This window comes from Acartia tonsa, chromosome 15, assembly GCF_053477335.1.
Source record: "Acartia tonsa isolate MP-2025a chromosome 15, ASM5347733v1, whole genome shotgun sequence".
Classification (NCBI taxonomy): domain Eukaryota; kingdom Metazoa; phylum Arthropoda; class Copepoda; order Calanoida; family Acartiidae; genus Acartia; species Acartia tonsa.
The window spans coordinates 9,253,875-9,541,917 of record NC_137274.1 but is presented as its reverse complement, the minus strand read 5'-3'; the positions used below and the strand labels follow the sequence as shown (position 1 = coordinate 9,541,917).

General features: G+C 34.4%; 7 protein-coding genes and 1 long non-coding RNA gene across 12 annotated transcripts; 7 read left to right on the top strand and 1 right to left on the bottom strand.

Moving 5' to 3' along the window:
* Positions 1 to 47,375: 47,375 nt before the first annotated feature.
* Positions 47,376 to 50,877, top strand: LOC145306756 (uncharacterized). The gene is made up of 3 exons (XR_013875195.1): positions 47,376 to 49,727; positions 49,907 to 49,959; positions 50,126 to 50,877. It is a non-coding gene; the product is annotated as an uncharacterized LOC145306756 (long non-coding RNA).
* Positions 50,878 to 65,136: 14,259 nt separating this feature from the next.
* Positions 65,137 to 95,975, top strand: LOC145306851 (dnaJ homolog subfamily C member 21). The gene is made up of 21 exons (XM_080149175.1): positions 65,137 to 65,328; positions 65,632 to 65,724; positions 66,513 to 66,555; positions 67,835 to 67,946; positions 72,131 to 72,197; positions 73,864 to 73,982; positions 74,412 to 74,463; positions 75,395 to 75,456; positions 76,336 to 76,379; positions 77,075 to 77,151; positions 77,727 to 77,790; positions 78,200 to 78,259; positions 78,746 to 78,834; positions 78,971 to 79,072; positions 79,493 to 79,560; positions 82,497 to 82,547; positions 88,043 to 88,227; positions 88,577 to 88,681; positions 90,035 to 90,139; positions 94,295 to 94,462; positions 95,129 to 95,975. The coding sequence occupies exons 1-21, from the start codon at positions 65,218 to 65,220 to the stop codon at positions 95,182 to 95,184; spliced, it is 1,833 nt and encodes a 610-aa protein (XP_080005301.1). The 5' UTR covers positions 65,137 to 65,217; the 3' UTR covers positions 95,185 to 95,975.
* On the top strand, positions 95,969 to 105,687 carry LOC145306852 (AP-4 complex accessory subunit Tepsin-like). The gene is made up of 10 exons (XM_080149176.1): positions 95,969 to 96,036; positions 96,343 to 96,386; positions 97,768 to 97,833; positions 99,930 to 99,968; positions 100,471 to 100,585; positions 100,903 to 100,991; positions 101,283 to 101,437; positions 101,942 to 102,045; positions 104,956 to 105,086; positions 105,548 to 105,687. The coding sequence occupies exons 1-10, from the start codon at positions 95,984 to 95,986 to the stop codon at positions 105,670 to 105,672; spliced, it is 921 nt and encodes a 306-aa protein (XP_080005302.1). The 5' UTR covers positions 95,969 to 95,983; the 3' UTR covers positions 105,673 to 105,687.
* A 5,003-nt stretch (positions 105,688 to 110,690) lies between these two features.
* Positions 110,691 to 113,262, top strand: Tom7 (Translocase of outer membrane 7). Its single transcript, XM_080149177.1, has 2 exons — positions 110,691 to 111,249; positions 112,632 to 113,262. Exons 1-2 carry the CDS (start codon positions 111,176 to 111,178, stop codon positions 112,723 to 112,725), a joined length of 168 nt encoding a protein of 55 aa, XP_080005303.1. The 5' UTR covers positions 110,691 to 111,175; the 3' UTR covers positions 112,726 to 113,262.
* Positions 113,263 to 114,116: 854 nt separating this feature from the next.
* LOC145306850 (SWI/SNF-related matrix-associated actin-dependent regulator of chromatin subfamily A containing DEAD/H box 1 homolog) lies at positions 114,117 to 154,385 on the top strand. The gene is made up of 31 exons (XM_080149173.1): positions 114,117 to 114,210; positions 114,882 to 114,931; positions 115,214 to 115,259; positions 116,219 to 116,337; positions 116,836 to 116,896; positions 119,192 to 119,367; positions 125,086 to 125,153; positions 125,460 to 125,556; positions 126,386 to 126,472; positions 127,424 to 127,476; positions 127,986 to 128,128; positions 128,633 to 128,853; positions 130,205 to 130,294; positions 131,090 to 131,149; positions 132,034 to 132,200; positions 132,571 to 132,656; positions 133,689 to 133,750; positions 135,226 to 135,318; positions 135,759 to 135,878; positions 136,811 to 136,840; positions 138,153 to 138,232; positions 139,166 to 139,262; positions 139,924 to 140,033; positions 140,418 to 140,481; positions 141,116 to 141,178; positions 142,239 to 142,330; positions 144,940 to 145,044; positions 146,092 to 146,173; positions 147,704 to 147,784; positions 149,787 to 150,000; positions 153,486 to 154,385. Exons 2-30 carry the CDS (start codon positions 114,893 to 114,895, stop codon positions 149,889 to 149,891), a joined length of 2,697 nt encoding a protein of 898 aa, XP_080005299.1. The 5' UTR covers positions 114,117 to 114,210; positions 114,882 to 114,892; the 3' UTR covers positions 149,892 to 150,000; positions 153,486 to 154,385.
* An 85-nt stretch (positions 154,386 to 154,470) lies between these two features.
* Positions 154,471 to 233,159, top strand: LOC145306848 (uncharacterized). 4 transcript variants are annotated; one of them, XM_080149168.1, is made up of 59 exons: positions 154,471 to 154,521; positions 154,800 to 154,885; positions 155,407 to 155,485; positions 155,939 to 156,041; positions 156,609 to 156,713; positions 158,801 to 158,910; positions 159,699 to 159,828; positions 165,184 to 165,212; positions 165,455 to 165,764; positions 167,550 to 167,712; positions 168,889 to 168,946; positions 169,904 to 170,019; positions 170,356 to 170,469; positions 171,765 to 171,911; positions 172,458 to 172,536; positions 174,777 to 174,858; positions 175,590 to 175,673; positions 177,395 to 177,626; positions 178,380 to 178,524; positions 179,704 to 179,877; positions 180,738 to 180,855; positions 183,333 to 183,412; positions 184,133 to 184,199; positions 185,173 to 185,270; positions 186,353 to 186,534; positions 187,842 to 188,039; positions 188,777 to 188,843; positions 190,041 to 190,108; positions 190,942 to 191,393; positions 198,236 to 198,583; positions 199,028 to 199,184; positions 200,170 to 200,286; positions 201,006 to 201,287; positions 201,616 to 201,716; positions 202,270 to 202,421; positions 202,847 to 203,026; positions 204,293 to 204,363; positions 204,650 to 204,720; positions 206,281 to 206,435; positions 207,580 to 207,699; positions 207,914 to 208,053; positions 208,399 to 208,572; positions 209,241 to 209,291; positions 209,645 to 209,787; positions 221,883 to 222,026; positions 223,409 to 223,638; positions 223,797 to 223,869; positions 224,220 to 224,292; positions 227,513 to 227,551; positions 227,851 to 227,907; positions 228,308 to 229,080; positions 229,458 to 229,664; positions 229,971 to 230,098; positions 230,318 to 230,387; positions 230,606 to 230,675; positions 230,797 to 230,940; positions 231,638 to 231,756; positions 231,841 to 232,617; positions 232,744 to 233,159. In XM_080149168.1, exons 3-58 carry the CDS (start codon positions 155,415 to 155,417, stop codon positions 232,369 to 232,371), a joined length of 8,502 nt encoding a protein of 2,833 aa, XP_080005294.1. In that variant the 5' UTR covers positions 154,471 to 154,521; positions 154,800 to 154,885; positions 155,407 to 155,414; the 3' UTR covers positions 232,372 to 232,617; positions 232,744 to 233,159. The 4 variants fall into 4 exon arrangements, with proteins under 4 accessions (XP_080005294.1, XP_080005292.1, XP_080005293.1 ...); XM_080149166.1 differs by having other exon boundaries at positions 201,003 to 201,287; XM_080149167.1 differs by having other exon boundaries at positions 201,003 to 201,287; positions 230,797 to 230,942; positions 231,643 to 231,756.
* A 112-nt stretch (positions 233,160 to 233,271) lies between these two features.
* Positions 233,272 to 267,760, top strand: LOC145306849 (uncharacterized). 2 transcript variants are annotated; one of them, XM_080149171.1, is made up of 25 exons: positions 233,272 to 234,208; positions 234,290 to 234,346; positions 234,441 to 234,505; positions 234,591 to 234,655; positions 234,731 to 234,799; positions 234,929 to 235,087; positions 249,188 to 249,249; positions 249,787 to 249,845; positions 251,323 to 251,373; positions 253,056 to 253,177; positions 255,241 to 255,339; positions 255,684 to 255,782; positions 256,135 to 256,233; positions 256,612 to 256,701; positions 257,268 to 257,315; positions 257,748 to 257,843; positions 258,439 to 258,528; positions 258,940 to 259,032; positions 259,812 to 261,625; positions 262,033 to 262,124; positions 262,369 to 262,430; positions 262,705 to 262,766; positions 262,983 to 263,039; positions 263,342 to 263,420; positions 263,683 to 267,760. In XM_080149171.1, exons 9-24 carry the CDS (start codon positions 251,327 to 251,329, stop codon positions 263,402 to 263,404), a joined length of 3,033 nt encoding a protein of 1,010 aa, XP_080005297.1. In that variant the 5' UTR covers positions 233,272 to 234,208; positions 234,290 to 234,346; positions 234,441 to 234,505; positions 234,591 to 234,655; positions 234,731 to 234,799; positions 234,929 to 235,087; positions 249,188 to 249,249; positions 249,787 to 249,845; positions 251,323 to 251,326; the 3' UTR covers positions 263,405 to 263,420; positions 263,683 to 267,760. The 2 variants fall into 2 exon arrangements, with proteins under 2 accessions (XP_080005297.1, XP_080005298.1); XM_080149172.1 differs by lacking the exons at positions 233,272 to 234,208; positions 234,290 to 234,346; positions 234,441 to 234,505; ... (4 more) ...; positions 249,787 to 249,845; positions 251,323 to 251,373 and having other exon boundaries at positions 253,079 to 253,177; positions 255,241 to 255,269.
* Positions 267,761 to 280,599: 12,839 nt separating this feature from the next.
* On the bottom strand, positions 280,600 to 286,969 carry LOC145307609 (uncharacterized). Its single transcript, XM_080150066.1, has 7 exons — positions 286,905 to 286,969; positions 285,712 to 285,776; positions 284,917 to 284,994; positions 283,727 to 283,789; positions 282,946 to 283,005; positions 282,268 to 282,301; positions 280,600 to 280,731 (listed from the first exon to the last, which is right to left on the bottom strand). The coding sequence occupies exons 1-7, from the start codon at positions 286,965 to 286,967 to the stop codon at positions 280,663 to 280,665; spliced, it is 432 nt and encodes a 143-aa protein (XP_080006192.1). The 5' UTR covers positions 286,968 to 286,969; the 3' UTR covers positions 280,600 to 280,662.
* Between the last annotated feature and the right edge of the window lie 1,074 nt (positions 286,970 to 288,043).

The window sequence follows — 288,043 nt, the reverse complement described above, 5'->3', positions numbered from 1 at the left end:
ATATTGTATTTGGCTATTCCTTAGCCGATTTAGTCGTTCAAGGTGGCAAAAAATAAGTCCTGGCCATAATAAATTCAAATCCGTTGACCAATCTAAAATTGGTCCAGAGGTTGTTGCGTAACAACGATTTTAAAGTTGTAGACATAATAAAAAATGCATAAAATAGAAGTAAAGTTTTAAAATATCGTATTCGGCTATTTCTTGGCCGATTTAGTCGTCCAAGGTGGCAAAAAATAAGTTCTGTTTGTAATAAATTCAAATCTGTTGACCAATCTAAAATCAGTCTAGTGGTTGTTGCGTAACGATGATTTGAAAGTTGTAATAAATGCCACGTATTTTATAAATATCATAATGTCGTCTTTGAAACAAAATTTTGCCCTATAAAAAAAATTGACAGACTTTATGCGTTTAATATTGATAATTTATAATAAAATAATTTTTTTTATAAATGAATTACTATTTAATTACCTTTTTAAAAGTTACTGTATCAACATTCCATGAAAAAAAAATTGACTGCACTTACTGTGCATGGTAATGACTTGTGCCTGTTCATGAGCCAATGCATTTCCCATACTCCAACTATCAAACAGAGCAGCAATATTTCCCATATTTTCCATCCCCAGTATAATGCAGTATGGACACGAAATCTACCCGACAGCAAGCAGGCACGCTATTATTTACGCTGATGCCACAGGTTATAGGGGCCTAGCCGATAGTTTCCTCCTACCCAATTCAGCCAATTAATTCTATATGAAATTGTCTAAAATAAAATATTTTGTTGGAGTAAAGTTGGAGTAAAACTTGTTTTTTGGTGTAACTGAAAAGGAAGTGTATACAAAGGGGGAGAAAAAAGAGAAGGGAGTTGAGGGGAAATTTTCACTTAGAATTGTTTGTCAGAATCACATTTTCCCTGGTCCTACCCAATCTTCATATTTTCTGAATCATTGTCCATGTTTCTGGGAAGTCCAATTAAACCAGGAATCTGCAGGGATAAGACAATAGGCGATAAAATGATATACATCCCCAATGATGATAATCCATTATATAAATTAAAATTATAGGTTGAAATGCATGGACAATTCTAGTTTAATCTCAACCAATCAAAAATTATATAAAAGTACGAGTACCCAAAGTTAAAAGATAACATGGTTATAAAAATTTGGGTATCAGAGTTGTTTTCAGTCCAATATTCCCTCCCTCCCTGAACTAAACGGACTTGTATCAAATAGGAAGGGTTGATTTTCAAATTTATTTTCTCGTATTCATTAGTATCCGGTGGATAGGAACCGGTTCTCATCCATACGAAAAAAACTATGTCTAGCATCGTATTATATCCAGCTTTCTAAGTATATAAAAATGTACAATCATAAGATTAAAACCAGTTTTTCAGCCCGTGCCTTTGGCATTCTATATCCGCGGAAAGCTGTTTAGAAATAGCAATCAGGGGTCTAAAGGGATAGGACAATGGCAAATAAATTGAAGTACATCCCCAATAATTACCCCTTCTGTAGATTACAATTAGTGGTTGAAACATTTGAACACCCAACTTAATGACCCAACCAATCAAAATCTAATATAAGTCCCCTGTGTTTTTTAACCACCGAATAAGAAAACATTAATTCATATTTTAAGGACTATTGTGATTATCAGAACAGAATAACAATCCTAAATAAACAAAAACTCCTTTTGAAAATTTTTCTTTTCTTTCCCATTTCTCTCTGGCAGATTTGAATTTGAATTTAATTTTTAAAATGAAAAAAAAATCTTCCAATTAAAAAGAAAAAGATCTTTTAATATTTGTTCAAATTTGATTTTTTTAATAAAACAAATTAAATTTTCAGAAAAAAATCTTTTATGATAATCCAAGATGTAAAATAGTAGATAATTTGAAAATAGTCTTAAAAAATTTGATTTTTCCACTCCTATTTAAGTAGAAGGCTAATTTTCGTTTTGAAGATTTCAGCTGTGTATCTTTAACCCATTAGTGACGAACCGGCTTTTAACGCCCGGTTCCAGAAAATGCCGAAAAAAAACGGTTTTCAGTTTCAGGATTGCATTATGCTCGCATGAGCCTACCCTTTACTGCGCTGTTTTTCAATTCCCCCCAGAGAGAAGCGTTTCTATCTATTCGGTCAGCCACAATCTTTCATCGAAAATGAGTGAACCAAGAAAAACAAGGTGATTTAAAATACCCCTTCTAACTTTTTTGTTTATGAAGTAAAGTTAGTGATTTTTTTTCGTGAAATTTAAAGTTTATTGGCAACTACATTCATTTGTGAAATCGTTTTATTCAAATTATTATTTTTTATATGATTTTTTTATCGTTTAATTATGTTCTATATAACTCCGGTTCGGCGTGAGTAAAAATACCCGCAAGTTTTATTGCCCTGCTCGGCGTGAGTAAATATAATTGATAGATAGATAAATAAAAGGATCGATAGATAGATAGATAGACTGATATATAGGGATAAGACAATGGCCGATAAATTTATGTAGATTCCCAATGATAATCAACAATTGTTAGATAGATAAATAAAAGGATGGATGGACAGATAGATAGATATATCTTGGTTTAGACTTTATTACATATATATTTTTAAGGGGTGGGGGGGGGGGATATGCAAATTTGATGGTTTTAGGCCATTTTTGTTATCTTGATATTACTGTATTATTCTATTCTTTTGTTTGTGATATTTTTTAAATACTTTAGGCCAAAGATATGTGATAAGTCTTTTCTAGTCTTTCCTTTATCAATAAAAATTATATTTTTTTATATATTTGTCAATTACTGATACTACTAGAATAGTTGCTACTCTATAATTCACTTTGGACGTTCAAAAATTACATTATAAATATTCCTCCCATTATTATCAATACAAATATTAGCAAAAGTTTTAAAACTTCCTCGAAATGGGCTTTTTTAACCGAAAAGGGCGGTACCTATAGCCAAAATCTTAAATGTGATATAAATTGTTTTGTATGTTAGTTGTAGCTCTATCAATTACATGAGGTTATGTAGTTTTCAATTACGGATCGTATCGTAGTTTTAAAAAGTGTTCATCTCACTTTGGGCGTTCAAAAATTACATTTTTAACTTTTTGGGCCAAAAAACCGGGTATTTAGGTCAAAGACGGGCTTTAATGCCGGGGGAAAGCACCAAAAAACGCCAAAAACGGTTATTAATGCCAAAAGGTTTCTTTACTCGCGCCGAACCGGGTTTTTTTGCAACTTTCCTGTGCACGCCACTAGAGCAAAACAAAAAAATTGGAATTCCGTTTTTACCATTATAAAGCTTCCCTGAGATTTTCAGCTCGATCGGTCCATAAAAGTGGCGCTCGGCACTAATGGGTTAATAGCAGATGTGAAAACTACATTTCTCTCATGTGTTTATGGACTGACTGACGGACGGACATACAAAGTAAAATATAGAGAAGGGGGAATAGTCCCTTTCGTGACAAGGCCTCTTAAGGGGCATTTCGTCGTCTTTTCACAGTAGCTTTTGATAGGTTATTTTAGGTTAGGTTAGGTTGAGTTGGGGTTAGGTGATTGCTCTACACTGTTAGGCAATTGGCCCCACAGGGGCTAGGAAAAGGAGAAAAGCTACTGTGAAACTACGACGAAACACCCCTTAAGAGGCATTGCCACGAAAGGGAATAAACCCAAAAATATAAAAATCGCACAATCCTAATTTCTGCATATTGTATAAATATATAGTTTAATTCATATTCAGTCTGAATAATGGATATAAAATATGTGGATACTAGCGACTATGCCTCTAGAGGCCTTTAGTGGCACTGTAAATGTTTTTTTTATTTCAAATATCTATATTGAGAAGAAGAAAATTTCTATGTTACGTTCAAATCTCTACGTAATTTTTTTTTTATTTCTCTTGGGAGGGTGGTGGTACCCTACCCCAAAATAGTTATAAATCTATGAGAAGCTAGCCTGTTAAGGAGAACCTGATCAGTTAAGCGGTTAGTGAGATCCATTGGTACAAACAGACAGACAAACAAACCTCCTATAACTTTATTATAAGGATTTTGAGAGATTCTCCCATACCCTGATAAATAGTTTCTCCCAGCTGGCTAATATAACGATACTCACCATCCCACCAACCACGTATTACTTTACCCCATACCTCCCTTTATGTATTTACCAATGAAAGAACACTATATTAGCAACCTAAATTGACGACATAAATAGGTACACCGACAAACCTCCTAATGGGACAAACATCCTAAAATGACATCTTTTAAGCAGGGGTATCTTTTCTAACAATAAATTCTACAAAAATATCACAAAACCTTTTGAAGTTTTCTACAAAAACTCACGAAACCTTTTGAAGTTTTACATAAAAACCCGGAACCTTGAAAGTGTTTAACTGAAGAGGGGAGGGTAAGAAGGGGAAGAAAAGGGGAAGGGGGTTGTGGGGTAAATTTTCCATTATAATTCTTTGTCAGAATAGCATTCCCTTTTCCCTGCTCTTCAGTAAAACCTTTTATCACATTTATTAATTGTGAGTTAGGGGTCGATTTTTGTAATGAAAGGTTATATCAGGTTCAAAACCATGCCGTTTTATAGCCAACACAGACTTTGGGAAAACTGTCTGACAGATTTTCAAATTTCAGCCTGTGTGCAAAATTATTTAAGAAATAAAAATCAATTTTGAATTAGGTCTGTGTATATTATCGCCATTTTAGATTTGATTGTTTTAGTGTTGGTGGATTTTTTCCTCAAATTTTGGAAGATTTTTAAAATTTCATAAGTTCTAAAAAATCATAGAACGTTTTACTTAAGAGATATCCTTTTAGGACGCTTGTCCTTCATTAGGTTTGTCCCTTTTAGAGGTTTGTCGCGATGTACCTAAAAATACCCTCTTTAACAATATCCACTTATTATAAATCCATTGTCTGAATAATAGATAGAGTTAAATTAGAGTACCTTGTAAATCAGTGATCTAAGGGATAAGACAATGGCGGATAAATTGATGTACATCCCCAAAATGATGATACACCAAATTACCCCTTCTGTAGATTAAAATTATTGGTTGAAACGTTTGGACACACAAATTTATGAACCAACCAATCAAAATCCAATTAAATTCCTAAACTTGTTAAGCCAACGAATAAAAAAACGTTATTATAAAACTTTGGAAACTAGCGTAATAAATAGCCCATTGTCCCTTGAGATGCTAAGAATATTTTTTTTGAAATTTGGAGTATAGCCTCTTAAGGGGCGTTTCTTCGTATTCTCACAGTAGCTTTTCCCGTATTTCTAGCCCCTGCGGGGCCAATTACCTAATCGTACGGGGCAATCACCTAACCCAACTTAACCTAACCTAACCTATAAAAAGCTACTGTGAAAATACGACGAAATGCCCCATAAGAGGCGTTGCCACGAAAGGTACTATACCCAAACAATTTTTAAATTTAATTTCTACGACTAACCCTCTAAATTATCTGTATTGTCTAACTGAAAATTTAATTATATTCTTCATATGCATCATTTTTTTTCCAGCATACCTTTGAAACCGATTAATATCCGTTCTGGGCCATACTGAAAAATCATGCATAGTAGCGTATGACAGACAATTTTCCGCGAATCCTTATTTAAATGTGTCTGTCTGTACCTAAGGATCTTGCTAACCTCTGAACCGAATTGGTTCTCCTTTACATTTTATCTTCTCATAGGTCCTGTGGAAGCTTAAAAAGTAAGGGTGGTCCGAATTCAAAGGCCTCTAGGGGCGTAGCCGCTAGTAATAAAATAAAGAACATAAAATTGATGCCAGTTTTGTTGGTCTAGGCCTTCGACCCCTCGAGGCCAGCAAAACTGGTATTAATCTTATGGTTTTTCATTTTATTACTAGCAGCTACGCCCCTAGAGGCCATGAATTTAAAAAATGGCAGTGTTTTATTTGTTTATTACTTTAGGGCAGGGTAGGTTAGGTTGTATCGGTTACTGGGTGGCCCCGCAGGGTTAAGGCACGCCGCAATGGTTAGGCATAGGCTAGATATATAGATAGATACAAAGATACATTGATATTTAGATATATAGAAATTTAAATAGATAGATAGATGGATAGATAACTAAATAGATAGATAAATAAAAATAAAGAATGCCTACTATTAACCTAAACATACTTTAGGTTAAAAATAATTTCTTTTTCAAAGTTTTGTTAACTGTTAATTGCGCGGGATTTTTTAGAAGGGGGGGGGGCTGTGTCTTTAAAAGTCTAGTTTTAAAACCTTATTGCATGACACTTTCCTGGTGTTATACCTGTAAAAATTAACTATTAAAAAGGGATGTTGATACACCCCCCCCCCCTCCTAAACCCCCATGAATTACAGTCCACCCCCCCCCCCCTAAAAAAAAAGTGCCGTGGGGATAAAATTGATTCCAATCTTCTTGAACATTTAAAAATGAACAACTTTGCTTTAGAGTGTGTCTTTATTTCTCTAATAATTTCAGGTTTAGGTGTAGGGGATGAATATTTTTTGCCCCCCCCCCCCCCTTTGAATACTGATTACTTGAATGCCCCTGGGAATATGATTAAAGTTGTTTATTTATTTTAGCTGTGAATTGCCAAGACATTCTTTCTATAGAAAAGTCCGCCCCCCCCCCTTATACAGAAAATACAATCTACTCCCCCCCCCCCGGAATAAAGAGTTAACATTGACAAATTGTAAAAATAGCGGCCATGCCACTTTTTTACTTAGCCAACTTTTTCAGAGTAAGATGGCACGATCATTTTGCACACACTGTGCCACGGATATTCAGGGATCAGATCTGTGAATTTGTACGTCTGTATGTCACTCTGTATTTTAGACAGACAGACAGATAGACAGATAGATAGATAGACAGACAGACAGACAGACAGACAGACAGACGGACGGATGGACGGCGGACAGATAGACAGATAGATAGACTGATAGACAGATAGACAGACAGACGGACAGACGGACAGATGGACGGATGGACGGATGGACAGATGGACAGCAGACAGACAGATAGATATATAGACAGACAAACAGAGATACATATATACTGATTGACAGACAGACAGACAGACAGATAGACAGATACACAGATAGACAGATAGACAAATAGACAGTTAGAAAAATAGACAGATAGACATATAGACAAATAGACAGTTGGACAGATAGACAGGCAGACAGACAGACAGACAGAAAGACATATAGATAGATAGACAGATAGACAGACAGACAGACGGATGGACAGCAGACAGACAGATAGACAGACAGACAGACGGATGGACAGCAGACAGACAGATAGACAGACAAACAGATGGATGGACAGCAGACAGACAGATAGACAGATGGATAAAAGTGAAGCAACTAAAACTTGTTCTTCTCACTGCCGATGCCTTATTCTCCACTTATACTAAGGCAGCCAACAATAAATAGCTGACTTTAGTGCTTGCCACCCAATCTATGAACTTTTGGTCACACTTGCCCCTCTTGCCACTCTCTCCGCTTTACACTGCTTTACACCACTGTACACCGCTTTTTACTGCTGTATGCTGCCCTATGCCGCCGTCTACATCCACATTCTGAACAAGCTGGTTTGGAGCATGATTTGTTATGCAATATATGGTGGTGTACAGCAGCGAGAGCAGCAAAAGTAGAAGCAAAAACTCACTAAAGGAGCACAAAAGATGAGGCAAGAGGACCCTATTATTGGCAGTCAACATTTTTAAAAATGTTTCCTATGTGATACTCTCAATATAAAATATGCCTAAAATTAAACAAAAAACTATAATCTCAAGATAAATTTTTGCAGACAGTTCTTTTAATATGCCACTGTACCCTGGCACATCCACTTGTCGTCTGGGCAGTGATAGGTTTGATCCTTTGGCCCTAAACAGGCATGTGTACCTCAATGAGGATGAGTGGATTTACTATGTGTTAGGCTATGGTTGTGAGTAGCACTCTGTGTGTTTATTTGTATGTTTTGAAATTGAATTGAAACCCCGCCACAATGAGTTAATTAACTATATTATATAGTCACAGGGTTAGTTTAGACATGTTAAAATTGTCACTTAGATTTCAACTTTAGCAAAGTACCAATCCTTACAGGCAGCTGTAGGCACCATTTTAATGTCTTTAGTTTTGTGGCAGTGTTTAGCTGAGACTCAATCTCAAGACCTAATCGGCAACAAGCAGATGCTTTTCGTGTCAGGCTTTGGTCACGAGTAGCACTCTGCGTGTTAATTTGTATGTTTTGAAATTGAATTAGAATCCCAGCCTCCATGAAGTAATTAACTACATTATTGTTTATTTTTAGAGCCATATCGTACAAAATCACATATGATTGAGTAGATGTGACACAGTCACAGGGTTAGTTTAGACATGTTAAAATCGTCCCTTAGATTTCAACTTTAGCAAAGTACCAATCCTTACAGGCAGCAGTAGGCATCATTTTTAATGTCTTTAGTTTAGTGGAAGTGCTTAGCTGAAACTTGATCCCAACACCTAATCGGCAACAAGCAGTACTTTTCGTGTCAGGCTATGGTTGCGATTTGCACTCTGATTGTTAATTTGTAAGTTTTGAAATTGAATTGGAACCAAGCCACAATGAGGTAATTAACTATATTTATAGTCACAGGGTTAGTTTAGACATGTTAAAATCGTCCCTTAGATTTCAGCTTCAGCAAAGTGCCAATCCTTACAGGCAGCAGTAGGCACCATTTTAAATGTCTTTAGTTTTGTGGAAGTGTTTTGCTGACAATCAATCTCAACACCTAATGGTTAACAAGCAGATGCTCTTCGTGTCAGGCTATGGTCACAAGTAGCACTCTGATAGTAAATTTGTAAATCATGAAAAAAATGGGAACCCGCCACAATGAGGTGATTAAATATATTATATAGTCACAGGGTTAGTTTAGGCATGTTAAAATCGTCACTTAGATTTCAGCTTCAGCAAAGTACCAATCCTTACAGGCAGCAGTAGGCACCATTTTTAATGTCTTTAGTTTTGTGGAAGTGTTTAGCCAAGACTCAATCTCAACACCTAATTGGCAACAAGCAGATGCTTTTCGTGTTAGGCTATGGTTACGGCTAAAATCTAAATGTTAATTGCTATGTCTTGAAAAAGTTTGGGAACCCTGCCACATTGAAGTAATTAACTATATTATTGTTTTATTTTCAAAGCCATATCCTCTAAAATCTCGGCACTAATATATTATCAGGGATTTTAAGGGATAGGACAATGGAGGATAAATTAATTTACATTCCAAATGATAATATAAACAAAATTATGCTTTCTGTAGACTAAATGTATTGGTTGAAATGTTTGAACACTTCTAGTTCTACATTCAATAATAGCACCCAATGTTAGTAAGCCAACCAATGAGAAAATATGTGAATAATACTTTGGGTACCAGTGTAATTTCTAGTCCAATGTTCCCCTCCCTCCCTGATATATTATACACATTCCAACTGATAAGAATCTACATAGTTCCAGGAATCTAGGGAACAGCTATCTATCTATCTATCTATCTATCTATCTATCTATCTATCTATCTATCTATCTATCTATCTATCTATCTATCTATCTATCTATCTATCTATCTATATATCTATCTATCTATCTATCTATCTATCTATCTATCTATCTATCTATCTATCTATCTATCTATCTATCTATCTATCTATCTATCTATCTATCTATCTATCTATCTATCTATCTATCTATCTATCTATCTATCTATCTATCTATCTATCTATCTATCTATCTATCTATCTATCTATCTATCTATCTATCTATCTATCTATCGATCTATCTATCATCTATCTATCGATCTATCTATCTAACTATCTATCTATCTATCTATCTATCTATCTATCTATCTATCTATCTATCTATTTATCTATCTATCTATCTATCTATCTATCTATCTATCTATCTATCTATCTATCTATCTATCTATCTATCTATCTATCTATCTATCTATCTATCTATCTATCTATCTATCTATCTATCTATCTATCTATCTATCTATCTATCTATCTATCTATCTATCTATCTATCTATCTATCTATCTATCTATCTATCTATCTATCTATCGATCTATCTATCATCTATCTATCGATCTATCTATCTAACTATCTATCTATCTATCTATCTATCTATCTATCTATCTATCTATCTATCTATTTATCTATCTATCTATCTATCTATCTATTTATCTATCTATCTATCTATCTATCTATCTATCTTACTTTGGCTGTATATTAGAAGGGTTTATACACCCCCTCCCCTTTTATTTTGCCAGAGGGGTGGATTTAATTACACCCCCTCCCCCTATCTAACTATCTATCTATCTGTAGTAAGTTTTTTTTTTGTTTGTAGCTTAAGATTTTGATAACTACTGAACAGACTGAGTTCTCCAGTTTAAGTCATAGGTCCTGAGATGGTTTAGGCTTTTTCACTTCCACTTACTAGTCTTTGAATGTTTTTTTTCTGTCCTTCACTACCCCTTCGAATACAGAGTCCCTAGCTGCTAGGGGCGCAGCCGCTAGTATTGAATAAAACTATCAAACTATCTGATTTTTTAGCTGTAGTTTAAGATCTCGATAAAAACTGAACAGATTGAGTTCTCCATTTTAAGCAAGCTTCACATAGGTCTTGGGATGGTTTTAAGCCATTTTTCTAGCCCTTCTAGTAATGAATAAAACAAAGATGACAACATAATTTTAAACATAAATCAGATAGACAGACAAACGAACATTGACACATTTAAAATTGAACAATGTTAAGAAGTTTAAACAAAAAATCTTTACCAGAATATTGAAATATTTTAATAATTTCTTATAGAGAATGAGATTTTTTGCTTATAACATCGCCTAAGTAATCATTATCAAATATAGAAAATTTTAAGGACAATTTTAACATACCTAGATAAACGATCATATTTGTCCGTTTCGGACGTAAGGACGTACAAACTGGCCCTAATTATAAAACAAGGATGACAACATCGATAAACATCCCTAAGTAGTGAAGCACCCAAAAATTTATCGATAAATAAATTAGTTCAGTTGTCATAAGAAAGAATAGTTATTTCTCGCATTGTATTATAAACAGCTTTTCGCGGATATAGAATGTACAATTATAAGATAAAAACCAGTTTTTTTTAGCCCCGAGGTGCATTTTTATATTCGTAGAAAGCTGGATATAATACGATGCTAGACATAGTTTTTTCGTATGGATGAGAACCGGTTCCTATCCACCGGATTCGAATGAATACGAGAAAAACTTTTTAATTATTTTGAACAACTTTGCTTTTATAAAGTCAGTCATAAAACCTCTCTATATATGATTTATTTAAGGCTGAATTTCCGTGACCTTAGCAAAGCAATTGATAAAAATAACCATTAATTAACTCACTTCAGGGGTGGTTTTATGAAGAACTTTATAAAAGCAAAGTTGTTCAAAATTTTAAATAGATAATCTTTGCTTTTCTTGTCATTATTATGCGGTAACTCCTATTGGGTGAAAATTAAACTTGAAATTTTCAAATTTAATTTTCTCAAAAACCGCTGCATTTTAGATTTTATTGAAAAGTGAAATGAAGTTACCTAACCTAGGGTAATAAAATGCACTATGTCCCAATTTAGGTTCTGACACTAAAGTCAAAGCACCTTCGAAGGCACTGTAAATGTATAAAAATTAAAAGTCGTAACAAAATCAAAATTGTTGAAAAACTGCTTAAATACAGGATGATGTTTAAGGACATACTTACATTTTTAGGACTTGATTATAGAGTTTAAAATCAACATGTTAAAATGGACGTACGGACATTCATGCAAAGTTTGAAATCGATAGGACAATTTTATAATACCTAGATAAACGATAATATTTGTCCGGACGAACAGACAATGTGAATTATAGAGTAGCTTCGCTACAAAAATAAACCGGGCTTTGCATAGTTTGTAATGTTAGGTTCATCTATAGGGTGTTCTTATATTATTGTCCAAAAAAATCAGGGAACTAAAGGGATAAGACAATAGCCCATAAATTGATGCACTGTGCATCCCCGATGATGATACACAAAATTACCCCTTCTGTAGATTACAATTAGTGTTTGACACGTTTGGATACTCAACCTATCAAAATTCAATAAAAGTCCCCAAAATTGTTAGGTCAACAAATAAGAAAACGTTAATATAAAACTATATAATCTATCTAGCACCTATAGGTCTCTAGGGGGCCATGATGGGGGGAGGGGATTCATCTTAGATTTAAGAAGAAAATAACAATTTTTAGCTATATCCTCTCATTCTCATTACTTTAAATAAAGAGCTCCTAGATTAACATAAAGAAGTTTTATATAACTAATACAACTAACAAGGATGACAACATCCATAAGTAGCGCCATTGACCGCCTTTGTTGTTTTCTTCAAACAACGGGAAATTCAATTTTGATATCTTCAACTGAAAAAATTTTGGAAATCGGACCATAAACACCAAAGATATGGCAAAAATTTGGAAAATATAAAAATAGCCTAAAACCTGCTAAAAAGAAGTCCGACCGCCATTGATGTTTCAGCTCTCTATCTTTTATAGGAGCCGAGAAAATCAAGTTTCCCCCAATTTATTAATTACGGACGGACAGACGGACGGACGGACAGACGAACGGACGGACAGACGGACGGACGGACGGACATTGTGAATTATAGAGTAGCTTCGCTACTAATAACTAATCACAATAGAACTTTAGGTACCAATTTTTCAGTTCTGAAGATGTAAGTACTCAAAGTTTTTGAGCCAACAAATAAGATAACATCGTCATAAAACTTTGGGTACCATTGTAATGAGAGTACCCAAAGTTTTTAGAAGTTTTGTATGCACACAATTATGTTGAAATAGAGTCTGGCAAATATGAATGAAAGAGTTCTGAGATTCATAATAATAGACATTATATGTCACTAGATGTACAATACAGGGATATAAAGGGATAAGACAATGGTCGATAAATTGATGTACATCCCTAATGATGATACACAAAATTACCACTTCTGTAGATTAAAATTAGTGGCTGAAACCTTTCAACATTCAACCGAATGAATCAACCAAACAAAATTTGCCAAAGTTGCTAAGTTAACAAATTGGAAAGCGTTATTATAAAACTTTGGGACTAGTGTAATAAATAGCCCATTGTCCCCTCTCTCTCTGCTACCAAAATTTTGAGAGGCATAAAATGAGGAGTTTAAAAAATTTGAGGGGGTTAAACTTACCAGTGGCATTAGTTGGTTTGTCTGGACCACACTGCGTCATGCTAGATAATGTAGAAATTGTACTTATGCTGCTATGTCTTATGCGATATCCATGGCAAGAGTAGGGAGAATGGCCCATAAACAGGAGCAGCTTATAATCATTTACAGTTAAGACTTGCAGTCAAAGGTCGTAAAATTAAAGGGTGGGTTGTCTGTTTGGTAACTCAATACCCAACATTCGAATAGACGCTTCACACAGTAATTATAGGATGCGCAATTATGTTTCAAGGTGCATGAAAAGGTGTAGAACCTGAAGTGACATCAAGCCCCCTAGAGGTCATCAACAACATTTAACATTCTTTTGACCTATGTTGAATTAGTTACACAATTTAACTTGCAACTGTGCAAAATCTTTATCTATAAGCCCCCAATGTGAATCCTATTGAGTTGCACCTGCTTTGGGCCAAGGCATTTATCCAACATTAACTATTTATAAATATTTCTGTAGATTTAAAATTATTGGTTGAAAAGTTTGTAAACTGAAGGTTTGTACAACCTGATCAAGATGTAATAAAATCACACAAAGTTTAAGAACTTTGGGTACCAGTGAAATATAGAGTCCAATGTCACCTCCCTCTCTGTAGGTTTGCCTACGACTGAAGTTTTTTTTCAATTGTGATTCTTAGGAGGGTGGAGCTAACCCCCCCCCCTAAAATATAGTAAAATTTTCCAGGATCCATTACAGTCTTCGTTGTTAAAAAGAACCAATGAGTTATTGTAACTCTAGTTATCTGTAGGTCTATTATTCTATTAGAAGCATAACAAAAATACTTTGACAATGTATAGCATATAGATTGTCCAAGATGTCAGTCAATGTCATGCTCTCAGTTATTATTTGCAGTTAAAAATCCACAAAAATTATATTAGCCTTTGAGTTTGACTGCTAAGATCTTGTGAATGGCCTGATGTGTTCCACACTTTTTAGCAAAGATTTTATGCTATTTAGTTGTTGGATGGTTGGTGCATCACAAACCCCCTATTATTAAGATATGGCTAGGTGAAAATATTAATCTCCCCCCCCCCCCTCCCCCAAAAAACTCCTAAGCTATTCAGATGTAACTTATTATCGACAAGAGTAATAAAAATTCATGGGTGGAATATCGGAAAAATTTTCTTCTACTTAAATTTTTTTTAAAAACTGCATGTGGTAATGAGTTGTGCATGTGTTTGGGCCAAGGCATTCCCCCTACTTGGTGTCATGTGCTTGACATAGCAGACATAATATTCTTTTCAACATCTGAACTAGTATGAACCAGACTCAAATCCAACACTTCTCTGGCAGCAAGGCGACACATTTCCATATAATAAAGTATTTCTAATACCAAAATAAACGTACAATACCTATAATGCTTAGGATGCTTGATTATTGAGCCAGACTTTTGCAGTAATCACCAAGTCATTAAAATCCCAAATATGACAGACAACAAACCTATTTATTCTATATCTGAAAGTTTTCTATGTTTTCTGTTTTTGGCCAGTAAATTTCCCCTATTTTAATCTCATCAATTTAGCTCATGTGTCAGTTTGATTGGTATCAGTTGTTATTATCTTTACTTTATGTGATTTTAGCCGAAATTTGATCCAAATACCACTCTGATGGGACATAAAATATTCAGGTGGGAATTTAATTACTTAGATATTGCACCAGATTTACGCCTACCCCAACAAAATTGTTTTTCCAGATGGCTAACATAATGATAACCTCATTCATCCCTTTTTACCTCATCCCATCCCCTCCTTCTGGAGGAACGCACAGACCAACCAATGATGACTATACTAGCAATTTGAATTGAAAAAACTTCCCCTGTCACAATATCCATGTATTATATATGAATGGATGTAGAATGTTTTCAATTTAGGTTGCTTTTTCCCCTGTCATTTATTGGTCAGTTTAAATTTAAGATAGAAGTGGAGGGGATTGGAAGGTGAAAGTCGTATTTTAGCCAGCTGCATGCTTCAATTTATTAGAAAACATAAAAAACTGGTGCATTAATTTATCAGAGAGAGAGGGGACAATGGGCTGTTTATTGCACTAGTCCCCAAAGTTTTATAATAATATTTTCTTATTCATTGGCCCAACAACTTTGGCGACTTGAGTGAATTTTGATTGGTTGGGTATAATTTCAAATGTTTTTACCACTAATTTTAACCTAGAGAAGAGAAAATTTTGTGTATCATCATTGGGGATGTACATCAATTAATCAGCCATTGTCTTATCCCTTTAGATCCCTACAATGTTGCGGCTATCTATGTGAATATTTTGTCTATGGAAAAGGCCCGTTTTTAGACCCCGTATTTGGAACTCTAAACTTGACCCCGCAGAGTGCAGTTCACATCTGTGTGTGTGTGTGTGTGTGTGTGTGTGTGTGTGTGTGTGTGTGTGTGTGTATGTGTGTGTGAGTGTGTGTGTGTGTGTGGCAGGGATCTAATGGAATAAGTCAATTGCCGATAAATTGATGTACATCCCCAATGATTATACACATATAATTACTTTTGTAGATTGCAATTAATGTTTGAAATGTTTGAACACACAATTTAATGAACCAAAGAGTCAAAATTCAATAAAGATCTCCAAGTTAAAATAAGAAAATCTTAGTATACTACTTTGGGGACTAGTGTAATAAACAGCCCAATATCCCCTCCCTGCCTGCTATTGGTCTGTGTGTGTAAATGTGTGTGTGTGTGTGTGTGTGTGTTCGTGTGTATGTGTGTGTGTGTATGTGTGTGTGTGTGTGTGTAAAGCATATAAACCAAGTTATAAACAAATATCTTTTTATTAAAAGCGAAGCAGTTCTATTATTAGGGTCGGTCCGTCCATCCGTATGTCCGTCAGTAGCGGATAGCTCTAAGCGTTAATATAGACATGTTAGAATTGTCTGATGGACTATTTAAAAAGAAATTTTTTTTAAAAAATTATCTGGGGGAAGTGATTTTTTCTAGGGTTGGTTCGTCCTTTTCCCCTAAACCGATTCTATGAATAACCTGTAGAGTAGCTTTACTGGGGAAAAATCCAACCCATACTTTAAATTATGTATTTATTCTAATGAAAATAAAAGTCTATAAAAATATTATCAAAATTAGACAAATTTAAAACAATTTAATATAATTTTTAAGTAAAAAAGCATGTATAAAGACCTATTTATTAAAATGGGGAAATAAGATCTATAAAACGAAGACCCTAAAAGGTAATGTTAGAGACAATAACCCTTTTAATAGAATGGTCATAATACAGCTAAAAAATTATTAGCAAATATTGTCAAAGTAAATTAACATTAGTAAAACAACACAAGAATCATAAAATTAGAGGTTTCGTGATAAAAAACTAAATTAAAAGAATGAAAATTTGTAAAATTAAAGAGGACATTGAAAAAACATTACTAGAAAAACTAATTTGAAACCAATAGTTTAATGTATTCTTGATGTAAAATAAAATAAAATGTGATCTTATTAATTTATAAAATGAATATTGTGATTTAGTTGAGATATGCACACACTTTTAAATGCAAAATCTTAATAATCAGGTCGCCAATTTCTATAAAACATAAAAATCAACACAAAAATAAAAGTCATCCTTTTTGTCTCTCTTTTCTCCTAAGGCTTCAGGCCTATAAAAGTAAACCTGGAAGAGAGAAACAGTCAGTCGTTATACGGAATTACTATAGTACACTGACTCTTTTTAAAAATTTCTAAAATTTAAGGGAAGACTCCCTTCTCTTGCTTTGGAATTTTCTTGAGGGTCCTGGCGGCTCAAACTTAGGATTTTTCATTTAAAACACACCTAAAAAATAAAAAGTTTTGTTAGATAAATTCATAATACTTTGTTAAATAAATTGTAGAATATCATTTGATGTTGGTCAATTGAGATAAATTTAAGGATAAGGCCTTCTTAGGGCCTAAAAGCTTAGGCATCCGGACGGATAGTTATCTCCAAGTTTTTGTTCTGAAGAGAACTCCTATAGCGTGGTACACGGTACCATTAAATTGCAAGTCACTACGGGGCTAAATAGGAATAACAAAGGGAAGATACGGTGGTGGCGGAGCCACTAACGGTTGATGATAGCTCGCTATCTGACGGCCGATACTAACAACCGGATCCTCCCCAAGCTTCCGAAGTCCAGAAAAGTTGGAGATCGTTATCTATTCGGACAATTTAACATTTTCGGATTAGAACTCTGAATAAGTTCACGTCTTAAAGGTAGTTTTACTTTGCTAATACTCTGGAAGATCGGTTCGGAGCTAGCCTAGTGATTTTCTTACCTGACAAAGGTACCTAACAAAGAACTTCACGCCTCACGGGGATACAGGCAGTAGAACGGAATATTGTAGTCATGTTCGCATGACTCTAGTAACCACAGTAGATACTTCCAGTCCAAAAGTGTTGGCAAAGTTAGTTACCTAGGAATAAAAAATTCTTAGACTAAATAGCAGTATAAAGTTATCAGTAATGTCTTAATACCATTTTCGGAATAGGGCTTATAAGCAAAAGACTATCTCTTAAGCGTATTTGGATTTAGGATCGGTGTAATATAATACCACCATTCTAAGGTTAGATATACTCGCCGAACAGAGATTAATGCGTCACTGATCTGGAAAGGAGACATTGGTGAGAGATTGTAGTCCTGTGAAGTAGTGATAAAGGATTACATTTGTCCCTGGAACCCGGAGGTGACCCATAAAATTGGTTCCGTTACCGGATAAACCCAGGTAAGATTTAACTTTTCCTTTAAGGGGGGAGAGGGCTTCAAAGCCACTAAATAAGTCTTACCGCTAGATATCCATACTCAGAATTAACATCGTATTCTTCTAGCCTCGAATATATGTCCTGAAAATGGAAGATAATATTATTGATAATATAGACGAGGATGTATTAAATCCTCCACCATATAACCCTGATTACCAACCTAACTTAAATAATACTGAAGATCAGTATTTACACTTAGAAAATATAAATGATCAAATCGAGGAAATACCTCGAATTCAAACTGAGCCTGAGGTTCACACTATACCAGCCATGTTTGTTTTAAATAACAGACGCAGAAATAGAATCTTGCATAGGCCACAATTACATTTCAACCCCCAAAATGAGATAGAGCATAATACACAAACAATAAAACAAGAACAAACAGGCACAAAGCCTAAAATTAAAAAAGAAAATAAACCATCATCAGATCCACCAGAATATGAATCTGAATCTAGCGACTACTCAGAAAAACGAAAAAATAAAAAACACACAAATAAAAAATACAGACACTATGATCCTCTCAATCCTCATGGCTTTGAGGATAGGCGACATCATAAACATCATGAACACCGTCACAAACAAAGAGACAAACAAAGCGATAGCGACAAAGAGGATAGAAGGAAAGACGATAAAAACTTCTCAATGCCAAAGAGAATGAATAAACGCAGAGACAGTAGTAGTCCAACATCAAGTTCAAGTTCCAGTTCATCTGATACGGAATCAGATTGGGACAGACGAACATCCTCTAACAATAGAGATAATAGAAATAGAGAGGAAATGATCGAAATGAACTTATTAGAAAATAAACTAACCTCTGAACAGATGGATAAATTGAGGCTCCTCCTCCAAGACTCGCCCAGCCATACAGATCTAAACATTAAAAAAATTATAAAACTTATCCCAAACAATCTAGTATGGGGTACCGCTGAACATGAGCGCATTTTCCGCCAAATAAAATATCTTGGCAAAATACCTAACCTATATGGGGAACAAACCAATCCCTATACCTTTTTCAACACTTTTAAATACTTAGAAACATATATAAAACCATTCACCCATAGTTCCTACAACAACATAATAATCCACTATTTTAACCCAGAATCAAGGAACAAATTGGACATGCTAGAAATAGATCCTAATGTGCTAAGTGCACAGGATTTTGTAAAAGCCATCCTAACTACCATAGGTGCCGAAATACTTGGGCCACAGGACTATGAAAGGCGCTTCCACACCTATAGGATAACGACAGAGGACGAAGACAGACCAAACAAAGCTGTCATAAATCTAGCCGCAATGTTGCAAAAAACGGGAAATTCCCACGAAAATCAAATGGCTAAACTTAGAGAAAAAGTGTGTTTTTATCTGGTACCGCAATATTTGCAATCTGCATTTTTGGCAACAACAAATGTACCAAATTGCACAAAAGAGACAATACTAAACTGGTTTAGCAACAATCGCAGCTATTATCATGCAGCTGTGGACAGAAAAAGAAGGATGGAAAAACAGAAAAACGGGAATGTTAATCAATTAGGAAAAAATCGTTTAAATTCCCTAACAGCCAAAAAAGAGACACCAAAAGATAATGGCAAAAACAAAGGACAACAGAATGATAAAAATGCCAAAGATGTATCTACAAAACCTAAACCTGTTTGCGAACATTGCAAAAAAGGACATTATAGCAAACATTGTCTTAAACACCCAGACCCAGCTATAAGGAAAGCTAATGGGGAATGGTGGGACAAAAAGAAAAAAGAGAAGGAATTAGCCAATCGCATAGTTTGCCTGCTATGTAATTCTGACACCCATGGTAGTGCCGATTGTCACTGGTACCCCAATGTGACACCGGCCCAAGAACAATGCCCTAGATGCCTACATTATGGGATAACGAGACGTCATCATCCCCTGGCAGCGTGTACATTACCACTGCCAGCGGAAAAAAACGGCTAAGGCCGCCGAGTACTTCTCAAGAAATCAATAAAATACATAATACGGATTCTTGGGAAATACCCGGCGCCCCTGACAAAGGGAAAAACTCACCTGCCATAAACAAACATCAAATATCCATTCCAGTGGCGGTTACACTCACTCTAAAAACAGAAATAAATAATGAAAATCAAGAGATTAAACTACTGGAATGTTCAACCAATAATGACAAACAAAATAACCCTGTAAATATTCCACTTAATTATGATATTCAAGATGAATTTGTAAATAATAAATCAGCAGCCCCTGGCAGCTTAAATGAAGGTGACCACTGTGATATTGTAAATAATAATAGTATAAATAATGACCAAATATTAGATATCAATTTGACAGAAACCATACCTGTCAAAGAAATTGTAAAAAAGGGTATATCCGAAAAACTACAAGAACTTAAAAAATCAGAAAACGAACCAATTAATGACAGCAATAGTAGCAACTTACCCATTCCGAGCGAAGATAAAGCCAATAGCACCATACTTGAACACTCAACACTATATCCTAAAATAGAAATAAAAAATGTTAGTAGTAATTCTGATGATACCCAATCTATTGAAGAAAATGACTTAAAAATTCTTTCCGAAGAAAACCCTTCAATGGAAGATACCCCTGAATATGATATAGATGAAAACGATCTACTAACAGATATTACAGGATTAACTAGGGCTGAAATCATGGCCGAAATCGAACAAATTGAATTAGACAGTGACAAAGACTCTATATCAGACTTAAGTGACTTAGATAGTAGCGATTTTAGCTCAGATGAGGATGAAAAAAATCCCCCATCAATCTCCGAATCCGGATTGGAAAAAATATTTGAAAATTTCGAGTACCGGGGAGAAAAATCTGTAGAGGAACATTTATTGAATATCAATCAAACCATAGCTAACGTAGATATTGCAAACAAAATAAAAACAGATGAACAGACTGAAGTTGAAACTATCGCTACCGGCTGTATTTACCTGGACGAATTTGATAATGCAGAATCTGCCAGGGAACATCATAAAGCCGAAAAAAACAGAGCAGTCATTTTTAGAATTTGATGATGAGTCTGAAAGCAGAATAAAACATAAAAAACATTATTTTAAAAATGAATTATCATTGGAGAATCGTGTAAAAATAGCAAAAACAATATCGTTTTTGAGTTATTTACACGAATACCCAAACCAAAATAAACCTATGACAATTATTATGATTGTGCTCACAGCCATGTTGTTGGGAAATTTTCTTGCTCCATATGGGCTATTGACGATAATTTTCCTGTATGTCAATATACCCAATGGGAGATATTTCCTGCAACTGCTGGCTGAGAGGACAACCGACATAATTGACATAGACAAATTAGAAACAAATTTGGCAATAAAAACAATTCAAAGCCACCTAGGCGTGCTGGACAAGATCCAAATTCCCGTGGCAATTAATGGCAGCAAAATAATTTTTGAACTAGACACTGGGGCCGCAGTAAACTGCGTATCAGAAAATATCTTACTAAAAGTGCTGCCTAATTACCACGAGATGGAGCTTTGTTCAGCCTACCGTTTGTCTTCTGTAGAAGGCAAAGCAATTAGCGTCATTGATGCCCGACGCCTAGGGTGCGAGTTTGAAGGGGTGGGAAAAGTGTTCTTGGACTTCCATGTACTTAAAGAAAAGAATATTTGCTTATTAGGACGCCCATTTTTGATTACCTGCAATATAGGCATGCAAGTAAAAGGGCAAAAAGTCTACATAGAAATAAATCCTAACAGAAGGAAGGTAAAAAATCCTTTTGCAGTCAATATCAAAAAATTAGAATTAGCAAAGGGAGAAGAAAAATTAATAGAACTGGAAGTCAAAGATAAAGACCCAAAACAAGAACACTTTATCCCACACCTTTCAAACATGTATACTCAAATTAAGATAAAATACAAAATGTATTCAATAACCAGGACAGGGGAAAATAAACTCGCGGTGTACGTTGAAAATGTAGGTGAAAATCCTCTTATAATCAAACCAGGCGGGTTTCTGATCTCTCTCCTGCCTTGCCAACCTGAAAAAGACAAAAATTTAGAATTAAAAGGTTTTAAAGCACCTAAAATGGGTTCAATTAAATCAATCGCTGTCTTGAGAGGAAACAATGGAATCAAAGAGCAGCTTAATAAAATAAAAAAAGGTTCCAATATTCTGTCAAAGACGCGCGACTATCTAATTAAACCCATCCTAAATAAAATAAAATATGTTAAGAATAAAGTAAAAGATATTGTAAATAAATTATTGAATAAAATACCATTTAAAATAGTGCTAAAAAACATATAAAGCCCCGCTCTAATGTTGATGTTTTTAAGAAAGATAAAACATATGTTAACATAGATAAGATTATTAAAATAAATAGTGTAAATACAATACAACCAGAAAATGAATTAAGTCTTGAAGAAATAGCAGATATTTTTGGGGATAATAAAGAAGGAATTGAGTTGACTGCGCCACTACCCCCACCACCGTTAACCTTAGAACAAATATTAGGAAAATTAAGTTACATAGAAGACCAAAATGTAAAACAAAGGGTGGCTAATCTTTTATTTAAATTTGAAAGTGGGGCGTCCCACAACTTCGATATTGGGGAAAGCATTGAAGAAATGGATTTCCCTTGCCCTGAAAATTATGATAAAAATACTAAAATATATAATCTCTCCCTAACCGATACGCTCCATCTTAGATATTTCATAGACCTATGTTTAAAAATGGACATAATAGAATGCTCCCCACCCAGCCAGCAGTTTGGGTCACCTGTTTTCCTTACGAGCCGTAAGGATAAACAGGCGCCACCACGCATAATCATTGACTCTAGGGGGGTAAATGCTAGTATTCCTTACAGCGTATCATCGATCACAATGGATCCGATGAATACGCTAAAAAATCTGCTACCTAAAGTAAGATATGGGACTTTTGTAGATATTAAAAATGCATTTTATAATCTTAAACTATCCCAAAAAGTTCTTGATTCAGGAGTGTCCTGCATTGTGACTAGCTTTGGGTGTTTCCGCTTCAAGAGAGCCATCACCGGCTATGCGGGAACACCCAGCCTTTTGTTGCATTATATATTATCAAATATTCATTTAAATGATTTAAAAATTAATGACATAATAGAATTGTTACTAGTTTGGTTCGATGACCTCTCAATTTTCAGTTGGTATGAAGAAGACATCGAAGAACACCTCGCCAAACTAGAAACTTTTCTGTCCCGCCTTAATAGGCTAAATCTAAAATTGAATTTGGACAAATGTACTTTCTGTACAGACTTAAGCAAAGATAAAGTAGTTGTATTAGGCTATCAAATAGGCCAGGGACGGATTACCGTCCCGGACAAAAAGGTCAAATATATAATGCAACTAAAGGCTCCAAAAACATTAAAAGAACTTCAATCATTTATAGGAAATCTTCAATACTATAGGTCACTTTTACCCCTACCTATCCATGGACATATGAATGCTTTGTTCCCCCAAGTAAGGAATTTTGATTGGAATGAAGAAGCAGATTTTCACTTCAATAAAATCAAAGAAATACTTGCGTCTGATAATCTCAGCAATGAATCAGCAAGAAATATAGACTTTCAGATGTTATATACAGACGCCAGCAAGCATGCCATAGGTTCCAGCTTGCTAGGATTCGAACTTAAAGACCTTTTTCAATCCGAGCTGCCTAATTTTATGGACATGCCTGCTAAATTAAAAGCATATTTTAATGGCCATGAAGAGATAGGGGTACTTTTTAAAGAATCAGATTATCTAAACTTATTTTATCAGATAACTATCTTTTTAAAACTAGATTTTTCAAATTCATATGAAAATTGGTATAAAGTTTTTTCAAACAATTTTACAATGTATTCACAATTAAGCTATCTCTTGGAAGTCACATCTGACGATGTTGTAAGGACTAAACAAGAAATGAATAAAATATTTGTAGAAAAAATAAATCAACTTAGAGCAGGGGCCCTACCATTGAATAATCCATACGTACAGACATTCCTATTTTACTCTTTCTCAATTTTTTCGAAACATAAACTTCGAATAATCTACCTGTCAAGCAAAGACGGATCCATCCTCGAGAACTTGCTCTACCAGCGATTCACCGAATCCTCCAACTCTGAAATAATAATATTTGTTAATAATGACAATTTTTATTATTTGGGAGTAAAAGAAAATGTTGAAATAAAACAGAGAAAATACAAAAAGACAGTTCAGAATCTAGACGTCAGTGACAGAGAAGTTTATACGTTCCTCGAAAAAAGCATGAAAAATAATTTAAATGATATTAATGTGAGAGGAAAGATACTAGGGTTTTTCTCAAAAACTGTGGCCCCCAAAGTTATGGAGACCACAGGTATAGTGTACCTAGAGATCCTGGCCATCTATGAGGGCCTCACCTTCTTTGAGGTGGAGATCAAAGGTACAAGGACACTAATACTGACAGACAATGTGGCTTGTTATAAGATCCTTAGAAACAAGAAAATTGAGAATCGTAAGAGTAAGCTTGATTACTTGAGTCAAAAAATTCTCTATTGGTTTGGAAAAATGGTTTCCTTTCTATCTATTCGGACAGACGAACAGCTGGCCGATTTTATTAGCCGCTTAATGCCCCATGCTACTGAAAGACTTGACTTTCAGGTGGAGGAAATAAAGCCTGTATATCAAGGGGAAAATTTTGCTATTTTTGATGCAGCACCCATTATACGGGACAAAGAAAACTTTATAAACAAGGACACGGATGTACAAATTTTAGCAGTAACTAGAGGCAAAGCTGACGAAGTTCTTAAGAAATATGAGGAATTAACAACCCGCAATAAGAGGGCAAAAAAGGATAAAACCAAAAAACCTAGTAAAAAGGAATTGCAAGAATCAAAAGCTTTAGCAGAAAAATTACTAGAACAAGTTTTGCCTCCTGTCCCTGCTAAAAATCCGTCCGAAGAAAATATTAATGTGCAGCAGGAAAGTACAAGTAAATCTATCCCTGTCCCCGAGACATCAGACAATATGACACATGTTGAAAAGAGTTCAAATAAAATTGATGACCAAAATGTTAATTTTGATTCAGGGGTTAAAGATACAAATTTAGATAAAAATCAACAACTTTTTAATGACCCAATTCCTATAACAATTGAGGATAATAATCCAATAGATATTATGCCCGTAGATGAACAATTTATTATTAATGATCCTATTCCAATTTTTCCTGACGAAGAACAAAAAATAATAGAAAATCCAATAAATAGTCTTCCAGATAATGAACAAATAAAATTTAATAATATAGATCCCTTGACTCCTGACCCTATTGAACAAAATATTAACACGAGCTCAAACATAAATTTAAATATTGAAACTACCGAGGATTTAGGGATAAGCATAGATACAAAAAAATCATTTTCTGAAGTCTTATTAAATACACAAGAACATAGTACAGTAGGACATAGCTCAAATAAAGCTATGTCAGATAAAATGGCACACTTTGAACAACAACTTAATAAAAAACCTGACAGGGAAGAAAGGGAAAAAATGAGAAAAGAAATAGTAAATGAATTTCTAAATCAACCCCATGATAATGAACAAAATTTGTCAAATAAAACTGAAAGTCACACCGAATATGAAGAAAGCATAATATTATTACCAAATGCAAATGCCACTTTTGAAAGGCTGCGAATTTTTGAAAAATCTACCTTTATACAATTACAAATAAAGGAAAATTTGTCAAATGACGTCAATCCAACGACATTAAAATATAAGCAAAATTTATTAATTCTACCCTACCCTCTTTACGGCTATATTGCTGGAAGCATGCACCGTGATATGGTACATGCAGGGGTGAAAAGGGTTCGTGATAATATAACATCTACATTTTATGTACAGTATAAATCAAAATTGCGGAAAATAATTGAAGCCCATATAGGTTTATGTTGTACATGTATAAAATCCAAAAACAATCACTTAAGATTAAAAAGATTGACCTCAATTAATAGAAATAATAAATTTAGAAACACGGTAGTAGCAATGGATATACTGGAGTTTAGTAAGAAATCAAAAATAGATGGAATAAAAGGAATACTGGTTTTTATGGATGTAGCCACCCAGTATATCACATTGCATTACCTACCAGATCTAAACTATGAAGATATAGAGAATGGCATAAGCCAATACATTTTATTACATGGGCATGTCAAAAATTTTTGGGCCGATAACGGCAAAAACATCAGAAATTCTAAAAGTGAATTATTTTTAAGAAAAATAGGCTCAAGATTCTTGGATAGTGCTGCTTATAAAAGTGCCTCGAGGGGCAATATCGAAAATAGGATTAAAGTAATCCAAAATTTAGTACGAATTGCAAGGGCACATGCCGCAGATATAAAAATTAAAACAGCATTAAGCACAGTAATACACATAGTGAATACCATAAAATTAATAGGGACAAAACTAAGTCCTTATAACCTCCATTACCTTAGTTTGTACGGTTTTGAAGGTGGAATAGTGCAAAATGATAATTTATTTAGACCTAATTTCTCATTTGACCCCAAATCTCTATCCAAGAGATTTGAGGATTATCAGATTCCTTTTAAGCAATTACATGATGAAACACAAGAATTTATTTTTAACAGACAAGAAAAATTGTTGAAAAAACTTAACAAGAATAGACATGACCATAACTATAAAGTGGGGCAGTTTTGCGTGCTGCGCCGTGACCGTCTAAAAAAGAAATACTACGCAAAAAATAAACCAGTTTTTGATTTAATGGTATGGATCATACTTCATATAGGAAGACCTTTAATTACCATAAAAAATATCTGGAGCACTTCTACAAGGAAAGTGAACCCCACGCAAATAAAAATATTGCGTGAGGATTTAATAGGCGACTATCAATTACCCAGAAAGGTTGCTAAACACTTTAAGGTGTTGACCTTGCGGGATATCCAAAAATTTAACAAAATAAATAAAGCAAATAGAATACTGAGAAGTATATCAGACGACAAATCTAGTTCTAGAGTAGATTCACTGTCAAGTATTTAATCTTAGCTAAATTGAAGAAAGACAAATATCCTAGTTATATAGTAGCTATTCTCCTTTAATATTTAAAAGACTCACCTTTCGTCATTGCGGCCAATTTCGGAAAGCTCAAGCTCGTCGGACTCCAAGGGTAAAGCTTGTCCATCAGTTCCTTGTCTTGTAACAGCATCTTGCACCTCGCTGTAAACGTCAAGTTCCAACCACGAGCCGGACAGGCAGATGTCCTGGAGCGAGGTAGGAAGGCTACGGGTTCCGATGGGATACAAATAAGGCAGAGATCTTGAAAGTGGGGTTGCGCAGCGACAAGGGGATTAAATCCATCTTTTGTTTAGCCACGTTATAACGTCGCTGGTAACTATGCATTTCAGTCCGCAGTCTCAAACATTCTACTCTCAGGCGTTGGGTTTTTGCATTCAAGGTTTTATAGCGAATTTTTAACTCCTCCTCTTCGGTTTTAGATCTCTTCAACAGCTGGCGAACATTCCTCAAGTCACACCAAAGGCTGAGGGAGTTACAAATACAGGTCACCTGAAAATAAAAAATACAAATTAATAAAATAAGTGATTAAAAAACACATTTGTTAGAATAAATGTAATATGTGTCATTCAAAAACAATAGATCTAATAAAAAGCAAACAAGTAGTGTCCCCTGATCGCATGAGTATATATTGGGAGCTAGTAAGATTAATTCAACAGTTGGATTTATTGTACAACGCTGTCATCCAAGCCAAAATCTGTCAATGCAGAGCTTGTAAGAACTTAAAAAAGAGCGAAGCTACTCAGGAATCAGCAGCACGTCTTTATCAATACATGGAGTCAAGCTATCAACGTTTGACGCGCCCTTATTTGAGAAGAATCATTCTAAGTTTAGCCGTACAATTTAGGTTAAATTTAGGGCAACAAAACTCTTTAGAGTAGTTAACCAATCATTCACTTAAATAAGCTACACAAATTATTTTCAGTAAAAAATCAGAAAATTAAAAGACAATACTTAAACTAAGTGAAAAACAATGATGGTTGTGAATTCACCAGAACTTTTTAGATGCTTCCCTAAGAAAAAACTCATAGAACTAGTGCATGACGATATGAAGGCGGAGGATGTGATTGTACTTTGCTATGATTACATCTTTTACTTCAACGCAATGTTCAGGGACTTGAGATGGGTCCAAAGCGCCACCTCCGATGAGATATTCCATGACCAGCTGAGCGATCAAATTCGAAAGAACGGCGAATGGAAAGCCTTCTTGAAAAATTTGATCGCTTGGTTTCGTGAGTCTCCACGGAGTGAAAGGCTGCCTAAAATCTTCCTTGACCATGCAGCCAGCATAGACCATTCAATAAACAAATATCACCTAGCCATTAGGGAGTGGGATTCTGCGGTATGGGAGGGACGAGATAAACCTAGCCGGTTCCAGAGAAAGCGACACGAGCTCCCCCATCACGAAGGAAACCGACTCCAAAGCCTCGGCCGCCGACAACATGAAGATCACCGCGCTCACCGCAACCAGGATAGACGAGATAGACGTTACCAACACCTACAAGAACGTCGTGCTAACCATTACCAGCACGACACCCGTAACATACTTGGAGAATACCCCAGGGAGCAGCGACAGAGGCCTAGTGGGCTAGCAGCATGGGGTTTCAGAGCCTGGCCAACTAGTGGCGACCTTCGCCAACAACTTGATAGAGTAGCGGGACGTCGCCGCTGTGCCTCGGTTCAACCAGTGCCACGCTATGACCACGCCCCTAGAAGCCACGACAGCTAAGAAAATTAGCACCCATCAGCTTAGTTAGTAGTCTAAAGTAGCAACATATTTAATCCTAATTCATGATACCTATATTTAACCATATTATCCTTATTTAATCTTATTTAACCATATTAATATTATAACCCTTATATGTTAATCTCTATTTAATCAAAATATATTATAATCAATAAGCACAAAAAGAGTTAATGTGTCGTCTAAAAATAATTATGAAAGATTAATAAACTCTATTTAAAAAAGATAGGGATAAGTTAATTAAAAATTAATTGAAATTTTGATTCTATATTTAGTAAAACGAGAAAAATTATAAAAAGGTTTCTAAGCGACAATAGTAGGTTTTGCCTCAAATTAATTAAAATTGTAGCAATAGAATGTGCGGCTGATGCCTAGAAAAGCTTCGCTCCCAGAAAAATAGGATTGTTATTAAAACGAAAACGCAAATTTCTAGAGTAGCTTATTTCCAAAAAAATTTAGTTGATAGGTGTATCTTAATTATAAGTTAATACTTAAGTAAAACGTTAACTCTAGAAAAAGGACCGATCCAAAAAAGGTTTTCTATGAAAAAGTAATAACTAAAATAAAAAGGGTTCTATTTACTACAAAAAATCTATATCGACGAACGTGAAAAACTAATTTTAAGTAAAGTTTCGCTCCAAAACTATTTTCATTTGTAAATAAATTAATATTCTCCTTTTGTAAGAACTAATAAAGTATTGAAAAAAGTTGACACATGTCAAATTTGAGCATAAACAGACCAAAAAATTATTTTAAATTTAATTCAAACAATGCAAGTTTGAATAAGTATGACGCCAACTTGCTTATTTAGAAAATCCAACTTGCGAATTTTTGAAACATACTCACACAGCCTAGTCTACTGGTGTGTGTGCGTCACACAACTCAGTTAGGGGTACGCACACCCTAGTGCCATATAGGCATACGCACACACAGGCCAATTAGCAGTAAAGTACATTTCAGAAGGTCACTAAGGGACACACACCACCCGTGCTGCACACACACACACACAAATACACTTAGCCTAGATAAAACATCAAACATACAAAATACAATCTTTATTAACAAAAAAGTAACAAATTAATTTATAATCATATTAATAAAAAATTCTTCGCGTAGGCGTAAATATTCATCAAAAATAGGTCTCATGCGAACGACAACGGTCTCGCGATCGTCACCATAGCTGGGATATTGGGAGAGAAAGACACTATATAGGCGTTCCAAACGAGCATGAAATCCAGTAAGGAAACCTTCCCTAACTCTCATAGGCAATTCAGGATTGTTGAACCTGGTCACACTCTCGTATTTAACTTCATCCAACACTTTATCCAATAAAATCTTAATATAAGTCTGCAAATTATCAAAATTAAGATCATTTACAAGTAAGGCTTGAGAATTTGCCAGCACATTTTCTGCAAACGACATCTTTCAAACAGAATATATAAATGATTCAAACACCAAATAACCATTCATTTTTATACCAAAATAACCAGGTGCGTGAAGCTAGGGATACGAATCAAACTCACGAGTAAACCTCATTAACCTGCCATTAACCAATTTCTATTGGATAACAAAATGATGCATAATAATGCGCTAAATTACAGCGGCAAGCCTAACTTTACAATTCTTTCCAATACAAATCTTACAATATAAAATAAATCTAACCTTTTAATAACAATTATTAATAAATTATTACGACGTTTAAAACAAATAAAAAACAATTTTCCACAATTTATTGAAAAATCAATTTGGAAACATTAAGAACAATATTTCAAAATCAAGGAAAACTGCCGCTGGTTTTCTCACAGATCCTGTTGGAAATTGAATCGAATCTTCGACGGATAAACTCAATGTAATCATTCGAATACTCGATAAAATCATCCCCAAAAGTAGCAGGCTTAGAATCATCTGGTGTGAAACGGCTGACCCACTCAAATTCTAGATCCAGCAACTCTCTTCTAAAATTATCGCGATCAGTTTGAGAAGCTAAATCTCCGAATTCGCCATTTAGTAAACCCACCACAAGTTTGGCTATGTTTCTGGTGAAATCGCCATAAATAACTTTTAGAGCCTCGCGACTAGCAAATGTAGGCATTTTCGCAATAGGCAACCAAACACAACTAAAATTAAACAAAACAAACCAAGCAAACATCAACTAAAATACAAAGATAAACCAACTCACGCGCAAATTAAACGCGCCAAATAACAAAGGTTTAATAGCTACCACACCTGGAGAAATAAAAAACACCCCTTTTTAAACCGATTAAAATAATAACTAATCTACACAACAGCTGCGGGCAGCTAGGAAATAAAAGAGGCGGCAAAATTATTAAAACAAAACAAATCTTAGAAATATCATATAAAATAAAATAGATAAAATAATTTTCACATTTATTAATGTATATTTGAAACACAAATAATTTGTTTAAACATGAAAAACTTGGAGCTGGTGAAACTCTACATCATCTTCTACAGATCTCAACTTAGAAAGTTGAACAGCCTCAGTTTCTCCGGGCAAAGGCCGACAGAGCAAGACCCTTGAGACTAAAGTTTCTTGAACACCCAATAGTCTAATCACCTCCTGTCTATCAACGGTAGGGTCAGAGGTCTCAACCCTCATTTGTAGATATCTATGTGCATTCCTCATGACGCTAGTCAAATCCTCCCAAATTAATCTAACAGTTTCGCTTGCAGCCATTCTTTTTAAATATTCGCTAACAAACTAAAAGTAAAACCAAATCCAAAAAACATTAGAACTCTGAGCACACCAGATGAGAATACGCGCGCGCAAGGATAAATAAACCATCCATAGAACAAAAATAAAATAGATCAGAAATATTTTCGGGCATACAAAACAACAAATAAATAAATATTACAAATTTATTCATAAAATTATGACAATAAATTTTATAAAACACTACAAACTGAAACTAAACTACAAATTTAAATTTTAATATTCTTGCCAAAAATCATAAATACTCTGGCCAACAAAGCCCATAGCATCCCGGAAAAATCGATCCAGTTGTTCAACCTTTTTAAAGATAGGCTTCATCTTTCGAACAAAAGCCCCCTTGGTTTCTCCAAATATGGGGCGGCTCAAGCTGAAATAGTTGAACAGTACATCCAATTCACGCAAACATTCTTTAGCCAAGATACAGATACCATCACCAGGATACTCCAAATGTGCTTCGAACTGCTGTCGAACACAACCAAACTCGTATTCTCGAATGAAATCCCAATCTTCACAGGCACTCTCATACGCATATTCATAACAAACATCCGCATCCGTGGAATCTTTCTCAGACATTTTTACTCCAAAGTTCAATAAAGAATGATAAAATCATAAAACACAACTTATATTTATACTTAAAATTGTCAATAACACACATACAGATTACAAACACACACACCGATATCAAAAAATTCAAAATAACAAGCAAAAAACTTAAACCTTAGAATAAATAGGTAAAATTAAATTTTGTCCCAAAAAGCGTTAAATTTATGAAACTTCTAAATGCAAGTTATAATCCTTATAGCGTTAACACACAACAGCAATAGAAAAAATAGCAAAATTAAAAATAACATTTAACCTTGGATTTAAATGTAATCCTTGCCATAAAACTTTTCAACACTAGCAAAATACGTATATTTTAAACCATAATAACCAAATAAAATTAATTTCGAATATTAAAATAAAACAACACTCAGTCATAAAAATAAAATACAAATTATACAACACATCATATTTATTAATAAAAAACAACAAACTAATTTATAATCATATTAGCATAAAACTCTTCGCGCAGCTGATAATATCCATCAATAATAGGTCTAATATTAGCAATAAAAGATCCACGATCAACACCAAATACTGGTTGTAGGGTAAGAAATCTCTCATACAAGCTATCCAAACGACCAAAGAATCCAGAAACCCAGAATTCTTCCCTAATTCTCATAGGCAACGTTGGATCATTAAATCTAGTAAAACTAGCATAACGAGCCTCATCTTGAAATTTATCCAAAAGGAAAATAAAATTCAACCTCAGACTCTCAAAATGGCTATTATTCAGCTCGAAAGCTTCAACTTTCTCCTCCTCTGTTAAAGGCATTTTCAAACAAAAAACCACAACTAATAAAACCAAAACAACAGCAAACTATTTTTATACCAAAAACCCAAGCGCATAAAAACAAATCACGTGCATTTAACTCACGAATACACCTCTTAAACCTGTCTTTAAAACGAATTCCTATTGGACAACCAGCCATAACCGAACCTCAGACAAAGAGGAACATAAAATAGCAACAAACTAATGTCCACATAAAGCAGCAAATAAAATGAAATAGCAATTCCTATCTATCTTTCTCTCGACTAAATCTATTTCACTAATACTCAGTCAGTCAAAATTCTAAAAATCAGTAAAAAAGCGCTACTAGTCTTAAACAAATAATCACTTATAAGATAGATAGAAAATAATTTTTAACAAATACACCCTCCCTCCCTACATCCCTGGAACTTAAATAATTAAAAGAGATATAAAAAGCTACATATATGTCGTCAAAATACCCCTAAAAGGTAATTTTTTTTGCCACAGGGGGAGAGTATTTGCCATTGCAAATAACATTAAATCTTTTGGTTAATAAAAAATCTTTAAAGTTTCATTCAAATAAAATAAGGGTAAAAGTATGCATACGGCCTTATTCCTCAATAAAAGAAAAAAGAGGTCTTTTAGCTCAAATCAAAAAGGGCAACTAGCTTCCAAACTTATAAACAAATAAGAATGGGGCAATAGGTCAAACATAGACCAAAAATAACTTCCCAAAAAACCCTAAAATAAAAACAGGGAGGAAAGTACCATAGGTTATAAAAAACCAAATATATTGAAACTTAAAAAAGATAAAAGGTACTCACCACAATAACCAAAAGAAAACACACAACGCCAGCCCCAACCAGCAAGAGTGCTGGGCAAGCGGACCGAAGGCTGCTCACGGGCACCTCCTTCAAAGCCGTAACAGGTTCGGAACAGTTAAACAAGATAGGAGGCGGCGCTGGATGTTGGTAGCGACTAAAAAAGAAAAAGATAGAATTAATAAATAATACTATTCTTCCTCTAATAAATACTTCTAAAAAAGTACAAAAAATAATCATTACCTACAAATAACATTAACTACAGAAGGCTCAAGACAACGTAAAAAGTCTTTATGATAATCCAACGAACGATCATGGAGATCAACACCAATCTCCTCACTACTATCTTCGTCGTAAACGTAGTTGGGATCCATAACAATAACTAATCAAAAACTGTAAGATTTCAGTGTATAATTTCACTGACTAAATAAAAAAGCAATATATATATCAAAATTCTAATTATTACCTCGCAATCTGCTAAACAGCAGATAAATAGATGGTAAATTAGCATACAGCCAAATGGCCAAAGAATACCCCAGGTAGATCTGGGAAAAACAGACAGAAAAATCTGAAAATAACATAAATAAATTAGTAAAGAAATACCAAAAAACATATTAAAAAACTCTTGTTAAATGTCTTTAGATAATAAAACGCTAAAAACGAGATAAAATTAGCGGGTTAATGAGAACACTTTATTAAAATAAGTTCGATACTTAAAAAAGTTACTTACCACATAATAGAACAATAAGCTGGAGGAGCATCCTCCGCAGCAACAGCGTCACGTTCAACAGCGGCGCTGGTCATAGGGGCTTCGACATCCTGAAGCTGGAAATTTTCAGTGGCCCCTCCCGGACGTGACCGCAGATGAAACACCTGGCCAAACACCAGGGAAAAACGTCGGGAGAAGGCCTTCAACTTGTCCTTAGGCAACACTGAAAATAAATCAAAATTAATAAGACATTACAAATAAATTAAAATAAACCTTTTAAAGATCGGACCAATACTCAATAAATCTATTAATTGATATCATTTTAAAAAGCAATTATATTATTTTTATGTTTCAGCACAGCATATAAATCAGAGATTAAAAGATGGCGCCTGCATATAAAAAGCAAAAAGTTATATGCATAGGGGGAAGTTACTTTCAACGAGTAAGGTTCGAACTTGAAAAGGCAGGTTTTATTTTTCTTTTTCTAACAAATGTACAAATGTTATATTCATCAAACTTACCCCCCAGAAAAAGAGAAATAAAAAGAAATTTCTTTAAATCCGTAAGAAAAGAATTAAATAAAAACACACTAATACTGTTAAACTTAACAGGAAACTCACTATTTGTCAACCAATGTAAAAAGGACCACCACAACCCAGAAAATACAACCGGTTTCGACAACGACAAAACAACGTCCTACATACAATGTATGAGGAAACTACTATGGTTTCTGATTAAAAATCTCAAGAGGAAAGGGATGGAATGGTCAGAAGTGAAAGAAAGAATCGTGATTCTGCCAACCTCCCCAAGATTTATCTATACGTGTTGCCAAGATCCTGATCACCACACACAAGATTTAAAAACAATCCATGATACAGTGTCATCAATGCAATTAAATTTAAAACATCATTTTACTATAGCAAATGTACCAATAGTCCGAGTGGTGCCATTGCGCCACTGGATCAACTTCATACTAATCAACCTAGACATAGACGAAATATTTTGTGCAGATATGGAATTTTTGAAAAAACTGTGCAAAAGGAACTTCTTGTTCTCTTTCCGAAATTTAGGAGGGAATAAGACCGCTCAAAAAAATAATACTGAAATATGTGTTAGACTTGGAAAAAGACAATGGACTACACATCAAATCAGACTACAACAAATTATGGATCGACTACCTGCACTGTCTGATATCACCTGACTATCCGATTAATGCAATTGTAAACAGAAAATTGCGCATTCATTATGATAAATTGAAGAATTAGGACGATTAAAAAAGTACGACTTTCAGTGGTTACACAAAGAACTAGACGATAAACTAAAAAACTTTTTTCTACTTTTAGGAAATGATTTTGTTAATCCTATCCTTACTATTTGGGGCTAGTAGTGGTGTGTTACAAGGGGAACAGGTCAGTTTTCTCAAGGAATCTCACTACCTACCAGTAGAAAGATTCCCTTCTTATTACCAAGATGCCATACAATTCAAAATACAAATTCTAGGGGAAAAAGAGTTTAAAAACATCTTTAGAGATCAAATTCAACATGGCTTTTGGCAAGCTTTTAAATTCATTGCTAGGAGATATTTCTTAAACGAACAACTGAACCATATTGGTATAGGATTACTAGACTTAAAAAATAGTTTGGATAGAATCAAAAATGGCACTATTACATGTAAATTAGCTAACGTAGAGGATCTGATTATAGAATTGTATGATATGATTATTGCTAGTAACCCTACAACCACTGAAAGTCCTACTAGAAAAAAGCGAAGTGAACCTAAAAAACCACGTCTTGACCCCGCAATTTCTAACAAACCCCCAGCAATAGAAAATCCAGCATTTCCAGCGTTCACTATGAGACAAATATTGGCCATAGTCTTTGATAACGGTTTTGACAATCCACCTACTCAATATAATGATAGACCCAGATCTGAACAACTAAAAATAAGTATATCAGTAAATTATGGAATCGAAAATTTAAGAAGAGAACAATTATTTAGAATAGGAAAACTATGGAATTTTGATTTAAAAAGATACAAGACCCAAGTACTAAAAAAGAAAGTAAGAAAAGGCATAGCTAAATTGCTAGGAATGGAAGGTATGCCAGACGAAGTGTTTCGCCAATATGTCAGCGATTCATCTTCTGGTTTAATCAACTTTTTGGATTCAAATAATCTTCCATTATTTAGTGCTAATTCAGCTGGCCCTTCTACTTCAAACAATATAAATACAAATAGTGACAGTCAAGACAACGGGGGTCAAAACATGGATGTAGGAGGACTCAATTATAACTATAATGATTATGACGACCCAAATTATAATCCTGACACAGACTCTGACGCTCAAATGAATTCGAGCTCTGACTCTGAAAGCGAAAGCGATGAAATTCACGAAAGTGAACTAGATGAACTAGGGGATGAACAACCCCCTTCATCATCCTCAACAGTGGAACCAACATCTGAATCTCTACCTCCACCACCTCCACCAACACTACCTTCAACACAATCTGAATCCACCCCATCAACAGAAACCCCTCCAACTACTGAAACTAGCTCTAACCCTACGGAAAAATCGAGCACAGCAACAGTAGCAAGTACAGATCCTACAACAAAAACAGAAACCCCTCCAACTACTGAAACTAGCTCTAACCCTACGGAAAAATCGAGCACAGCAACAGTAGCAAGTACAGATCCTACAACAAAAACAGAAAACCCTCCAACTACTGAAACTAGCTCTAACCCTACGGAAGAATCGAGCTCAGCAACAGTAGCGAATACTAATCCTACAACAAAAACAGAAACTCCTATGATTACTCCCAAACCTGAAGAACCACAGGAAGGTCATAGCCATACAGCCTCCAATGGAGAACCTCCTTTACCTGGACATTCTCCACCTGCGAAAGAAGAATCTCATTTACCTGAAAACTCTTCACCTGTAAAAGAAGAACCTCCTTTACCTGAACAAACTCTACCTATAAAACCTGAAGAAATCCTAGTTAAACCCGACGTAGAATCTTACCTATCCAGAGACATGGAAGATTCCATCTCAAATGCCAATCCTATAAAACCTGAAAACAATCTTAACACGGAAATGGAGGTTGACAATGATGACCCTAACCCAATAAAACCCGAAAATAATCCCGAATCACAAATGGAAGTCAGTGAGGAAAGTAATGCTTCAATAAAACCTTTACCTAAAGAGGAAAATAATAGAAAGGGATTAAGATGTATACCACTAAATAGGTTGACAGAGGAAATAATGGAGGTGGATCTAACAGAGTGTGATGAACCCGACCACGTAAATATACTACAAACTATTTTTGAACTGAGACAACATCTAGGACAACTTGTTAATCAAGCAGCTAATAAAGATAGCGAAATAGCAAGGTTAAAAGATCATATAGAAGATTTAGAAAACATCATTAAACTAGAGACACAGGAAAGAACCAAGCTAGAAAATCTACAACGAGATTGTTCAGCAAACTTAGCACATTTATCCTCAACATATCAGGAATTAGGTCGAAGGTATGATGACCTAGAAACGGAAAATCATGCCTTATTTGGAAGTAAATTAACACTAGAAAGTAGAGTAACGGCTGAAAAAACAAGAGCTGATACAGCAGAAGGAAGATGGGCAGAATTAAATGAATTATACGAACAAATAACGGCTGAAAAATTAAGTACCGATTTAAATCTCAATGAACTTAAAAGTACTGTAACATCACTAACAATAGACAACAAACAAATTAACAACGATAAAGAGCTACTAACAATAAGGTTAGAGAATTGCGAAAAAAGGACAAATACTCTAGAAAAGAATCTCCAAGAATTAAATCAAAATATACTTGCTTTGCAAAAAGAAATAAATAGACTAGAATTAGAAAGAAATAAAGCCATTAACGAAAAAACTACAGTTCAAAATCAATTAGATACCTTAATATTCCAAAAAGATAGGTTTAAAGATGACAAGGTAAACTGGCTAAATAAAGAAATAAAAGAAATAGAAATAAAAAGGGGTTTATTAGAAAATAATTTAGAAGACTGCCAAAAAACTATCAAAGATCTAACACTAGAAAAAGAAAAAGCTCAAAAAGACTATGGGAGAAACATCTTACAAATAAGAGAGAAATTGTCACAAGAAATTTCAGAATTAAAAGAACAACTTCAATCTGCTACTTCATACATCAATGAAGGGATTGAAATGGAAAAAACTCTGCAAAATGACAAAGCAGTAGCAAAAAATAAAGAACTAAAACTTGTTGCTGAAAAAATCGCATTACAAAATAGTATAATCTCCATTAACTCAATGTTAAAATCAAAAACATTAAAAAACCGCTATCTTAGAGGCCTATTCAAGAGAACTATGGGGAAAAATAGGGATTTAAAGAAGCAAAATCGTATTCTAAAACGACAAATACTTGAAGGCAATAATTTACCACTCAGCGGACCAAAAGTGGAGAATGAAACTCCTTCATCCTCTGAAAATCCTGCACCACCGGCAGGATCAAGCTCCGAAACACCTCCAGCTAACAATGGAGGACAATCAGAGGCGAACGCCGTACCTCCTGGTAATAGTGAAGCACCTCCAACAAACAGTGAAACACCTCCAGTCAATGCTGGATCATCCCAAGAAAATAACAATGGGGAACAAAATAATAACAATGGAGGACAAAATAATAACAATGGAGGACAAAACAATAACAATGGAGGACAAAATAATAATAATGGAGATCAAAATAATAACGATAGGTCAGAACAATCTGAAAATGGAGACAATGACGAGGGTGATGACGAATCTGATTATCCAGACTTCAGAACATCCGAAGAAGTTCTGTCTCAAATTAATCTAGCTTATGGCGAAATTAAAAAGATCAAAAGCTTAGTACAAACTCCTGAAACTAGACAAAGATTAATAAGATTGGAAACAAAATATGACACTTTAACTGAAATTTTAGCAAGCTTAACACGAGATAGCGAAAAAATTCAAAATACACTAGAATCTATACCAAATAGTGGATTTACACCACTCTATTCCAAAATCAATTTTAGAAAAACCTTAAAGCTACAGGAATTTGACTTAGGCCTCAGAATACAAAAAATCTATGACATCTTAAAAGGGACCAAAACACCTTTGAGACAAAGAATATACCGCCGTATCATGGAAGAAATAGACCTAATATCAAATTATCTAATTAATATTATCCCATTGGGGGATCAACCTAAAGTGATTGATCCCACCTTACTACGAGAATGCGTGGATTTAGTAGCTGCTGATAAACCTATAGTAAGCATGCTGTACCATGATGATTATCTATGGGCCTTTAATACTGATAAACATTATGGATACAAATACAAAGCGATGTGGTTTGGTGGTGTGCCACAATGGGCTTTGCGAGAAAGGTCGATTTTTTCATCTACCTTTCCCCCAGAGCTCCTTTGTGACAAAACACTAATCCATCATCACTCTGTATATTGCCTAGGGAGACATATAAGAGTAGAGGACAACAAATGCATAAAGGACATAGTGAAAAGTTGTGATTATACCTTTACATTCTCAGCAGACGCACACACAGAATTAATAGAGGACCTAACTTATGCCTGTAACACTACTTGTGAAATTTACCAACACGAAGGAAATCCTATCGCCAGCTTTCTTATGACGCCGGACATTATTAACAAACATTTTGGAAAAACCGGATCTTTCAATGATATTTTAGGAGTAATTTACGATTTTATAATGCAACACTGGTGGGCAATTTTCGTTTGGATTTCCTTTGGAGGTTTTAACGTGCTCATAGTCATTGTTACATGCTTTAGCAATTATTTCATTAGTAACGAAGGAGAATTCAGATGGTTCCCTTGCACAAAAAATGACGCAAAAAATTTGGCAAAATGTTGTTGTTGCAAAGAACAAGAAATTAGGCATACTGAATATGAGCTCGTTAACCTCCAAGGGCCAGCCGTTTGAAAGGTCGGCCACCAGTGTGCACAAAAATATCCTAACAAAAATAAATAAAATCATCTAAAAACTAAATTAATATCATTAAAAGATCCAAATTTATTTAGGAAAAAACATACATCCAATTATCTTACTACTATTTTTATTTTTAGGTACCTATATATATATATTTTTAGACCGACAAACTAGGAAAATTGTACAACAACCACGCAGTACCAGAAACTACCAGGGTAACCGAAAAAACCATTAAAATTCCAAAAAAGACCAAAAGACAATAACTAGACATTTAAAACGCAAATGACTACTTTACAAAAACTACGGCACACAAATTTTAACATTATTATGTCACAAAATCTAATTTTGCTTAATTATAAAAACATATAAAAAACCTCCATATTGTTCTAAAAAATATAAAAGAATAATTCAAAATCAAATTTAAATCAGTTACAATTAAGACTTGAGGCTGGACACATCTATCTGGAATCATGCTTAACTTTTATTGATTATAACTCGAATAGAAATAGTTTTGTAGAAGAACAATTTTTAAGGTAAACCACAGTTTTTCCATTACGAAATAATTTTAATAAGTCATACATGATAAATTACCACCTGATACCTCAAAAAACCAATGCTTATTTCTCCATTTTTAACTAAATTTTTAAACAATTTTGATACATCCCAATCATTAACTAATAATTTTCCTATTCTTAATTAAAAAAGGCTAAATTAATCCGGGATAAAGGAAAGGATACAGAATCTTTAATGATTTTTAAATATTTTTAGAATAAACAATCAGAGTGTGCATTTCCTAAAGATGAGAAGTTATTAGCTGCGGCTGTAAAGTCCCGCAAGTACAGCGTCACCGCTCAGGGTGGTTCTACCACCTGTATTTGTCAGGGCATTCCCGCCTATCCCAGCCACGCTCAGGTGGACAATTGAGAGGATTGACAATGGCTGATAATTTTTCAGGAGCGACAGCTCCAATTGAGGGGGTAAATAATCATATTGGGCAATCTGAAACCTATCCCGAGGGACAATACCAATCTGTCCTAACCGAAGCCTTAAGGAAGCTGATGTTATCAGCTGAACATATAGATTTCCCATCCAGAGAACTAATGCAATTGGTTGAGAGGAATTTGACCGTTTATACCCCAAAATACAAACGTCCAATTACCCCAGCTGAAATGTTAACTTTGTGTCCTAATCAATGGATGGGAGGGGAAGTAATATTTGCCTTTCTAGTGGAAGAACTTGGTCATCTTGAAAATGTCTTTATTCTACATACCTACTTTGGCGAATTTCTAAAAAGCAACAGCCGAGAGGAACTAAACCAAATATATGACGGACAACTAAATACCATGTTAAATCGAGAAGTAGTCCTAATTCCCCTTCACCTAAGGGGAAACCACTGGGCTTTCGTCGTAGTTTATAAATCAAGCAATTTAATAGCATACTATGATTCGCTTCTTCAATGGGACTTAGCAGATCATAGAAAAAGCATAGTTGAAAGTCTGCAAAAACTACACCACGTTTTTGTAGAAGAAAGAATTCTAAACGCGCCTGTAACCGTTAGTATCGTCAATGATGCGCCACAACAAACAAATCTAACTGAATGTGGCCTTTACGTCTGTAAAACGGCGGTTGCTTTGATCAGGGGAGAACCACTCAACTTTGGCGGTCAAGACCTAAACTACTATCGAAAAACCATAGTCAAAAGCGTTCTTGGCATTGACTGCAACGATGCCCCGGCAAATTCTGCGAATACGCTACAACCATCATCACCAAGCCTGGAAGAAACCATAGAAACGGAATTAAACCTCACTTTTCAGGATCTCCCTGACTATAGCGACATGTTAGACGACATTTTTGCTGAAATAGACAAGGACATAGCTAATGCCCCTCAACCAACTCAACAGATAAACCAACCAAGCATGGCGTGTACAATGGACCAACCAACCCCTATGGACAGCGTTAGCCAACTACCTGTAACAGCCGCGGAGGTTGAAGATCCTTTCCTACTATGGGATGAAAAATACCAAGAACAACTAAAATATCTTAGAACAACCGAGATCCCCTATCTAGACTTTAACCGAGACAAGATTTTGTGTACACATAACTTTTTAGGAAGCTACAAAGATTGCAGAAAAATGTCAGAAGTTGCCCTAATACTAAGACGACAATATAATGTAGTTGGGGACCATAAATGGACCTTCTTGGAAAATGAAGCCAGACGGGACGGGCGTTTCATCATAAATTGGTTTCTAAAAACCCCTGTGTACGACATAGAAATTGGGCCTATGTCTTTTCTACCAGGAAACAGAAAAACTGTAAGCAAAACGATAAGAATTATAAAACGCCTCAACAGACACCAACTGGACTTGGCTCAACAACAAATGATAGACAAAAAACTCAATATGTTCCACAATAATCCTGACTACCACAATACAAAAATACATGAGACCAGGAAGATTCCAACAAAAAGGACCGTCAAACGACTACAAAATCAAATGTAATGAAAATCAACCACTGGAAACAAAAACGCAAAAAAGGATTTTTATTTATACTCAAAACCCAAAACGAATTTTTTTTACCCAAAAACCCTAAACAAAATTTATTTTCTAATCAAAACCCAAAACAAAATTTATTCATAACAAAAAACCTAAAGCAAAACTTAATTGTAATCGAAATCCAAAGCAAAATTTCCTACTTTTGAAAGAGAAAATTTATAAAATTTTTAAAGTAAAATAACACAAAAAAGCTAATGCTGGCTAAAGACCACAAAAAACCTAAAGCTAAAAAAGAAAGAAAACTACTCTATAATTAAGTTGACTAAAATAATGAAATACGATAGTATATATAATATATTCAGGGAAATATCTGATCAATGATACCTTTTCGTCACTGCTAGCTGCTCTTATGTAGATAATATAAATGAAACAGGGTGACATTGATCAGACGGTTCCTTTGACCAATAATTTAAAATATGGTAAACTGATTGAAAAATACACAAATAAAAGAGGCTAAATTGTTTGAGTATTTTACTTTCAGCAAATAAAGTAGTAAAGTTAAAATATATTAAAAAATCGGTCAAAATCGAATAAAACGAACTATGCACTTACGGAATTTAACAGAGAGGAGGACAATCAGCAGAGAGATCAGAGTCAGGGTGGCAATCAACACATCGCCGGACACGGGATCCGCGGGGCTGATCATATCCAGTCCAGCCTTCTCCAACTTATACAACACGTCCTAAAAAAAAGGAAAATCATTTATTTATCAAAAAAAAAAAAAAAAAAAAAAAGAATAATTAAAACAGAATAAAATAAATAAAATATAAAATTCAAACACAAAACAATTGTTATGCGATAAGCATAATGCAGGGATGTTTGAAATTTTATATGACTGTGATGTATAGTCCCTTTCTTCCTGACTTGAGAGCAATGTATGTATTTTGTATATTAGTTTTTAGTTCTTGTGTCAACCGTTTCGGAGCAAGACATTGCTCTGCAACACGACACGAACATAAAAGTGAACAGTTGTCTTAATATTAATATTATTATTGTATGTTAATCTTGTCTTGAATTAATACACTTTATAAGAATATTTAGCTGTTTGTTCTTGCTATTACTACACGTCATTTTGGCGCAGTAGTGTAGTACGAATCTATAGCTCAGATTTTCTTTTAATTGTATTATTTCTTTGCTTTTGGTTTTTGTTCAGGATATTTGAAGTGACCAGGATGGACATTTCTGAATGGAGGAAGATGTCTCAGGTGGAGAAGGATGAGTACATGATTACTTTTTGGGGTACGGTCAAGAATGAGATTCATGCTATTGGGACTAAAATTGATAATGTGGCGGCGGAGCTGGGTGGGCGTATAGCGCCACTGGAGACGAAAATTCAAGAGTTGACGGATAATGTTGATACTAATGTTGCTGCGGTTACTGGACTGGCTACTCGGATGGACGATTTAGAAGATCGTCTTAATAAGGTGGTGGAGCCTAGTGTTGATAATGATATCAAGACTGAGAATGTGGATGAGTTTATGACTGGCCAGCAGCGAATTCTTGAAAAGATTGCCCAGCAGAATAGTTTGAATGACCAGCAGAATGGTTCGAATACCCAGCAGAATGGGTCGAATAACCAGCAGAATACCCAGCAGAATGGGTCGAATAACCAGCAGAATGGTTTAAATAACTCTATGCCTTGGCAGAGGACGGCTGGAGGATCTGTACCAGAGGAGAAGCCTAAATTGTTTGCTAGTGGTTCTCGAACTATTTTTGGTGGAATGCAAGATCATGAAGATAAGATCGAAGCTCGAACTGCTAATGAAAAATTTTGTTTCCTTGAACAAGAAAGTTTGGTGGTGTTGCCAACACTTTCTATGGATAATTTCAAAGCTCCAATTGCTAATGAAAAATTTTGTTTCCTTGAACAAGAAAGTTTGGTGGTGTTGCCAAACAGGTTAGGGGGGGGAGAGTGTATAGGTGGAGAGGACCAGGTAACAGTCAAGGAGATGGTGAACCAGGTCGAACCTCTGGAGGAGGAGAGACATGTGATGCTGGACCAGGTCGAACCTCTGGAGGAGGAGAGACATGTGATGCTGGACCAGGTCGAACCTCTGGAGGAGGAGAGACATGTGATGCTGGACCAGGTCGAATTCCTGGACCAGTTATGCTTAAAGAATGGAGAGAGGGTGAACCAGGTCGAACCCCTGGTGAAAGAGAGATATGTGATGGTTAAGAACACCATGTCACCATTCTGTCCATTGAAGGACACCACGACACCATCCTGTCTAGTGAAGGACAACATGTGGGTGGAGGACACCAACATAATGTCCAGGGAAAGATATGTGCCGCCCTGGACATGTACTATGTTGGTGGAGGACACCATGAAAGGGGAAAAGGTGCCGCCCTGGACATTGCAGGACAACATGTGGGTGGAGGACACCAACATAATGTCCAGGGAAAGATATGTGCCGTCCTGGACATGTACTATGTTGGTGGAGGACACCATGAAAGGGGAAAAGGTGCCGCCCTGGACATGTATCAGCAGGGAGAGAAGGATAGACATGTGTTGTTAAAAAATTATCCTTTTATAGTTTGTTTCTACAGGGAGACAGTTGAGTATTGTTAAAAATTGTTAAAAATGTATTCTCTCTATCCTTTTATAGTTTGTTTCTACAGGGAGACAGTTGAGTATTGTTAAAAATTGTTAAAAATGTATTCTCTCTATCCTTTTATAGTTTGTTTCTACAGGGAGACAGTTGAGTATTGTTAAAAATTGTTAAAAATGTATTCTCTCTACAGTTTATTCCTTTCTACAATTTGCAGGGAAGAAGGATTTTCTCTACAGTTTTGGATTGTATCAACAGGATATACATGTACTACGGCCTACGGCGATTTGACGGCGGTGTGGCGGCGATCGATTTTTGTAGTTTTGCAATTAAGATATCTATAATTGAATAAGTATTGTATCTGATAGATTTGACGGCTTATAAAAATGTATAGAAGTTGTGCTTCTGGAAGTATTTCTATTTAGGAAATAAAACTCGCAGATGTTATGTTGACATACAAATCATAGATTATTTGTGGAGCAACTTTTTCTAGAATGAACGAAAATTTATCTGCTATTGTTATATCCCTGTATATTACTGATCTTACTCGATTTTTTGGGAATGAACGTCAATTTATTTTCCATTGTTGTATCCATTGCTAATAAATGTAGATCTCTGATATTATTCGAATTAGTGGGATAAATGTTAATTTATCTGCCATTGTGGTGTCCATGCATAAGGTTAGAATGTATAACATATAATTTGGAAAGCGCTGATATTGTTTAAATAATAAGAAGAGAAACGAAGCAACTCTATAAAGTTTGTGAAATAAAATAATTTGATTTATGGTAATTATTTGAATTCTGGAAATATAACATTTTGTTAACTATTGAATACGAGTTTATGAGATTATGTTATTATGAAAATCAAAATATATGCATTTATTTTTTTTTTTGTGTTTTGTTACACTGGAATTGGATATTTGGATATATTTATTTTTGTTTCGGACTATTGTGGTGTCTAACAGAGATAAGAATAAAAAAAATGGAAGATGGATTAATTTCAACGAAAATAGGAATACAATTTTGTAAAATTGTTAATGGAAGAAAATTGATTTTATTAAATGTTAATATCGTGATTTTATGAAAATTGGATAAAAATTTGAAATTAGATACTTTAAAAAGTATTAGAATTTTGATGAAAGGCTGTAAATTGTTTTAAAAGTTGAGTCAGTTATTATGGTTCTAAGTATTTAATTTTAAAACAATTATATTGCGGTTTATGTATAAATAAGAGTAAAGCTACTCTTAAGCTTATATGAATGGAAACAAAATATTTTGAATATGGTTAAAATGTGCTATAATTAATAACGATTGTACTTGCGTGAAGATAGATATGTGATCTTTGATCTGTGATATATTATTCATAGTACGAAATTTCTATTATAGATAGAACAGAAATTTTGTTTGTTTTGTTTTTGAATTTACGTTGATTTGGATTGATACATACTTGTCATCATGATCAGTAGAATGTGATATTTGATATTTGATATTTGATTAATGGGCGGAATTTTTGTGGATTTAACTAGATTTATTTTAAACAATTAAATGGCGATTTAAGATTGGAATGCATAACTCAGCAAAAAATTTTTAATGAAGCAAAAATTGTTATTCAGTATTTGATTATGATGTGAGATAGAGAGAGAGAGAGAGAGAGAGAGAGAGAAAGAGAGAGAGAGAGTGAGAGAGAGATATGTGTGTGGAATTGGATTGTACAATGGACATATTATATGTGGATTAATTATGATATGTGTGCAAAATTGAAATGTATAATGGACATATTATATATATATGAATGAATTATCGGAAATATTTGTATAGTAGGAAATGAATGATTATTGGAAATATTTGTATGGAGAAAAGAGAAAACTTGTTGATGTGTGTACAATGGATATATTATTTATGGATGTTTGTTGAAAATAAATCGGAAATATTTGTATAGTAGGAAATGAATGTTATTGGAAATATTTGTATGGAGAGAAGAGAACACTTGTTGATGTGTGTACAATGGATATATTATTTATGGATGTTTGTTGAAAATAAAACTTTGTGCAAGTTTTGACAATAGATCTAGTATATATAGGATTGTGTAGGGAAGAGATGTCTATTGTGTATATCTATATCCAATGATGGGTGATGCAATATAGATTAATACTAAATGTGTTGTTTAGACTTGGTGGTTAAATGTTGCAAGTTTAGTTTGACCTATATATGACTTCTATTGAAACGTTTTCGAATATGATGTATAAACCAAGGATATTAATATTCATAAAAATGGAGCATTAACACTCGTATAGTAAATGTTGATATATGATTTATATGATATATGATTTTTATTGTAATGAGGATATGATGTATAAAAACAAAGATGACAGCATCCGTAAAAACGAAGCAATGGAATGGCAGGACAAACGGACATCAACACTTGTATAGTGTCAAAATTAAATAATCAGAATATACATATAAGATTCAATGCAAAAATTGTAAGCAAATTTGTTTGTAATAAACAAGGAAGACAACATTAATAAAAGCGAAGTATTGAATGGTAGGACAAACGAACATCAACACTTGCATAGTGTCAGAACTGAATAATCTTTGTAAAAACAAGGAAGACAACATTAACAAAAGCAAAGCATTGAATGGTAGGACAAACGAACATCAACACTTGTATAGTGTCAAAACTGAAAAAATAAGTGCATAAGAGTCGATGTAAAATTGTAAGTAAATGTGTTAAAAAAGAACTGATTGAAACAGATTGATGTTTTACTTACATTTTATGAACTTGCTTATAGAGTGGCTTCGCTTATAAACCGCTTAACACGTAGCACATCTACTTGTTGTTGGGTAGGTGATAGGTTTGAATCTCGGTCTGACACTGAGTCATAACTAACAAAGTTAAAAATGGTTCCTACTGCTACTATGTGAGATGTGTGACGTTAAAGTTAGAGTGGGGAAATGTTTTCTTGAAAAAGGTTGTGCATCTCAGAGTGTTGGTTGTCTGAAGGGTGATTGGATGCTTGACACTGTAATCATAAAGTATTGTACTTTGTTGTCCCAGGAATCAATATACATCAAATCAATCGGATAATTAGATCATATGAAATTATTGACATCGCAATCATAAAGTATTGTGCTTTATTGTCCCAGGAATCAATATACATCGAATCAATCGGATAATTAGATCATATAAAATTATTGGATAATTAGATATTTTAACTGCTTCGATTATAATGTTGAATTTTGTTGTTCCCGGAATTAGTATACAATCGGATAATTAGATCATATAGAAATTTGTGGTCAAATCAACATGTTTACAAATGGAAGTACGGACGTCATAGAAATGATTATAGTGTTGCTACGTTTTTTAAATTGTACCTACCTGCTGCAGAAATCACCATGAAAAGTTCGAAATACAAAAAGTAGATAGATGTAAAGTATGGATGGGCGGACCGAATCTAATTATAGAAAAAACAAATATATCAATAACACAGGGTGGTGAATCAAAATGGTCGTATGGATGGGCGGACCAAACCTAATTATAGGAGAAGAATTATATAAATAACACAGGGTGGTGAATCAAATTGCACTCAAACTTGAAATTGAAACATTATGTGTTGCTCAATTTTGGATGAATCAAATTAACGTGAATAGATGTGGGCGGATTTCAATCTATTTAAAAACTTGGAATATAATGAACGTATTGCGAAAGTTTTGGTGGATCAGAATAAAATGGAAAATATTGAGGGGTGGATTGAAATCTACTAAAACTTGGAATTATAATGTAGATGTGTTAAGTTTTTGTTTAAGCTTAAATTTTATTAAGGACACTCGATATAGAATAGTATATATTGCGATTTAGTGATGTTGATTCAGCAAAATTATTTATGAAGCTTAGAATTTCATGAAGCAAGATTGTTATAATGCATTAGATATTTGAGTGGAGCTGTCTCTCTTCATGGAGAAGGGGGGTGGGCAATAATTTGGCAAGGAAAGTTTGCACTGTCTCTCGAAGTTGGTATGCGCAAGGTGGGGTGGTGCAGAGAGGTAGCAGCAATGATGAGCAGGAGTTGGGCGTTGTATGCGCAAAAGTTGAGCTGCGCAAGAAAGTGCTCTCAGGTATAGAGAAAAATAGTTAGTTGTGCTTCAACTTTCAAGATTCTAATACATAAAAATAGTTGTGGATGATATAAGTTATTATTCAGATATTTCATTGAATAATTAGGTAAATTTTTTACTGTATTAGACTAATATATTGTATTAAGAATTATTTTTATGTTGCTCGATTATTGACAAACATTTGATTAATATTATATTTCTTAATACATTTTTAAGAAGACATGTTGAAATTTTATTTGTTAAGTGATAAAGTATGGCATCTAAAATAATTGTATTATGTTTTAGATTGGTCGAAAAGAGGAGTAGTTGTGGTGGTTGAGATACAGTATTACCTGTTGGTGAGTTTTAGTTTGTTAAGATTTTAATGATGTTCAATATTGATATACATTTGATTAATGTTATATATACTAATACATGTTAAAGAAATTATTTTATTTTGTTGAGTGAAAATAAAATATGTATTAAATAAGTTTTGGCATCTAAAATGATTGTATTTTGTTTTAGATCGGCCGCAAGAGAAGTAGTTGGTGGTGACTGAAATTTAGTTTTGAATTTGGCCATTGTTTTGTGTTGACATTGATATTATTTGAGAGTGGAGGCTGGTACATGATACAATTTGATCTGACCGATTATATGTTGAATTAAATGTTGGTGGAGAGAGAGTGGAGGCACATGATACACTTTGCTCTGACCGATTATATGTTGAATTGCTGCTGGAGAATCTGTTTATAGATTAGATGTGAAGTCTGTTGAAGTTCAGAATGCTAAACAGGAAGCTAAACAGGAAGCTAAACAGGATTGTTTAGTGATTGGGTCAGTAATATTGTGAAACATGCTATTGCTGCTGGAGAATCTGTTTATAGATTAGATGTGAAGTCTGTTGAAGTTCAGAATGCTAAACAGGAAGCTAAACAGGAAGCTAAACAGGATGCTAAAACTGTTCTCAATAATGCGGTCAAGAAGCTTGGAGTATCACCAGGAAGGTAGATATCAAGTTCAAGGTTCCTGTATTCTCTGGCAACTATAAGGAGATTTAGTGATCATGAAAAGTACCTGAAGCTAACAACTGAGTGCTTGCACAAAACTCCAAAGGAAGCCTGTGCTGGATTGACAACATATTTGGAATGTATGGAGCTGCTGTTTATGGATTTACTAATATTCTGTCTATTGTGCAACAAAATATGTTTCCTCATGATGTACTAGAGCTGATGATGTTACAGATTAAATACTTGCAAACAATGATTGATGAAGCTATCTTTGAGCTTGAATTATTTGGAATGTATGGAGCTGCTGTTTATGGATTTACTAATATTCTGTCTATTGTGCAACAAAATATGTTTCCTCATGATGTACTAGAGCTGATGATGTTACAGATTAAATACTTGCAAACAATGATTGATGAAGCTATCTTTGAGCTTGAATATGATATCTTGCAAACAATGATTGATGAAGCTATCTTTGAGCTTGAATATGATATCTCTATATATGGGAAGACTATTACTGATCTTGGCAAGAAGAGTCTTAAATCAACCAGTAGTGGCAAATCATATGCAACTAATGATAGTACTGGTGATAGTGATGATCATAATCCTACTGAAGCAAGTCAATCTGTTGGTACTGGTGATAGTGATAATCATAATCCTACTGAAGCAAGTCAATCTGTTGATACTGTTGTTGCAACCCTTTCTCAACCTGTTATAAGTACTCCAATCAACAGTCCAACTGCTGCCAAGGAGAAGAAAAGTAATTTAGATTTATAGATTGCTAGATTTATAATAACTGTTGAAAAGTTTTGAAGACTTGGAGGTGTTAAATTTAAGCATTTAAGCAACAGTTGTGGATAATAAGACGTCGGAGAGTAGTTTTGAAGCTTAATTTGAAAATTGAGGATTCGTATGTCAAGGATAATGAAATAACATTGAGTTAAATGAAATATGTTGATATTGTAACATTTTGAACAGATGTGCACAGTGTGCCAGATTAACGTAAATAAATGCACAGTGAGTCAGGTAGATACAAAGAGTTAAACGAATTATGTTGATATTTATTTTGAACAGATGTGCACAGTGTGTCAGGATGATGCAAATAAATGCACAGTGTGTCAGGATGATGCAAATAAATGCACAGTGAGTCAGGTAGCTACAAAGAGATGTATTTACAGTTGTCAAAATGAGAAGTATTTAGTTGATAGATAATGATATACAGAGATATACACCATGGGCTAGAAGCTATTGTGAAGTTGTGCAGAATTTTAAAATAGCATGCATTGTATCTTAAATATATTTATGACTGATAAAACGGATATTTGTAAGTTGTTAATACAGTGGGCAGTCAAAGTATAATGCTGGTTAGTGAAATTTTAGCTGTTCTAAAGAAGGCGGGGCTTAAAGTTGATGTGGCTGTTGTAGATTTGACTGCCAGGTTGGATATCTTACTTGTCAATAGCTGGTGTGTTTGTCGATAGTTAGTATTGAAAAACAAAATGGATCAGATTTCGAATCAATCTATGGCGAAGGTTTTGGTTGCTTTTGTTCGGCTGCAGTTTTCTCTGTGTTTGTTGTTTCTGTTCATTGTTTTCAACGTTATCATTGGTTGGAGTGTCGACAGTAGCATCATTGTTATAACGAAAATCATTGGCAGTTTCTGTATTTTGAATGACATGTCGATTTTTGGAATCTAACAGAGATGTTAATAGCAGTTATTGAGGTTGTCATTATTAGGCTTAAATCATGCCTGACTATGCAATAGATATAATCTCCTGGATGATAAATGTGAACAGCAGTTCTGATTTTTGATCTGAGACCTCAAACATTTGGCAGGTTTGGTTACTAGAATGGTTGAGTTAGATGCTCGGTTGGCTAACCTGCAGGATCAGCAACGTATTTTGAATCAGGAAAGGGTGAATTTTGGGAAGTAGTTAGAGTCGATGCTAGAAAGGATTTGATCCCAATTTTTTGAAGAGATTGGAGGCTTCTTGTGGTGGAGGTGAATGGCTGTTGTGTTGTTTGAGAAAATCACAGTTGCTAAGTGGAAACCAGTTTATAACTAAGTTTATAACTAAGCTAAGGTCAACTGGTATAGTTATATCGTCTGTGGTGTTGTAGCATTGGTATGGTTATGTCATTTGTGAGATGTTGATGGATTGATGGATAATGATGGATTGATGGATACGAATGATACTACTATGGTTGGTATGGTTATATCATTTGTGAGATGTTGATGGATTGATGGATAATGATGGATTGATGGATATGAATGATACTACTATTATCAAGAAAAATCTGGCAAAAGAAAATGAATATTATGATCAAGAATAATTATAGTTTTACTGTGTATTAATTCATATTTTATTTTATTTTTATGTATTAATGTTTAAGTATTTGTTGAGGCAGTAGTAGTCTCGAAAGGTTTAATATTAATGCTTTATAACAATGCATCTCTAATGACATGTTTTTAAATCAATGCATTCTGATGGTTATATGTTAATCAGTGTTTTTATTTATCATGCATTTATAATAACTATGTTAATCAATGCATTTCCAATGTTTATGTGTTAATCAATGCATTATATGTTAATCAATGCATTTTTCAATGATTATATGTTAATCAATGTTTTTTTTAAAAAATAAAAAAAAAAGAAAAAAAAACACATAAAAAAAAAAGGAACATATAAAAAACATAAAAGAGTTCTAAGGAACCAAAACAAAAAGAAAAAAAAATGTATATGAAATGTTTAAAGATCTGGAAATAAAATAAAAAAAAAAAAAAAAAAAATTATGGCAGGTGTCATACCAGATCAATTATTATCTATTTAATAAGCATTCAATGCTACTTATAATATATATGATAATTAACATGTAATAAACATATTGTTATATTCAATCTGAAATATTACAGTTTTGAAATCCATGTTCCTGTTAAAGCCAGGGAGAAATGTGATGTATAGTCCCTTTCTTCCTGACTTGAGAGCAATGTATGTATTTTGTATATTAGTTTTTAGTTCTTGTGTCAACCGTTTCGGAGCAAGACATTGCTCTGCAACACGACACGAACATAAACGTGAACAGTTGTCTTAATATTAATATTATTATTGTATGTTAATCTTGTCTTGAATTAATACACTTTATAAGAATATTTAGCTGTTTGTTCTTGCTATTACTACACGTCATGACTATGGAAATGAAAAAAGTTTCTTTAAAAAAAAAAATACGTATAAAATTTAGTCCGAAAAAGATATTTATCTACCGCAATAGGGAGACTAAATATTATACAATTCTAAAATTATAAAATAGAGAATTTTTAAGAAAACTGATAAAAAATGATTTACATTGAAACTAAGCGATAATGACCGAAAATATTGTAATTAATGTAATAACATCTTATGTTTATTAAAATCAGCAAATAAAAGAAGAAAACTAAACCAAAAACAGAAGCTGATTCTAATAAACATAAAATTAATAATATTAAGGGAATACATTATTGTGATTGAAATATTTATTTGATAAAATATTATCTATTATAGTAAAAAAGTCTCCGTAGAAAAAACAGGGTTAAGGATCAGTGCCGGAACAATAAAAAAGAATATTTACCTGCAGATACAGCCGGTCCTCCTCCTTATCCCTGCCTGGCTGCCCTAACATTTCTCATGGTGAGATTATACTCGGCCAGGACCGAATATAACCTCCCCATGGCAACTTCATTTAACATAATGCCTGACAGGAAATAAGACCGCACAAAATAGTCGACAGGAAATAAGATCGCGCAAAATAATCGAAAAATCTGAAAAATAGGAATCACTTTTAATAATATCAAGATGAAGAATTGATTCCTCATTCGACAAGAAAAAAACTTATCACCGAAGGCTAATTCGAAGGGAAAATATATTGAAATTATCACCTAGCCTTAATTTATGCATTTACACATGCATTTCTTATATTTTTAACCTATAAAAGATGAATTTTCACTGTATTTTTCCCTTTCTAAAAAATAAGAAATTTCAGCGTGACGCCACCTTAAAGTAAACTAAAACCGGCATGGTTATTCAATATGGCGTACTCTGGAGTGTACGCGGCATTCGCGAAATATGTGAGATAAGACGACATTTGGCCATCGGTATAAGTATTTTTGGTCTCCTTATGTTTATGAAATAAAAACTATAATAATATAGTAAATATAGTATTTAGAAATTTTTCTTTGCACAAAAAACACAAAAAAAATCATTAAAATAATAAACGAAAGATATCCTATGATTTAAAACACCTCAAAAAACAAGGCTGTATGAAACACGGGTCATCTTTAGCCTCCTGAAACGTGTTATAATCGAGCTTTTCTTTTTGAGGGGGGTACATGGTTCGTCCTTTTCCCCTAAACCGATTCTATGAATAACCTGTAGAGTAGCTTTACTGGGGAAAAATCCAACCCATACTTTAAATTATGTATTTATTCTAATGAAAATAAAAGTCTATAAAAATATTATCAAAATTAGACAAATTTAAAACAATTTAATATAATTTTTAAGTAAAAAAGCATGTATAAAGACCTATTTATTAAAATGGGGAAATAAGATCTATAAAACGAAGACCCTAAAAGGTAATGTTAGAGACAATAACCCTTTTAATAGAATGGTCATAATACAGCTAAAAAATTATTAGCAAATATTGTCAAAGTAAATTAACATTAGTAAAACAACACAAGAATCATAAAATTAGAGGTTTCGTGATAAAAAACTAAATTAAAAGAATGAAAATTTGTAAAATTAAAGAGGACATTGAAAAAACATTACTAGAAAAACTAATTTGAAACCAATAGTTTAATGTATTCTTGATGTAAAATAAAATAAAATGTGATCTTATTAATTTATAAAATGAATATTGTGATTTAGTTGAGATATGCACACACTTTTAAATGCAAAATCTTAATAATCAGGTCGCCAATTTCTATAAAACATAAAAATCAACACAAAAATAAAAGTCATCCTTTTTGTCTCTCTTTTCTCCTAAGGCTTCAGGCCTATAAAAGTAAACCTGGAAGAGAGAAACAGTCAGTCGTTATACGGAATTACTATAGTACACTGACTCTTTTTAAAAATTTCTAAAATTTAAGGGAAGACTCCCTTCTCTTGCTTTGGAATTTTCTTGAGGGTCCTGGCGGCTCAAACTTAGGATTTTTCATTTAAAACACACCTAAAAAATAAAAAGTTTTGTTAGATAAATTCATAATACTTTGTTAAATAAATTGTAGAATATCATTTGATGTTGGTCAATTGAGATAAATTTAAGGATAAGGCCTTCTTAGGGCCTAAAAGCTTAGGCATCCGGACGGATAGTTATCTCCAAGTTTTTGTTCTGAAGAGAACTCCTATAGCGTGGTACACGGTACCATTAAATTGCAAGTCACTACGGGGCTAAATAGGAATAACAAAGGGAAGATACGGTGGTGGCGGAGCCACTAACGGTTGATGATAGCTCGCTATCTGACGGCCGATACTAACAACCGGATCCTCCCCAAGCTTCCGAAGTCCAGAAAAGTTGGAGATCGTTATCTATTCGGACAATTTAACATTTTCGGATTAGAACTCTGAATAAGTTCACGTCTTAAAGGTAGTTTTACTTTGCTAATACTCTGGAAGATCGGTTCGGAGCTAGCCTAGTGATTTTCTTACCTGACAAAGGTACCTAACAAAGAACTTCACGCCTCACGGGGATACAGGCAGTAGAACGGAATATTGTAGTCATGTTCGCATGACTCTAGTAACCACAGTAGATACTTCCAGTCCAAAAGTGTTGGCAAAGTTAGTTACCTAGGAATAAAAAATTCTTAGACTAAATAGCAGTATAAAGTTATCAGTAATGTCTTAATACCATTTTCGGAATAGGGCTTATAAGCAAAAGACTATCTCTTAAGCGTATTTGGATTTAGGATCGGTGTAATATAATACCACCATTCTAAGGTTAGATATACTCGCCGAACAGAGATTAATGCGTCACTGATCTGGAAAGGAGACATTGGTGAGAGATTGTAGTCCTGTGAAGTAGTGATAAAGGATTACATTTGTCCCTGGAACCCGGAGGTGACCCAGGGTCAATTTTCTTTAGGAGGGTGGTGGACCGTGGTATGATACCCTCCCCCAAAATAGTTAGTAACCTTCCCATGAACCATGAGAAGCTACACTGTAAAGGAGAACCATATTGGTTTAGCAATTAGCGAGATCCTACGGTACAGACTGAAATCTTGTTACTTTTATATAAAAAAAGTATTATTCACAACAAACGAACACTTGAAGAGTGTCAAAACTGAAAATAAAATTATAAAAGTACAAGTCCAAACAAAATTGTAAGTAAATTTGTTGCTAAACTGTTAAATACAGGATACTGTTTATAGGACATACTTACATGTTTAGGACTTGATTATAGAGATGCTTCTTTTATAACATTGTACTTTGTTGTTTTTGGAATCAGTACTATAAAAATTAGATACATAAGATAATTTTTTTAAAAAGTTGATGTTAAAAATCTACACGAATAAAATGAACGTACGAATATTCTGGTACCGATTATAGAGTTGCTACGCTTTATAATTTATACTTAACTGTTAAAGGAATCACTATTCAAATTTTGAAATCGATAGAACTATTCAAATATGTTTAAATTAAGAGCTAGCTATTACGGACGGACGGACCGGTCCTAACTATAGAAAAGCTTCGCTCTTAAAAACCATAATATTTTTAAAAGCGAAGCTTTTCTATAATTAGGGTCGGTCCGTCCGTCCGTCCGTCCGTCCGTCCGTACGTCCGTCCGTCCGTCCGTCCGAGATAGATAGCTTTTATCCGATAATTTAGGCATGTTAGAATTGTCCTATCGATTTCAAACTTTGCATGATGATTCCTGTAGTAGTTGGGTACGATTTAGAAAGCGTAGCAACTCTATAATCATTACCAGAATGTCCGTATGTCCATTTTAAACATGTTGATTTTTCTACTTTTTTAACAACAAATTTTCAAGTGTTTTAATTATCCGTTTGATCTGATTTTTGGTATATTGATTCCTGGGACAACAGAGAACAATATTATAAGCGAAGCAACTCTATAATCAAGTTCAAAAATGTAAGTATGTCCATAAATATTATCCTGTTTTTAAACAGTTTTTCAACAAATTTACCTACAATTTTGATTCGACATTTATACATTTATGTTCCGATTTTTCAGTTCAGATACTATACAAGTGTTAATGTCCGTTTGTCCTACCGTTTCAGTGCTTCGCTTTTATGGATGTTGTCATCCTTGTTTTCTTAAACAATTAGGAAACAAAATCTTCGAAACTTGTTAGAAAAAATCTGCAACCATCATTTTTTAAAAAGTCTTTGTGGTTAGTTAGGGATCTAAAGGGATAGGACACTGACCGATAAATTTATGTACAGTACATCCCCAATGATAATATAAATAAACCCCCCTTCTGTAGATTAAAATTGGTGGCTGACACTCAATTTGAAATAACAGACAGTCATAAGTAAATATGAAACTTTTTACACAAATTTTCATAAGTTTTTCTTTGATAATAGCTAAAATAAATGTATTTTAGAGCATTACCGATAGACCGACGAAAATTGTAAGTTACATAGTAGAACTGCAAAATGTTCACCAAAAATTAAGCTCTCTATCTTAAATAGTAATAGAGAAAATAACATTTCCCTTATAGAAATTTAATGTACGCTAGCGCATTACAGACAGACTGACAGACCAAGAGAGATATAGAGTACTAGCGGCTACGCCCCTAGAAGCTTCTTAGATTGGAGGGGTAAAAATCGACCTCCCCCCGGGCCCCCCCCATTATTTTTAATTTGAGTTTAAAAAAGAACATGTATGCAAAATGGGGGTAAATTCTATTAGGAGGTGGAGATACCATCCCCCAAATTAGTTAATAACCTAAGAAGCTTCACTGTAAAGGAGAACCATATCGGTTTAGTAGTTTTCGAAGTCCTTTGCTAGACATATAAGATAACTACTTTATATAATAGGACTAGCGGCGGCGCCTTTTGTAATAAAGGGCAGAAAAATTGCCTAAAACCATTCCAAGGCTGATACTTAAAAATAAAATAGCCTAAAACCACCACAGGATCTTACCTGAATTAGAAAACCTATCGGTTCAATAGTTTTTGAGACTTTAGGCTTCCAAAAAAATTACTACTTTTTCTTTTAGGTTAGATCAGAACAAATCATCTATCTATAATAGTAACCGGGCAAATCATTTTTTTAAAATTAAATGCTCAACCGAGCATTACCGATAGACAGAAGGACAAAGTAAATTATTTTGTGGATAATCATTGGTATATGGAATATTCACAAAACAAATGTGACAACATCCATAGAAGCGAAGCGCTGAAAGGGTAGGACAAACGGACATTAACACTTGTAAAGTGTCAGAACTGAATAATCAGAATATAAATGTATAAGAGTCGATGCAAAATTTGTTGAAAAAATGCTTGATACAGAATAATGTTTATGGACAATGGACATACTTACATTTTTAGGACTTAATTATAGAGTTGCTTCGCTTATAATATTGTCCCAGGAATCCGTATACAAAAAATCAGATCAATCGGATAATTAGATTATATAAAAATTTGTTGTTAAAAAAATAAAAAAAATAAACATGTTTAAAATGGACGTACGGATATTTTGGTAATGATTATAGAGTTGCTTTTTAAATCGTACCTAACTACTGCAGGAATCACAATGCAAAGTTTTAAATCGATAGGACAATTCTAACATGCCTATTTAACAAAAAAGCTCTCCGTTACGGACGGACGGACCGACCCTAGTTATAGAAAAGCTTCGCTTAAAAAAAAAATTATTCGTCTATTTTGAATAGAAGCCGAGAAATTCAAGTTCCTCTAACTGCAGCAGACGAACATACAGACATTCCAAATCATAGAGTAGCAAATATCCTTATAATAGAGTAACAGGATGTTTGTTTGTCTGTACCGCAGGACCTCGCCAACCGCTGAACCGATCGGGTTCTCCTTAACAGGATAGCTTCTCATAGGTCCCGGGAAGGTTTAACTATTTTGGGGGAGGGTACCACTATCCTCCCAAGAGAAATAAAAAAAATCTAATTTTTTTAAATCTTGCTTTTAGTAGAGACTTGAACGCAACATAGACAAGTATTTCTCAAATTATATATTTGAAATAAAAAAAAATTTAAATTGCCACTAGAGGCCTCTAGGGGCGAAGCCACTAGGAGAGAATAAAGTAGTAAGGTAGTAAACTACTGAACCAGTTGATTGATTTTTATGGCAAGCTTCACATAGGTCCCAAGATGGTTTTAGGCTATTCATTTTCATTATAGCTTTGCTTAAAATGAAATATCGCAACGCTTCGAAACCGATTAACCCATTAATGACAATAGGGTCTTAAACGACGCACAAATTCAAACCTATACTATCACTCTATTTTTTTATGCTGTCCTTTGTAAATGTTTGTAAATAACTGAATAGAGCTTCAAGTTTTGTCCTCTACATTGCTTGGCCTCTCACTTCATTCGATGACCAGATGAAATCATATTTTCATGGCAGAAGTGGAAAAAATAGGAAAAAATTTCCACACCAGGTCTAACTTTTTTCTTTTAAAGAATTAAAACATACCTATTTATAATTAATTATAGCATTTGTTATATATTTTTAGTTTCTGCTAAGTTTTCTTTAATTTTAGTTAGTTTACATACTTTTTTTTGATAAATTGTTGTGCGTCGTATTCGACGCATTCGGACTAATCATTTTAGCCATTGCGTCCTTTTTGACCTTATAGGACTAATCATTTTAGGATTTTACTGTATAATCTTCTATAATCTACTAGTTGCTACGCCCCTAACCTCTAGGACGTGTTGGGGATGTCAGGAAAATAGCTTAAAACCATCCCAAGGTATTTATAAAGCTTCCCTGATAAGTAAAACCAATTCAGACCTGCAATTTCTGTAATCTTTGGCTTGAGACAAAAAACCTTACTACTTTATAGTATGGAATACAATACAAGCAGCGGCTACGCCCCTAGAGGCATCTAGGGCCCCTTAGATTGCAGGGGGAGTCAAATCCCCTCTTTCAATTACAATTTTTTAAAGAAAAAGTTTTTTTTTTAATTTTTATTTTTTTTTATTTTCTAGGGATGATTTCTCTTAAGGGATGGTGGTGGTACCCTCCGTCAAAATAGTTATAAACCTTACCAGGACCTAGTAGAAGCTACCATGTAACGGAGCACCATATAGGTTCAGTGGTTAGCAAGGTCCTTTGGTACACACACAAAGACATACAATAACATGTTACTTTATTTTAAGGATATAAAAGTAGTAGCGCAGATAATCTACAACTAGGGTCTGTCTGTACGTCCACCTGTCTGTATTTCCATAATTGCATCCAAATAAATAATAGCTACCTTACAACTAGGGAATGTATGTATGTCTGTCTATATATCCAAAATTACAGCCAATTAAAGACTGTAAATATGTTTATACTTCCGTAATTTTTATTGCAGCCTAGCTGTTAATATATTCATAAAAATAGCGCAAATACTCTACAATTATGGTCTGTCTGTACATCTGTCCGTCTGTATATATATAATTGCATCCAAATAATTAACAACTACGCTACAACCAAGAAATGTATTGGTTAAGGATCTAAAATAGTAAGTCAATGGCCGATAAATTGATGTACTTACTCAGGGATATTATACCATAAAATCTTTCTGTAGATTACATTTAGTGGTTGAAACATTTGGACACTTAATAAACCAACCAATCAAAATACAAATACAATTCCCCACAGTTGGTAAGACAACAAATAAGAAAAAGTTATTATAAAACTTTAAAGATTAACAGGGGCTGGGGGGGGGGGGGTTGAGGGGTTGTCATGTATTGGGTTGTTCAATATAATTGTCGACAAAATCATATTTCTTTGCTAAACATTGTAATAAAGTGAATGGGTATCTATCTGTGTATCTGCTTAACTGTTTGCTTCTTTTTTTACTTTGTAGCTTCTCATAGGTCCTAGGAAGGTTTACAACTATTTTTGGGGAGGTTACCTCCACCCTCCAAAGAGAAATCGCCCCTTGAAAAAGACCCCCCAACACAAGAAAAAATATAATTAACTTGATGAAATTAATTCTTTTTAAATAAAAAATATTGTTGTTGAATTCAATGACCTCTCCCCATCTCAAGTGCTCCTAAAGGCCTCTAGGGGCGTAGCCACTAGTACTAAATAATTATATTCTGAATTGTTTCATACAGTCGAATGGACGTACAGACCGACACTGATTGTAGAGTATCTGTGTTATGTATCCTTTTAATAAAGTAACAGGATATACTTTCTACATGTGTCTGTGTGTTGTGTACCAAGGGATCTCACTAACCACTGAACCGATATGGTTCTCCTTTACATGGTAGCTTCTCATAGAACCTGGTAAGGTTTTTAAATATTTTGGGGGAAGTACCACCACCCTCCAAAGAGAAATCGCCACTTAAAAAAGACCCCCAACACAAGAAAAAATAGAATAAACTTAATGAAATTAATTCTTTTTAAATCTAAAATAAAAAATATTGTTGTAGAATTCAATGACCTCTCCCCATCCCAAGTGCCCCTAAAGGCCTCTAGGGGCGTAGCCACTAGTACCAAATAATTATATTCTGAATTGTTTTATACAGACGAATGGACGTACAGACAGACACTGATTGTAGAGTATCTGTGTTATGTAGCCTTCTAATAAAGTAACAGGATCTAAATACATTCTACATACATGTGTCTATGTGTACTAAGGGATCTCACTAACCACTGAACCGATATGGTTCTCCTTTACATTTTAGCTTCTCATAGGACCTGGTAAGGTTTATAACCGCTCTAGGAGAAATCACCCCTAGAAAATAATAAACCCCTCTCATTATTTTTTAAAAATTTTTCTTTAAAAACTGTAATTGAAAGAGGGGGTTTGACTCCCCCCAAACTCAAGGGTCCCTGGATGCCTCTAGGGGCGAAGCCGCTGCTAGTTATAGTGTTCTATACTATAAAGTAGTAAGGTTTTTGTCTGAAGCTAAAGATTATAGAAATTTCGGGTCTGAATTGGTTTTACTTATCAGGAAAGCTTTATAAATATCTTGGGATGGTTTTATGCTATTTTTCTGACATTCCCCACCCACCCTAGAGGTTAGGGGCGAAGCAACTAACAGATTATACAGTAAAAGCCTAAGATGATTAGTCCGATATGGTACATAATAGACGCATGGGAAAAATGATTAGTCCGAATGCGTCGGAAACGACGCAAAAAAAAAACTTCTTTGGTATGCCACAAATCAAAAAATCTAAAAATACAAATGTCTTACAATCCCTTAAGGAAGCTGTGTTTAAAATTTCAAGTGATTCTGACGACAGGGGGGAAGTTCGGCACTAATGGGTTAATATCCGGTGGATTAGAACCGGTTCTCCGCCATACTGAAATATATTTTCTTTATCCTTATGTCTATAATATTTTCTATAGGTTCTATAACAAAGAAATGTATTTTTAAATATATATTTGATTTTATTAAAGTATATTAATTTAATGTCAATTTTCTTTTTGGATGACAGACATTCTAGCTGCGCTAGTAATACACTTTTGCAAAGTTTTAAATTTTATTTATCTTTTTAAACATTACGAAAAATTATATTTTACTATGGCAACTCTGCTTTAGTTAAAAAAAACAGCTACATATCCCAAGAATGAGCAAACCTGTTTGAAAAAACTTTGGGTACAAGTATAAACTTCTGTCCAATTTCCCCTCTATCCCAGATCGACTTCCTCCTTTCTTCTTATATGTGTTGATTTTAATTATAAATTCTATTTTTAAAAAAATCCGCGATACAAAGATTACAAAATGCGGGAACTCTGTGTAACAAGTTTGTACGCGGCATTCCCGGGGCAAACTTGCGCTTACACCCGCACACACACACCAGCCAGCCTAGCTTTGCACTAGCGCCGATAAATTACATACAATGAAAGTTTTAATAAAAAAAGGCTTTTTTTGAAAGTTAATATTGTCGGAAAAAGTTATTTTTGTGAAGAATTTATATTTTTATATACATTTGTATCTTATATGTTCATAAAATGTAATTTATTGTATAATTATTATGTTATTTTTAAAAATTATTTTTTTTGCGGCATTTTTAATCCCAGTCGGAGCGAGGGGACAATGGTCTAGTACCCAAAATTTTGTGACAACGTTATTTTATTCGTTTTCTAACAAAAACTTTGGATACTTTTATTGAGTTTTCCGAACGTGCTTCTAGAGTGTTCAATGTTTTAACCAATAATTGATATTATAATTATACATTTTTTAAAATGTATATCAATTTATCGTCCATTGTCTTAACCCTGAAGTTTCTTGTGTAACCATCTGCCATATTAGGCGCGTGTCATTAATAAGGATGAATGCCGTGGCCCGTAAAAAACGATTTGTGTCTGTCTGAATTTTTGTACCGCTAACCACTGAATCGATATGGTTTTTCTTTACAGGGTATATCTTCTCATTGGTCCCGGTCCCAGAGGAAGGTTTATAGCTATTTTGGGGGAGGATACCAAAAGATTACCACGCGCCTCTAGAGGCTTCAAAAGCATTTCTGCTAGTATACTTTAGATGGATAAAATTATTATTGGTTGAAAAGTTTGAGCTACAGTATATAACTATAGTTGTTAAGCCAATCTATAAAAAAACGTGGTTGTAAATATTTGGGTACCAGTGTATTTTACAATACATTGTCCCCTCCCTCCCCCTTTGATTTAAGTTTAACATATATAAAAATACCTATAAGTTAGGATTCTTGTAGAAATAAGGAATAATATTGAAAGATTTATATTCAGGGATCTTAAGGGATAAGATAATGAATCATTATTATGATATAATCAAAATTAACCCTATAGGTAGATAGAAAACTTGAGTGAGTTCCTTAGGTAACGCGCGCGTGCTTGTGATAATTGATACTTTTTAAAGACGAAGCTTTTCTGTAATTAAAGGTTAGAACTTTTCGTTTATTGAGACATGTTGAATTTTCCTATTGATTTTAACCTATGCATGCAGATTCCTGTAATAGTTAGGTATGATTTAGAAAGCATTGGGACTCTACAATCGTTATTAAAAAGTCAATATGATAAGCGAAGCATCTCTAAAATCAAGGTCTTAAAATTAAGTTATGTCCTTATTTAATATCCTGTGTTTCAGAAATATTACAACAATTTTAATTTTAATATATTTATCTAAAAACAATGGCCGATATATTGACTTACATCCCCAATTATGATTTACAAATTTACCCTTTCTGTAGATTACCTTTAGTGGTTGAAACGAGGACACTCACCTTAATGAAGAATCACCCAATCAAAATTCAATTTAAGTCCCTAAAGTTGTTAAGCTAACAAATAAGAAAACATTACTTTAAAAATTTTTCGGGACTAGTTAAAGAAACAGCCCAATGTACCCTTCCTCCCTTATCACTGAAAATAAATAAGTAGGTACCTAATAAAGATTTTTTTTCCAGAATTGTTTAGGGCGGGTATTGGGTAGGTTTAATTTTTCATTAGGTTTAAAATGGCGGCAGCTGCAGATAATTCATCAAAGTGTCATTATGCAATCCTAGGTGTTGAATTAACCGCCGGGGCGACAGAATTGAAAAACGCCTACAGGCGGCTTGCATTAAAGGTGAGAAAACATCGTTTTTTTTTGTGTGTGTGGGGGGGGGGTGCGGGTTAATGGTAACCTCCCCAAAAATAGTTATAAAGCTTCCTAGGGCCTGCGAGGAGCTTCATTGTAAAGAAAAGCTATATCAATTCAGTGGTTAGCAAGATCCTTTGATACACTCACAGTTACAGACATACACACTGACAGTCTATAAGTTAATATTTAACTTAAAATTACCCTGACAAGAATCCTTAGCTGGCAATACAGTCAAACACACACACCAATAGACATCCTGTTACTTTTATATGTTAAAATTTATCTTAGTATCACCCAGACAAGAATCCAGAAGATCCTGAGAAGGCTAAACAAATTTTCCAGAAAATCCAACAGTCCTATGAAGTTCTTTCAGATCCCCAGGTAGGATACTGTCTGTCTGATTATCTGTATATATGTGTGGTTGTTTGTCTATCTGTCTCAGTGTGTAAGTCTCTCTGTTTATCTGTCTATGTGTGGGTTTGTCTGATTATCTGTCTATTTGTGGGTCTGTCTTTATTTATGTATGTCTGTCAGTCTGTGTCTTCTTTGTCTGTCTTTGTGTATGTTTGTCTGTTTGTTTATCTGTGTGTGTGTGGGTGTCATGTTTGTTTGTCTATCTGTTTGTGATTATCTATTTTTGTGTGTGTCTGTCTGTTTATCTGTTTGTGTGTGTGTCTCCATGTTTATCTGCTTTTGTGGATTTGTCTGTCTGGATTTCTGACGGCTTTGGTTTATTGGATTTAAAAATTCTAGTCTTTATGTCGGTCATGCTTAAAAAGACATTTTTGGGGTTTTGCATATTCTCTCTCTTTTATCTTTTATGACACCACAACATCTGCTGTACAACTCAACTTGTCCGTTTGTCAACACCGTAATTGTTTTTCTTGTATTCATTCGAATCCGGTGGATAGGAACCGGTTCTCATCCATACGAAAAAACTATGTCTAGCATCGTATTATATCCAGCTTTCTTCGAATATAAAAATGTACAATCATAAGATTAAAACCAGTTTTTTTTATCCCCGAGGTGCCGAAGTACATTCTATATCCGCGGAAAGCCGTTTATAATACGATGAAAGAAATAACTATTATAGCTTTGCTACCTATGTGTGTTGTAATCCTTATTATTTGATTATCTGTGGAAAACTGTCTATAACTAATAATATTTAGGAAAGAGCGTGGTACGACAAACATAGACTGGATATACTCAAGGAAATCTATCAAAATATTGACTTGGGTACCGTAGTACTTTGGGTACCCTAATACTTTGGGCACTTTTTAATTGAATAAGAGTGGTAACAATCACCAGTGATAGATCAATATTGGATAACTAATACCTACTCATTTTGTAAATTAACCTTGGGTACCGTAATACTTTGGGTACCACTCGACACTGGATAAGAATGAATAGAACAGCCAGGGATAGATCAATATTGAATAATCAATCATACAAATAGTGAAAACATAGATATACTAACGGATAGATTAGAAAATGCTATTATCAACTCCTATAACTCTAGCTGCAAGCTGAGATTCTTCAAAGGTAAAAGAAGACCACCTTGGTGGAATGGTAATCTTAGTCAAACACAACGTAAGCTACACAGAGCTAACGTCAAAAATCGCAGGTATAATACAGCTGAGACTAAAGAGGCATATGACAGGTTAAAAAGTAAGTATAAATCTGACATCAAAACAGCTAAAATTGAGGGATGGAAACGTCATTGTGACGAACTTTCAGACCTCACCACGGCAAGCAGAATACAAAAAGTTCTAGCCCAGGGCAACAAGATTGAACTAGGTACAGTAAAAAACCAACAAGGTGATTTCACCTGCTCCCCAGAAGAAACTTTAAAGGTATTATTAGACACACATTTCCCCAGTGTACCAGAGGAGGAACAGTACGTCCCTAGAGACTTTGGTGTAAGTAATCTAGATATTGACAACATTGTGAACAGACAATCAGTTAAGGCATGCTTTAAAAGTTTCAGTCCATATAAATCCCCAGGCCCAGATGGCATTTACCCAGCCATGCTACAACATGGCTCAGATGCCATTCTGGACCTAGTCACACATATCTACAAGCTAAGTATTACACAAGGCAAAGTACCTAAAAGCTGGTTGAGAACTAAAGTAGTTTTCATTTTTGGCGGATTCCGGATTCGGATTCCGGATCCGGATTCCCATCACTAATAATAACGTTTTTATATTTGTTGGCTTAACAAGTTTGGGGACTAATATTGAATTTTGATTAACTGGTTAATTGAGTTGAGTGTTCTAACGTTTCAACCTCTAATTGTAATCTACAGTAGGGGTAATGTCATTGTCTTTCCCCCATAATTTATTGACATTATTTTTAGTAGCGAAGCTACTCTAAAATTTGAAACATTCCCCTCATTAAGATGCATACTCAACTATTAAACATCCATGACGGTCAAACTGCTTTTTAGCAGGTTTTTAGCTATTATTTTTGATTGATGGATTTTCACTGCAGGGTGGCATCGGTGAAAAATTAGAGGAGGAAGGAATTAACCTATTTTCCTACTTCACAACCTCCTGCTTTTCTGGCTTTCAGGATGACGACAAGGGATTCTATTCTGTTTATAGGTAAGTGTCTTAACTTTTCAACCAATTGTATTGGTTGGGTTTGCTGTTCCCTAAGGGTCCATGTTCTTTAGGGATAAGACATTGGATGATAAATTATTACACTAAATCACCCATAGTGTACAGTAAAACTATCGGTTGGAAAGTTTAAACAGTAGTTTGCAGAGTTAATTGATTTTCATTTTATTTTTAACTACCTAATGAAAAATTGTGTTTATAAAGCTTTGAGTACCATTATAATTTATAGTATACTGTACACAGGTCTCCTTAACTAAACCTTAGATTGAAAAAAATCTCCAAAGAAACGGACAACGTTGAACGGGGCCTTCAAATAGGGTACAGTGGTGGTCAGAATCCGTTGGAGATTAAATCTTAGCTGCTCCTTCTTGCCAGATATTGCAATTTGATGTTTTTTGGTAAAAATGCCTAAAATTACAAGAATTCTAAGGAAATATGCATACGTGAACACCTTAATTCATCAAATAAAAAGGTGAGTTTAACATTTGAGGAGTTTAGATGTCTCTGCATATGTAAACTACACAGTACCTCCGCATTTGGAAAATTTTAAAACTTTAAAGAAATTATTTTAACAAGAGTAATGAAAAAGGTACAATGTCCAGTTTAAACTATAAGCTAGAGGCTGATACCTTGGAACCAGTAGAAAAAACCTCAGTTCAAGTCTACATATAGCTAAAGTTAAATCAAAATACTCAAAGCCCCCTCCCCCCCTCCAACCCCACCCCTTACAGCCCATAAATTTAAGGGGGCAGGGGGGCAAAGTAATAGTATTTTTTTTACTCAAAACTACTTGAAGTATTGTGAAAAAAAATTATATGTAAGATTCTTAGGCACAAAGTTTCTGGAAATATTGTTGACTACAGGGCAGAGTTCTTTAGATATTACTGAAGAAATATATAAGCTTTAGTACTTGAACTTTAGTAGGCATCAAAATCTCTTACAAATATTGCTGCAACCAACCCCCTCCCCCCTTCTTACACCACAAATTATTAGGAGGGGGGCAGTGGATGTGGAAAATAATCTTGTGTTACTTTGAAATCACTGAATTATATTAAACAAACTTTGGATTTAAGCTTTTTTAGGATATTAGTTACTTTTACAAATATTGCTGAATCCCCCCCCCTCCATCTGTTGGAAATAGTGGCTAGTGGCATAGGTAAATAATATTGTGTATCATTTAGAAACCTCTAGAGATATTCAGGGTTAATATTTTAACTTATATAGGCCCATATTTACTTTTTTAAATATCTATTCCAACTACACAGACCCAATTTAGTACAATTATTTTGATGGATAATCTCCTCCAACCTATTGGACTAATAAAAGAAATATTGTCAACCCATTGCTCCTTCCCCAAACATTGAATATGTAATACATATAAAGCAATTTGGAAATCTAAAACCTTTATTCCAAAGTTTGCTCCTCATTGCTTTATTGGTTCCTGAATAAAACACAGGTGATGAGATTGTATGGAGGGCAGCTGGAGAGGGAGGGGGAGGGCAAACAATAATTTAATATTTTTTTATGGGGGTGGAGGAAATTGTGCAGCAATATAATTTTTCTGGATGGGGTTGGTTGAAGTTGGGGAAAGGTCAGCAATATTTGTAATAAATTGTGGACCTACTTAAGTTTAAATCCAAAAGCTCACTATATCTTGAGTAATCCCAAAGTAAATCACAAGGGTACTGCTATACTTGCCTTTATTACTTAATTTGAGGGGGGGGGGGGAGGGAGATTGTAAAGCAATACGGAGGGAAAGGCGGCTTGGAGGGAGAGTTTCAGCAAAATTTGTAAAAGTTACTTTTGACCTACCAAAGCATATCTCAAAGGTTTGCTTTGCTGCTATAATTCTAGTGGTTTCTTAGTAACACAACAGAGTAGTACCCTTTCAACTGCAACCTTCCCCCCTTTCTCTCTTTACAAAATGTTATGTTTTTGATTTATTAGGGGAGGGGAAGAGGTGAGCAATATATGTAAAAGTGCTTTGGGTCCCACAACAATACAAATCCAAAAGCTTACATATATATCAACTAGTTTTTAAAACAATTGGAATGATCTTCTGCCACCCCCCCCCCCCTCCCCCCCAATTAGGTTAGGACAAAGGGGAGGGGGGGAGAGAAGGTGGTCAACATAATTTCTACAATCTTTTAGCCTAACAACCTTCCATAAAAATTTTTCCCACTATACTTCAATTAGTTTTTGAGAAACACATAATAGTATTAATATGCTTAATATGCTCCCCCTCCCCTCCACCCTAAAGTTTGTAGATTATGGGGGGGGGGGGGCAGAATTACTAAAAGTAACTTGGGCCATATGTAAACTTAAACTGAAGTTTTTTCTTCTGGTTCCAGGGTAACAGGCTTTAGTATAAAGTTGTAAATTGCAGAAACCTCTTTAAGCTTATAGTACCTTATTTATTACTCTTATTGAAGTTAAAAACATCATTTATAGTAGTAAATATTGTTTTGAATAGGGATGTAGTGTGTAGTTTACATATGAAGAGATATCTATACTCCTCAAATGTTAAACTAATCCTTTTTATTTGATGAATTAAGGTGTTCACTTATTCAAATATCCTTGGAATTCTTGTAATTTTAGGCATTTTTACCACAAAACTTCAAATTGCATTATCTGGCAAGAAGGAGCAGCTAAGATTTAATCTCCAACGGATTCTGACCACCACTGTACCCTATTTGAAGGCCCCGTTGTCCGTTTCTTTGGAGATTTTTTTTTAATCTAAGGTTTTGTTAAGGAGACCTGTGTGTAGGAAAGGAAGTGACATAGGACTGTTAATGAATGTAGTGCCCAAAATTTTATTGATATGTCTTCTTATTTCTTGACATAAATAAATTTGGTAGGTAGGTACTTATTTAAAATTTTGATAGATGGGTTCTATAACTTGAAAGTCTAAACCTTTGTAACCAATAGTTTTAGTCTATAGAAAGTCTAATTTTGTGTTATTATCATTGGGGATGAGCAATAATATATCTTCCATTGTCCTATCCCTTGAAATTCCTGAGTCTAAGCACCCTGAGTACCAAAGCAGCATAGTCATGGAATTCACTTCCAAATAATGTGAAAACTGCAGTGAATTTGAACATTTTTAAGAAAAGACTAGATATTTATTTGAACAGATGATTATGTAAACCTCTGACAATGGTCCTACCTGGACTCTACAGAGTACTACAACAATAAAATAATCTCCCCTGTCAACATGTTATTAAGTGACGTAATCTCTAGTAATGATTTGGTACGCTTTACTTCTGTTACAGGAATCGTCATTCATGAAGTTTGAAATTAGGGTTGGCAATCCGGAATCCGGGATCCGGAATCCGCCCAATTTTTGGGCAAATTTTGGAATCCGGATCCGGAATCCGTTTTTTAATAGCGGATTCCGGATTCTTAATTGGTATGCTAAAATTAGCGTCTTGAGTTTTTTCTTTCAACTCTCGCTTTTTGAAGTCAAAGATTATCATCATTACATATAAAAATATTTAAAATCTGGTTCGATTCTCGGAAGTGAATTATAGAGAACATCAAGAACATTAATTTTTAGGACATATGTAGCACTTAATTTTCCAATTTAAAAAAAAGCCTTTAAAAATACTGCTAGAATCCGGAATCCGAATCCGGAATCTGCCAAAACTAAGAATCCGGAATCCGCAAGGAATCCGCCACTTTTTTTGACGGATTCTTTTAAGAATCCGGAATCCGAATCCGGCCCAAAAATTCGACGGATTGCCATCACTAAATAGAGAGGGCAATTCTAACAAACCTAAATTAACGACAAAAGCTTACTATTACGGACGGACCGATCCAAATTATAGAAAAGCTCCGCTGCCTCGTATTATAAACAGCCGTCTGCGGATAATAAAATGAACAATTATAAGATTCTAATTAGTTGTGTCAGTTATTTAAATCTAGAATTCATATTATGATTTTTATTTTAATTTTCGTGAAAAATTGTCTGTAATACTATTATATACAGGATTTTCAGTATGGCCGAGAACCGGTTCTAATCCAGGGGACATAAATCAGTTTGGAAGCCATTCTGGAAATCTTTATGGGCACCCTTATATCTACCTGCCTCCAAGGATCTTAAGGGATAAGACAATGGAAGATTTTTTCCCAATGATGATAAACAAAACTAACCCCATTCTTTCTTTCAGGGAAGTTTTCAACACTATTGCTAAAGAAGATTCAGAATTTTTGGACGGGACTGATTCTGATTTTGAGGTAGGGAAAAGACAGTTTAATATAAATCAATTTGCGTCCCCAATCATGAAGACAAATTAAAATTTACCTTCTGTAGATTAAAATTTGGGACACTAGGTAGGTATTATGTTTGAAAAAAAACAATGGAAAGTACCCAATGTTTTTAGCCGACGAATAAGCTAACGTTGTTTAAAACTTTGGGTACCTCTGTAATTTAAACTCCAATCCTTATTTGTTTCCGCTGTTCTCTATCTTTATTTAAAAGTAAGAGGAAGCTTGTGAGTCTGTCTGTCTTTCTGTGTAGTTTGTACCAGGGTTGTGCAAAACCCGGGTATTATTAAAAAAGCCCCGGGGTCGTCAAAAATAGGGGTTTTACCCGGGTTTTAAGGGTTTAGAGGGGGTTTTAGGGTTTTCTACTGTGCATTGAATTACCTCTTTGAGCACCTAGAGGCCAGGGGTGAAGACGCTATTAATATATGATAGATGATTCTTTCTATGGCGCAGCGAGTTTCATAGTAGCTTTTCTCTTATTTCTACCCCGGTGGGGCAATCATACCCCTTAACTAACCTAACCTAAAATAACCTATTAATAGCTACTATAAAAATACAAAGAAAACCACCGTACAATTAAACCAAATAGGACATACAGAAAAAATGCAAAATCTAAAGATCCTAAAACTGTACATGCTTTTATTGATGTAATGTCAGTGTAAGTAATGAGTCTATTTCTTTGTTAAATGCATGCAAGGGGTCAATGAAAACATATTTTTTTATATAAATTATGGAAATGGAAAAATAAACTTATTTTTTAAACAATTTTTCCTTTTTTTTATATAAAAAACCCCAAAACCCAAAACCCCTTGGGTTTTTTTAGGTGGGTTAAAGGGCAAAAACCCGGGTGGGTTTTGGGGTGGGTTTTTTGTCTGCCAACCCTGGTTTGTACTGAAAGTTTTACGAGGCAACAAATAAGATAAAGTCGCGTTATAAAACTTTTGGTGCCATTGTAATTATTTCAGCACCCTGATTTTGAAAGATCCAAAGACATTAATGAAAGTACCCAAAGTATTTGGGCCAATGAATAAGATAACGCGTCTATAAAACTTTGGGTACCTATGTAATTTCATTCAGTATCCTGATTTTTGAAGATCCACGGACCGTTATGAAAGTACCCAAAGTATTTTGGCCAACGAATATGAATACGCGTCTATAAAACTTTGAGTACCACTGTAATTTTTTTTTATTATTATGGTTTTGGAAGATCAACGGACTTTAATAAAAGTACACAAAGTATTTGGTCCAACGAATAAGATAACGTCGTGTTATAAAACTTTGGGTACCATTGTAATTTATTTTAGTATCCTGATGTTGAAAGATCCTTGGACATTAATGAAAGTACCCAAAGTATTTGGGCCAACGAATATGATAACGTTGTGTTAGAAAACTTTGGGTACCATTGTAATTTTTTTCATTATCCTGATTTTGAAAGATCTACGGACATTAATGAAAGTACCCAAAGTTTTTGAGCCAACGGATACAACTTTGGGTACCTACCTACCATTGTATTTTTTTCTTCAGTACCCTGATATTGTTAGATCCACAGACATTAATGAAAGTACCCAAAGTATTTGGTCCAACGAATATGATAACGCGTCTATAAAACTTTGGGTGCCATTGTAATTTTTTTCAGTATCCTGATTTTGGAAAATCTACGGACAGTTACGAAAGTGTGGTGGGACCTTTCTATGGGTTCTGGTCGGCCTACTCTACCCCTAGGACTTACTCCTGGCTGGATGAATATGACACCAGGTATTATAACAACTTCACTTTCTCCCATCACTTTCCCAATACTTTGATCTTTTGAATCACTATCCCTTTACTTTACCATCACTTTTCAGTTTTCAATTACTTCACTTTTCATAAATTTCCCTTCACTTGCCCTTAACTTTTCCATCAATTTCCCTTCATTTGCTCTCACTTTCCCCTCACTTTTTTCCATTACTTTCCCTTCACTTCCATTCACAGGGAGGATTTTACAGTTTATTACACTAGTCCCCAAAGTTTTATAATAATCTTATTGGATGGCTTAATAATATTGGGGACTTAATTGTTTATTAAGTTAAGTGTTCAAACGTTTCTTCCACTAATTTTGCGCTACAGAAGGGGTAATTTACTGTATAATCATTGGGTATGTAGATCAATTTATCGGCCATTGTCTTATCCCTTTTTATTATCCAGGCAAGGAGAGAACAGGTGGATGAAACGACAGATGGAGAAGGAGAATAAGAAGGTAAGAAGAATGGATATAGAATTGATCCCTGAGGAACGCCACACTCAAAGAATTGCAGGGGTGTATATTCTGCACAAGATTTATTTTTTTCCCCTGCTACAAATTTTTTTATTTTTTTTCCCCCCTAGATTTTTCTTAAAAAGTAGGGGGGAAAATAGAAAATATTTAAAGAACTCGATATTTTATTTATTTTATCCCTCCTACCACACATTTTTTTTAGTTTTTTTTAACCAAGGAGGGGGGCAAAATGGAAAAAATGTTTTCAGTTTTCTTAATTTTTACATTTTTTTTCCCTCCAACCACTTATTTTTTATTTTTCCCCCCCCCCCCCCTGAGCCGGGGATCCCATGCAGAATATACACCCCTGAAGAATTGTCATACATTTTTTATGTCCAATGGTTTGACATCTTTAAATAGAAACTAGAGCAAACATGAATAATCATATTGTGATTGGAAAATTTTAGTTGTCTATTTAGGATGCTAATATAGTTCTCAGATATTGATCAATACGTTCCTCCATGGTCAGGGGAGGGGAATCAGAATCTGCCCAATTTTTGGAATTCAAATTGCGGATTCAGATTGTTAATTTTTATGACTTTTGTGGCAGACAAAAACTTATTAAGTATTTTATTGTTTAACTACAAATAAAATGATGGGTAGCATCTAAAGTTTTTAATGCATTTTATTTTCTTAGTAGCTTTTCATGCTTATTTTAGGTTAGGTTAGGTTAAGAAAGCGTTGGAAAATGGCCACTGTAGAGGCTAGAATTTTTTATTTACAAAAAGCCCTAAGAATATTGCTAGAATCTCCAATTCGAGATCCGAAAAAAAACAAGAATCTGCAATCCGCGGATTAATCCGCCTTTTTTTGGCGGATTTTTGTAAGAATCCAAATCTGACCCAAAAATTCGTTGATTTGTATATCTATTAAGGTGAGGACCAAGGCAAAGAAAGAGAGAAATGACGTCATCAGAAATCTAGTCTCCTTCATTAGGAAAGGAAATTAACAAGGAATTTTATTTGGAAAAGTAACAGGATGTTTGTTTGTGTAGAGTAGGTACTAAAAACACTTATCCATTTTTTTTCCATTTTACCCTTTTTTAAAGACAAAATCTTGTGCAGAATATACACCCCTGCATTTAATCTTGCTAAACGCTGGGCCAATATGATTTTCCTTTACAGGTTAGCTTCTTATAGGTCCTGGGAAGGGTTAAAGCTATTTTGGGGGAGGGTACCACCACCCTCAAATGAGAATTCTACAGTTCATAACTATTATTGTGCAAACGTTTAATCTACAGAAGGGGTTAACTTGTTAATCCTCATTGGAATATGTAATACTTATGTAACGCATCGTATTATAAACAGCTTTCCGTGGATATAAAAATGTAAAATTATAAGATTAAAACCAGTTTTTTATTCGTAGAAAACTTGATACCTATAGCATGACGCTCTACATATTTTTTCAGTATGGCTGAGAACTGGTTCTTATCCACCGGATATTAATCAGTTTCGAAGCGATACTGAAAATAAATATTAGGGTTGGGCCGGATACTTTTTTGGCCGGATACCAGATATCCGGGAGATTTCGAATACCGGATATCCGGTTCCGGCCGGATATCTGGCCAACGTTCGATATCCGGCAATTTACCGGATACCCGGCCGGATAACCGGATATCCGGCGTCAAAAATCAGCCGGATATCATGTAACCGGATAGTTTTAATATCCGGTATCCGGCCGGATATTAAAAATGACCGGATATTCGGCCGGATAACCGGCCAGACCGGATATCCGGCCCAACCCTACTGAAAATCAATATATATCATCCATTGTCTTATCCCTTAATATCCTTGTTAATAACTGCCAACTGTACAGAAAACGTGACAAAAGAGTTCTCGCTCACAAGAAATATCTAGAAGGTGTGTCTCAGAAAACGCCATCGTAAATTAGGGTTGGGGCGGATACTTTTTTGGCTGGATATCCGGGTCCGGTCGGATATCTGGCCAACGTTCGATATCCGGCAAATTACCGGATAACCGGATATCCAGCGTCAAAAATCAGCCGGATATCATGTAACCGTATAGTTTTGATATCCGGTATCCGGCTGTATATTGAAAATGACCGGATATCCGGCCCAACTCTATTGTAAATGAAAAGTACCCAGTGAGGGAGTGTACAATGGACTGTTTATTACACTAGTCCCCGAAGTTTTGAAATAACACTTTCTTATTCGTTGTCCCCCCAAAGTTGTTAAGGCAACGAATAAGAAAACGTTATTATTAAACTTTGGGGACAAGTGTAAGAAACAGCCTATTGTCCCCTCTCTCTCTCCTTCTCTGATAACGTGTTGGAAACCAATTTTCCCCATGTAGGGAGGGGACATTAGACACTGGTACCCAAAGTTTTTCCTTGGCCCTATATTATATAGTTGGAGGGATGGGACATTGGACTAAACATAACACTAGTACTCAAAGATTTTCCTTAGCCTTCCATAATTTAAAGGAAGGGGGGGGGGGGAGTGACATTTGATTTTAAATCACACTGGTATCCAAACTTATCTTGCTGACTCTTGGGTACTTATTGAATTTTTAACAATGGCGTTTTTTTTTTGAAGATTTGGCGGCGTTGAACAAACAAAAAATGCTGGATAATCAACGCAAACAACGGGAAGAAAGACAAAAACTTTTGCAGGTATTGTTTCTAGTTTATACCAACCAATCAATTGGCCAAAGTACAATGTTAAGCATTACCTAGTGTTTAAAGCGTGTCGGGTTCGAAATCTTCTTTCTGTCTTTCAGTCTGTCTGTCTGTCTGTCTATCTAACTATCTTTCTATTTATATATTTAACTATCTATCTTACTAAGTATCTGACTTTCTATCTATCTTCCTATCTAACTATCTTACTATCTATCTAACTGACTATTTTACTATCTACCTAACTATATATCTAAACGTTTTTAATGTGGTACCTAGTACCTACTGCTGCTATGTCTGGCGCGTACAATTGTATTTGGCTTTGGTAATAAAAATCTATAAGGCCAACGACCTAAGCTAATTCAAGTATCTTTGTTTTTAGTTCTTTTGTCTTTGAGGTTTTTAGTCATTGATTGGTAGGTTCGTTAAGTATCTAAACCACGAATTAAATTGTAATCTATAGAAGGGATGATTTATTTATCATCATTGGGGATGTACATAAATTATTATCCCTGCGTTCAATACATTAGACGATTCTTGCGACGATTAGACATTGTTTATCTATGCTATAGGAGAGTAGTATACTGAATACACTTGAGGCTCACAAAATGGAGGAGGCTCTACGTCAGCTAGAAGGCAGGACAGAGATATAGTTCAATCCGATTAATATCCGCTGGATTATAACTGGTTCTAGCCCATTACTTTCCGCTGAAAGCTGTCTATAATACGATAATTAAGATTAATTACCTTTTTACAAACAAAATATAAATTGAGTGGGTGGGGTTACCAATCCGATCAATATCCGCTGGAGTAGTACCGGTTCTGAAAAATCATGTATAGCATCGTATTAAACACAATTTTCCTTGAATACTAAAATAAAAATTATTATAATCAATACCCGTTGTGTTAGCTCGGGCCTTCGGCTTTTCTGGGCTAACAAAACGGGTATTAATCTTATAACATTTCATTTTACTATCCTCTGAATTGATCCTTGCGGAACACCCCATTATTAGAATTATGATAGAACTGTATTCCTTTGTGTTAGAACAGTATTCGGACAGCGGAAGTTCACAACTGTCTGACAGCGAGGCTGAAGCTGATCAAGGTATTATTTATTAATTCAATACACGCAGCTATTCTTCCAAACCGCCGCTGCCGCTCATCCAGTAGGGGATGTGGTAAAAACGGTGGAGGGGGTTCGATTATGTGGTGCAAGATCAAAGTAATGATTAATCCATTACATTTACATGATCTCAAATGATCATTAAGTGTTTAGATTTTTAAAATCTATTTGAAAATTATTTCTTTTTATTATTACAACTGAACATCTTTACCTCAGTTGGCTCGTTTGTCCATTCAATTATTTTTGTACTTCGCTACTTATGGATGTTGTCATCCTTGTTAAAGAAGCATCCGTCCGTTAGCTCTGTTGTTAAATTAGACTTGTTAGAATTGTCCTATCAATATCAAACTTTGCATGACGATTCCTATAACAGTAAGGTACGATTTAGGAAGTGTAGCAACTCTATAATCGTTACCAAAAAGTCTGTACGTCAATTTGAACCATTCTGATATTTTTACTGGCTTTTAGATGAACTTGGGGATGAAGAGACTGCTGCAATGTTGGAGGAGCTGTATTGTGTGGCGTGTGACAAAATGTTCAGATCTTTGGCCGCTAAGGTACGTCATGTCCTAAATAGGCCTCGAGAAGTAGGATCATGAATTTTTGTCCGTTTCAAAATGTCTCGCTCCTAGCCTCAAAAAACCTCTAAAAATTGGCCAATTTTCCAAAAAAATCCTAAAAATATCTATTTAGGAGAACCACGAGACCTCAAAAAAGCACCGTGAAAATATTGATAAACTAATACAAGAAATGGAGGAGGAAGAAAAGGAAGTTGGTGATCACAATCCTCAGGAATGAGATCAAGTTTTTAATAGTTATTTCTCGTATTAGCTCAAAACCGATTAATATCTGGTTGATTTGAACCGGTTCTCATCCATACGAAAAAAACTGTCTAGCATCATATTATATCCAGTTTTCTACGAATATAAAAATGTACACTGTACGTACAGCCATAAGTATAACCAGTTTTTTAGTTTTCTCGGGGCTAAAATATTGGTTTTAATCTGTTAATAATACAATGCGAGAAATCACTATTATTGCATACGCAATACGCATTGTAGTATAGACAATTTTCTGCGTATATAAAAGTGAAAAATTTTAAGATTTAAACCAGTTTTGTAAAGCCAACCAATAAGAAAACGTTATTGTAAAACTATGGGGACCAGTGTAATAAACAGCTCATTCTGTCATGAAACACTTGATCATGATTAGGAAGGTAAAGATGACCTGGAGGAGATAGATGATGAGACTGTTGAAACCAAGGAAACTAAATCTCACCAGGAAAGTTGCATATTAAGTTTCCCGCAAAATTTAAATTTTTTTCTCGACAAATTCTGTTTTTTAATTTTTTTCCCGCTAAATTCTGATTTGTAGAATTTCTTCTCTTGATTTCATTTACAGTCTTAAGGGATAAGACAATGGAGGATAAAAAAATGTAATACCCCCCCCCCCCCCCCAATTACGAATGATTTTTGGGGGGAGGTAGGTTGTGCTAGAATTCCGTAAAGGTGCGAGTTTTGAGGCTTAAAAACAGTAGAAGAATGATAATCTTCACTAAAATATTTTTCACTAATTTTTTTGTCTATAGTTCTTATCAATAAGGAACATATTAAGTGAATATTATCGTTCTACTACTGTTTTCAAACCTTAAAACTCACAACCTTTACGGATTTTTAGCACAACCTACTTCCCCCTTTATCCCTCATTTTGAAGTACATAGCACACCACACTATGTGCCCAGCCAATGCAAAAACTCCAAGATTCCAAAAAATGCATTTTTGAATATTGACCAATTTTAAAGTTTTAGGTTAATCTTTGTCATATTTGAGAAGGATTCCCAAAGCTAGAGGTGAAAATATCAATTACTTATAATTTTACAGCTTCGAGAAGTAGCCTACCTAGAATTTTAGGATTTTATAATAAAGCCTAACTATTAAAATTGCATTTTATATGCAAACTTTAAATTATCGTCAAACTACCAAAAATTGAGCTCCAGTAATATGTTATACCTTTTTTGAAAGCTTATTGAATATACTATACGATTTTAAATTAGTTTTTATACGTTTACTTATAAAACTTATGAAAAAATTGATGTCAAAGCAGCCCCCCTAAAAGAATCAGGAATTATGATATTTTGTAATGTTACTCTCAACTTCAAATAGTTTGATCTTTTTTCAGCTAACGATGCCGCATATCAGACCTTTACACATGTTTAACCAAGGCACTCAGTGAATGAATCCTGTTGGTTTCAATGGCGGCATCGTTAGCTGAAATTTTTTTCTCACATTTTTGTAGGAGCGGTCGGACCCATTTTATAGAAATTTTACACAAAAAAAGACAAATTAAAATAACTTTTTACAAATCATTTTATCGTGATATTTATAGTTCTCAATGCAATTTTTTTATACAATCCCTTATTCTTATTGCTTAAAGTCTTTAAAGGATATCCTTGCCCCCCCCCCCCCCAACCCCAGAGTGTGGGGGGAGGCGAGGCCCCCCATGCACACGCCCAGAAATATTCATTTAAGCTATGTAATCGAACCTGTTGCTTCTAATCAATTACCATTCCTTTTAAATCAAATGAATAATATTTTAAATGTTTAAATTTTATAAAACTAATTCCACCTATTCCACTCCCATATGCACGCCCTAAAGAATTAAAAGAGTTAAGCAAACTCGTAAAGAAACTTAAAGATTTAAGCAAATTTGTTAATAAATGTATGAAGGCCTAGAGATCTAAAGGGATAAGAGAATTGCAGATAAATTGATGAACATTACCAATAATGATACACAAACTTACTCCTCTGTAGATTACAATTATTGGTTGAAAAGTTATGACACTCAACTTAATAAACAAACAAGAAAATGTTATTATAAAACTTTGGGGACTAGAGTAATTAACAGCCCAATGTCCCCTTCCTTCCTGATAAAGGCCTTATTGCAGACAATCAATACTTTGATTGCAAGGCCTTTGGATTAAAGTTTTTAGTGCTTTTGGGGTGATTTGTAATATATTTGCTTTTATTTTTAAAACAAGAATTGTTTTGTCTATAAGTAGCGCAGCAATAATATGTAATTTTTTTAATGAAAAAGTACAGTAAAATGGGTTATAGGAAAACAGAAAATTATTTAACAAAATGTTATTAACAATTTAACATGTTACCTTGTTTATAGTTATTAATGTCAACAAATCAAGGGATTTAAAGGGATAAGTTAATGGCCGATAAATTGATGAACTTATCCAATGATGATACACAAAATTACCCCTTCTGTAGATTACAATTAGTGGTTTAAACGTTTGGACACTCAACATTTGAAAAAACACAATTTAAATTCAGTAAAAGCTTCTAAAGTGGCTAAACCAATGAATAATAAAACATTAATATAAAGCTTTGGGGACTAGTGTAATAAACAGCCCAATGTCCCCTCCCTCCCTGAAACAAATCAATTGATATATAAGTATTTCATTGATAATTTATTTACGGGAGGGGGGTGACTTGAAACAAAACATACCAGCAATTTTATTTTGGGCGCTACTCACTTAGTTTTAGAGATAATTGGGTAAAATTTTTGGATTGTGTCACCAATGTCCCTAAGTTTTGGAATCTTAAAAAAAACTGCGGCGGAACCGCCGTTCACGGCCGTTTTCCGCTACCAACAAAATTTTTTTTATTGCATTCTTCGCTGAATTAGGCAATTTGGAATCATTATTTAATATTTTTTTTTTAATTTCCCCTTATAACCAACCCTGTGAGTGTAGGGGGACTTCATTTTCAAATTCTCATTTATCAAGGTATACCTTAAATTCAGTGCTTCTCTTGGACCAAAATCGTTTAAGGGTGTCACTAATCACCCCAATTTTTGGTATTTTGAAAACGGCGGGAGCGGCGGGCCCGCCGCCGTTTTCAGCAGCCGCCACAAAAATTTTTTTTTTCTGATTTCTTGCCGAATTAGGCAATTTGGAATCATTTGAGATAATGTTGTTTTTTTGGCGGCAGAAAATGGCTGTTAACGGCGGGAGCGGCGATTCCGCCGCCATTTTTTTTAAAGATATCAAAACTTGGGGTAATTAGTGACCCAACCCAAAAGATTCTACCCAATTTGAAGCAAAATTAACAGAACTATGAGTTTTTGTTTTATTTTGGAATTCTGGGCACACAGTGCACCATAGATTATTGGCTCCGAGGGGATTACAAATATGCAACTAATTTTATCAGGATAGCGGCGAAGAAATTAATCTACAGCACAAGGAAAATAAAATTGAAAACAGGAAAAAAAACCGAGTCATGTTTTATAAACTAACTAGCGGCTTCGCCCCTAGCCTCTAGGGGCTTTGCCCCAAGAGGTTTGATCAACTTAATTTTTCGTATTTTAGATTTAAAAAGAAAAAGTAAAAAAAAAAATTTTTTTTTTTGGGGGGGGGTATTTTCATTTTTTTGGGGGGGTTGGGGGTGTCCCACCCCCCAAGAAAATAGCTTAAAACCATCACAGGACCAGTAGGTATATTCCCTGAAGAGTAGAGTCCAATCGGTTCAGTGGTTACTGAGATCTTAAGCTTCAGACGGACAGACATCGTTCTACTTTGTATTATAGATAACCAAAATTTTACCATTATAATAACGTTTTCTTATCCGTTGGTTTACCAACTTTGGGAACTTTAATTAAATTATGATTGGTAGGTAGTATTCAAACTTTTCAACTAATAATTTTACCCTATGGACAGAGTAATTTTGTTTATCATCATTGGGGATGTACATCAATTTATCATTCATTGTCTTATCACCCCTAGGTTTTAAGATCACAATGACATATCAGGGACAAGACAATGGCCGATAAATTGATGTACATCCCCAACACAAATTCAGTTTAGTTTTGTATCTTGTCCTGTACACATGTTTTCAAGTGATTAGATTTGGACAAGGGTGATTCAAAAAAATATATAAATCTCTAACAAATTAAAGTTATAGCTGTAAAATGGGACCAAAAAAGATCCCTAACAAACCACCTCAAGTGACTCAAGTAAAATTGGACCCAGTCACTAGTGCATTTTTAAGTGAGTTAAAAGTTGATGTAAATAAATTGACATTAAATGAAAATTCTGTTAAAAGTGTTTTAAACACCCTAATTAAAACTATCGGTCAACTTAAAAATGAAATTACCCAGCTTAAAGAGTCAGGAAGTGAGAGTTCAAGCGACGAGGAAGAGTGGGAAGTAAAGGGTGGAAAGGGGAAGAATGGTACAAACTTGCCCAGAGGAGGGGGAGGAGATAACAACAGATGGAAAGGAAATGGTGTTCCCACCAACATACAGGCACAGGTCAGATATAACAGCGATCACATTGACCAGAACCAACAAAGAGCAATGAAAGGTACTTTATTATTTGCCTCACCAGAAAATGCAGCCAAGAACCTTAAGTCTATTCTAAAAGAGCCAGAAGAAATTGGTGAAGAACCATACACCCAGCAAATATGCGACACTATAGAGAAGTATTATGGTGTTCATATTGACCCAGCTCTGGATATTGAAGCATGCCACCCTACATCCAAAGGTTGTGGTATTATAAGGTTTAATAATCGCAGGATGGGCTCAGCATATGCTAAACTATGTTCGGCGATTTTGAAAGGGCCCAAGCCAACACAGCCCAGGAAAGAGGAGGAGATTGAAGTTCAACCTGGGGAAAGAAAGAGAGGGGCGATGGAGGGGAACGAGATGGAGGGTGGAGCGATGGAGGGGGAGGCATCAGTGGAAGGAGCCCAGAAAGAGGAGGTGAGAAAGGTAAAACGACCTAACTTTTGGTTAACTTTCCAACTCACAAAAAGGCGTTCAGATTTAATCAGAAAACTAAAGGAGCTTAAAAGGGATGGAAAGATAAACCATTTTACTTCTAATGAAAATGGTGTTATCAGTGTCACTTTGAGCAAAGGAGGGGCTCCGAAACGGCTTACTTTGGATTACAAAAATGACAACTCTAAAACTTACTATGTGGGTGAGTTACTCCAACTTGTCTCCTGTAAAATATGATAAACAATCCGAAAGTGAATCAAACTAGAATATAATGGTGTAAAAATGGGATGAATATTTTATTTTGAAAAACCCGAATTTTAAACTAATCTCTATCTGTTATCGCTTAATATTTATTTTACTATGTATATGTTCTGTGTAAATTATCATAGCATTAAAAATGGGTTGTTTAATGCTTTTTTTTCTTTGGTACATTTAAACAAAAATAATATAAGCATTCAAATTAAAAATGGATGATGAGTTAGTTAATAATTTTGGACATAATTCTTTGCAATTAGATTCAAATTTAAATCATTCGTGTTCTTACTTTGAAAACCATGAATTTGTAAACTTTATTGGAAAGAGGGAGGAAAAGTTTTCAGTCTATAGTCAGAATATTAGAAGTATAAATAATAAAATCGACGATTTACAAGAATTATTATCGGAGATAGAAACTGAAAAATTTTCTTTTAGTATTCTATTATTTCAAGAAATTTGGGCAGCAAATAACGCACAGACCACTAGATTAGAAAATTATCAAGATATTATCTTACAAACAAGGGAAGGAAAAAGGGGTGGGGGTTTAGGAATATATCTTAAGCAAAACTTAAGTTATGAAATTATTGATGAATTATCATATATTTTAGAGGGCGAATTTGAGACTCAATTCATAAAAGTATTTTTTGGTAAGAACAAATTTAAGATTATAGGCAACATTTACAGAATTCCTGGTGGTAACTTAAATAACTTTATAGAATGGTTTGGAGAAAAATTAACATTTCTTAAAACTGACCCAGTTTTAAAAAAATCTGATGAAATTATATTTGGGGGTGATTTCAATGCGAATTTTCTAAACTTTGATTCCCACAACCAAACAAATGATCTTTTGAACCTATTAATATCCTCTTCTTTTCTACCAATGATTACTCTACCTACTAGAATTTGTCAAAATTCAGCAACTCTCATTGATAACATTTTTAGCAATAAAAAGCAAGAATTTTATGAAAGCGGCCTAATTATATCTTCTATTTCTGATCATCTCCCAATTTTTTACTTAAATGTAACTTGTGAAAAAAATACTTCAAACCAAAAACAATATTATTATGATATGAGTCCAAATAACGTAGAAACCTTTAAAGAGAAACTCTCTTCACAAAATTAGGAAGGTGTTAATAATGATAATATTCCGAAAAGTGCCTTTGAAAGTTTTGGTAACATATTAGAAAAGTACTTTAAAGAGAGTTTCCCTTTAAAAGAAAAATGTGTAAACAAAGGAAAAGTTCCTATTAACCCGTGGATGTCACAGGAGTTATTAAAAATCAGAAAAGCCAAAAATAGGGCCTTTAAAAACAAACTTAAACATAGGACTGAATCTGCTGAAAATAAATTTAAATGCCTAAATAATAAATTCAAAAAACTTGCTAGAAAAGAGAAGAAAAAATATTACCATGAAAGATTTGAAGATTGTGTTACTGATATCAGAAAGACTTGGTCGCTAATTAACTTAATAGTCAAGAAAAAAAAGTGTAAAAATGACGTGCCTTGTGTTTTTACAGATGCACAAAAATCCTATAATACTTTCTCTGAGATAGCCAATGGTTTTAATGATTTTTTTGTTGATGTTGGGCCAAGACTTTCTGAATCAATACCTCAATCTTCTAAATCTTTCAGGGATTTCTTGGGGGATCAATATGATGAAGAATTTAACTTTCAGGAAGTAAACTCTTTTATTATCAATATAACTTTGTCCAAATTAAAATCAAAATCAAGTGTAGGAAATGATAATATCTCTATGAAACTTTTAAAAGAAATAATGCCAATAATTGTAAAGCCTATCATTCACCTGTTTAACCTCTCTTTAAACACTGGCTACATTCCTGATAACTATAAATGTGCAAAAATTATACCTATTTACAAAGCTGGTGAAAGAGATAGATTTGACAATTATCGTCCTATTTCCATACTTCCAGCCCTCTCTAAATTACTTGAGAAAATTGTTGCTTTTCAAATGATTAGATATCTTGAGGGAAACAAAATGTTATATCAACATCAATATGGCTTCAGAAGGTCAAGAGATACACAACAACCACTGATACATTTAATCAACAAAGTTTATGACGGACTGAATAAGCCCCAATCAGAATACAGTGCCTGTGTGTTTCTTGACCTTAAAAAGGCATTTGACACGTGTGATATACCAATTTTACTATCCAAACTAAAACACTATGGTTTTAAAGGTGTATCTGCAAAATGGTTTGAAAATTATCTAACTAATAGAAAACAGTATGTTGAAATAAATGGTGTAAAGTCCGAAGAAAAAGTATTAACCCATGGAGTACCACAGGGCTCTGTCATTGGACCAATTTTGTTCTTGTTGTATATAAACGACCTTCCAAATTCAACAACCTTATTTTGTAGCCTTTTTGCAGATGACACAATCTTTTGTAAAACCTCAAGTAATTTAGAAACCATAAAAACATCATTAAATGAAGAATTAGATAAGGCATCAGTATGGTTTAGGGCAAATAAACTTTCTTTAAATGTATCTAAAACAAAATACATGGTCTTCAGACTTAGCAGTATGCAACCTGTCAATAATAACTTTAGAATCTTCATTAATGGGGAGGAAGTTGAGAGAATCAGCAATGAAAATGAAACAAAGTCTTTTAAATTTGTTGGGGTACATCTTGATGAATTTCTCAATTGGAATGAGCATACAAAAATGGTAAAAAACAAAGTTTCTAGTTCTCTATATGCATTAAATCAAATAAAAAATGTTCTCCCATCAAAAACTTTGAAAACGATTTATTCCTCAATGATTTTGCCTCACTTAAATTATTCTAATATCACATGGGGTCTCTCTAAAAGTAAAGATATTGATCAAATAAGAAAACAACAAAAAAGGGCAATAAGGATTATTGTAGGTGCTAATTATAATGCACACACTGAAATTTTGTTTGGACAATCTAAAATCTTAAAATTTGATGATTTGGTAAATTTAAACATTTTGAATTTTATAAGTAAATTCTTTCATAAGAAACTCCCAGAAAGCTTTGATAACATGTTTAAAGTTCTTTCTTCTCAGAGATCAAAAAAGTTACTGATAAGTATACCTAAAACAAAACATCTTGAATATTTTCCAGCAGTGTCATTTCCAAAACTTTGGAATAACTTGAGAAATGAAATAAGGCTTTCAGACTCTGTAAAGAAATCATTGTCCATGATTAAAAAAGATTATTTTTTAAACTATAAATCATTTCATTGCAACAAAAGAAAATGCTTTTCCTGTAAGAAATAAAATCTGTACCAACTTCTGTAACTGTAAATAGTTATTTAGTCAACCCACTTAATTATTGATCTATTAAATTTGTGTAAATATCTTTATATAATAAATAATTTTTGTAATTCTCGCTATAAATAAAATAATAAATGAAATCAATTAAAGGGGTAAATTTACGGCCTACTCCAAGGCTTAATTACTCCTTGCTATGCAATTTTTAAAATATGATTTTATATGTATATTTAATAATTTAAATGTATTGCATTAGTTAATAAATTCTATTCTATTCAAATTCACCTTTTGTAGATTTTAATTAGTACTTGAAACGTTTAGACACTCAACTTAATAAAGCATCAAATCAAAAGTCCCCATAGTTGTTGAGCCATCAAATAAGAAAACGTTATTAAAAAACTTTGGGGACTAGTGTAATAAACAGCCCAATGTCCCCTCCCTCACTGATGACAAATGGTTTGTTTTTTTACTAGCAGAAAAACGAAGAAAAGCAAAAAGAAGAAAAATAAGAATATTGTTGTTGAAGATATTGCTTCTTCTGAGGAAATTGATGGTGATGCCAGCAATTCTAATCCAGCAGAAGTTGACGAGATATCCAAAAAATTTGACACCATGGCGGCTTTAGATTCGGATGGTAGCGATTTTGAGGACACTAGGAATTTTATTGATCAGTATTTTTTTTATCCGTCCGTGCGTCCGTCAGTTAGCTGAAGAGAAAGAATCAGACTACACATAGTTATCTTTTAAATATTAAAGACAGATTTCCGCGATTATTAAAATGTAAAATTTCGAGATTAAATAAAACCAGTTTTGTTACACCAGAGTTGCTATTCGTTGAAAATTGTCAGACACGAATCCTTCTTATGCCCTACAAGAAGCTAAACTATAAAAAGGAGAATCATATCGGTTCCGCGGTTAACGAGATCCTTTGCTACAAACAAAACAAGCTTTACTGCTTTATACAATAGGATATTATTAATAGTTATACTGATTAAATTTTTGCAGGAGAAAAAATAAAAAGAAGGGAAAATCAAAAAAGCGTGGAGCCAAACAGCCTCCCCCACCCCCTCCCACTTCTTCAGTGTCGGCCAAGAAAGATAATATTGATGTTGGTAAGGGGGTGTATATTTTATCATTAACCCACCCCCTCCCTCCACTTCTCGTTTTTCCCGTTTTAATGCACCATAGACGGTTCCAGGACAAACGCACGAGTCCCAAACGTCGGAGTGGACAAACGCAGGAGTGTTAAAGTATAAATTTTATTAAGTATTTCTATACAGATTAGGTTAGGTTAAGATATGAATGTACAAATAAGCCCCCCGCAGGGGTTAGGCATTTAAAAAACCTATAAGATGGTCTAAAATAGGTTAGGTTAGGAAGTGTCCACTCCGACGTTTGGGACTCCTGCGTTTGTCCTAGGACCCTAAAGACATCTAGGGGGAATTTAATTTTTAGTTTTGAAAATAAAAAGTACTTAAAGAATTTTTTTTGTGGGGGAAAATTTATTTTTAAGAGTGATTTATTTCCGGTTGTCTCCCCCAAAATAGTTATAAACCTTCCCTGAGAACGAGAAGCTACATTGGTAAGGAGAACCATATTGGTTTACCAAGATCCCTAAGTACAGACAGACATCTTGTTACTTTTATATAAGGAAAAGGAATAGTTATTTCTCACATCGTATTATAAACAGCTTTCCGCGGATAAAAAATGTAAAAAATTATAGGTATTCAGTTTTGTTCGAATATAAAAAATTTATAAAAAAAAGTATAAGATTAAAACCAGTTTTACAGTCTCGAGATGCCGAAGGCACGGGCTAAAAAAACTGATTTTAATCTTATGATTGTACATTTTTATATTTGAAAAAACTGGATATAATACGATGCTATACAAAAATTTTCGTATGGATGAGAACCTGTTCTAATCCACAGGTTAATCGGTTTTGAATAAATACGAGAAACCTATTTTAGAAATCCTTTTTAAAAGTAACAGGATGTCTGTGTGTTTAGCTCGACCTTCGTTGAAGCTACATATTATTCTATAGGTCCATAAAAGGTTTATTAATATTTTTGGGGAAAGGTACCTCCACAATCCCAAGAGAAATTGATACCCCATCAAAATCTACTTTAGATTAAAATTATTGGACATTGCTAGCTTGAACCTACTAATCGATATTTATAACCCATTGCTACAATATTTTATACTAGCGGCTACGCCCCTAGAGGCTTTAGTGGCATTTTAAATGTTTGGTGTTTAAAAAAACAATACGATACCTTGCAATGTTGCGAAGGAGTCTCTATCAAATTTCTACGAAACTTTGCAATGTTTCGTAGGAGTCTCTATTCGAGAAGAAAAAAATTCGATTTATTGTGATTTCTCTTGGGAAACACACAAACATCCTGTTACTTTATTATAAGGATAGTGTCATGTCCCCTTCTTTCCAAATATAAATATACACTCGTCTCAAGGTGAAGACACGACTATTAATGGTGGAAAAGTTGGTGCACAAAAGGGCTGTGATGATGATCATCTAGATGAAGAAAAAGATTTGTCCAAAGAAGAAAAAGTTAAAGGTAATCTAAAGGGATATGACTATGGCCGATAATTTGATGTATATCCCCAATAATCATATCAAAAGTACCCCTTATGTAGATTACTATTACTAGCAGTGATTGAATCGTTTTGGACACTCAATCAAGCCCCTATAACCCCTGCCTCTTAGGTTTAGGATAAATAAAGTTTTTTTCCTTGTTTTTTCCTTATGACTAACCCCTCCACTATGTGCCCAGGCAATGCAAAAACTCCAAGATTCCAAAAAATGCAATTTTGGATATTGACCAATTTTATAGTTTAAGGTTAATCTTTGTCATATTTGAGAAGGATTCCCAAAGCAAGAGGTGAAAATATCAATTACTTATGATTTTACAGCCTCTAGAAGTAGCCTACCTAGATATTTAGGATTTTGTAAAAAAGCCTGACTATTGAAATTACATTTTATATGCAAACTATAAATTATCGTCAAACTACCAAAAATTGAGCTACAGTAATATATTATACCTTTTTTGAAAGCTTATTGAATATACTATACTGTCTCAACCATGACACTTTGGTTGAGTGTGACTTCCGAATTTGCGGGAAGTTCTAGAGATCTTAAATATACGGACAAATCCCCCAACACCAGGAACCATCAAGTTTCAACAGCAGGTTTGAGTATATGTTTATTGATACAAACTATTTCAAAGTCCTGAAATTACAAAATCAATTAATACAAAATTCCAGTTTTTATAACCACGTAAAATTATTTGCTTTTTAAAATCTTTTTTTTCTACGGTTAAGAATCTTTGGGTACTTTGGCTTTAAAGGAAAATTATTTGGTTTAATAGATCATTGTTAAATGCAAAAATAAAGGCACATAAAAATTACTAAAACATAATAATTGAATCATAATAAAGTTTCATGTTTAGCTGGCTAAAGCCTTTTAAACTTAATAATTTCGTCCTATACGCCATTCAATTTAAATAAAATGAACAAAATCTACCTGAAGTTCTTATGGTTTAAAGCCCCTGGTATACTAGGGTTGTTCACGCACTATGAGACCAATGATAGGCCCAACTTTATTCTCCGAAATCTTCATCCACTCACATATCATTCAAAAGTAAAGAACATGGACACATCAAAATATAAACAACACTATGCCGCGTCTATTTAGGAAGGAAAGTCAAACAAAGACGACATTTGCGCTTAATTTGAATTTTGAATAAGGAATTAATTTCGATCTTGATAAACACAAAGCTTCCTCGAAAAGAGGTTAAGACATATACGATTTTAAATTAATTTTTATACGTTTACTTCTAAAACTTATGAAAAAATTGATGTCAAAGCATTCCCCCCTAAAGAAGCAGGAATTATAATATTTTGTCATATTACTTTCAACTTCAAATAGTTTGATCTTTTTTCAGCTAACGAGGCCGCATATCAGACCTTTATACATGTTTAATCAAGGCACTCAGTGAATGAATCCCGTTGGTTTCACTGGCAGCCTCGTTAGCTGAAATTTTTTTTTCTCATTTTTGTAGGAGCGGTCGGACCCATTTTATAGCAACTTTTTCATAACAAAGACGAATTGAAATAACTTTTTAAGTTTTTTTACAAATCATTTTATCGTGATATTTATAGTTCTCGATGCAATTTTTATTTATACAATCCCTTATTCTTATTGCTTAAAGTCTCTAAAGAATATCCTTGCCCCCCCCCCCCCCCACCCCTGGAGGGTTGGAGGAGACCCCCATGCACACCCCTAGAAATATTTATTTAAGCTATGTTATAGAACCTGTTGCTTCTAATCAATCAACATTCTTTTTAAATCAGATGAATATCATCTTAAATGTTTCAATTTGATAAAACTAAAACCTAATCCACACCGTATACATGCTCTAAAGAAATAAAAGAGTCAAGCAAACTTGTAAAGAAACTAAATGATTTAAACCAATTTGTTATTAAATGTATATTATACATACATAGAGCCTATGAGTATGAACGCCTAGGGATCTAAAGGGATAAGACAATGGCCGATAAATTAATGTACATTACCAATAATGATACACAAACTTACCTTTTTTGTAAATTACAATTATTGGTTGAAAAGTTAAAACACTCAACTTAAAAAACAAACAAGAAAATGTTATTATAAAACTTTGGGGACTAAAGTGATAAACAGCCCAATGTCCCCTCCCTTCTTGATAAAGGCCCTATTGCAGACTATCAATCCTTTGATTGCAATGCCTTTGGATTAAAGTTCTTAGTTCTTTTGTGGTGATTTGTGATAGATTTGTTTTTATTTTCAAAACAAGGATTGTTTTGTCAATACGTAGCGCAGCAATAACAGGTAAATTTTTGATGAAAAAGTACAGTAAAATGGGTTATAGAAAATAGAAAATTATTTTACAAAATGTTATTAACGTGTTTTCTTTTTATAGTTAGTAATTTCAACAAATCCAGGGATCTATGGGGATATGTTAATAGCCGATAAATTGATGAACTTTCCCAATGATGATGCTCAAAATTACCCCTTCTGTAGATTACAATTAGTGGTTTAAACGTTAAAATTCAGTAAAAGCCCCTAAAGTTGTTAAACCAACGGTTAATAAAACGTTATTATAAGATTTTGGAGACTAGTGTAACAAACAGCCCAATGTCCCCTCCCCCTCTGCAACAAATCAATTGATATATAAGTATAACATTGATAATTCATTTAATTTAAGCAAAAACCTATAATAATACATACGAGAAAATTGTTTTAATTTCCAGAAGGATCTCGTATACACGTGGACTTAACGCCCTAACTTAACAATTTTTAGGGTAGCTTTTTATTGGTCCTTTGTTGGTGTAAACCTAAAATTAAACAAGGTGAGGGGGAGGTAATAATAGAATTTAAATGTCATTTGAATAATTAAATATGTCTGTCTGTCAGTCTGGATTAATCTAAAAATATCTTACTATCTGCTGGACCGATTAGGATCTGCTTTTCAGGGAATATCCCTACTAGCCATAAAATGATTATGGTGATGGAAAATCATTAAGCTACAAGTATAATTCCTTATAATAAAATTAAGGGTTGTTTGTATGTCTGTCTGTGTTTTCAATATATTTAAAATCTTTAAAAATCACTAAACCTTTACTGCCAAAATAGCTAAATAAGTGTTTTTTTGTCGATATTATTAATTTTTTTTTATTTTAAAGCATTTTAAGGTATCTAAAATAAAACTTAAATCAATTATCCTTCATTTAAAAAAAATTTTTCTTAATTTGAAGCAAAATTAACAGAATTATGAGTTTTTGTTTTATTTTGGAATTCTGGGCACATAGTGCCCTCCTAGTTTTTTCCAGCAAGGAAGGGGATAAAATGGAAAAATATTTTCAGAACTCTTTATTTTGTTCATATTATGCCCCCTTCCACATATTTCTTTTTTTTTTTTTTCACTAAAGAGGTGAGAAAAATAGAAAAAAATGCTTTCAGTCCTCTTAATTTTTACATTTCCCCCCCCCCCCAACCACATATCCCCCCCCCCCTCTTAGCAGGGTCAAATTTGCAGAATATACACCCCTCGAGTATTAGACAAACAAACGAATAACTACCCCACTTCTTATTTTATTATTAAAGGTGGGGAGGGGTTAATAATGCTCAACAACATACTTTGTGGGAAAGCGCCCAAACTTATCTTGCATTTTGAAGTCTAACATTATGATAGTAGGGATGGCAATCCGTCAAATTTTTGGCCGTATTCGGATTCTTACAGGAATCCGTCCCAAAAAAAGGATTTCCGGATTCGGATTCCGAATTCTAGCAATATTTTAAAAGGCTTCTTTTAAAAATTAAAAAATATAAGTGCTACATATGTCCTAAAAATTAATGATCTTGGTGTTCTCTATATTTCACTTCCGAGAATCGAACCAGACTTTAAAAGATATTATATATATAATGATGATAATCTTTGCCTCCAAAGAGGAGGAGTTGAAAGAAAAAACTTAAGACGCTAATTTTAGCCTACCAATTAAGAATCCGATTCCGCTAAAAAAAACGGGTTCCGTATTCGGATTCCAAAATTGGCTAAAAATGGGGCGGATTCCGGACTCGGAATGCCAACCCTAGAAAGTACCCAAAGTTTTTGAGCCAACAAATAAGATACCTATCTTCATTGTTAAACTTCGAGTACCATTGTAATTTTTAGGAGTAAGCGAGCAGAAGATTGAAAAAACCGCGGGAGATTCCAAAAAAGGAGAAGAATCCTCCAAATCTCTGCTGATGTGTGAGATGTGTAAGAATGGATTTCCCTCCAAAAATAAATTGTTTCAGCACCTGAAAACTAGCGGCCACGCCATTTATATTTCTGATAAGGGTGAGTTTTGTTACTTGTAGTAAATTTTTAAGGGGGGTGGGGCGGTAGAGGTTAATCACCGTTTTACCTTCCCCCTCTTATGTACATCTTTGAACAGACTATCACACCGACATAAAGTAAAACGTTGCTAATAACAAAAATTAAAATAAAATAGTTATTTATCGCATCGTATTATAAACAGCTTTCCGCGGATGTAAAAATGCACAATTATAAGAATTTAGATTAAAACCAGTTTTATTAGCCCCGAGACGGGCTAACTAAACTGGTTGTAATATTGTACATTTATATATTTGTAGAAAACTGGATATAATACGATGCGATACATAATTTTTCAATTGGCTTTGAACCGGTTATAATTCAGCGGATATTAATCTGTTTCGAAGCCATACTGAAATAGTTATTTCTCGCATTGTATTATAAACAGCTTTCCGCGGATATAGAATGTACAAATATAAGATTAAAACCAGTTTTTTTAGTCCCGAGTTGCCGAAGGCACGGGCTAAAAAACTGGTTTTAATCTTAAGATTGTACATTTTATATTCGTAGAAAGCTGGATATAATACGATGCGATACATGATTTTTCAGTTTGGCTTTAAACCGGTTAGAATCCAGCGGATAATAATCTGTTTCGAAGCCATACTGAAAACAACATTATTTTTATTTTAGTATCAGCAATGGACGAAAAAAAATCCGCAAAAAAGCAGAAGAAAAAGAAATCGTGATATTTAATTAAGAATTGTTTTAGAAAATTTATTTATTATTATAATTTTAAATTGTTGTTATATTTTAACCCTGGGAGGGAGGGGACATTGGACTGTAAATTATACTGGTACCCAAAGTTTAAAGAAATGATAATTAGGGGATTTTCGACTCTAAATTATACTGGTACCCAGAGTTTTATAAAACAGTAAATAAGGGCGAGGGTTAATGGACTGAGCTGGATCTTTAAATCATTTCAATGGTGATATAAACCACCCCGCGCGAAATTTCAGCCAATCACAGCGGCGCATTTTTAAAATGATTGGCTGTGATTGGCTGAAATTTTGCGCGGGGTGGTTTAGATCACCATTGAACTGATTTAAAGATCCAGCTCTGTTAATTATACTGAGCTGGATCTTTAAATCATTTCAGTGGTGAGCCAGATCGGGGTGATCCAACTCTCCACCAATGAGAGCACAGCATTTTATGAAATGCCGCGCTGTGATTGACGGAAATTCTGCGCAACCCGATTTGGCGCACCATTGAAATGATTTAAAGATCCAACTCTGGTACCCAAAGTTCTTTTATACAAGCTCTCTCATTTGTTTAGATTCTTAAAAACATTGAGAACTTTTATGAATACTCGATTGATTATCTAGCAATGTTCTGACTTTTCAACCAATAATTTTAATTTACATAAGGATTATTCTTGCTCAACAATTGGGGACGGATGTACAGCAATTTATCGTCCATTGTCTTATCCCTTCAGATCCCTGGTTTATCCCCCTCTAAGGCTGTGAATTTTTTTTGCAGATTTTTACAATGAATATTTCCGTAGGGAGGGAGGAAATCAATGAAAAAATTCAATCCATGGGGTAAGTGGTTATTTTTTTAATAGCGAAGCTACTCTATAATTCACTTTGTCTGTCCGTATTTATTAGGGTGCCCCTGCCAAAGGGGGGGAGGGGGTGGTATGAATTATGTAGTAGGGGGAAAAATGTAGAAAATAAACAGTCCTGAAAACATTTTCCCCTTTTTGGGGGAGGGAGGGGGGAGAACAATTTACCATTTTTTCTCCCTCTTTAGGGGAATGACTAGGTGAAATATTTGGCAGCAATATTTGTGCAGAATATACAATACACCCCTGAAAAGAAAATACCAATTTTTTTTGTTCTGTTTAGAACTTTGTTGCAAGATGGGGCCAGTATGATTAAACTATATCCAGGTAAATAATACTTCCTACTCTATAATACTGGTATTTTCAGCTTATGCAACGGCCAACCCAGGTTATGAAAGTACCAAACTATGCATAAAAATATGTGAATATGTGTAATAATTTTATTATTATTATTTTGTATGCTTATGTATCATTCACATTGTCTTTCCGTCATTATGTCGGTCGGTCTGGCTGTCCGTTTATCTGTCGGTCTTTTTGTCTATCTAGCTGTCTGTTAGTCTGTCTGCTATTAGTCTGTAACGCTATAGGGCAATTTTCGATACTCCACTTAGTTTTTTTTTAAATATTTTTTTGTCGGTATTATTCCAAGTAGATATTTCTCTTGGGAAGAGAGAGGTTCCCTTCCTCAAAATAGTTGTAAACCTTCCCAGAGACCCTTACAAAGCTTCAAAGCTTAGAGGAGAACCATATTGGTCTTGCGGTTAGGATAATCCTTCGCTATGGACACACAGACATCCTATTACTTTTACTGTAAAATATTATAGTTATTTCTTGTATCGTATTATAAACAGCTTTCCGCGGATATAGAATGTTCAATTATAATATTAAAACCAGTTTTTTTAGCCCCGAGGTGCCGAAAGCACGGGCTAAAAAAACTGGTTTTAATCTTATGATTGTACATTTTTATATTCGTAGAAAGCTGGATATAATACGATGCGAGACATAGTTTTTTCGTATGGATAAGAACCGGTTCCTATCCACCGGATTCAAATGAATACGAGGAATAATTTTCTTTGCTTATTATGGACATACTTGCTGGACTCTTAGGGGATAAGACAATGGACGATAAATTAATGTACATCCCGGATGATGATAATCAAAATTATCCCTTCTGTTAAAATTTTTGGTTAAAAACAGGGTTTCGGATCCGGATCTGGATCCGGATCCGGATCCGCAAGGATCCGCATATTTTTGAGTCCAAGGATCCGGATCCGGATCCGCAAAAAAATGCGGATCCGGATCCGGATCCTTAGACTCCAAAAAATGCGGAAAAAATGGAAAAATCTACCTAAATTTATATAAAATCTCAGACATTCTCTTGATGAGAGCCAATCTTTAAGGTTTAGGTTCAGACTTGAAAATTAAAAGTATTTTTGACTTCGAATTAAGAATAAATTTTTTTTGAAAAATTTGGTGATTTTATTTTTATTGTCAAAGATCCGGATCCGGATCCGCACTGACCAAATTTTGAGGATCCGGATCCGGATCCGGATCCGCATAAAATCAATGCGGATCCGAAACCCTGGTTAAAAAGATTGGACACTAATAGTTGGGAACCAACCAACTTTGGGTACTCAAACCAGTGAAATTCACAGCCTGAGTCCAATGTCCCCTCCCTCCCTCCCTGACATAATTGTTTATTGTTCAGTTTTGAAAGAGGCGACAAGTTCTAGTCCACAGCCAGCGCCAGGGTATCTCTTCCAGATTATCATAGGTAAATAGGTCCCCAAAGTTAAGATAGGTCCCCAAAGTTTTAATAGATCCTCAAAGTTCCAGCCCATAGCCAGCGCCAGGGTATCTCTTCCAGATTATCATAGGTAAATAGGTACCCAAAGTTTAGATAGGTCCCCAAAGTTTAGATAGGTCCTCAAAGTATAGATAGGTCCCCAAAGTTAAGATAGGTCCCCAAAGTTTTAATAGGTCCTCAAAGTTCCAGTCCACAGCCAGCGCCAGGGTACCTCTTCCAGATTCTCATAGGTAAATAGGGCCCCAAAGTGTAGATAGATCCTCAAAGTTTAGGTAGGTCCCCAAAGTTTAATAGGTCCCAATAGTTCTAGTCCACAGCCAGCGCCAGGGTATCTCTTCCAGATTACCATAGGTAAATAGGTCCCCAAAGTTTAGATAGGTCCCCAAAGTTTTAATAGGTCCCCAAAGTTCTAGTCCTCAACCAGCGCCAGGCTATCTCTTCCAGATTATCATAGGTAAATAGGTCCCCAAAGATTAGATAGGTCCCCAAAGTTTTAATAGATCCTCAAAGTTCCAGCCCATAGCCAGCGCCAGGGTATCTCTTCCAGATTATCATAGGTAAATAGGTCCCCAAAGTTTAAATAAGTCCCCAAAGTTCTAGTCCACAGCCAGAGCCAGGGTATCTCTTCCAGATTATCATAGGTAAATAGGTCTCCAAAGTTAAGATAGGTCCACAAAGTTTTAATAGGTTCCTCAAGGTTTTAATAGGTCCCCAAAGTTTTAATAGGTCCCCAAAGTTCTAGTCCTCAACCAGCACCAGGGTATCTCTTTCAGATTATCATAAGTAAATAGGTCCCCAAAGTTTAGATAGGTCCTCAAAGTTTAAATAGGTCCCCAAAGTTTTAATAGGTCCCGAAAGCTTAGATAGGTCCCCAAAGTTCCAACCCACAACCAGCGCCAGGGTATCTCTTCCAGATTATCTAGGTAAATAGGTCCCCAAAGTTTAGATAGGTCACCAAAGTTTAGGTAGGTCCCCAAAGTTTAAATAGGTCCCAATAGTTCTAGTCCACAGCCAGCGCCAGGGTATCTCTTCCAGATTATCATAGGTAAATAGGTCCCCAAAGATTAGATAGGTCCTCAAAGTTTCGATAGGTCCCCAAAGTTCCAGCCCACAACCAGCGCCAGGGTATCTCTTTTAGATTATCATAGGTAAATACTAAATAAGTCCCCAAAGTTAAGATAGGTCCCCAAAGTTCCAACCCACAACCAGCGCCAGGGTATCTCTTCCAGATTATCATAGGTAAGTAGGTCCCCAAAGTTGAGATAGGTCCCCAAAGTTTAGATAGATCCCCAAAGTTCTAGTCCACAGCCAGCGCCAGGGTATCTCTTCCAGATTATCATAGGTAAGAATAGGTCCCCAAAGTCGCCAACCAGCGAGGGAATAAAAATTTTCAAAATTGAAAAAATATTTCTTTACGGATAACGCCCAAAATAGTTGTAAACCTTCCCAGTATCTATGAGAAGCTTCAATAAAAGTTTGAAATGTTAAGCATTTTTTTATGAAACATTATCAAATGTTTTGTTGGGTTCAAAGGATCAAATAAAATAACACGCCGGCCAAAACATAATCAAATGCTGTAGATTACAAAAGTACACTAATGAAACAATAAAACTGTTTGCAATATTACAAGTTACCATCCCTTTTTCCAAATTAACATTTTCAATTGAAAAAGTTTACTTTAGTGTTACAGTAGTTTGAACCCAACAAATCGTTTGATGATGTTTCATCAAAAAATGCTTAACATTTCGAAGTTTTATTCACAGAAAAGCATGATGAAGCCTAGTTTTTTTAGTTGGTATAACTATGTCAAACATAACCCTAGTGTATTCACTAAAAAACATTTAGAATCATAACTGGAAGGTGCTTAGTATCACTTGCTCTTGTTAGTGAATACTCCTCTTTTTTTTATAACTTATACATACATTTATATTTTTTTTTCAGTTCTGACACTCTTTAATTAAGTGTTAATGTTCGTTTGTTAAACCGTTTGATTTCCAGAGCTTTGCTTTTATATATGTTGTTATCCTTGTTTAACTAAAAATTTAAATATTCTTTTTTTTTAGATTTTAGCTGGAAAGGGAAAAAGAACTCTGAGATATTGGGTAAGATTAACTTAATTCTAGTAGGAGGGAATGCCTTGGTGCTTTAAACTGACGCAACTCTTAACCATGACTGTTGGGACTTCAGGACAAAGGTTGTGCAACCATTGGGATGTTTGTCAGTTTGACCGTTTTCATGATTTATCAGGATTTTAGGCTTCTTATCTTTAGAATAACAGGATCTGTATTTGTCTTTCTAAACCTAATGATCACGTTAACCGCTGAACCGATATGGTTCTCCTTTACAGTTTTCCTAATTTAGAGGAGGGTACCGCCAACCTCGAAATTGAAATCACCCCTGGAAAAAACTAACTCCTACAATTTTTTCTACTTTTTAAAACAAAAAAATAAAATGATGGGACGGTGGTGATTTGACTTCACCCCTTCCCCCCTCCCCATCCCTTCATATCTTTAATGCCCCTAACACCCCTGCATGTTTATTGGGGATGTAAAAATTCAATGCATCATCCATTGTCTTATCCCTTAAAATCCCTGTTTTTTTTAGGGGATTATCTGAACCGGCGGCTCTGCCGTCCCTCTCCCCACGCTAAGCTGAAAACCCTGAAATGTGTTCAGCATCTGGTGGACAAAGGGTCCCCAAAGTTCCGTCAATACCTCAGGTAAATAAGTACCCAAAGTTAAATCAAGTATCCAACCAATCAAAGTTCAGTTAAAGTACCTACACAAAGTTTTAAAATCAAAGATTAAAATACCTTAAGTATAATTTATAGTCCCTACCCTTTGACAACAAGTTTCGCATGAAACATTGTACCTGGCCGTCTTTGGAAACTTCATTCTAATAACCAGTTATGTGGTTGAATTGATATGTTTAGGAGACATAACATTGAAGTTAACATTTTTTAATTTATAAGTAATTTTATAATTGCCATTTCTGGAATATTGTACCTTAATGTTACAGGAATTATCTATTGTTTAGGAGTAATGATGACCAGATAAGAAACGCCACCTCCCTCAACTTTTCCTCCGGCGGCGGCGGTGGAAGTGGTTCGACAGAATCTCTACAAGGCATGGGCAATATTGAAATTATTTGCCGCATTTTACAATATTATATGTTTTCCTGCCATTTTGAAAAATGTTGTCCCGTTATTTTGAAAAATATTTTCCCGCCATTTTACAAAACGTTGTCCCGCCATTTCGCAAAATATTTTTCCGCCATTTTGAAAAATATTTGCTTGTAATTTTTAAAAATATTTTCCCGCCTTTTTGCAAAATATTCCCGCCTTTTTGCAAAATATTCCCGCCATTTTGCAAAAATTCCTGCTATTTTTATCGAAATTTTAATGTTACCAACCATAGGTGAAGTGGGAGGGTTGGCAAAGACGATCCTCCGAGATCTTTTCAATGAGGAACGTGTGGAAGAGGACAATAGTGGTGGTGGAGAAAGGGAAGCTGGTGGTGCTGCCGTAAGCCAAGTTTATGCTGGCATGGGCAGCCATACTAAGAACAGCCAGGTAAAAAAGTACCCAAAGTTGAAAAAATACCCAAATTAAAAAAGTACCCAAAGTTTTAATGCACTCGAAGTTATTAATGTACTCAAAGTTGAAAGAGTTCCCAAAGTTGAAAAAATATCCAATAGTGAAAAAGTTCAATAAGTTATAAATGTAGCTTCGGGCCTAACAAAATAGTTTAAAATTTGAATTCTTCATTTTAACTTTGCGGAAAGCTGTCTGTAATACGATGCGATAAATGACTATTATCGGATAGATACTTTTTATCGACTAAAAGTAGAAGAGAATAATTTCATTTGTTCTATGTTGTATGACATATAATAGCGTTTCTAAATTGTTGGTTTTATAAATTTTGGGACTTCAGTGAATTCTGATTGGTTAGATCATTAAGTTGAGTGTTCTAACGTTTCAACCACTTATTTTAATCTACAAAAGTGGTAATTTTGTGTATTAACATTGGGAGATTGTCTTATCTCTTTAGATCCCTTGATTTTTTTTGGTTTTTAGGGTTTCGGCGGGTCCGGTGGGGACAGAAGTAGTCATGGGGGATTAACCTCCGCCATTCGGGATGTCGTGGAACAGATAGTCTACGCTCCAGACCCCAAACAGGAACAAAGAAAATAAATAATGTTGGTACCCAACACTGCGAATTTTAAAAGAAAAAAAGTTGACCCTTAAAATTCCACCTTGAAGTGATACTTTTCTAATAGTTTATAGTCCACTAAGTCGTAAGCAATAAAAATTAAAATCCATTAAGTCCCTTCTAACGAGATATTGGCAACTTTTTGCACACATTTTCGCAAACGGCAATTATTTCCTTTATTTGGAGTTTTGGTTAATAACATTTTCATAAAAGTTTTCAGTAATAATCATTTAAGATCCATTGTTGAGAAGAAATGACTGAAAAAGTGTGTTTTTATGCAAAATAAGCTTAAAATCTAATGATTTTAAAAATTAGCGATTTAATAGTAAAAAAAAAATATTTTTAACTTTTTGATAGCCTGAATATGTTTAATTTAGTTATTTTATATAATCTATTCTTTAAAAAGACAGGCATATTCTTTCAGATTTGAAAAAAATTAAAAAAATTAAAAATCGGAATTAATCAAAATTAATCTATAGCCTTTAAAAAATACTTTTGATATTTTTAACCTATATAATCAATAAAATCAATGGAAAATAAAATATTTTTATAAAACAAACTTTTGGAAAAGGTTTAAGATAACTTCATAAAAGTAGCATTTAAGTAGGATATTTTTCTTGTCTTTTAAAAAAATGCAAATTAAACATAGTTAACGACTATTTAATTAGCAAGAATGGTAATAAAATATTTCAATAACTGCTTAAACCTTTTTGTGGCCATGTTATTTACTTAAACAGAAATTCTATTTTGTCAGAATTATAAAAATAATGAAGTATTTTCAAAAAAGCTTGCACAATAAACGTAATTTTATCAAACTTCCTCACAGTTTATAGAGGGTATTGTTGTAAAATGTTAATTATTCAAATAAAATCTTCAATTTACAACGTTTAAAACACCTAAAAGTAAATTCTAAGCAAAATTAGATTTATTTCCTGAATTTAGAGTAGCTGCGCTACTTAAAAAAACATCTAGTATTAAAACCAATCAGCTGATCAAATTGCTATAGACATCATTTGTTGGGTTGTTATTAACTGAAACATTTATTTTCTTTTTAATTCTAAAACGATGCTTGCCATGCTAAAAACGCTTTGCCCCCAGCAATCATTATGGGCACTAGAATTTAATTCCCTCTATTTTTTAATTTAAGTTTTACAAAAAAAAACAAGGACCACATCTGTTCAGCGGATAACGAGTTCCTTTGCTAGAGACAGATATACATACATCCCGTTATTTCCATATAAGGACTAGCGGCTACGTACCCTTAAAGTCTTATAAGTATTATATTATAAATATGAACTCACAAAGAGACGTTGTATGTTATCATAATACATTTAGTCTGCTATGTAAAACTAAACAAATTTTTTTCTTCTTTCATTGCAGGGATGATTCTGGTACAAAAAAAAACAAAAAAAAAATTATTTTTAATTTAATTTGATATTACCGTAAAATATTTTTTTATATACATAATTTAAGAAATATATTCATAAAATCTCCACCTGTCATAAAGACGACATATAAAATCAACATCCTGATAAGGATATTAAAGTTTTTGTTAAAAATTTTCAAATTCATTTTATGCTTAACCCTTTACAGTCGGGCCCCTTGCCGCACCTTAATCAGTCGGGGGGGGGGGGGCGTTCAACGCCCCCCCTTATTATCTCAGTTCCTATTAGAGCTAGAGGGCTAAATTTTTTTGTGCAAGTCCCCTGTTTGATAATGAATTTCCGACCTTTTATAAGTCTAAGTCAATTTTCGCTTCCTTCACCCTTTTATTTAACAACCTTTGTTTTTAGGTCCTTTTTTACTTAAAAATTTCAAACGGCTGTAATTTTCTTATTTTTAAAGCTAGAAGAAAATTTTTTTTCCAGAAAATGTTTATCTTTATGTAAATTTTACATTAGAAATATCAAAATATAAATTTCAGCGGCCGCAGCTGTACTTGGCAGCTGCCAGCCGCCGCAGTCGGCGGTCGGCGGGAAAACGGCGGCGGATCTTCATGAAATTTTAATATGTTATGTAGACATTTAAGAAAAGCTTAAGTTTAAAATTTGAAGTCTCTAAGTCAAAAATTGCGGCCACAGGAGGATTTTAAAGATTTCTGGAGACCTGGAGGATCAGGACCTGCAGGATCATACCTGGAACCTGAAAGTGACTTGAACACCTGTATTTCATATAAGGATGTACTACTAGAGGATTTTTTAGTATTTTGGTATGATAAAATGCTTTGTTTTAGTCAAAAAATTATTTTTGCTCTTTACCTGGATGACCCTGCCAGGTTTGCTGGCATCCTGTGCCCGCCAGGATGGAGATATTCAAAAAATTCCAACTCTCAGTTATGTGTCATACCCATACTTAAAAAGTCAAGCAGTTTGGGCTCTTCATCTTTCACACACAGAAAATGAGACAGAAAAAACCGGAGGGGGGGGCGTTCAACGCCCCCCCCCCGACCGTTAAGGGTTAAGAAGGAACGAGAAGGAATTGAATCTCAACATTAACTTGTTATTTTGCTTGTATATTTATCATATTTGTTTACAGCTTATTGGTAAAGTTTGGTAATACTTTATTTCGAGTCTATCATGCAGTGCCAATGTTTTATGTACAATGTACATTGGACTGTAAATTACATTGGTACCCTATGTTTTATGTATATTGGACTGTAAATTATTTGGTACCCAATGTTTTATATACATTGGACTGTAAATTACATTGGTCCTCAAAGTTTTATGTACTATGGACTGTAAATTACATCGGTACCCAAAGTTTTATGTACATTTGACTGTAAACTATATAGGTACCCAACGTTTTATGTATATTAGAGTGTAAATTACATTGGTCCCCAACGTTTTATTTTTATACTTTATCTTCTTTGCTATCAGGAGCTACTCCAGTCCTGCCTTAGATCTTCTGTTGGCGACTACCAGCCCGTCACAGTTGATGTTGGTTCTAGTCCAACTAGGGGAGGCAGTGGCGCCAGTATTGGCGCAAAACAGAACAGACCTTTTGTCCCCGGTAACATATTTTCGCGCCATTTTAAATTATTTTTATTTAACACATTTGAAATTTAAAATAAGTGGTCGATATAAGATTTGCAGTTAAATACCTACATAAAAGAAATTTTCACACATTTTTCACAACTTATTTTAAGTTTCGCGCCATTTTAAAACTAGACAGATAATTTTTAAATTTGCGCCATTTTCTTAAACAGCACAGCAGATTCTTAATTTCGAGCCATTATTATGACTGCTCAGCAGATTTATAATTTTGCGCATTTTTAAGACTGCTGAGCTGATTTTAAATTTCGCGCCATTTTAAGACTCGACAGCTGATTTTTAATTTTGCGCCATTTAAAACTAGACAGCTGACTTTTAATTTCGCGCCATTTTTTCGCGTACGGCTGACTTAAAAACAAACAACAATTGAAAACAATTTGCGCCATTTTTTGGGGGTTAAACAGCTGATTTCGTATTCAGGTCGTGCCGGTGGAGGCTGGGATGAGGAAGGGGAGGGGGGCAGCAGTAGTGAGGATGAGTTGAGTGAGTTCTATGGGCTTTATCAGTATGGAGCTGACCAGCCGAGTTCTCCTGATAAGGAATGATTCCATTACGGGAGACTTTTTCAACTTTGGGTACTTTTTCAACTTTGGGTATTTTTTCAATTTTGGGTTCTTTTACTTTGTTTTTTTTTTTCAACTTTGGGTACTTGTTCAACTTAGAGTACTTTTAACTTTGGGTCCTTTTTTCATAAGTTTGGGTACTTTTTCAATTTTGGGTACTTCCCTGAATAGGAATGATTCCAGGGATCCAGGGGTTTGTGTCAGAGAGAGAGAGAGAGAGGGGACAAATGGCTGTTTATTATACTAGTCCCCAAAGTTTTATAATAACGTTTTCCTATACGTTGGCTTTACAACTTTGGGGACATTTAATGAATTTTGATTGGTTGTTCTATTAAGTTTAGTCAATCTTTTCAACCAATAAATTTAATCTTAAGAAGGGTTAATTTTGTGTTTCATCAATGGGGATGCACATAATCAACATGGAATCAACCGCGCGCCATTAGGATTTAAAAGAATCCGAAGAATTCAGCGGCATTTGCGCATTTTGTCGGGAAACGCGCAGCAATAATTTACGCCACTATGACGCGCTGCTTAGCTTGGTCAAAACTCTGGAATCTGGGCATAAAGCAACAATTTTACAGGGGTGCAGTTGTATTTCATGTCATCCTTGTCCTTGTTTTTATAAAGAAACAGGATGTCTGTGGGTCTGTCTGTAAAAATACATTAATTTTCATGAAAAATATACTTTTAATAAAACATATCCTTATGTAAGCTAACAGGATGTCTATCTGTACTGAAGGATCTTGCTAAACGCTGAACCGTTATGGTTCTCCTTTACACTGTAGTTTCTCATAGGTCCTCAGAGGGTTGATAGCTATTTTAGGGGAGGGTATTAAGGGGGGGGGAAGTTCTGCCACTTTCGCGTAAACAGTGTGCAGTGGACTAGGTATTGATTTTAGATTATGGGTTATTTAGGATAAAAGTTTACTTTTGGGTATTAGTTCACGTATATTTAATCATTTTTTGAATAGGTCTCCAGGTTCAGGTGCTGCAGGCTGGAAGGTCGTTTCTGGACAGGTAAAAAAATTAAAATTTTTTTGTTTGAAGAGTTAGAGAGCAACTTATAAAACAAAATATGCTTCTTTTTGAATGTTATTAACATATCTGCAAAAAAAATTAAATTCGGCCTCCAGGTTCAGGTGCTGCAGGCCTCCAGGTACACTCTGGACAGGTAAAAAATTAAAAAAATTATTTGAAGAGTTAGAGGTACACTTATTAAACCAAATATGCATCTTTTTGAATGTTATTACCATATTAGAAGAAAAAATGACAATCGGCCTCCAGGTTCAGGTGCTGCAGGCCTCCAGGTACACTCTGGACAGGTAAAAATTAGGTTTTCTTATTTGAAGAGTTAGAGGTACACTTATGTAACCAAATATGCATCTTTATGGATGTTATCATCATATTTGCAGAAAAATTTAAAATCGGCCTCCAGGTTCAGGTGCTGCAGGCCTCCAGGTACACTCTGGACAGGTAAAAATTAAAATTTCTTATTTGAAGAGTTTGATGTACACTTATTTTACCAAATATGCATCTTTTTGGATGTTATTACCATATAATTATTTGAAGAAAAAATGACAATCGGCCTCCAGGTTCAGGTGCTGCAGGCCTCCAGGTACACTCTGGACAGGTAAAAATCAAAATTTCTTATTTGAAGAGTTAGAGGTACACTTATAAAACAAAATATGCATCTTTTTGGATGTTATTACCATATTTGAAGGTAAATTGACAATCGGCCTCCAGGTTCAGGTGCTGCAGGCCTCCAGGTACATTCTGGACAGGTAAAAATTTAAAAAAAATTATTTAAAGAGTTAGAGGTAAACTTATTAAACCAAATATGCGTATTTTTGGATGTTATTATCATATTTGAAGGTAAATTGATATTCGGCCTCCAGGTACAGGTGCTGCAGGCCTCCAGATCCATTCTAGACAGGTAAAAATTAAAAAAAATTATTTAAAGGGTTACAGGTACACTTATAAAACCAAATATGCATCTTTTTGGATGTTATTATCATATTTACAGAAAAAATTCAAATTGGACTCTAGTTTCAGGTGCTGCATGCCTCCAGGTACACTCTGGACAGGTAAAAATTAAAATTTCTTATTTGAAGAGTTAGAGGTACACTTATTAATCCAAATATGCGTGTTTTTGGATGTTATTATCATATTTGAAGATAAATTGACAATCAGCCTCCAGGTTCAGGTACTGGAGGCCTCCAGGTCAACTCTGGACAGGCAGATAAAATATTTTTTAATACTTTTTAATTTGGAAACCTTACCTGGATCCTGTTGACTGCTGGTTGTTGGTAGCCAGTTAAAAAATCCTAAATGGTTATTTTTGAATTTATAGGAATGGTTTCTAAAAAGAAAATGGCTAAATTATAATAATTTAGTATAATATAGCATTTAAGGCTCCAGACAGGCTGTAGGCGGCCTCCAAGAGCCTGCTCTAATATCAAATATTACCTTTATTGGAATTTACCTTGCCAGCGGCCACAAGCAGTCACCAGAGGTCACCAGGATCCAGGTAAGGTGTCCAAATCAAAAAGTATCAAAAAATATTAATTATAACTGCCTGTCCAGAGTGTACCTGGAGGCCTGCAGCACCTGAACCTGGAGGCCGATTGTCAATTTACCTTCAAATATGGTAATAACATCCAATAAGTTGCATATTTGGTTTAATAAGTGTATCTCTAACTCTTTAAATAAGAAATTTAAATTTTTACCTGTCCAGAGTGTACCTGGAGGCCTGCAGCACCTAAACCTGGAGGCCGATTGTCAATTTACCTTCAAATATGGTAATAACATCCAAAAAGATGCATATTTTGTTTTATAAGTGTACCTCTAACTCTTCAAATACGAAATTTTAATTTCTACCTGTCCAGAGTGTACCTGGAGGCCTGCAGCACCTGAACCTGGAGGCCGATTGTCATTTTTTCTTCAAATATGGTAATAACATCCGAAAAGATGCATATTTGGTTAAATAAGTGTACCTCTAACTCTTCAAATAAATGTTTTAAATTTTTACCTGTCCAGAGTGTACCTGGAGGCCTGCAGCACCTAAACCTGGAGGCCGATTGTCAATTTACTTTCAAATATGGTAATAACATCCAAAAAGATGCATATTTTGTTTTATAAGTGTACCTCTAACTCTTCAAATACGAAATTTTAATTTCTACCTGTCCAGAGTGTACCTGGAGGCCTGCAGCACCTGAACCTGGAGGCCGATTGTCATTTTTTCTTCAAATATGGTAATAACATCCAAAAAGATGCATATTTGGTTACATAAGTGTACCTCTAACTCTTCAAATAAGAAAACCTAATTTTTACCTGTCCAGAGTGTACCTGGAGGCCTGCAGCACCTGAACCTGGAGGCCGATTGTCATTTTTTCTTCAAATATGGTAATAACATCCAAAAAGATGCATATTTGGTTAAATAAGTGTACATCAAACTCTTCAAATAAGAAATTTTAATTTTTACCTGTCCAGATTGTACCTGGAGGCCTGCAGCACCTGAACCTGGAGGCCGATTTTAAATTTTTCTGCAAATATGATGATAACATCCATAAAGATGCATATTTGGTTAAATAAGTGTACCTCTAACTCTTCAAATAAGAAAACTTAATTTTTACCTGTCCAGAGTGTACCTGGAGGCCTGCAGCACCTGAACCTGGAGGCCGATTGTCATTTTTTCTTCTAATATGGTAATAACATTCAAAAAGATGCATATTTGGTTTAATAAGTGTACCTCTAACTCTTCAAATAATTTTTTTAAATTTTTACCTGTCCAGAGTGTACCTGGAGGCCTGCAGCACCTGAACCTGGAGGCCGAATTTAATTTTTTCTGCAGATATGTTAATAACATTCAAAAAGAAGCATATTTTGTTTTATAAGTTGCTCTCTAACTCTTTAAACAAAAAATTTTAATTTTTTTACCTGTCCAGAAACGACCTTCCAGCCTGCAGCACCTGAACCTGGAGACCTATTCAAAAAATGATTAAATATACGTGAACTAATACCCAAAAGTAAACTTTTATCCTAAATAACCCATAATCTAAAATCAATACCTAGTCCACTGCACACTGTTTACGCGAAAGTGGCAGAACTTCCCCCCCCCTTGTTCAAGAGGCCTCTAGCTGCTAGTTGTTAAATGAAATATAAATGTACCATAATGCTACAGGCTCTGCAACATATGCTAACGACTGAAAATGGAGAAACTCTGCTCAATACCCTCATACTACTGGAGATACTTATTCAAAAGGAATAGATACCTATGGATTTAAAATTATCAGAAATGAAGGGGACATTGGACTGTTTATTACACTAGTCCCTAAAGTTTTATAATAAACATTTTTTTATTATTTGGAGTCACAACATTTGGGATTTTTTATGGAATTTTGATTGGTTGGTTCTTTAGGTAAGTTGACTGTTCAAACGTTTCAACCACTAGATAATAAGATATTGGATCTAATATCAAGGATGTAGGGGACATTGGGCTGTTAATTACATTAGTCTCCAAAGTTTTATTATAAAGATTTTTTATTTGTAGTGATTTTTTATAGAATTTTGATTGTTTTTTTCTTTAGGTAAGTTGAGTGTTCAAACGTTTCAACCACTAGATAAAATATTGGATCTAATATCAGTGAGGGAGGGGACATTGGGAAGGTTATAACACTAGTACCCAAAGTTTTATAATAACGTTTTCTTGTACCTACCTTCTTGGGATCTAAAGTGAAAAGACAATGAACGATAAATTAATGTACATCCCCAATTATCATACACAAAACTAACTGTTCTGTAGATTACAATCAGTGGTTGAAACGGTTGAACATTAAACCTAACTAACCAATCAAAATTCAGTAAAAGTCAAAAAAATAGTTAAGGCGACAAATAAGATAACTTTATTATATAACTTTGGGTAATTTTCAACTTTAGGTACTTTCATTTTGGGTACTTTTTCAACTTTGAGTACTTTTTCATGTATCTAGATGATATCTAATTTGTGTAGGAACTGTTACCATGTCATATTGTTGACCTCTCCCTGCGGACAGGGTTGGAGCTCAAGAGACTTGATTCAAATAAGAATATTGCTGTAAAAAGCTCGAAAATTTTGGCAACTCTAGATTTTATTAAAAATTATAAGTTACCAGTGCTATAGTTATATTTTTAATTTTTATACCAGTGGCTACGCCCCTAGAGGCCTTAAAAAAAGGTTAGGGAATCCAAGTAAGTCATACAGTGGCGAAATCTAGCAAAGAATACTTTTTGACATTTCTTTTAATGGCTATTTATCTTGGGAGGGTAGTTGTACCCTCCCCGAAAATAGGTAATAACCTTCCCAGGACCTAAATAAAGCTAACCTGTAATATGGAGAACCATATAGGCTCAGCGGTTAGCGAGATCCTTCGGTGCAAACAAACAGACAGACATACATTGCATCCTCCTGTTACTTTATTATATATTATATATATTTTCAGAAAATAAAATGGCTTTGTTATCCCAGGGAGCTCTTGTCAGAATTAACACCGTCATTACCATCTGTAAAACTGCCTTCCATTGGTAAGTTTTTAAAAGCGAAGCTTTTCTATAGTTAGGGTCGGTCCGTCCGTCCTTCCGTCCGTCCGAGATTGATAGCTTTTATCCGTTAATTTAAGAATGTTAGAATTGTTCTATCGATTTCAAACTTTGCATGGTGATTCCTGTAGTAGATAGGTACGTTTTAGAAAGCGTAGCAACTCTATAATCATTACCAGAATGTCCGTACGTCCATTTTAAACATGTTGATTTTTCTACTTTTTTAACAACAATTTTTTATGTGATCTTATTATCCGTTTGATCTGATTTTTGGTATATTGATTCCTGGGACAACAAAAAATAATATTATGAGCGAAGCAACTCTATAATCGAGTCCTAAAAATATAAGTATGTCCATAAACATTATCCTGTATCAAGCAGTTTTTCATAAGTGCTTCGCTTTTATGGATGTTGTCATTCTTGTTTTAAAAATAGCCTAAAACTATTTTAAGCTTTTTAAAATGAAGATTTTAAGCTTCAGACAAAAGAAACCTTACTTTATATATGCGCCCCTAGCATCTAAGGTCTCAAGGTATATTCGAAAGGATATGAGAGGGCAGAAAAATAGCCTAAAACCATAACCAGACGTTATAAAATTAAAATAGGCTAAAACCATCCTGGGACTTATAAGAAGCTTCACTGTATGTAAAGGAAGACCATATCGGTTCATCGGTTAGCGAGATCCTTAGTAGTGATGGCAATCCGGATTCTTAAAGAATCCGTCAAAAAAAGTGGCTGATTCCGGATTCTTATTTTTGGCGGATTCCGGATTCTAGCAATATTTTAAAAGGATATGTCCTAAAAATCAATGTTCTTGGTGTTCTCCATAATTCACTTCCGAGAATCGAACCAGATTTTAAAAGATATTATATATAATGATGAAAATCTGCCTTCAAAGAGGAGGAGTTGAAAGGAAAAACTCAAGACGCTAATTTTAGCCTACCAAATAAGAATCCGGAATCCGCTATTAAAAAAAAAGATTCCGGATTCGGATTCTAAAATTGGCCAAAAATTGGGTGGATTCCGGATCCGGATTGCCAACCCTAATTTTATGTAATACTAGAGGTTGCGCACCCTAGAATCATCTATGAGCTATTAGGGTGGGAGGGGGAAAAGTCGGAACTCCCTCAATTTTCAATTTGTGTTTTAAATAAGAAAAAAAATATAAAAATATTTCTATTGGTAAGTGTTGGTTTTCAGGGAGGAAGGGGACAATTGGCTGTTAACTGCGCCAGTCCCCAATATTTTAAAATAATGTTTCATTATTAGTTGGCTCAACAATTTTAGGGACTTTTGTTGAATTTTGATTGTTTGGTTTATTGAGTTGAGTGTTCGACGTGATCTAATCATTTTTTTTGTCGTTTCAGGGGCTTCATGCCAACCTTGTTGTACCTCGGGTTCCAGAAGGGCGCAGAGCCCGGTATGCCTCCCCTCACCATTGCCAGCCTCTTCTGGGCATAATGGGCGCGTGCGCTATCAGTTTCCCGCCATTTTTAACACATTGGTTTTAATTTCCCGCCATATTTTTTGTGAAATAATGTTACTTTCCCGCCATTCAACGCAATAGTGCTAATATATTTCTGTGAAATAACATTATTTTTGCGCCAATTAACACAATTGTGTTACTTACGCGCCATGTTTTTTTTTGCCCAACCTTAAACACAAATTCGATGATTTCCCGCCATAAAACATGATGGTGTTAATTTCCCGCTATTTTTCTAAAAATATTTTATTTTGCCTCAAACCTCTATAAAAATTGCATCGTAAAATGTGATATATAATATTTTGTTTTTGTGTAATGTAGTCTTTATACGATATTAGTGAAAAAGAAATTTATTGATTCTTTTATTTGCAATTGCCAGGGATAAAATGGGAAAGAGATAGAGTATGACTTATCATCATTGTACTCGCCCTGCACCCTGAGAATTGAGCTTAAATTTTATTCTACTTTGTCAGTTGTTATTTTTTGATTAAAGAAGAATTTTTTTTCTGAAATATGTTTTTTTTTTGCGAGAAATCAATCCCAGGTAGGAAGGGAATATTGGACTGTTTATGACAGTAGTCCCTAAAGTTTTAAAATAATTTTTTTCTAAATTGTTTGTTTAACAACTTTGGGTACTTTTATTGAATTCTGATTGGTTGGTTCACTTAGTTGGTTCCCAAATGTTTCTAAGCACAAATTATAATCTACAGAAAGGGGTAATTTTGTGTATCATCATTGGGGATGTGCATCAATTAATCGGCCATTGTCTTATCCCTTAGATCCCTAACAAGCAATACTACTGAAGTAATGTCTTGATCTTCCCCCCCCATCTCTCTACGCCTTACTGCAAGGTTCCCCCCCCTCTCTCTACACCTTACTGCAAGGCCCCCCCCGGGCCCCCCCCCCTCTATCTACACGTTACTGCAAGGTTCCCTCCCCCTCTCTCTACACCATACTGCAAGGTTCCCTCCCCCTCTCTCTACACCATACTGGAAGGTTCCCCTACCTCTCTCTCTACGCCTTACTGCAAGGTCCCCCCCCCCAAGGGATTAAAGTAGAACAACTGCCATTACTGGGATGGGGGTAAGGGATCTTAAGGGATAAGACAATGGATGATAAATTAATACACCCCGGAATTATGATAAACAAGTTTACTCATTTCTGAAGATGAAAATCAGTGGTTAAAATGTTGTACAGGTTTTTTTTTCACCAAAAAGGGGAGAAAAATGGAAAAAAATGCTTTCAGATCTCTTAATTTTTACATTTTTTCCCACCAATCACATTTTTTTTATGGGGTAGATTGTTACTACTAGAAACCTATATCAGATTACCCACAATACATTGAGTACCCAAAGTGTAAACCTATTATTTCAGATAAACTTGAATGACGTGAATGACAAAGTAAAGGATCAGCTTTGGTTACAACAACAAGTTTTCTCATCAAGTTTTAATTCTGCAATAAGGTATGCTTTTAAATAGTCCCCAAAGTTTTATAAAAATGTTTTCTTATTCGTTGGCATAACAATTTTGGGGACGTCTAATTGAATTTTGATTGGTTGGCTCATAGTCTAAATTGTAAACCACAGACGGTGTAATATTGTGAATCATCATTGAGGATGTAATACATCAATTTATTGACAATTGTCTTATCCCTTTAGATCCCTGCATTTATATTACAAATGTTTATTTCCCCAAAGTTTTATAATAACGTTTTCTTATTAAATGGATGTATAACAACACCTATTTATGGGTGGATATTAGTTTTAAATAGCGTTCCGGAGCCGGGAGCAGCAACATTTTTGGTGGAGCCGGAGCCGTATTTTTCGTTAAAAACGGCTCCGGCTCCAGATAAGCTAAAAATGATTTTTTAAGTAAGATTATAATTTGGCAACGGTCTATTTCCATATAATAAACTGAAAAACTATTGTTACTTAACAAATAGACACACATCCTTCTACTTTTATATAGCTTTAATCAAATGAAAGAAAAATATTTTATATTATTTATTTCATTTTATCAAATTCAATAATGAACAAGACTTTATATATTAATCTTAAGGTAGGAGCCGGAGCTGCATCAAAATTAAACGGCTCCGACACGCTGGTTTTTAAAAATGAAAAAAGTTTTATTTTAGAGTTACGAGAAATGGACGGAACTTCAAACGGTGTCTCTGTAGTACCACAGGAAAATATGCATTTTTATACAGAGAGAGAGAGAGGACATTGAGCTGGTTATTACACTAGTCCCCAAAGTTTTATGTTTTATTTTGTGTTGGTTTATCAACTTTTGGGACTTTAGAGAATTTGATTCATAAGTTGATTGTTTAAACGGTTTAACCACTTATTTTAATCTACAAAAATTGCCTCAAGAATTGTATAGTGGCGCTAGTACTTGAATAGGATCTTAATCTTGGAACCTGAAAAGTCCCCCCCCCCCCCCCTTAAGAATGCATATTTTTTTGGTCAGACGGCTGATCATGTTGTTCAAGGCAGCAATAATGGGTCGCAACAGGAAAAAAGAAATTTATGTTTCTAATCTAATCTATAATCCAGGGTTGTATATTCTGCAAATTTGACCCGGCTGAGGGGGGGGGGGGGTGGAAGAAAAAAAAATAAAAAATATGTGGTTGGGGGGAAAAAATATAAAGAATTAAGAGGAATGAAAGCATTTCTTTCTATTTTTCTCCCCTCTTTGGTGAAAAAAAACTAAAAAAATGTGGAAGGGCCCGGGGGCATAATTTAATATGAATAAAATAAAGAGTTCTGAAAATATTTTCCCATTTTGTCCCCTTCCTTGCTGGAAAAAACTAGGAGCCGAAATAAAATAAGAAAAATTGCAGCAGGGGAAAAAATAAATTTGTGCAGAATATACACCCCTGTTATAATCTTAAGGGGAATATGCACTAAAAAAGCAAACTATCTTAATTCAACGACTAAAAGGGATTATGCCGCAAAACTAGCATGTTGTTTCAATCTATTACCTAAAGGGGAGTATGTACCAAAATAGAATTTAATCTATTCTATAATCTTAAGGGGACTATGCACTAAAAAAGCAAACTATCTTAATTCAACGACTAAAAGGGATTATGCTCCAAAATTAGCATACTAAAGTTTTCTTTTAATGCAACCATCTCGTAATCAACGCGCAAATGGCACTTAGAATCCGAATTTTGTTATAAATTTGGCATGTGTAATCCTTGGTAGGTCTTTTTTCCTAAAATCGAACAAAAAGTTGGAATAGTAACGGCTGGCGGCTCATGCCAAGTTTCATAACGAAATTCGGATTATAAGTGCCATTTGCGCATTGATTACGAGATGGTTTTATTAAAAAAAAACATTTAATCTATTACATAAAGAAGAGTTTGCCGTTTGGCAGCTAGCACCCTTTAAAATTAATAGATTTTTGGCAATATTCGTTACCAGCAATATTTTACCGTGAACTGCAGTATATCAAAATTTCTTTTGCTGCAGGGAGAAAACGGTTCCCAAAGTTCTCAGGGAGAAAATGGTACCCAAAGTTCTCAGGGGTCCAACTCGCTGCGCAACTTTAGATTTATCAAGAAGAAGTTAGACGGAGGAACGGGCGGACAGGTAGATGTTCAGTATGGCTTCGAAACCGATTAGTATCCGCTGGATTAGAACTGGTTCTAAGCATGCTATCCGCATAATATGCGCGGAGAGTTGTCTATAATACGAAACGTTAATAAAAACACATACAAGGAGAAATATATTTCCAGTATGGCTTCGAAACCTATTAATATTCGTCGGATTAGAACCGGTTATAACAAAGTAACAGGATGTCTGTTTGTCAATGTGATTGTATGTTGGAAGGATCTCGCTAACCGCTGAACCGTGTTCTCCTTAACAGGGTAGCTTCTCATTGGTCCCGGGAAGGGTTATAACTATTTTGGGGGAGTGCACCACCACCCTCCCAAGAGAAATCACCCCCCTCCCTCCAGATTTTGTTTTAAATCTAAATTTTAAAAAATTTGTTTTGGTATTTCAGCTGGCCCCTAGAGGCCTCTAGGGGGCGTAGCCGCTAGTTGGTATATATGGATGTTGTCATCCTTGTTTATGTTTATTATTTAGAGTGAAGCTAATGGAAGCAATGGTGTCTCCGAGAGTCAAGATACCCCACCAAACAGCCAGGAAAAATATATTATATCTGCGGAAAGCTGTTTATAATACGATGCGATAAATAACTTTTCCAGTATGGATGCGAAACCGATCAATATCCGATGGATCAGGAACTTTTTCAACTTTGGGTACTTTTTTCAACCTTTGGTACTTTTACAACTTTGCAGGGGTGTATATTCTACATGGGATCCCCTGCTCAGGGGGGGGGGGGAATAAGTGGTTGGAGGGGAAAAAAATGTAAAAATTAAGAAAACTGAAAACATTTTTTCCATTCCCCCCCCCCTCCTTGGTAAAAAAAACTAAAAAAAATGTGTAGTAGGAGGGATAAAACAAATAAATTATAGAGTTCTTTAAATATTTTTCTATTTTCGCCCCTACTTGGTGAGAAAAAACTAGGGGGGAAAAAAAATAAAAATTTTGTAGCAGGGGAAAAAAAATAAATCTTGTGCAGAATATACACCCCTGCAACTTTGGGTAGGTACTTTTTCAACTTTGGGTCCTTTTTTTAACTTTGGGTACTTTTTCAACTTTGGGCCCTTTTTTAACTTTGGGTAGGGTAGTGCGGGGTAATTCCGGTCAATTTTTTGCTTCAACTTGAAAAAAAAAAAATACTTCCCAAAAACTTTTTCCGGTTTTTAAGAGTGCAAATAAACGATATGGCAATAACGAAGAAGCCTGTCTTGGTCCCATTAAGATCTCGCAACTAGAAGTCGGTCAAAAATCGGTTTAAAGGGCGGCGGTTGGCCTATACCGGAATAACCCCACCGGTGGGGCTATTTCGGTCAGTTGACTTTGGGGGAGTGGAACACCCCCTTAAAATATTTTTTTTTAACATTTTAAACTATGAGTAGAAAGCTGAGGTCATTAGCTTTCTAACAGTACTAGTCGCATGCAGATCAGACAATTTTTTGACCACATTTTCCCCATTATAAAAAAGTCGGTAAAATCGCAAAAAAAAACATCAATTTTTTTCATGCAAACATTTTTTAAAAAATCATACTTTTTATTATATGATTAGGTTTTTTAAGCTTTATACATAAATTTCTGATTCGCAGGTCTTGGAATTTCTTGAAAAAAGTGATTTTTCCCCCAAAAATTTTTAATTTTAAAAATCCTGCCAGTTTTGACAGCAGTTTTTGATACATTTTTTCTTGTCTCAAATTGGCTAGGATTGACCTACAAGGGTGGTTAAGGTGTCTAAAGATGCAAAATTACATGCCTGACAATTAACTCGAAATGAGATGGGGTCTAACTCTAACATTTCAACACATTTTATGCAACAGGAATTTTGAAAATGCAAAATCTTGAATATGTACTCCAAATCTTGGAGATAGAACCCATATCCTGGGGAGTTTTTGTTAGGACATGCAAAGAGCTTTCTATAGACACCTTAAACACCTTTCTAGCTTAATCCTAGCCGATTTGACATAAAAAATCCAAACCGCGCAAAAATCTCGAACACCCTCTTATACGAAAAAGATGCAAGGGTTTCATATGGAATTTTAAATCTTCTAGCAGTCTTTCTAATAGGCATACCCCTTCTTACATGAGCCAATGCAGCTGATACATCTTCAGGAAAATATTTAAGGCGTTCCTTTGGGTGATATACTCTTCCCATTACTATAAAAATGTGTCTGAAAAATTTGTAATGTCTTTACAAATTGAAAAGCTTAGGCAACAAAACATGACATAATACAAGCAGTAAAATGACTAGTAATGTACATCACACAACAGGCAAGGCAATGATTAAAGCTTAGGTCATGCATTTAGGTTGTTTATGCTTCCAGATCACCTAAATAAAACATTAGGGTATTATACAGTTATAAATACAGTAATAAAAAAAAGTAAAAAAAGTGACCGGAATAGACCCTTTTTTTGAGACGAAAAAAAAATTATGAAAAAATCAAGTTAGAACAACGCCTCCAATTGCAACGATAAATGAATGCCATATCTTTCATTTTACAAAAACCCGGGGGTCGATAGGACTTACCATTTTTTCACAATTTTAGATTGAACATGGCCTATTTTGAAATTTTTTTTTCTTCAATTTTTTTGCAACTTTTTGAGGGCAAAAAAATCATAGAAGGAGTGATCTGACAAAAATTTGCTAAAGTAAGAAATGAAAAAATAGGCAATAAACTACAACTTTGCTTTTCTGAAAATTTGGTCGTTTGACTGGAATTGACTCGATGACCGCATTAACCCCGCACTACCCTACTTTTTCAATTTTGGGAACTTTTTTAATTTTGGGAACTTTTTAACTTTGGGTACTTTGCAATAGCTCCTAATATATTTAATGTGAGATAGGGATCTGAAATGTCCACCGACAGCGGAATCATTCGTCCAACTTCCAACAACAAACGTGTTCTATCCACAACTGACGAGGAAATGGCGGGTAACGGCAGCCAGGACACGGATTCGCCGATCAAGAACGGCGGCGGTCTTCAGGCCGCTAAACGGATGCGGATTGTCAGCGATGATGAGGTAACAAAATTACTCCTTCTGTAGAACAAATTATTGGTTTAAAAGTTTGACCACTGTTAAGCAAAAGGGTGTTTATAATGGCCGATAAATTGATGTACATCCTCAATGATTATATACAAAATTACCCCTTCTGTAGATTGCATTTAGTGGTTGAAACGTTTGGTCACTCAACTTAATAAACCAATCAATCAAAATACAATAAGAGTATCCAAATTTTTTGAGCCAAAGAAATAGGTAACTTATATTTTACTAGCGGCTATGCCCCTAGAGGTCTCTAGTGGCACTTTAAATGTTTTTTTTTATTTAAATATGTTTATGTTGCGTTTGATGTTTATGTTTCGTTGAACTCTCTTTGTATAATCGAGAAACGTAGTTTTTTATTTATTTTTTGTGATTTCTCTTGGGAGAGTGGTGGTACCCCCCCCCCCCCCCCAAAAAAAAAAATAGTTATAAACCTTCCCGGGACCTATGAGAATTTACCCTGTTAGGGAGAACCCGATCGGTTCAGCGGTTAGCGAGATCCTTCATTACAAACATACAAACACAAAGACATCCTGTTACTTTAGTATAAGGACTAGCGGCTACGCCCCTAGAGGCCTCTAGTGGCACTTTAATGTTTTTGTTTATTAAAGTTAATTTTTTTATGTACGATACCTCTTTATTTGACGTTGAAGTCTCCCCTAAATTTTAAAAAATTTCGATTTTTTTGTCATTTCTTTTAGGAGGGTGGTGGTACCCTCCCCCAAAATAGTTATAAACCTTCCCGGGACTTATGAGAAGCTACCCTGTTAAGGAGAACCCGATCGGTTCAGCGGTTAGCGAGATCCTTCGGTACAAACACACAGACATCCTGTTACTTTAGTATAAGGATAAAACTTTGGGTACCTTTGCAATTTACAGTCCAATGTTCCCTCCCTCCCTTGGCGTTGATTAAAAAAGGTTTCAAGATAAAAATGATTGGGAAAGGAAATCGGGAGGGAGGGGACATTAGAATGTAAATTACACTGGTGCCCAATGTTTTGTAATAAAGTTATCTGAAAAACTATTGGGTACTCTTATTGAATTTTGATTGGTTGGTTCCAAACTTTTCAATCAATAATTTTTATCTACAAATTTTATTTATGTAGTAAAATTTATGAAATACTTTTTCCTATTACAATGTTAAAATCAAATCATCTCTATAATCAAGTCTTAAAAATGTAAGTATGTCCTTAATTTAAGCAGTTTTGCAACAATTTTATATGCAATTTTTTTTATTAAATTCTGATACTCTACAAGAGTTATTGTTTGTTTGTCTTATTTCCAGGGTTGGCAAAAATCCGGGTTTTACTAGAAAAGTTCTGCGGACAATTGAAAAGTCCGGTTTTAACTGGTTAAATTGTGGGGAAAAAATAGAATTTTTTACAGTATGACCCACGAAAAAGTATTTTTTGTATCTGCAGCCCATATTTATCAAAGAATTATAAGAAAATGTATATGTTCTTGTTCTCTATAGATTTCCACATAAGTAGATATAAAAATATATTTTTTTATCTCCATCAACACTGGAGATTTTTAGAGCTAAAGTTTTGAAAAAGTGACTGAGAAAAAGAATTTTTTTTTGTTTCTCATAATTTTTGAATGGTTATATTATGTTTTTCTGGTAACTGAATATTGATATACAAAGAAAAACAAGTTAACTAATTATTTCTTTTTTATTCCACCAAAAAATATAAATTTTTAATGGCAAAAAGTACTACTGAATGAATTGATTATTTGCAAATTTCAGGTTATTTATTTACCCTTATTTATGAAAAGGATTAAGGGGGGGGGGGAAGTTCTGCCACTTTCGCGTAAACAGTGTGCAGTGGACTAGGTATTGATTTTAGATTATAGGTTATTTAGGATAAAAGTTTACTTTTGGGTATTAGTTCACGTATATTTAATCATTTTTTGAATAGGTCTCCAGGTTCAGGTGCTGCAGGCTGGAAGGTCGTTTCTGGACAGGTAAAAAAATTAAAAAATTTTTGTTTGAAGAGTTAGAGAGCAACTTATTAAACAAAATATGCTTCTTTTTTAATGTTATTAACATATCTGCAGAAAAAATTAAATTCGGCCTCCAGGTTCAGGTGCTGCAGGCCTCCAGGTACACTCTGGACAGGTAAAAACTAAAAAAAATTATTTGAAGAGTTAGAGGTACACTTATTAAACCAAATATGCATCTTTTTGAATGTTATTACCATATTAGAAAAAAAATGACAATCGGCCTCCAGGTTCAGGTGCTGCAGGCCTCCAGGTACACTCTGGACAGGTAAAAATTAAGTTTTCTCATTTGAAGAGTTAGAGGTACACTTATTTAACCAAATATGCATCTTTATGGATGTTATCATCATATTTGCAGAAAAATTTAAAATCGGCCTCCAGGTTCAGGTGCTGCAGGCCTCCAGGTACACTCTGGACAGGTAAAAATTAAAATTTCTTATTTGAAGAGTTTGATGTACACTTATTTAACCAAATATGCATCTTTTTGGTTGTTATTACCATATTTGAAGAAAAAATGACAATCGGCCTCCAGGTTCAGGTGCTGCAGGCCTCCAGGTACACTCTGGACAGGTAAAAATCAAAATTTCTTATTTGAAGAGTTAGAGGTACACTTATAAAACAAAATATGCATCTTTTTGGATGTTATTACCATATTTGAAGGTAAATTGACAATCGGCCTCCAGGTTCAGGTGCTGCAGGCCTCCAGGTACATTCTGGACAGGTAAAAATTAAAAAAAAATTATTTAAAGAGTTAGAGGTAAACTTATTAAACCAAATATGCGTATTTTTGGATGTTATTATCATATTTGAAGATAAATTGACAATCAGCCTCCAGGTTCAGGTACTGGAGGCCTCTAGGTCAACTCTGGACAGGCAGATAAAATATTTTTTAATACTTTTTAATTTGGAAACCTTACCTGGATCCTGTTGACTGCTGGTTGTTGGTAGCCAGTTAAAAAATCCTAAATGGTTATTTTTGAATTTATAGGAATGGTTTCTAAAAAGAAAATGGCTAAATTATAATAATTTAGTATAATATAGCATTTAAGGCTACAGACAGGCTGTAGGCGGCCTCCAAGAGCCTGCTGGACAGGTAAATCAAATGTGTAATCTTATCTTTTATTTAAAAGAAAGGTATACTATGTAGAAATAGAAAAGAAACTTTATATAAAAAATTAGAGCATAAAATTTGCAATGTTATCCTACATAATATTCACATAACTTTCGTCATTTACTTATTTCCAGTGAACCTGGAGGCCGATTGTCAATTTACCTTCAAATATGGTAATAACATCCAATAAGTTGCATATTTGGTTTAATAAGTGTATCTCTAACTCTTTAAAAAAGAAATTTAAATTTTTACCTGTCCAGAGTGTACCTGGAGGCCTGCAGCACCTAAACCTGGAGGCCGATTGTCAATTTACCTTCAAATATGGTAATAACATCCAAAAAGATGCATATTTTGTTTTATAAGTGTACCTCTAACTCTTCAAATACGAAATTTTAATTTCTACCTGTCCAGAGTGTACCTGGAGGCCTGCAGCACCTGAACCTGGAGGCCGATTGTCATTTTTTCTTCAAATATGGTAATAACATCCAAAAAGATTCATATTTGGTTAAACAAGTGTACCTCTAACTCTTCAAATAAATGTTTTTAATTTTTACCTGTCCAGAGTGTACCTGGAGGCCTGCAGCACCTGAACCTGGAGGCCGATTGTCATTTTTTCTTCAAATATGGTAATAACATCCAAAAAGATGCATATTTGGTTAAATAAGTGTACATCAAACTCTCCAAATAAGAAATTTTAATTTTTACCTGTCCAGAGTGTACCTGGAGGCCTGCAGCACCTGAACCTGGAGGCCGATTTTAAATTTTTATGCAAATATGATGATAACATCCATAAAGATGCATATTTGGTTAAATAAGTGTACCTCTAACTCTTCAAATAAGAAAACTTAATTTTTACCTGTCCAGAGTGTACCTGGAGGCCTGCAGCGCCTGAACCTGGAGGCCGATTGTCATTTTTTTTCTAATATGGTAATAACATTCAAAAAGATGCATATTTGGTTTAATAAGTGTACCTCTAACTCTTCAAATAATTTTTTTTAATTTTTACCTGTCCAGAGTGTACCTGGAGGCCTGCAGCACCTGAACCTGGAGGCCGAATTTAATTTTTTCTGCAGATATGTTAATAACATTAAAAAAGAAGCATATTTTGTTTTATAAGTTGCTCTCTAACTCTTCAAACAAAAATTTTTTAATTTTTTTACCTGTCCAGAAACGACCTTCCAGCCTGCAGCACCTGAACCTGGAGACCTATTCAAAAAATGATTAAATATACGTGAACTAATACCCAAAAGTAAACTTTTATCCTAAATAACCTATAATCTAAAATCAATACCTAGTCCACTGCACACTGTTTACGCGAAAGTGGCAGAACTTCCCCCCCCCCCTTATGACAGTTGCTCCGCCCCCTTTTCTGACATCTCAATCATTTTATAGGGGGTTAATTAAGCTTTTTAGACTAAAACATCATTTTGTTGTAATTTTATTTTCTTTATAACTTTTTTGTTATTAAAGTTAGGATTATGAAACAAAAACAATTTTCCTCCTATATTCATAAAGATTTATTTGGTTTTTAAATCTAAAACAATTTTTTCTAATAAGTAAGTTTTTCAAAATATCATTAAACTAAAAAGACTCAAACAAAGATGACAACATCCTTAAGTAGCAAAGCTCAAAAATCATGGAAGAACATCCAGAATGAACTATAGAGTATTTAAACACAAAATAAAAATTTATATAAAATCACGAAACCTTTCATGATTTATAATGTGGAAATCTAGGAATCGATCAAGCACCACAACCAATAAGTAAATCTTATTGAAACTTTGTGGAATTATGTAAAATGTAAACTTATTCAATTCCTGAAAATTTCAGCCATCTATCTGGACTAGGAGTTGAAAAAAAGCTTGAACACTTAAAAAACTAGGAATCGATCTAGCACCCCAACCAATAAGCAAATCTAACCAAAACTTTATAAAAGTGTGCAGAATTGGAATTTATTTGATCCTTGAAAATTTTAGACTTCTATCTTTAATAGAAATTGAGAAAATCATGAAAACTTAAAAATCTAGGAATCGATCTAGCACCCCAATTAATTGACATATCTCAATGAAACTTGGTGAAAATATGAAGAATGATGACTTATTTAATCACTAAAAATTTCAGCTGTCTATCTGTTATAGGAGCCGAGTAAATCACGTTTCCCCCCAAAACGTTTCAGACATACATACAGACGGACATTTCAAATTATAGAGTAGCTTCGCTACTAAAAATATGTGTAAAAAAATGCTTTTAACCTAAAACCTAAATTTTTTATTTCATTTTTTTTATAAAGTTTCTGCTAGAAACAAAAATAAAAGGATTTTTACCTTAATTTTGCTAAAAAAGTCATTTCATGTTAAAAGTTACTTTTTGCTCAGTTACTTTTTCAAAACTTTAGCTCTAAAAATCTAAGCTGTTAATTGATGCAAAAAAAATATTTTTATATCTACTTATGTGGAAATCTATAGAGAACAAGGACATATACATTTTTTAATAATTCGTTGATAAATATGGGCTGCAGATGCTAAAAAAATACTTTTTCGTGGGTCAATCTGTAGATTCGATTTTATGGATGTTGCTTATTGCAGGATGGACCTACTCCAGAGAAGAAGAAATCCCCCGGGGTCAGCCGTCACCTTGGCAGCTCACATATCAGGTAACCTGCGGTTTTTTCAGGGAGGTGGGGTACAATGGACTGTTAATTACACTAGTCCCCAAAGTCTTTAGTCTTATATAACTTTTTCTTATTCGTTGGCTTAACAACCTTGGGGACTTGATTAAATTTTGATTGATTGATCTACTAAGTTGAGTTGAGTTTCAACCACTAATTTTAATCTACAGAAGGGATAATTTAGTGTATGACTATGAATCATCATTGGGGAAGTACATCAATCTAACGGCAATTGTCTTATCCCTTTAGATCCCTACAGGAAACTTGTAATCATAAACCAACCCTTTTCAGGGTGAGAGCCCACGAAGCTGACGCTGAGTCGGAGAGTGATGATGACGAGTTCTCTGGCAACAGACTTGTCTACGACTCAGAGGAAGAAGAAGAAGGGACGGCAATCTTTTTTTTTTAAATCACGAATCTTTGAAAATTTATAGGGTTGACAATTTATCCAATTTTTGGACCGGATCCGGATTCTTACAAAATTCCGCCCGAATATAAAACGGATTAATCCGTGGACTCTGGATTCTTTTTTTTTTTGACGGATTCCGGATTCTAGCAACATTTTAAAAGGCCTTTTTTAAAATGAATTAAGGTATTAAATTTAACAGGTACTGGGGAGAATCTAAAGCTGTATTTTTTCATATTTTCACAGTAGCTTTTCTCCTATTTCTAGACCCTACAGCGGCCATTTTCTAATCCTTACTAAACCAAACTTAAAATACATATTTCGACCAAAATAACTCAAGACTCTAATTTTAGCCTAACAATTAACAATCCGAATCCGATATATTTGGGACACTTGAATGGGGGGGGGGGGGGGAAGTGGACTATGCCCATTTTAATTTAAAAAGAAAAGCGCAAAAAATTTATGGGGTGATATTTCTTGGAGGGTTAAGGTACCCTTTTCAAACATAGTTTAAAACCTCCCCTGGACCTATAAGAAGCTCCGCTGTCATGAAGACTTATATCTGTTTAGCAGTTAGCTAGATCCTTTGCTGCAGACAAAAAAAATATTACTACTTTATATCACTATAGTTTTTTCTCCCCTAGCCTTTAGGGGAGGTTGGGGGCTGGGTCATGAAAAAAAAATTAAAATAACCCCAAATTGTTTATAAAGCTACAACAAATTTGGGCCTGCATTTTTTGAGATCTTTAGCTGCAGACAAAAAAACCTTACTACTTTATATGATAGGAAATAAAGATTGTCTTTACTAGGGTACACTAATGAAAACCTTACTGCTGACAAGAGAAAGGTTTTGAAATTCTTCAACGAGGGCTCGGAACAAGAGCTCACTGGAATTCAGGCAACAAGAACTATACAAAAGATGACATTTTAAGATGCATAATTTTACGCGGCAATCGCACATCTAATGTACTATGATTTACAATCAGCTGATCTTTGTTTACGTTAAAATACTGTGTACAAACAGAGAGAGGGGACAATGAGTTGTTTATTACACTGGTAGTCAAAGTTTTATAATAATGTTTTTTTTTTGTGTTGGCTTAACAACTTTAGGGGCTTTTAATGAATTTTGATTGGTTGGTAAATTAAGTTGAGTGTCCAAATGATCCAACCACTAATTGTAATGTGTAATTTTGTGTATCATCATTGGGGATGTACAACAATTTATTGATCCCTATTCGAAAGCAGGGATATAAAGGTTTAAGTCAAAGGCTGATAAATTGATGTACATCCCCAATAAAAATACACAAAGTTTCCTCTTTTGTAGATTACAATTATTGGCTGAAATGTTTGAACACTCAACCTAATGAATCAACCAATCAAAATTCATGAAATGTCTTCAAAGTTGTTAAGCCAACAAATAAGAAAACGTTATCAAAAAACTTTGGGTACTGGTGTAATTAACTGCCGATTGTCCCCTTTCTTCTTGAAACTAAAGAAGATTTTCGCGTAGCGCATTCGTAGTCGGGGAGGTGATGAGTTTGAATTTCGGCCCGACACCACATCATAACAAAATGGCTTCTACTGCTGCTATATCAGGTGCACGACATTAATACTAGGGGGGAATGTCTTGGCCTAATGCAGGCGCAACTCATTTAAATGCACAGGAGCTACATATTCTAGACAAAGGCCCTTTAATCAAAGGGTTGGTTGTCCATAGGACGTTTGAACATACTAAAAAATCATGTATAACATTGTATTAGGAACAACTTTCTACGAATAATAAAATAAAGTAGCAACTTTTATATACATACATTATCCGGACCTTCATCTATAGTTCTTAATGAATTAGGGTTGCAATAAGAAGAAAAGTCAAGAAATTATCAAGATCAGACCATTTGAAGGGAAGATGGTGCAATTTTTATGCTGGGGGGGGGGGGGGGGGATTGGGGTTGAATTCCTGTTAGAAGATTTTGATAAAAAAATTGGAAGATTTTCAACAAAAAATATTTTATAATAAAATTTAAACTGTATGAAACAATTTTAAATTAAATGGGGAAATTCAAATAGGGTATAACCCTCCCCCCCCCCCACCTCTTAAAAGTATTAAATAATCATTCAAAATTGAAGGAAAAGGGGGGGGGGGATCTAGTGTAGGTAATAACTTTGGAATTAAAATCGATTTGAAAATTTGTATTAGAAGGTCTACTTCAAGTAACCCAAAAAAAATTTACTCTTGTAACCAACAACAAAAGTTATTCAGACAGGGGGGGGGGGGGGGTTGGGCTGGGGGGTTGAGGGATGTCTAAGAGGTAGCCCAGCCAAAGCAGCTGAAATCATAAATTCTATTGTTTGTGATATTTATACCTATTACCGGAATTGCATCATCTATGGCGTATTGTGTGCTATACAGGTTGGGGCGATTTGGTGGCAGCCCTGCGGGAGAACCGTTCGCTGAACACCGACTTCCTGAACGCTGCCACCGAGCTGCTGCGCATGAAGTCCACGGTTACCAAGCTGATGAACAAGTGCCAGAAGATCACTGAAAAAATGACAGGTCCAGGGGGATTTTTAACAGAAATACAATGCCGAACTATATTTTACAATTAGCTAATTAAAAACATAACACCATCTATCGGCGAAATTTTTGTTGTTGTTAAATAGCGGATTATAAAATAGATTTAAAAGTAACAACTTTACGTGTCCCTAGAGGCTTTTAGGGGCGTAGCCGCTAGTAATAACAAAAGTATGATTGAATAGTTATTTCTCGCATCGTATTATAAACAGCTTTCCGCGGATATAGAATGTACAATTATTATATTAAAACCAGTTTTTCTTAGCCCCGAGGTGCCGAAGGCACGGGCTAAAAATAACTGGTTTTTAATCTTATGATCGTACATTTTTATATTCGTAGAAAGCTGGATATAATACGATGCTAGACATAGTTTTTTCGTATGGATGAGAACCGGTTCCTATCCACCGGATTCGAATGAATACGAGAAATATAGTTTCCAAATGTCACATATAGACTTATCCCTTAAAAATCCCCGACTAATGCCAGGTCTGGTTGAGAAGCTGACCTCTGGTAGCACGAAGAACATGGAGCTGCAGAGTCAGCCTGCTTCCATGAACCCCAACCTCAAGCTGACCATGTACCAGATGATCGGCCTCAACTGGCTGGTCCTGATGCACAAGCAGTCGCTGAACGGCATCCTGGCAGATGAGATGGGGCTGGGAAAGACCATACAGACTATCGCATTCTTGGCACATCTCAAAGAAAAGGTTTTCATGGTCCTAGGACAAACGCAGGAGTCCCAAACGTCGGAGTGGACAAACGCAGGAGTAGACACTTAACCTAACCTAACCCATTTTAACCATATTTTAGGTTTTTTAAATGCCTAACCCCTGCGGGGGGCTTATTTGTATATTCATATCTTAACCTAACCTAATCTGTATAGAAATACTTAAATTAATATTTTAACACTCCTGCGTTTGTCCACTCCTACGTTTGTCCTGGAACCTTTATTCATATTTAACAGAACCAGGATTTTTGTGTCATGTGAAGGAAATGAAGTTGCGTGTTTCGTCATATTTTCACAGTAGCTTTTCTTCTATTCCTAGCCCCTTCAGGGGGCTCTAACCCTGCGGGGCAATCACCTAACCTAACTTAATCTAACATAGCCTAAAATAACCTTTCAAAAGCTACTGTGAAAATACGACGAAACCCGCAACTTTGTTTCCTTTACAAGACCCGGATTTTTATATGTCTAAAGCTTAAGATTTCGCTAGACCAATATGGTTCAACAGGATTCATAATGTATGCTGATAAGAATAAGATAGACTGTTTAATAAAGGGGGAGGTAGGTTGTGCTAAAATTCCGTAAAGGTGTGAGTTTTAAGGCTAAAAAACAGCCGTAGAACGTTAATATTCACTAAATATATCATCAACTATATATGTCTATGTTTTTTTCAATTAGGAATACACATATTTAGTGAATACTACGTTCTACTACTGTTTTTTAGCCTTAAAACTCACACCTTTACGGAATTTTAGCTAAACCTAACTCCCCGTTTTATAAAAGTAACAGGATGTCTTGTTTGTAGCTTCAGATCTTGCTTACTGCTGGACTTATATAAATCTGTTTTACAGTGAAACTTTGTATGTAAAGGTTTATGTTTTTAACTAACAGTAGACAGATCCCTGTTACATTTAGTTAAAACCACATGTTTTTTTTCTGGTTTTAACCAACAAGAAAAATCCATAGCAAAAGTCCACCTTGAAAATGCTTTTTTCACTTCCAAAAAGGTCATAAAATACTATTTTGTTTTCTTAAGAAACTTGTTATTTTTTTCTTAAAACGCCTGTACACACAGTATAAAAACATTAGAAATTACAACATAAAAGACTTCTTTCTATTTTTTTTCAAGTAAAAATTTTGCTTTCTAAAACTAAGTCTTTTATATTGTAAATTCTAATGTTTTATACTGTGTACTAAGATTTTGATAATTCTGTTTTTTCCCACGATTTAACCGGTTAAAACTGGACTTTTCATGTGTCCGCGGACTTTTCTAGAAAAAACCCGGATTTTTGCTAACCCTGATGTAGACTGATCCTTGTGTTATTGTTTATAAGGGAGACGAGGGCCCCCACCTGATTATAGTTCCCTCCAGCACTCTGGAGAACTGGAGCAAGGAGCTGACCACCTGGGCTCCAGATCTACAGGTAATCTTGTGATGCTTTTATGGACAGTTAAACCTTGATTTAAGAGTTGCTACTCTACAAAAAATATATTTTAGTCATGTTATTTAAAAGAGGAAGGGGAGTTTAGTTTTTTTTCATGATAGGTTAGGTTATACTGGGTACTGGGTAGCCACACAGACTTAACACAAAGGAAAAAATGTAATTTGCTCCCGCTCCTATTTTAAATTTATTTCAAATCTGAATTGCACAATAGGCACTTTGTGTGCAAGCACCTGTTATTGTCTCTTGGGCCCTTAATAAATCTTTATCGTCAAACCTTTACTTAAGTCTTAACCCAACCTTACACCAGAAAATAATATTAATAGTTATTTTGTATATTACTAGCAGACACGCCCCTTGCATCTAGGGGCTAGAAAAATAGTCTAAAACAATCACAGGAACCATGTGAATCTTGTCTATAAAAGAGAACCAATCAATTCAGCGGTTAGCAAGATCATCGCTGCAGACATAAAAAAACTTATTACTTTATATAATAGGATAAACATGACAGCTTTTTGCGGATATAAATTGTACAATTATAAGATTAAAACTAGTTTTTTTTAGCCCTGAGATGCCGAAGGTACGGACTAAAAAACTGGTATTAATCTTATGAATGAAAAATACGATGCTAGACATTATAAATTTTTTTTTGTATGGATGAGAACCGGTTCTATTCCACCGGATAGTAATCGGTTTCAAATTCATACACGAAAATGCTTTTGTTGTGGTCCACATGCAATGTGAGATAAGGAAACAACTGATTTTTCTTTTACTTAGGTGATCACCTACTATGGAAGTCAGGATGAGAGGCGACACCTTCGTATTCAGCTTGTACAGGTATTAGTCAGGCAGACGACAAAGGTTATGAAATCAAAGGGGTAGTTGTCTGATGGATGTTTTCCTCAGGGAGTTAGGGAGAGGACATTGGACTGTAAATTATGATGGTACCCAATGTTTTGTAACCAGAGTATTTTATTTGTTGCCTCAAAAACTGAATAAAGATCCTTGTCATATGTAGGCGTATCTAGGTCACGTCATATGTAGACAGATACTTGTCACATGTAGATTGTCTTATTGTTTTTATATTTTCTACGCTGCATTTTTAGTAGCGAAGCTACTATATAATTCTTTCTGTCTGTCAGTCCGTAACGCAATTAGTGAAACTTTATTTTCTCGGCTTCTATTAAAGATAGACAGCTGAAATTTTTAGTGTAGATTTCTATGACACATGCCCAACTAATTTGTACATTGTTTTATCCATCTGTCTGTTACTGCTTTCGTGATTTTCTCAACTCCTTTTCAAGATAAGAGGGCTGAAATTTTCAGGGATAAATTAATTTCCCATTTTACATATTTTTATTAAGTTTTATTAAGATTTGTCTATTAATTGGGGTGCTAGATCGTTTCCTAGATTTTTAGGTTTTCGTGATTTTCTTAATTCCTATTCATGATTGACGGCTAAAATCAGGGATTGATTATGCTCATATCCTATATATTTCCATCAAGTTTCATTAAGATTTGTCCATTAATTGCAGTGCTAGATCGATTCCTAGATTTGTAAGTTATCGGGATTTTAAAAGTTTCGTGATTTTAAATGTTTCGTGATTTCCCTATTTAATGTTTTTTGCATGACAGTACTCTACAGTAAATTTTTTTCCGATATCCACTCATAATTTTTGAGCTTCGCTACTTATGGATGTTGTCATCCTTATTTTCATTAGGATGAGTTGGATTTTGACATAATTCTTACCACGTACAACATGGTGATATCCTCCTCTGAGGACAGAGTGCTCTTCAAGAAGATGCAGTTTGTGTATGTTGTCTTCGATGAGGCCCACATGCTCAAGAACATGGCCAGCCAACGTTATGAACAGCTAATGAAAATCAGGTGACTTTTGTTTATTGCCTTTTCAAATAGGACCTCTAAAAGAATGGTCTTCAAATAGTTTGTTACAAAAATATTATGCCCAGCTAACATTAAAGATAATGAAACTCAGGTGAAATTGTAATGCATTTTTACATTTTTCATCAATTAAAGTTTTTTTTTCTTGTTGTATGGCTCTAAGGACCTATAAAACAAAAAAGGCCTAAAAATCCCATTTCAGCAGGTTTTCATTCATGATTTTTTTTTAATTTAAATATAGTACCATAGGACTAGGCTTATGTACCAAGTTTCAAGAATCTAGCTCAATATTTAGACCATTTTGCTTACTGTTTAAGCTCAGATATCATAACGCATTATCGTTGTTGTTGCTAAGATGTTGTCGGAAGTTGTTGTTGACTGGAACACCTCTGCAGAACAACCTGGTGGAGCTCATGTCACTTCTCATCTTTGTCATGCCAGGTACAGCATTATCATAGGTAAATAGGTCCCCAAAGTTTTAGTAGGTCCATAAAGTTTTAGTAGGTCCCCAACGTTGTTGTTGACTTGAAAAGAATGCTGTTTTCGCCTCCAAAAAGGTCCTAAATTATTATTTTTTCTTAAGAAACTTCTTTACTTATTAATAGCGAAGTAGAATGTCTGTCCGTAATTAATGAATTGGAGGAAACGTGATTTTGTCGGCTCCTATTCAAGATATACAGCTGAAATATTTAGGGAAGATTCATGATGACATATGCCCATCTAGTCTTTACATTGTTTTGTCCATCTGTATGTTATTTGGGGTGCTAGTTCGAATTCTAGATCTAGTTTTTGGGATTTTCTCAACTCCTTTTCAAGATAGATTTGTTTCATTAAGATTTGTCTATTCATTGCGGTGCTAGATCGATTCCTAGATTTCAAATTTTTTGTGATTTTAAAGGTTTCGTTATTTCTCTATTTATCAAGCTTAATGTTTATTGTATGACACTGCTCTTTAGTAAATATTTTCCCGATATCCATTTATAATTTTTAAGCTTCGCTACTTATGGATGTTGTCATCCTTGTTTTTTTTATAAACGCCTGTACACACTACCCACAGTATTAAAACATAAGAATTTACAACAACAAAAATATTATTTAGCTATTCTGATTTTTTCCATGATTTAACCGGTTACAACCTGACTTTTCAGTTGTCCGCAGACTTTTCTAGAAAAACCCGGATTTTTGCCAATCCTGCATTAGGGGATCCCCCCCCCCCCCCCCGGCTTTTCTTTGAAATTCCAGTAGGTAGTGCATGTTGCATTTAATATGCCATTTGGTGATAAAAGACTTGTGTAAAAAATTTAACCATTTTGGACTATGGCCATTATTTTCACTTATTTTTAGGCGGCTCGTATACTTATATTCTTTTGTCAACTTAAATATTTTATTTTGTATATATTCAGTTCTGACACTCTACTGATACCGTTACAGAGCTTTGCTACTTATAGATGTTGTCATCCTTGTTTAATTTAGGCATGTTTGCCAAGAGGAAAGATCAACTGAAGAAAATGTTTTCACTGTTTCCAAAAAATCAGGTATGTGTGTGTGTGTGTGTGTGTGTGTGTGTTTGTGTGTGTGTGTGTGTGTTTGTGTGTGTGTGTGTGTATGTGTGTGTGTGTGTGTGTGTGTGTGTGTGTGTGTGTGTGTACATGTATGTTACAGGGATATCAAGGGATAAGACATTGGACAAAGATATATGTGCCACCCCTGAATATACTATTATATAAAGTAGTAAGCGTTTTTTGTCTGTCCCGAAGGATCTCGCTAACCGATATTGTTCTTCTTTGCAGTGAAGCATATTATAGGTTCTGAGAAGGTTTTAAACTATTTTTGGGAGGGTGTCTTCATCCCGGCAACCTCCCCCCCCCCCAAAAAAAAATTATTTTTTTACTCTTTTGAAACTCAAATTTAATATTGGGATGAGGTCGACTTTTCCCACTCTTACCTTAAGTGCCCCTAGCGGCTTCTAGGGGGCATAGCCGCTAGTGATAAATAAAATACTGTAACCAAAGGTACCCAAAGTGTTGTAAACTGCTTGTTTTGTTTAAGAAATGTATCTAAAGTTTTGTACACTGCTTTTTTTGTTAAGAAAGGTACCCAAAGTTTTTTAGGCAAGGACTTAGAGGATGGGCTAATAAAACTTTTGGCGCCAATTTAAGTTCCAGGGATATTAATGGATAAGACATTGGACAAAAAGGGGGGGGGGTGACTCGTAACACGGCATATACCAGCAATTTTATTTTTGGAGGTTTTATTTTATTCTTTTCTACTGACCTAGGTACCATAAAATATTTTCTCGTATTCATTCGAATCCGGTGGATAGGAACCGGTTCTTATCCATACGAAAGCATCGTATTATATCCAGCTTTCTACGAATATATATAAAAATGTACAATCATAAGATTAAAACTAGTTTTTTTAGCCGGTTCCTTTGGCACCTCGGGGCTAAAAAAAAACTAGTTTTAATCTTAAAATTGTACATTATATATCCGCGGAAAGCCGTTTACAATATGATGCGAGAAATAACTATTCTTTCAATATCTTCAAGAGAAGTACATACAATTACAAGATAAAAACCGTTTTTTTGAGCCCGTGCCTTAGGCATCTCGAAGTCTAAAAAAAACTGATTTTAATCATTATCTTATAAATGTACATTTTTTATATCCGCGGAATAGTTATTTCTGGCATAGTATTATAAACAGCTTTCCGCGGATATAAAATGTACATTAATGTAAATAAGATTAAAACCAGTTTTTTTTAGCCCCGAGATCCCGGATGCACGTGTTAAAAAAACAGGTTTTAATCTTAAGATTTATATACGTAAAAAACTGGATGTAATACGATGCTAGGCATAGTTTTTTCGTATGGATGAGAACCGGTTCTAATCCACCAGATATTGAATGGATTCGAATGAATACGAGAAACCCAAAGTTTTACAAATTGGTACCTAAAGTTTTATAAACTGATACCCAAAGATTTTTAAACTGGTACCCAAAGTTTTTTATCCTAGGATGACCAGCAACGGAGTAGGTATGAGAAGGACCGGATAGCCCACGCCAAACGGATTATGAAACCATTTTTCCTGAGAAGATTGAAATCAGAGGTTAGTCTATGATACAAAGTAGAACGATGTCTGTCTGTACGTCCGTTCGTCTGTAGCTTAAGATCTCGGTAATCACTGAACCGAATAGGGAATATATCTACTGGTCCTTTGGAGGTTTTAAGTTAGTTTCTTTGTCTCAAGAAGTACTAAGTGCATGGTAATCAGTTGCGCCTGTTTTTGGCCAAGGCATTCCCCCTACTGTAACTATTAATGTTGTGTAACTTACATAGTAGCGGTAGGAACCATTCTTAACGTCTTAAGTCATGACGAGTTATTATGCCTGGGTTGTATTTCATCTCTATCTGCAATACTGGTATTGACAGACCTGCCTGCAAAGATGTACATAAATAAAAATAGTAGAATATAACTTGTTTTTTAAATTCTGGTTTTTCCACGATTTAACCGCTTAAAACCGGACTTTTCAATTCATCTTTATCCAGGTATTGACAGACCTGCCTGCGAAGACGAGCCTGGTTGAGAAGGTGAGCCTGACCTCACGGCAGAGTGAGCTGTACCACCAGCTGGTCCAGGAGTACAAGGAGCGGGCTGTCAGGATCCAGGTAGGACTCTTCTTTTAACAGGGGTGTATATTCTGCACACGATTCCTTTTTTTCCCCAGCTGCAAATTTTTTTTTCCAGCAAGGAAAAAAATGGAAAAATAAAAAATTCAATATTTATTCATTTTATCCCCCCTCCCACATATTCTTTTAGTTTTTTTTTCACTTAGGAGGTGAGAAAAATGAAAAAAATGTTTTCAGTTCTCGTTTTTACGTATTTGCCCCCCTACCACATTTTTTTTTACTTACACCCCCCCCCCCCTTTGGCAGGGTCAAATTTTTAGAATACACACCCCTGGCAAAGTGTCTTTTCAGTAACAAATATATTCTACAATTCACCTTGTCTGTTGGTCAGTTCATCCGTAACGCTATGGGGTAAATGCGATTTTCTCGGCTACTATTGAAGATAGCCAGGTAAAAATTTTGGTGAAGATTCTCTGTATCAATGTCATCAATAAATAGCTATTACTTGGGGATTACTTGTTGAGCAGATTATATTTTAATTTGTTACTTAAAATGTTTTTTCTAATTATACTAAACATCCAATTTTCTTTTTAATATTGTCAGGGAAAAGGGAATGTGATTCTGACAAACAATTCTAAGTGAAAATTTCCCATAATCCCTTTCCCCCCCCCCCCCTTCTTACCCACTTCCTTTCAGTTACATGAAAAAAAACAATTTATACGCCAACCTTACCCCAACAAAATATTAAGTTTTGGGGCAATTTCAATTGGAATTAATTGGGTGAATAGCAGCCCCTGAATATTGTATACCCTTTCTTTTTAAAAATTTGTTTTAGTATACCAACCTTATAGCTGCTTAAGCTTTCCTCTTGAATTTTGGATACTTCATCTGTTTGCAGAAATATAAAATTTGTATAGTAAAAGTTGTGGCAAATATAGGTATTACATGATGAATATATAAAGCTTGTTTAGGAAATGAAAGAAAGAAACGCCAAAGATCAGGTTAAACTATGAATTATTATTATTATTACTACTAGGGTTGGCAATCAGCCCAATTTTTGGGTCGGATTCAGATTCTTACAAAAATCCGTCTAAAAATATAGCGGATTGATCTGTGTTGCGGATTCTTTTTTTTAGCGGATTGCAGATATTTCGATTGTGGATTGCAGATTCTAGCAATATTTTTAAAGGTCTTTTTAAATAAAAATAATTCTAGCCCCTACAGCGGCCATTTTCTAACCCTTACTCAACCTAACCTATCCTAAAATAAGCATGAAAAGCTACTGTTACCCACCATTTTACCTTAAGTTAATAAACAGACAATAAAATACTTTTTTATGCCACATTTTAAATGTTAACAATTTTTTAAGTGCTACAAAAGTCATAAAAATTAACAATCCTAATCCGCAATTTTAATTGCGGATTACGGATGACGGATTCGGATTCTGCATCCAAAATGGGCCCAAAAATTGGGTGGATTATAGATTCCAGATTCGGATTGCCAACCCTAATTATTACCAGTGGTTACGCCTCTAGAGGCAATTAGGGTTACTTGATCCTCCATTTCTTATGTTAGTTTCTAAGAGAACATACACAACACATACAGACTCAAAAGACCTCCTATCATTTGTTTATATGGAATAGGATTGATTAATAGATTGATTGATAGATTCATTAATAGATTGATTGTTAGATTAATTGATAAATTGATTGATTAATTGTTTGATAGATATATTGATTGATAATTTGATTTTTATAGAAAGATTGATTGATTAAATGATTGAATTGATTATCATTTTTTGATAGAAATATTGATTAATAGATTGTTTAATTGATGAATTGATTGAAAATTAGATTTATTGATTTATAAATTGATTGATTGATTTTTTCATCGGTAAATAGATTTATTGATAGTTAAAAAGATTTATTAATCAAATACCCCCTACCCCCCTAAAGATTTACCCCAGACGGAAAGATTAATAGATTGATATTTGATTTATTAATTGATTGGAAGAATTATATTAATATTAATGATAACTTGATTGATTGATAAATTATTGATTTATTTATTGATTGAGAAATTGATTAATAGCTTGATTTATATATTAATTTAATTGATTGTTCCAGAATAGATAGTTGTTTGATTGATTGCTTCATTTTAGTTAGATTGATTATATTATTAGTTTATTGATTGAAAGAATGATAGTTTGATTGATTTTATATAAATATTAATGATAACTTGAATAGTTAGATTTATTTTTATTGAAAGATTGATAGATAGATTGAAATGTTAACATATTGACTTTTTGTTCAGAATGGGGAGGAACCCACCGAATCTGGCATTGGCATGCTGATGCAGCTCAGAAAACTGGCAAATCATCCACTTCTGGTCAGGTAGCTGTGGTTGTTTTTAATAGTTAGCAATAAGTTATTTAAGCAAACAAAATTTAGCATAAATGGATATTTAAATCCCAAGGTATCAAATGATCGAGCGATAGCTCATTCATTTAATTTTCATTTTTTTCACTGTTGTGTTTTTTTGTACATTAAAATTAAACAAAAAAAATCTTCTAACTTAAATAGAAAAAATCTTTGAATTATTGGTCAATTTAAGTTCAAAGATTTTTTTCATTGTAAAAATTTAATTTTAAAAAAAATTTTGGAAAAAAAATCTCCTAACAAAAAAAATTATCATAATCCAAGATGGCGTCAATACATGTAAAATAATATTTTCAAAACAAAAAATTCAAACTGGAATATCTTTTTTTACAGATTGAATTTAAAAAATCGGTCTGACAGTTTTTCCAAAGTCGGAAAGATCTATCGAATGGAAAAGGTTTGAAACCGATAGAACATTTCTTAATACTAAAACATATTTTTTCTCACGTTTTTTCCCATGCTCAGATATTTTTTTCCATGATTAAAAAAAATAAAATTAAATGATCATTTAATGCCAAAAAATGGTTCTCACACTCGAAAAATTTTCCCACGCTTTAAAAATATGAATTAAATGATAATTATATGTATCATTTAAATTACAATGTTTGAATAAAAGAATATTTACTTAAACCAAATATCGCGTTTTTTTGCAATGGAATGTCATTTTATTACTATGTTATCTTATTTGTTGGCTCAACAACTTTGTTGAAAAATTCAGACACTCAACTTAATAAACCATTAAATCAAAATTAAATAAAAGTCTCTAAAGTTGTTAATCCAACGAATAAGATAGCATTATAATAAAACTTAGAGGACTAATGTAATTAACAGCCCAATGTCCCCTCCCTTCCTAGTTTTTTTTTATATATCATCACATGAATGTTTTAGGGACCATTACTCAGACAAACAGCTGGCGACCATTGCCCGGTCTTTGAAGGTGTATGAATCTTCCCACAAAAATGCCGTAGAAGAATTTATAATACAGGTAAAAAGAACGTGTTTTTTGGTGAGGGGAGGGGGATAAAATTTTTTGTATTTTGCTTTATGAATTGGGTAAGGTTTTGGTGGGGGGGGGGGGGGATCTATTGTCCTACCTTATCCCTTAAGATCTCTTGGTACCTCTAAGCTTTTTCAGCCTAAATTCCCCTCCCTCCATGGACATTAGGACCAATAGGTAATAGTAGAAGGGGTAATTTTGTACATCATCATTGGGGATGTATATTGTATAATTATATCAGTTTATTGTGTTTTGTTTTATCCCTTAAGATCCAAAGATCTAAAGAGATAAGACTATGGCCGATAAAATGATGTACATCCCCAATGTTTATAAAAAAAATATCCCTTCTGTAGAAATCAATTTGTGGATTAAACGTTTTGACACTGAACTTAATAGACCAACAAATAAAAATTCATTAATAATCCCCAAAGTTGTTAAGCCAATGAATAAGAAACCGTTATTTTAAAACTTTGGGGACTCCTTGTAATATGTTGACTGATCCCTTGTCATATATAGAAAGTGTTGGCAAAAATCTGGGTTTTTTTCTAAAAAAAAGTCCGCGGACAATTGAAAAGTCTTGTTTTAACCGGTTAAATCGTGGAAAAAAACAGAATTTGCAACGTATGTAATATAGTTTATATTTGTTTAGGACCTGAAGTTGATGTCAGATTTCGACATCCACAAGACTTGCGAACATTACAGATGTATCTCCCATCTCACCCTACCAGAACATCTCATCTGTGAGAGCGGAAAATTCAGGAACACAATGGATTCATTCATTTGATGGAGTTTTTGATTGATTGATTGATTTATTTTTTATTTAAGGGGGGAGGGAAGTTCTAATACTTTGGCGTAAACAGGGATAATAGGCTTTGTCTTAGAAGTAAGAGGATAGGTTATTTTGCAAAAAAGGTTCCCGTTTGAGATGTAGTTTCCTTATATTTATAAAAAAAAATTGGATTTGGCCTCCAGGTTCAGGTGCAGGTGCTGCAGGCTTCCAGGTGGTTTCTGAACAGGTAAAAATGACGGACCTTTGAAAGCTGGAAAACAATATCAGTCCTTCAGCGGTTAGCGAGATCCTAAGCTACAGACATAGACATCCTGTTACTTGGAAAACTAAGATTCATTGTGTTGTATGTGCAGATTATTTGATGAAATGTTGCCCAAGATGAAAGCAGACGGAGAAAGAGTTCTCATTTTTTCACAGGAAAATATTTTTATGTTTACCAGGGATATAAAGGGATTAGACAATGGCTGATAAATTGATGTATACCCCTAATGAAGATACAAAAAATCACCCCTTATGTAGATTTAACTAGTGATTTTGTTACTCAACCAATTAAAATTTAATAAAAGTCCCCTAAGTTGTTAAAGCAATGAATAAGAAAACGTTATTATTAAACTTTGGGGGCTAGTTTAGAAAACAGCCCAATGTCCCCTCCCACCCTGGCTGTTTACCTATTCCTGCTAGGTAGTGTTATTCATTTTTGTCATAAATATTGTTTTTCAAAAACAAATCTTTGGATAAATAAACGTAAGATATAGACAGTCCTTCTTTTGGGAGGGTGGTGGATCTTTCCCAGAAAAGTTATAAACCTTCTCTGAACTAAATAAAGGCCTAACCATGAAGGAGAATCATATTAGTTTAGCGGCTATCAAGATCATTTGCTACACACTCACTTTCACATAGAAGATGAATTTTGATTGGTTGGTTCTTTTAGTTGAGTTTCCAAACGTTTCATCCACTAGTTGTAATCTACAAAAGGACTAACTATGTGCACCATCATTGGTGATTTCGAATCCACTTTAGATCCCTAAATAAAAATATTTTCTGATTCCAGTTCACAATGATGTTAGACATACTGCAAAAATATTTGAAAATACGTGGATACAAATTTCTCAGGAAAGAGCTCATTTATCAGCCCTGTAATAGGACCTTATATGCAACCTTGAGGCACTCCACAAACTATATATAATAGGACCTTATATGCAACCTTGAGGCACTCCACAAATTATATATAATAGAACCTTATATGCAACCTTCAGGCACTCCACAAACTATATATAATAGGACCTAATATGCATCCTTGAGTCACTCCACTAACTATATATAATAGGCCTTTTATGCAACCTTGAGGCACTCCACAAACTATATATAATAGGACCTAATATGCAACCTTGAGGCACTCCACTAACTATATATAATAGGACCTTTTATGCAACCTTGAGGCACTCCACAAACTATATATAATAGGACCTTATATGCAACCTTGAGGCACTCCACAAATTATATATAATAGAACCTTATATGCAACCTTCAGGCACTCCACAAACTATATATAATAGGACCTAATATGCAACCTTGAGGCACTCCACTAGCTATATGTAATAGGACCCAATATGCAACCTTGAGGCACTCCTCTAGCTATATATAATAGGACCTAATATGCAACCTTGAGGCACTCCACTAACTATATATAATAGGACCTAATATGCAACCTTGAGGCACTCCACAAACTATATATAATATAATATAATATAATATAGTAAAGGGATAAGACAATGGCTGATAAATTGATGTACATCCCCAATGATGATACACAAAATTACCCCTTCTGTCGATTAAAATTAGTAGCTTAAACATTTGAACATTTAACTAAATAAGTCAACAAATCAAAATTCACTAAAGTCCCCAAAGTTATTAAGCCAATGAATCAGAAATCGTTTTTATGAAACTTTGGGGACTAGTGTAATTAACAGCCCATTGTCCCCTTCCTCTCTGGACAGATACACGGACAGATAGACATCCTGATACTTATTATGGGAAAAACTGGAGTCTGCCGATGGACAAGAGACAACAAGAGCTGGATTTTATTAAGCTTTGGGTACAAATTCAAAAACTTTGGGTACCAATTTATAAAACTTTGGGTACCAGGTAAAAAATGAGCATGACTTGTATGTAGGCTGGACGGACAAACGCCAGTTCAAGAGAGAGGAGCACTCATTGATGAATTTAATGGAGACCCGGAAATCTTTCTTTTCATTCTTTCAACCAGGTAAATACATAAGGATAGACAGATAGATAGAGAGACAGACAGATAGATAGAATTTTTTTTTGTGAAATAACCTATCCTCTCACTACAAAGACAAAGCCTATAATCACTGTTTACGCAAAAGTGTCAGAACTCCCCCCCCCCCCCCCTTGTTACTAAATGGATGAGTAGATAGATAGAAGACAGACAGAAAGCTGTATACACACATAGACAGACAGACATCCTGTTACTTATATATCAGAGGTAAGTAGGTAATTAGGTAAGTAAACTGACATGTTTCTCCTTAAAAATACAGCTTCTCATAGCTTACCAAAACGGCTAAGAACAGCTATCATCAGCCAAAAGTATATGTTGCAGATATGGCTTGTGATGTGTCTAGTGGTAGGGTTATTAAAGAGCCCATATCATAATTTTTCAAATCCTTTCAAATTAAGAGTGAAACATTAATTGGAGCATTAGGGCATAAGGATTTGAAAATATCTCTTTCACATCTTAATAATAGATTTCTATGTTTTGGGAGAAACATGATTTTCTCGGCTCCTATAAAAGATGGACGGCCGCAAGCTCATATTATATAGCTTTTTACTTTGTTACGTGTCGTCTAGGGGTAGGTTTCCATTGGTGGTTGACTGTTCATACTGGTGAGAAGCAATTTTCATGTATACTTTGTGACAAACATTATACTTATAGTCATACATGCATTAGTTGGGTTTTCCCAACCCAAGTGAAACCCAACTTTTGTCCTACTTATGAGGGGCAACCCAAGTGAAACCCAACTTTTGTCCTCCATATGAGGGGCAACCCAAGTGAAACCCAACTTTTTTCCACCTTATGAAGAACCACAGTTTAAAAAGGAGGGGGCCATTCTCCTCACAATAAGAGGCCACACTCTGAATAGGAAGAGAGGGGCCACCTAGTGCAACTGAGGAGCTAAAAAGTACTGCATGTATGCTCTTGTGCAGCATAAACAAAGCATAAGAAAATCCCCTGGACATTTAGAAATGATGAAAACCTGTAATAGTACAGTTCCACCTTAGATGATTATGATCAAAGGTGGAACTGTATTATTAGAGGTTTTCTTCTTATGCGTGTATTAGTTTATTTCAATGTGAAGACATTGTTGTTAAAGACAGGGTTGGCAAAAATCCGGCATTTTCTAGAAAAGTCCGTGGACTTTTAAAAAGTCTGGTTTTAAATGGTTGAATATTGGGAAAAAACCACACAGTATAAAAAACATTTTAAGCAACATTTCTATTTGTTATTAGTATATTTAAATGTGGAGATGTTGGTGAATTACTGAAGAAGAAATATTTGATGAAGATCCTCTCTCTCTCCAGATTATAGCTGACAATATTGAGGAAAATATTAAACATGAAATAGAAGATCCTTTCTTGTTTAATATTTTCCTCAATATCGTCAGCTTTCTCTCTACCCAGATGAGAGCTGACAAATATGCAGAAAAATAAAAGATTTAGATTTTTTTAAAAGTGAAACGAAATCTATTGGGGGGTGGGGATTTTTTTCTAGGGGTGATTTCTCTTGAGAGGGTGGTGGTGCCCCTCTTCAAAATCTTTCAAAACCTTCCAGGGACCTATGAGAAGCTAGCCTGTTAAGGATAACCTTATTAGTTCAATGGTTTGCAAGATCCTTTGGTACATACAGACAAACAAACAGTTAATTAAGCGCATTTGACTACATGGTTACACACAACCTTACAATTTTTTTCTATTTATATATCTATATCCATCTAACTATCTATCTCTATCTATCTATCTAGGGCGGGTGGACTTAGTATCAACCTGACAGCAGCTAACCATATCTATCTAACTATCTATCTATCGTATCTATCTGTATATCTATGTATGTATCTATCTATCTATCTAGGGCTGGTGGACTTAGTATCAACCTGACAGCAGCTAACTATATCTATCTATCTACTTTCTCTTATCTATCTAGGGCTGGTGGACTTGGTATAAACCTGACTGCAACTATCTATCTCTCTATCTATCTAGGGCTGGTGGACTTGGTGTAAACCTGACTGTAGCTATCTATCTCTCTATCTATCTAGAGCTGGTGGACTTGGCATAAACCTGACAGCAGCTAACTGTCCATTTATCCATCTCTATCTATCCATCTATCTAGTGCTGGTGGACTTGGTATAAACCTGACAGCAGCTATCTATCTTTCTATCTATCTAGGGCTGGTGGACTTAATACAGATAACTATTTATCCTACTAACTATCCACATATCTATCTAGGGCTGGTGGACTTGGTGTAAACCTGACTGCAGCTAACTATTTATCTCTCTCTATATATATCTATCTATCTATCTAGGGCGGGTGGACTTAGTATCAACCTGACAGCAGCTAACTATATCTATCTAACTATCTATCTATCGTATCTATCTGTCTGTCTGTGTCTGTCTCTCTATCTAACTAGGGCTGTTGGACTTGATATAAACCTGACAGCAGCCTAACTATCTATCTATATATCTATGTATGTATCTATCTATCTATCTAGGGCTGGTGGACTTGGTATCAACCTGACCGCAGCTATCTATCTAACTATATATCTAACTATCTATCTATCTAACTAACTATCTATCTATCTAGGGCTGGTGGACTTGGTATCAACCTGACCGCAGCTAACACAGTTATCCTCCATGACTTGGACTTCAATCCTTACAATGATAAACAAGCTGAAGACAGATGTCACAGGTAAGAAGACAGCTCCAGGGATCTCAAGGGATAAGACATTGGCCGATAAATTGATGTATATTCCAAATAAGTAAAATTACCCCTTCTTTAGGTTATTATTAGTGGTTGAAACTCACTGAAACTTCAAAATTCAATTAAAGTCCACAAAGTTCTGAAGCCATCGAATAAGAAAATATTATTATACAACTTTGGGGACTAGTGTAATAAACAGCCAAATGTCCTCTCCCTCCCTGTGATAGCTGCCAGCTTGTTATTTTTAGGCAAATTTTTGTATTTAGTCTCTCTGTTATAGGGGGGGATTGTTATTTTCACGGCTGTCTTTCAATGTAGATTCCCTATTTAAAGAAACATCTAGTATATCATTTTTGTCTGTCTGTTAGTTCTGCTTAAAATACATCAAAATTTAAAAAAAATTTAATGATTTTTTTTTATGAATTATAGAATTATAGAAAATTTTCTGGATAATGTCATCCTTGTTGAAATATTCTGTATTTTCTGCATGGGATTCCCTGCTGAATGGGGGGAAGGGGAATTAAAAATATGTGGGAGGGGGAACAAAGAAATTAAAGGTCCTAAAAACATTTTTTCTTTAACTCTGTGGGAAAAAAACAAGAAAAATATGTGGGAGGGGGGGGGGGGGAATAATAAAGAGTACCTACTCAAAACATTTCTCCATTTTCCCCCTCCTTGGAATAAAACTAGGAGGGGGGGGCGGGGAGGGAATGAAATATTTTGCAGCATGGAAAAAAATAAATTTTGTGCAAATATATACACCTCTGATTTAACTCTTATGTTTCTCAGGGTTGGACAGTGCTGGACACCCCCCCACCCCCCTTCTAGTTTTTTTTCTCAAATGAGGGGGTAAAAATTAAGAAATGTTTCCAATACTCACGCATTCATTTTTCCCCTTCCACATATTTCTCTTGTTTTTTTCCCCAAGGAGGGGAAATAAATGTTTTAAGGACTGTTTATTTCTTAATGTTTTTCCCTCTCCCATGCAGGATATACACCCCTGGATTAATATATACACCCCTGCATTTTTCTCAGGGTTGGACAGACTAAAGAGGTGAAAGTGATCAGATTCATCTCCGAGGGAACAATAGAAGAGGGTATCTACAACATTGCTCAGGTGTGTCACTTTTATACCATGGCATATGTACACAGATTCTTGTCCAACAAGGATGACAACATCCATAAAAGCGTAGCTCTGAAACGTAAGGACAAAGGAACGTTTATACTTGTAGTGTGTCAGAACTGAAAAATCAGAGCATAAAGGGGGGGGGGGGGGTTAATGCAACCATCTCGTAATCAGTGAGCAAATGACACTTAGAATTCGAATTTCGATCTGAACTTTTGCATGAGTAATTCTTGGTAGGTCTATTTTCCCTAAATTGAACAAAAAGTTGGAAAAGTAACGGCTAGCGGCTCAGCCGTTCAGCCGTTTTTAGCCTATTTTCAGGGTAAATCCATCATCAATTACGTAGGAATCAACTTTTTAAACCATATTTTTGTTTAATTCATGTTAAATGATAGCAATAACCATTTTTAAAACTTCTAGCACCAACAGCTACTGTGTAGAACCGTTTGATAGCGTTTTGGAGTAGAAAAGAGTATTATGTTGAGAGAGGTTTCGTGACTAATTTGCTATATAGATATAAAAAAAAATGACAAAACAGCTGAGCCGCCAGCCGTTACTTTTCCAACTTTTTGTTCGATTTAGGGAAAATAGACCTACCAAGGATTACTCATGCAAAATTTCAGATGGAAATTCGAATTCTAAGTGCAATTTGCTCACTGATTACGAGATGGTTGCATTAACCCCCCCCCCCCCCCTTATAAATGACGAATCAAAATTTTAATTAAATTTGTTGAAAAACTGCTTAATGTTTAAGGACATACTTACGTTTTTGGTACTTGATTATAGAGATGTTTCGCTTATAACATTGTACTTTGTTGTCCTAGGAATCAGTATTCCAAAAATCAAATTAATCGGATAATTTTATCACATACAAATTAGTTGTTAAAAAAGTTAAAAATCCATATGTTTAAAATGGACGTACGGACATTCTGGTAACGATTATAGAGTTGCTACGCTTTCTAAATCGTACCTAACTACTACAGGAATCACCATGCAAAGTTTGAAATCGATAGGACAATTTTAACATGCCTAAATTAACGTAAAAAGCTATCCGTTACAGACGTTCAGACGGACCGACCGACCCCAATTATAGAAATGCTTCGCTTTTAAAAAGATCTCTAAAATTCATGTAGCCTAAATAGTCTGTGGAGGAGGTTATAGGTTGAATTTTGGCTTAATTTATATCGCGTCATAACTAAAGATGTTAAAAATAGTTCCTACTTCTATTTCAGGTGTGCGACATTAATATTTAGAGTAGGGGAAATGCCTTGGTCCATATACAGGGGCAACTCATTACCATGCATAGTAAGGACTTCTGAGACAAAGGTCGTGCAATCAAAGGGTTTGTTTTCTGATGGGTGTCACTTTACCTAATACCCTGGGTGTTAACATAGAAAAGGAGACATTTGGCTCCCCTTGGTTATTCTGGGTTGTTGTTGGACCTTGACATTTGAGTGTCATGGACAGCATCCCCGCCCATATGAGGTAATTGACTAGGTAATAATGTGTGATATTTATCAGGACAAGTTGAAGCTGGAACAGGATGTTACCGGAGAAGAGGATGCTGCGGACACCAAGAGCAAGAAGAAAGATGTTGCCAGGAACTTGTTTATTATTCAACTCAAAATATCCTTTTCTCTTATTGGTTCAAATTTTAAAATTCTTGTCTATCATTGGTTGGAATTTTAATATTCTTGTCTATCATTGGTTGGAATTTTAGAATTCTTGTCTATCATTGGTTGGAATTTTAAAATTCTTTTCTATCATTGGTTGGAATTTTAGAATTCTTGTCTATCATTGGTTGGAATTTTAAAATTCTTTTCTATCATTGGTTGGAATTTTAAAATTCTTGTCTATCATTAGTTGGAATTTTAAAATTCTTTTCTATCATTGGTTGGAATTTTAAAATTCTTGTCTATCATTGGTTGGAATTTTAAAATTCTTGTCTATCATTGGTTGGAATTTTAAAATTCTTTTCTATCATTGGTTGGAACTTTAAAATTCTTGTCTATCATTGGTTGGAATTTTAAAATTCTTTTCTATCATTGGTTCAAATTTTAGAATTCTTGTCTATCATTGGTTGGAATTTTTTAAATTCTTGTCTGCTATTGTTTGAAATTTTAACATTCATATCTTATACCCATTGCACACTGGTCTGGAGGGGTCAACAATTCAATTTTTCCTACCCATAAATTTAGACAAAAGTTGACCTGCCAGCCTTCAAAGACATCCTGGGCCACCTATATTTTAAATATCAACCCATGTTGATAATATGTTTTTTGAAATAATTTGGGGCCAAAGCTGCAGAACTCTAAAATCTAAGAACGTATTATTGACATTGTTAAATTGGCTATACTTGCTTAAATCTGATAAAATCAAATATCCGCATGTTGGAAATTGTCCAACTAAAATAAGTCCTATATAAGTTCAAAAATTATTTATAACACAAAAAATGGTACAAAATGCAAAAATGTGTTTTTTTTTCTCAGTTTTTAAGATAAGGGTAAGTTTGGCAAAATTTTCTTATTGAGTGCTCTCCGAGTTTCCCGCATGTTTATTAAAGAGAATTTGTTGATATTGTAATTAGCTTCATATTTCACGATATATATGGCATCCGATTTTGTTCGTTTTGTTCATTATAAAAAAAAATAATACACGTGTCGTAAAACATACATATATTAATTCAATCTTCTGCCTACACAATCTAGCGTAGCCAATCTCGCCTCTGATTGGTCGAAACAAAGGTCCTCGTCTCTTATTGGTCGAAGCCAAAATACTGAGTTCTCATTGGACAATTTAGAAAAATCTCTTGCCTCTGATTGGTCGAAACTATGTGTTCGTGTGTCTGCGTTCGTGTGTGTGCGTTCGTGTGTGTGTTCGTCTGCTTCTATTTAAACATAAACACATTTTTTGGGCTTTAATAATTTTAAATATTTCATTAATTAAAAATTACAATTTGCAAGACTTTAAAGTATCAAATAAATTTTTTTTTAAAAGTATGTCTTAATAATATAATATATATATATATATATATTTATATAAATGGGTTAAAACTATAAATAAAGGCGAAAATTTGAAATTCAGCTGGTGCAAAACCAGTTTATTTTACAAAAATTTTTACTTCACATGAAATTTAGCTAATGCAATCCCCTATAAAAACGTATTTCAGTGTCGCCTTGATTGGACACCTCCTTCCCCCCCTAAATGTCCAATAAAACCACGAGAACGGCAAAATCAGACTTTAAAGGTCATTTTAAAGGTCTTTGACCTTCGAGGTCATATATTTTTTTTCTCATAAATGGACTGCCTGACCCCTAAAATCCCCAATTTGCCGTATTGGGCATCGAAATCGGCCAAAAAACGGCTAAAAACGAATTGTTGACCCAAATCTCCGTTTTCGGACCAGTGTGCATTGGTTGAAATTTTTACAAACTTTTCTATTATTAGTTAAAATTTATGCATTTTTCTTATTTATTGGTTAAAAGATTTAAGGTCTTGTCTCTTAATGGTCAAATTTTAATTTAAAATATTTTTCATATCTTTATATTAGGTAAAATTTCAATATTTCACTCTGTTGTTGAAAAATAAATTTTTGGCTGCCAGGTTATTGCGCGCAGTTCTTGGAGTGGAGCTGAAGGAAACCCAGATTGGGGACGTGAACCTGGAAAAGGAACTGGACGCCAGCAGCAAAACCTATACAGAACTTTGAGCTGTGTGTGCATCTTATATACAATACATGAGTAACTCATTAAATCAACAATCTTAGTTATCATTCCTGTTACATGAGAACAGATTTATACATTTCACTTAGTTATATAGTTATAAACTTACAATAATAACAATATTTTTTATTTCTTACCCCTCCCCTTCTCCAATCCCTCTCCCCGTGGGGGGGGGGGGGGCAGGGTTGGCAAGAATAGTCCTGGGCAATTAAAACCACATGTTTTTCTTCCGGTTTTAACTATTTTTGAAAATTCTGTTTTTTTCCATGATTTAACCAGTTAAAACCAGTCTTTTCAATTGTTCGCGTACTTTTCTAGAAAAACCCGGATTTTTGCCAACCATGTTGGGGAGGGGGGGGGGGGGTTGGAATTAGGGAAAATACACAGCCTTGCCAGGAAATAATCTATTTGTGTTGCATCATTAGGATATAGTTAAATGGTGTATCTAATAGAGTCAGGGTGTCCCGCCGGGGTTTATATAGTATACTTAGGGGTTATTTGTAAATGTTTAAAATCAAAAATCATTAAAAGATACAGATTTATATTTAAAGTAACCAAACTTTTTTATTTTTTAAGTCCATTGTGATATTATAAAGGTTTATCCTCGTAAAATAAGATTAAGGGAAAAGTAGGTTGCGGGTAAAATTCGTAAAGGTGTGTGTTATAAGGCTTAAAAATAGTAGTAGAACGATAATATTCACTAAATATGTGTATTTTTTATTGAAAAGAACTATACCTAGACAAAAAAAAATTTAAAAAGTTAACATAAATTTTCATTGTTCTACTACTGTTTTTTAACAACACAAACTTTACGGATTTTACCCGCAACCTACTTTTCCTTTTATTTAAGACAGAGAAACATAAATGGAAGATTATTTATTCTTCCCCTCAATTCTAACTACCCCCGAAACAATCCTTTAATATAAGTAACAGAATGTCTTTGTTTGTCTGTGTAACGAAGATTCTCGCTCACAGCTTAACAAATAAGGTTTTCCTTTTCAGTGAAGTTTCTTATAGGTCCAGCGAAGGTTTTTAAAAATATTTTGGGGAAGGTCTTTACATCAGAGAATAAGATAAACTAAATTAAAAATTGAAGGGTCAACTTCCACCCCTCCCTTTCTTTTTCACAAGTGCTCCTAGAGGCCTTTCTGGGCGTTGCTGTTAGTATTAATAAAAGCATAAATTTTAAACAAGCAAAGACTCTCTATATCAAAGGATATGTACGTTAAAGATTGTTATTTAAATTGACTGCAAGTTTTTTTACTTAGAAGAATATTATGATTTATTGATAGTATCGGCCGAATTCTATATCAGTATCATGTCAATTTATTTATAAACCTTTGACCCCCCCCCCCCAGGTGTGTATATTCTGCGTAATTGACCCTGCTAAAGTGGTGGGGGGGGGGGGGGGGGGAGAGGTGGAAATGTAAAAATAAGAGAACTGGAAGCATTTTTTTTCCATTTTTCTCCCCTCCTTGGCGAAAAAAGCTAAAAGAATATGTGGGAGGGGGGATAATATAAATAAAATAGAGTTCTGATAATATTTTTCCTTGATGGAAAAAAACTAATAAAAATTTTGGCAGCAGGGGGAAAAAAGCTAATCTTGTGCAGAATATATGCTACAAAATAACGGACGGACATTTCCAATTATAGAGTAGCTTCGCTACCAAAAAAAATTACTAAATATTATTATTATTGATTTATGATCCCTGAACATCTGCGCTCAGAAATTCGCTGTAAGGTTGTATTATGTTTTTTTGTGCTTCGCTACTTATGGATGTTGTCATCCTTGTTTACACCAAAATTCCGTCCCATAATAGTTGTTTATCGCATCGTATTATAGACATCTCTATGCGGATATTAAAATAAAAAATTTAAAAATTACCACCAGTTTTGTTAGCCACAAAGGGCCGAAGGCCCTAACTAACAAAATTGGCATTAATTTTATCATTTTATTTTAATATTCGTGAAAAATTATCTGTAATACGCTGAGGCTATACATGATTTTTCAGTATGGCTGAGAATCGTCGGATATTAATTGGTTTCGAAGCCATACTGGAAATGATATTATTTTCAAGCAAATTAAAGTTTTTTTTGTCTTGCTATGATTATAGTTTTATTGATAATCAGCGCAGCTTTTTTATATATATTTAGCTGGTGTCTGTCCGTCTGTCTTGGACGGAAAGAATCGATCTATAATATTGAAACATTGGATTGGTGTGGGGCAGGATTCTTAAGGGATAAGACAATGGATGATCAATAGATCCCAAATATGCAAATTATAATTATTGGTTCAAAAGTTTATAGTTAACCCATGAAAATTTAAGAAAGTACCCAAAGTTTTATAGCTAGAGATAGATAACATGGTTGTTGAACTTTGGGTACCAGTGTAATTAATAGTTTAATGTCCCCTCCCTTTCTGATTGATGGGTCATTATAAAAAATATAAAAAAAATCTATTTAGGGTTTGAAATTGATAGGACAATTAAATCATACTGAATTATTCGGCTGGTACAGATGTCAGAACTGACACTCACGCAGTTAATTATAGAAAATCTTTGCATAGTAATCCGAGAGAGAGGGGACAATGGGCTGTTTATTACACTAGTCCTCAAAGTTTTATAACAATGTTTTCTATTCGTTGGCTTTACAAGGTTGGAGACTTTAGTGAATTTTAATTCGATGATTTATTAAGTTGAGTTTTCAAACATTTAAACCACTAATTTTAATCTAATCTACAGAAGTGGTAATTTTGTGTGTTATCATTGGGGATGTACATTATTTATCGGCCATTGTCTTATCCCTTTAGATCCCTGCATTGCATTGTATCAGTATTTTTCTCCGGGATAGGACAATGGCTGATAAATTCGGATCTAGTGCAATTCACGGTGAAAAGTTCCTTGTAAAAGCTTTAATAATAACGGCTTTCCGCGGATATAGAATGTACAATTATGAGATTAAAACCCCGAGGTGCCGAAGGCACTGGCTAAAAAACTGGTTTTAATCTTATGATTGTACATTTTTATATTCGTAGAAAGCTGGATGTAATACGATGCTAGACATAGTTTTTTCGTATGGATGAGAACCGGTTCCTATCCACCGGATTCAAATGAATACGAGAAACGAGATTATGCTCGCACAAAATTTGAACCGAAAAATGAAGGCCTACAAATAATCTGGAATGTTCATTACTCAATAATGCACAATTATTTCGCAGTGCACGTAAATGCGCGAAAAAGACTTATCTTTAGTGGCGCTTTTCCTGTGTATTCCCAAATATTTAAAGACCTTCTAATGCCGCCTTAAACGGTGTACGGGCATGATGTGTACAATCAGCCGTTTGGCAGTTAGCAGCCTCATAGCAATTGGAGATAATCGTTACTAGGAACATTTTGCCGTAAAATTCACTAGATCCCAATATTTTATGATGTGATAATATGCCTATAGTATAGTATTTCTATCTGGGGAAAGAAAGGGTTGTAGATTGAATCCATTGTCCTGTCCCTCCCAAAATTACTTCCACTTAATAATATATCCCCAATGTATATTTTTAAGAAAAAAATTGTTAAAAATCTTTTAAGTAATTTAAGTTTATTTGTTATTGTCGTTTTTGAACAGGGATCTTAAGGGATAAAACATAGGGCGATAAATTGACAACACATCCTTATATTAAATTATTGGTTGAAAAGTTTAGATACTCCTCGTTAGAACACACCCACCAAGATTTTATAAAAAATGTCCACAAATTTTTGAAAAAGGTTTATAAAACTTTGGGTACCAGTATGATAATATTTTTTTTTGGCAGGGAGGGATGAGACTTTAGACTGTTAATTACTCTGGTTCCCAAAGTTTATTACCACCTTTTCTTTTCTTTGGCTTAAAAATTTGGGTACCTTTAAAGAATTATATTAGTATTAGTATCTAAAGCCTTTTCAACCACTAATTGTATTCTACAGAAGGGATAATTTTGTTTATCATCATTGGAGATGAACATTAATTTATCATCCTTTGTCTTATCCCCTAATATCCCTGAGCTGGATCTTTAAATCATTTAAGTGGTGAGCCAGATCGGGGTGAGCCGAATTTCAGCCAATCACAGCGCGGCATTCCATAAAATGCTGTGCTCTCATTGGTGGAAAGTTGGCTCACCACTAAAATGATTTAAAGATCCAGCTCTGAATTGTAACCCCAGAATCTAGCTATAATATTGTAATTATATATATGTGTTAAGTATGACAATTATAATTCTAGAAATCATGTGAAAAAACCAGAAAAAAAAGTTTTATATTTTTATGGCAAATTTATTGAAAATTAATAGTTGAATGTACTCTTATGTATTTATATTCTTTATTCCACTTTTTTTAACAGAGAAAAATGTACGAATTTTGAAAATTGTAAAAAAAAATCTTTGAAAATTAAGGGAAAAATCTGTGAATTTTTGAAAATTAGAATTATTTTAGCACTAATAATTATTTTTCAGATGTCCAATGAAGACAATAATGTAGACTGATAAGTACGTTCCACCAATCAGGAGCTTCTTACAAGTTTGGCGGCAAGTTTAACCACCAATCAGGAGCTTCAGAAGAGTTTGGCGGCAATTGCATCAACCAACCAGGAAACAGAAAAGTTTGCTATAAAAAAATATTTGAAAAAATTCAGCTCTATAATTAGCCATCCTCTTAAACGCCCCTATTTTCCCCAAAATATATTTTATTAATATATAATATGTTATCCCTTAAAATTCTTTTTAATACAACTTTGCATTGATGAATAAGTTTCTTTTTTCCACCAATTAGAGCCCCGATAGTCAATCTGATTGAACCAATAGGAGGACAGCTTTTAATTATGATTGGTCCAATAGGAGGACAGCATAAATTCTGATTGGACCAATAGGAGGACAGCATAAATTCTGATTGGACCAATAGGAGGACAGCATAGAATCATTTAACAAACGGAAAATCTTTTGGAGTTAAAAATTGTGGTATGTTATTTTTTAAATTCCGCATAGAATAACGGTTTTATCCTTAGTAGTACTAGTGAGGCTACTCTATAATTCCAAATGACTGTCCGTGTGTCTGTAATAGGGAAAACGTGATTTTATCGGCTCCTATAAAAGATAGACTGCTGAAATATTCCCATCATTAAGGAGCATAATTAACTTTAAATTAACATGGCTATCGGACTACTTTTTTATCGGAATTTATATCATTCTAACGTCTTATATTTCTGTACATTTTATTCTAGATAACGCAACTTCATTTTATAAATTCCAGGGGTGAAGGGGACATTAGGCTGTTTATTACACTAGTCGCCAAAGTTTTATAATAACGTTTTCTTATTTTGTGGCTTAACAATTCTGGGGACTTATAATATATAATATTTGATTGGTTGATTCATTAAGTTAAGTGTCAAAACGTTTCAACCCCTACAAATGAAGTTTAGCTTATTGTCTTATCCCTTTAAATCCCCCCCCCCCCATTTCTAATTTTAATTTTTTTTTAGATATTAGTATGGCGAGCCCTAAAGAGGGTGAAAATGGGGAGGGGGGAGGTGAGCCCCCCCAAACCAACAATGGAATAGGGATGACTAGTTTTAACTAAATTCCGGTCATACGCAATGTTGGAAGGGTGACGCAAATTTCAGATCTCAGTTTTCGCTATTTGATTTACTTTTGATGCTTGCAAGATTATTTGGTTCACCATTACCTATATAAAGAAAACTGAAAATATGTTTTTCAATTTTTCTCCCCTCTTTGGTGAAAAAAAACTAAAAGAATATGTGGGAGGGGAGAGGATATGAATAAAATAAAGAGACCTGAAAATATTTTTGCAGGAAAAAACTAGGAGGGGGAAAAAAACAAAAAAAATTACAGCAGGGGGGAAAATGAATCTTTTTGTGCAGAATATACACCCCTGTATAAGGATATCTAAATTCTTCTCAAATCGCGAAGTCTGAGATATAAAATCTGCGCCACCCTTCTAACATTACGTATGACCGCGAGAAATGGCATTTTATTACTAGTCATCGGTATAGGACCCGAGGGGGAGGATAGCAAATGTACAAAGTTCGGCGGAGGCGGCGATACAACCGGCGAAACAGCTGTCAGCGACGATACAAAGCCGGCGGAAACAGCTGAGGTATGTATCTGCTAGCGGCTGCGTCCCTAGCATCTAGGGGAACTATATTCCAAGTTGTGTGGAAAGCAGAAAAATAGCTTAAAAGTAAAACCATAAAACGACTTTCTTTTATAAAAAAAACGGATTAAAACCATCCTGGGCTGTTTGTGTTACACTAGTCCCCAAAGTTTTATTAACTTTTTCTTATTCATTGCCTCAACAACTTTGGGTACTTTCATCGGTGTCCAAACATTTCAACCACTAAATCTTGTAATGTATAGAACGGATCATTTTGTGTATAATCATTTAGGGTGGAATGCACATCAATTTATCGGCCATTGTCTTATCCCTTTAGATCCCTAAATTTTGTATGTCCCAAAGGAACCTCCAATACATAGGTCTCTAAATATGCTTTATTTTACCATTTTTTCGGGGGCCCTGGGGCCACTCAATTATACACATACATACATACATACATTTGATCATAATTAAGGAAAGTTTGACTTAATAAGCGCATTTGACTAAACAGTAAACACACAACTTTATAGAAAATACGCGGGAAAAATTGACCCCCTTATTTGATTTTAGATGTCAGTGACGGAAAGCGATGCCGCCATAATCAGCCGGAAACGAAACCGCAGCTCTGGCAGCTTATCCAGCTGTGATAGTAACACCAGCTTTAAAAGAATAAAGGTAACATCATAATGGGAATATTCACACAAAATAATTCATTTGGAATTGTGATAGTACTAGTAATTAAGGTAGGTAATAGTAAAACTCATTACAGACAGACTGACGTACAAAGTAAATTATTTTCTCGTATTCATTCGAATCCGGTGGATAGGAACCGGTTCTCATCCATACGAAAAAACTATGTCTAGCATCGTATTATATCCAGTTTTGTACGAATATAGAAATATACAATCATAAGATTAAAACAAAGAAGATAAAGTATAGAATAGAATCCAGGTAGAAGATTCTGCCTGGCTAGCCTGAAGTAAAATTGGAACTTTTGAAAGATCAAAACGTCTATAAGGCTGTTAGTAAATAACATGATTTCAGTAATAATTCAGAAAAAATATTCAAAATAAATTCCTTTTGCAATAATTTACTAACAGCCATGTAGCCAAGAATCCATCTTTCCCTTCCCTAGTCACAATGGTTTAAAATGGAATTTTATGTGCAAAGACTTTAAAAAATTTAATTAAGTAAGAAAATTATTTTTAAAAAATGTACCAAAATACATGAACTTGAGGTAGGGGGGAGGGGAGGTTTTGACCCATTAAGCTGACCCTTAAAAATTATAAATGTGGTCAATCATATTTATCAAAATCAAAACAATAGTATGTACATTTACATGTAACATTTCATCTTTGTCTAAAACGACCAAGCATTATCTGCTCCTTTCATCCTCAAATGGTGTGTATCAGACGTGGAACTCTCTTAGTTAGACACTATTTTTTAAGTGTCATTGATTACCTTCCACTCATTGAAACTCGATTCAATATTTTCTAAATATAAACACATCACGAAATTTAAAAGCATGAAAATAAAACAAACATTTAACAGTATATATTAGAATTTAAAACAAAATAAATAATTCTAGTTTTGTCCAACTAGTCATTGTGATTTTTACTTTAGCCTTATTGTCTTTACTGCGCAAGTCAAAGATTCCTTCAAATTTCCCAAAAATATATAGGGTTTTCATTTCTATTCCTCCTTATTCTATGGATTAAAACCAGTTTTTTTAGCCGGTGCCTTCGGCACCACGGAGCTAAAAAACTTGTTTTAATCTTATAATTGTACATTCTATATCCGCGGAAAGCCGTTTATAATACGATACGAGAAATAACTATTCTAGATGCTCTATAGCCCAATGAATCTTCACTAAAAATTTCAGCCGACTATATTGAATAGTAACCGAGAAATGCTTTTGTGAAGCTGTCTTATATATGCGGATCTATTCTATATAGTGTTTTGTCTGTCTGTCTGTCGGTCATTCTTCAAAAGACATAAAACCTTACTATAACGTATTATAGGTTTCGTGATTTGTTTAAATTTTACATATCTTATTTATTCTTGGTTATGACAATTAAAAAACTGCTCTATAATTAACAATGGTCGTTTGTCCTTTCTAAGATTTGTTTACCTTCGCTACTTATGGTTGTTGTCATCCTTGTTTTCACCAAAATTCCGTCCTATAATAGTTATTTATAGTAGGGATGGGAATCCGTCGAATTTTTGGGCCGGATTCGGATTCCGGATTCTGAAGGAATCCGTCAAAAAAAGTGACGGATTCTTGCGGATTCCGGATTCTTATTTTTGGCGGATTCCGGATTCGGATTCCGGATTCTAGCAGTATTTTAAAAGGCCGTCCGTCACAGAGGGATAGCTTTTTTCATTAATTTAACACTATGTTACTTGGTTGAAGCCTTGATTTGTTTAAAGTGTTAAAGTGTTAAACATTTACATCACATTAGGTAGTAATTATTAAAATTTGTTATGTACAAAAAAAATTAAGAGGGAGTTGTAAGAAAAAACTCAAGACGGTAATTTTAGCCTACCAATTTAGAATCCGGAATCCGCTATAAAAAACGGATTCTGGATCCGGATTCGGATTCCAAAATAGGCCGAAAATTGGGCGGATTCCGGATTCGGATTCCGGATCCGGATTCCCATCACTAATTTATAGCATCATATTATAGACAGCTGTCCGCGGATATTATGCGGATAGTATTGCTGATAACCGGTTGTAATCCAGCGGATATTATTATTTTCAGTACGAGAATACATCTCAAGTGGCCAACCTGAAGAGCGCCCTGAGCCAGCTCAACCTCGAGTTCAAAGAATTTGTGTTCACTGCTCCCCCTGGTTTTGTTTTCGAGCCTGGGTATGTATTTTTTATATTAGGGTTGCCAATCCGCCCAATTTTTGAGCCGTATCCGGATTTTTACAAAAGTCCCCCCCCCCCCCTCCTAAAAGTGGAATTATCCATGGATTGCGGATTCTTGTTTTTACGTGCTACAAAAGGCATTAACAATCCGAATCCGTAATTTGAATTGCAGATTCGGATTCTTGGTTCCAAAATTGTCCAAAAGTTTGTTGGATTTGGATTGCCAACCCTATTTTATATTTTACCTAACCTAACATAAAACAATCAATAGCTACTGTGAAAAAAAACGACGATGAATATGATCCAAATTTTTTTTCTACTTTAATATCCAGTTATCTGGCAATTTGCCTACTATCTGGCTTTAACCGGGTACTAGATATCCGGCCATATACCAGATATCTGGCATTAGAAATCACCCGGATATTCGGTATTTGGCCCACTCCTAGTAATATTTATATTTTGGACCTGGTTATGTTTTGATTTGTACTGATTGAATTCTCCTTTTTTGTTTTACTTTTAGATTTAAGTGTTGGGATGGTTTTGTGCTATTATTCTGCAACCTATAAATGCAGTGTCTCAAAATACTTGGGGGCGCGGCGCATCCACTAGTAAGAATATAAAACATGATTTTTACCCAAACAGTCGCAATTTTCAAAATTTAATCACGCAACCTTTTTTTCTTCACAGGATTTCCGTATAGCATCGTATTATAGACAACTTTCCGCGGATATTATGCGGATAGTATTGCTGAGAACCGGTTCTAATCCAGCGGATATTATTTTCAGGATATCCGTAGAAGCTGAGTATGCTGGATATTACATGGTGGGCAACACTAAGATCTCTGGAACTGGCAACAAACCTTACCATTGCCAGCGCAGCGCAGCACAGAAAGCCCTCGAGTACATAGAGAACAAGGTTAGTATGCAGGGAGGGAGGGGACAATGGGCTGTTTATTACACTAGTCCCCAAAGTTTTATAATAATGTTTTCTTATTCGATGGCTTAACAACTATGGGGACTTTTTAATTTGCTGTCTATGTAACTGTTCAGTGTTCTATCTATATCAATCTATCTTTTTTTCTATCTGATGCCTATCTGTTAGTAATTAGGGAGATAGGGGACAATGGGCTGTTTATTACACTAGTCCCCAAAGTTTTATTATAATGTTTTCTTATTCGTTGCCTTAACAACTATGGGGACTTTATTAACAACTATGTTTTTGTCTATCTGATGCCTATATTATATGTCTATCTGTTAGTAATTAGGGAGGTAGGGGACAATGGGCTGTTTATTACACTAGTCCCCATAGTTTTATAATAATGTTTTCTTATTCGATAGCTTAACAACTATGGGGACTTTAATTTGCTGTCTATGTAACTGTTTTATCTATCTATCTATATCAATGTCTATCTTTTTGTCTATCTGTTTGCTATATGCAGGGCGACCACTGCATACTATATATACTATTTATACTATATAGGATGAATTTGGATACTATATCATACTATATGACCAAAATTTACTATATATACTATATAATATTACCTTTATTTGACAAATATTTACTATATATACTATATAATATCACATTTTCATAACAAAAAACGAATATTGTCAGTTTTGTGACAAAACCTCTTAAGAAGCGTTTTGTCTTATTTTCACAGTAGGTTTTTTCCGATTTCTAGCCCCTGCGGGGGGCTCTAACCTTTAGTAATCATTAATCTTTTTCTTACCTAACCAAACCTTAGATAACCTATCAAAAGCTGCTGTGTTACTAAACATACTGTGTTTCTAATGCATAAAGCTCCACAGTAAAAAAGAGATGAAGAAAATCCCTTGAAATATATTATTGTTTGTAATTATAATTTAAATATCAGTTATTTTTCATAGAATTGATTTAAGGGGGAGGGGGGAGTTTTGCCACTTTCGCTTACTTTGTGATTATCAGGCTAGGTATTAATGTGAGACTAGGTTATTTGGGATAAAAGTTTACTTTTGGATTGGTCTCCAGGTTCAGTTGCTGCAGGCTGGAAGGTGGTTTCTGGACAGGTAAAAAAATTAAAATTTTTGTTTCAAGATTTAGAGATCAACATATTAAACAGAATGTGTATCTTTTTGGATTCTATTATCAAATCTGAAGAAAAATTAAAATTGGCCTCCAAGTTCTGGTCCTACAGAACTTCAGGTCAACTATAGACAGGTAAAAAAATCAAAGGGATAGTTTCACGAAGTGCATTTAAAAAAAATAGTGAACTGTAAGTTTTTTCTATTTTAAATAACGTATTAGTGCATAATATAAAGTTATTGATTAAAATTAAAAGATTTGACCAGGGATTTTCCTTTAAAAATGAGTTTTTCATTTTTATTTTCAACCTTGTTACATGTTATATATGGCAAAAACTTTATTGTCATAAATACAACTTTAGATAGCATTTACTAGTTAATAGAACTTCAAACTTTGTATACAACAAAATATACATAACAACAAAGAATGACCAATAAAATATTTTGTATAGTACTTAGAGTAGTGATCTTTTTATATGTCTTAGTAGAATATATTAGGCATTGGATAGATATGATTGTGATTTTAATATTGACCTGACCGAACTTTTTTTATTTGACAAAATCTAAAAAAGTTAGTGATTTGCAACATAAATTACATGAGAATGGTCTTTTTATATATATATACCATTTCATAATATATATATATTATATGTAGTATGGTTAGTTGGTATTTCCGCATGAGATAATGTGTATATTGTAAGTAAACCGGACGGTTTTCTTTATTTTTTTAAAAAGAATCTATAGAAAACCTGTCCTATAATGAACCAGACGTTATTTTTTATGTTTTTTAAGTAACTTGTCCCAAGGGGAACCCCTGTTCAATTTTTTTATAACTCTTGTGAAATATGTGGAAAAAGATTCTCTCATATTGGTGTTTTGGCTATACATATTTGGAAAAAAATAGACCATTCTCATGTAATTTATGTGGCAAATCACTTTAACTTTTTTAGATATTGTTAAATAAAAAAAGTTTGGTCTGGTCAATGTTAAAAATTCTTTAACATATAATCATATCTATCCAATGCCTAATATATTCTACTAAGACATATAAAAGTTCACTACTCTAAGTACCTTAACTCTTTAAATACACTTCGTAGAACTATCCCTTTCTTATTTTAGGAGTTACAGGTCAACTTATAAAACAGAGTATGTATATTTGAATGTTACTAAAAATTTTGAAGAAAACAATATAATCGACCTCCAAGTTCAGGTCCTGCAGGCCTCCAGGTTCACTTTGGACAGGTAAAAATTCAAATTTCTTGTTTGAAGATTTAGAGATTAACTTATGAAACAGAATATGCATCTTTTTGGATGTTATTAACAAATCTGAAGAAAAAATTGAAATTTGGCCTCCAGGGTTAAGTCCTGCAAGCCTCTAGGTCCACTCGGGACAGGTAAAAAATAAAATTTCTTATTCTATGAGTTAGAGGTCAACTTATAAAACAGAATATCATATGTATCTTTTTGGATCTTATTAACATATCTGAAGAAAATATATACATTGGCCTCCAAGTTCAGGTCCTGCAGGACTCCAGGTCCACTCTGGACTGGTAAACAATCAAATTTCTTATATGAAGAGTTAGAGTTCAATTTATATAACAGAATACCTATGCATTTTTGGATAATATTAACATATCAGGCTCCAAGTTCAAGTTCACTAAGGACAGGTAAAAGTTTCAAATTTCTTATTTGAAGAGTCCTGTAGGCCTCTAGGTCTTCGCTGCAGCACCTTAACCTGGAGGGCAATTGTATTTTTTCTTCAGATATGTAAATAAACTCTAAAAAGATGCTTATGGTGTTTTCTAAACCAACCTCTAACTGTATAAATAAGGAATTTTGGTTTTTACCTGTCCAAAGTCCACCAGGAGGCCTGCAGTATCTTAAACTGGAGGTCGATTGTCATTTTTTCTCTCAACACATAAATAGCATTTAAAAAGATGCTTATGTTGTTTAAAAAACTAACCTCTAACTCCTTGAATTTAAAATTTTGATATTATTACCTGTCCAGATTCCACCTGAAGGCCTGCAGCACCTAAACCTTGAGGCCAATTTATTTTTTCCTTCAAATATATAGATAACCTCCAAATATAAGCTCATTTTGTTGAATAAATATACCATTAACTGTTCTAATATAAAGTTTGATTGTTATCTGTCCATAGTCTATCTGAGGGTCTGCAGCACCTGAACCTGGAAGCTAAATGTAATTTTTTCTTCAAATATGTAAAAAAAAACATCCAAAAAGATCCATACTCTATTTTTTAAGTTGACCTATAACTCTTCAATCAAGAAATTTGGATTTTACCTGTCCAGAGTGGACCTGGAGGCCTGCAGGACCAGAACTTGGAGGTTGTTTTTATTTTTTCTTCAGTTATGTTAATAACATCCAAAAAGATGCATATTCTGTTGAAGTTGACCTCTAATTCTTCAAATAAAAAAAATTATTTATAACTTGTCCAGAGTGGACCTGGAGGCCTATTTAAATTTTTTCTTCAGATATGTTAATAACAACTAAAAAGATGCATATTTTGTTTAATAAGTTGATCTCTAACTCTTTAAACGGAAATTTAATTTTTTTTACTTGTCCAGAAACCACCTTCCAGCTAGCCTGCAGCACCTAAACCTGGTGACCTATTCAAAAAATGATTAAATATACGTGAAATACTACCTAAAAGTAACTTTTATCCCAAATAACTTAAAGTCTCTCATTAATACCTAGCCTAATAAATCACAGAGTAAGCGAAAGTGGCAAAACTCCACCCCCCCCCCTTATATGTGAAATTGCTTTGATAACAGCTTTGCTAACAGCTTTGCATTAAGTTATTTTGATGATGTATATATTATGTATTACTAAATAATTTAAAGTCCGATACTATATCGTACTATATAAGTGAAAAAAAATATACTATATATACTATATGGATTTTAAAAATATACTATAAAAATACTATATTTTTTTTGTTTTGGAGTGGTCGCCCTGTATATGTCTGTCTGTCTATCTGTTAGTAATTAGGGAGGGAGGGGACAATGGGCTGTTTATTACACTAGTCCCCAAAGTTTTATTATAATGTTTTCTTATTCGTTGCCTTAACAACTATGGGGACTTTATTAACAACTATGTTTTTGTCTATCTGATGCCTATATTATATGTCTATCTGTTAGTAATTAGGGAGGTAGGGGACAATGGGCTGTTTATTACACTAGTCCCCAAAGTTTTATTATAATGTTTTCTTATTCGTTGGCTTAACAACTATGGGGACTCTTAATTTGCTGTCTATGTAACTGTTTTATCTATCTATATCAATATATCTTTTTTCTATCAGATGCCTATATATGTCTATCTGTCTATCTGTTAGTAATTAGGGAGGGAGGGGACAATGGGCTGTTTATTAATCTAGTCCCCAAAGTTTTATAATAATTTTTCTTATTCGTTGCCTTAAGAACTATGGGGACTTTTAATTTGCTGTCTATGTAACTGTTTTATCTATCTATATCAATGTCTATCTTTTTGTCTATCTGTTTGCCTATGTATGTCTGTCTGTCTATCTATCTGTTAGTAATTAGGGAGGGAGGAGACTATGGGCAGTTTGTAACACTAGTCCCCAAAGTTTTATTATAATGTTTTCTTATTCGATAGCTCAACTACTATGGGGACTTTATTTAATGTTGATTGGTTGATTTGTTAGGTTGTGTGTTCAAACGTTTTAACCACTAATTTTAATTTACTGAATGGGTAATTTTGTGCCCAAAGTTTTTTGTATTATAGACAGCTTTCCGCAGATATTTAAATGAAAGACTGAAACAAAGAGGGAGGTAGGTTGTGCTAAAATTCCGTAAAGGTATGAGTTTTAAGGCTTAAAAACAGTAGTAGAACGATAATATTCACTAAATATGTGTATTCCTTATTGAAAAATATTTAGTGAATATTATTGTTCTACTACCTACTGTTTTTAAGTCTGAAAACTCACACCTTTACGGAAATTTAGCACAACCTACCTCCCCCTTTTTGTAAGCCATGAGGGGTCGAAGGTCAGGGCCAACAAAACTGGTATTTTGTAACAATATTATTTTGATATTCGTGGAAAATTGTCTGTAATACGATGCTAAACATGATTTTTCAATATGGCCGATATTGCTCGGTTTCGAAGCCATACTGGAAAATACACACCCGCCCTTGAAACTTGAATTAATCAACTTTTTTTGCTTTCAGTTGTTGAACGATGAAAACAATCTTGAAAGGAATGGAAATGTTTTTTTGTATTTATTTATATTTTGTGTGTGTGTGCGTGTGTGTGTGTGTGTGTGTGTGTGTGTGTGTGTATGTATATGTATGTGTGTAAAAATTTAAACGAAGATAAAAACTGCTTAGATGTTATGTACTACCACTAGTTTATAGGGAGAAATACGTTCTTATCATATTATATACGCCCCTAGAGGCATCTGGGGGCCCTTTAATTAAAAAAATCATTTGTAAACCACAGTACCGTGTTAACAAACGGCGAATCATCCAAGGAATCTTCAAATGAAATCCAAATCAACAACGAGGACAAAACAACTGCAGAAGAGTGTGCGGCAGAGATTTCTTCAACAAATTGTGAAAAATCATCAAAAGAAATGGACGAAAAATCCGCCAATGACATTAATGAAAAATCCTCCAATGACAATGGTGAAAAATCCGTGAATGATATTGATAACGTGGATACTAATAATGTGAATGAATGTGAAGATGCCGAAGTTGATTTCCACGCCACTCTCGTCAAAGTTTGGGCCGATATATCAAAAGAGCTGGAGGTAAGTCCCCAAAGTTTAAATAGGTTCCCAAAGTTCCAATCCACAGCTAGCGCCAGGGTATCTCTTCCAGATTATCTAGATAAACGGTCCCCAAAGTTTTATCAGAGAAAGAGGGGACAATGGGCTGTTTATTACACTATTTCCCAAAGTTTTATAATAAAGTTTTCTTATTTGTTGCCTTCACAACTTTTGGGACTTTAGTGAATTTTGATTGGTTGGATTATTAAGTTGGTGTTCAATTGTTTCACAAACTAATTTTAATCTACTAAAGTTGTAAATTTGTTTATCATCATTGGGAATGTACATGAATTTATCGACCATTGTCTTATCCCTTTAGATCCTTGGGGTTTATTTATTGACTAGCGGTTATGCACCTAGATGCCTCTAGGTGCACTTGAGGTGGAAGAAGGCGACCTATAAACGCTTCACTGTACTCTAAAGAAGAACCATATCGGTTCAACGGTTAGCGATAGTGTTCGGTACTTAAAGATATACACAGATTTGTTACTTTTATAAAAGGATATTTTTAAAATAAAACTTTTCCATTATGGCTTCGGAACCGATTAATATCCGCTGGATTAGAACCAGTTATCAGTCATACTAATAGTTTTTTATCGCATCGTATTACAGGCAATTTTCCACAAGTATTAAAATATAAAAGGATTAGGTAGATTAATCTTATCTACCAGTTTAAAATCTTGAAAAATTTTCATTTGGATATCCGCGGAAAGCTGTCTTTAATACGATGCAATAAATATAAAAAAAATAAACTTGTTCTAATCCAATGGATATTAATCGATTTCGAAGCCATATTGGAAAAAATATTTTAGAAAATATCCTAATATAACAGTAACAGGATCTGTGTCAGTCTGTATGTACTGAACAATCTTGCTAACCGCTGAACCGATATGGTTCTCTTTTAGTGTGCAGCTTAGTTTTGTATAGGTCCTGTTTAGACTTGTAAAGGGAATAGGTAGTAAAAATTCCGTAAAGTTGTGAGTAAGATTCCAGTCAAATGCGCCTTTTAGGTCAAATAGTTTTTAAATATGCGTTTAATTATACAATGCGTTTGATCAACATTAATAACAGTTAGACTTAATAAGCGCATTTGACTCTGGAAGCTTTCTCACAATTTTGCACTAATAGCTACTAATCCCTTTATAAATCTTCCCAGGACCTATAAAAAAGCTACACTGTAAAGGAGAACCATATCGGTTTAGCCGTTAGCAAGAGTTGTAAGATTCCAGTCAAATGCGCCTATTATTTCAAATTGTTTTCAAATATGCGTTTAATTATACAATGCGTTTGATCAACATTAATAACAGTTAGACTTAATAAGCGCATTTGACTCTGGAAGCTTGCTCACAATTTTACGGATTATTGCACTAATAGCTACTAATCCCTTTATAAGTCTTCCCTGGCCCTATAAAAAAGCTACACTGTAAAGGAGAACCATATAGGTTCAGCGGTTAGCGAGATTGTTCGGTACACACAGATAGACACAGATCCTGTTACTTTTATATAAGGATATTTTCTGGGGTAGGTTTCTGGTAAAATCCGTAAAGTTGTGTGTTTTAAGGCTTGAAAATAGTAGTAGAACGATAATATTCACTAGGTAAATATGTGTATTTCTTATTAAAAAGAACTAAGACAAAAAATGTTTAAAAAGTTAACATAAATTTTTATCGTTCTACTGTTTTTAACTTAAAACAAACAACCTTTACGGATTTTACCTTTCCCTTTTTCCATTATGGCTTCGAAACCGTTGAACCAATTTTTATTAAGGTTGAGAACACCGAAGTAAAAAATGAAATACTGGAGAGCGGGAAGTCTAGGACAATGATAGGTAAACTGAGTGCTGAGTCACCCGCAGGGCTCGGCAGCCCCGCACAGGCTAAATCCAAGTCTGCCCAACTGCTGCTCAAACAACTTCAAGAAATGTATGAAGGTAAACAGAAAGCCGAGCTTTTCTATAATTAGTGTCGGATCGATTCGTTCGTTCGTCCGGAACGTTTATTTTCGTTAATTTAAGTTTGTCCTGTCGATTTAAAACTTTGTATGATGTTCCTATAACAATAAGGTTCGCTTTAATAAGTGTAGCAACTCTATTATCGTTACAAGAAAGACCGTACGTCCATTTCAAACATACTTATTTTTGGAATATTGATTCCTATTACAATGTTATAATCTTAACCAGTATCCTGTATTTAATCAATTTTGCAACAAAGGGATAGTTGCATGATTAGCATGATAGCAAGATTGAGTGCAAGCATAATTTACAGGAATATCAAGCCATTTATGTTTCACTAGCGGCTTCGCCCCTAGCCTCTAGGGGCTTCGCCCTATGAAGTAATGGGAAGTCAACCCTCCTATATAGAAATATTCAAAAAATTATTCTTTGTTAAATTACTCTGTGGTAAAATTAAACCCAGGTTGTGCGCTTTATGCACAAAAATTTCAATTCATACAAATTAAACCCAGGTAAAAAAAAATATTTAAAAAAATTTTTTTTTTTGGAGGGGGGGGTGTTTATGGGGGCTTCGCCCCATGGTGCAGTGGGGTTCCCCCACCCCAATTACTGGTTTTTGTTTACAAAAGTAAAAAAAAATAAAAATTTTGGAAGTTGGGATTTTTTTATTTTTGGAGGGGATGGGGTGTCCCACCCCCCCAAGAAAATAGCTTAAAACCACCAGAGGACCAGTAGGTATATTCCCAGAAGGGTAGAGCCCAATTTGTTGAGCAGTTACTGAAAGTTTACAAAAACCTTCCCGGGACTTATGAGAAGCTACCCTGTTAAGGAGAACCCGATCGTTTCAGCGGTTAGCGAGATCCTTTGGTACAGACACACACACAGATACACACACAGACACACACACAGACATCCTGTTACTTTAGTATAAGGATATATCCAAAAAATATGATTTTCAAGTCTTGATATTTTATAAACTAACTGGTAGAAAAATGAAAATCTTTCATTGCATTGTCGTATGCCATAAGATCCCCGTTTTTTAAAAGTTAGTTTATCGCATCGTATTATAGACAGCTTTCCGCGGATATTATGCGGATAGTCTTGCTGAGAACCGGTTCTAATCCAGCGGATATTATGTTTATTCTCTATATTTAGAAGACTTGTCTGCGTTGAAAGAAATGATTATGCATGGTGAAGCTGAAGGCCAAAAGGAATGGATATACATACAATATGGTGACAATAGCGGCTACGCCCCCTAGAGGCCTCTAGTGGCACTTTAAATGTTAGCTTTCTTTTTTTGTGATTTCACTTGGGAGGGTGGTGTTACCCTCCCACAAAATAGTTATAAATCATCCCAGGACCTATGAGAAGCTACCCTGTGAAGGATAATTATATCGGTTCAGCGGTTAGCAAGATCCTTCGGTCCATATCCTGTTATCCGGCCCAATGTTTGGTGAAGTCATAACGGGAAGGATTTTATCAGGGTATGCGAATAATAGAGTAGGTCCATAAAATGTGACCGCCCCCTTATAAAACCAAAAATTTAAATTCCTTCAAATACAGGCATGTTGCATATCAAAATGACCGCATTGAAATGCTGATTACGAATCTGAAAACCGTTTTGAAAAATATTGCTCCTAGTTCGAATAAGATCTCATTAAGTACCTAAAAACAGCTGATTTAGTCAAAATTGTTCATTTTGGTAGGTTATTTGAAAATCATTTCAGACTGAATCAATATTTTTGAAAACGCTTTTCAGTTGTAATCAGCATTTCAATGCGGTCAATTTGATATGCAACATGCCTGTGTTTTTAGGAATTTAAATCTTTGGTTTTATAAGGAGGCGGGCACATTTTATACCCCCCCCCCTGCGCCCGTTGTTTTTTGGATTAAAAAACCTCTTTTAAAGTTTCACAGGTTTTTATATTGGCCCAGTAACCCTTGCAAATGTCTACTAATGTGAAATTCCAAAATCGATCCATCTAGCGAATAGTACCTATTATAAATAGTCTTCTACGAATATTAAAATGTACAATTATAGAATCATAACCAGTTTTTTAGCTGGATACCGGATCCAATCCACCGGATAATAATCGGTTTCGAAGCGATGCGGAAAAAATCTCTTACAATATCCACACATAATATATCCATTATTGAAAAAAAAAAAGGAGGGGAAAGAGCAACGGGAAGAAATAGAGGTGGAAACACTGGATGTTGATTCTGGTAGCGAGAATTCTGAGGATGAGGTTCTGGAGGATGAGGAACTTCTGGAGGATGAATATTCAGGTACAGAGGAGGGACAGGTGGACAGACAGACTGACGGACAGATATAATAACAGACAGACAGACAGAGGTACTGGTGTACGAAGAACTTGTGGACTTATAATATTCTGGTAAAGAGGAGGGAGAGATTTACAGACAGACAGACTGACAGAGACAGACTGACAGACTGACTTACAGACAGACAGACAGACATAATGACACACCGAGGGATAGGATGAGGTACTGAAGGATGAAGAACTTCTAGACTTAGAATATTCAGGTACAGAGGAGTGACAGATGGACAGATGGACAGACAGACAGACTGACAGACTGATAATATGATTATATGTTATAATTCAGAAGAAGATGAAGATATTGGCGGCTATGAAAAGCTGCCGCAGCTGCCGGGATCCGTAGCAGCCGCTCAGAGTATGGCAGCTCAACAACAGCTCAATATGGGCTACTACGCACAAGGTATAGAATTTTAAGGTATCTGAAGTGATAAGACAATGGCCGATAAATTGATGTATATACCGAATGGTTGAAATGTTTAGACACTCAACTTAATGAATCAAGTCCCCAAAGTTGATATATCAAAACTTTATTAAAAACTTTGGGAACTAGTGTAATGTCCCCTCTCTCTCTCTCTCTCTCTCTCTCTATGACAGAACTCAACCTCTTCCTATCTTTATATAAAAATTTTTAACTGTCTGTCTGAATGACTGTTATCGAGATTAGTGATGGCAATCCGTCGAATTTTTGGGCCGGATTCGGATTCCGGATTCTTGAAGAATCCGTCAAAAAAAGTGGCGGATTCCGGATTCTTAATTTTTGCGGATTCCGGATTCTAGCAATATTTAAAACGATTTTTTTTAAAATTATAAAAATTAATTGCTACATATGTCCTAAAAATCAATGTTCTTGATGTTCTCTATAATTCACTTCCGAGAATCGAACCAGATTTTAAAAGATATTATATATAATGATGAAAATCTTTGCCGTCAAAGAGGAGGAGCTTAAAGAAAAAACTCAAGACGCTAATTTTAGCCTACCAATTAAGAATCCGGAATCCGCTATTAAAAAACGGATTCCGGATTGGCCAAAAATTGGGCGGATTCCGGATACGGATTGCCATCTCTAATCGAGATCCTTCGGTACAAACAGACAGACAAACTAACAGACATCCTGTTACTTTTATATAAAGACTTATGGCTACGCACCTAGAGGCTACTATTGCCTTTTTTAAAGAAAAAAACTACGAGGTGTCTGTTTTAAGGGGCGATTTTCCCAAAATAGTTATAAACCTTCCCAGGACCTATGAAAAGCTAATATTGTAAAGGAAAACCATATAGGTTCAGCGGTTAGCAATATTACCTTTGATTCAAACTGACGGACAAAATCATAGACATCCTGTTACTATATCATTATACTTTGTCATAATTAACAACAGTTTGACTTAATAAGAGCATTTGACTAAAAAAAGGTTACACACAACATTAGAGTAAAGCACTAGAGGTAGAAAGGGTTTAATAACTGTATCTCCCCATCGCAACCGCCTTGTGCAACCATTCTATTGGGTCATTGAAAATCAACCAATGATGTCGCTTATATTGACACAGCCAAGTAGCAGAAAATAATTTAGAAGCAGACGAAAGAGGTCTTTGAAAAAGAAAGGGTGGTAGTTGTCTGTATATACATCTATACTATACATCTGTTCACCCAACTTTACGGAAAATACGCGCTAAAAATGACCCCCCCTTTTTGTCCAGGTGCCTACGGCATGAGTTCTAACCAGGCGGCTTATTTACAACAGCTGCAAAGAAACAAAATGATGGCGGCTGAAGCTGCAGCGGTTTTGAATCCGTTGGCAGCAGCCTTTCCAGGGCTGGCGGCTACCTCGTCCTTGGATAAGAATGGTAAGAATTTAAAGATTGACTTTGGGTACTAGAATACTTTGGGAAACATAATACTTTGAGTACCATAATACTTTGGGGACCACGACAATGTAACACGTAGCGCATCCGCACGTTGTCGCGAAGGTGATAGGTTTGAATTTCGGCCCGACACCGCATCTTAACTAAAGACGTTAAAAATTATGATGGTTACTGCTGCCGCTATGTCAGGTGCGCGACATAATGTCACGACCAAAGAAAGGAGTAACTCATTACCATGCACAGACAAAGGTCGTGCAATCAAAGGGTTGATTGTCTGTATGATGATTGGTCACGTAATCATGCACTTCAGTAGCAAGATTTGGTACAGAGATAAACCAAAATAACACCTAATGGTGTATCCTATCTTCTAAAGGTTAGACAGTTACTATACGTTACACTAGCGGCTGCGCCACTAGCACATGATGGCTCTGTTATCAAAGTTGAAGTTAAATAGCCTAAAACCCCTCCAAGACTAAATTCTAAAAAAATATCCTCGTCATCCGATTCCATGTTTTTTTTATTTAATAGGTGTGCATATGACCACTGGACAGGTATCCAGTGCGGAGAGAGCTCTTATGCTGGTCAACCTGGAGAATCCGGAGGACAGGTAGGGTTAAAGGGTTAGTTGCACGAAATTCATTTAAACCAGGGTTGGCAAGAAAAGTCCAGGGCAGTAAAAACCACATGGTTTTTTTCCGGTTTTAACCACCAACAAAAATCCATAGCTAAAGTCCACTTTTAAAAAATGCTGATTTTGCCTACAAAAAAAGTCCAAAATTACTAGGTGTTTTTACTTAACAAACTTTTTATTTTTTCTTAAAACGCCTGTACACATAGTATAAAAACATTAAAATTTACAACAAAAAACACATTTTTTTCAAATAAAATGTTGATTTCTAAATTTAAGTCTTTTTCTTGTAAATTCTAATGTTTTTATACTGTGTACATATTCCTTTTCTGGTTTTTCCACGATTCAACCGGTTAAGACCGGACTTCTCCATTGTCCGTGGAATTTTTCAGAAAAACCTGCATTTTTGCCAACCCTGATTTAAACTAGAATTTAGTGAACTCTATATTTTTTCCTGTTCAATGGTTTAAACTACATTTATAGGACATATATTTGAAAGAACTTTAATTTTTTACCATGTAGTTAAAAAAAATATCAAGACTTGAAAGTCACATTCTTGTGATATATGCAATGTATATGTCATTGTCTGGCATATTTTCACTAAAAAATCATGGCGAATAATTTTAATTTAATGATGTCTAATTGTTTGTTATTTATTGTATTGAAAAAAGGGGGGGGGGGTTTAATGCAACCATCTCGTAATCAGTGATTAAATGGCACTTAGAATTCGAATTTCTATCTAAAATTTTCATGGGTAATCCTTGGTAGGTCTATTTTCCCTAAATCGAACAAAAAGTTGGAAAAGCAACGGCTGGCGGCTCAGCCGTTTAGCCGTTTTTTTGCCTATTTTCAGGGCAAATTCATCATTAATTACGTAGGAATCAACTTTTTAAAACATATTTTTGGTTTAATTCATGTAAATGATAGCAATAACCAATTTTAAAATTTCTAGTACCAACAGCTACCGTCTAGAACCGTTTGATAAGGTTTTTAAGTGAGAATAGTTATTTCTCGCGTCGTATTATAAACGGCTTTCCGCGGATATAGAATGTACAATTATGAGATTAAAACTAGTTTTTTTTAGCCCCGAGGTGACGAAGTCACCGGCTAAAAAAACTAGTTTAAATCTTATGATTGTACATTTCTATATTCGTAGAAAGCTGGATATAATACGATGCTAGACATAGTTTTTTCGTATGGATGAGAACCGGTTCCTATCCACCGGATTCGAATGAATACGAGAAAAAGTATTATGTGAAGATAGGTTTCGTGACTTTGTTGCTCTTAAGATAGTAATAAAATGGCAAAACAGCTGAGCCGTTAGCCGTTACTTTTCCAACTTTTTGTTCGATTTAGGGATAATAGACCTACCAAGGATTATTCATGCAAAATTTCTGATCGAAATTCGAATTCTAAGTGCCATTTAATCATTGATTACGAGATGGTTGCATTAACCCCCCCCCCCCCCTTATATAGGTGTTTGATGGCATTTTTGTAACTTATGCTTACAGTCAAACTTGTTAAACAGCCATTTATGTTATCCAAAAAATATTATTTTCAAGTCTTGATATTTTTTAAATATCTGGTAGAAAATTTAAAATGCTTTCAAGTATTTATCCTTTAGATGTTGTTTAGACTATTGAACTGAAAAAATATGCAGTTAACTAAATTTAAGTTCAAGTATTTCGTTGGATCTATCCCTTTACTAATTGAATTTAAAATTTCTTCTAATGCGATGTCCCATAAAATGTATAGGTATCGGCTTCTTGTATTTAAATTAGCCTAATTTTTGGGTCGTATCAGGATTCTTACAAAAAAATCCGCCAAAAAAAAGCGGATTGATCCACGGATTTCTTAGGTATTCTTTTTTTGGCTGATTTTAAGATTGTGGATTCTATCAATATTTTAAATGTCTTTTTAAAATCTAGCCCCTACAGCGGCCATTTTCTTGTCCTTAATTAACCTAACCTAACCTAAAATAAGCCTGAAAAACTTTGTATGCTACCCACAATTTTACTTGTATAAGAAACATTAAGATTCTTTTTTGGCTTTTATCTACCACATTTTAAATAAAAAAAATCCGAATCCGCAGTTTTAATTGCGGGTTCAAATTCTGGGTCCAAAAATTGGGCGGATTGTGGATTTCAGATTTCAGGTTTGGATTGCCAGCCCTAATTTAAATATTCTGTAAAACCTTTATATTATTTTTGTATACCAAGGTCTGTCCTGGATATAAACAACATGAAGAAGGGTCACAAGCTGCGCCTCATGGCGGCCATCCTCGAGTCCTGCGCTGATCAGGCACAATAACAACTTTGCTTTCATAAAATAGAAGATTTTTTTCAAAGAGATAAGGGACATTATTGGGCTTCTTTTCTAACTAACATTTTCTTATTAGTTGTCTTTACAATTTTGAGTACTTCAACCAAGCTAAGTGTTCAGACGTTTCAACTACTAATTTTAATCTACAGAAGGGGTATTTTTGTGTATAATCATTGGACATGTACATTTATTTTACAGTTTGATTAGATTAGATATAGATAGTGGAGTGCCTCAAGGTAGCATATTAGGTCACGGATCTAAAGGGATAAGACAATGGTTGGTAAATTGATGTACATCCCCTATGATGATAAATAAAATTACTCTTCTGTAGATTACAATAAGTGGTTGCAACGTTTGGACACTCAACTTAATGAACCAACCACTCAAAATGAAAATGTTATTATAAACCTTTAAGGGCTAGTGTAATAAACAGCCCATTGTCTTTCTCTCAGGGATATTTGAGTGCCTCAAGGTAGCATATTAGGCTAAGTTGCGTTGATAGGCCTTTTAATGAATATTAATTGGTTGGTTCATTAAGTTGAGTGTCCAAATATAGGAAGTGGCATTATTGTGTATTAACATTGGGGTTGTACATCAATTTATCAGCCATTGTCTTATCCCTTTAGATCTCTGGATTTTGACCTGTCATTTGGATTTTGGAGTGCCTCAAAGTATCATATAAGGCTAAGTTGTGTTGCACTGTGTCATAGGATTCAGACAGTGAGAGTGAAGAGTTTGGCGGCACCTTCGGGCTGGTCAAGCGGCTCCTTCCTATCATGAAACAACAAGACAAGGTCAGTGTAGTGGGATATCAGGGTTAAGAGACACAGACAGACAGATGGACAGATAGACAAACAGATAAATAGACAGACAGACATACGGGCTGGTCAAGCGGCTCCTTCCTATCATGAAATAACAAGACAAGGTCAGTGTTGTGGGATATCAGGGATGAGAGACAGACAGACAGATGGACAGATAGACAAACAGATAAATAGACAGACAGACACTAGGGCTGGTCAAGCGGATACTTCCTATCATGAAACAACAAGACAAGGTCAGTGTTGTTGGATATCAGGGATGAGAGACTGACAGACAGACAGATAGACAGAAAGACAAACAGATAAATAGACAGACAGATAAATAGACAGACAGACAGATATTCGGGCTGGTCAAGTGGCTACTTCCTGTCATGAAACAACAAGACAAGGTCATTGTTGTTGGATATCAGGGAGGGAGGGGACAATAGGCTGTTTATTACACTTGTCCTTAAAGTTTTCTTATTCGTTGGCCTAACAACCTTGAAGACTTTTATTGTATTTTGATAAGTTCATTTATTAAGGGGGGGGGGGGTAATGCAATTATCTCGTAATCAGTGAGCAAATGGCACTTAGAATTCGAATTTCGATCTGAACTTTTGCATGAGTAATCCTTGGTAGGTCTATTTTCCCTAAATCCCTATTTGCCGCATAATCATGACAAGAAAAGCAAATATTTTTTATACATTTTGAACAACTTTGCTTTTATAAAATCTTTCATAAAACCTCTCTATATATGATTTATTTTGGGCTGAATTTTCGTGACCTTTACAAAGCAAGTGATAAAAATGGCCATTAATTAACTCCCTCCAGGAGTGGTTTTATGAAGAACTTTATAAAAGCAAAGTTGTTCAAAATTTAAAATAAATAATATTTGCTTTTCTTGTCATGATTATGCGGCAACTCCTAGGGGGTGAAAATTGAATTTGAAATTTTCAAATCTAATTTTCTCTAAAAGCCCCCGCTGAAATATTTTTGTTTTATCTGAAATCATCATGGTTTTATGTCTATTTTCACCATACATAGGTCCCAGGGCTCGGCACTTACTTTTGTCTTGATACAATTCTAGCCCACAGTGGATAGCAATAAAAATTTTAAAACTTCTAGTACCAACAGCTACCGTCAAGAACCGTTTGATAGCGTTTTAGAGTGGAAAAGAGTATTATGTGGAAATAGGTTTCTTCGACTAATTTGCTATATAGATATCCAAAAAATGGCAATACGGCTGAGCCGCCAGCCGTTAGCCGATACTTTTCCAACTTTTTGTTCGATTTAGGGCAAATATACCTACCAAGGATTACTCGTGCAAAATTTCAGATGGAAATTCGAATTCTAAGTGCCATTTGCTCACTGATTATGAGATGGTTGCATTAAAACCCCCCCTTAGATTCCAAATATTCAACCACTAACTGTAAACTACAGAAGGGGTAATTTTGTGTATCATCTTTGGGGTTTTACATCAATTTTTGATTTCTTGTGCCTTCTGAAGTATCTTTAAAATCAAGTTCTAAAAATGTAAGTATGTCCTTAAACAGTAAACTGTACTTAAGAGGTTTTGCAACAAAAATACTTACAATTTAGTATAAACTTATACAATTATATTCTGCTTATTCAGTTCTGACACTTGACAAGTGTTAATGTAAGTTTGTCCTACTGTTTTATGGAAGTTGTCATCCTTTGCTAAACCTTTTTATTTTTAGATAAATCTTCAAAAAATATTACAACCCTCGCCTATGATGTGGGGCGGAGTACCCGGCGGTCTGGCGGCCGCATATGGTGCAGCGGCTGGCCATCCTTACGGCGCCATGTCCGCAGCTGCCGGCATGTGGCCGCCTCACGGGCAGCCGGGTTACGGACAGCCGATGAAGCCGCAGCCCCCGCCGCCGCCGAAGCCAGATCCAGTGCAGAAGTATTGTCAGTTTCCACTCCCAGGTATAATAAACAATTATTTCCAGTGTATGGCTGCGAATACGATTAATATCCGGTGGATTAGAACCGGATCTCAGGGATCACACTGAACAATCATATATCGTATTGTAGGTATTATATCCATACATATCCATACTATGAAAACAATGTTTCTGCTAATGTAACCGTTACTTCCCACCCCTTTCTTATAAATATGTCATCCCCTCCCCCAACCACTGAGGACTGCATTGATCAATATTTGAGCCCTGAGGACTATATTAGCAACCTAAATGCCCCTGTCACAATATCCACATATTATTTATCCATGCTTTATCGCCATGACTTGCACAAGTAGTGTAGACTACAAAATTGTCCTAAAAGTTTGAAATAACGTTTTCTTGTGCATTGACTTAAAATCTTTGGAACTCTCTGAATTTTGATAGGTTTTTTTATTAAGTTGAGTGTTTAGACGTTCCAACCACTACCTAATTTTAATTTGTGTGTCATCATTAGGCGTTGTTCATCAATTTATTAGCGTAATAAACAGCCCAATGTCCCCTTCCTCCCTGATCTTATCCACTTGACTTGCTGTTTACGGGAAGTGTGGATGGAGTGTGGCCATAAACTAATAATAGTACAAAAACGTTACATACCAATATGAAAACTAGAGCCTATAAGCTTTCCAATGGTATGTCTAGCATTTTTCTACTTCTTCTACCAAGGACGTCTACAAGAGCCTGAAGGTGGAGACTATCTTTCTATCTATCTATGTTACAGGTAGTGTGGAGGGAGTGGGTCCTGTATCTGTAACCACAGACGACTACAAGACCCTGAAGGTGGAGACCTACCTGAACGACACCATCATCGACTTCTACCTGAGATACCTTCAGTTTGCCATCATGGACAAGAATGATAGGGACAGGTATTTATCAATCTGTCTGTCTATTTATCTATCTGTCTGTCTGTATGTTTGTCTATTTATCTATCTGTCATTCTGTCTGTCTGTCTTTCTGTACCTACAGTTTGCCATCATGGACAAAAATGATAGGGACAGGTATTTATCAAATCTGTCTGTCTATTTATCTATCTGTCTGTCTGTCTGTATGTTTGTCTGTATATCTATCTGTCTGTCTGTCTATTTATCTATCTGTCTGTCTGTCTATTTATCTATCTGTCATTCTGTCTGTCTGTCTTTCTGTACCTTCAGTTTGCCATCATGGATAAGAATGATAGGGACAGGTAATTATCTATCTATCTGTCTGTCTGTCTGTCTGTCTGTCTGTCTATTTATCTATCTGCCTCTCTGTCTATTTATCTATCTGTCTGTCTTTCTGTACCCCCAATTTGCTATCATGAATAAGAAGGACATAGACAGTTTCTTGTCTATCTGTATGTGTGTATGTCTGTCTATTTACCTATCTGTCTGTCTGTCCATTAGTCTGTATATCAATCTGTATAGCTATCTTTTGTCTAACTGTCTGAAGGGTATTAAAAAAAATTGCTTCACTTTTTTCAATAAAAAACCTACAGTTTTGGTCAAAAACTAATAAAAAATGATTTAATTTATGCTCAAGCAATGACATCAATTATGAATCCACTCACCTCTCCAGAGTACTACAGCTAGAGACTTAGCCCTAGTACCTATCCTTTTTTTGTAGCGAATCTTTTCTATAATTAGGGTTGGTCTGTACGTTCGTCCGTCTAGAACGGATAATTTTTTTCGTTAATTTAGGCATGTTAGAATTGTCCTATCGATTTTAAACTATGCATGGTGATTCCTGTAGTAGTTGAATAAGATTTAAAAATCGTAGCAACTCTCTAACCTTTACCAAAATATCCGTACGTCCATTTTAAACATGTTGATTTTTAACTTTTTTAACAGAAAAATTTTATGTGATAAAAATATCCGAGTTTTGCAACAAATTTACTTAATTTTTTGTTTAGACATGTACGCATATATTCAGCTTATTCAGTTGTGACACTCTACAAATGTTAGTGTTCGTCTGTCCTATTTTTTCAGAGCCTAGCTTTTATGGATGTTGTCATCCTTGTTTTCATTTAGAATTATTAATAATACTAAACTTATTTTATTTTGTCCTAGGGTTCACATGTTCACAACGTTTTGGTACAGCCGTCTGACCGCCAAGCCAACCCCAATAGAGGCTAAGAAAGAGGGCCCAGTGCGCCGCCATGACAGGGTCAAGAGGTGGACCAGAAAGACCAACATATTCGAGAAGGATTTCATTGTGGTCCCGGTCAATGAAAATTCGCATTGGTAAGTCCTACTATTAGAATGTTTCAACCACTAGTTGTATTCTACAAAAGTGGTAATTTTGTTAATTGGGGATGTACATCAAATTATCGCCTATTGTCCTATCCCTTTAGATCCCTGATTTTTTTTGTATCCACTATACAACATAATTGGTCTGTCTGTCTTACTACAAAATAGTAATGGCAATCCGTCGAATTTTTGGGCCGGATTCGGACTCCGGATTTTTAAGGAATCAGTCAAAAAAAGTGGCGAAATCCTTGCGGATTTCGGATTCTTATTTTTGGCGGATTCCGGATTCTAGCAATATTTTAAAAGGATTTTTTTTTTAATTAAAAAATTAATTGCTACAAATGTCCTAAAAATCAATGTTCTTGGTGTTCTCTATAATTCACTTCCGAGAATCGAACCAGATTTTAAAAGGTATTATATATAATGATGAAAATCTTTGCCTTCGAAGAGGAGAAGTTGAAAGAAATACACAAGACGTTAATTTTAGTTTATTAAAATGAGTGTCCAAACGTTGCAACCACAAATTGTAATCAACTGAAGGGGTAATTTTGTGTATAGCATTTGGGGATTTACATCAATTTATCGATCATTGTCTTATCCCTTTAGATCCCTGAATCTATATCCATATACTAGGGTACAGGTACCTGGCTATTTTCTGTTACCCTGGGCAGATGGAGGATGTGGTCTTCCTTTTAAAATATTTCCCGCCATTTATATTTTGAAAATCCCTTATCCCGGGCAGACAGGCTACAGGAAGATGGAGGATGTGGTCGGTCATCCTTTTATAATATAAATTTCCCGCCAAATTTTTTTTTGGCGCCATTTTTACGCGCTATTTATTTTTTAATATTCAGGTATCTGGCTATCATCTGTTACCCCGGGCAGACAGGCTGCAGGAAGATGGAGGACAGCACAGAGTGTCCAGTGCCAAGGTCTCAGGTCAAGCGGAAAAAGCTGAAAGCCAAGATCAAGGTCGGTCACAAAAACATTTCCCGCCATTTTTACATTGTACACATGTTTTTTTTGGCGCACTATTTATTTTGTATGGTATCTACATTTGTCTATTACGACGAATGGGCTATGAATGCCTTGGCCATTAAACAGGCTAAACATAAAGATATTATTAACATTTTTCAATTCAAGGTCGTACAAACAATGGGTTGGTTGTCTGCAATAGTTAGGATTAGTTCTTCAGGACCTAATAAGGGAAGGAGGGGACATTGGACTGTTAATTAATCTATGAGGAATAACTTAGAATTCAAAAGAAAAATAAACAGAGCAAAACAATCAAATTGTAACACATAAAAACATGTTAACATAAAAATTGGTGGGGGGGGGGGGGGAGGGGGGCGATTAAGGTTAGAAAAAATCCGGCTTTTTCTAGAAAAGTCCTAGGACTTTTTAAAAAATATAAATAAGTCGTTTTAAGAAAAAATTTGAAGTTTCTTTAGAAAAAGTATTAATTTAGGACCTTTTTGGAGGCGAAAACGATGTGGTTTAATCTGCCCTTGAATTTTTCTGCCAACCCTGGTGAGGGGACATTGGGCTGTTAATTACGCTAGTCCCCAAAGTTTTCTCTAATAAAGCTTTCTTATTAAACCCAGAACCACTTCATTATGCAATCTACATTTTCCTGGATATTTTGTCTACGGTAGTCCATAAGTGTACAGCTTTACAGTACATTGTTTCTATTTGTTAAAGCAACACATATGACAAAAGAAATAGATTCTTTTTAAAGTAAAATGCTTATATTTCAATCAAAATCTATATTTTTGTATTTTTTACCGATCCACTTCATTATGCAAATCATAAGAAAATCAATGGGAAAACGTTTGTTTTGCACTTTTCTCCACTTTTAAAAAATGATTCTGATAAAATAACATTTTTTTACGAGATTTATGCATTAATTTTAATAATAAACAGTTTAAGGTAGATTTTAATGATTTTTCTAAATAAGAAATAATTGAAAAAAAGAAATTCTATCCCTATCACTTTAGAGGACAGCTGCCGACCCCCAGTCTTATGGATGAAGCTAAATACATGTTAAAGATAAAAATTACCCTGAAAAGTAAACAAAAAATGTTTTTTGATGTGTTAAAAAAATCCATTTTAAAATCTTGATTTTGAGGATGATGGCCTTTAAGATGCTCTTACTGGTGGTGAAGGTGAGCTAAATGTTATTTAAGTACATGACCAGTACAACAACTTGTCTATTAACCTATGTACCATTTTTTGTAGTCATAGCAGCCTCCAGTGGAGCCTCTCGACATGAAATATAACCATTATCTAAAAACTACATTATTTACTTTATGAATTTTAGTAATTAAAATTGCAATTTTTTTCTTGTTTTAACATTGCTTGGCTGGAGGCTGCTATGACTACAAAAACTGGATCATAGTTCAATATATAAGTTTTCTTCATTGGCATGCACTTTAATAACATTTAGCTCACCATCACCACCAGTAAGAGCATCTTAAAGGCCATCATCCTCAAAATCAAGATTTTAAAATGGATTTTTTTAACATATCAAAAACATTTTCGTATACTTTTCAGGCTAATTTTTATTTTTAACATGTATTTGGCTTTAACCATAAGACTGGGGGTCGGCAGCTGTCCTCTAAAGTGATAGGGATAGAATTTCTTTTTTTCAATTATTTCTTATTCATATTTGTTTTTTCTCCTCCCATTCAAACTAAATTGTTCTATCCTTTTTTTGCATCTCAAATAATATTTTATTTGTTATTAAGGTAATAGAGGTGGTTTAATTTTAAGCTGTATTGTTAAGGGGAACCATATTAGTTGAGCGGTTAGCACATATATTGCTTAAGGACTTGTTTAAGCTATTTTAATAATATTAGTTCAATTTAATAAGGATGACAAACAACATTCTCCGTAAATACAAATACTATAATAAAGAAAAAAACATTATGCTATTAAACATTAGCCTTTTGTATTGGAATAAAATTGTGGATAAGCATCAAATTTCGTTTTAATTGGTAGAAAAGTAAGAAAACAAGTCCATGTTTAAGGACAAGCCTCCCACCTCCCCCTTTGCTCAGTATTTTTACCTTAAACTGTTTTTCATTATAATTAATGCATAAATCCCTTAAAAAATTGTTCTTTTATCAGAATTAATTTTTAAAAGTGGAGAAAAGGGCAAAACAAACGTTTTCTCATTGATTTTCTTTAGATTTGCATAATGAAGTGGATCGGTAAAAAATACAAAAATATAGATTTTGATTGAAATATAAGCATTTTACTTTAAACAGAATCTTTTTCTTTCATACGTGTTGCTTTAACAAATAGAAACAATGTACTGTAAAGCTGTACACTTATGGTCTACCGTAGACAAAATATCCAGGAAAATGTAGATTGCATAATGAAGTGGTTCTGGGTATAGTTGGATTCAATGAGAAAGCAAGCCAATCACATATTTTTGTATTGTTTAGAACCTAAAGGGCCAGATGAAGATGAATGCAGACCGACGAGATTTTCTGGACGACAGAGACGAACCCTGGGCATCAGAGGAATACAATTGCAAGTTTTATCTGGGGAGGGAGGGAGGGGGGGGGAGACAATGATACACAAAATAACCCCTGCATTAGATTTCAAATAGTAGTAAAAAAACACTATACTTAATAAACAACCATTAAAAAAGGGTTAAGACAATGACCGGTAAATAATGTTCATTTCCAATGATCATAAACAAAATTACCCATAGAGTCACAAACAGACTGACTGACGGACAACGTGAGTTTAAGAGTCATGTCATTGAAATTTTTATTGAAAATAAAAACAGTCGTACCTTAAATAGCATCTGAAAAAATCACATTTTCCCCCGATAGCGTTACGGTCAGACAGACAGAGAAAGTCTTCACAGAGTCTTCACTGAAAATTTCAGCTGTCTATCTTTAAAAGCAGCTGAGATATCTCTTTTTCATCAGGGATCTAAAGGGATAAGGCAATGGCCGATAAATGGATGAAAATCCCAATGTAGATTACAATTTGTGGTTGAAATGTTTGGACAGACTCAACTTAATGAACTAACCAAGCAAAATTCAATAGAAGTCACCAAAATTGTTAAGCCAACAAATAAGAAAACTTTGTTATAAACAACCAATTGTCCACTTCCTCCCTGCTTTTCCCTAAAGCGTTACCGAATGATAGACAGACAGGTGGACATATAGACAGACAGACGGACGGACTGACAGACGGACGGACAAATTGCAATTGTTACCTGTCTGCAGGATGAGCTGGACCATGAGAAAGAAAACCTTGATCTCAATACATGGAATAACAAACTGAAAACATATCTGGTAATATTAATACATTTCTCTATAACACAAAGTAGAACATTGTCTGTCCGTCTGTCTGTCTGAAGCTTAAATATCAGTAACTACTGAACCAATGCAGGGCTCTACTTTGAGTAATATAACCTGAATCTCAATACATGGAACAAAACATATCTGGTTAAATTTATACACTTATCTATAATACAAAGTATAAGGCTAAAATCTTGTTCACTACTGAACCGATTGGGCTCTACTAATAGAAACTTAAACAATAAACTAAATACACTTATTATCCATAGATTGAATTTTAATTTTTCAAAATTTTTTCAAATTTTGTGCACTGTGAGATAACTGCAGTTTTGATTTATGACTATTCTAAATTATTTGTAGGCCTTCTTTTGTTGGTTTAAATTCTGTGCGAGAAAAAATTATACGTTCCACCGTTTGGCCTTTAGCAGCCTTTAAAATTCATAGATTTTTAAATGCGAAGCTATTTTATAATTAGGGTCGGTCCGTACGTCCGTAACGGATAGCTCTTTTCGTTAATTTAGGCATGTTAGAATTGTCCTATCGATTTCAAACTTTGCATGATGATTCCAATAAAAGTTAGGTAAGAGGTAGAAAGCGAAGCACTTCTATATTCGTTACCAGAAAGTCCGTACGTCCATTTTAAACATGTTCCTTTTTAACTTTTTTATCAACAAATTTTTATGTGATAAAATTATTCGATTTGTCTGATTTTTGGAATACTGATACCTAGGACAATAAAGCGAAGCATCTGTGGAATCAAGTCCTAAAAAGTTTTTAAGTAGTATTTTAACAGATTTACTACAGATGGATAATTTTGTTTCGTTCGACTTTTATACATTATTCAGTTCTGACACTCTACAAGTGTAAATGTACGTTTGTTTGTCTGTCAGTTTCAGAGCTTCGCTTTTATGGATGTTGTCATCCTTGTTGTAGATATTCGTTACCAGGAACATTTTACTTTTCACAGGAGGAACAACTGAGAAGGGAGGTGAGGAGGAAGGAGGAGGAGAAGCGAAGAAAAGAGGAGGAGAAAAGATGGAGGGAGGAAATGAAGGAGATGCGCAGGTAGATAGATAGATAGATAGATAGATAAATAGATAGACAGACAGACATATAGATGGACAGACAGACAGATAGATAGACAGACAGACAGATAGATAGACATACATACAGAAAGAAAGTTGTTTGTCAGATAGATAGACAGACAGACAGACAGATAGACAGACAGACAGACAGAAAGTTGATAGTCAGATGGATAGACAGACAGACATATAGATAGATAAATAGATAGAGAGACAGACAGACAGTTGATAGCCAGACAGTTGATAGTCAGATAGATAGACAGGCAGACAGACAGAAAGTTGATAGTCAGATAAATAGAAAAACACAAAGTTGATGGTCAGATAGATAGACAGGCCGACAGAAAGTTGATAGTAAGATAGATACATATAGACAGACAGACAGAGATAGATAGGCAGGCAGACAGAAAGTTGATAGTAAGATAGATACATATAGACAGACAGACAGAGATAGATAGGCAGGCAGACAGAAAGAGATAGACAGACATATAAATAGATAGTTAGACAGACAGACAGAAAGTTGATAGTCAGGAAGATAGACAGACTGAGACAGACATATAGACAAATATACAGACAGACAGATAGATAATCAGACAGACAGCCAGCATTCGGCATCTCGGGGCTAAAAAAAACAGGTTTTAATCCTATAATTGTACATTTTATATCCACGGAAAGCTGGATATTATACAATGTGATAAATAACTATTACCCCTTGACATTAAAGGTTCGAAATTATGTAAGGGGGAGGTGGTTTGTGCTAAAATTCCGTAAAGGTGTGAGTTTTAAGGCTTAAAAACAGTAGTAGAACGATAATATTCACTAAATATATGTATTCCTTATTAAATAGAACCATAGACAAAAAAAATTATATACATATATTTAGTGAATATTATCGTTCTTTTAAAGCCTTAAAACTCACACCTTTACGGAATTTTAGCACAACCTACCTCCCCCTTTATCTTCCATTTTCTTATCCCTTATGATCCTGGCAAATGAAATCAAGAGATGAAATTCTATAAACCAGAATTTGGCGGGAAAAAATGGAAAATTAATATGCAACTTTTTTAGGGCTCAAGAGATGGCGGCAGCTGAAGAGGAGGGGGAATACATGGAGGGGGAGGAGGGGGATTACAATGAGGAGGAGGATTACAATGAGGGGGAGGAGGAGGGAGGAGAATACATGATGGGGGAACAATATATGGGGGAGGAGTATAATAACATGGGGGAGAAGAAGGATCAGCTTGAAACAGGTAGGCAAGGCGGATATGCGTATATTTGAGTGGCAGTCTGTCCCTCTGTCTGGCTGTACCTCTTTCAATCTATCTGTCTGTCCCTCTTTCAGTTTGTCTTCTGGTCTGTCCCTCTGGCCAGTCTGTCTCTGTTAGTCTGTCCCTCTGTGTGTCTGACCTTCTGTCAGTCTGTCCCTCTGTCAGTAAAACCGTCAGTCAGTCTGTCTCTCTGTCAGTCTGTCTCTCTGTCAGTCTGTCCCTCTGTCAGTCTGTCCCTCTGTCAGTCTGTCTCTCTGTCAGTCTGTCCCTATGGCCAGTCTGTCTCTATGTCAGTCTGTCTCTATGTCAGTCTGACCCTTTGTCCCTCTGTCAGTCTGTCCTTCAGTCCCTCTGTCAGTCAATCCTTCTGTCCCTCTGTCAGTCTGTCCCTCTGTCAGACTGTTCCTCTTTCAGTCTGTCTCTCTGTCAGTCTGTTATTCTGTCCCTCTGCCAGTCTTCCCTCTGTTAGTCTCTCCCTCTATCAGTCTGTCTGTCTGTCTTTTAGTCTGTCAGTCTGTTCGTTGTTACTCATTTATTGTATTTGCTCGTGAATTGACGGATTTTAGTCGTTTAAAACATCTAGTCTCCAAAGTTTTATAATAACGATTTCTGATTTTTTGGACTTTTATTGAATATTTATAGATTGGTTCATTAAGTGGATTGTCCAAACGATTTAACCACTAATTAAAATGTAAATAAGGGGTTGAAAGAATCTGTTTCTTTAAATAACCCTGCCCAGTGTTTTTTTAAAAATGATAACTCACAAAAATATCCATTTTGTTGATTAAAATTAGTGTTTGAAACGTTTGGATACTCTTAATGAACCAACCAATCAAAATTCAATTAAAGTCTCCAATTGTTGTTAAGCTAACAAATAAGAAAACGTGAATATAAAACTTTGGGGACCAGTGAATTTAACAATCCATTGTCCCCATCGTCCCTGCTAATACTTACATCCAGGGTTTCGGATCCGCATTGATTTTTTGCGGATCCGGATCCTACCGGATCCGGTTCCGGATCCTTGACAATAAAAATAAAATCACCAAACCTTTCAAAAAATATTTATTCTTTAATTCGAAGTCAAAAATACTTTTAATTTTCAAGTCTGACCCTAAACCTTAAAGATTAGCTCTCATCAAGAAAATGTCTGAGATTGTATATAAATTTAGGTAGATTTTTCCATTTTTTCCGCATTTTTTGAGTCCAAGGATCCGGATCCTTGGACTCGAAAATATGCGGATCCTTGTGGATCCGGATCCGAAACCCTGCTTACATCACACTGTCTTTAGGTAAAGATATCTTGGCCGACATCTACAGTGATCTGCAAATTGGAGAAGTTACCGGTGCACCCGAAGAGGGCGGTGATTCGGCCGCAGTCGGGGAAGGCGGAGATACAGCCTCAGCCGAACCAAAAGAGGAAGAATCAATTGGTCTGGACAAAAGTGATGTGGAGATTACAAATTTTCTTGAACAAACTCCAGATTCTGGTAGGCATAGACAGCTGTGTGTTTATGTGTGGGTGTGTTTTTTTGTGTGTGTGTGTACATGTGTCTGTTTATGTTGATGCCTGGGTGTGTATGTTTGTGTGTGTGTGTTTCTGTGTTTTTTTTTTGTGTGTGTAGCCCTAGTTTCTTAGTGTTTGGACCTAAGTCATCATGGAGTAGGACAAGACACTTTTGTATAGCCATTAGGGCCATCTCAAGTGCATTATGACTTGACATGCGCAAGGGGGTAGCAGGGTCGACCTCCCCCCCCCCACACCCTACTTCAATTTAAAATTATAAGTAAAAAGATAGGTAGATTTTCGCAGGGATGTGAAAGGGCATGAAAGTAAAACAATTTATAAAAAATAAAACAGCCTATAACCATCCCGGGACCTATAATAAGCTACACTGTAAAGGAGAACCATATTGGTTCCGTGGTTGGCAAGATCCTTTGCTACAGACTCACACAGACAAGAAAGACATTCTGTTACTTATATATAAAGAACTAGCGGCTGTGCCCATAGTCTCTAGGGCCTCAATATTCAAAGGAGTAAAGAAAATAGATTAAAACTATCCCAAGTATAATATCTAAAAATTAACTAAGCTAAAACAACCCGGGGACTTATTTTAAGCTTCCCTCAAAAAGAGAATCAGTTCAGTAGATATCGGAATCTTAATGTATAAGTTACATACAAAAAAAGCTTACTACTTTTTAAAATAGAATTTAAATTTTGCTGTAGGTGAAATTAAGATTGGAGCTTCTGTGGAGAAATTAAATGGAGGTTTCTCCGACGCCGCTGAATACAGGTAAGGAACATTATTGTTCTTGTTGAGGCCAGGGGAGGAGGAGACATTGGGCTGTTTATTAAACTAGTCCCCATAGTTTTATATTAATGTTCTCGGATCATGGAAAGAAAACGAAGTTTCCGGTTTCGTCGTTTTTTCACAGTAGCCTTTCTCCTATTTCTAGCTCCTGTGGGGGGCTCTAGCCCTGCGAGGCAATCATTAACATTTACTTAACCTAACCTAAAATAACCCTTCAAAAGCTACTGTGAAAATACGATGAAACCGGCAACTTCGTTTTCTTTCCATGATCCATGCTCTCTTATTCGATGGCTTACGACTTTATGGACTTTCATTCAATTTTGATTGGTTAGTTCATTTATTTGAGTTTCCAAAGGGTTTAACTACTAATTGTAATTCACAGAAAATTAAAATGTTTCTCCAAGCTGGCTAATATCACGACAACCCCCCCCCCCCACCCTATTTCGATTTATAGAGATTTCTCTTAGGAGGGTGGTATCACCCTCCCTCAAAATAGTTATAAACCTTCCTAGGACCTCTGAGAAGCTACCCTGTTAAGGAGAACCCGATCGGTTCAGCGGTTAGCGAAATCCTTCGCTGCAAACAAACAGACAGACAGACATCGTTCTACTTTGTATTATAGATAGGATATAATAGATTTATAACTATAGAGTGTCAATCAGATCCATTAAACTTTAAATCTATCTTGAAAGTGTATTTGTACTTCCTAACTAAAATTAGCAGGGTGTCGGAGCCGTATAATTTTGATGCGGCTCCGGCTCCTACCTTAAAATTAATATATCAATTTTTTGATAAATTAAAATAAATAATATAAAATATTTTGCTTGTATTTGATTAAAGCTATATAAAAGTAGAAGGATGTGTGTCTATTTGTTAAGTAACAATAGTTGCCAAACTATAATATTTTTTTAAAAAATCATTTTTAGCTAATCCGGAGCCGGAGCCGTTTTTAACGAAAAATACGGCTCCGGATCCGGCTCCGGCTCCACCAAAAATGTTGCTGCTCCCGGCTCCGGCTCCGACACCCTGAAAATTAGGGTCGGATTGTTCTTACACTGAGTTACAATTGGTACATTGTTACAGTCTGTTACATTAGATACAGATTATGGAGTACCCCAAGGTAGCATATTAGGACCTTTATTGATAAGGAAGTCTATAACAAAAATACCTTTCTTCTAGGATATCATCCTTGGATACCAGCTTCAATGCTGCTGGGATAGAGAAGCCTAAAGAAGCTGGAATAAAAGGTAATCAATCAACTTTTAAAGGTAGCATATTAGGTCCTTTGGTGCAGCAACTGCTAGATAATGGAGTACATCAAGGTAGCATATTAGGTCCTTTGATGTAGCAACTATTAGATAATGGAGTACCGCAAGGTAGCATATTAGGTCTATTGATGTAGCAACTATTAGATAATGGAGTACCTCAAGGTAGCATATTAGGTCCTTTGGTGTAGCAACTATTAGATAATGGAGTACCTCAAGGTAGCATATTAGGTCCTTTGGTGTAGCAACTTTTAGATAATGGAGTACCCCAAGGTAGCATATTAGGTCTTTTGGTGTAGCAACTATTATATAATGGAGTACTGCTGGGACAGATAAGCCTAAAGAAGCTGGAATAAAAAGTAATCAATCAAATATTAAAAGCTAAGGTTCGTTTGTCCTTCCATCTGATTTTAGAGCTTTAATTTAATGACAACAAAACTAATTTTAAAAAAATCACTTTCCAGTTGTTATTGTTGGGGGGGGGGGGTACTTGGTAGAATTGACGACCTTTTTATCTGCCCCCCCCCCCCCCCACCCTATATATTATTTTAGATATATTTCCCTTGTTGGGTAGGTAAACTTTTTTTAATGCTTTTATTCTCTTTCTTCTACAACAATCTTAATTTGTCCCCAAAATTATTTTTCCAAATTGAATCACTAGGTACTGAATGCGACAAAATGCTTTGTCATTCATAGCTTATGGGAAAATTGCGCCATTAAATGGCGCGAAATTTAAAAATGGGACAGTAAGAAAATGGCGCGAAAATTAGAAATGGGATAGATTGAAAATGGCGACAAATTTTCTGCTTGTTTAGATATCCAAGATGAGTGGGACGAAGATTCTGAGGGTGAAGAAGAGATGGAAGAAAATGACCAGAAGAACGTTCAAACTGATAAATCTATCAATGATTCCAACAAAATTGCCGATAATGCTGATAAATCAGCTGAAATTGCGGACAAATCAGTATTACCGGTGAATGCTGAAAAATCAGACAATGACAACGAGACTACTGCTGCTGAAATTGAACCTGAAAATGGCGGTGAAATAAGCCAAACAACTACCAGTGATGCCAATGAAGCTGTTGTTGATGATTCAAATAATGTCGCAGCAGCAGTTACAGACGAGTCATGTGATGTAACAAAAACTGATTTAAGTGAAAGTACTGCTACTACTGCACAACCAGCAGAGAATCTTGTGGACAACTCTTGTGAAGTCAATAAGGTTGAGGACAGTATTGCCCAAGTTGATGGTCTCGACGATTTGGAGGTAGATTTTATTAAATAGCTAAGCTTATGTATAATTCACTTTGTCTGTCCGTTAGTCCTGTAACGCTATGTGGGAAATATGTTTTATTCAGCTGCTTTCCAGTACCCAATATATCCTAACATAGCCTGACATAAAGTAGTAGTTTTTCAGTTCTCAAGAGGTTACAGCGCCAAAATTGTTAATAGTGAAGCCTTTCTAGCAAATTGGTGAAAACGTAGCAACTCAGTGGCGTGCGAACCGAAGGGGGCATTTGGGGCAATCGCCCCCCCTCCTAGCGACCAAAACGCCCCACCCTGCCCCCCCCCCTAGCCACCGCCCCCCCTGCCCCCCCTAAATGTTGAAAAATGCCCCATTTTGCCCCCCCCTGGTCAACAAAAATGCCCCTTTTTGCCCCCTACCCTACAAAAAGCAAAACTATCCCAGTTTCCAAAAAAAAAGATCAAGAAATACTCAACAAAAAAATTTTGGCGCTACGCGCCATACAGACAGTGACTATTCATTATACCTTACCAAATTTTTAAATTAGTGTAGAAATTAGGTTATAATCTTTTTTCACTGAATATAACAAACCAGGTAATTGAAAGTATTTTATTTTGTATAATATAAACTTTATACCAAAGAAATTTTGTGCATCCCAAATGATGATACACAAAATTACCCCTTATATAGATTACAATTAGTGGATGAAATGTATGGAAACTCGACTTAATTAACCAACCAATCAAAATTCTATTAAAGTCCCCAAAGTTGTTGAGCCAACGAATAAGAAAATTTTATATGAAATATTGGGGACTAGTGTAATAAATAGCCCAAAAACCCCCCCCTCCCTGCATATTTGAAGAAAAAATTTAATCAAAAAGTTATTTTATATAAAAAAGAAACAGTCTGATATTTATCTAAGACTTTTTCTCAACACTGTATGTCTGTCTAAATGAATAACTATATATGATGTCATATTATTTTCAGGATGAGTTTATCATTTTTTTTGTGTACATACCCTTACAAAAAGACATGTTTTTTATAGCAATTTTCATTAAAAACCCTTAAAACTAGGGTAAGGGGGGGGAAGTTTTGGTAAGGGGCTATTCTCGGTAATTTCGACCTACCTTCATTAAATGACCTTTTTCTCCATTTTCCTTTCAAATGACAGAAAAAAACATAAAAGCAAATTTGTTCCTTATTAAATTGCCTACAAAAAAGTATAAATGAATTTTTTGTGAGATGAATATTAAGGGTACTTATTGGGTCTCAAAGTCGGACGAAAAATTTTTTTTCCAAAAAGTTTTTAGTAGGTGTGTAAAGATCGACCTACACAAAAATTGGTAAGACCTAGAGCTGATCTGAAAAACTTTTTGAACTAGAAATTGCCCGCTTTTTCCAAATCCGTTGAGAGCTTTAAAATGGGGTTAATATTTTTTTTCAAAAATGACCAAAGTTGGCGCCGGGGGAAAAATCGGTAATTTCAAAAGAAATTAAAATTCAACTTTTAAGGTCATGTTTTCATGTTTTCTTTTGTCAAATCTATTATTCCATGTGGACTTTTTAAGAATTAGGCCTAAAAATGAATAGAACAGATAAAAAACAAAAAATAAAATTAATTTTATTTTTTGAATCAAAATTTTGCGAGGAAAAAATCTAAATTTCTGGTCCTTTGAAAAAAAAATATTTTTGACATAGGAGGAATAGTCCGATCTTTATGAATTTTTTTGTGGTTAATCCCAATCACCTATACTAATTATGATTTTTTACGCTTGTTTGGTCGTTTGGCCTTTTTTCATCGATTTTTTTAAGGTTAAAATGTAGTCAAGATTTTTTGCAAAGATGACACTTTTGCTTCAAATTCAATTTTTGAGGTCAATTTTACATCAATTTTCATGTTTTTTGGGCTAAATCTATAGTTCAATGTGAGCTTTTTTAGGATCAGGCCTAAAAAGTAATAAAATACGTTTTTTTCTTATATTAATTTTAAGTTTTTTTTAAAAAAATTTTCGAAAAAAAAAATCGAAAATTCGCGTCTTTCAAAAAAATTCATTTTTAACATAGAAGGAATAGTCCGATCATTATGAAACTTTTTGTGGATAATCCCTATAACCTATACTAATTATGATTATTTATGTTCGACTGGCCGTTTGGCCGTTTTTCATCGATTTTTTTTAGGTTAAAAAAAAATTACCGATATTTCCCCTGGTGGTGGGGAAATATCGGTAACTTTTTTGCGGTCAATTTCGGCCAACTTCTAAAAGTCCTAGGATAATGTCCTTTTAGGACCTGATAGTCCTTTCCGTAAGCTTTCTACTGGTCTTGGTTTCATTTGAAAATATTAATATTTACCCCATTTTTTTTCAAAAAAACCGAAATTTCCCCCCCCCCTTACCCTAACTACACTCTATATTCCTAACTTGATAAAATACGCCACTCTTGTTGTCTTTAATTGATTTTAGTTCAAAGGGGGAGTAAATATTTTAAGGTACGCTTCACGCACCGCCCTTATAAATCCTTGAAAACACCACTTAATCAAAAATTAACATAGTTTTAAAGTGCCATTTAAAGAGGGTAGGATATGTTGATATAACTTTTTAGCTTCTCTATAATTCACCATGGCTGTCAGTACGTAATGCTAAGGGGGAAATGTGATTTTTTCAACTGCAATTAAAGATAGAAGGCTAAAACTTAATGTTAACATTCCCATCATTATGGAGTATAATTAACTATTAAAAATTCATGGAGGTCGGACTGCTTTTCAGGACGTTTTTGGCTATTTTTGTATCTTTTAAATTTTGGGTATAGTCCCTTTTGTGACATTGCCTCTTCAGGTGCATTTCGTCGTATTTTCACAGTAGCTTTTCACCTATTTATAGCTCCTGCGGGGCCAATTGCCTAATCCTGCGGGGAAATCACCTGACCTAACTTAACCTAGATAACCTATTAAAAGCTACTATGAAAATACGACGAAATGCCCCTTAAGAGGCGTTGCCACAAAAGAGACTATACCCCAAAGTTTTCCATATTTCGAAGAGATTTTTATATCTGTAGATGAAAGGACAAGTAATTTTTTAAAATTTTTACATAGTTCTTTATATCTTTGGTTTTTATGGTACGATAAAGGGGGGGGGGGAAATGTGGTGACTCGTGCCACGACATACCAGCAATTTTATTTTGGGTGCTACTCCCTTAGTTTTAGAGATAATTGGGTGAAATCTTTTGGGCTGGGTCACTAATTACCCCAACTAGAGGTATCTTTCAAAAAAAACGGCGGCGGGTCCGCCGCTCCCGCCGTTCGCCGCCATTTTCCGCCGCCGCCAAAAAAAATTTTTTTATTGCATTTCTCGCCGAATTAGGCAATTTGGAATCATTTGAGACCATGTTATTTTTTTCAAAAATTTTTCCCCTTATAACCAACCCTGCAGGGGGACTTAGTCATTTTTTTCAAATTCTCGTTTATTAAGGTATATCTTAAATTCAGTGCCTCTCCTAAGCTTTTAAAGATATTGAGACAAAACCTTTTGAGGTAAATCAGTAAAAAATATTTGAATAAAAAATGGCGGCGGTACCGCCGCTCCCGCCGTCCACCGCCATTTTCCGCCGCCGCCGCCAAAATTTTTTTTATTGCATTTCTCGCCGAATTAGGCAATTTGGAATCATTTGAGACCATGTTATTTTTTTCAAAAATTTTTCCCCTTATAACCAACCCTGCGGGGGGACTTAGTCATTTTTTTTCAAATTCTCGTTTATCTAGGTATATCTTAAATTCAGTGCCTCTCCTAAGCTTTTAAAGATATTGAGACAAAACCTTTTGAGGTAGAACAGTAAAAAATATTTGAATAAAAAATGGCGGCGGTACCGCCGCTCCCGCCGTCCACCGCCATTTTCCACCGCCGCCAAAACCAACCCTGCGGGGGGACTTAGTAATTTTTTTTCAAATTCTCGTTTATCAAGGTATATCTTAAATTCAGTGCCTCTCCTAAGCTTTTAAAGATATTGAGACAAAACCTTTTGAGGTAGATCAGTAAAAAATATTTGAATAAAAAATGGCGGCGATACCGCCGCTCCCGCCGTCCACCGCCATTTTCCGCCGCCGCCAAAATTTTTTTTATTGCATTTCTCGCCGAATTAGGCAATTTGGAATCATTTGAGACCATGTTATTTTTTTCAAAAATTTTTCCCCTTATAACCAACCCTGCGGGGGGACTTAGTCATTTTTTTTCAAATTCTCGTTTATCTAGGTATATCTTAAATTCAGTGCCTCTCCTAAGCTTTTAAAGATATTGAGACAAAACCTTTTGAGGTAGATCAGTAAAAAATATTTGAATAAAAAATGGCGGCGGTACCGCCGCTCCCGCCGTCCACCGCCATTTTCCGCCGCCGCCAAAATTTTTTTTATTGCATTTCTCGCCGAATTAGGCAATTTGGAATCATTTGAGACCATATTATTTTTTTCAAAAATTTTTCCCCTTACAAGCCGTCCTGTGGGCGGCGGAAAATGGCGGTGGATGGCGGGAGCGGCGGTATCGCCGCCATTTTTTATTCAAATATTTTTTACTGATCTACCTCAAAAGGTTTTGTCTCAATATCTTTAAAAGCTTAGGAGAGGCACTGAATTTAAGATATACCTTGATAAACGAGAATTTGAAAAAAAATTACTAAGTCCCCCCGCAGGGTTGGTTTTGGCGGCGGTGGAAAATGGCGGTGGACGGCGGGAGCGGCGGTACCGCCGCCATTTTTTATTCAAATATTTTTTACTGATCTACCTCAAAAGGTTTTGTCTCAATATCTTTAAAAGCTTAGGAGAGGCACTGAATTTAAGATATACCTAGATAAACGAGAATTTGAAAAAAAATGACTAAGTCCCCCCGCAGGGTTGGTTATAAGGGGAAAAATTTTTGAAAAAAATAACATGGTCTCAAATGATTCCAAATTGCCTAATTCGGCGAGTAATGCAATAAAAAAAATTTTGGCAGCGGCGGCGGAAAATGGCGGTGGACGGCGGGAGCGGCGGTACCGCCGCCATTTTTTATTCAAATATTTTTTACTGATTTACCTCAAAAGGTTTTGTCTCAATATCTTTAAAAGCTTAGGAGAGGCACTGAATTTAAGATATACCTTAATAAACGAGAATTTGAAAAAAATGACTAAGTCCCCCTGCAGGGTTGGTTATAAGGGGAAAAATTTTTGAAAAAAATAACATGGTCTCAAATGATTCCAAATTGCCTAATTCGGCGAGAAATGCAATAAAAAAAATTTTTTTGGCGGCGGCGGAAAATGGCGGCGAACGGCGGGAGCGGCGGACCCGCCGCCGTTTTTTTTGAAAGATACCTCTAGTTGGGGTAATTAGTGACCCAGCCCAAAAGATTTCACCCAATTATCTCTAAAACTAAGGGAGTAGCACCCAAAATAAAATTGCTGGTATGTCGTGGCACGAGTCACCACATTTTTCCCCCCCCCTTTTTTTGTGGATTATAATATTTAAAAAAAAATAAAATTTCTTGCTGTTTCGAGCATCCAGTATGTAATTTACTTTGACTGTCATCACACAACATACAGGAAAAAGGATTTGTAACTTTTTCTACCTAAAATATATATTTATTTCAACAGATGCTCTTTAAATCTACTTGTCTGTATTCTTATTAATGATTTTTTGTGCTTTGCTACTTAAAGATGTTGTCATACAATAAAGAAATATTTAAAATCAGTTTTACATGTTAGGTTAATTTTTGGTAAATTATTTCCAAAATGAGTGTTTTTTTTCCCCCCCAAAATTTTTTTTTTTTAATGGGGTTATTCATCCTTCCTGCTGAGATTTTATAACATCCCCTTCCACCCATTAAAAATGTTTTGTGGTGGGGGGGGGGAGGTGGGGGGAAGGTTAAATTATCTTCTGTACTTTTTTTTCGAAGATTCTTACAAGCTCCCTTCCCTTCGGTCATTGCAGGGTGGGGAGAAGGGATGGGGGAGAAGAGATGGGGGGGGTAAGAGATGGGGGATATAAATGGGAAATAGGGATGGGGAAGAAGGGATAAGGACTAGAAGGCCCATAATCAAATAATCCCACCCCTTAAAACGCCCTTATTTAAAATTAGTATATATAATCAAAATGCCTATAATATAAAGCAAAGTGTCCCCCCGGGGCACTTTGCTTTAGGGGGGTGCAAAATTTTACAAAATCTTCAAAATGCCCCCCCCCCTAGACAAAGTGCTTCGCACGCCACTGTAGCAACTCTATAATCAATGCCAGAAATCCGCACGTTTTTGGCAACAAATTTATATGATAGATTAATCTATTCAACTGATCTTTTGAAAAATGATTCCTAGGACAATAAGGTAAAATATTATACAACTCCTATTAGCTTAAAAATATGGTACAATATCAAACACCTATTTGCTTAAAAATGAAAGTATGTCCTTCTACTGTATCCTGTATTTAAGCAATTTTGCAACAAATTTATTTACAATTTTGTTTAGACCTACAAAAAAGGTTTAAGGATCATATTAAAGGAAAGGAGAAGTTAAAGTTAGAGAAGGGATGGGGTAGTGAAGAATAATAAAGGGAAGGCGAAGTTTAAGGTAGAAAAGTGATGGGGTAGTTAAGGGTATTTAAGAAAAGGGAGAGCTAATAGCACCCAAAATTGTTAGTAGCGAAGCTACTCTATAACTCGAAATGTCCGTATTTCCGTATGTCTGAAACGTTTTGGGGGGAAACCTGAATTTCTCGTCTGGTATAAAAGATAGAAGGCTGAAACTTCTTGTCATTATTCCCATTAATATGAAGCATAATTAAGTATAAAACATCCATGGCAGTCGGACTTCTTTAAGGCAGGTTTTTAGCTACTTCTCGATGTTTTTAGGATGAGGAAGAATCTAAAACAGAAAATAAACCTGAGGAATCAGAAAACAGTTCAACAGATCTCGCCACAGCTGCTGCTGCTAATACAGCCGCCATGGCTGCTCCAGGTGCCTCTGACAGTGCAGCCATAGAACCTGTTGAGACAGCTGAAATAAGCAGCCAAGAAAACAGCGCTAAGCCGTCGGATGATGCTGCAACTAATGATGACGTAGCCGCTGTTGAGCTGGCCGCAGATGTAGCCGCCGAGCTGGCCGCCGGAAAAGCCGCCATTTCCGCGGCTGATGCTGATATTGATGCGGAGGAAGTTGGTGGTGGAGATGTGTCCATGGAGTCAATAACTTCGGAGCAGGTAATATTTCAGGGATCTCTGGGGATAAGACAATGAATGGATATTGTAATGTACATCCCAGGGAGGGAGCGGACATTAGGCAATTTATTACCCTAGTCCCCAAAGTTTTATAATAACGCTTTCTTATTCGTTGACTTTGGGGACTTTTATTGGTTGGTTCATTAATTTGAGTGTCCAAACGTTTTAACCACTAATTGTAATGTGCAGATGGGTTAAGTTTGTGTATGGTCATTGGGATAAATCAATTTATTGTCTTATCCCTTTAGTACACCCCCTTATATTAAATCAACGGCTACGCCCCTAGAGGCATCTAGCGGCACTTGCAGTTGCGATTTCTCTGTTTGCATTTTAATGTGAAAAAGGGGGGGGGAGGTATTTAATGGGAATTTTAAAGAGAAAATAGGTAAAGTTTATATTTGTATATGTAATGTATATATATTAAAGGATATAACTGACTGCACACCTGTTGTTGAATCTATTCCTACTCCTGCTGCTGCTACTGGTACTACTAACAATACTGGTGATAGTGACAAGAAAGAAGATGTTTCTGATGACGACTCAGACATTATCATTGACAGTGAAACTATTAACAAACGGCCAGGTGATTATTTTTGTAACATGAAAAAATATTCATTGATTGAATTAACACAATGTTTAAAGAAATAGTTGCACGAAGTTTGTTTAAACTTAAAGGGGTAGTTTCACGAAATGCATTTGGACTTAATTTAGTTTTGCTAGTTAATGGGTTAAACTATTTTTATATGGCATATATTTGAAATTCTTTCAAAAATATGCCATATTAATGTAGTTTGACCAATTAACCAGGAAAAAATATGCGGTTCACTAAATTAAGTGCAAATGCATTTCGTGAAACTACCCCTTTAGTGAACTTCATATTTTTAGTAGCGAAGCTACTCTATAATTCACTTTGTTTGTCCGTCAGTCAGTTCGTCAGTCCTTAACACTATGGTGAAAACGTGATTTTCTCGGCTCCTATTCAAGAAAGCTAAAATTTATAGTGAAGATTCTCATGACATATGCCCATCTAATCTATACATTGTTTTGTCCATCTGTCTGTTATTTGGGGTGCTAGATCGATTCCTAGATTTTCAAGTTTTCGTTATTTTCAAGATAGAGGGCTGAAATATTCAGGGATTAATTAATTTTACATTCTACATACTCTCACTAAGTTTTATTAAGATTTGTCTATTAATTGGGGTGCTAGATCGATTCCTATAATTTTGAAATACAGACAGACAAAGCCAATCAATATTTAATAGGAGCCACCCATAGTTTTTGAACCAGCCAATGGAATGATGTAATTTAAGGTCATATATCCTCCCTGATAGGGAGGAATGGAACATTTGACTGTAATTTACACTTGTACCCAAAGTTTTATAAACACGATCTCTCATTCACTGGCTTATAAACTTGGGTACCTTTATCAAATCTTTAGAAGTTGATTAAAGCTAAGACTGTCCACGATTTTAATCTATATGATGGGTAATTTTGTTTACAATAAATGGGTATGTACATCAATTTATCATCCATTGTCTTATCCCCTGACATCCCTGATATGTATCTAGATATGACAGATGAGGAGGAGATGGATGATCTAGAAGATTCAGAAGATGAAAATCTTGAAGAAGAGGATTATAACAGCAATTTTGATGATAAGGAAGTCTATAACAAGAATATGGAAGGTAAGGATTTATTAGTCTGTACATCAGTCTGTTACATTAGATACAGATTATGGAGTTCCCCAAGATAGCATATTAGTCCTTTGATGTAGTAACAGTTAGACAATGGAGTTCCCCAAGGTAGCATATTAGATCCTTTAATAATAAATAAGTCTATAACAAAAACATTGAAGGTAAGGATTTGTTAGTCTGTGCATCAGTCCTAACAACTCTGATACTTTATTGATAGATGGATTTCATGAAATCTTATGTTTGTATATTGTATTATATTTCTGTAATAGTTGGGTTGAATTTGACTTTTATATAATGGAGTGCATCAAGGTAGCTTATTAGGTCCTTTAATGTTTTTTATCTTATCTAATGTTTGTATATTTATTATATTTCTATAATAGTTGGGATGAATTTAATTTCCATAATGGAGTTCCCAGTGAGAGAGGTGACATTGAGATGTTAATTACACTAGTCCCCAAAGTTTTATAATAACGTTTTCTTATTCGTTGGCCTAAAAACTTTGGGGACTTCAAGTGAAGTGTCATTGGTTAGTTTATTTAGTTCATTGTCCAAACGTTACAACCACTAATTGTAATATACAGAAGGGATAATTATGTGTATCATTATTGGGGTTGTACTTTAATTAATTGTCCATTGTCTTATCACTTTAATTTCTTGGGAGTACCCCATTGTAGCATATTAGCTCCTTTGATGTTTCTTTATCTTAGAAGATGAGGAAGGTTATGATGAGGAGAACATGTATGGAGAAGAGGGAGAGATGGGGGAGGAAGGGGCGATAGAAGATGAGGAAAATATGGGGGAGGAGGATATGGGAGAGGGGGAAGAGGATATGGGAGAGGGAGAAGAGGATATGGGGGAGGAGGAAGACATGGGTGAAGATGATGGAGAGATGGGGGAGGAAGAAGAATATGAAGATTTCTCTGAAGAAGAGACTGAAGAGGAGATGAGAGAAAGATTCAAGTTTACTCCGGAATCAGATGTCAGTGATCAAGGTAATATTCCTATTTAATAATCCATATTTAATATAATAAGTATCATTATGTCTGTGTAACAATCTTGTTGCTGAACTGGTTGAGTTCTCCATTTAGTATATCACCAACAACGTTTTCTTATTCATTGGCTTAACAACTTTGGGGCATTATTTTTAATTTGTTTGGTTGGCTAATGAAGATGAGTGTTCAAACGTTTCAACCATTAATTTTAATCTACAGAAAGAGAAATTTTGTTTATTATCATTGTGGATGTACATTAATTTAACGGCCATTGTCTTATCCCTGGTAGTTCTGTGTCTTAAATCTAGGATATATTTTATATTTTCAGAAGAGGAGAACACATATGCTGTGTCCCAGCCCTGTATTCTTGTGTTTGATTCTCTGGGGGGAAACAAGGCCCGCCAGGCCAGACTCTGTGCTACCCTTAGGAAACACAATCATTCACACAAATATAATAATAATTACTCTCAAATTGCATATTATAGACCACATCTTAAATCATGAATGAATGGTTATTTATTATGGCATCGTTTTAAAGACAGCTTTTCGCAGATATTAAAATGAAAAATTACATGATCAAAACCAGTTTTGCCGGCCACCATGGAGCAAAAGGCCCAGGCTCACAAAACTGGAATTAATGTTATGATTTTTAGTTTAGTATTTGTGGAAAATTGTCTGTAATATAAAGCTATACTTGATTTTTAAGTGTGGCTGAGAACTGTTTCTAATCCTGCAGAAGCCAAAATGGAATTTTTTTTGTCATTTTAGGTTGTAATTTATATTTTACACATGTTCCCTTAAGATTTGGCTTTGATTACTACATTTGTTGTTCCTAACTTTTCCACCAATATAACATACCTACAGAAGTTGTATTTTGGCATATCAAAATTATAGTTGGACATTTATTTTTCAGCCATTGTCTTATGCCTGAAGTTCCCTGAAGTGATAATGACTTGATTGATTGTGTGTGTGTGCGACTAGGGAGTATTTGACTCTGGAATACAAAGAGAAGTATGGAGAAGAGAAGAAATTCACCCCAGAAAATATGCCAGGGTCTGCCCCATGCGTTCAGCAACAACCAAACTTCACAGATTGTGGAATATTTCTCCTACAGTTTGTTGAGAGCTTCTTTAGGTTAGTTAAGCTTTTTAAAAGTGAAGCTTTTCTATAATGAGGGTCGGTCCGTCTGTCCGGCCGTCTTGATCGGATAGCTTTTTTTTGTTAATTTAGGCATGTTAGAATTGTCCTATCGATAACAAACTTTGCATGATGATTCATGTAGTTGTTAGGTACGTTATAGATAGCGTAGCAACTATATAATTGTTACCTGAATGTTTGTATGTCTATTTTAAACATGTTGATTTTTTATTTGATATATTTATCTGAGTGATCTGATTTTTGGAATGCTGATTCCTAGGACAACAAAGTACAATGTTATAAGTGAACCATCTCTACAATTAAGGCCCTTGGTACAAATAGAAAGACAGACATCATTCTACTTTGCATTATATATAAGAGCTGCCTATAGATGTTGTTATCCTTGTTTTTATTTTGTTTAGATATCCAATAAATGACTACACAATCCCCATCACACAGCTCAAGAACTGGTTTTCAACCCAGGAGGTCACGGAGAAACGGTCCAAAATTGCTGAACTTATCAGGAAACTAGCTGCTGAACAGGATCCTGAGAAGGAATTTAAATATCCAGACATTCCATTTGCCAAAGAAACTAGATCCAGGTAAAAAACAAATTTAGATTCGAAGATTTTTCTTTTTTTTTTGTTCAAAGATTTTTTCAAAGACATCAAAAATCAAAATATTGAAAATTTAATCTTTATTGTAATTGCTGAAACTTTATAAAAAGCAAAAATATTAATAGACACCTATTGATTGTTTTTTTGTAATGGTCATGCTGGCAATTTTAAATCACATGGCAAAACCTGAAAGGGAAAGGTAGGTTGTGCTAAAATTCTGTAAATTTAAGGCTTAAAAACAGTTGTAGAACTATAATATTCACTAAATATGTGTGTTTCTTATTGGAAAGAACTATAGACAAAAATAATTTTTGAAAGTTAACATAAATTTTTATCGTTTTACTACTGTTTATAATGAAAACTCGCAACCTTTACGGAATTTTAGCACAACCTACCTTTTCCCTTTGTGGATGAAGAAGGTAAAAATCCCTCCTGTAATTATTATATAGACTTAGACAGTATGATGTAGAAATCTAATCCTGTATGTGCAACATTACACTAATGCTTTTTTATTATTTTGTTGTATTTTTAACAGAAGTGTATGATTTTTTGATACATTTTAAAATACAATAATAAGGGGGGAAGGGGTTTGTACACTTATAGGAAATGAAAATTTAGTATAAAATTTTGCCCTGGACGTTTGGGCTTATTTTTAAAAATTATCAATCCAATTCTTTTTGTAAAATGTCTCATATGATTGGATCTTCATCTACCTATAAAACTTAGAAAATTAAATTTTGTTCCTTTCCTTCTAAATGAAATCTGTAGCTACTACTTATTTCAGTCATGTGAAAATAGTTTCCAATAAAAAAAACACATCGTTAAGAATAAGTTCAGTACTTAAAATTTTAATGTAATAGAGGGTGTTTTGCCCCACTAGCCCTAAGAAGGAACGTGCCAAAATTCATTTTTTTTTTTTTATAGTTAGAATTGGATTGATAACTATAAAAAAAACAAGCCCAAACGTCCATTTAATTTCCAATAAGTGTACAGACTCCCCCCCCCCCCTCATATATCACATCGTATTATAGGCAACTTTCTGCAGATAGTAAAATTAAAATTTATAAGATTAATTTTATTATCCGTAGAGAGTTGTCTAAAATTTGATGTGATACATGATTCATTATGGCTGACAACCGGTTTTATTCCTGTGGATAATAAGCAGGTTTTGAAGCCATACTGGAAAAATAGTAAGCAATGTCATATGTAGACAGATACTTTTTCACATTCTGATGGAAACGTTGTATTCAGGCGAAGCCGCAGCAGAAGTATGGGTTCAGATGGAGATTACGAGGAGAGTGAGGATTACGAGGACGAAGAAGGTATAATTATTTATTGCAACGTATTATAAACAGCTTTCCGCGGATATTGAAATGTACAATTTTAAGATTAGAACCAGTTTTGTTAGCCCTGAGATGCAGTAAAGCAACAAAGATTACTAGGGTTACCTAGGGAGGGAGGGGACATTAAAAATTTGTGTATCATCATTGGGTATGTACATCTATTTATTGGTTATTGTCTTATCCCTTTAGATACGTGGGTGGAGACTTTATTCTTTAAGTTGAGTGTTCAAACGTTCCAACCAATACATTTTAATTTATTGTTTAGACGAAGATGATTACAGATCCGATGAGGACGATCAGCCCGAGTCTGGCAGCAAACACAGCAAAAAACACCAGGTTGCGTTCATTTTTATTTCCAGTATGGCCTAGAAACCGGTTTATATCCGCTGGATTAGAACCGGTTCCTATTAATACTACACAATCTTTTAATAATTTTGCATCCTTATTAATGTAACAGGATGTCTATGTGTTTGTATGTTTGTACCTAAGGATCTCGTGAAATGCTAAACCGATCTGGTTCTCCTTAACAGGGTAGCTTCTCATAGGCCCTGGGAATATTTAAAACTATTTTGGGGGAGGGTACCACCATCCCCCCAAGAGAAATCACAAAAAAAGACAATTATTTCTCAAATTAGATATTTGAAATAAAAAAAGACAGTTAAAGTGCCGCTAAAAACATAAAATAATAATCCTAGTTTTGTAAGGCTTGGCTTACCAAAACTTGAAGGTGAGGTCAGGAAAATATCTTAAATCTTCCCTGAAAAGTACAAACCATATAGCAATTTATTACAGATCTTAAGTTTTATTTTGTATTATTGAAAGATTGGGAGTTTTTTCTATTAAAGTTGTTTTGAAATTTGTGCCTGTAACAAAAAAAGCATCTTTTTGTATGATATAAGTATCCTATCCATCTGATTTTTTGGACAATAATTCCCAGGACAACAAAGTACAATATTATGAGCGAGGAATCTCTCTAGTCAAATCCTAATAATGAAATTATGTCCTTTTATTGTATCCTGTATTTACACAATTTTGCAACAAAGGGGATTAATTTTTGTGTATTTTCTGTAAAGATGTGTGTAACTATTTAGTCAAATGCGCTTATTAAGTCAAACTGTTCTTAATTATGACTATTTCATATATATATTTTTAGTTACATTTAAGAATACTTTGACTTAATAAGAGCATTTGACTTCAACACAACATTATGCGAAAAAAAGACCCTCTTAATGAAATTTCAATTTAATGTCCTGCTTATCAACTTCTGACACTCTACAAGAATTATTTTTCGTTTATCCTTCCTTCTAAATTTATAGCTTAGCTTTTATGGATGTTGTCATCCTTGCTTTAACTTTAAGAGAGAGAGAGGGGACAATGGGCTGTTTATAACATTAGTCCCCAATGTTTTATAATAATGTTTTCTCATTCGTTGGCTTAACAACTTTGGGGATCTTGCTCAATTTTGATTGGTTGATTCAAACGTTTCAACCACTAAATTTAATTTACAGAAGGGGGTAATTTTGTGTATCAATGGGGATGTATATCAATTTATCGGCCATTGTCTTATCACTTTAGATCCCTGGTTTTAACTTGATGTTTGTTGTCAGAATGATGAGGGTGGAGAATCTGAGCTTCGTTTTTTATGGATGTTGTCATCCTTGTTTTTGGAACTTAATTTCCTTTATATCTATGTAAACGCAAATGTTATAAGATTCTGCCTAAATGTCAATAAATCATTCAATATGACATTTGAACTTGATTTTGGTTGTCAGAATGACGAGAACAAATAATCTGATGATTATAGAATTGATGATGATGATCAGTTTGATTTTAGAAACTGGTACCCAAAGTTTTATAAACTGGTACCCAAAGTTTTAACTTTATATTTGTTGTCAGAATGATGAGGGGGAAGAATCTGATGATTACAGAAGTGATGATGATGATCAGTTTGATCCTGCCAGTGTTTATGGTTCAGGGGTGTATCCACGCGGTGGTAACAACACTAAATCCTCCTCCAGTAAAAACAAGAAGAGATCCTCTTCTCAATCCAGGTATAATTTACCATTACCTCGTAACATAACATTATTTCACTACAGAAGACGACTTTTGACTCTTAATAATTGTATGCGGAAATTACGTACACGTACCAAATTTTTCTATCAGCTGATCTTTCTTTATTACTATTAGCTCGCAAGGGTGGCATTCGATTCCTTCGATTTTTGAGTAATCATCTAGAGAATCCAGAGCATCATCTGCGCGTAATGGGATGTGTTACTCTAACACCCAAGGATATTAGGTTTAGTAACATTCAAAAGACAACCAACCCTTTGATTGAGAAGTCCTAACTGTGCATGGTTATGAGTTAAGCCTGATTATGGGCCAAGGCATTCCCCCTACTCTTGCTATTTATGTCGCGCACCTAACATAGCAGTAGTAGGAACCATTTTTAACGTCTCTAGATATGACGTGGTGTTGGTCTGAGATTCGAACCTATCACCTTCCTGACGACGAGCGGATGCGCTACATGTAGAGCCACGACTTAGGGTAGTAAGGGAACTATGCATGAACGAGAGCAAGTAAATTTAAGCACCTTCTCAAAAAAACATTTGAGTATATCGCACCAAAAAATGCATAACTTTTCAAAGTTTTTTCATATAAAACTATTGGTAAAACTTAATTTCATTAGTTGATTTAATTATATTTAACATAAATAAATCTAGTATATTCACTAAAAAAATACCCAGGTGTCATGTGTGACATCATAAAAATCCATCTCTTTTAGGGGTGTCCTTTCCCACTTCTCCTCTCATCCCTACTTTATAGACAGATTTTTATGACGTCACACATGACACATTGAGCTTTCTCCTGGAAGTTGCTTAGATTCACTAAAAAACAGGTCTACATTTATCTATGGGTAGCAATTCAACTATAACAAAAAAAGATTTAATCGACTAGCAAAGAAGATAAAGTCTAGAATAAATAATTTGGTATAGTCCCTTTTGTGACAACGCCTATTAAGGGGCGTTTCGTTATATTTTCACATTAGCTTTTGATAGGTTATTTTAGGGTTAGGTTGGGTTAGGTGATTGCCCCGCAGGGGCTAGAAATAGGAGACAAACTACTGAGAAAATACCACGAAACGCCCTTTAAAAGGCGTTGCCATGAAAGGGACTATACCCAAATAATTTTGTGCAGGTCCCGGTCACGCTCAAGATCTCGGTCACGGTCTCGCTCCAGATCACGCTCCAGGTCTAGGTCCCGCTCCAGATCTGAATCCGATGATGAGGATATGGACGATGATGATGACATGAGCAGGAAAGATTCATTTAATATTTGCAGGGATCTCAAGGGATAAGACAATAGCCAACAATGGGGGACTTTTTATTGATTGGTTCATTAAGTTGAGTGGTAAAACCAATAATTTTAATCTACAGAAGATGTAATTGGAGAGGGAGAGAGATATACATTAACTTAAAGACCATTGTCTTATCCCTTTAGTTCCCTGATAATCAATGAATCTATGCAACAGATCTGAGATATCTGACAGCGAGGTATCGCATGCTCTCAGAAGACAAGATACATCTGCTAATGGTGTTGTTGATGTGCATGGTCCCAGCACCAGCAAGCAAGCCAAACAATATAGATCTAGTGATGAAGACGACAATGAAGGTATGATTTTACCATGCCCCAATGAATTTTCCCACACTACACTTCAATAAATTTTCTCGTATTCATTCGTAACCTATTAATATCCATTGGATTAGAACCAGTCCTCATCCATACAGAAAAATTATGTCTAGCATCGAATTATATACAGTGTTCTATGAATATAAAAATGTACAATCATAAGATTAGAACTAGTTTTTTAGCATTGAGGCCAAAAAAACTAATTTTAATCTCATTGTACTTTTTATATCTGGAAAGATGTAGGAAGGGCTTGATCATGTCACTTTCTTGAATAATATCGACTTAAAATAATGAAAAATGTCTCTAATTTTGAAATGTTGACTTCAGGCTCCTGTGACGAATTTGAAGAGGGTGATGATGATAAGGAGGAGGAGGAATCTGATGATTCAGACATTGAGACACTCGACATTGATGATGATGACGCCCCGTCATCAGCTCCTGGTAACTCCCAACTGCGGGGCCTACCGCCTGGCATCACTGTTACAACTGTGGTTGAGTCAGGTACACAATTAGAACTGTTCTGATGTGGCAGGGAGGAAAAGGATATTGGGCAGTTAATTACACTAGTCTCCAAAGTTTTATAATAACGTTTCCTTATTCGTTGACTTAACAACTTTGGGGACTTTAATGAATTTTTTATTGGTTGGTTCATTAAGTTCAGTGTCTAAACATTTCAACCATTATTTGTAATCTACAGAAGAGGCATTTTTTTATCATCATTGGTGATTTACTTCAATCTAATGGTCTGCATGTGATCATCTAGGCGCAACACACTACCATGCACAGACAAAGGTCGTGCAATCAAAGGGTTGGTTGTCTAACCTTATATCCTTTGGTATTAGAGTATCGCATCCCATTACATTCTCTAGATGATCACTTAAATCGAAGTAGAATCCCGCCTTTACAATATGGATAACTAGCGTCTTCGCCCCTAATTAAAAAAAATTTGAGATGCAACCACTTATTTCGAACATAACGCTTTCTTTTCAATCTTTTAATAATTTTTTTTGGGGGTGGGGGGTGTCTAGAAAATAGCTTAAACCAGTAGGTATATTCCCTGAAGAGCAGAATCTGATCGGTTCAGTGGTTACCGAGATCTTAAGGGACAGACGGACGGACAGACAGGCATCGTTCTACTATGTAATATATATATCATCCTTGTTTTGTAGGCTCAGGACTAAGAGTGAAGAATATTGAAGAAACTGTCAACAAACCACAAGGTAACATTACACACAGAAAGAACCTAGAAAGATGACGATATTTAAAGATACTTATTTTTACGCGGCAATCGCACACCAATTGTATTATGATTTACAATCAGCTGATCTTTGTTTATATTTTAATAACGAGTACAAGCAAAAAGAGAGAGAGGCGACAATTGGCTGTTTATTACACTTGTCCCCAAAGTTTTATCATCACATTTTCTTATTCGTTACAGCTGATCTTAACATAGATTGAAAAGAATAAATTTTACGTGCCTCTAGGGGCGTAGCTGCTAGTGGTGGTATAAAAGCAATAGAAATTTTAAACCTATGAAAATTTGTATTTTTTTCTTTAAATATTTCATTTTTAGAATCAAAATCAGAAGAGAAAGCGCTGGCAAGTGGTACAGGACCAAGGCCAACCTCTGCAGGAGGCCAGCGTCCAGCTTCTGGAGGTCTGACACCTGAGGAAACTGAGGCCATGATGATACAGCTCGATGATGTGGATGAACAGGTAAGAGATTATAGAATTTTTAAAAAGAGTTAGAAGTCAACTTATTAAACAAAATATGCATTTTCTTCAAACATGTAAATAACATTAAAAAAAGAAGCATATTTTGTTTAATAAGTTGACTTCTAACTCTTCAAAAAAAAAGTTTTATCTGTCCAGAGACCACATGGAGGCCTGCAGCTCCTGAACCTGGAGGCCTTTTCAAAAAATCTCAAAACTTGGGAAAATTTATCATATAAGAATGATTTTATTTCTAACAACCTATCCCCTCAGTCCAAAGATAAAGCCTATATTCAAGGTTTAAGCAAATGTGTTAAAACTCCCCCTGTCTCATCATTTGAATATCCATATAGACCAAAGCAATGCTCCTTAATAAAATCATTATAAAACATTATTTTTTTAAAAAGACCATTTTTCAACCCTGTTTCCAAAAAAGGGGGTTATTTATTTCGTGTATTTTCTAAAAATTTAGTGTAACCTTTTCAGTCAAATGCTCTTATTATGTCAATTGTTCTTAATTATATATGGGGATCTGTCTACATATGACAAGGATCTGTCTACATATGACAAGGATCTGTCTACATATGACAAGGATCTGTCAACATATGACAAGGATCTGTCTACATATGACAAGGATCTGTCTACATATGGCAAGGATCTGTCTACATATGACAAGGATCTGTCTACATATGACAAGGATCTGTCTACATTATTTTTTATGAAACTGCTTTATAGTTCTTTTTTTCGGATATCTATCCATAATTTTGCAGCTTCGCTACTTACGGATGTTGTCATCCTTGTTATAATTTAATTATTTACAGTATAATATTAACTACCTATTGAAAAGCTCTTTTTAAAACGCAATGTCTCAAATAAAAATACTGCGTCGCTATTTACATTTCCTTCAAATTTAATTTCAAACAGGACTTTCAAATTGATTTAGAAAATTAATAATCTTATGTTTTAGAATTTAACAACATGTTTTAATCCTTTAACAAGCTTAATTTTGATAATCTACGCATAATAAAAAAATAATTGGGGGGCGAGGGTGGTGTGACAAGTGTCATAGTTATTTATCACATCGTATTAAAGACAGCTTTCCGCGGATATAAAATGTACAATTATAAGATTAAAATTAAAACAACACGAGAACAAGTTCTAATCAATGGGAATTAATCGGTTTCGAATGAATACGAGAAAAGTCTTTTAAAAGTTTTTGCCATTAAAGGGTTGACCTGGAACAATTATCCCCAGAGTTATTAATTAAGGAAGTAACTAATGTAATTTTCAAGCCCTCTCGGAAATAAGCTATTAAAATTTATAAGGAAGATTCCCCTAATCTAATATTATCAGTGATTTACATTGTTTGTTTTATACATTTGTTCTTGTTAACTTCGTTTACTATTATATTCTTTCATTCGAATTTAAGACTTGGAAATAAACAAGGGTGACAACATCCATATAAGTAGCGAAGCACAAAAAAATCATAGATTGGAATACGAACAATGAGATTTAAAGAACATGTGTTAAAAATAAGATTAGATTTATTAGAGAAAAAAACACGAAACTTCTCTCACGTGTTTTTATATTTTTTTTATATTTACATTGTTAACGTAACTGACAGACCGACGGACAAAGTAAGTTAGACAGGATGCTAATAGACATGGGAAATCTTCAGAAACAAATTAAGGCGTCTATTTTAATAGCTGCTGAGAAAATCACATTTCCCCCATAGCGTTGTGGACTGACAGACGGACGGACAGACAGACAAAGTGAATTATAGTTAAGCTTCGCAACCAAAACAAAGAATTTCTGTTTCTCTTAGAAATGTAAATTTCTTAAATGCTTTCGCAGAATCAATCAATTTCGAAGTTTTCTGAATTCTAAGTATAAGACAATGGAAGATTATTTAAATCCAGGGAGGGGGGGGACTTTGGACTATATTACACTAGTACCCAACCCATAGTTTTATATTTAGTTGGCTCAAATATTTTGGGTACTTTTATTGAATTTTGATTGGTTGGTTTCGATCTAATAGTGTCCAAACTTTTCAACTAATAATTTCAATTTACAGAAGGGTTAATTTTTGTTTATCCATTTATCGTTCATTGTCTTATCCCTAGTGATTTCTGATAAATCCTCTTCTCCAAATTTGTTACTAGGGAATTTCTTTCCAGTAGATGCCTCTAGGGGCACTTGAGGGGGGGGGGGTAATTTTCTCTAAGGGTCATTTCTCATGGGAGGGTGGTTTTACCCTCCCGCAAAACAGTTATAAACCTCTCCAGGATATATAAGAATCTTTGAAGAGAACCATATCGGTTCAGTGGTATATACGGTTGTTATCTTATTTTGCTTTGCTGCGTTTGTAGGTTTATAGTTATCCTTGTTTATGGGTTGATTGATTCCAAAATGGATATATAATACATGGATATATTGACAGGAGAAAATTTGTTGTAAATTTAGGTTGCTAATATGAACCTTTTTTATTGGTTATTTTGTTTATCTAGTCGGAGGGAAGAGAATGGTAAAAAGTGGGTGGAAAAGGGATGGGATGTATTTAAGCCAGCTGTGAGTATCACTTTATTAGAGTACATGAATTTATGGTGCAACATCCATGTAATAACATATCTATTAATTCCAATGTAGGCATTGGAGTAAAATCTTTGGATTGCGTTAAATTCAATTTAATTGATTAGTATAGTTTAACAAGGATTACAACATCCTTAGTAGCGGTGATTGTAGATGATAAATTGCTGTATTTGAAATATTAAAACAAGGTGACACCTTACATATGTAGTGAACCACCTAAAATTATGGAGCCGATGGACAGACGAACTGTGAGTTAGTTAACAAGCCGATAATCATCATTAGTCATAAAAAGATAAATTTATAGAAATTGAAAAAAAAATCATTTTATTATACTAGCGGCCTAGCTTCTAGAAAACTTTTAGGGGCAATTTTGATTTAAAGAAAAATGTATTTTTTTATGGGGGGAGATTCTTTTCCAGGGCCTATAAGAATCTTCACTGTTAAGAAAACCATATCAGTTCAGCAGTTAGCGGGACCCTTCGCTATTAAAACACACAGGCTGATAAACATCTAGTTACTTTTATAAAAAGGATGAAATTTTGTTGGGCGAGTATAGTGTTTTCTTTCAGAGATCTAAATGGATAGGACAATGGCCGATATATCCTAAATGATGATTCACAAAATAACCCCAGCTATAGATTTTAATTAGTAATTGTAACTTTTGGACACTCAACTTAATGAGCCAATCAATGAAAAATGAATTGAAATCCCCGAATATGTTAAACCAACGAATATGAACACGTTATTATCAAACTTTAGGGACTGGTGTAATAAACATCCCAATGACCCCTCCCTCCCTCCCTGGTTTCCTTTTGTCTTTATCGAAGCCGAGGCAAAGATAATAAAAATGAAAAGCTAGAATACTTTAAAAGTTGACAAGAAAACTCTGAACCATAAATTTACTTTTATCCTATCTAGCTTTTATAAGTATTGTGTTAAATATCAGAGGTGTGGGATAAGTTGTTTGGCTTATTAACTTTTCAAGTCTGAATATAAGTGACACCGATAGACAACCTACTCTTTGTAGCAAGGACTTTGTCTGTAAGTCCTAACTTAGTAGTATAGTATGGGATTTAATATCCTGTATTTCATCAACATAGACGTCCCTGGAGGGGGATAAACTCAAAATTTGAACCCTCTCATTTTACCCCCCCCCCCCCTCAAATAAAGCTTGGTCGTCCTTGCACATCAACACTAAAAAAGAGACTTATTGCCATTTCGGCTATACCGGTTTGCCCATCACAAGTGAATTAGTCCTTTTTTTAAACAAGGGGCACTTGAGGAGGGTGGAGTCGAATTTGATAACCCAATTTCTTATTTTAAATTTGAAAAGAAAAAGTAAAAAAAAATTTTGGGGGGTGGAAATTTTTTTTTTGAGAGGGGGGTGCCCCCCTCCCTTATTTTTAATTTTAGTTATGAATAAAAAAAAATTTTAGGGGTACTTTTCATTTTTTGGGACGATTTGTAGAAATAGTTATAACTTATGAGGAGCTACCCTGTTAAGGAGAAACCGATCGGTTCAGCGGTTAGTGAGATCCTTCAGTACAGATACACAGACAAACAAACATCCTGTTACTTTAGTATGAAGGATTAGACCCATTTAATCTTAACAAAAATAGAAACTTTTCCAAAGAGCTTTCTGCATTCATCTCTCGTTTTTGGTAAATTATTTTTTAGCTGGTCAAAAATATTCATCCGTTGCATTGAACTTCAAGTTAATGTCAAACATTATAGGTGACTTTTTAATTTTTGTTTTAAGTAGCATTTCTTTAAACTATACCCATCCCTTTACACTACATTGAAGTAAACCAATTTATCGCAGAAACAAAAATACTTTGGTCACAGAAAAACATTATTTATATCCTTCTAATGCTATGATATTTAGTCTGAAGAAGACTATTTTGCTTTTAACTTTTCTGTCTGTTAAAGTTTTACAATTGTATTCAAGCTGTAAGAATCAGAATAAACAAGAAACAGTCAACCAACTCTTTGATTGCAAGACATTTTCTGGAAGTCCTAATGAGTTGCGCCTGTTTTGGGCAAAGGCTTTAACTATTTTAGACGCGCATCTGACATAGCAGCATTGGGAACTATGCTTAATGTCTTTAGTTAATGTCAACAAGCGGTGGGCCTTTAGCTTCTTGCGGTTCTAAATTTGAAGGGGAGTAGCAAAGTATACTAAAACCATTCCAAGACTTAAAATATATTATATGTCAACCTATTAGAAGTTTCTCCAACGTAAAGAACTCATAATTAGCGAGATAACCATCCTAATAAATAAAGTCATAAGGTTTTTTGTTTGTAGCGAAGGATCTCGTTTACAGCTAGACCAATACGGTTCTTCTATACAAAGTAGCTTCTCGTAGGTCCTGTGAAGGTTTTTTCAGCTATTTTGGGTGAGGGTAACACAACCCACCTAAGAGAAATCGCACGAGAAAAAAATCACCCTCCCAAAAATATTTTAATATTTCTTTTCTAAACTTTATTTGTAAATACCCCCCTTTCCCACTTCCCAATTGCCCCTAGAGAGCTCTAATAACTATTAGAATAAAATTGCTTGATATTCTATTTCATTGACAACAAATATTTTTCTTTCTTTAAATATTCGCATATTCTGCATTATACCGCAACTATTTGCAAATAAAAATATTTGAACAGAAATATTAGTAGCAGGGATAGATACATAGATAATATTCTAGCTCATTATTTGTGGTCTAGAGTGTTGTATTTGTCAGATAAACAAAATGGTTGAAACAATTATATTCAATCGTCACATTACGTGGCCAAACGCATTTTCTGTTTAAAAGTGAAGCTTTTGTTTAACTATAGTCAACCCGTCCATCTGTAACGGTTAGCTATTCTTCTTAATTTAGACATTTTAGAACTGTTCTATCGATTTCAAACATGATGATTCCTCATGTGGTTAGGTACGATTACGAAATCGTAGCAACGCTATAATTGTTGCCAGAATGTCCATACGTCTATTTTTAAACATGTTGATTTTTTACTGTCTTGACAACAAATTTTTATCTGATTCTTCTGATTTTTTTGTAATACTGATTACTATTACCACAAGATACAATGTTATAAGCGAAGCATCTCTATAATTAAGTCCCAAAAATGTTAGTATGTCCCTAAACAGAGTCCTCTATTTAAGTTGTGTTGCAACAAATTTACATAAAATTTTGTTTAGATTTTATACATTTATTTTTTGCTTAATCAGTTCTGACACTCAACAGGTATTAATGTTCGTTTGTCCTACCGTTTCAGAGTTTCGCTTTCATGGATGTTGTCATTCTTGTTTGTACTACAAGTTTCATGAAAACCAATAAAGGAATTGAAAAGACCATGCTATCACTGTTGTTAAGACGTACAGATCCTAATCATAGAAAAGCCTCGCTTCCCAAATCATGGGGGAAGCAAACTTACACCTCAATAAATTGGGGCAAGGGGTGTGTCATAATGGGCGGGGGTGGGGCATGAAAAAGCATGACTTTAGTAGATTTCTTTAGTCAATAATTTCCAGTAGAATTACTATACAGTTACATCTTAGACAAGGTAGAAATACTGATATGATACTCTGATATTAGACAATTATGGGCCCGGTCTTAGGCCCGCCTGTTCAAGCTTTCCAAGTAGCAACACATATAAGCTTTTAAAAAGCAGCCAAATTAATACAAATTTTGCTACAGATTTATTTTGTTAACTAAAGATGAAATATGCTTTGTTTAAACAATAGTTAAACAAGGATGACAACATCTATAAGTATCAAAGCACAGATTATATATAAAATCATTTATAGCATTAGAAAAATACAAATAAAAGTCAAATAAACGAATGCATAAGTTAAGTAGATGCCTAACGGTAAAAAGAAAATTCACACAATAAAAAATAGCTATCTTTCTTTAGAATTAAATCATATTTCTTCATTGAAAATGAAAACATTTCATTACTGACAGGCCGAAGGATAAAACAATAGACTTGATGTGCAACGGCCATAGGAATAGCCGTACAGACGGACGGACGAAGTGAGTTATAGAGTAGCTATGCTACTAAAAACCTAAGAAAATTGAAACTGTTAGCTTGTTGGTATTTTACCTTATTTGAAATTTTGAAATAAGCTACACTATGACATATTAAATTATTTATAGTAGGGGGGAATGCGTTGGCTAAAAACGAATTACCATGCACAGTTAGGATATAACAAAGGTAGTGTAATCAAAGGGTTGGTTGTCTATATGATGAATGGACGCTTTACGCCGCAATTAAGATGTTTCAAGGTGCGTGGAGAGGTCTAGAACACGATGCGACACCAAGCCACCTAGAGGTCATAATTTCTTATTAAGTTATGCTGTATAAACACCTAACATCAAATTAAGTGGCAATCTTTGCATTTTTCCTTCCTGTAAAAATAAAAATAACCTTGCAATAGTTAAAGACAGTAAGTTTTTAGTGAGATTTCATAGTTATTAGTGAAGCATAATCACTTACAGCTAAAAGCCTTAACGTTGTTTTCAGTATGGCTTCGAAACCGATTAATATCCGTTGGATTCGAACTGAATTTTAGCCATTCTATTATCTGCGGAAAGCTGTCTGTAATACGATGCGATAAAGAACTTTCTATATGGATTACTTGAATTGTAATTTGGGCGTGTTTGTATGTCTCTAGGACCAATACATAGCAGGGATAAGTCAACGGCCGAAAATTCTCAATGATGAATCACAAAGTTACCCATTCTGTAGATTACAATTAGTGGTTAAAACGTTTGGACACCCAACTAAATGAATCAACCAATCAAAATTCAATAGAAGTTCCAAAATTGTTAAGCCAACGGATAAAAATCCGTCAGTTTTAAACTTTGGGTACTAGTTTAATAAACAACCCCATGTCCCCTCCCTGAAAACATTATGCAATAGGTGTGTACTGTTTGTTACTGTGTTTAGTAGTGGGTATTAGTAGGCAGGGATGGGACATTGGACTGTTTATTACACTAGTCCCCAAAATTTTTAATAATGTTTTTTTATTCGTTGGCTTAATAACTTTGGGGACTTTCATTGAATTTTTGTTTTGTTGTTTGTAAAGTTTAGCGTACAAACATTTTAACAACTAATTGTAATATACAAAAGGGGTAATTTTGTATAATATCATTGGGGATGTTCATCAATTTATTGGCCATTGTCTTATCCCTTTAGATCCCTGGTTTGTTACTATGTTTAGTAGGTGAATTAGTGAATATATTTGTTTGGGCTTGACGGTCATCTCGTTCACAGTCATATGATTCCTAGTGATTTATACATGTATTGTGTTTTATATTTGATTATGTATTTGTGAATTTGTTTAAATTAATTAAAAAACATGCATAAAGTTTCACTACATTGATTTTTTTTAAAGCGGAGAAGCTACTCTTTAACTTAGTAATGTCAGTATGTTTATCATTTAGTAAGATAAGTATAAATGACCGTAAAACTTATTTATTAATGAACATAAAATATAAACAGATAAAGTTTATAGGTATACAGTTTCATGTTTAGTTAATTATGTCATGTTTTTATATATTAATTTTAAAGTCATAAAATCAAAAATATAAGATATATATAAAATTAAAGTTATATAACTGTAGACAACCTGAATCTTAATCAGTTCTGTCTGTGTACACTGCACTTTGTTGGCTTGTTATTGCTGCGCCATTGGATGAAATTATGTAAATGTTGATTTTCTTTATGCTATTATGTAAAGTAGTAAGGTTTTTTGTCTTTATCATAAGATTTTAATAAATATATAGTTATAAAGATCGATAACATATGTGCTGTGTGTTCGGTGTCAAATACATTGTTTAAGTCTACAATACACTTAATATCGGAATCCTGTGTCTCAATGGCTCTTACTATATTTTCTCTATCATATAAAGTAGTAAGCTTTGATTTGTCTGTAGCGAAAGATCTCGCTAATCGCTGAACCGATATCATATGGTTCTCCTTTACAGTAAAGTTTCGTATAGGTCCAAAACTAATAACCTTAACAAGGTTTCTAACACAATCTTAGCCTATTTGGTATAAAAAAAACCTGGCAAATATCAAGAACTAGAAATAGACAGAGCCGTAATGCCTCAATATTGGATGGGGGTATCTTTTTTTTTACCAAATTGGCATAGATTGAGTTTGAAATCTGGTTAAGGTGTCTATAGAAAGATTTTTACATGCCCCATCAAAAACACTAAAAATTATGGGGTCTATCTCCAAGATTTGGAGTACTTATGGTGGTTCAAATTGTGAGCGATTGGTTTTTTTAACACCCTTTAACTAGGTAATTCCATCCTCCCAAAACATTTTTTACGTTTTCTTTTAAAACTCAAATTGAAAAGAGGGGGAGTCGACTTTTTCCCTCCCACCTTCAGTGCCTCTAGAGAGTGTAGGCGCTAGTTTTATTATAAAAATTAGTAAAATATTAATATTAAAAGACAAAAAAAATTCCTTAGAAACAGGGTTGGCATACAGGGCACTTTTTTCGATAACTGGCCGCCCGATTGCCTAAAAGGGTTTTGGGCGCCCAAAAGGGGTTTTGGGCACCCTATTGGGCAAAAGTCGTAAAAAGCATAGAAAAAGGTTATAAAATAGCCTCAAACCATACCGAGACTGATTATTAGAAATAAAATAGCCTAAAACCATCTCAGGACCTATAAAAGCTCCACTGGAAAGGAGAACCATATCGGTTCAGCGGTTAGCGAAATCCTTCTCTAGATATAAAAAAGCTTACTAATACAATAGTAAATATCACCCAAAAAATAGGCCCGCCCTCCTCACTTTTTTCTCTCCCTCCCCTTTTTTTCACCCCACAAAACGGTGGGTGCCAAAATATGCCCAAAAGGACCGATAAAGGGCGGCCCAAAACCGCCTGCCCTATATGCCAACCCTGCTTAGAAAGGAGTCGAGAAAAAACACGTTTCAATGAGACGGACAGATAGATTGACTTTTAAAGTTGTAGAATATTTTCGCTACTGAGAACAGGAGTAAATATTATTTGTCAGGCTAAAACTTTTAATATTTTAAGTACAAATGATTTGTCAAAAAATCCATGTTTGTTCTTCTTACATACTCTATATACTATTTATACTATATAGGATGAATTTGGATACTATATCATACTATATGACCAAAATTTACTATATATGTATACTATATGATATTAAATTTATATAACAAAAAATGAATATTGTCAGTTTTGAGACAATGCCTCTGAAGGAGCGTTTTGTCTTATTTTTACAGTATGTTTTCTCCTATTTCTAGCCCCTGCGGGGGGCTTTATCTCTGCGGGGCAATCATTAACCTTTGACTTACCTAACCTAACCTAAAATAACCTATCAGAAGATACTGTGATACGACAAAAATGCATAAAGCATAAAGCTCTACAGTAATGGAGAAAATCCTGAAAATATATTATTGTTTGTAATTATGTTTTAAATATCAGTTAGTTTTCATAGAATTAACTTAAGTAGGGAGGGAAAAGTTTTGCCACTTCGTGATTATTAGGCTAGGTATTAATGTGAGACTATAGGTTAGTTGGGATAAAAGTTTACTTTTGGGTATTAGTTCACTTTTAATTATTCATTTTTTGGATAGGTCTCCAGGTTCAGGTGCTGCAGGCTGGAAGATGGTTTCTGGACAGGTAAAAAAAAATTTTAAATCAACTTATATTAAACAAAATATGCCTCTTTTAGGATGTTATTAACATCCGAAGAAAAAAAATGAAAATTAGCCTCCAGGGTCAAGTCCTGCAGGCTTCCAGGTTAACTCTGGACAGGTAAAAATCAAGTTTTTTATTTTAAAAGTTAGAGGTCAACTTATAAATCAGAATATGTATTTTTTATCTTATTAACATATCTGAAGAAAATATATAAATCGGCCTCCAAGTTCAGGTCTTGCAGGCCTCCAGGTCCACTCTGGACGGGTAAACAATCAAATTTGTTATATGAAGAGTTAGAGGTCAATTTATATTACAGAATATGCATTTATTTGGATAATATTAACTTATTATTATATATTAACATAACATTTTACCTGTCAAGAGTCCACCTGGAGGCCTGCAGCACCTTAACTTGGAGGTCAATTGTAATTTTTTCTTTAAAACACCTAAATAGTATCCAAAAAAGATGTCTATGTTAATTGATAAACTCCTTAAATTTAAAATTTTTATGTTATACCTGTCCTGAGTCCACCTGGAGGCCTGAAGCACCTAAACCTGGAGACTAATTTTATTTTTTCCTTAAAATATATAAATAACATCCAAATATGAGCTCATTTTGTTTAACAAATATTCCATTAACTGTTCAAATCAGAAGTTTGATTTTTACCTTCCAAAAGTCCACCTGAGGGTCTCCAGCACCTGAACCTGGAGGCTAAATGTAATTTTTTTCTTCAAATATGTAAGAAATATCCAAAAAGATGCATACTTTGTTTTATAAGTTGACCTCTAACTCTTCAAACAAGAAATTTGAATTTTACCTGTCCAGAGTGGACCTGATGGCCTGCAGGACCAGATCTTGGAGGTCGATTTTGATTTTTTCTTTAGTTATGTTAATAACATCCAAAAAGATGCATTTTCTGTTATATAAGTTGACCTCTAACTATTCTAATAAGAAATGTTAATTTTTACCTGTCCAGAGTGAACCTGGAGGCCTGCAGGACCAGAAATTTGAGTCTTATTTTAATTTTTTCTTCAGATATGTTTATAATATCCAAAAAGATAAATATTTTATTTAAAAGTTGATCTCTAACTCTTCAAACAGAAATTTAATTTTTTTTTACTTGTCCAGACTTCCAGCTAGCCTGCAGCACCTGAACCTGGAGACCTATCAAAAAAATGATTAAATATACGTGAAGTACTACCCAAAAGTAAACTTTTATCCCTAATGACCTATAGACTCACATTAATACCTAGCCTAATAATCACAGAGTAAGCGAAAGTGGCAAAGCTCCCCCCCCCCCCTATTTGTATTTGTGAAATTACTTTGATAACAGCTTTGCCTTGAGTTATTATTGATGATGTATATACTATGTATTACTAAATAAATCAAAGTCCGATACTATATCATACTATATTAGCAAGAAAAAATATACTATATGGATTTAAAAAATATACTATAAAAATACTATATTTATTTGGTTTTGGAGTGGTCGCCCTGCATATGACAAGGATCTGTCTACATATGACAAGGATCTGTCTACATATGACAAGGACCTGTATACATGTGACAAGGATCTGTCTACATATGACAAGGATCTGTCTACATATGACAAGGATCTGTCTACATATGACACGGATCTGTCTACATATGACAAGGATCTGTCTACATATGACAAGGATCTGTCTACATATGACAAGGATCTGTCTACATATGACAAGGATCTGTCTACATATGACAAGGATCTGTCTACATGTGACAAGAATCTGTCTAAATATGACAAGGATCTGTTTACATATGACAAAGCTGTTTCTAAATAATTTGTTGCAGGAGGACAACAGACCAGTGAAATCACCAGAACAGCCAGCAGTAGCCCTGACTTCCCCGGGGGTTATGGAGACCTCTGTTGATGCATCCCACGAGGACAACAACCCTGAGACAGATGTTGCTACAGATCATCAGATACCAACAGAGGTAGGCTTTATGCTAGAGCAGTGAGGCCAGGGAGGGGACAGGTGCATGTACATTAGATTGGAACCCAATGTTATCTTATTCATTGGCATAAAAATTCTGAGAACTTGGTAGTTAATAAACTTTTCAGCCATTAATTTAAATCTACAGAAGGGGTAATTTTGATTAGGGATATACACAAATAGGATTATATGGCAGTTACTTTGAGGTACATTGTGGAGCTGTGAAGAGACCTCTGCCGCTGAAAAACTAAATGAGAAAATTTTGTATCATTTGAGCACAGTGCAGCAAATGTACGTTTTTTTGGACATTTTATCTAAGTTTACCAAAACCTTTATAAATCGATCAATTCTTGATGTATATAGTTGCTTAATATCAATTTAGAATCTGCATTAAAGTGAGAAAAGAATACAGTCTTTCTTTTTTGTTATTAAATTTCTTAAGATGATTTTTTACCGTCAAAACTGAACCTCAAAATATTCGAATTTTTTCTCCAATGTCCTATTCTTAAAAAATATTTTTTTATTAAGTACTTTATTCAACAACTAGCGGCTGAGCCTCTAGCATCTAGGGGCTCTATATTCAAAGTGATATGGAAGGGCAAAAAATAGCCTAAAACCACCTCAGGACCGTTAAGAAGCTTCAATGTAAAGTAGAACCATATCAGTTCAGTGGTTAGCGAGATCCTTCGCTACAGACTGAAAAAAGCTTACTACTTTATATAATTGGATGGATGTAGGTTTCTAATTTGCAGTGCAACTTCTCTAGAAGTTTGATTTGTCCTTGCAAACATTGGTTACTAAAAAGGGGGGGGGGGGAAAGTGACACTTTTGAAACCAAAACTAAAAGACAACAAAGGAACTCAACTAAAAAAGGAGTTACAGGTCTGAGGTTTTGCATGGCAGTTGCTTTATAGGGGTAAAATATGGAACTGTGAAGAAACGGCGGCGCAACCGCCAAAAACCGCCGTTTCCCGCCTAATTTTGTATTGCCTTTTCATGGCGGTTTTCGGCGGTTGTGACGCCGTTTCTTCACAGTTCTTTGATTTTAGGATATTTTTTGTTTAGGTAGCCTACTTTGAAGGGCTGGTACTTCGTCAATTTTAGTTATTTCAATGAAATTTCAACTCCTAGCTTCATCAATATACTCATATTATACAAATATTATGTTTAAAGCTAAAGATTTAATAGTTCAAAAATTTGAAATGTCCAACTTTGCTGCATTGTGTTGAGGCAAAGGGGGTTATTTTTTCTTTTATTTTATTTTAGCCAAATTAAGAACAGTTTGACTTAATAAGAGCACTTGACTAAACGGTTAGTGTTACACCCAACCCAAGAAAATGGCTGTTTTAGTATAAATTTGAGACTATCTCATTTTCTTTTCAGGATGATGAGCCATTACAGCCGCTGCCAGATGTGCCACGCCCAGACACTACCCCTGCCCCCCAAGACAACGCACCTGCCGACAGCGTTCAGCCGCCAAATTTGCCACAAATGGACGGAGCAGCCGACTACTACACAATCCATACCAAGTCGGGGGCAGCTAGTAGCAGCCCGCTGTGTAGCAGCCGCTATCTTGTCAAATCATCAGTATTAACTGTTCAACAAAATCACAGGAACGGAATAAAGATAAAAATATTTTTTAAAATCTTCCAATATTTATAGAAAAAACCCTCGAAATTTGAATAGACAAGTATCTGTATGTCTGACTGTCTTTCTGTATCTGTCTGTATGTCAAAGAAAGTTATATATCAAACTCTTTATTCCTAAATAGAAAGTCAATTTCACTGTTGTCTGCGCCTTCGCCCCCAGCTTCCAGTATCTGTGTTCTAGCAGATATTAATAAGGTAACATATTAATTAATAGTTATTTCTCCCATCTTAAAATAAACATGTTTCTGAATTTGCGGACATAAAACTGTACAATTATAAGATTAAAACCATTTTTTTTAGACCCAAGATGCAGGTTTTATTCTCATGATTTTACATTTTTATATTCATAGAAAACTGGATATAACACGATGATAGACACAGTTTTCATTATGGATGAGAACCGGTTCTAATCCACCGGATATTTGCTGGATTTAAAACAGTTTATGAGCCATACTTAAAAATGATATGTCTAACAAAGAATTTTCTACAAGTAATAAAATGAATAGGTACCAGTGTTATTGTTAATATATTGCTTATTACTTTAGGTGAGAGTCCTCCAGGTTGATGGAACTCTAGAGGAAGATGAAAACGACCAGGAGCAGAAGAAAGAGGATTCAAGTAAGTCTATCCATGGATCTAAAGGGATAAGACAATGGCTGATAAATTGATGTAAATCCACAATGATGATACATGAAATTGACCCTTCTGTATATTAAAATAGTGGTTGAAACGTTTGGGCACTCAGCTAAATGAACCAAACAATAAGAATTCAATATTAGTACCTACCCAAGGTTGTTAAGCCAACGAATAAGAAAACGTTATTAAAAGACTTTGGGTTCTAGTAAAATAAACATCTCAATGTCCCCTCCCTCCCTGAAGTCTGTCTGGTGTACCTTTTATGTCCCTTTTGGGGGGAGAGTCGACCCATCCACTTTATATTTTATTTGTTAGAATAAGTAAAAAAAAATTGGGAAGGACGTTTCTCTTGGTATGGTGGAGGTATCCTCCCTTCAAAGTAGTTATAAACCTTCTCTGAACCTAAAAGAAACTTGACTGTAAAGCAGATCCATATTGGTCTAGCAGATCTTTGCTACACAAAAACTCGCAGAGGCTTCTTGGAGCACTCAAGGGTGGGGAAGGGGAAGTCCTTTAAATTTTATTAAATTTATTAAATTAAATTTTATTAAATTTATTAAATTAAATTTTATTAAATTTATTAAAATTTGGGGATGGGAACTACAAATGTGCATGTCTGTAGCATAAGATCTTGCTAACCTCTTCACTATGTGCCCAGGCAATGCAAAAACTCCAAGATTCCAAAAAATGCAATTTTGGATATTGACCAATTTTATAGTTTAAGGTTAATCTTTGTCATATTTGAGAAGGATTCCCAAAGCAAGAGGTGAAAATATCAATTACTTATGATTTTACAGCCTCTAGAAGTAGCCTACCTAGATATTTAGGATTTTGTAATAAAGCCTGACTATTGAAATTACATTTTATATGCAAACTTTAAATTATCGTCAAACTACCAAAAATTGAGCTTCAGTAATATATTATACCTTTTTTGAAAGCTTATTGAATATACTATACGATTTTAAATTAATTTTTATACGTTTACTTCTAAAACTTATGAAAAAATTGATGTCAAAGCATTCCCCCCTAAAGAAGCAGGAATTATAATATTTTGTCATATTACTTTCAACTTCAAATAGTTGGATCTTTTTTCAGCTAACGAGGCCGCATATCAGACCTTTATACATGTTTAATCAAGGCACTCAGTGAATGAATCCCGTTGGTTTCACTGGCGGCCTCGTTAGCTGAAATTTTTTTTTCGCATTTTTGTAGGAGCGGTCGGACCCATTTTATAACAACTTTTACATAATAAAGACGAATTGAAATAACTTTTTTTACAAATCATTTTATCGTGATATTTATAGTTCTTGATGCAATTTTTTTTATACAATCCCTTATTCTTATTGCTTAAAGTCTCTAAAGGATATCCTTGCCCCCCCCCCCCACCCCTGGAGGGTGGGAGGAGACCCCCCATGCACACCCCTAGAAATATTTATTTAAGCTATGTTATCGAACCTGTTGCTTCTAATCAATCAACATTCTTTTTAAATCAAATGAATATCATCTTAAATGTTTCAATTTGATAAAACTAAAACCTAATCCACCCCGTATACACGCTCTAAAGAAATAAAAGAGTCAAGCAAACTTGTAAAGAAACTAAATGATTTAAACCAATTTGTTATTAAATGTATATTATACATACATAGATCCTATGAGTATGAACGCCTAGGGATCTAAAGGGATAAGACATTGGCCGATAAATTAATGTACATTACCAATAATGATACACAAACTTACCTTTTTTGTAAATTACAATTATTGGTTGAAAAGTTAAGACACTCAACTTAAAAAACAAACAAGAAAATGTTATTATGAAACTTTGGGGACTAAAGTGATAAACAGCCCAATGTCCCCTCTCTTCTTGATAAAGGCCCTATTGCAGACTATCAATCCTTTGATTGCAATGCCTTTGGATTAAAGTTCTTAGTGCTTTTGTGGTGATTTGTGATAGATTTGTTTTTATTTTCAAAACAAGGATTGTTTTGTCTATACGTAGCGCAGCAATAACAGGTAAATTTTTTATGAAAAGTACAGTAAAATGGGTTATAGGAAAATAGAAAATTATTTTACAAAATGTTATTAACGTGTTTCCTTTTTATAGTTAGTAATTTCAACAAATCCAGGGATCTATGGGGATAAGTTAATAGCTGATAAATTGATGAACTTCCCCAATGATGATGCACAAAATTACCCCTTCTGTAGATTACAATTAGTGGTTTAAACGTTAAAATTCAGTAAAAGCCCCTAAAGTTGTTAAACCAACGGTTAATAAAACGTTATTATAAGATTTTGGGGACTAGTGTAACAAACAGCCCAATGTCCCCTCCCCCTCTGCAACAAATCAATTGATATATAAGTATAACATTGATAATTCATTTAATTTAAGCAAAAACCTATAATAATACATACGAGAAAATTGTTTTAATTTCCAGAAGGATCTCGTATACACGTGGACTTAACGCCCTAACTTAACAATTTTTAGGGTAGCTTTTTATTGGTCCTTTATTGGCGTAAACCTAAAATTAAACAAGGGGAGTGGGAGGTAATAATAGAATTTAAATGTCATTTGAATAATTAAATATGTCGGTCTGTCAGTCTGGATTAATCTAAAAATATCTTACTATCTGCTGGACCGATTAGGATCTGCTTTTCAGGGAATATCCCTACTAGTCATAAAATGATTATGGTGATAGAAAATCATTAAGCTACAAGTATAATTCCTTATAATAAAATTAAAGGATGTTTGTATGTCTGTCTGTGTTTTCAATATATTTAAAATCTTTAAAAATCACTAAACCTTTACTGTCAAAATAGCTAAATAAGTGTTTTTTGTCGATATTATTAATTTTTTTAGTATTTTAAAGCATTTTAAGGTATCTAAAATAAAACTTAAATCAATTATCCTTCATTTAAAAAAAAAAATTCTTAATTTGAAGCAAAATTAACAGAATTATGAGTTTTTGTTTTATTTTGGAATTCTGGGCACATAGTGCTCTTGACCGATATCCGAATGATTCTCAATAAAGGTCCAGGTGTGGTTTAATCTATTCTGGGGGTTTGTTACCTCTTTTACAAACAAAAAAAGTGTGGGTTCGACTGTATCCACCCCTCTTTATCTTTCATTAAGTACCCCAAGAGGTTTCTAGGGGCGTAGCCACTTGTATATCATATTTTATAATTATATTTTTTATTTAAATTTAAGGCGGTGATAAAGTTGTTGAGTCTATCCCCCAAAATCAAGGTAAACACTAGTTTTTTAAATATCCAAACTTTTCTACAATTAGGGTCTGTACTTACTTAATTATGGTATGTTAGAATTGTCCTTTTGATTTCAAACTTGGCCAGCTGATTCCTGAAGTAGTTAGATATTATAAGCAAAGCTAGTATCAAGTTTTTAAAATGTAAGTATGTCCTTAGGTAATTAGTATCCTGTATTTCAGCAATGTTGCAACAAATCTACTTGCAATTACTCTACAAGTGTTTATTTGTCAGAGCTTCGCCATATGGATGTTATCCCCTTACAAGTTGCTATTGTTTCAGAATCTGAACCTAAACAAGTATTGGTGGCTAAGTCTGTTCTAGAAGTTAGCACAGAAGGTCAGCATTATATTATCAAACTAGCAGCTTAACTCCTTGTCGCCTCTCATTTTGTGGTGTGTGTGTGTGTGGGGGGGGGGGGGGGGTATTCAACCTTTTTTAATTTCTCTTTTAGTTTTAAAACAGAAAGTAAAAATTATTTTTTTTTGAGGTTCATTTTTTTCAAGGGGTGAATTCTCTTGGGAGGCTATTAATTAGTTGATAAAATTAAGAAAAACCTTGTTGGCTTGGCTGTTTGCAAGATCTTAAGCTATAGACTTACAGACAGAGACATTCTTTTATAATAGATTATACATAATAGGATGATTATGACAGTTAACAGTTAGATATAGAATCCAACTTTCCTATCTGTGGTGCACCGCAAGGATCTTATACTGGGTACTGATTTTCCCTATTGTAGGTGATTATGACAGCCAAGATGATACTCTTCCAATGGAGGATTTAGAAACGTCCAAGGATCTGCAGGACAATGCTGGGTCCAAGGATCAGCAAGACAATCCTGACTCCAAGGATCCACAAGCCACTGAGCATGACAAGACCACAGATAAGCCATGTGACACTCTAAAGGAAGATGGTTTCATGACCACAGAAGAGCATAATATTGCAGATAAGTCAGATGTAGACATAATTATGGACAACTCTAATGCAGGCGGGGAATCAGCTCTGGATCATGACGCTGCTGACAGCTCCAAGGAAATCTCTGGGACTTTACAATCTGCTAAAGGCAACAATGATGACATGCTTGATGATGATAGAGAGATTATAATGGATGGTTCTGCCAACATTGCTCCTGGAAACAATGACACATCAGCTAAAATGAGTGATGATGTCACTGAGGAATTGCAAGAAGAAGAAGAAGATGATTATGACATGGAGGAGGAGGAGGAGGAGGACTATAACTCTGAAGATGAACAAGAGGGTGACTATGACTCCGCAGTTGATTATGGATTCGAAGCCCAACCGCCGGCCAAACGACCCAAACTAATATCCACAGAAGAGGTGTGTCTGGACAGCGAGGGGGAGGAGGAGGATATTGTGCCCACAAGTGCGCAGCCCCCGCCACAACAGCAGTCTGTTATCAAATCAACTGCCACTGCCGCCGCTGCTGCTGCAACCGCCGCTGTTGAAACCTCTCACAAGAAAAAGATGTTGGAACAATATTATAGTTCACAGGTAAATATTAAAATAAAAATAATGGATGGACAAACAGACAAACAGTGTCTTATAGTGGAGCAGATGTTCAGTAGTCATGAAAATTTATTTTTAAAAAAGTCTTTAGTAGTATGACCGACAGACTGACAGACCAAGTAAGTTCTTGCTAATTAGTAAGGGGGGGGGGGTCTCTGAAACAAAAATAACAACACTCAACAGTCTGAAATAGCAGCCGTGAAATTAACACTTTTCCATAAATAGACCTTCCCTGGATCTGTGAGAAGTTTTATCACAAAGGAGAACCATATCTTACCAGTGGCTAGCAATATATTGCTCTACAGACAGACAGACACAGATAGAAATCTTGTTACTGATCATATCCATGAAATTTTGTTAAGGTGAAGCCTGTGTTAGGACAACAACAATATGGCCAACAACAACATTTGTATGGGTATCCTCCATCAGCTGCCGCCACAGCTGCAGCCACTGCTGCTGACCAGCTGTACGGACTTGAGCAAAAGCAGCAGCAGCAGCAACAACAACTGTTGGGTCTGATGGGAGCTGCGGCCGCCCGGGATCCCTACACAGCCGCCGCAGTTTATCAGGTGTGTTATACAAGGGTTATATACCTCATAGTCACTTGTTGAGCATTAAATACCCCTCCATTATTTTTAAGATTAAATAAAAATATTGGGGTGCTAGTTTATCTTTGGTTTGTTGGGTTAGATCGGGTTGTATTGAATACTAGGTTAGAATACACACAAAACTTGTGGGAGGCCATTCTCATGTGATCAATGTAGAAAGGTATTCTCTAATAATATTACTTTGACATGACACATGAGGGTTCATACAGGTACAAACGCACAGACAGTCATTCTGTTACTTTTTCTTATATCTATTTATGTGTTCAGATGTATGGGCTAGCTGCTCAGCAGCCGCCGCCACCTCTCACCAGCCCCGCCAAGCCGCCAGCAGCCCTGGTGTTTAATGGGAAAAACTTCTCAGTGCGCAGTTTTGATAAGTTGCCAAAACAATTCAGGTTAGTGGCATCTTTAATCCCAGGGATGGAGGGTTCATGGGGGACTGTTAGATTACACTGGTACCCAAAGTTTTTTTTTAACCATGTTATTACTTTAAAGAACTTTTCATACATATTGATGGGCCAGTCAAATAAGTATAATCTATGTATGTTAATCCATCATCCATTGTTCTTATCCCTTAAGATACCTGGGTATTTTATTATTCTTATTTATTGTAGAAAATTTGCTGGTCTTGACAAAACCAACTCAACTGCTGTGAATGAATCCTTGAAAAGCCAGGTTTATCAGGTACTAGCGGTTGCGCCCATAGAAGCATCAATGGGGGGCACTTGAGGGGGGGGAAGGTAAGCTGACCCTCCAATTTCAATTTTTAATGCTTTTGTATTTAAACAGACACAACTCATTACTATGCATAGTTAGTCAGGGCTGTTTGGGTTGGTTGTCTGTTGGTCGTTTTTTTTTACCTGATACCCTTGTTCCAATGTCATTGTGTTTTTTTTTATTAGGGCCTGGATGTTGGAGGTCAGTTGGGACTCAACAGTTTTACTGACAACCATCAACATGGATATAATCAAGGTATGGCACGTGTGCTTAAACAAAATAATGTATAATAAACCTTACTTGGAACTACAAGAAGGGTTATTGTTAAGGAGGACCATATCGGTCCAGTGGTTTAACTAGCATTGCTTTGTTTTAGGATTATATGGTGTGGCTGCAACCACTGTTGATGAAGAAATAACCCTAGCCCCAGATGATGATGATGATGATATTGTAGTATCTCCAGTAACAGTAGTTACCACAGGACCCAGCACAGAACCTTGTGGTGCACCACCACAGCTAGGAAAGTTGGATTCTAAATCATCAACACAATTTCGTTTCTCTCTCCCTCTCTCTATCTCTTACTCTCACTACTATATATCTCTCTCTATCTTTTTTTAAAAGCGAAGCTTTTCTATAATTAGGGTCGGTCCGTCCGTCCGTCCGTCCGTCCGTACGTCCGTCCGAGATAGATAGCTTTTATTCGTTAATTTAGGCAAGTTAGAATTGTCCTATTGATTTCAAACTTTGCATGATGATTCCTGTAGTAGTTGGGTACGATTTAAAAAGCGTAGCAACTCTATAATCATTACCAGAATGTCCGTACGTCCATTTTAAACATGTAGATTTTTTTTACTTTTTTAACAACAAATTTTCAAGTGTTTTAATTATCCGTTTGATCTGATTTTTGGTATATTGATTCCTGGGACAACAAAGAACAATATTATAAGCGAAGCAACTCTATAATCAAGTCCAAAAATATAAGTATGTCCATAAACATTATCCTGTTTTTAAGCAGTTTTTCAACAAATTTACCTACAATTTTGATTCGACATTTATACATTTATGTTCCAATTTTTCAGTTCAGATACTATACAAGTGTTAATGTCCGTTTGTCCTACCGTTTCAGTGCTTCGCTTTTATGGATGTTGTCATCCTTGTTTTCTGGTGTGCAACCCAGTAATACCTACATTATTGTCTCATCCAACTTTCAACTACAGCAGGACACAAACCCGATGCTCTCATGGACGCCATGTCCTTGACTATATTTGATCAAACAGACATCACCACCCAGCAGCCGCCGCAGTTGGACACTGTGGCTGCTGCTGAGCATTTTCAGGTAAACTTTTCATTTTATTTTACATTTTTAACATTACCATCCTGTTACCTTTATATGGAGAGATTAAAAACTTTTTTTTCTCAGGAATTTGTTGTTGAGACTGCTGGAAGCAGTCAAGACCATGATGATACTATGGAACCATCAGCTGCTGCTACTCTAGTACTTTCAGCTGCTGCTACCAATGAACTAGCTACAGCTACAGCCGGTGTTGATGACACTGAAAATACACAGCACAACAACAATGATGATGTAGAAACAGCTATTGTTTCTGCTGCCAGTGTTATTATTACACAAGCAGCAGCTACCCAGCTACCAGCGGAGGCTGCAAATGAAGATGCCGCCATCTTAGAAGATGTTGATGATGCTAAGCAGCAGCCAGTAGTAGTAGCTGTAGCAGCTATTGATGATGATCTAACTGCTGAACTAAAAGATGATAAAACAGCCACTGTACAAGTTAATAATAAAGCAGCTGCAGCCGAGACAGACAGCCAAACAGCTGGCAGCAGCAGCAGCAGTGAGGATATTACTAGTGAAATTAAAGATGGTGAACAAAGTGGTGAAACCACCGCCACAGACACAGACACAACAACCCCAATACAAATGGATTCCCAGTGAATAAAAGTTTTTTTGTTTCTGCTCACTAAGTTAAAGGGTTACAACCAGAAGAAACTAATCCTATTATGAAATATTAAGATCATAGATAAAGGAAAATACAATGTAACCCCCCAATCCCACATATGGTTGAGGGGGCATGGGGGGGGGGGTCGTTAATCCTATTTTTTTTTTACCATAATTGTATATTTATGTAATAATACTTATCATGTCTTATTCATATTTATAAACTAGAAAATAATGGAATAGGTCAACTTAAGATATTTTAGAATCGGGGGGAGGGAGGGAGGGAACATTGGAATGTCTTATCCCTTTAAATCCCTGCTTCAATATTTATGAAAGATTTCTTTATCTTTTCTTGGCCTATTCTTGTAGCTCTAATATAATTGAGTACATCCATGCAATGGTGTACAGTACAGTGTAGTTCATTAGCAGTTTGTAAACACAATCTGTATAGTAAAGAAACCAGTTTTTTCTGCATATTTCAATAGGTATTCAAACAACCATGTGAAATAAAGTTAGAATTAGATTATTTCTAAGAATAATTTAATGGAAGAGGTCATACCTATAAAAAAAACAAAATTGATTTTTATGTTCTTTTTTTAATGTATTTTGTAATGATATCTATAGAAGAAATTACCGAAAATAACATTATAAAATGGATAAGCTAAGTAAAACTGTATAATATGTAACTATTCTCTTTTTATAATGGAATTTTCTGAAAGCCTTTTTGGAACAGCGCTAGCTTTATAAATATTTTGTGCATTTAACATTAAATCATTTGAAAAATATGTGGAATAGTTTTTCTCCTGGAGCAAAGCTTTTCTAACTTGTGTTGTCCGTCGGTCTGTCAGTTTCTGTAATGCTATTTGGGGGAAATGTGGGTTATTTGTATTTTAAATTAGATGACTGACATTTTCATAATATTTTGTAAATATTTATGGAGGGCGTGGACATTTCACTCAGGGAGTAAGGGAGGGGACAATGGATCGAATATTCATTTTTTAAGAGTCTCCGACTTTGGGTACTGGCATAAAGGGAATGTGCAAGAATTCAGCAGGTTCTGACTGACTTTGGTTACTAGCGCATCAATGCCCCGCTAACTAGCTGAGCTAGTTTTGAATATGCAGACAGAAAAATTTGTAATTAGATGACTGGTTCTAACAAATATTTTTCCTGTCATATCATGTGTAGAAACTGTACTGTGATATTTATGTATTAAACTATCTAAGAACCGCTTAAATTTAGGTGCAGTTAAAAATATATGAGAAGGGTAGGTAAGTAAATGATTTTTTTCTTAGAACTAATTTTGATTCTAAATAATATTACTATGATCCCTTTACAATTTTGGTAACGTTTTCTGGATAAATCTGGTTTTCATTGCTTTTCAGCAAAAACTCTTAATTTGAATTAATTGCCAATTGTCCCCACCCTTACTCCCTGCATTTCACTAGTCCCCAAAGTTTAATGTTTTCTCATTTGTTGGCTTAGCAACTTTTTTATTGAATTTTCTCTGGTTGGTTCATTAACCCCTAACTGTCTGGAGGAGGGGGGTGTTGAAGTACTCCCCTGTGCTGGCTTCGCCACAAGCATTCATGTTCCCTATTTTAGAATTCAACAAGAAAGAAAACGTTCATTCCCCCTGGTTAAATGTTCTGTAATATCAAGAAGCCAACCATCCCTCATGTAAAATTATTTTAATTTTGAAAAGATTTTTTTAAATTTTTATAAAAAAAGATTAAATCCATTTCAGAAAGATTTAACAAAACATCAAGACTTTTTAAGCTCCGAGCCACCTCGTTTCTAAACAGCTGGCTAAACAAGGAGAATTCAAAGCAAAGTAAGATTTTGTTACAAAAATCCATTTAAAACTTAATTTTTAATTTAATCCTTCACATGTAAAAAATATTTATTTTTTTAGAATGATTGTATAAACTGTTAAGCTGCTCAAAGTGATCAAAGCCCTAATAATTAATAGGTATACTTTTGTAAAGCAGACATTTATTAAAAAAGAAATTGTTAAAAAATAGTGAAGAAAAAATAAGCCCTCAGCAATAAAGTATTATATTTAGAAAATTGTACCTACTGTTGCTGTGATAGATTGTTGGAACACTAAGAACTTTGTGTTGTTAACAAGGTAAAAAGAAACCAAAATTCAATATGTTTTTGAAATATTATATTAATAAGCTTTATAACAAAGTAAAAAATTATTTAAATTTTAGATTGTGCTGTTATTCTGATTTTATCCTGAATATTGTTGGCCTAGCAGCCTTTAATACCTTTTCTGGTAATTATTTTTTTAAAAGAAAAAGAAATTTTATTTTTTCCAAAAAATCAAAATGCAAAAGTGATTTCATTTTAGTCATAAATCGAGCGCAGTGAGAGTTTGAGTTCAAATTACCACCCCAGGCTCTATAATATACCCCCAGAGGTAAATCATGTTTATTGTAATAATGTTATTTATAAGCTCCGAGAAATTTATGTAATGAATCCAGTCATGCTTGTTTTATACATTTTTAATTTATCTTTCTAAACCTAAAATATTCCCCTTTTATTTTAGTTTTGTGAAAGTTCACGAAGAACATTTTTATTTCAAAGTTGAAAAATGTCAAGCTGTCCACTAAATATGGGGAAATCTGCCTGGTGACGTCCTACACCTGGAGCTGCTTGCTGACCACCAACCGGCAGTAAGGCTGATACAACCCTCCAGAAATCACAGGTTGTACATCCCCCCCCCCCCTCCGGTTTTTTCTGTGTGTTAAAGATAAAGAGCCCAAACTGCGTGACTTTATAAGTATGGGTATGACACATAACTGAGAGTTGGGATTTTTTTAATTTCCGCATCCTGGCGGGCACAGGATGCCAGCAAACCTGGCAGGGTAATTCAGGTAGAGAGCAGAAATATTTTTTGACTTAAAGCATTTTATCTTACCGAATTATTAAAATATCCTCTAGTACATCCTCATGTGAAATACAGGTTCCAGGTATGATCCTGCAGGTCTTGATCTTCCATGTCTCCAGAAATCTTTAAAAGGCTCCTGTGACAGCAATTTTTTACTTAGAGACTTGAAATTTTAAATTTAGGATTTTCTTATAAGTCTACAAAACATTAAAATTTCATAATGATCCGCCGACTGCGACTGCCAAGTATAGCTGAGCTTCGACCGCCGAAATTTATGTTTAGAGAATTTTTATTTAAAATTTACATAAATATAAACATTTTCTGAAAAATTGTTTTTCTAGCTTCAAAAATATGAAAATGACAGCCTTTTGAAATTTTTAAGTTAAAAAGGACCTAAAAACCAAGGTTGTTAAATAAAAGGGTCATGGAAGCGAAAATTGACTTCAAGTCGGAAATTCATTAATAAACAGGGGATTTCCACAAAAATTTAGCCCTCTAGCTCTAATAGGAACTAAGATAATAGCCCGCCCCCCCCCCCCACCGATGAAAAGAAAGATGGGGGAGTTGACCTCCCCTATCTTTCTATTTTATTTTCAAAATGGGAAAAAGATAAAGAAAACCCTACCAAGAATGTATTGGTCCACTGGCTAGAGAGATTTTTTGTTTTGTTTTTTAGCCTGTAGATGCCAAAGGCAAGGGCTTAAAAAACTTGTTATAATCTGATGACTTTACATTTTAATATTCATAGATAACTGAACATATTACAATGCTAGACATTTTTTTATACTTGCTAGACATAGTTTTTTCGTATGGCAGAAAACCGGTTCTAATCCACTGCATATTAATCGGTTTTGAATGTATAAAATATTTATTTGACTGTGTCAGGTATTTGCTGGGATGATGAAGTATTCTATGGATATCAACACCAATCATTGAAAAATAATATTTATTTTGTGTAATACAGTTAGGGAGTTGAATCCATTTTTATAGAAGCAGAAATATAATCTATGATTATGGTTTGGACCCTCTAAAACTGTAATCTACCTTTCCACTTTCCCCTCTCTTGGTGAAGATATCTTCAACGCCGATACGATTTTTAAAATGTAAGATTCTACTTTCCCTTCTCTTGGTGAAGATATCTTCAACGCCGATACGATTTTTGAAATATAAGATTCCACTTTCCCCTCTCTTGGTGAAGATATCTTCAACGCCAATACGATTTTTGAAATTTAAGATTCCACTTTTGCCTCTCTTGGTGAAGATATCTTCAACAAGAGAGACAAAAGTGGAATCTTATATTTCAAAAATCGTATCGGCGTTGAAGATATCTTCACCAAGAGAGGGGAAAGTGGAAGGGTAGATTACAGTTTTAGAGGGTCCAAACCATAATCATAGATTATATTTCTGCTTCTATAAAAATGGATTCAACTCTCTAACTGTAATAAACAGCTTTACACGGATATAAAATGTACAACTATGTACAACTATTCCAGTATGGCTTTGAAACCAATTAATATCAGCTGGATTAAAACTGGTTCTTTTCTATAAATATAAAATTTACAATCATAAGATTAAAACCATTTTTATATCCGCGGAAAGCTGTTAATAATATAATTCGAAAAATAACTATTCCAGAGTGGCTTTGAAAGCAATGAATATCCGCTGGATTAGAACTGGTTCTCAGCCATACTGAAAAATCATGTATAGCATAGTATTATATCCAGTTTTCTATAAATATAAAATTTACAATCATAAGATTAAAACCATTTTTATATCCGCGGAAAGCTGTTAATAATATAATTCGAAAAATAACTATTCCAGAGTGGCTTTGAAAGCAATGAATATCCGCTGGATTAGAACTGGTTCTCAGCCATACTGAAAAATCATGTATAGCATAGTATTATAGACGATTTTCCACGAAAAGTTAAATAAAAATTATAAAAGTTAAACCAGTTTTTCATTTTGATATCCGCGGAAATCTGTCTAAAATTCGATAAATTTTATTATATATTAAAACTCTTGGTATTGTTTTATTTAATTTTGATCTGCTGATTCATTAAGTACTTTTGAAACATTTCAACCAATAATTTTATTCTAAAGAATGGTTTCTTTTTGTCAGAGTTGAGGATTTTTTATCATTTTATCGTCCATTGTCTTATTCCTTAAACCAATTAATATCCGCTGGATTAGTACTGGTTCTCAGCCATACTGAAAAATCATGTATAGCATAGTATTATATCCAGTTTTCTATGAACATAAAATTTGCAATCATAAGATTAAAATCAGTTTTTTCAGCCCCGCATTTTATATCCGCGGAAAGCTGATAATAATAACTATTCCAGTGTGGCTTTGAAACCGATGAATCTGCTGGATTAGAACTGAAAAATCATGTATAGCATAGTATTATAGAAAATTTTTCCGCAAATAAAAGAAACAATAAGTCAATACCACTTTTTCATTTTAATTTAATATCCACGGAAAGCTGTCTGTAATTCGATGAATATTATTATATACTAAAACTCTGGGTACTTATTTTATTTTGATTTGTTGGTTCATTAAGTACTTTTGAAACGTCTCAACTAATAATTTTATTCTAAAGAATGGTTTTTTTGTCAGCATTATTTTTTATCAATTTATTGTCTGATGTCTTGTCCTTAAAATCAATTAATATCCGCTGGATTAGAACTGGTTCTTAGTCATACTGAAAAATCATGTATAGTTCAGTATTACAGACAATTTTCTCTAAAAATAAAACAAAACAATAGAATTAGTTCCAGTTTTGTTAACAAAATAGTTCTATAATTCAATAAATAATATAAACTTAAATTTATATTTCATTTGCTAAGTATATTTGCGATTACTTTTATTTAATGAAATCTTCTAATTTTTAACATGTACAAAACGGCCTGCTGTATTGCATCAAGATCCATGACAGATCTATATAGGAAATAAATGTCTATAAATTAGCTCAAGTCTTCCAAGAAATATATGTTTAAAACTTATAGTGCTCCAATAATCCATAATAAAATCCCATTGGCCAGAACGATAAGACCCATTATTTTACTCTATTAAAAATAAATTCATTTTTTTCATTTCATGTTGCTATTTACATTATATTGAAGTATTTTTTATTTCTAATCATGAAAAAGAAAATTTAAATTTATAATATAATAAATTTAAGAAAACTCTGTTTTAAAAGAATTCGATTGTGGCGACACTTTGTGTGTTCAAATATTAAACTAAAATTGTAGTAATCATATTAACCCTTTGGTGATGGTATTGTAAAGTAAAAAATATAATTTAAAAAAACTTTTTAAAATCATTTAAATTATTAAATATTTACTTTCTTTAAATAGTAATGCCGGGTGAGGAAAATAGATTTATTGAGAAATAGATATGCATATAGAAAACTAGCCAATAGGGAGATAGTGATATCGAGCAAACTCTAGTCACTATAAATAAAAGCATTGTTTTAAGGGGGGGGGCCCGGGGGGAAGTTTGTACACTTATAGGAAATGAAATTCAGTATCAAAGTTTGGGAGGGACGTGAAGGCTTGTTTTTAAAGTTATCAACCTAATTCTTTTTGTAAAATCTCTTATATGACTGGATGTACACGGAAAACTTTGAAAATTGAATTTTGGTACTTTCCTTCAAGAGGCTAGTGGAGCAAAAGACCCCCCAAAACACTAAAAATATGAGTTCTGAGCTTATTTTTAGAGATATCAACCTAATTTTTTAAATGAAAACTTTTTAAAAATAACTGAACTTAGTAACCATTACACATTTCATTTTGGGACTTTCCTTCTAGGGGCTTGTGGAGCAAGAGACCCCCCAAAACTAAGAGAAGGAGTTCTGAGCTTATTTTTGAAGATATCAACCTGATTTTTTTCAAAGAAAACTTTTTAAAAATAACTGAACTAAGTAACTAATACACATTTCATTTTGGGACTTTCCTTCTAGGGGCTTGTGGAGCAAGAGACCCCCCAAAACTAAGAGAAGGAGTTCTGAGCTTATTTTTGAAGATATCAACCTGATTTTTTTCAATGAAAACTTTTTAAAAGTAACTGAACTTAGTAACCATTACACATTTCATTTTGGGACTTTCCTTCTAGAGTCTTGTGGAGCAAGAGATCCCCCAAAACTAAGAATAGGAGTTCTGAGCTTGTTTTGAAGATATCAACCTGATTTTTTTAAAGAAAACTTTTTAAAAATAACTGAACTAAGTAACCATTACACATTTCATTTTTGGACTTTCCTTCTAAGGGCCTTGTGGAGCAAATGACCCCCCAAAACTAAAAATAGAAGTTCTGAGCTTATTTTTGAAGATATCAACCTGATTTTTTTAAAGAAAACTTTTTAAAAATAACTGATCTAAGTGACCATAACACATTTCGTTTTGGGACTTTCCTTCTAATGGCTTGTGGAGCAAAAGACCCCCCAAAACTAAAAATAGGAGTTCTGAGCTTATTTTTAAAGATATCATCCTGAATTTTTTAAAAGAAAACTTTTTAAAAATAACTGATCTAAGTGACCAGAACACATTTCATTTTGGGACTTTCCTTCTAAGGGCTTGTGGAGCAAAAGACCCCCCAAAACTAAAAATAGGAGTTTTAAGCTTATTTCTAAAGATATCAACCTGATTTTTTAAAGGAACTTTTTTAAAATAACCGAACTAAGTAACCTTTACAGATTTAATTTTGGGACTTTCTTTCTAGGGGCTAGTAAAGCAAAATACCCCTGAAAACCATAAATATTAGTTCTGAGCTTATTTTTAAAGATATTAGGTAAGCTGATTTATTAAGGAAAACTTTTTTCATTTAACTGAACTACGTAGCCACAACAGATTTGCTAAAAATCAGGTTGATATCTTTAAAAATAAGCTCAGAACTCATATTTTTGGTGTTCTTGCTCCACAAGCCCCTAGAAGGAAAGTCCCAAAATGAAATGTGTAATGGTTACTAAGTTCAGTTATTTTCAAAAAGTTTTCTTTGAAAAAAATCAGGTTGATATCTCTAAAAATAAGCTCAGAACTCCTTTTCTTAGTTTTGGGGGGTCTCTTGCTCCACAAGCCCCAACAAGGAAAGTCCCAAAATGAAATGTGTAGTAGTTACTTAGTTCAGTTATTTTCAAAAAGTTTTCTTTGAAAAAAATCAGGTTGATATCTTAAAAAATAAGCTCAGAACTCCTTTTCTTAGTTTTGGGGGGTCTCTTGCTCCACAAGCCCCTAGAAGGAAAGTCCCAAAATGAAATGTGTAATGGTTACTAAGTTCAGTTATTTTTAAAAAGTTTACATTTAAAAAATTAGGTTGATATCTCTAAAAATAAGCTCAGAACTCATATTTTTAGTGTTTTGGGGGGTCTTTTGCTCCACTGGCCCCTTGAAGGAAAGAACCAAAATTAAATTTTCAAAGTTTTCCGTGTACATCCAGTTATATAAGAGATTTTACAAAAAGAATTAGGTTGATAACTTTAAAAACAAGCCCACACGTCCCTCCCAAACTTTGATACTGAATTTCATTTCCTATAAGTGTACAAACTTCCCCCCCCTTAGTTTAAAAATAAATCTACTGCTGTTTTCTTATTCTTCATACATAATAGGATGAAAACATTCATAAAAGCAAAGCCCGAAACGGTATGACAGAGTGTCAGAACTGAAAAATCCAAAATAAATGTATAAAATTGAAAGTAAATTTGTTGAAAAACTGCTTGATACAGGATATTTTTTATTGACATATTTACATTTTTAGGATTTGATTATAGTGTTACTTCGCTTTTACTATTGTACTTTGTTGTCCTAGGAATTAGTATTCCAAAAAATCAGATCAATCGGATAATTATATCATATAAAAACTTATTGTTAAAAAACAGTTCAAAATCGTCTTATTTAAAATGGACCATTCTGGAAATGATAATAGAGTTACTACGCATTCTGAATCGTACAGGAATTACCATGCAAAGTTTGAATTCGATGGGACAATTTTAACATGCCTAAATTAGCAAAAAAAGCCATCCGTCCCGGACAGACGGACCCATATTATGGAAAAGCTTTTAACAAGAATGACAACATCCATAACAAGAACAGAAATTAAAGATTATTTATCCAGATATAAAGATTTTTTTACAATAGGCACACAAACAGATGTTGCTTATTGGTCATGTAAATGTTCTCTTCATATGGTGTTTCAAGAGGCCTCGAGGGGCGTAGCCGCTAGTACATTATAATTTTCAAATCAATATTTGTAATCTTTTCAGAAAATAATCATTGAATATATTCTTTGTTTTTGAAGTCTAGCTATTTTTAACTGGAATAAGTCTGTCTGTCGGTCTGTCTGTCTAATTGTTTGTCTGTGTGTTTGTTTGACTGTCTGTTTGTCTGCCTGTTTGTCTGTCTGTTTGTCTGTCTGTTTGTCTGTCTGTTTGTCCGTCTGTTTGTCTGTCTGTTTGTCTGTCTGTTTGTCTGTCTGTTTGTCTGTCTGTTTGTCTGTATGTTTGTCTGTATGTTTGTCTGTCTGTTTGTCTGTCTGTTTGTCTGTCTGTTTGTCTGTCTGTTTGTCTGTCTGTTTGTCTGTCTGTTTGTCTGTCCGTTTGTCTGTCTGTTTGTCTGTCTGTTTGTCTGTCTGTTTGTCTGTCTGTTTGTCTGTCTGTCTGTTTGTCTGTCTGTCTGTTTGTCTGTCTGTTTGTCTGTCTGTTTGTCTGTCTGTTTGTAGGTCTGTTTGTCTGTATGTTTGTCTGTCTGTTTGTTTGTATTACTGTTTGTCTATCTGTTTGACTGTCTGTTTGTCTGTTTATTTTTTCATCTGTTTTTTTGTTCGTCAGTCTAGAGTTTGTATGTTTGTAGGTCTGTTTGTAGGTCTGTTTGTCTGTATGTTTGTCTGTCTGTTTGACTGTCTGTTTGTCTGTCTGTTTGTCTGTCTGTTTGTCTGTCTGTTTGTCTGTCTGTTTGTCTGTCTGTTTGTCTGTCTGTTTGTCTGTCTGTCTGTTTGTCTGTCTGTTTGTCTGTCTGTTTGTCTGTCTGTTTGTCTGTCTGTTTGTCTGTCTGTTTGTCTGTCTGTTTGTCTGTCTGTTTGTCTGTCTGTTTGTCTGTCTGTTTGTCTGTCTGTTTGTCTGTCTGTTTGTCTGTCTGTTTGTCTGTCTGTTTGTCTGTCTGTTTGTCTGTCTGTTTGTCTGTCCGTTTGTCTGTCTGTTTGTCTGTCTGTTTGTCTGTCTGTTTGTCTGTCTGTTTGTCTGTCTGTCTGTTTGTCTGTCTGTCTGTTTGTCTGTCTGTTTGTCTGTCTGTTTGTCTGTCTGTTTGTAGGTCTGTTTGTCTGTATGTTTGTCTGTCTGTTTGTTTGTATTACTGTTTGTCTATCTGTTTGACTGTCTGTTTGTCTGTTTATTTTTTCATCTGTTTTTTTGTTCGTCAGTCTAGAGTTTGTATGTTTGTAGGTCTGTTTGTAGGTCTGTTTGTCTGTATGTTTGTCTGTCTGTTTGACTGTCTGTTTGTCTGTCTGTTTGTCTGTCTGTTTGTCTGTCTGTTTGTCTGTCTGTTTGTCTGTCTGTTTGTCTGTCTGTTTGTCTGTCTGTTTGTCTGTCTGTCTGTTTGTCTGTCTGTTTGTCTGTCTGTTTGTCTGTCTGTTTGTCTGTCTGTTTGTCTGTCTGTTTGTCTGTCTGTTTGTCTGTCTGTTTGTCTGTCTGTTTGTCTGTCTGTTTGTCTGTCTGTTTGTCTGTCTGTTTGTCTGTCTGTTTGTCTGTCTGTTTGTCTGTCTGTTTGTCTGTCTGTTTGTCTGTCTGTTTGTCTGTCTGTTTGTAGGTCTGTTTGTAGGTCTGTTTGTCTGTATGTTTGTCTGTCTGTTTGTTTGTATTACTGTTTGTCTATCTGTTTGACTGTCTGTTTGTCTGTTTATTTTTTCATCTGTTTTTTTGTTCGTCAGTCTAGAGTTTGTATGTTTGTAGGTCTGTTTGTCTGTCTGTTTGTCTGTCTGTTTGTCTGTCTGTTTGTCTGTCTGTCTGTTTGTCTGTATGTTTGTCTGTCTGTTTGTCTGTCTGTTTGTCTGTCTGTTTGTCTGTCTGTTTGTAGGTCTGTTTGTCTATATGTTTGTCTGTCTGTTTGTTTGTATTACTGTTTGTCTATCTGTTTGACTGTCTGTTTGTCTGTTTATTTTTTCATCTGTTTTTTTGTTCGTCAGTCTAGAGTTTGTATGTTTGTAGGTCTGTTTGTCTGTCTGTTTGTCTGTCTGTTTGTCTGTCTGTTTGTCTGTCTGTTTGTCTGTCTGTCTGTTTGTCTGTATGTTTGTCTGTCTGTTTGACTGTCTGTTTGTCTGTCTGTTTGTCTGTCTGTTTGTAGGTCTGTTTGTCTGTATGTTTGTATGTCTGTTTGACTGTCTGTTTGTCTGTATGTCTTTTCATCTGTTAGTTTTTTTGTCTGTCTTTCTGTCTGTCTGACTGTGTATCTGTCATCCATCAGTCTAGAGTTTGTATGATTGTCTGTCTTTCCATCTACATCTCAGGAAAAAGCCAAAGAACTAACCACTTTTTAATTGATAAAATCTGAAAATCACGAAACCTTTATTTTGTTTTTATTAAAATTTTAATAAAATTTGAAGAAAATATTCAGTGATATCATTGACTAGTTAACAATTAAATTAAAAATATGACTGATCCTTTAAGTTTTGATCCTCCAGGAAACTTTTAACGGATCCTGAGCGACTTAAAATTTAAGCAAGAAATACATCGCCCTAACTACTGAAAGACTGCCACTACATAAGAAGACCCAACACCCAAAATTTGAAGACTCCAGCATCAATAACAAAAAAGTTATAATCATTTCAGAATGACATTTCAAGAATATAAAAGTTTGAAGTTTTATCACATTTCATGATTTAGAAATTAAATTATGTTGCCTAGAATCAAAATTAAAAGCTTATTTTCAGCAGAAAGTTAGGTTGCTTAAAACTCAATTCATTTTTCCAATAAAACCAAGGATCTAAAGAGATATGACAATGGCCGACAAATTGATGAATATCCCCAATGATTATATAAAAAATTACCTAATCTGTAGATTAACCTTAGTGGTTGAAAGGGTTGAACACGCAACTTAAGGAATCAACCAAAAGTCTACAAAGTTGTTAATACAACGAATAAGAAAACGTTATTATAAAACTTTGGGGACTAGTGTAATAAAAAGTTTATTGTCCCCTCTGTCTCTGAATAAAAACACCCATTTTCATAGTCAAAGTATTAGGTCTAATTTTGGCAGTATTTTAGCAGTTAGAGCAGTTTTTGGGAATAGTCCCTTTCGTAACATCGCCCCATAAGGGGCGATTCGGCATATTTTTAAAATGGCTTTTTATAGGTTATTTTAGGTTAGGTTAGGTTATACTGGGTTAGGTGATTGCTCCACAGGGTTAGGTAATTGGCCCCGCAGGCTTAGAGCCGCCCGCAGGGGCTAGAAATAGGAGAAAAGCTACTGTGAAAAATACAAAGAATCGCCCCTTAAGGTGCAATGTTACGAAAGGGAATATACCCCGGTGTATTTATTGCAGGCTTCCCTTAATTTAAACTTATATGTCTACACAACAGATCTATGGTCTCCACAACATATTAAAGTTATGTGAAGAGGTTTTCACTGCCAACAGCTGGAAATATAAAATTCAAAATAGGACCGGGCTAGAAATAGGAGAAAAGCTAAAGTGAAAATACAACAAAAACTGCTACCTTGTTATCTTTCCATGATCCAAGTTTTTTAGCCTGTAAGTTTCAGAAAATTTTTCTTCCCCCCCCCCCCCAAAAAAAAAGGAAATTTTGAAATTGATAGGACAGTTCTAACATGTCTAACTAAAGTAACTATAAGAGTTATAAAGGTGCGGCAAGGGGCCTGACTGTTAAGGTTTAATTGTAGAAAAGTTGTGCTTTTAATAAGAATATGATATTTAAAAAGTTAAGCTAATTAAAAAGGACTGTCAGACAACTTTTTAACACTGGGAATAATATTGACACATATGTAGAAGAAACAGAAATAGCTTTATTTTTTTCCCCATATCCCGTAAAATTAGGTGCAAAGCTTCCTGTCCAATGCGCTTATTAGGTCAATCTGTACTTAACCCTTAGCATTTTCTGTGCATGAAAGTTAGAGGGCTACAACTGAGTGGCTTCTTAATTATTGGTATGACACATAACTGAGAGTTTTTTATACCCGTTATAATTTTGCAAGATCTTTGGTATGATGTGGATTAAATTTGGCATCCTTCCAATTAATTCCATTGACACTTTAAATAGGTGCTGTAAGTAATTTACACTTCAACCTAATGGAGGACAAGAAAAGGTTGCGTGATTTTTGGGCAAGAGGTTCTTGTGACTGTTATATCAACCAAAGCATGACACTGTATAGGCAATGACTTTTCAATCAACATAAGTTCCAAGTATGACTTCCAAAAGCCACTAGTTAGCTACTACACAATGCTAGTACACAAGGACTTTTCAGTTAACCTACATTTTTGATCACTAGTGCACCATGCCAAGGACCACCCATCCATACCTGATTTAGGGCTAAGGCTTCCCCCTTGCTCTTGCTTCAAATCTCTAAAGAGCAGCAGTAGGAACTAACTTTTCAATCTTTAGAATTGATGCAGTCTAGGGACTCAAACAGATAATGGGACATAAAACCATTGAGATATATCTGTGGATATCCGTTAGTCAATCCATGTTTTTTTGTGCTTCGCTATGGGTATTGTCAATGTCATCCTTGTTATTTCAATTAATTCATTTTTCTTATTGTTTTTGTACTCCTTTTCTTCTTGTATTTTCATTTTTTAGCTAATTTATGTTGTGTTCAGGTTATTTGCATAGATTTTAAAAGGGGGAGGGAGAGAGATGGGTCACCGTGTTCCAGAAAAGCCAAAAAATGACAAAAAATCATAGAGAGTGTATATTTAAAAATTTAGATTAAATTTTATTTAAATAGCAATAAGTATCCATATATCTTTCAATATAATGGCGAAATTTTAAATATCCCCGTCCTGGCTGGCACAGGATGCCAGCAAACCTGGCAGGGTCATACAGGTAAAGATCAAAAATATTTTGTTTGCCTTAAATTAAGCATTTTAAGTTACCAGATACTAAAATATCCTATACTAGTACATACGAATATGAAATTTAAGTGTTTAAGTATATTTCAGGGTCCAGGTATGATCCTGCAGGTCCTGTTCCCTCAGAAATCTTTAAACAAATCTTGAGACTGCAATTTTTGACATATAGACTTCAAATTTTAAACATAAGCTTTTCTAACAAGTATATATGACCTACTGAAATTATATGAAAATCTGCCGCCGTTTTCCCGCCGATCGCCGCCGCCGAAATTTATATTTTGAGATTTCTAATCTAAAGTCCTATTTTTTATTTATTTTCTGTGTGTATAAGTAGGGAGGGAGGGGACAATGGGCTGTTTATTATAATAGTCCCCAAATTCACAAAATAGCGTTTTCTTATATGTAGGCATAACAATTTGTGGGACTTTTATTGAATTTTGTTATGGTTTATTAGTTATGTGTTCAAACGTTTCAATCACTAATTGTAATTTATAGAAGGGGGAATTTTGTGTATTAGCATTGGGAATGTACATTAATTTCTCGGCCATTGTCTAATCCCTATAAATCTCTGATATGTAAGACTTTCATTTTATTTTTAATTTACTTGAAAGGAAGCATTTTCTATCTTAAACAATACAAATTCTACTTGTCTTTTTTTAAGTATGAAAGCACCTTTGGAAAAAGGTTGCTTAATATAAGTGTGAAGGGAGTAAATAATGCTAACGAATTAAATAAGAATATATATTTGAACTAGGAAACCACATAAATTTTTTTAAACTTCTAGCTTTAATGGGTTCAGATGTGGATATAAGTGGGGCGTTCCCCCCCCCCCTCCCCCCCCTCTCCAATAAAAAGGTAAAATGGTTCAGGTAAAAGCCTAGACATTTAGGAATAATCTTTTTAAAAAACTTTTCTTTACTTTTAGTTTAATTGAATATGTGTTGGAAATAAGTAGAAAAATAAATTACTTTTATATCATTAAAAATTGTTTTTTTTTGATAGACCCAGTATCTTTGGGGCCTAAAAAAACAAACTTCGCATACATTCGCATACACAGGGTAAAGTTCTCTGATATTATACATACATCTAATATTACCGTGTAAGAGGATTTGCTTGCGCTCTTTTGCGCTTAGGAGATCTGGAACCAAACGTAAAATTTTCATTAAAAGAAAATTGTCTATTTTACAGAAATCGAGTATGCTAAAAAAACCATCTACAATTACAACAAAAAATGGAGATTTGACTTCTTTTAAAGGCTAAACGTATAAATTATTACATACTGATTCCAAAAATATATAATACTTAAAAATAGCTTTAAAAATAAAGGGTCCACGCTGATTTGAAATGTAGTTTAGTTGACCTTAAAAATAGTTGTTTACAATGATGAAAAGGAACTTAATTCCATACCTCTGGTATAATTACACATACAATTCTTATTTTTCATAGTAAAGAGCTAACTCTTTCGGCTTTATTTCCAAAAACTTGTGTATATTACTAAACAATTGTTTAAAAGTGTATTTTCCAAAATGTAAAATACGATTTTTTGTCACTCGCTGGAACATAGTGTGGGTGTTATCTCCCCTCCCCTCAAACCTTTAAAACCTATCATTTTATCCCCCTTAGGCATACAGACCCTTGCAATATAAATATAGAAACAATATAGTAAAGCTTTGCTATATTAAATAATGAGAGATAAGGATTTTTAAACAGAGTTTAGTTGTGTTTTAAATTTCTTCTGTGCATCAAAGTTATTCAATTTTTTCATGTGATGTGAGATAAGAAATATTAGGTAATTATAACAAGGGCATAGCCATCATATTTAAATAGGGAGGGGGGGGGGCAAATATTTAATTGATAGACAATAAATGAATCTATCCCTAAAAGCTTAAGCTGATATTATGCTTTAAATAGTCTATTGAAAAGGAGAAATATGGGGTTTTTGATTGATAAATAGTCTCTAGTAAAATATAAGTATACAAAGTGATCAATATTTTTGAAGGATACTAGTGCCTTCGCCCCTACAGGTGACTGGAAAAGAAAGTCCACCATTTTTTTTAACAATTAAACAATCTTATTAATCTTATATAAAAGTAAGAGGATGAAGTGCTGAAGTATCTCTCTTACCAATATATTGATATGGTTCTCCTTTACAATGTAGCTTCTCTAGGTCATGGGAGGGTTTGTTTGGAAATATTTTGGGGAAATCTTTTCTAGAAAAAATGCCCCCCAACCCAACAAAGTTTTAATTTCTTTTCAAAACTAAAGTTGAAAATAGACGGAGGTACTAACCCTCCCCCCCCCCATTTAAAGTGTCTTGAGAGGCCTCTAGGAGCAATGCTGCATGTAAAAGTAGTAGGATTTCTGTGAATCTGTCCCACCTAAAGTGTCCTCAGTTGCTTCTGGGAGCATAGCTGCATGTCATTATAAAAACGTAACAGAATGTCTGCAAGACTCTAAGTCTAGCTGCTGAACCGATATGGCTCTTCTTTACAATTCAGCTTCTCAAAGGTTCTTGAGTACTGCCACCATCCCAAGAGAAATCACCCCTTGAAAAAAAAATATTTTAACTTTTTGTAGTTCCTTTGGCAACTTGGGGGTAAATCTGATATAATAACCTACACCAATTTTTTTTTTTTTTTTTTTTGGGTGGGGGGGGAGAATACAGAGTTTTAAAATGCCTTTAATAAAATTCTTTTCCTTAAAATCAAACCGTTATTAAATTTAAATTCTTTATCTTATTCATAAATTATTTTATCCATTGCTAAAAATATTTGATCTATCAATTTGACAAAAGTTGGGAATCAAATGATGAAACAGGAAATTTGTTGTAATAAAATTATATAATTGTTGTAGGTGTCATAAGAGAGTTAGTTGGAAATTGTTTCTTCTTTTGCCAATTTTGGCCCTGAAGCCAGGTAAGCTTTATAAGAGCAATTCTTTTTATATTTGCAAATTTAATTAGAAATGAAAATTAACAAGATATTCAATTTTTACTTGTTTAGGGGGGGGGAGAAGGGTTTGTTGTAAAAGGCTAAAAAATTACTAATTGCTTTTTGTAGATAGAGTGGTAAAGGGATAATGAATTATTTAAAAATTTAGGATATATTTTCAAATTTAAGTAATATCTTTAAACTGTATTTCAGTAATATTTCTTTATGAAACATCTAAAATCTATTTTCAAGTGACCACCTAGTGTAGATACACCCTCTTACAGTTGGAAATTATATTTTTTTCTAATTGTAGAACCACACTGACACAAACTTGGAAAGGTTTTTATAGATTCAATAAAATTTTATTTTTTTGAACCTAGTAAAAGTGTCTGACTCTGATTGTGAAAAAAAATAGCAAATGAGAGGCCAGTATACACTGTAATTGACCAATGGTAAAATTTATAGTGGCCTCTCATTGGGTAATAATCAGAGTCAGACACTTTTACTAGGTTCATTTTTTAGGTTTATAAATTGGATATCATAAGAGAAACTTTGCCTGCCAAGAACATTTTGTATAAAGGGTAATTCTTATTTAATTATAACCAATAACCTTCAATATTTAATTATAACCTGAAATGTAAAACAATGCTATACTATTAAAGAAATTAAGTATACAGATAAAATTTCGGATCAAGTCAAGCTGAATGTGCCAATGGCAACAAGTAAAACAGAGCGTGCCAATATTCCCCCTAGTCAAGTAGAGTATGCCAATATTCCCCCAAGTCAAGTAGCGTGTGCCAATATTTCATCAAGTAAAGCATAGTATGCCAATAGTTTATCAAAAGTAGAAAAGTTACGAAAATTAGCCTAAAACCATTAAAATTTCAAAATAAAAGATCTCACGATGGACTGTTATGATTCTTCTTTCAATAAAGCTTCTTATTGGTCCTTCAAAATACCATGATTTTGTTACATAGTTTTTCTTTTTAAAACTTAAATGTAAAGGAGATTTTCAGCTCTCTCCTTCCCTCAAATGCCCCTAGAGACATCGAGAGTGGGGCGGGGGTGAAGCCGCTAGTATATATACATAAATTATTTCAAAATTCTAGGAAAAGCATATCTTGATAAGTAAAGCAGAGTATGCCAATATTCCCCCTAGTAAAGCAGAGTATGCTAATATTCCCCCTAGTCAAGTAGAGTATGCCAATATTCCCCCAAGTCAAGTACCGTGTGCCAAAACAGGTTATTGGCATACTCAGCTTGACTTGATCCAAAATTTCTTTAATACATTTAATTTTATTTTGGAAACACAGTAAATTATCCTCTAACAACTATCCACTTATATATATAATCCTAATAATAAAGTAAAAGGTTTTTTTTCTGTCTGTCTATACCAAAGGATCTCGTAAACCACAAAACCAGTAGCTTTTCAATTTTGTAAAGAGCTGATCTTAACATAGATTGAAAAGAAAATATTTTACATGCCCCTAGAGGCCTCTGAGAGCATAGCTGCTAATTTACTTATATGGAAATAAAAACATGTATCCTAATTAAGACACTAAAGTATTGTACCAAAGATTATTAGATATCCTATTATATAAATTAAAAAGCTTTTTTTGGTCTATGTGAAGGAACTCTCTAAGCGCTAAACCGATATGGTTCTCCTTTACAGTGAATCTTTGTATGAGTCCTGGGATGGTTTTAGGATAATTTATTCTGATATAAAAAAACCTGGGTATGGTTTTAAGCTATTTTTCTGCCCTTCCATATAACTGCATATGTATAGTCCCTAGATGCTAGGGGCGTAGCAGCTAGTAAATATTATAGAGAAGGAATTTTCCATTATAGTGTAATAAAACTATAAATTATGATGAGACAGATAAACTGGTCCTTTCTCTTAAACTTCCCAATTTTTATATGAAGGGAGGCTTCAGCCTTTAATTAGCAAATCCTGAAAATCCTAATTGATAAATGTTTTTCTGTGTGAATTATTTGAGAATTCCCCAGACCACTTATTTATTTTTCTATGTCTAGATGTAATTAGTTAATTAATTCTAGGAATATGTCTCCTTCTGATGGTGAGAAGCTAGAAGATACTTCTACAGAAAAGTAAGTTATACAAATAATAAGATATTAGCAGTTATGCCCCCTTAAGGCCTCTCGGTGCACAAGGTGGGGGGGGGGGGGGGGTGACACTTTACATTCAATTTAAGTTTTTAAAGAAAAGTAAAGGGAGTATTTTTTTTCTCATGGATGATGGTAATACTTTTCATAATAATCAAAAACCTTTTAAGGACCTATTTTGAAACTACATTGTGAAGGAGTACCATATTGGTTAACAAGATTCTTTGATACAGACAGACATGCGGATCATTACTTTTGAAAGTAATAAGGTTTTTTGTCTGTAGCTTATGATTTCCAAAACCAATAAACTGATAAGGTCCTCCATTTCAGGGTAGCTTCTTTTGGGTCTCATGATGAATTTAAACTGTTTTATTTTTATAATTTAAGTTTTAGTATGGTTTTAGGCTTTTATTCTATTTTACCCCTCTATTTGAATTAAGTCTAATTACCTAAAGTAGATTTTTGTTTAATATAATGCAAGTGACTTCGTCCCTTGCCTCTAGGAGCTTTACTCAAAGAGGTAATGGGAAGTCCCTCTCCTATGTAGAATTGTTAATAAATTAATCTATAGAGCTATTAAATTAAATCAAATTAGATAGTTCAATAAATTTCATTTTTCCCAAAAATATTAGAAAGGTATTTATTCCTCATGAGGGCTTTTCTCCATGGAGTGGTGGGGTTTCCCCATTTCTCTTATTAGTTTATATTTACAAAAAAAATTGAGATTGATATTTTTATTATTTGGTGGGGGGGGGGGGTTGTACTTTCCCCCAAGAAAATAGCCTAAGACCACCACACAATCAATAGCTATATAACCTTAAGAGTAGAGCCCAATTGTTTGGAACAGTTTTTTGAATTTTTTACTCTAACATGTTATTTATTAACAATATCATTCAACTAGTTAAAGTAGTTAGCACAGTTTACCCTCTAATCCTTTTAACAGTCAGGCCCCTAGTCATACCTTTATCGGTTTGGGGGAGGGGGGAAATTCAACTCCTCCCTATTATCTCAGCTTCTATTAATGCTAGAGGGCTAAAAAATTTGTGCAAGTCTCCTGTTTGATCATAAATTTCCAACTGTAAGTGAGTCAAGGTCAAATTTCACCTCGTTCACCCTTTTTTTAAACCTTTGTTTTTTAAGGTTCTTTTTTACTTAAAAATTTCAAATGGCTGTAATTTTCTTATTTTTGAAGCTAGAAGAAATTTTTTTTCAGAAAATGTTTATCTTTTTGTAAATGTTATACTAGAAAATTAAAACATAAATTTAGGCGGCTGCAGCTGTACTTGGCAGCTTTGATATGCTGCAGTTGGCAGTCGGCAGGAAAACGGCGGCAAATCTTTATAAAATTTGAATATGTTATGAAGACATATTAGAAAAGCTTAAGTTTAAAAGTTGAAGTCTTTTCAAGCCTTTTTAAGATTTCCAGAGACCTGGAGGATTAGGACCTGCAGGATCATACCTGTAAACTAAAATTGACTTTAACACCTATATTTCATATACAAATTTATCACTAGAGGATATTTTAGTATTTTGGTAACATAAAATGCTTGGTTTGCTGGACATAGTAGTATATTACAGTACCACTAGTATAACTAGTACACTTAGAAATATATTTGCATTCTGTATTCATGTCAAAACATTATAAAATAGATAATTTTTTTTTAAAGGAATATGTATTCTGAAGAAGATGTGAAGAAGTTTCTCAAGAACTGTGAAGAAGGAAATCTGGATGAAGTGAATAATGCCCTCTCTAAATATCCAGCTATTATACATGAAAAAGACAAGTATAGTGAGTAAATTAAGCTGCTTTGATCAATTAAAATATTCATTTAACAATGCTTGAGATTTAGTTGGGCGTTATCCTCTTAGGAATTTTTTTCTACAATTTTTTACAATTTTATACCCCCCCCCCCCCCCAAATAATTGACTAAGTTAGGTAAGGCTAGGTTAGGTTATATGGCTAGGGGGCCGAGCGCCCACGGCTAGGCAGGCCAGGGGGCCGTTTTTCTGTGGGGTGGGGGGATATAAAAATTGTCAAATTTTGAGATAAATTTCCAAAGAGGATAATACCTTTGGTTGATATTATGAATATCTGGGAAAGATGCTGCGCAAAATGGTACAAAAAAATGACGTCATACTATAAAGTTGTCTAATGAGAGGCCAGTATACATTGTAATTGACCAATGGTAAAATATATACTCGCCTCTCATTGGTTATTTTATCATATGACGTCAATTTTTTTGTACCATTTTGCGCAGCATCTCTGGGAAAGCTTGAAAAATAAATAACATTAATAATATTTACATACCAATAATAAAAATGACAATAAGATTTTTTCATATATTGAGGGAAGGGGGTGGGGGGGGGGGGGGGTGAGTAGACCTTCTCACTTTCAAAGTTAAAGAAAGATATTTTTTTTGGGGTGGGTAATTTTTTTTCTATGGCTGATTTCTTATTTGAGGGTGGTGGTACCCTCTCCCTCTTAAAATAGTTACAAACCAATCCAGGATGAGAAGTTAACCAGTAGAGGAGAACCATATCAGTTCACTGGTTAGCAAAATCTTTTGGTACACACACAGAAAGACTTACACAGACCCTATTTCCTTTAAAAAAGGATATTGTTCTTAATCTCTAAAGCTCCGAACACAAGAAACATTAAAGAGTCTGCTCATTATTTTTTATACTTTGAAACCGTATAGAAACACATTGTCTTAAGCACCTTAAGCTAAACTAATCAACCAAAAAAATGTCCTATTAACAAAAATATCCTAGATTTATGACTTGATTCTGCTTTTTTTAAAGGAAAAAAAGGAAAATCTGAACATTTACTATTATTTTACTGTTTCTAGAGATTTTTACCTAGCATGAAAAGTAAAAAAATATTTGTTTGGTTTTGTTTTATAACATCAAATTGCCCATTCATGTTTTAAAGACAGTGTAATTCAGTAAAGGGTATAGTATGATATTGCCTCTTAGGGGATTTTCGTCAAATTGTCATAGTAGCTTTTCTCCTATTTCTTACCCTTGCAGGGGGCTCTAACACATGCAGGGTCAATTATCTAACTCTGCAGGGCAGTCACCTAACCTAAGATAACCCAAAGCTACTGGGTCGAAAGGAACTATACCTTGGCGTTATACTCTTAGAATTTTTTCTTTTAGATTGAAAATTTTGGTAACCCAACCTCCTTCCCCCCCACCAAAAAAAGCTATGAAACCTGGCCCTGGCGCTTTTTTTTTGATTAGGTTATAGGCTAGAGGGCCAAGCGCTGCGGCTAGGCAGGCTAGGGAGCCAGGCACTTTGGTTAGGCAGGCCAGGGGTACACAGCGGCCAGCATTCATAGTTTTCTTGGGGGGGGGGGGGGGGGCTTGACTAAAATTATAAAATTTGAAAAAAAATTCTTTGTGGACAATACCCATATATTTATCTAACTATCTCTCTATCAAACTGTCTATCTATCTACACAGTGTTACAAATAAAACTATGTTTTATGTGTTTCTGACATAACAAGAAGGAATACAAAATACAATTAATTTTATTATAATTGGTAATATTATTCAGTTTAAATTTAAGTTTATTATACCAGATATTATTTCAGTTGAACAAAAAAAATACAGTAAAAACAACAAGACAAAGTAAAATAAGAAATGGGTTCAAAAAAGGAAAAGGTTCAGAGCCAATAAAATTAATATGGCTGTCAAACATTGATAAAATACAAAAAAAATTAACTCCTTTTTTATAATTACAGAAGAAATACCACATTGGTGAAGTAGTTGTGCTACAAATGTAGAAAAAGATTCTGAAAATGTGTAAAGTTTGTCAACACTAATATTAATATTAACCTAAATATTCAGGATACACTCCTTTGCATTATGCTGCCCAGGTAGGCCACCAGAGTATAGTTGATATACTCCTAAAACATAAGGCAGATGTGAATGTCAAGGATAGAGATGGTAAGTTAATTATGTTTATCCATACTTACATTATTATTGGTGATATTACCTCATATACATAGAAGTTTTTTGTACTAATTAGAACAATTAAACTTTAAAAAAACACAGTAACTACAGCAGGACAAGCTGTTCATTAACTTCATCAAAAGTGGAGTTCAAAAAATGAAATTGTAAGAAGTGAAAAACAAACATTGATAAAATACAAAAAAAATTTACTCCTATCTTTCATCATTAAATAAGAAATACCACATTTATGAAGTAGCTGTGCTACAAATGTAGAAAAAGATTCTGAAAAATGTGCATAGTTTGTCAACACTAATATTAATATTAATCTAAATATTCAGGAATGACTCCTTTGCATAAGGCTGCCAAGGAAGGCCACCAGAGTATAGTTGATATACTCCTACAACATGGGGCAGATGTGAATGTCAAGAATGCTGGAGGTAAGTTAATTATATTTATCCATACTTACTTTATTATTGATAATATTACTCAATATACATTTAAGTTTATTATACCAGATATTAATTCAGTTAAAGATAAAAAAGTACAGTAAAAACAACAGGACAAAGTAAAATAAGAAAGGGTTTGAAAAAAGGAAATGGTCCACCTAGTCAAAAAAGTTAATATGACTGTCAAACATTGATAAAATACAAAGCAATTTAACTCCTATCTTTCATAATTTTATAAGAAATACCACATTAATGAAATAGCTGTGCTACGTATGTAGAAAAAAATTCTGAAAAATGTGTATAGTTTTTCAACACTAATATTAATATTAATCTAAATATTCAGGATGGACTCCTTTGCATTGTGCTGCTTATCAAGGCCACCAGGGTATAGTTGATATACTCCTACAACATGGGGCAGATGTGAATGCCAAGAATAATGATGGTAAGTTTATTATATTTATCTATACTTACTTTAATATTGGCGAATATTAAATAGAAATAATTATGAAGATAAGTTAATTATAGTTATCTATGCTTACTTTATTACTGTTAATATTACTCAATATACATTTAAGTTTATTATACCAGATATTATTTTAGTTGAAGATAAAAAAGTACAGTAAAAACAACAAGACAAAATAAAATAAGAAACGGGTTGGAAAAAGGAAAAGGTTCAGAGTCAATAAACTTAATATTGCTGTTTATCTATTTATATTTTTATCTATACAAAGATCCATATTTATATTTTTGTTCCTTGTCTATACATCTATTAAAAATGATAAAATTTAAAACAATAAATTAAATATATTTAAATATTTAGGTGAGACCAGTCTTCATAGGGCACGAAAGCACATGAGTGTGGTCCAGCTCCTGATTAATAAAGGAGCTAAAATAATAAAGAATAATAGAGGTATCTATCTATCTTACTCTCTATTTATCTTTATATCAATTTATGTATTCACTTGTCTATCTATAAACACATCTATCTATCTGTTAAATATGAAAACAATTATGTTAATATTTTAAAATGTTTAAACTTTCTTCTGTTTTATCTGTTTTTTTGTTCTTTCTATTACACTCTCAATGGTTGGAAAAATATTTTGTCTATGATTTCAAACAGCTTTGCCTAATTTGTTGATATTTTACTTTAATTACCTAAGCAACTTAATTATTCAAAACATGGATCTATAAAAAGCAAGATCAATAAATCTCACAAATAACTGAAAATTTACAAATATAAATGGTTACCTCATTCAAAATTCAACAAGAATTATCTCTCCAAACAAAATTCCTTGCAAAATCATCATCATCTTGCACCAAGTTTGAAATCAATAGGAAAATGCCTTCATTAACTATTAGTATTTTTTATTTAACTTAATTGTTTGGAGTGGAGTTGGGGGGCTTGTTAGAATCCACAAAGTTTTTCCAGTTAAATCAATGGTAATAACTATTTTGTGTACATATATAAAATTCTAGGTCAATCTCCACATGATGTAGCAAGTCCAAAAGTCAAAATTCTGTTAGGTATTGTTATATATCATTTTTAATTTAGAATTGCAAATATAAGTAGTGTGAACATCAACTTTATTTGTATGAGAATGAAAATAAGGTTGAGCAGGAGTGTTACTTAAAAGGATGTAAACAAGTGACTAAGAAATGTGTTTAAATATTTTTTTTTATCCCTTAATTTTCACTTCCATTATTTATGAAAATTAAAGAAATGACCATAATGGAAATAATCTGAATAAATGCATTGGACACAAAACTTTATCAAAAGGCGTAAAATTTATTTTTAAGTACTAATTTCCTTTTTATCATCCTAAGACCTAACAAATCAAAAAAAATTGTGCTAATTAAAAAAATTCTATAATTCAAAAAGACTTTTACAAATCTCTTTAATAAATGATTTAATGTGATTCATCCTAACATCTTAAAAGCAACTATCTATTTATTTAGATACTCAAGTGCATGAAGCAGTAAAGAGGGGAGATCTCAAGAAAGTGGAATACCTAGTCAGCGAGGAATTTGACATTAATAGAAGAGATAAAGAAGGTAACGTTTTATTATACATGAATTAAGAAAATTTATAATTTTCAGTAAATTAAACAGCTAAAGCATTTTGTAATCTCTAGCTTTTTGTAAGAAGTTTATTATAAACAAAAGTTAAACCATTTTATTTATCAGATAATTCTTACTGCAAAACTTATTTTAAGAAATATGTTTAACCTAGCAAAAATAAAAATAATTTTTTATACGTATTTTACTTATTTTAACAAAATTTAAATATAGAATAAGCTAAATTTTGTTTAAAATTTTGTATTAGTGACAATTTATAGTATTTTGGAGACCTGAGCCTCAAAGTTTAATTGCCTTTTTTGGCTGCCAGGATATGAAATTTAGAAAAACCTGTGAATATGGATATTTTTTTCCAATAAGATAATTTTTGCAGCTTTTAAAATTTAATGACAGCTGCTTTTGATATAAAATTGAAATGTTATGAGTAAAAATTATGTTTTATAATAAAATGAATATTAACTTTTAAGTTTATAAGAAAAAAATAAATCTATATTATGAAATTATTTTTTTCTTTAAATGTCAATTAGAAAAAAATTTTAATCCATCTATTCTAAAGTTGATATAAATTTAGGCAGAACAGCTGTAGATGTTGCTATAATTACTGAAGAAATGGAAATTCTAAAATGGCTCATAGAAAATTTCACCTTTTCTAATGACAAATGTAAGATTTTATCTAGTACAGTATACTTAATAAAAAATGAGCAGTCTCTAAAAAGCTACTGGTCCCTCCCCCCCCCCCCCTATAAAGAAGTAATAATTCTATTTTTTTTGTTTGTGCTCTTTATATACAAGGTGTCCAAAATACACTGTATTTTCCAGTTTTGTGAATCAACCAGAAGGAGCATAAGAAAAATAATTATAGGTTTATATACTCTGTAAAAAAAGTACAGTACTATTACTAAAGGTGTTTTTAAATATCTCTGAAAATGCAGCTGTACTGATAAGTACATGCAGGGTAAAAATGCCTGATGCTTAAACTGTGATAAAAATTAGAATCAAATAACTCTAAATGAATTTTACATCATAAATCAATACAATAATAATCATTCATTAGACTAAAATATTTATTTAGATCATAAACTATTTCATCTGAGTGCTGAACATACCAAATACAAAGCAATGAAGTATCTTCATGAGAAAATTGAAGATACTGAGAAAACCTGGGGTGAGTTAATTTTTCTTCAAAATTGTACTCAATAGAAGCTTGGGATAATATTATAAAGATAGATTTCATTGTGTTAGTATCATTGGTCAATTATTCTGACTTCCAACTTAATTCTTTATTTTGTAAACAGATTTTTCAAAATTGAATACAAATATTTCTAAGTAGATAATGCCGAAATTGTATCAAAATGTTGATAACTGGGTAAAAAATATCCTAACTTTATAAAATTTTTATTAATATTATTAACCTCTTCTATTTCAATAATAGTATTTTATTCTATTTCATCTGAAAACAATTTGTTCATTTTACATAGATTAATAATTCAAAGGAAATATAGTCTAAAATAAAAATAACTCATAATTTCAAGTTTCATATTACATTTAATAATATTGGGTAGAGAATTTTTAAATATCTGAACACCTGGCAAAATGTTTACCTTTCAAGTGACAAATTTTGTAATTTTTTTCATAAGTACATTTTTTTCATTGGATTGAAAAATCTTTGTGGTAAATCATTTTATAAACTTCTTCTTTTAGATGCTTATGTAGATACTAGAACAGTTGAATCTTAAAATTGTTTATCTGAAAGTTTTGTATTTGTGTCAAAAGTTTTGAAATAACACCTTTCAAGCTACTAATCTAGTACAATTTGAAATATTCCTAAAAGGATGTTGTTCCTTTATTTTCTTACAATTTTGAATTATTTATAAGCTAATTTTATTTATGTATTTTACAACCAATAACATAACTACTAAATTGATTGTTTGATTTTGTGTTTAGAGGAAGCATACTTTAAGAAAGTTAAATCTGTTGGATTGGTTCAGATTCTTGAAAAGAAATCAAACATTGAAGATGTTGAAGATTTTCTTGGAAAATTGTTGCTCCTTTCAAGCAAGCATAGGGAAGATTATCTTGTGACAGAGATATGTAATTTGATTTCAAATTATGATGTAGAAGCTTTTTCAATATGGAGAGAAAAAAATGGAATAAATCAAAATAAGGAAGATCACAAGAAAATGGTACAGAAAATAATTCACTTCACTGATAAAGATGATCATTCAGTCATGTACTACACTAACATGACTAACAATCTGAAGAATGGATTAGAACTGTTATACACTGAGAAATATGCACATGGTAATAGGCAAGATGCTTTAAGGTGCATCAGAAACAATGCTGGAAATTTTATGTTGGATGCCTGGCTGATTGATACATACAAATTAGTGGATCCTTCAGAAGGAATGGGAAGGAAAATAAGTGCAATGGTGGCTGTTTCTGTTCAAATATTCTTATCCATAATGTTCCTTGGATTTGATTATATTTCTGACATCTTATTGTGTAGAGAATATTGGATCTGGGCATTTGATACTCAAAACGCCATTACCAATTCAACATGTACTGCTGAGATTGATTATCAGAGTTGTCTGGCAAATGAGATTCGGTTGAGCAACATGACTGATGATGATTTTATTCCACAAGTAGTTCAACTGATTGAAAATGTTACCTGTTCTAGGACAAAAAAATGGACCTCTTGCATTGAATTTGATGTTGAAACAACTCAGGAGAAATACATACCAGCTTTCTATATCATGCTTATGACAATCATTGTTTCTACATCAACTTATGTATGGATTACATATAAAACTAAAGTAGATGTGAAAGGTTCATATTGGATGAAGATACTACTGAAGCCTTTTTGGCCAATTTTATATGTCATAGATGAATATAAGTTGAGAAGTGGAACAGACAAGGAACTTAGCTCTAGCCTCAAAGAAAAAGAATCTTCCTGGAAAGTTTTAAAATCAGTTGAAAATGGAATTGAGAACTACATTCAATTCTTTATACAACTGTTTCTATTGGCTCCTTATATCAGCTTCCTGCAAACCTTATCTTCTGTAGAACTGTTTGAATTGGGACTTTCTAATGTTATTGGCATGTTCAATCTTTCTACGACTTGTAAGGAGAATGGAGGATATTCTGCACTTGGTAAGCTATTCCTGTCGATACTGTCTTTGAGCTATGGTATTGCATCAAGAAATACTTCAAGAAGAGGCCAGACTTTGAGTCAAACTATCAAAAACCTTGTTCTCTGGTTAAGTTATGTCCTTCTTTGCTTTGTTAGAGTTATGGCAATATTTTCACTTCTTGCACTAGAAAACCCTGTTGTTCCTGTCTTACTCTTTGCTTCTCTTCATTTTGCTCTGGTGTTTATGGTACTGATGATAACAAAGGAATTTACTTTTGAGAAAAATGTGAAAAGCATCTGGAGAGATGAAAAAGGGAAAATAGGAAATGAAGGAAGGCAAACAGTTGTCTGGAGAAATTTCTGTGCAAAGGTTTTAACAGAAACATTTCCTTACATTTTAAGCTGCATGGGGTCCCACACCATAATGATGAGCTTTTATGATGTCAAACAAGGTCCAACATTCTTCAAACAGTTTTTGTTTCAATTCTTGGTTGCTGTAGAAAATGTAATTCTGTTATCACTTCCTATACTATGGACCGAAATCTACCCTACAACAGACTGCTTCAGAACAACTTCCTCACAACTTATCTTGGCTGCAACTCTTTGGTTTGCTGGAATTTGTTTACTGGTAAGGTTTTATTCTTGTCATTATAATACATTATTTACTTTAAACTGTAAGTTGTTTTCATGATAAATCAGAATAGCATAAAATCTCTGAATATTGTGAGTATTTCTTTGTTTTATTTATTTCTTTTGGTGAAATTATTTTGGGGTAGTGGGTAGCAATGTAAGGTTAGAATAATGTAGGCATAGGCCTTGCAGGGTTAGAGAATCCTGCAGGGGATGTCCCCTAAGAATGAGTAAGAGAATTTCAATCAACTTTAATTGAATAAAATTTAGGAGTGTCAAAGTGTAATAGCTTTCAGAACTTTTTTTTGCTGTTACCACTTTTTATTTTCTTTCAGCCCTTTTTATATCTTTTGGCTAAATATACAGAAGTCCATTAATTTACAATAACAAAATATATTTTTATAGGTGGTGTATTACAAGCTAATACATCCTATGAGTGATGTCAATGGTTCAGAACTATTTAAACATGTTTCTCAGTTGATAACTTTTAAAAAAGGGTATGTTTATTACTATTACTAGAAGTATCTAAATTTCTAAAAGTCCATAAGAAAAGTGTTAACATCACCAATATATCTAAAACCTTGCAAATGTAAACTATTCAAAGTTATTTTTTAGAAATTCTTCCTAACTTTATGTTAAATTTTCAATAAATTAGTTAATAATGATTTTATGCATTAAATAAACCTAAAAAAATGTGCTTTTAAAAAAAAATTTTTATATTATTTCTTTATTTAAATTTAGCTTTCTGTGCAAAAAGAGAGGAGAAACAGTGGCTGACAAAACAAAAGAAGGATCAAAACAAGGTAAGATCATTTTGGTAAAAAATTAGTGTCATATTAGATCATATAGGTTTTTAGTATTTGTAACATATTAAAACATTTCAGGAATAGTCCCTTTTGTGGCAACGTACTTTTGAAATGGCTTTTTATATTTATTTTATGTTAGGTTAGGTTATATTGGGTTAGATGATTGCCTCACAGGGTTAGGCAATTGGCCCCACAGGGTTAGAGCCCCACGCAGGGGCTAGAAATAGGAGAAAATTTGTCTGATTTATTTTTAGACAAACTAATATTTAAGATATTGAAGCTGTTGAGAAAGGCAACATTGGAGAGTCTGAAAGTTTGCTGAATGTCATTGAGGTAAATTTTTCTTTATTCTCAAAATCCTTTCTAAATATTCGTATGTTGGAAATTAAAGAAAAACTGTTATATATTATTTTAAATGATAATCTAAAGAAATAATTGTCTATATTTAAAAGTTTGTTCAGAATAATAAAATTACCAATTACTTGAAGAAAAAAATGTGTTATAAATTTAGATTTTTTTAGAATAACAATGCAATATTTAAAATTACAGGATGATTGCAGCTCTAGGTCTAATGTGGAATATCAAATGACTACTTTTGAGACTAGGGTAAGTGTTTATTTACTGAATAAATTCTCCTTTATAGGAAAGATTTACATAAGTCAAGAAATGTGTTAATTTATTTAGATTCAATGCTATGGATGGTTTTAGGCTATTTTTATTATCTCTTCTTTTTGATTTTTTATATCAATACAGAGATACTTATATTATAACATTTTTCTAGGATTAAGAATAATTCATAACTTAAGCATATAATATATGCAATTATTTCCTATAAATTAATTTAAATGAATAAAGGTTAAAAAATCCACATGTTGCAAATTGCTGAATTATATTAATGTTTATTATAGGCTGATGTTCAGCATGCAGATGTTCCTAAGTGTGAATTGTCTAGTCAAGACTCAAGAGAATAAGAAATTCTCATACTAGGTATTTTAACTAACTTTTGCCTTATATTTGGGGTGACAGGATAGATTATTAATAATAGAGTTTAGCTTTGAGATGCATTGCACCCAATTTTATTATTTTTTGGATAAACCTCTTGCTTCAAATCTTAAAAGTCTCCCATGGAAGACAATTAAGGCAGTTTTGTCTTGGTTTGACACATTTTTCAATCTTTTTTTCTGAAATATGATGAAGTAAGATTTTCAAATTCAAAACCCAACAAATAAATATTTATGTAATTTTTTAGGGACAATATCACCATGGAGCTTCCTAGTCAAAGTTTCTGAGTCACTAGTCAAACTATTTACAAGAAACAAATAACAAAGGTATTTAAGAATTGCAATATAAAGATTAAATGTGGCAATTATAAATCATTAAACAAAATCCTACTAAAGCTACTAGACTAGTCTCGGAGTAAAGGATTTCTTACCAATATAGATAAAGCATAGCAAAACCGAAAATTCTAAGCAATATTTTTTTATTTTTAAAGACTAAATATTGAAATGTTTAAGCACACTTTTAAGTAAAGATTTAAATTTGTTTAAGTTTATTTGTTCATTTGTTTCTTTCTAGAAAAAGCTTGGAAATATGTTTTTTTCTAAAGCTTTATAATTAAGTATCTTCATTTGTATTTTGTTGCAAGAGTTCAACAAAGCTGTAAAATTTTGTACTTTTAATTATATTTTTAGATTTGCTTCTTTTTTTCTATTTTTACTTTTAATTTTGATTTTTTACAGTAACAATCTAATAATCTAAAATTTAAAACAGTTTTTTAACCCAAGTCACATGTTTTAAAATTTTGTTACATTATTTGATTTCAGAGATTAATTTCATCTATACCCTCTTTTTATCAAGATTCATTTTAGTTATATAAGCAGCTTATAGTAATATCATTTTAAACTTATCTCTAAGTTTAGTTTAAATATTAACAGTTAGAAAACTTGATGATATGACAATTATTTGTAAAATGAATTATGATTTGGGCCCAAAGTTTTTATGATGGTGCCATTAAACATTGTTGTCAAACCTAAAATTAACTAGTTTTAGTAACGAACCTACTCTATAATTTACTTTGTCAGTTCATAACGATATGGGGAAATGAGATTTTCCAATGGCCTTCTTTTTCTTTTGGGTACCTTTTTTGTCTGCTAGCAACTTGCTTTCTGCTCTTTTGTAGTGACTTGATTGTATTAATATTATATTTCCAGTGCTATTGGTTGATTTTCATAGACTCAATTGAAAGTTGGCACAGGATATTTGTGGTGGGACATATGTTTTTTGGTGCTACTTATGTATGTTGTCATCCTTGTTTTTTTTAGTAATTTATTATAATTTTTTAATACAGGGAGAGCTTAAGGGAAGATAAATGTATATCCAGATATTGTGATGATAAACAGAGTTATTTAAGTTATTTTTGAAAGAATTTATCTTCCTGTAACCCATCCCTATGTTCTGTAACTAAATTGAATTTATTATTGTTATTCATTAAGAAACATTTTTTCCAGTTTTGCTCTAAATTAGATTAATTTCTTCTGGATGAAAACCGGTTCCTAGCAATACTTAAAAAAAATATGTATCATATTAGAGTGAATTTTCCACAAGTAACATTAAAAGATCACAAAATTTATCCCTTGTTTAGAGACCGAATCTACGGCCCATTAAGTCCAACAAAGCTGGAATTTAATCTTTATTTTTTGATTTTTCTGTCCTTGATAGATAATTAATATGTCTTCATAAGTAGCAATGCAATAAAAGAATAGTAGAAGACAAATATTTTAGCAGGTTTTGTAAGTAAATCATTGAGTATGACATTTTGGCGCTTTCACACAAGGTCCCTAGTGAGTATTAATTCCCCTACCCCCCCCCCCACCCTAATTATATATATTGTTGTAAAAAAAGGGGGGACCTTGTTTATTGCTTTTGGTCAGGTTGGGTTAGATTGAGTGCTGATTAGCCCCGCAGGATTAGGGCACTTCATATAGAAGTAGTGCCACCCTTTAGGAATAGTAAATACCCACCCAATTTATTTTCAATCTATTAGTGTTGCGCAAAAGGGGTATGTCAACACCTCCTTTAAATTGAAATTTAAATAATAATTAATATTTTTATCCCTAAATGGTTCCAAACCCCCTAGTGAATTGTTATGCAAGCCTCTAATTTTAAAAAATCATAATAAGGGGGGGGGGGGCTACAAGAGGTAGCACCAACATTTCTGCAAACACAATCCTAATTTATATCTAATCAATGATTGAAAAAGCTTGCAAATGCTTATTATAGAGCAGCTATGTTACTAAGATATTATAGACAACTTTCCACGGATATTGAATTGAAAAATTATAAGAATAAAGCAAGTTTTATTAGCCCTGAGGGGCCAAAAGGCCCGGGATAACAAGTAGTATCAATTTTATGATTTTTATTTGAATTTCATGGAAAATTGTCTGTAATATGATGATGCTATAAATGGTTTATCAGTATGGCTAAAAACCGGTCCTAATCCAGCAGATATTGATCAGTTCAATTAAACATTAAATTGAGCAATAGAACATGTGATTTAATGATGAAACATAATTTGTTTCTAATTTGTGCTTGTAATTGATTATACAATTTTTTCTCCATGTGTATAGACTTTAAGCATTATGACAACATACTGCATTGCTTTAAAGTATAATACTTTTATAAAGTAAAAACTAGATAAGAAATTATTTCTTGACTAAAATTTCAAAAAGTTTGGGTATAGTCGCTTTTTGGCAACTCCTCTTAAGGGGCGTTTCATTGTATTTTCACATTAGTTTTTATAGGTTATTTTAGGTTAGGTTAAGTTGGGTTAGGTGATTGACCCGCTGGGTTAGAGCCTCCACAGGGACTAGAAATAGGGGAAAAGCTACTGTGAAAATACAACAAAACGCCCCTTAAGAGTCATTGCCACGAAAAAAAATTTATGGTTTGCAGTAATAGTCCACAGAAACATAGATAAAAACATTAATTTCAAACATTGTTCTACAGCTATTAGGGCTAACAATATGAATATTTTTATGTATTTTTTTGTGCTTGGCAACTCTTAATTATTGTCATTCTAGTTATTTGCTTATTACTATGTTTTATATTGTATAATTATTGTATATGATGATATTCTATAGAAAGATAACAAAGAAGGATTTTATTGAAATGTTACTAAAAAGTTATTCTATTATGTAGTTTTTACAAATTATTTTTAATCTAATCTTTTTTATTTTAAATCCTTTTAATCTAATGAAATCTATTTTAAACATTAAGCTTAGAAATAAAACTTTCCAGTAAGAATAATTTGAAAAATTACTTCTAGATATTGCCTGAATCTAAATTCAAATAATTAATTACTATATCTTGGTCCTGCCTATAATAATTCAACATAACTTTTTTTTTAAACAATCTATAAAACCATACTAGAAATATTTAATATGATATGAAGAGCAAACCAACATACAGACAATTAAATATTGTTTTTGTCTTCCTTTTTATTAAAACAATTTCAAAAGAATAATTAATGAAATTCTAAATTTTTAAACATTAATTTTAAAATATAAATGATGAAAACTATAAATTGATAAAACTATGTTATGTATGTTATGTTATATTTAGTAATAAGTATCCAAATAAACTTTTATTTATATTAAATGGATGAAATATATTTTTCAAATTTCACAATAATCATAGTTTAAAAGATAGATTTGAATACTTATTACCAATATTATGATTTGATTTTTGTACAAAGCAAGCCTGTAGGACATTCAGATATTTCAGTCATAAAATAATTTTTCCTTTAAATATTTTATAAAGTTTTTCACTTGTTTAAAAAAAATCAGGTATTGTTGGTTTTGTAACATCACCTAGGGTATTTCATCATATTTTCATAGCAGCTTTTCTCATATTTCTAGCCTCTGGGGAGAAATTATTAACATTTACCTAACCTAAAATCTAAAGTAACCTATCAAAAGCTTTTGTGAAAATTCGAAAAATGCCCCTTAGGAGGCTATGTCACAAAACCACCCAAAAATTTTCATTTGTTTAAAAACTTTATATTTTTCATAAAAAGATTTTAAAATTTTGTAATAAATTCAACTAGTTGTATTCTAGAAAATCAACCTGGATATTTCCACAGGCATGCTTTACTGACCCGGAATTAATTGATATACGATTTAAGGATAATGGTTTGGCCACAATTAGTAATTTAGGAATTATTAATTGTTTTGTATATTTTTTTTATTTTTTTGAATACAATTGTTTGCATTAAAGAGTTGTTTTTATTTTCCTTATTCTCATTTTATGAAATCGAAGCTTTTCTATAATTTGGGTCAGTCCGTCCGTCAGTCCGTAACATTTAGCTCTTTTTTTTAGTTTAGGCATGTTAGAATTTTCCTATTGATTTCAAACTTTACATGGTGATTCCTGTAGTAGTAGGTACGATTTAGAAAGTAAATAATTATTACCAGAATGTCTGCACGTCCATTTCAAACATTTTTATATCATATTTTAATTCAATTTATCTGATTTTTAGAATACTGATTCCTATGACAACAAAGAAAATATTAAAGCAAAGCATATCTATAATCAAGTCTTTTAAATGTAAATATGTTGTTTAACATTATCCTGCATTTAAGCAGTTTTTCAACAATTTTGTTTTGACTCTTATACGTTTATATTCTGATTTTTCAGTTCTGATACTCTAGTATTTACTAGTGTTTATGTTCGTTTTTCTTACTTTTTCACAGCTTCCCGTTTATGGATAATGTCATTCTTGTTTTTCTATACTTCAATACGATTATACATACTTTTACAATTAGGGGAGTGTTGTATTAAAATTTCCAAGATTATTCTAAGTCTCTCTTTATAGGATAATAAGGGCTATACCCCTAGAGGCCTCTAGGGGTAATTGTAGTGGTAGGGGTTGACTTAAACCCCACCCCAACAGTTTATATTTTTTTACATGTTAAATAAAAATTTTGGAGACAAGTGAAATAAACAGCCCATTGTCACGTCCTCCATAGAAAAACAAGGATGAGAACATCCATAAAAGGGAAGCTCTGAAACAAAGTAACCAGTTATTAAATTTCATTAGTAAATATGATTTAGGACAACACTTCAATAAATAATAATAAATGCACTATATTTTAAGTTTATCTGTTAAAAACTTAGTATTGCTCTTACTATTCTTACTCTATGTAATTAAGACACTTGCAAATTATAAAAAAAGAATTTAGTCCAGCCCAAATTATTGAGCAGTAATTTTTTTATTTTCAAGTAGACCTATAAGAGTGACAAAAATAACAAGCACAAATCTTTAAGTAACCAGTATTAAAATTCATTAGAAAATATAATTTAGGACAACACTCTCAAATACTTGCTAATAAATACACTATTGCTGTAGCTAAAGACGCACTCGGCCATAATGTTCCTATTTTCTAAGCACTGACACTCTACAAGTGTTAATATTTCATTGTCTTAATTTGTTGCTACTCTATAGTTTAATTAGTTTTTATATCCGTTATTTCCTAAGGTATTTTAAACAATTACTTAACCTTATGTCGAGGGAGTGGATATTGCACTATAAATTATACTGGTACCCAAAGTTTTATAGCCAATTATTCTTATTTCTTGACTTAAAAACTTTGGGTACTTGATTTTGATTAGTTAGTTCTATTCTGATAGTGCCCAAACTTTTTAACCAATGATTCGTATCTGTAAAATAAATTTGTTATCGATAGAGGGTAATTTTATTTTTATTTCATCATTGGGGATTTACTTTCATTATTGTTATTCGTCTTATCCCTCAAGATCCCTGGAAAAAATTAAAATTATTAAGCATGGCTTCTAAACTGATAATATCCGCTGGATTAGAACCAGTTCTTAGCCACATTTAAAATCGTTTTTTAAAAATCAGTTTTGTTAGCTCCGAGATTTTAATCTATTAATATTACATTCTAACATCCGCAACAAGCTGTCTATAATACGATGCAATAAATAACTACTCCTACAAACAGCCGCACGGCTTAATAAATCAACTCAGCAGCGAGAGAAAGGGGACAAAGGGCTGTTTATGGCACTAGTCCTCAAAGTATTATAATAACGTTTTCTCATTCGTTGGCCTTACAACTTTTGGGACTTTCAATAAATTTTAATTGGTTACTTCATTAAGTTTCAACCTCTAATTTTAATCTAAAAAAGGGGTAATTTTGTGTATAAACACAGAGGATGTACATCAATTTATCGGCCATTGTCTTATCCTTTAAGATCCCTGAAATCAGGATTTATAGGGGCTAAACTCGCGCCCGTATTTATCTAGACAAAGCTGCAGTAGCAGACGAAATTAACTGCTATCCACAGCCGCCTACAGCTGCGGCCATAATCAGCTATTGTCGGCTGCAGCCACCATTAGCCGATTATTTATCAATAGCTTACTGCCCTAATTATTAGAGAGAGAGAGGGGACAATTGGTTGTTTATTACACTAGCCCCCAAAGTTTTATAATTGCGTTTTCTTATTAATTTGCTTAACAATTTTGGGGACTTTCGTGAAATTTGATTCATTCAATCATTAAGTTGAGTGTACAAACATTTCAACACCTAATTTCAATCTAAAGAAGGGGAAGTTTTGTGTATAAACACAGGGGATGTACATCAATTTATCGGTCATTGTCTTATCCCTTTAGATCCTGTTTATGGACACAATCGTACTCTTTAAAGTTAAAATATGCATTTTTAATTTTGCCTTAAAATTTAAGTTTTTGTGTTAAATATTTTTCCGCTTATCTCTAAAAGTAAACATTATAATTCCAGGGACATACAGATAGGGAAATTTATAATTAATAAAGAAACAGCTTATAGTGCCTAATAATAAAAAACGTTGTCATACGATATAAACGACCAATGATAATGATAATGACAAGGGGGTGTGTTGACGCTTCGGGTACAAGTCCTCTCCACGTAACCTTTGAACATACTCAATTGCCTAGGTTAATTAACTCTTTGATTGCACCACCTTTGTCTGAGAAGTCATAACTGCGCATGATAATAAGTTGCGCCTGTTTTAGGCTAAGGCATTACCATTACTCTAACTATTTACATCGCGCATCTGACATAGTAGCAGTGGGAACCATATTTAACGTCTTTAGTTATGATGCGTTGTCGAACCGATATTCAAACCTATCATATTCCGGATGACGAGCGGATACACTTCATGTTAAGCCAAGGTCGCGGAAAATGACCAATGATGGACCAGTATACATTATAATTTACCAATAGTAAAATGCAATGTTATATTGGCCTATCATTGGTCATTTGTATTATATGACCATGCTTTTTATTAGGCATTATGAGCTGCTTCATTAAAAAATACATGCTAATAATAAAGTATCTGTCTGTTTGTGTGTGTAGCAAAGGATCTTGTTAACCGCTGTACCGATATTGTTTTTCTTTTCAGTGAAGCTTTTCATATGTCCAGGGAAGGTTTATGTCTACATCCTCCCATGAAAAATAGCCCACAAAAAATGACACATCAATTTTTGTATTTATTTTTCTCTTAAAAATGGAAAATCTTTCCCCCTTCCCTTACTTTATTGCCCCTAGAGGCCTTTAGGTTCGAAGCCGCTAGTAATACAATAGTTATAATTATAGCTTGAATATATTTGGAAGGGGATAAAAGTATCTTTCATGGCAATTCCCTTATCTCTGAATACTTTATACTAATAGCAGGAAGAGAGGGGACATTGGGATATTTACTACGCTAGCTCCCGAAGATCTAAAATAATGCTTTCTTATTTGTTGGCTTAATAATTTTGGAGACTTTTGTTGATTTTGGATTGGTCGGTTCATAAAGTTGGGTATTTTAAAAATTAATTATAATCTACAGAAGGGGTAAATTAGTGAATAATCATTGGGGATATAGATTCATCGGCCATTGTCTTATCCCTTTACCTGAATAGTTTATAGAATAAGTCTTCAATACAAAAATATGACATTTTTAAATGAATAGACCAGGATAATTCTTATATAAAAGTGACAGCACGTCTTTCTGTATGTGTCTCTTGTGCACCAATGAATCTTGCTAACCACTGGACCGATATGGCTCTCCTTTACAAAGGTCTAGTAAAAGTTGAAAACTCTTTTAGGGAAGAATATTTTCACCGTCCTAAGGACGCCTCTAGAGACCTCTGGGGGCCCTAAGGGTGGGGAGGAGAAAGTCGACCCCCACCTTTTACTAAATTTCAGTTTAATTTTAATCCTTTGGTACAAACAGACAGTCTAATAGACATTTTGTTACTTTTAAATAAAGCTAACTGTGCTATTTGGAAATAATAACTAAACTTAAACAGAGGCTGTCATTCAGCCAATTAATTCCATTTCCAATTAACAAAAATTAAGTATTTTATTGGCCTATAGTTGGCGTAAAACTTGTTTTTTGATTTAGCAGAAGGGAAGTGGGTAAGGAGGGGATGGGGGATAGATAAGAGAAAAGGGTTGTGTTGGGAAATTTTTTGACTGAATCATATTCCCTAGTCCCTGACCTCAAATAATTAGGTCAGCTGAATACTAGATTCCGATTGTGTACATAGCACCATAATCCTATCTCAATATTTACTACTAGCTAGAAAAGCTTCAAACTTCCAAAAAAAAATCAAAATTTGAAAAATTAAAATTTTGAATGTACAATGTATCAATTGTTTATACATTATATCGCTTTTCCCTTAGACCGGAGTAGCTGAAAATCGCTTTTGCAATTGTTGAGTTATCTGCTATACAACTACGGAAATTAGGGAAGAAATAGGCAATCAATTAATTTTCAGTTGATCATGGGTGAAGATTATATTTTAACAACAAGAATGACATCATCTATTACTTTTAAGTTGCAGAGCATACAAATAAAAAAATATATATTATATGGGCCACTTGTGTCCAAAAAAACTGGCATTGATTTTGTTTTTATTATTTTAATATTCGGGAAAAATTGGCTATAATATAATATGATACATAATAATCTGAAGCCATACTGGAATAGTTATTTATCGCATCGTATTATAAACAGCTTTTCGCGGATATAAAAAGTAAAAATTATAAAATTAATACAAGTATTTTTAGCCCCAAGATGCCGAAGGCGCTGCCTAACAAAACTGGTATTAATTTATGATTTTTATTTTGATATTCATGGAAACTTGTCCATAATACGATACATAACTTTTTCAGTACATAGAACCTGTTCTATTCCTGCGGATATGAATCAGTTTTGAAGCCATACTGGAAAGTCTATCCATAATAAATTTTGATAGACCGACCAACCGATTTTATAACAAAATTCAGCTGTAAATACTAAAAATAAAACGATATTAGAATTATTTAAACTTTTATAATCGATTTACTTTTACTTGGATGTTACATCAGATTTTCATGTATTTACTCTAATAAAGTAATACTCGCATTTGGCTAAATGTACGATAACCCCCATCAACGCCTTTAAACCCATTACTTCCACTATTACTGGATGAATGAACTGACCAATAAATAAAATCCATATTAGCAAAATAGTAAATTGACGACAAATTTTGTTTCCACGTATTTTATATCCATTAGTGTAATTAATCCAAGACGTGCAGAAATGGGGGCATAGGAAGGTGTATCCACCCCTCCTGGACTACATTTAAGGATGAAGAGACCCTCCTCCGAATGTAAGGATTAGTTTAGTCATATTAAAATCAAATTTGCTTGCATGGTGATGTCTGAAACAATTAAGTACAAAGTCAAAAGCAATTTTTTAATCTTCACATATTTTTCCAAATGTCCATCAACCATTTTGAATATTTTGAATTTTAAAAGATTGTATTGCTTTTATGAATGTTGTCATCCTTGTTTTAATTTCAATTAAGAAGCACAAAATAAAAAAATAGAATCATCATGTAATAAAAATTTCAAGTTTAAAAACACTATACAGTCAAACCTACACACACATACACACACACACATACACACTCACACACACATACACACTCACACACACACACACACACACACACACACAATCCCACAAACCTGCGGACCAAGTGAGTTACAAAGAAGATTTGTCAATTCCAAATTTGCCATTTATACATAGTTTTAAAATCGAAGCTTTTCTATAATTAGGGTCGGTCTGTCCGCCTGTGCGTCCATAATGGATAGCTTTTTTCCGTTAATTTAAGCATGTTAGAATTGTCCTGTCGATTATAAACTTTGCATGGTGATTCCTCTAGTAGTTAGGTACGATTTAGAAAGCGTATCAACTCTATAATCATTACAGGAATGTCTGTACATTCATTTTAAACATGTTGATTTTTTACTTTTTTGACATCAAATTTTTGTATGTTAGAATTATCCGATTCATCTGATTTTTGAAATACTGATTCCTACTACAACAAGGTACAATGTTATAGGCGAAAAATCTCTATAATCAAGTTCTAAAATATAAGTATGTCCTTAAATCGTATTATGTATTTATGCAGTTTTGCAACAAATTTGCTTACTATACTTATATATGCAATAATAAAATGCGTATTCAGTTCTGACACTCTAAAAGTGTTGAATTTCGTTTGTCCTTCAATTTCAGAGCTTCACTTTTATGGATGTTGTCATCCCTGTTTCAATAAATGTGACTAAGAGTTGCTACGCTTCCTAAATCGTACCCAATTGTTATAGGAATCATCATGCAAAGTTTGTAATCGATAGAACAATGCCAACTTGTTTAAATTAAAGAAAAGGGCTAACTGTCCGTGACAGACGGGCTGACCCTACTTATAGGAAAGCTTCGCTTTTAAAAATAGTATAAGTATGGACATAATTGTATTTGGTAAAATAAAATATGCATTTTTAATTTTTGTTTATAATTTGAGTTTTTTTGTGTTAACAATGTTTTCTTATCTTTTAAGTAAACATTATCAGCAGTGTCGTGCAAAAGTGGGGAGTAGTCAGTGGGTATACCCACCCTCCTAGCAATTCTAGGGGGGGGGGTTGTAGTCAGAGGGAATTCCCACCCTCCTAGCAATACTAGGGGGGGGGGGTGTAGTCAGAGGGTATACCCACCCTCCTAGCAATACTAGGGGGGGGGGTGAAGTCAGAGGGTATACCCACCCTGCTAGCATTACTAGGGGGGGGGGGGTGTAGTCAGTGGGTACACCTACCCTCCTAGCAATACTAGGGGGGGGGGGTGTAGTCAGAGGGTATAGCCACCCTGCTAGCATTACTAGTGGGGGGGGGGGGTGTAGTCAGTGGGTATACCCACCCTCCTAGCAATACTAGGGGGGAGGGTGTAGTCAGAGGGTATACCCACCCTCCTAGCAATACTAGGGGGGGGGGGTGTAGTCAGAGGGTATAGCCACCCTGCTAGCATTACTAGGGGGGGGGGGTGTAGTCAGTGGGTATACCCACCCTCCTAGCAATACTAGGGGGGAGGGTGTAGTCAGAGGGTATACCCACCCTCCTAGCAATACTAGGGGGGGGGTGTAGTCAGAGGGTATACCCACCCTCCTAGCAATACTAGGGGGGAGGGTGTAGTCAGAGGGTATACCCACCCTCCTAGCAATACTAGGGGGGGGGGTGTAGTCAGAGGGTATACCCACCCTCCTAGCAATACTAGGGGGGAGGGTGTAGTCAGTGGGTATACCCACCCTCCTAGCAATTCTAGGGGGGGGGTGTAGTCAGAGGGTATACCCACCCTCCTAGCAATACTAGGGGGGGGGGGTGTAGTCAGAGGGTATACCCACCCTGCTAGCATTACTAGGGGGGGGGGGGGTGTAGTCAGTGGGTATACCCACCCTCCTAGCAATACTAGGGGGGAGGGTTTAGTCAGAGGGTATACCCACCCTCCTAGCAATACTAGGGGGGGGGGTGTAGTCAGAGGGTATACCCACCCTGCTAGCATTACTAGGGGGGGGGGTGTAGTCAGTGGGTATACCCACCCTCCTAGCATTACTAGGGGGGAGGGTGTAGTCAGTGGGTATACACACCCTCCTAGCAATACTAGGGGGGGAGTGTAGTCAGTGGGTATACCCACCATCCTAGCAATACTAGGGGGGGGGGGTGTAGTCAGAGGGTATACCCACCCTCCTAGCAATTCTAGGGGGGGGGGGGTGTAGTCAGAGGGTATACCCACCCTCCTAGCAATACTAGGGGGGAGGGTGTAGTCAGAGGGTATACCCACCCTCCTAGCAATACTAGGGGGGAGGGTGTAGTCAGTAGGTACACCCACCCTCCTAGCAATACTAGGGGGGAGGGTGTAGTCAGAGGGTATACCCACCCTCCTAGCAATACTAGGGGGGAGGGTGTAGTCAGAGGGTATACCCACCCTCCTAGCAATACTAGGGGGGAGGGTGTAGTCAGTGGGTATACCCACCCTCCTAGCAATACTAGGGGGGAGGGTGTAGTCAGAGGGTATACCCACCCTCCTAGCAATGCTAGGGGGGAGGGTGTAGTCAGTGGGTATACCCACCCTCCTAGCAATACTAGGGGGGAGGGTGTAGTCAGAGGGTATACCCACCCTCCTAGCAATACTAGGGGGGGGGGTGTAGTCAGAGGGTATACCCACCCTCCTAGCAATACTAGGGGGGAGGGTGTAGTCAGTGGGTATACCCACCCTCCTAGCAATTCTAGGGGGGGGGGTGTAGTCAGAGGGTATACCCACCCTCCTAGCAATACTAGGGGGGGGGGTGTAGTCAGAGGGTATACCCACCCTGCTAGCATTACTAGGGGGGGGGGGTGTAGTCAGTGGGTATACCCACCCTCCTAGCAATACTAGGGGGGAGGGTTTAGTCAGAGGGTATACCCACCCTCCTAGCAATACTAGGGAGGGGGGGTGTAGTCAGAGGGTATACCCACCCTGCTAGCATTACTAGGGGGGGGGGGTGTAGTCAGTGGGTATACCCACCCTCCTAGCAATACTAGGGGGGAGGGTGTAGTCAGTGGGTATACACACCCTCCTAGCAATACTAGGGGGGGAGTGTAGTCAGTGGGTATACCCACCCTCCTAGCAATACTAGGGGGGGGGGGGTGTAGTCAGAGGGTATACCCACCCTCCTAGCAATTCTAGGGTGGGGGGTGTAGTCAGAGGGTATACCCACCCTCCTAGCAATACTAGGGGGGAGGGTGTAGTCAGAGGGTATACCCACCCTCCTAGCAATACTAGGGGGGAGGGTGTAGTCAGTGGGTATACCCACCCTCCTAGCAATACTAGGGGGGAGGGTGTAGTCAGAGGGTATACCCACCCTCCTAGCAATACTAGGGGGGAGGGTGTAGTCAGAGGGTATACCCACCCTCCTAGCAATACTAGGGGGGAGGGTGTAGTCAGTGGGTATACCCACCCTCCTAGCAATACTAGGGGGGAGGGTGTAGTCAGAGGGTATACCCACCCTCCTAGCAATGCTAGGGGGGAGGGTGTAGTCAGTGGGTATACCCACCCTCCTAGCAATACTAGTGGGGGGTGTAGTCAGAGGGTATACCCACCCTCCTAGCAATACTATGGGGGGGGGGTGTAGTCAGAGGGTATACACACCCTCCTAGCAATACTAGTGGGGGGGGGTGTAGTCAGAGGGTATACCCACCCTCCTAGCAATACTAGTGGGGGGGGGTGTAGTCAGAGGGTATACCCACACTTCTAGCAATACTAGGGGGGGGGGGGTGTAGTCAGAAAGTGTACAATTACATTTTGTTATTAGTTGGCTGAATAACTTTGGGGACTTTTATTGAATTTTGAATATCTGGATCATTTAGTTGAGTGTTTAAACAAATCAACTACTACTGGTACACTTCAGAAGGGGTAATTATGTGTATCATCATTGAGGATGTGCATTAGTTTAGCATGGACAAATACAATTTTTAGAACAATTTTGTAACTAAAGTCACCTCTCTATAAGAAGCTTGGATCTACTGCAATTCACGGTATAATATTGCTGGTAAGCAATATTTCCAAAAATCTACGAATTTTAAAGGCTGCTAGCTGCCAAACGGCTGAACGTACAGATCATATCCGCACACCATTTTAAGTGGCATAAGAAGGCCTACAAATAATCTGGAATAGCAAAGATCCAATTATGCACAGGGAAAGCTTCACTGAAGAAAAAACGCGTAAAATAGGTCTTTTTTTGCGCATTTCTCTGCACTGCGGGATAATTATGCATTATTGATTTATGGCTATTCCAGATTATTTAAAGGCCTTCTTATGCCGCTTAAAACAGTGTGCAGGCATGATCTGTATGTTTAGCCGTTTGGAAGCTAGCAGCCTTTAAAATTCATAGATTTTTGGAAATATTGCTTACAAGCAATATTTTACTGTGAACTGCAGTAGATCCATAAGCTTCACTGTAAAGGGGATATTTTTATGCCTTTTGACCTATTTTTATGTAAGAGAATCTTGTTGGTTCAGCAGTTTTCAAGATCATAAACTACACACACAGAAAAACCTTGTACAATATTTCATTATATAATTATGACAAAAAAAAGTAAATTTCTAAAAGTTTATACTAACAGATTTTTTTTGTATGTACTTTGTGGATTTTTTTGATTTTTAATTTTTAAATTCTTTTGAACCTTTTATCATAAGAAACTGTATCAATGGGGAAGGAAGAATAGACCTAACAACAAGCATGCTTCGCTCCTTCACCCCAACCCCCCCATCCTTTGCTGATAACGAAGATTTACCCATATCACCTATCACCCATATCTCACCAATACCCCAAGAAAATTGAATGCTAAGCTCTAACCCCTTTTTATCTGCCAAATGTCATGTATAGCTGTCAGCGGATTAATGAGTTACCGACTCCTAACAACTCTAACTGCGCGCAACCTACCCCTCCAGATGATTGCCCCCCCCAACCCTGTGGGGCTCCATTGTAAATAACTTTAGATAAATCCTGTTAGGTCAGGTTATTTTTGGTACTGGGTAGCCTTGCAGAGTTAGGGCAGCGCTGGTATGTGCCCCATAGGGTTAGGGCCCCCCTTCACAGAAGCCTATACCTACTCTTCCCTAACCCTACCAATGTTCCCAGTAGCACTAAACCTAAACTAACCTTCAACAACACATACACTAAGCTAAAGGCAAAATCAGTATTAATCTTATGATTTTAAATTTTAATATTGATGGATAATAATATGATGCGATAACAACTTTTAGTTTATGATGACCTCGGTGGGACGTGGTGTCACTTTGGGTTCTAGACCCTTCCCCCCACCCCCCCCCACAAAACTTAAAATAATTGTTGTTTAATAGACAATAAAACCCTTTGATTGCACAACCTTTGTCTGCTCTATAGGAACATTTTTGTAAAAGCTTTGGGTTAATTAAACATAATGGTGTTAAAAAAAAAGTTTAACTTCACGCACCCCTTTGACAAAATCCTATTCACGCCCACACAACAAGTATAGAAGAAGAATATGCGTTTTAGATCAACTGAATTTGAATTGCCAATTGTGTACACAGTTTCCTATCTCAATATTTACTAGCTAAAAGTTTTTTTTAAATTAAAATTTTGAATGTATAACAGATTTATACGTTATACATTCAAATATTAATTTTTCAAATTTGAATTTTTTTGGAGGTTTGAATATTTTTTATAGCTAGTAGTAGATATTGAGATAGGATAAGGAAACTGCGTCATGTTAGAAGGGTAACGCAAATTTAAGATCTCGGTTTTTGCTATTTGATTTACTGTTTTTCTCTATAAGATAAAAGCGATGCTTGCAAGATTATTCAATTCGCAATGATATAAAGATAATTTTTTCTCAAATCATGAAATCTTGGATCTGAAATTTGCGTCAGCCTTCCAACACGCATGACGTACGACAGCGAGAAAGGCATTTTCTAAGGATGACGGGTAATACATATCTGAAAATAGAAATGATGCAAATGATACGCAAATTCTGATCACAATTCTCACGTTTATCTAAAAATGTAACATATAATAATAGCTATTAAAACAATTTTCAAGCATAACTTTTATCTTATAAGGATAACAATTAAATAAGAAAAATATTTTTACCATATGAAATTCGTGATCAAACACCTAATTGAAAAAAAATGCAAGACAAAGCTTTTTTTAAAGAAAGACTAGGGGCAACGAACGCCCCAAGAAGCCTCTAAGTGTTCTTAAGGTGGGAGGGGGATAAGTCAACCGCCCTTCTACTTTTTAATTTGAGTTTTAATAAGAAATATTCAGAAAAATTTTTTTGGGGGGGTTTTAAATTGGGAGGGTGGAGATACGCTCTCCCAAAAACCTTCCCTGTACCTAAAAAAAAGCTTAATTGCAAAGGAAAATTAAACAGATGTCATTTAAAAAAAAAAAATTTAAATTGGCACATTTGTATAAACACCTGTAGACTCAAGAACGACGCACAAAATAGGGAAAGGAATAAAGAGAGAGGGTAATTCAAGTTTTAAGATATCCTAAAATAGTTATGATCGCCAACTTCCTTCACCCCTGTCCAAGCCTACTGAGTGGACGGGGGATGTCTCCACCCTCCCCCCAACCATCCAAGGAGCCTTCCCCTTCCCCCAGCTACGCCTCTACACCGCCCCTTCTACACCCCTGCTCTACCCCACCATCAACGCGACCACCAGGCCCCCCAGGCTGTTGTTATCAGAGTTGACCCGCAATGTCCATTTATAGATTGTGTTTAGTACTATATATATCAACTAGCGGCTACGCCCCTAGAGGCCTCTAGTGGCACTTTAAATGTTTTTGTTTGTTAAAGTTAATTTTTTATGTACGATACCACCTTATTTGACGTTGAAGTCTCCCCTAAATTTTTAAAAATTTCGATTTTTTTGTCATTTCTCTTGGGAGGGTGGTGGTACCCTCCCCCAAAATAGTTATAAACCTTTCTGGGACTTATGAGAAGCTTTCCTGTTAAGGAGAACCCGATCGGTTCAGCGGTTAGCGAGATCCTTCAGTACACACAGACAGAAACACAGACAAACATCCTGTTACTTTAGTATAAGGATGTAATTTGTATTCTAATTCAGTTCAAATAAAGTTGTTTCCAAATCAGAGTCTGCCTATTACTTTGCTGCCAACATATACCACCGCAGTTCCCATCCTCGACTTGCAACGCCACAGGGTTCACTGCCGCTCACCCTGTTAGATAATCATTAACACTTACCTAACCTAACCAATCTTAATCTATCAAAAGCTACTGTAATTATACGATGAAACCCGCTACTTCGTTTTTTTCCATTTACCAAATTACCTTATCCAATCAAGTTCTTGTTTTGAATTAATTGAAGTCAGCTGAGCACCATATTCCACACAACTTTGCATCAAAATATTTAGTAGCCTCTAGGGGTACTTAACTAAAGGGGGTGAGGGTGTTTATTACACTGGTATCCAAACCAAAGTTTTATTTGTTGGCTTAGCAACTTTAGCAAATTTATTGGGTTCTGCTTGATTTGTTTAATTAGCTGAGTTTCCAAATGTTTCAACCCCTAATTGTAATCTACATATGGGGATAAATTGTGTATCATCATTGGGGTTGTACATCAATTCATCAAACATTGTCTTATCCATTCTTATCCCTGGGTTACACCCCTAGTGACCTCTAGGGGCACTTATCTAAGTGGTAAGTATCTACTTCCAACCCCTGCCCACTTTCCAACAAATGCCCCTAAAGTCTGAGATCTAAAGTGATAAGACAATGGCTGATAAATTGATGTACATACTCAATGATGATACACAGAATAACCCCTTCTGTAGATAAAAATTAGTTGATGAAACATTTGGATGCCCAACTTAATAAACCAACCTTAAAGGGACTGTGAACGTAAATTTTTCTCATCTTAATATCTAATCTTAACATTATCTCATTCATATTATCTCACAGATAGAGCAAAACGTGCTTTTGTTTGCTTAAAAAACTGCTTTTTCCGACGATTCTTTATAAGGTACAGGGAAAGGAAGAAATTTTCTGTATTATATAAAATGTGCAATAAATTGCTTTTTTCTTCCATTATAGCTAAAATTAAACTTTTTCACATAGTTCTTGATTTTTCCTAACGGTTAAGCTGACTTTTAACATAATCCTTGCTTTAAACCAATGTATAGTTACTTAGAAATTGATACAATAAGCAATATTTTTTTTGAAAACCAAATACAATAACAAAGCTAGAAACAGGTTTTTTATTAGTATTTAATTAACTTTATATGGCCCATCTCTCGCCCACCTTTAATTACAAATTTGTAAATAATAAAGATGCAATATTTCTTTATAAACTGTCTGATAAAAGTGTAAACTAATTCTCAAAAGTGGGTTATTTATTGTCCAACACAATAAAAAAGGATATTATTAACCTATGAGATTCAACCCTTTGTAGACAGTGAGGTATTTTTTTGTCAATAATACGAATTTAAAATAGGTCTTTATTACCTAATTACTACGTTATAAAAAAAACTAATTGGTAATTTTATATCATAAAATAAATCCTTTACAGTAAGTAAATTGTTTCAACTATATATGACAAGTTAAATATCCCTACAAACATTATAAGAAACAAAAACGTTCAGATTTTCCCTGTTTTTTCCTTTTTCCCTCCCAAAATACCATAAAATCAGATGAGAAATGTTTACATTCTCACTCCCTTTAAAAGTTTCCAATGTTATTCAATCAACGAATAAGAAAATTTTATTATCAAACTTTGGGGACAATTAATAAATGTCCCCATCCTCCCTTCCCTAAAGTACTTTATCCTTATATAGATATGTCTTTCTGTCTGTTATATACATTTTTTTAGAAAAATCTCTCAATAAAATGTTTTCTCAATAAAATTGTCTGTTCATGTATAAATATTGATTCCTGGCTTGTGCTTTGTAAAATCCCAGGGTCCCTTTTAAATCATCTTTTTAAATATTAATAAATAAATAAAACTAATAATAAATATTAAAACGATGATGACATTAAAAAAAAAGGGGAAGCTCTGAAATGGTGTGAAAAAACGAACATTAATAATAGTAGTGTCAAAACTGAATAAGCAAAATATGAATGTATAAAATCTAAACAAAATTGTAAGTAAATTTGTTTAAAAACTGCTTCAATTCTGGTAACGACTATAGAGTCTTATTGTTAATGACGTACCTAATTATAGAAATGCTTTGCTTTCAACAAGGATGATAACATATACTAAAGTAAAGCAAACAGCATCAGACAGTTGGATAAAATAATTTTTTTAGTTGGTAACTCAAGAAGCTCAAGAAAATAGGCAAATTAAAAAAAAACTTATGGGCGAAGTATCCCGAATGATATGAATGTCATATTAGAATAATGTATTACAAGTTTTGCAGTATGGCTTCAATATTTCAGCCATACTGATAAATCATGAATAGCAAAAGTTACAGAAAAATAATAAAATAATCATAAAAATGATAACCAGTTTTCTCTGCCCCGGGACTAACAATAACCTTTTGTTTTAATATCCGCAAAAAGCTTTCCATAAAACTACGCAATAAATAACTATTAAAAAGATGAATTTCCCTTTTGCATATTTGTGCCTATCAATCAGATACCAATAATCAGTCTCCTCTCTGTGGGACCAAGTTCTGAATATTTCAACAGTTTCATTTATAGTTTTATCCTTTAGTAATAGGATGTATGCCTGTCTGTGTGTGCCAAATTATTTCGCTAACCCCTCAACCGATAAGTTTTTCCCGTATAATGCTAGCTTCAGTTTTCTTGATATGGTTCTCCTTTAGTAAGCCAGCTTTTGTCTGCCTCCGAACTGGAATTAGACTGAAGAGGGTGCTCTGTTAACCAAAATATATTTGAAAATAGGAACTGTGAAGAAATTTAGCTCTATTCTTTAGTAACAGTAGGTATGTGTGTGTGTGTGTGCTTGTAAGAGTAGAATCCGATCGGTTCAGCGGTTACCGAGATCTTAAGGGACGGACAGACCAACAGACAGACAGACGGACAGACATCATTCTACTTTGTATAATAGATTATATAGCTATTATATAGATGATAAACCCATGATCATGGCTCAACACGGTTCCTACTGCTGATAATTCTGGGGCACAACATAAATAAGATTAGGGGGAATGCCTTGGCCAATAAACAGGACTTATCATATAAAGGTCATATAATCATAGGGTTGGTTGTCTGATGGATATCCTTGGGTGTCAGAGTATCATTACACATGGATGATGCTCTGGATTCTCTAGATGATTATAAATTGAAGGAGAATCCCGCCCATACGAGGTAATGGTTATTACAAGTTGATAAGTAGCATAGGTGGCGCTGTTATCAGTGGAAAGATATTACTCGGTCATGCAAGCTCTCCATTGAACAGCTCTGGGACAAGCATCTTCTGCTTCTAGCATAGCCCTGCAAAATCAGATATAGATAGATAGATAGATAGATAGATAGATATATAGATATATATTTATAGATAGATAGATAGAAAGAGAGACAGACAGCCCTGCACAATAGGATGGGTCGATTTTGGACATTTTTATTACGGTGTGTCGATTTGCATGCCTTTTGGAACTTTCACATTAGTAAACATTAGTACACAAAGCGGGAACTTGCACATGTTTTTAATTAGTACAATACACATCTGGATTCTGGATGGTTTAAAATTTATCTAAAGTCTAAAAGCTGTAGGCTATCGCACATACAATTGTATAGGAGTCAAAAATTTATTGATTTTTGACATTTTTATCTGAGGAACTTGCTCATGCTTTTTATAAGAATAACTAGCGGCTTTGCCTAAAAAGGTATTTAAAAAAAAATAAGTACTACTGGTGCTGCCACCAGTAGTTTTATGTGAACTAACTTCCCCATAAGGAAAAAAATTGGAGAAAAATAGGTACCTATGCAAGAAAAATAAAATTTGGGGGTTATTTTTTATTTTTTTGGGGGTTGGGGGTGTCCCACCCCCCAAGAAAATAGTCTAAAACCACAACAGGACCAGTAGGTATATTTCCTGAGGAGAAGAATCCGATCGGTTCAATAGTTACCGAGATCTTAAGGGACAGACGGACGGACATTGTTCTAATTTGTATTATAGATACACCTATGGATGATTTTTTAAAAAGTCTAAAGACCGTATAGCTATTATTGAATAGGAGTCAAAATTGTATTGAATTATAACTACATGACTTCATGGTGCCCGCTGAAAAAGCCTTAAGGTGCTTTGGTCTCAGATAAAAATGTCCAAAATCAACCCACCCAACCGCACATTGAGATATAGTCGTCATTTCACACAAAGTGCCTGTTAAACACTTATAACCCCCCCCCCCTTCTCCCCATTGTAAATTGTATAACTCCTATTGTAAGTCCTTTAAGTTGAAATTTTTCATTTTAAAATTAAATCTTTTTACTTTTTCATTTTTAAAACTAGAATAAAAAGAATTGGGTTTGTCAAATTTAACCTTTCGCCCCCTCTATCACCTCTACAAGCCTCTAGGGGCCTATCTGCTAGAACCTATTTTTATATATATCCCACTTACCGTTGACTTTTTTGTTTCTTGTATTTTCTGAGCGCATTCTTACATCTGGTCCCAATCTTTCTATCTTTTACATTTGGCCTTATAATAGAGGTACAATATAAATGGATATTATGACAGGGTGAAAATATCGTCAATTTAGGTAATTTATTGGTCAGTTTGTTCATCTATCAGGAGGGAAGGGGGTAAAGGGAGTGTATGGTGGATCGTTGTTTTAGCCTGCAAAAAGTACACAGAAACCGTTCCGAATTTGTCTTATTCAAAGTGAAGCCCAGTGAGGTATATTAGACTTATTAGAGTATATTCTACATATAGAGTAGATTCTTACTTACTTTGAATTAATACCAATTGTAGCAAAAGAATAATTCTTTATTAAGGTTACAAAATAATGAACAAACACAGATAATAAAATGTAGATTAAGATTGAAGAAGCAGCCCTGCACTTAGGCGGCCACAGCTCAATGCTACAAGGCGGATGTCTCGTTGAAATAACAGCCACTCACAAAGGGTTGAGGTCTTGATGCTGGAAGGAATGGCTATATCAAAACATAAATATAAACTAAACTCAAGATGTAGTGGAGAGAAGCAGGCTTGCTGGCAGGTTTACTGGTGGCCGCTGCGGGAGTCACAGGGAAAGGGATTGATATACTTGACTATACCACACCAGATATTTTGATATTCACGGATAATTGTATGTAATGCAATTCTTAGCATGATTTTTCAGTTCTTATTTTTAGAACCGGTTCTAACCCAGCGGATATAAATCGGTTTGGAAGCCATACTGAAAAAAAAACTTACCAGTACTTATATTGAGTTCCACAGTCTGTCTCAGTGAAGGTTCTGCACTTGGTCCACTCGGTCTTCTAGATAGATAGATAGATAGATAGTTAGATATATAGATATAGAGATAGATAGATAGATAGATAGATAGATATATAGATAGATAGATAGATAGATAGATAGATAGTTAGATATATAGATAGATAGATATATAGATAGATAGATAGATGTTGTTGTTGTGTTGGCTGCTTGTAGTCCGTTTCCGGTCCGGGTTGTCATCAGTATAGATAGATAGATAGATAGATAGATAGATAGATAGACAAGACAAGACAGACAAGACAGACAAGACAGACAAGACAGACAAGACAGACAAGACAGACAAGACAGACAAGACAGACAAGACAGACAAGACAGACAAGACAGACAAGACAGACAAGACAGACAAGACAGACAAGACAGACAAGACAGACAAGACAGACAAGACAGACAAGACAGACAAGACAGACAAGACAGACAAGACAGACAAGACAGACAAGACAGACAAGACAGACAAGACAGACAAGACAGACAAGACAGACAAGACAGACAAGACAGACAAGACAGACAAGACAGACAAGACAGACAAGACAGACAAGACAGACAAGACAGACAAGACAGACAAGACAGACAAGACAGACAAGACAGACAAGACAGACAAGACAGACAAGACAGACAAGACAGACAAGACAGACAAGACAGACAAGACAGACAAGACAGACAAGACAGACAAGACAGACAAGACAGACAAGACAGACAAGACAGACAAGACAGACAAGACAGACAAGACAGACAAGACAGACAAGACAGACAAGACAGACAAGACAGACAAGACAGACAAGACAGACAAGACAGACAAGACAGACAAGACAGACAAGACAGACAAGACATACCTACATACAGACAGACACACAGACCCAGAGACAGACAAATAAATATACAGACAGACACACAGACCTACCGACATATAAGACAGATAGACAAATAGATAGACAGACAGAAGATACTGACAGACACACAGACAAACACCCAGACAGACAAGAGATAGACAGACACACAGACAGATAAACAGACAGACACAGACCTAGAGACAGACGGATAAACAGACATACAGACAGACAGGACAGATAGACAGAGGGACAGATAGACTGACAGACAGACAGATATATACATACTTGAAGGTCAGCTAGATAAATCTGAGATAAAATCAGAAACAATAATTTTAAAATTCTTAACATGATATCTTAAACAGAATATGATAAATATATTTTCCAGTATGGCTTCCAAACCTTTTAATATCCGCTGGATTAAAACCGGTTCTCAGCCATACGGAAAAATCATGGATAACACAGTATTACAATTTTAAATTTTTTCACAATTTTTTGATCAAAAATTATTAAATCAATACCAGTTTTGTTTGCTCGGGCCTAAAAAACTGGTTTTAATCTCAATAATTTTACATTTCAATATCTGAGGACAACTGTCTATAATATGATACTATAAATAACTATTCTAATATGGCTTCAAAACCGATTAATATCCGCTGGATTAGAACCAGTTCTCAGCCATACGGAAAAATCTTAACACACTATTACAATTTTAAATTTTTTTCACAAATTTTAAAATAAAAATTAATAAATCAATACCAGCTTTTTCAGCTTCCAGAGAGAAAGGAGACAATGGGCTGTTTATTACATTAGTCCCCAAAGTTTTATAATAACATTTTCTCATTCATTGGTTTAACAACTTTCAGGATTTAGATTGGTTGGTTTATAAGTTCAAAGTCCAAACATTTCAACGTACCACCAATTAAAATCTACAGAGGAGATCATTTTTGTTTAAACATTTGGGGATGTACATCAATTTACCAGCCATTGTCTTATCCCTTTAGATCCCTAAATAAGAGCTATACAATACGATGACTGGAGATTGGGTTATTATATATCTTGGAATTTTTAAAACCTGTTCCCCCCTCTCTTTTTCGTTCCCCCTTTTTAGCGTCATTCTTGATGTTCATACAAATGCGCCAATTTTTAAAATATTTTTTTTATTAAAAATGACATCTGTTTGGTTTTCCAGTGCAATTAAGCTTTTTTTAGGTACGGGGAAGGTTTTTAACTATTTTGGGAAAGCGTATCTCCACCCTGCCAATTTAAAATCCCCCGCCTCAATTTTTTTTTAATATTCCTTATTTAAACTCAAATTAAAAAGTAAAAGGGCGGTTAACATGTCCCCCTCCCACCTTAAGAACACCTAGAGGCTTCTAGTGGGCGTTGCCCCTAGTCTTTCTTAAAATAAAAGCTCTGTCTTGCAT

What these genes read in the sequence shown, in the direction of transcription:
- LOC145306850 (XM_080149173.1), top strand. Translation starts at nt 114,893, where the DNA reads ATGGACGGAACTTCAAACGGTGTCTCTGTAGTACCACAG. An exon ending in GGATTGTCAGCGATGATGAG is followed by an intron (nt 119,368 to 125,085) that starts GTAACAAAATTA and finishes TGCTTATTGCAG; the next exon opens with GATGGACCTACTCCAGAGAA. An exon ending in TAGAAGAATTTATAATACAG is followed by an intron (nt 139,263 to 139,923) that starts GTAAAAAGAACG and finishes ATATTTGTTTAG; the next exon opens with GACCTGAAGTTGATGTCAGA.
- LOC145306849 (XM_080149171.1), top strand. Translation starts at nt 251,327, where the DNA reads ATGTCTCCTTCTGATGGTGAGAAGCTAGAAGATACTTCTACAGAAAA. An exon ending in ACATGAAAAAGACAAGTATA is followed by an intron (nt 253,178 to 255,240) that starts GTGAGTAAATTA and finishes CTAAATATTCAG; the next exon opens with GATACACTCCTTTGCATTAT. An exon ending in GAATGTCAAGAATGCTGGAG is followed by an intron (nt 255,783 to 256,134) that starts GTAAGTTAATTA and finishes CTAAATATTCAG; the next exon opens with GATGGACTCCTTTGCATTGT.
- LOC145306851 (XM_080149175.1), top strand. Translation starts at nt 65,218, where the DNA reads ATGGCGGCAGCTGCAGATAATTCATCAAAGTGTCATTATGCAATCCTA. An exon ending in CGATTTTGAGGACACTAGGA is followed by an intron (nt 88,228 to 88,576) that starts ATTTTATTGATC and finishes ATTTTTGCAGGA; the next exon opens with GAAAAAATAAAAAGAAGGGA. An exon ending in GAAAGATAATATTGATGTTG is followed by an intron (nt 88,682 to 90,034) that starts GTAAGGGGGTGT and finishes ACTCGTCTCAAG; the next exon opens with GTGAAGACACGACTATTAAT.
- LOC145306848 (XM_080149166.1), top strand. Translation starts at nt 155,415, where the DNA reads ATGGCGAGCCCTAAAGAGGGTGAAAATGGGGAGGGGGGAGGTGAGCCC. An exon ending in GATGAAAACAATCTTGAAAG is followed by an intron (nt 165,213 to 165,454) that starts GAATGGAAATGT and finishes TGTAAACCACAG; the next exon opens with TACCGTGTTAACAAACGGCG. An exon ending in TCAACATGGATATAATCAAG is followed by an intron (nt 230,676 to 230,796) that starts GTATGGCACGTG and finishes GCTTTGTTTTAG; the next exon opens with GATTATATGGTGTGGCTGCA.
- LOC145306852 (XM_080149176.1), top strand. Translation starts at nt 95,984, where the DNA reads ATGAATATTTCCGTAGGGAGGGAGGAAATCAATGAAAAAATTCAATCC. An exon ending in TTCGACAGAATCTCTACAAG is followed by an intron (nt 100,992 to 101,282) that starts GCATGGGCAATA and finishes TACCAACCATAG; the next exon opens with GTGAAGTGGGAGGGTTGGCA. An exon ending in GCTCCAGACCCCAAACAGGA is followed by an intron (nt 102,046 to 104,955) that starts ACAAAGAAAATA and finishes TTGCTATCAGGA; the next exon opens with GCTACTCCAGTCCTGCCTTA.
- Tom7 (XM_080149177.1), top strand. Translation starts at nt 111,176, where the DNA reads ATGGCTTTGTTATCCCAGGGAGCTCTTGTCAGAATTAACACCGTCATT. An exon ending in TGTAAAACTGCCTTCCATTG is followed by an intron (nt 111,250 to 112,631) that starts GTAAGTTTTTAA and finishes TTGTCGTTTCAG; the next exon opens with GGGCTTCATGCCAACCTTGT.
- LOC145307609 (XM_080150066.1), bottom strand. Translation starts at nt 286,967, where the DNA reads ATGTTAAGAATTTTAAAATTATTGTTTCTGATTTTATCTCAGATTTAT. An exon ending in TTTATCTAGCTGACCTTCAA is followed by an intron (nt 285,777 to 286,904) that starts GTATGTATATAT and finishes CTATCTATCTAG; the next exon opens with AAGACCGAGTGGACCAAGTG. An exon ending in ATTGATAGGCACAAATATGC is followed by an intron (nt 282,302 to 282,945) that starts AAAAGGGAAATT and finishes AAAAGATGATTT; the next exon opens with AAAAGGGACCCTGGGATTTT.